Raw genomic sequence first — 288358 nt, 5'->3', positions numbered from 1 at the left:
TTAAGGGCTGATACTGCTGAAAATCACATCATAGGGAAAATCTTCCCATATGTGAATGCTCTGCTGTAGGAGAATGAGCAAACGGTTCATGTTTCTGGCAAGATCCAAATTCAAACTTAGACAGTTATTAGTGTTTCTCATTTTAAAGATATTTTCTTTTCAAATCTGCAAGATAAGATTAATTGAAGATTTTGTGCAACTCTAGGGTATTTTTTTTAATGTCAACTGTTAGTGTGTTGAATGATATATCTTTATCACCTACTTAAGCCTGAAATTCTGCATTTATTTTTCATGTTATTTATTTTGGAAAACACAGTAAAGTGCTCTTCTCGCTAATTTAAATAAAAGAGAACAACTTGGCATTTGTAATAATCAAACTAACTGACCTGGGGTGGAATAGCAATTCATTCAGCACAGGGCAAATCCAGGAGATTTTGAAAACTCAGCATCGCCTTGTAATGAGAGAAACTATGCCAATTCATGAATGCGAGTCTTCTAAAAGAAAATTCTGCAAAACTTGGCCTGTATCGTATATTGGCCCCTGGCTGGTTTAATTTATCTGGCACATACTCAACTCTGATCATATTACTCAAAAAAAAAAAAAAGGGGGGGGGGGGAGGAGGGGGGGGGAGTGTATCATCTTCTGCACTTGTTTTTTTTATATACATACCCCTTCTGTGTCATAGAACAATATGCTGACAGATGGTACTTAGTCACCTGTTATGTCTGTTGATTATATGCTTTGATCTAAAATTTATTTTGCTCTTCTTGGCAGCTGAGCTGTTTCTTAATCCATTGATAAAACCTGCTTAATAAGCACTTACAACAACATTGACATCACCAGAAACAGACCGTGTTGGTGAAATCATGACGTGATGCCCGTAAACCCAAAAGAAGCCTTGTATTCAAGGCTTCAAGCAAAATGGGGTTTTTTTGAGAAACAAGTAACAAGCAGTTTCATTCTTGCTTTGCCTAGTTAAGTCTGCTGCTTCCTTGTATTTATTTCAAATGTATCAATAAGGAGAGGACAGTTCAAATAGCTGCTTTCTTATGAGGAATTTGTATCTTGTCATGCTAGAAGCTTCCTTTTCTGTGTGTTAAGACTATTTGAAACACTATTTGATCTTCCTTAATTATGCATATAAAAATCATTTTGTTGTCATGAAACAGCTTTAAGAGGAGAGCCACTACCTTGTCTCAGGGTGGCTTGCTGTGACTAAACAGAGCTGACAGTTCACCATAAGAAGTGTAGGTAGGTAAAACTTGGCACGTTTTGTTTGGGCTTTTTCTTGACATTTTGTTGGGCTTTTCTGCAAAAGGTAAAGCTTTCTGGGTTTTTAGATTGAGGGTCTTGTTACTCAGTAATTTCCTTTGGTAATGACAGTGTGAGTAATAAGAACCAGTTACAGTAATATTTGTATACAAAGGGAAGTCAGGGGGGAGTTGTAAATTTTTGATACCTTGAGGACTTCATTCCATTAGCATTTTAGTAAAATCATGTCTTTGCCACTAAGCTGCATGACCATCTCTGGCCAACACATACTGTCACCAAGCTTCCTTAAGAGGGTCAAGCGGTGCAGTTTCACTTGCCATCAGTTGGCTGGCAAGTCCGTCCGATTATCAAGGCATATTTTGTCAGCATGTAAGCAGTGTCTTCTGCCAACTTTGGGAGCTTTCCAGTCTTGGAGACCTCCAAGGCTGCAGTGCAGGAAAACTGACTTCTGTTTAGCCTTCTCTTTGCCTGGTCAGCTTGCTTGATGACCTGTGAATGAGCACTGGAGAGAGCCTAGGTAACTGATTTAAACTAAGTGACATGATACCATAAGAGATTGTCTCCTCTTAAATGATCCATCCTCAAAAAACATTGAAGCTTCCCCATAAAAGCTGTTAAATTCTCTACAGAGAAATTATGTTTATTTTAATGCAAGAAATAGAAATTAATGGAGAAGATGACTGTGGACAGAATTCTGGAATATTTAATTCTGAATCTGGCCATAATAACACATGGAGTGTTGCTGCTTAGATTCTCATTGAGTTGTGTGCAGAATGGTTCTTCTGTCTTTTAAACTAAAGTGACAAGAAAGTTAGTACTTAATTTTCTTTATTGCCCCTGTGACTGTTTACTTAATAAGAACAAAGTATTTTTATAAATTTTGCCCTATGTGATTATGTAAGTGGAGTACTTATAAGTACCTAGTTTCCAGTAAATTTTTTCTTTGATAAAGCAGAATCTATTAAAATTACTGAACAGATGTTAAAAGTATGAGTTCAAATTTTAAATTTAAAAAATCCAATTAAAATGTACCATTTTTTTCTTTCTTTCTTTTTGGTTTGGCACAGGAAAGGCTAATTTTTAAAATGTAAGCTAGAGGACTACTAGTTAAACTGTGAAATACCGAGAAGCATGTTAAGGCATGACACTGTTGCACAGTTAACGATCGTTCTTTTTTGGCTTGTTGCCTCTAGAGACACACTAAAAAGGGGAGGGGGGGGGGGGTGAAGCAACCAATTTAGAGCTTATACTTAAATAGAGATACGTTAAAAGAAAAAACCATCTCCACCACCAACAAAAAAAACCTCCCAAAACACCAGAAACCCCCCCCCCCAAAACACAACCATCCAGGAACAACCCAACCCCTGGAAACTCGTAACAAAAATACTCCCAAAACACAAAATACTGTACTTCATCAGATATTTTTATCAGCTAGACTTGGGGACATATAAACTGCCAGACATACAGTCTGTCACACAGCCATTTTGGTGTTTGGCACTGCCAGGAATGTTTGCACAGCTCAGGGTACAGCAAGGGGTGGATGAATGTTCGTGTGGAATAAATTTTTCTTGAAACTTGTTTTTTTTTTTCTGGGAGGAGAAAATAAAATTTGTATGTATTAGGGGAAAAGGTAATATGTATTTTATCTTGGGAAGTTCTCAGTTGAAGAAAGAGAATGGACTTTATGGATTTTTTGCATTCTTCTTGGGAAGGCTTTGGGCTTCCACATGAGATGATGTGATGTACATGGGAGGAGAAAACCCCCCACAATTTAAACATACATTTCAGGTATTGTTAAAAATTAGTTGTTCATCCTTTCTGTAGTGGATACTGTAAATGTCCATGAGTTTGAATATTGAAGAATCTGATATTTAACTCTGGATGACAAATACTCATGCTTAAGTGGTGTAAGAAAGTTAATATATTGGGGAAGCATTTAATAGTTTCATTCAGTTATGCTTTTTTTTCTCTCCTTACTTTAATTATGAGAGTATCCCAAGAAACAGTAAGCTAGAGGAAGAGATTTTTTTTTCCCCTCTCCCTGTCTGACACTGCTTCCACTGACCTCCTAGCTCTTCTTTCAGACTCCTTTTTGTTACAAGCCTTCTCCCACTTTCACCCAGACACCATCCCCACCCACATACATACCAGGATCTTCAGTCATATCTGTCCTCACTCTCATGCACAAGAAATGTTCAGTTACTACTTCTACCACTTTTCTTTCTCACAGATCTCCAAAATCCTGGAGAGTCCTTTCACTTCCAGTTTCACAATGTGTCTCTGTTCATAGTGTGACACTGCCCGTGCCTGCTGGTAGTGCAACACTGAATCTTGCCATCCCTAGTTTAGGTTGCAGAATTAAATTTTGTCTGTGTTAACACAAGCAGACTGCACCTCAGCTCAGCTTTGATATTGCTGTAGCTCGATGTCCATGAAGTTAACATCCTCGTTTAAAAGTTGTTGTAGAAACACTCCCCAGTGAGCCAATCCTCAATTCACAGGCAAGGAATTACAGATTTTCAGGGCTTCAGATGAAGCCAACTATGCTTATATGAAGGATCTTAATGAGAAGATTCAGTGGTAAATAAAGCAATCAATGCAGTAATTCTACATTATCTAAAAATTTTTCTTGATGATGTTCGCACATTTTTGGAGTTTTAAATGTTTTCATTTTAATGTTTTGTAAATAATAAGTTGTCATGGTTGATGTTCTGGTGTCCAAAATAGTTGGAAAAATTGAGATTGTGGTAGAAACTAGGTTATTAGCTAAATGTTACTGTGAGCATTTTTACACTTTGACACTGAAGTTATCATCTTGGATTGCACCACTGGCAGTTCTCTCAGATGATTGAGCCAATTCACTTTCCCTGAGTGTCTGCAGACTTAAAAATAGAATATCTTATCTACTGCCATCTTCTGATTAGAAAATACTGGTTTACAGCTGTAAAGAAAAGGAAAATGTTTAAAATTCAGGTTGGAAACACATGTTCAGCTGGAGAGAATACTAGGATAAATTCAACAGCTGTGGATTTGCCATATATTTAGGACTATGGCCATGAAAACTTGAAGTAGTATTCCTGGTCTGGCTTTTTATTATTTGTTGTTTGTTTCGTTGATTATTTTTTAAAAAAATTCCTTGTAAATAAGTAGATTTTTAAAAAAAGCTTTTGTTGGAGGGTTTTTTTTCTCTTTACAACAATAATGCTAAACATGACATGCTAACAGGAAAACTGGTTGCAATGCACATGCTGAAGAGGGAGGCCTAGGCCAGGAGTCAAACATTCCACATCAGTCTGCAAGATTAAAATGTTTGTAGCTTAGCAGTTTACACAGTTTTTATTGGACTCTATCCAGATATTTGCATGCAAAGAATTATTGCTCAATGACAAATGGTGTTGATACAATCTAGTATGTCGGGAAATTTCCACTCTAGTATGGCCATGTGCCAAGTATGATACCTTTTGGGAATAATAAAATAAATGATGTATTTTAGCCTCAAAATGTAAGTGGACAGCAAGAGCAATTTTCTATAATTTTGGAAACATCAGTTTCTGTATCCCTAATCGGAGGTGATTAACATTTTTGCTAGTTTGTGGTAAGACTATAATACAAAAAGCTGAAACATAAACCATCCTTCAGAGTCTGTAAAATACTCCTCCTCTTAGGAAGAGTAGTCTCTGCATATATGTGTACTTGGGCTACCTATATTCCAAAGTGTGATTCTGCAAATGTGGTGCTAAATAGCATTTTCTCCCTAAGCAGTTCATGTACCATTGTGAAATTTGCTTTGTGGATGTTGTCTCCAAAATCGGGGCCTGGCTGCGTGGCCAGTACAGTGTAAAAGCTAAGGACTGGATTGTTTCACCAGATTCATCATCTGTGTGTGCTGGAACCAGTTTCTTTCCGGGGCAGGGACTGGTTTTTTCCTTAATGTTCAGGGACCACTCCATGTACACGGTTGCTACTTGCTGCAAATTAAGTAACTCCTGGTTTACACAGTATTTCCAAAAGTATTCTGGCACATTGTTGTAATAGTATTCAGAGCTGCACTAAATCAGAATAGCTTATTTGATGGTTAGCTAGAGCCAGTATTAGTTGACAAGAGAAAATAATTTGAAGAAAATATTTGAAGGCATGCGTATCTGATTCAAAGACTGGTGCATCCATGCAAACACATTTTAAGCACAGTGGATGTTGGATCCAGCCTCTTCGCTGAAGTCCATACACGCTCCACCATACACGCTGTGAACAGTGAGAACTGAAAGCAATGACTGTGTTCTAGATTTTAGAACCAGGTACTGAAAATCAGATGTGTAAGATCAGTCAGAAGTTTTTGCATTAAGTACTTAAGAGCTTTTCAATGAGCTAGCCTTAGAGGTAGTAGTAATAGATTTCCTACAGTTTTTCTCTCTAACTGCCTTTGCAGCAGAATGTGTGTAGAAGAAACTAAAACTGAAAGCAATGTGTGAAAATGAAGTATATTTGTTGCATATTTGCCAAAATGAAGTGTACTTTCTGTATGTAACAGTAGCATTCTTTTGCCTTTTTAATAATATAAACATTTGAATGACATAAAATGCTAGTTTTTAAGCTGACTAAGAGAGGAAGGGTGTCACACTTTTCAAATAAAGTTTTGAGCGTGAAAATTCAGTGGATATGTGATATCTGGAATTTTCACTATTAACTTCAATGGGGACCTTTCAGATCATTTGATTCACTTGTACTCTTCGTAAATGTTTTTTTATTTGGCAGTAAAACAATTGTAGGAACAAGGATTAGGTTGTGTTTTGTGTAGAGATTACATTTACCACTTATCGCATTTCATGTTTATGTTGGAATACCACTGACATTATGAAGTAAGTCAGAAAGGCTTAACTTTTAAAATGACAGCTGAAGTCTTAACACTGAAAGCTCTTTGATTAGAAGAAATGAGAAATATTTTCTCTTGAGGAAGAGTGATATGCGAAAAGAAGAAAGTGCTAGTAGGATTCAGGTCTGTCAACATTTTAATTACACAGCTCACTGTTTTCAGTCACTGTACTGAAGTCTTGCTTTATGTGCAGCTTTTATTTACTTCTGTTGCATTATTTTGTACTGACTGCTGGGCAATGTCACACTAATGTAGTAAATAATAATGTTAGTACTACTTAGAGCAGGGTTTGTGGGGTTTATTTTTTGGTCAGGTGGGGTTTTTTAGTGTATTTTTGTTTGGGTGGGGTTTTTTTAGACACAGTGAATGGAGAAGTTTTAAAGGTAAATTCTTAGCAGTTAGCGGGCATATGATTAAATATGTTGTCAAGTCCTGTGTAAAAATCCTACTTTGCCTGTTCTGTTCCTGTGTGATGAGTTCTATTTTGTGTACCAGTTTGAATGGTGATAGCTCTGTATGTGATTGGTCCCATGGTTGCATTTATTGACATAAAATATTGGCTCACATGCCTTGTGAGGAAAAGATAAGTGTCTTTGGTTTCAAGGGTTAGCTCTGTATGGAGCTGGTGATAACACTTACTTTTAACGTGTTCAACACCTTCCTTAAAGCAACCCACCAGCATACAAGTAGGTTCTTTACTAGGCATGAAGCACTTTGATGTTGTAAGAATCCCAGAAACAACTAATGAATCTATCTATCTCTTAGGACACTGTTTTTAAGCAGGGGTAATATATTTAAATATATCTATATATGTATTTGTCAGTCCTGCTTGCTTCATGAAACACTGGAAATAACCACATTTAAATCCAGTAAATATGTTTCTATTATAAGTAGTAAATACAGTTTTAATAACTTACTAACAGTTCAATGTAGTTTATTTACTTACTGAACTCCACAAACAATTTTATCCATTTGTAAACAAGATGTAAAGATGCTGTTGCAGAAATCTATCTGAGAGTGAAGGAAACTGGTCAAAATTTGGAGGAAAAAGGAATGACTTTTTACTTTAGGAGCTTAGAGAAGTCAGTTGATCTTGTCATTGCGATGACATGGGCACATACAACACTCATTTTGACAGACTAGCTGTGGCACAATGCATTTTCTAATTAATAATGTCCTTTGAGCTGCGTATTTCTTTTTTTGTTTTCATTGTCTTTTCCCCCGGTTTCTTCATTTTTATTGTCTTTCCTCCAACTCTTTTTTGCTCAATTCTTTCTCCCCCAACTCTTCTTTTCACTTGACACTCCTCTATTTCTAATTTCATGTACTAGGAATGTTTTTAGAGAAATGCAGAATTCCCAGAAAATAAGGGCATCTATTTTCTGCAAAGTAATTATATTAAATTTAAGGATAGAGAGTATACCATTCAAGTCACAAGGACCAGAAGATCAGTTCAGGAGATCAGGACATCTCTAACCTTGTTTTCTTTTGTGATACCTTGATGTGTTTATGATGTGAAAGGGCTTCCTCTGCTTAAGTAAAACAGTTGTGTGGAGAAGGAAACTGCTGTGCCATAGCAAAAGCATTGTGGTCCTGCTGCTTTTCCTGTGCTGGGGCTTTGGAAAGCAGGCTGCTGCTGTGAGGGGGTCAGGATGTAGGCAGAGCCACCCCAGAAGCCAGGCTTGGTGCCCAACTTTTCCCATTCATGTACCTCTTCAGCTGGCTCATCATTGCTCTTAATTCCCATTCCTATTCCCATTCCTGCTGGAAGATCAGGCTGGCCCTGGTCCCGCATTCCCATACAGGCTTGCTTCTGCTGCAGAGAAGCCCTGAGATGATTCTGTTTGTGTTGGTTGCTTAGTGGTTTATGTGAAATGAGTTACTGACCTTTCTGCTTCCTTAGAGGCAGTGATTACTTCACAGCTGACATACATTGTGTAAATAACATAGCTGAGAGCTGTAGGAACTGAATGAGTGAGCAGGAAAAGTGAGTGAGCTTTAGTTCAGCCTGGGGTGATGCAGCCAGTGTGTGGGAACAGTTCTTTGGTCTTTCCTTCTCTTCAGTGCTAAGCAGAGGAGTTCTGTTGGGGTAAGCAGCCTTGTACCTTGTTCTCCAGAGCATACAGGCAATACCAGTATGATAAAACACAACATACAACCTCCTTGGTCTATAGATGGCATTACAGAGTACTGCCACCAGTAAGGATATTTCCAGGTCGTATCATTTCACAGACTTTGTTGCAGGATATTTCAACAAGAAGATAATAATTGATTTGGGCTGACTGTTTTAATATCCATTTTTATTACAGACTGAATGACCAGCTACAATTTCCTGTCATTGTCTGTAGTTTCCCTTGAACTTATGCAAGCTCTTTTCAATTAGCCTGCTTTCTGGAGACTTTTCAGGAAACAAATCTATTTATATGCATCTATCTATACACAAGGAAAAGAAAAAGTCAGATCTATAAGGAACTGAAAACCAAGAAATCCTCCACACTCTTATAATGAAACAGCAGCAATAACCCAACATTTTGTGTGGTGCAAAACACTGCTGCTACCATTTGTTACTAAATATTATGGAAGGATGCTGAAGGGAATACATAAACTCAATTTGGTTATTTTTCAATAGTAGATCTCATAGTATTTTTCTTGGAAATCATACTCATTCTCCTCCTTTCAGATCATCTTCCTTTTTTTCGTTGCTGATTCAGCTTACAGTTACTTAGTGGGCTCTCCTAATAGGAGTTAGTGTGTCTTGCTGCAGGAGTTAACACAGTTGAAACTTCCCTCAGTTACTTGCTCTTACAAAAAAATGTTGCTCTATTTTTCTTCCTACTATGAGGTTTTACAATGATTCATTTCTCTTTGGAAGTATTACTGAGTTTGATCTCATACTTAATTTGCTCTGCATTTCTCATAAGCTCACAGCATGCTGAGAGTTTGCTGGTTTCAGAAATGTGCCAGTGTTAGTTTTGCATTTGAACTGGTTGCTGTTTACAAGCCAAACATGAACAGAGGTGGTTACTAGAGCCTTGCTGTCATCTTTTTGCAAAGAACATTGATTTTTATGGTGGTGTTTATGGATATAATGATACTAGGCCTCTTTGTGTGCACAGCAGAGATTACACAAGTGATACAGGACAAGACCTTCAGGGAGTTATAAGGCCTTTTGAAAAAGGCTTCCAGCTCTTTTCAGGCCTTGACAAAGTTGCTCACCTGTGAAAGTTTTACTAGTAGAAACTTGTTGGAAGGAAAGCAGATCCAGGTGGCTATTGTGTGAATGTGGAGAGACCTTGTCTGAAAGGTTGTTAAAGGGAGAGAAAATTAGAAGAGGGAAAGTAGATGTTTTAGCTTGTTCTCAGTTCTGGGGCTGTTTATACATATATAAGAGAGTTGTCTGTGAGAAATTGAATACTGAGATAATTTCACACTTGTGACTAAATGAATTTAATTAAAGTTATTTATTGCTCTTTCTCCCTGCTCCCACAAGCACTTACTCAGTATCTTTATGTGTCTGTTAAAGGGTCATTAGAGTAGAAAAGAAAGCATATGTTTTATTCCCCTGATAATTAATTCTAGTCATTTTTTTTTTTCCAATAAAAATGCCAGGTTTCAGATGTTCTCCAAACCACTGGGGACATGTAAGTGAACACTGATGGGGAAATGGCTTCAACTTGTAACTGTCTGTTGGCTAGAGTTGTTCTTCCGTTCATTTTGATCATGGATGTTTTGAAGAAACTTTTCTTGTTACTGCATCTTTTTAGGGTTTGTTGGAGAGATGATATGTACTTTCTTGTAGGTTTTTTTTTTTTTTTTAAAACTACTAATTTCATCCCCCAGTAAATTCTTTTCCACCTGGATGATCTTAATTTCATTTTGAGCAAAACATGGGTTGCTACTTTGACCTGTTCAAGGAAGTGTCTGCATGCACATATCACATCACACACAAATAGTCACATCAGTCTTAAGGCAAAATATCAGAATTAGAAGATGATACTCCTTCAGACCCAGTCACAAAGCTGAAATTATATCAGAATTTCCATTATATCTGTATTGTTGACAATTATTTTTCTCCCTGCAATATGGAGAATTTAGATATGAAAAGTCTTAATTCTTAAAAAAAAAACTGATTAATTTTGTATTTGTTTGACTTTGAGGGAACAAAAACATAAGTAAATGAAAGTCATAAAAAATAATTTTTATAATAGATTTCTAAATATATTCAATGGTATTAACAAGCTGATTTACCTGGGTTTGGCTTTATATAGTGAACTAATAGTGAAAGAATACCTGAAAGTTTATCTTGTTCTTTTTTCAGAAGTATACATCCTGAAAGAGTCAGTCAGTGTTGTTTAGTAGCAAAGTAGCTTTGCCTTTTCTACAAGTACGAGTCCTTCCTCTTCATGGGTTGTGGAGTAGGCTTTTTGTGGAGTTATCTTCAGACAGATGTGGACTGTAAATGCCAGGTTACCATTCTCCGATCTGAGTTAAAACAGTAGTTTCCTTTCACAGATCTAGTCTCACTTTTTGTTCCTGCTTATCTTGCATGTTTTGTATAGGGCAGGTGGTTAGGAAAAGGAGGAACAGCTTAAAGCGTGCTCAGTATCTATTGAATTTTAAAAAATTACTCTTATCATTTAGATGAGTACAATTAAAGCATGTTACCCTGCTTAGATTTCAACTGGTTTGGGCTGAGCTGTGCAATGTGTAGCTGCAATTGTGCTGAACTGTAGATATAACATTCCCTGAGAATTCTAGTTTCAGGTCAATAACCTTGTCTCTGTACAGTATATAAGAATTTCAATGCATGCTATTTCATTAGTCCTTGGTAAGCTGAAATCAATATGGGTTCTTGCACTTTTAAGCAATATGCTGTATAAGAAACTATTCAAGGCAATCTCCTGGGGGGTTTCTTTTTTGTTGTCACTTGAACTATATGTAACAAGAACCACAGGGAAAAAAAAACCCAGCTCTTCAAAGAACATATTCACTAAAGTGCTCGGTGTGATTCAGCATTACCTTGAAGGTCAGGGCAGAAAATATCTTGAAAGTACAGGGGGAAAGAGGGAGGTGTACAGAAGCATGATTGTACCCAGTCATTTGAGACAAATGTCAACAGCTTCACACTACACAAGTCAGGTATTTATGTCATAATGCTTACCTTAGAGTAAAATAAGTGTTTTCTTTCAGGATGAGGATATATATGAGATATAGAAGGATTGACTCACTGGTTACATTTACTATTAAAAAATAAGTATAACAAGTACAAGATGAAGTACTACTTGCACTACCTTATTGTTTGTATCCCATAGACAAAAATACTTCTATCTGTTGCTGTTAAAATTAATCATGTAATTTGATTTATAGAAGCAAAGTGAATTTAAATAGAAACACCTCTTTTTATTGAACACTTCCAAGACGTTGCATTTTGAGGAGGTGGAGAGTAGTTAATAGTAAGTGGAAGAGTACTCTTTTATCTTACAATTCTATTTCAGCCCTGTACTAGCAAACTTGGACCGTGTCACTTGAGCAGACAGAGGGAAGACAGTTTCTCTAGCTCTGAAAGGGTGTTTTACTATGGTAGTAACTACTGAAACATTAACTTTTTTTTTTCCATGAGAGTGATTTTGAATCCTTTTCCTTTGTTGTATTCCCAGCTGTATTCATGCTATGCTTTTTGGATGGTTATTCTCCAACAGACAAACGTATGGCTTGCATGTCTGAAGCAACTGTGAATTTTTGGCAACAAAACTGTTTTCTTGCATTGAGTGAGTTATATTCAAACAAATGGCATGCTTTTAAAGATAGGCGGTGTTAAGTAGTGCTCTATAAATTTGCTTGCTTCTGGGTAACTGGTGACTTCCCAATGTATATAAGTTATGGAGTCATGGGAGAGCTGTCCCTGCAGATCCATTGTTTTGCACTGGGCTGTGTAGGTTTTGGGTGTCTTCACAGCAGTAATTTCAATAAATGTGCATGCCTTTTGAATGTTGTTGATCCAGTGTTCTAAAAGGGATATGAAAAAAGCCCACTCCAGCTTTCTTTGCACTGGAGTAAATATCAAAAGGGATTTAAAGGAAAGAGAAGGGAATGCTAATGTGAGTCTGCAGGTGCAACACTTCAGATTGCATCTGTGATTCCCTATCTAAAGTCATAGAACACCACTTTGGAAGGGACCTCAGGGATCATCTGATCCAACCCTTCTTGGCAAAAGCACGGTCTAGACAAGATGGCCCAGCACCCCTTTGCAGCTGAATGTCCAATGTTGGGGAATCCACCACTTCCCTGGGAAGATTATTCCAATGGCTGATTGGTCTCATTGTGAAAATTTTTCCTCTTGTGTGCAATTGGAATGTCCCCAGGACTAACTTGTACCCATTACCCCTCATCTTTTCCATGTGACCCCTTGTAAAAAGGGAGTCTCCATCGTCTTTGTAGCCACCCTTTAAATACTGGAACATGGTGATGTCTCCTCTAAGCCTTTTTTTCTCAAGGCTGAACAAACCCAACTCTCTCAGCCTTTCCTCACGTGGCAGGCTTCCCAGCCCCGTGATCATCTTTGTGGCCCTCCTCTGGAGCGTCTCCAGCCTGTCCACATCTATTTTGTATAGCAGGGACCAAAACTGAACACAGTATTCCAGGTGTGGCCTGACAAGCTCTGAGTAGAGTGGGATAATGACTCCTTTATCTCTGCTGGTGATGTACTTGTTGATGCAACCCAGCACCCTGTTGGCTTGCTTTGCTGCCGCCGCACACTGTTCACTCTTACTGAGGTTGTTGTCCACCAGGACCCCCGAGTGCCTCTCCACAGAGCTGCTCCCCAGCCAGGTGGATCCCAGCCTGTGCTGCACTCCTGGATGACATTTTCCCAGGGACAAGACCTTACACTTGTCCTTGTTGAACTTTGTAAGGTTCTTGTTAGCCCACTCTTCCAGCCTATCCAGGTCTTCCTGCAGGGTGGCTCTCCCTTCTGAAGTGTCCACTTCCCCACTCAGGTATCATTAGCAAACTTCATCACTTGATCCCATTGTCTGTCACTGTCCTATTGCTGCAACCTTTTTCCTATTTATTAATCTCCTGAGAAAATTCTTTTCCAGAGTCAATGCATCAGATCACATCTGGAATAGGCATTAAATTTTCTTTCAGTCAGTAAAATGTCACTTGATATTTCAAAACTTGTTCTAGGAGTTTAAGGAATAAAAAAATTCATTTGAATTTGCAGACTATCTTTTGTGAAATATTGGAAGGCAATCTGTGGAAGCTGGTACTGTCCTGGTTGGAAAAGCCCTATGAATTTTTCTTGTGCTAGGCCTTTGGCTTGTTCCCAGAAATGTTTTTCTATTTCTCATATATGGAAATATTTTATTATCCTCTATATATTTTTAAGATGAGGTTGACTCACCATTGTCTCTTTCCCTGGAGGTCACAAATAGTCTAGGTAGTTTCTTAGAAAAAAATTTTAGTTCTTTTCAAATAGTAAATTATATCTGTATAGACATTCAGATTATGCTTTCTGGTGTTTGTCAGTGTATGGGAAAATATGGGATCCATAAATTGTTAATTGAGAAAATTGTACCCCATCTTTGATTTTGGAAAGTGGAGAATGAATTACTTCATTTCCCGTGTGAAACTTGTCAGTTCTGTAATATAAGTGCTTTCCCTAAGTTACTCATACTACTTTGAGAAGAAGGATCAAGTAGGGACTTGAAAGAAGATTCAAATGGGACTTCAGTGACAAAAGCTCTTCCCATCAGCATAAACACAAACTTTTGGTAATAAAATAATCACTATGACAGTAAAATGCAATGAATTGCAAATGCAATTGATCATAAAGTATAAACTTGTCAATCATTTCTATTCAGACTTATGAATAACTTATCAGAAAGTTTTTTTTTTTATATTTAGGTTATTTCATTTGTGAAAGTGAGATGTATGGATTACTAATGTGTTAAAGATATTTTTTTCCACGATGATTCCAATCTCAATGGCGTGAAAGCAATCAAGATTATTATGTTGCTCACATACTCTTCCTCTATGTACTTTTATTGGTTTAGAATTTCTCACTATTTTCAGTTTAGCATTCCCAAATAGTAACTGTTTTTCCCAAACTCATTGCTGTAATGCAATTTGAAATATTAATTTATATATTGTAATTATATAAAATAGCATATATATGTTTTCAAAGTGCCTTGCAATGAAACTGGTCCTTTCATTGTGCTCAGTAAATATCAGAATGATTTCCCCTGCAGAGTCTTGAACACAGAACCTATAAGATCATGAATTCTCATAGCAATCCATTAACTGTGTCGTCTTCTGTACAGCTGTATTTTGAAAAAAACTTTCCTATTAGCGATAATGAAAAAAAAAAAACCTGAGTTCAAAATCAGTTAAAGTATATTTAGAGACAGTCTATTTTTAGAAAGAAAATGATAAATTTTAGACAGGTTGGAAAATGAAAGGCAATGTGTATGCATGGTGCATATTTTAGTTTTTTGTTTGGCTTTTTTTCCCCTCATTCATCACAGACTCTAGATCTGAGCATTAGTTTTGTTTATCCTTTAATCCTACTGTTCTGGGTTTGTTTATGTAAGATTTATTATATAGCCAGGGTGGGTAGTTAAATGAAAAAACAAAACTGACCCTCAGTCAGTGCAAGAATACCTAAGAAGAGATTACTTTACGTAGACAAGTTAAATCTATTCTCAATTCATTATGTAAGAGTTGGGCTCCACATTTCCGGAGTCAACATGAGACACAAATTACTGCCAGTTGTATCTACCTTTTTGCACTTAACTCTTACGCATGAGCAGCAAAACAAGGAGGAAGAGCAGCTATGTACTTTTTCTATAAGTAGTACTTTAAGATTGACACTCTTAATGACCCTGTTTCATTTGTCAATTAACTAAAACACTATGATAATTGAATGTACTTACTGCTGGCTGTGTATGAATCTCACCCAGTAGGATTTTTATTGGTCCCTGGTAACCTTTACTTCACAGAAAAGAATTAACAGATACCAGAAGCATAGTGCTTGGGTGAACAAACATGAAAACCATAATATTGTGAGTGCTCCCACCTTTTTTTTGGACACAAAACCAATTTTATAGGTAAATTATACTGGAGATTGAATGTATTTACCTTAAAATAATTGTTGATGTTACAGCTTGTTCTGTTAGGGCACTGTTGTTTGAGGTTGGGTTCCTAGTGTTTTTTGGCTTGTTTTTTTCCTTTATCTGATTAATGTGCTGAAGCAGACTGGAAATAACAAGACTGCCTAGTTATCTGGACAGTGACTGAAGTAATAGTTGTGGAAATCACAGATGTTTTCACTTAGTGTGCATTTTGTATTCTGTACTCATAGGGCAAGTATAGAAAAATTGTGGTGGACTTGCTCTGATGTGCTACTAGGAGCTACAGATTAAATTCTTTCTTGTTTAAAAGACCTACATGACGTATATTCATCTTTAAAGTGATTTAAATGATGTCTAGGCGCTTTGTAGAGAGGGGAAAAAAATGACCATATATGTTACTGGAAACATAGTATTTTGCAATTTCATCCAGTCATATGTAACAGGATTTCAGGGACACTGATGGACTAACTTTTTCTGAAATCCTAACTGTATATTCTTTGAGTAGGTGTTGTTTTCACTTCATCATAAAAAACTACAAAGGAGCTCAAATAGTTAAGTGACCTAGCTTAGAGTCTTAAACAATGGATATTCCCAGCTCCGTATATCCTCTGACTACTCCCTATGGCTCCCTACACATAAATTTCATTTTAAAATCACATTTTGGGAGGTTTTTTTATTCTCTGGGGTTTTTTTTCATTGCTGCTTGTGAAACACTGTACTAGAAAAAGGTAAAGTAAGTTAAAAAAGACTGTAGGAGAAATGCTGAAATCAAAGTTGTATGAAGAAATTGTGTAAAAAATAAACTGGGAAATCCCCCCACCCGAGCTTACTTGCTTTGATGCCTGTATCATTGATTGCATATTCATATAGTTGTTCACAAAAAATGCAGGTGGAAATGTCAGTTTTCAATTATTGCATCTTTAACAGTGATGCAAAGAAGTTGAAAATCCTAGTGATGACTGTAAATCTGAGAGCAAACATTTAGTGGAGTTCTACAGTTGTTCTGGGCTGTGGTATTAGTTATACAGAGGAGACATAAGCTTATCCTGAAAATGTTTTTATTGAAGTCCTGTTTCTTTGCTCCCAATGCAGCAGGTTTATGGGGAGATGTGGGTGTGTGGTCCTGTGGTTAGAACAGGAGAATACAAGTAGGACAGGAACTCTGACTCTGTACCAGCTCTGCCATTAACTCTGTGTGATCCTGGTCAAAACATGAAAATTCTGCTGTTCATTTTGCCCATTCATACTGGGTAAAATGCTGATTTTAGAATGGACCAAGAGCCTTAATTAGCAGACATTTGATTTACTTGAGATTCTCAGAAAAGAGATGCTATGCAAGCTTAAATACACATAATTATTCACCCAGACTACAAAGTTTTGCTAATACCCCAGCACAGCTATGTCATGAAAGATACTGCATTCTCTTGCTGTGTCAAGAGTAGGTGGTTTTGGCTTTCAAAGGCTAGAGAAGTGTTTAATTGACACTTTTAAAAATTAAATACTAAGTCTCACATCTGTACAGTGTATTATTATTATTATAAACTATATTTAGGATAATATTGAGCATTTTTTGTCAGCTCACGGTTTATTACAAAGTCAGATCTAATTCACTGCTGTCACAAGTTTTTTAAGGTGTGGTATGAGGGCAGGTTTTACTTAATTTCCCCCATTAGGTGAAATATTTATGTTACTTAATTATGTGTAATAATTTTCTATCTTTTGCTCATCATCTTGGGAGCCCTAACAAATTGGGACATATGTTTGTCAGAAGCAGCATGGACTGACAGAAGAACAAGAAATTAGTGGGTGGGGACATGCAGGAAATGTTCTTTTGAGGCTTTGTATTCAGTGTGATTTGAATTGCAAGACTAACTTTCTGCACCTGAAACCATTGCTGAATCAAGCTTGAGGCATAATTTAAGGGAGGGCAGTTTTAATGCAATGCAACAGGCCTACTAGAAAATTAAGATTTGGGGGTCTCCAAAATGAAAAAAATCTGTCAGAGTAGGTGGATTATTTTTTTTTCTCCATGAAGTATTCTGCTGAAGTGGAAAAAAATTACTTAATAAACATAAAAAGATTAGACATTATTTTGGTCAAAGTATAAAATAAGAGGAAGGCAAAGTCATTACATCAGCAGAGAGTGGATTAAATTTATTTGGTCTTTGATAAACACAAATGTGTGCATGGGGAAAGGATCACTGGTACAGATTATTAAAATGTGATTGTAAAACATGTATTCTCCGTGATTGCCTCTGTTTGCTAGGTAATGAGAAGTGTGTTGCTGGTTGTCTTATAAAATTGGGCTATAAATCATTAAAGTTTTAATTTCACAGGGAGTTTAGGTTCTGTATGGGCTACCATTTGTAATATCTATATTTGCACTATGTGTAGCTGTTGAAAGCAGTTTGGATGTAGGATTGCACTCCATTACCTCTGTGACAACAGGAACTTAGCGATTCAATTGGTGGTCAAACCACTATAGAAGGCATAGTACATTATTGTGAGTAAACACTGGATAAATTGTACTGTCTTTTGCCTTGAGGAACTTAAAACTGAGCAGTGGACTGACAAACCATGGGCAAGATAACAAGGTGCTGGAGGCAGTAGGTTAATATAAAATGCAGATGTGTTTGCAAGAATAAAATTGTTTTATTTTCTGTTCTGCTTTATCTTTTCAAGGACAGTCATTCTACTGACAGTCAGGAGTTACAGACCAGGATGAGAAGAGGAAGATGAGAGGAGGGATGTCAGGAAAAGCAAATGCTGCAAGAGGTGAGCATTTCATAAGCTGTTGTTGCCTGACATAAATGGCAGGGTCTTTTGCACTGTCCAGTTGAAATTAGTTACTTCCTCAGAAGATCTGACCTAAACAACAGTTCCTCAAAAGATCTGACAGCAGCCGTAGGGTGTGAAGGAGGGAGACCTGTGATCATCCAGACAGACTTGTCCAAAGCTAATAATTTGAAATCAACTTGATTTTCTGGGGGGAAAAGAAGCAGGTGGCATGAATAATGAAGATCTGGTCAATACCATGTAAGGTTTTTCATACTATCTTGTGTGCTTATCAAGCAGCATCTCATTTGTTATATGGACTTGCTGAGACGATCCTGAAATGCGTAGACTAGTTTGCTGGGAAAGCATATTCGAGAAATTGCCGTCAGTGATCGTCTATCAAATAAGGAAGTTGTTTTAATAGCGTTTATGCAGGATTTGCAGTTTTGGGTCAAGTACAGTTCCATGCTTTCCTTGCTGATAGGGATGGTAAAACAGAAAGGATCCAAATTGCATTGGCAGATGACACTATGCTACAATCAGCTTGAAAAAATGGAATAGCTTTGAAAACTATGTAGTAAAATAATATTGTGAAGATATAAGAAAATTGATTAAGAAAAAGTGTCAAATTATGCACTTTGAAAGGAATAGTTAGATGGTCATTCTGTGGGAAAAAATGCATTAAAAATTGCTAGGGCTTCTGGGGCGATGGGCAGCCCGATTGGTATCTTAAACCTCTTTTGAGCCCTGTTTCCTGTGATTGTGTCTGTCATTCATATACACATATCTAAACTCTGCTTCTGAGTTCTTTTATTATCCATTGTGCATGCTTAGCCCAGAGATTTGTGACTTTAGTGGGACATAAAGGGAGAATTCTGCATGCATTGCCAAAGGCACTGATATTTTGACACTCCCATTCAGTAATATTGCCTGAGAATCTTTTCAAGAATGGAATAACTACACGCCTCGGACAACATGTAAATTTACTGACTCTGCCTTTTACAAGCTGGATGTATTTAATACATGGTTTGATTCATTATGGTGCACCAAGTTCATTTATAGGTTCTGTTACATTTGAGAACTTGCTAAGGGGAAGGGGCTCCTTCATGGCACTAGTCCATTAACAATCACAGCTTTTCTATGGTCTGATGTTTGGGTGATGTTGGAAGTGAACCAAAATCAAGTCTAAAGTTGGGATTTTCTTAGCACAGTGAAATATATTCCATATAACTAAGATTTACTACATCTTGAGGAGGGGATAGTTTTGTGTCTAATTTCTGTGGAAAGGGAAAGGAAGTTCTCATACCTTTTTGTAATCTCAAGTGTAAATTTCCAGGTATTTGAACAAATATAGTCAGGTAAGTAGTAACTTTAAACTGTAGTTTCATGCCTCATAGATCATCCTGGAAAAGGTATGCATTTTCAAAGAGCTAAACAGTGGGAACCTTTTGAGATATTGTCACATGGTATCTCTAAGGTCAACCAAGAAACTCAAGCAAAGATGAGAGAGAATACAAGGAAGGCCAAAATGTGAAAAACTGGTTGAATGATAGCTGAACTGTGTCTGTGGAGCTCTGTCTTGCGCCAGTGAAAGGCAACTGCTAAGAAATTGTGTTTAGCAAGGAGCCAAAAACTCTTCTCTAGTTGTGTGTCAGTTTTTTAGGTGTTCATGAACCAGTTTGTCATCGAGTCCCTAATGTATTCTCCCAACCTTCTCTATAATCTAGGCTATGAATTACAGATTATTTTACAGCCATTGTTTCAGAGAACTGCTTATCCCCTAATAAGTACCTGCAAACGTGCTGATACATATTGAGTTCTAAAAAAAGATATGTGCATATATATGACCTGAAGAAAGCAAACCCTTGGACTGATTTAATTCGGGTTACATAAGGTAATATTTTGTTGCATTATGTCAATTGTTAAGAAATTTGGGATGACACCATTTCTTATGGTTTAAATTATTAATTAAGAAGCTTGGGTTGAGATATAAAATTAAATACTTGTACCAGCATGGTCAGCTTTAATTTTATTAACTGAAACTGTAAGGGACTGCTATGTAAGGCCAGACATTTCTACGTCTAGCAAAAGTGGAAATGCAACTGTTATGCAGCTCTTCAGCAAGAGCCAAAACAAAACCTAATTGCTTAAATCATGCTCAAATTATATTTGCAAAATATTTCTAAACCACTGGATTATTTCCCTTTTCATTTTCATTACAAGATTTGAAGATCGAGTGGGGCTTTTTGTTCCTCTTATCCCTTTACTTTTATAGTACCTAATACAGATTTAAAATGTCAGATTTCATCATCTTTGCTATCACCATTGAAACTTTGCTAGAACTGAGTAAACAAACATAGAGTGAACAAAGCTGCCTTTTGACCTAGTTGTCATTAGCTGTGTTCCCTGGATGTTAACAAAAATAAATTAGATTCACAGGCTAAATACTCCTTCCTGGTTCAGGATTCAAAGACTGTCCTATTGTTGCCCAAAAATTAGTAGATAAAAGCACCTCCAAACTGATTTCCCTCTCCTTTAGTCCTGGGTCTAGCATGAGTTTGATAGTATGTTGGATCAGAGTTCTGGCAGTGTTCACTTGTTGTATAGACTGTAGTGGTTCCTGGGATCTCTGGCACATATAAATGGCGCTGGTAGGAAGAGCATTCACAGCTGTCATTTCCCTCTGCTGCCTGTCTGTAGTTTGTGGTCTCATAATGGAAAGGAGTGCTTGTGTGGGGCTAGAAATCTAGGCCTGAGAGTATTCTTGCTTGTGATTGATTTTTATTATGTTCTCCCTCTAGATTACAGGATGCTGTAGAGTTGTGTGGAGCCATGGGATCCTGTGGTTGTACTCAGTATAGTGCAGTGGTAGCCTCAGTTTCCAGTACGGAAAGCCAAAGAAAAGCCAAGCAGGGGAAAATCGTTGAAGAAACCTTTCATAGTTTATTGAGGCCTATCAAAGGGTGCAAGACACAGGAGCCTTATGTCATTTCCTGTGTGGTTAATTTCTAATGGGAAAAACATAATGGAAGTTTACAGATGTGATATTTGAATTACTTTTGTCTGTTTTCCATTTGGCCAGCAAAAACTTCTAGGTCAAAGAATGTAACCATCAAAGCAAGTATTTTACTAATTTTTAATTTTTTTTTTAATATACAAAATGTGATGGTTCTGGTCATAGGTTTTAGAGGTGACCTATCCAAGCAAAACTTTGCACAAGTGAATAAGCATATTTTTAGGAATATGCACATGGAGAGCAGCAGTGAGGAGCTGGATAAAAGAAAGTTTTGAGAATAAGCACATCTGAAGCCACAAAAGTCATAGCTACACTGGTGAAGTAATAGTTTACCCCCCTGAGGACATTACCTTATACTGAGAGAAGATTGTGTGCTGCTAATGACTGCTGTAAGAGGAACATCCTTTATGAGAGGTGGGGCTTGGCAGAGCTCTGAAGCAAAATCTCTGGTGTTGGGACCTTTGTTATACCATTTGCTCTGCATCTCTGGTGGGCTTTTACCCTGCTTAGGGCCCTGACATTGATGGTGTAATTTGGACGTTGTATGTCCCATCTCTATGATTTTGATGCTTGAGACATTAGAACAACCCGTTTCTCCCCTACAAAAGTGAGCACTGGTGATGGTGGGGAACCTTCCAAAATAGTTTTCTGACACAAACAAAGCTGTCTAGTATTTTAAGTGAAACACAACACTAGATGGGAGTGGGCAAGTATCCCTGTTATACTGAGGAAGGACAGCATGACAGCTTGAAAAGCAGCACCATTCAGTCTTATATTTTGTTTTTTTTTCCCCCTCCAGCAATATAGGCACCTAGCCAAAGCTTTTTTTTACAATTATTAGTATTTTTCAGTGCTAAAAGCTAACTTGAGATTTCAGGTGGCTGTAATTCAAATACAATATTAAACCACGCTAGAATATCTGTTCCAAGGTGTACCACTACACAGTTTAAATAACTGCTGAGGTAACACACCAGAAAGTCTACACTGCAGAAATACTGATAATTTTTCAACAAGTAGTTGTTAATTTGGTTGAATAGTCTTTACCAAAGTGCCCCAGAGAAATTATCACTAACAATTAAAGTAACAATACTTCATGCTAGCAAAGACATTTTCAAATATCAACTTACTTAACTACCAATTATGCCTCATTAAATGATTCTTGATGAATTAATCGGCAAAATTTACCTTCATTAAGTGATTCTTGCAGTATCATTCTGAAATGTTATAATTATTTCTCTTTTAAATACCGGGAAACTGAGGTAGACAATTCAGGTGGTTTGCTAATGACCATGTACAGCATTTACTCTATAACCAAAATTGAAGGCTAGGTTCCCAGAGCTTCTCTTCTGGTATTAAAACCACTAGCCCTGATTTTGATACCTGTTCAAAAAAAAAAAAACCCAAACCAAAACCAAACCACACCACAAGCAGACAAAACCTGAACACATCCAACCACCACCTCCCCAAAAAACCCCACAAAACCCAAAAAACCTTCCTGACTGTACTGGCTACCCAAATAATGTCTGAAAACAATTCCATTTAAATAAATATATTTTCAGAAAGGGCTTTGATAGCTGATAGAAATTAAAACAAGAAACTTTTGTTTTTCAGACCAAGTTTTATTAGTCGTGGTTTTGCCATTTTGTAGGCTCTACAGTGTAAGTATGTTTTACAACTGTTTCTTAGTCTGGAGATGTAATATCTTTTCTGTCAGGAACATTTCTGTAAAGTATTTTTTTTGACCTTTCACAATTTATCACAGTAATGCATCCAATTTATTTGAAGATTTTCAAAATCCCAGTGACTAGATAAAAGCACCCACCACAGAACTCACCTCCACTTTAGTTGAATGACCTGCAGAACTGGTAGTATAAAATAGCTGAGAAATAGCATCCTAAACTTGATTTCCCCTACCATCCTTTTCAAATTTTTCAACTTGCTGTAAAAAGTGGCAGGACTGAACTTGTGCAAACAGGTTGATGTCTTTCTGAGTGTGCTGAGAAACACAGGGAAAAGGATGAATAAAGTGCTTCTCTAGGTCTTGCGTAACTGCATCAGACCCATTGCTGTGTGCTTCCCCCAGTCCCTGAGCAAACTGGGGCAGAGGAGCAAAGCTCTGACACTCTCAGGCTTGGCCAACAGTGTTAGTATTGCCTTCTGCATATGACTTTCTCTATCTTCAAGTACGAAGAAACATACTCCTTACTGAGGCTGTATTTAAAAGCATAATTTAACCCATAAATGAAGGCTGATTCTGTTGTTATTTAGTGACTAATATTGCTCTCTGGAGCAGGGGGAGGAAACAACCTTCTAAAGCCAAGTCATTTCATCTCAAACTTTATTCAAAGTGTATAGGCATCAGATTCTTGCTGTCATCTAGTTATCAAGGTCTAGAGGACACCACAATTGCAAGCAAGCAATGCTAGCTCATGATATGCTGCTGGATTTCATTGCTGTTCTTTAGTTGGACTATGTGGCAGGCTGCAGTGAGTGCAGAGAACAGGTACCTCGGTACATGTAACAAATTATTATGCATACAATTATTATTTTATGTATAAGACAAATATTGAATGCTGTTTAAAAAATAATAATCTGTAAGATTAGTTTGTGGTGGAGGGCAAGTGGATGAATATGAGGGTTGAAGTTTACTTTACTTTTTGACTAAGCAAAGACTGTCATGCTGTTCTCGTTCAGATAGCACATAACCATGACCATCATAACTTTGTTTTGAAGAGCCAAAAAACAGTAGTTGATTGTTTACTTAGAGCAAACTTTCTTACGCTCTAATCTATTGCATATCTGATAATGTAGCACACTGCACTAATTCTGCACCTATAGGCTGCATCCCTTCCTTTCCTAACTTGAGTTCTCTTTTGATAGAGTAATGGCTTTTTCTCTAGCATGTCACAACTTAGTTTTCTTCACAAGGATTCCATCTCTGAGTATTCTTGCACATGTGTATTTTGCTGCTTGCTGTAATAGGTTGTGTGCTGAATGCTTCTAACCAGGTGATTTATGGAGTGGCCCTTGCAGGGGCAGCATGTCCAGCTCTGCCTCCATGTGAAGGGGCAGTGGTGCTCCACCCTTCCCTTTCTTCTCATGACCAGTGCTGCTGGTGTTGCCTAAAGCTGAAGTTGTTCTTGCTCCAATTGTTTACATGTAAATAACTTAGACACTTTGTTGATTAATGGAGGTAGGGGTGGGGGGAACAAAACTTGTTTTATTCTAAGTGGGAAGGAATTTTATTTTTCTTGGAGCCCTAGGGTGTTTTATTTGATACTCTCCAGTGTTGACGTCTCCAGATTTCGAACATTGCCCTTCTTGCCAGGATGTTTTGCTTCAACACTGGTGGAGGTAAAGTGTATCTGGAAAAGCATATCACTTTGGGGGAAAAAAAAAAACAACCTATCTAAAAGAAAATTAAATATTTGCAGGCTTTCTAGGCAGATTGCTGGTTTGGTAGATGGTCTTGATTGCTAATGCCTCTACTGCAAAACATATGCTCTGTATCTGAAAGATAGGATTTTTATAAGGAGAATCTCATGTGTGCTTACTCTGAGAAGAGGTGTGAATCTCCTTTTTAACAGGGTGCTTAGGCTGTTAGCTACTGTAGCTCCTAAGCAAGCTTTGAGTATGAAAGTTGGTAGTTCATAGACTTGGGGAGGGGGTAAGGGGGAAATCCAAGAGATCAACCTACAAGCTCTCAAATGCTAAATCAACAACTAAGCTTCACAAAGCCCCCTCAACTGTCAGTAGCAGTAAGTCCTTCAGGTACAGCTCATGGCAGGTGATTGGTGTCACAGCAGGACAGGACTGTGGCCACCCCAATGTCTGTCCATCCCCAGGCCATGGTCCCTCTGGCCATGCCTACAGCCATGACTCCTCCTGTGTTTGAATCCCAGCAGACACACTGTTAAGTCATGAGTCTTGAGATTTTCTCATATTTTATTTCATTCTGTGCTCAAACAGAATCAGTATGGCTGTAAATGGAAGGACTCGGATCCTAGGTCTAAGCATCTATGTGGAGCTTGATGATCTTGGGTCCTAATATGTACCTGCTACGGTCCTAATAGAGATGCTTCTCATTCTACCACATCTTTATCAGCACTTCTTTTCAATGAAGAGAAGGACAAGCTGAAGTACTACAGAAAAATACATAAATTACTAGTACCCTTCTGTGTGAAAGTATTCCAGAAGTAATGCTCGTATATTAATATGGCCCATTTAAACCTTTAAAAAGGCATTTAGCAGACCTCAGGTCCTCTGACTTGTATAGCTAAGAATGAAAACAGAGAATACTAAAGATCTGAGGTGTTTCCTCACATCTAATATCAAACATTATTATTATTACTGCAGCAAGTAAAAAGCCAAGATGGGTGCAACTTTCCTATTTGAAAGAAGCAAAATGTTTCCAGACACAATTAGAAAGGCTTTATGCTTCCTTAAGGATTATGGGATAATGCTCTAGGAAGCATAATGTGCTCCTCAAAAGGCAATGCAAACTTCAGCAACAGAGCCATTGGGACCAAGCCAGGAATATTGAAATCTGAGGGATGTCAGAGTTTGGGGTGGGTGGGGGGAGGCAAACTGCACTTGTTCAGCCACACTGCTGCTTTAGTTGTCTAATATTTTGAAGTAGTCTGAAGAACTGCAGACTACTGTCTGTATTTCTTTGTTCACTGTGCTTCCGCAGCATCTGACACTTGATCTTCAAAGGCTGTTGGATGTCAAGTGCTCTGATGTTAGGTGAAATCATACTGCTTTCATCTTTTATATTTCCCCGTATACAGAGATCCCTTTTACAAGATGGTATGGTTTAAATGCAAGTCAACTACTTCATTTCAAGTACTTCAACTAGACACTGTGGAAGACGTTTCATAAGCTTCAAGAGGAGGGTGCTTTGCCCCCAGGAGAGAAAATGGGTTTGGTTCACTGACCTTTCCTTGTTATTAGAAACTGGACATCTGAATGTTAAAATTAGGTTTCAGTTGGTTTCCCTAGCATCCTTTCCTTGAGTCAATGATGTATCAAATCAATGATGTTGAGCTATATTGCTGCGAACAAATAAGCTGCTAGAGGACTGTGGAGAAAACTTGGCAGAGGTCCTAGTTTATTTCCATTCTCTTTCTATTTTAGAAGGAATTAAGCAGCTAGTGTTTTCCATCCAACTAAAACCAGGCTTTTACACATACCTTTACAGTGTAATTTTGACTTCACGGAAAGGGAATGAATTATTGTTGGCATGATTCTAGTTTCTGCTGTTAAAGTCAGGCTTGCAGGACCAAACTGAATCAAAACAACTTTTCTTTTAAATAGCTGCTTGAAAGTCCAGATTATGAAGTGGTATGTGGTATTGTTTTAAGTGTCTCGGAAATACTTGGAGATGTTACAAGAGCTGATTCAGATACCCTTAAGTCTGCCAGGTTGAATTTGCTCTGTTGGAGGCCTTGAAGAGCTGTCAGTCCTTTAAGTCTGACTGGATTGACTTGGAAGGCTGGGAAGATCATCCTTAAAGGGAAAATAAACAAAAATCTATTGTGGTTGAACTCTAAGGATGAATTGCTTCAACAGATGTAGTTATAAATGCAGGTTCCTTCTTCCTCCATTACTTTTGAAGATGGTAGGTCTGAGTAGTTGGAGACTAAGAGTAAAGCCTTTATTTTTTTTCTCCTGAATGGCTGTGGGCATTTTAATGGCTCATGTATTACAGCTGAACTGTATGTATTAATGATTAGAGTGTAAGGTTGGAGGATGCCACTTGCACGGAACTGTAACTTACCTAGTCAACATTACATGTTTTATGAATAGGAATTCTTTCAATGCCTTAATTCCTAAGGACCTGCAAGCAGTAAAGGCAGGATAATAAATTATGTCTGCTCAAAGTTTACTTTTAGTTGAATATACTGAAAGAAGTAAACTGAAGAGGGATTATCAAGTACTGACTGTTGTGGTCTTAAAACATGCTAAAAGCAGAAGTGTGTGACACTTAAAAACCCTGATTCAGAAGAACAGGAAGGCTTTGCAGCTGGTTATACAGTGGGATGTTGCTCTGTGCCCTCCATTTAAGCATTAGGTACCCACTTACAAAATAATGTCACTAGGCTTCTGCCCCTGTCAGTGTGAGGACTTTGTTATCTTATTACATGACTTTTAAAGAAACAAAAGGCAAAAGAATGTGTGAAGGCCTCCTCAGTGCATCCCTAATGATGTCTTGCAACTTCACAACTTTTCAAGGACAGGCAAACAAAGGCGTCCCCTCCTGCCATTGTATCTGTGCTCAGTTAGGAAGCACTGGCAGGGCTGCCACCCTCGGAGAGAGAGACCTGAAAGTCCGAGCAGTCGAGGGGATGGAGAGGTAAAATGCCAGAAATGTCAGTCTGGAAAAACTGATTGCCATCCTCTCCATAGATGGATGTACACACATATGGGTGTGTTGGACACTAGGCTTTGGCATCATTGAAACTATTTTAATTAAGGTTAAAACGAAACCAAACTATAAATATTATCTACATGTCTTTAAAAGCATATTCTAGGCTTTAGAATTAGAAGTATTTTGCATATTTGTGTGTGTGTAGGAGGATGTTGTTATTTCCCCCCACCCCCGACCTTAGTGTTGATAGTATTTTTCATAAATTTCTAACGAAGGCAGAAAAGTTTTGGTGTCAGTAAAGTATCTCACAAAAGCTAGCACTCTGTAGCTTTGCTCTAGTAGATGGGAGCAGGAAAATGAAAATGCTTGTCTCATTGTCTAAACTGAATGAAGTACAAAAGTAAGCAATGAGAGTATGGAAAACAGAGGAGGCTTTTTCAGTATTTTCATTTTAATAAACTCACATAAATGATAGAAAATATCAAAAATTTTATTATACAGCTAAGGTTCTGATTTGATTCTATTCACAGAGTGAGAAGACTCAGAATGTAACTTTCATCACCTTGTTTGCTTCTGTGTCTTGGAAAATAAATGCTATTAATTTCAGGAAAGAGTTACCAACTTCACTTTGTTCTCTTTCTCATGTAAAAATAAATGTAAGGATTGTTCTGTGGAAAGTAAGTCTCTGGCCAGATCCTGCCTTTCCTTTTCAAGATTTCAGAGGCAGTTTTGTCTTCATAAGGACTGTAGAATTTTGATCAGTATTTAAAGAACTACTATAAAAAAAACCCCTAATTCTCCTACCTGCATACAAAGATAATGTGCATTGATCTGTTGTCTTTTTTTCAAGTAGTTCATCTGTTTAATATCTTTGCGGAATGAAGTCTTTGATATTTAATGTTATTAATCAGCCTTCTCCAAGTGCAAATAATTTCTTTATCTAATTCTTCCATGCAAAAAGATAGAAATTAGTATTAGATAGGTAGTGATTGTTTTAAGTGCTTTGAGTTAATTCTAGTGAAGATGATAATTTTGGGGGTGTTTTTAAACTAAGAATGGAAGACCAGACCCTGGCCTTAGCTCCAAAGAGTAAGAAAACTTGTATCCATAACTGCATTTAATGTGTATAGTTTACATGAACAGTAATTATGGAGTATGTCTGTGAAAACTCCATCTCTTTATACCCAAGAAGTCCCCTCTGTCCAAAGCATTCCCATTCTCCACCTCTTTGAATTAAGAACAGGAATCCTTATGCTGTGAGTTATATTTGATTAGAGATCTGATGTGTGACCTCTATCACCACTTTTTTCTCTACAGTAATTTTTTTTTTAAAAAAAACAGACAGTATGACCTGAAAAACTTTGTAGATAGACAGTCCTTCTCTGTTTCAGTCAGATTAAATTAATATATCTTTCACATTCTAAGAGGTACAATTCAATTTGAAAATAATTCACTTTTTAAAAAAACAAAAAAACCACAAACAAAAAAACAAACCAAAAACTTCGGTTATTACTGTGATTTCAGATCTGGCCTTTTTAAAACTAGGGTCGATACCCTACCTTTACAGTGTAAAGCTTGGCTTGGGACTGTTGTTTATTGCCTGGCAGTACAAGTGCAATCTAGCATCAAGACATCTTTTGTTATCAGCAGAAATTAGCATAGTTACAGCAACTGAGGCAGGACTTAGCAAACAAATATGCCTGTACTTCTTGTTTCTCCTTTACAGAAAGGTGCTGTGCTTGTTAGCTGTGTGGTGTTCTTTGTAGTAGGAGTGTCAGAGACTATGTATATCTTAAAAGCAATCTTTTCAAGTAGGTTGTTAGTTCATCACTACCATGGTATTCATGCAGTGTTAGAATGATAAAAGCTTACCCATCCTGACTCCTACATACTGCCTTCAGAGTATTTTGTTTTGCAGCTTCTTAGAAGTTACTGTAAGTACATGCATCTGAGGGGGAGGGGTCACCAAAGGAAATCAATTTTTGGCCTCTTCCAATTCTTCAGCTGGGTTTCAGGCAGCCACTCTGTCCTCAGGAGGTAAATCGCATCTATTCCTTCTGAAGTTTCTTCAGTCAGTACAGCCTGAGATGTTGGGCAAAGGACTCTTGAGAATAATGCTAGGTACCTCCCTCTCCCACTCCTTCCAGTAATAAAATGGGGAGGAAGTATCTGACACTGGCAGAATCTGCTGTGATGTGCTGAGAGGAACTGAGAAGAATCATTAGTCATTATTTTAATGACCTTTGGGCAGGAATGCATTTGATGTTCATCTGCGTACAGCTCCCAAGATGCACTGAGGAGTGTCTTGGAGCACTGTATCCACATGACATTATGGATGCTAACATACCATAATATATTCTGAAATGTGAATGGTACTGCTGTGAGTTAACTATTATCCTCTAGGTACATCATCACACAGAGGAATAAATCAGAAATTAACCCCCTTTCTTCAAGCTGGCTGTGTGGTTGATGTCAGCTTTCTCTTCCATGAAGTAGGGGAGCAGATGATGCTGTATCTGCTGCTGTTCTCCCTCCACAAGCGAGCATAGGCAGGGTGAGGCAGGGAATTGCCTTCATAGGTTAGCGTTGGACAGAAAGCAGGTTGCAAGAAGATATACTGAGGGGAAAAAAATACAGTTCACTTCCACTATAAAATTCTGTTTCTCTGAAGCTCAGTTTATTTCCTTAGGTCTTCCTTCAGTGATAGGGCTGCAGGGCCTTAGCCACTGTAGAGCAGTAAGTAGGAACATACTTACTTGCATAGCTGCTCTTTGCGGTGCTACCATGAAAACTCTCTAAAATAGGAAAGGCTTAAAAGACCTGCATGAGGTTTTATCAATTTGTCTTAATTCTGATGTGACATTGATAAGGACTGGTTTTAACACTGGTATATTGAGCTTCAAACATGCCCTTTCATAGACTACATGAGGAAAAGATAAATACAACACAAGTAAAAAGATAAGTAACCTATTGGTTTATCTTGCTATTAGTTCAAATTTTTTCTGTGTATGACTTTGAAAAAAATCTCTGCCACAAGTACTTTAGTCTCTTCCAATCCCTACTGATAAGTTATGAAAGCTACAGCCAGTAACCCTTGGTTGTAATTGAAAGAATCTCTGTGCCGATTCATTATTGATCTGTATGCAAAGATGTGAAGCAACTTCCCTTCAGTGCTTGATTCCCCAAATTATCACTGTGAAATGAACTCCTAGTTACCTGCAGAGGTGAAGTGAATTATTATTCTGCTGCGGAGACATTGATTAGTCTGAAGCATGTTTTCTAAACTAGTGTTTGCTTGTGGATTGTCAATTGTGACATGTTGTGACCTTCCTTAGGTAAAGTCAACAAGTACTTCATACTACTGTTTATTAAATCCCCACTGGTCCACAACAAACGTGCCATTCATTTTCTCCAGTTAGTCATAGCTAGCCTGACAGCAGAGGGCTTTCACTCCTGTTTGTATGGCCATCCCGTGTGTCCGACTGTTAAACAATGGTGCGCCAGCTGCAGTGAGCGATGGGATCAGTTCCTAGTCTGAGCCGCCCGCAAATACATTGATTTTGGCAAATATGCTAGTGAACTCTTAACCTATTAGTGAAGCTGCTGAAAACACCAGGCTTACCTTCCAGCTTCTCTTAGATTAAAGAAGGTTCTTTAATGTGTAAAAACAATTGTAGTTATTACTAAGGTGCATAAATTATACAGTTAATGTTGTTAGTGTCTAAAATTCAGTTTCCTGTTTCACACTGACCTTTTGATATACTTCTGTATTCATGTGTGCTATTTAATGCTCTATTAAGCTATCTTAAAATACGAGGATCATTCACTAATGCAAATCATTCAGCAGCAGCATTCAGAGCCCATTCATAATTCACTGAAACCAGGCATTTCCTGGCTTGTCTTTGTTACCAGTTGTATGTGATGCTTTCAACTGCTAGTTTGCACCAATTGCCATTTGTATTCAAGTGATATCTAAGAGTACACCAGATTTAGCAAATGTGGAAGAAAAATTTCAGAAGAATAGTAATGAAAATGGTCTTACTTCATTTTCAGTTCTTGAGGTGTTTGCACAGGTTTCTTGGTGTTATTGCTTATTGCCTTTTTCTGTGCTCCTCCAGATTTATAGGGTTTATTTCATACAGAACCAGTAAGATTAAAATATCAAAATCAGCCACTATTTCTGGTTTTACTACTATTTCTCAGGAGTTGATCAATAAACAAATGAAAGAAATCTTCTTCCCAGTTGTTGAAATTCAAATATTAGTATCCTCAGAAAACATTTGTTCTTTGAGTATTTAAGCAAAACACTTGGGACCAGTCTGTGAAAACATCTCACAACAATTAAAATGAGTCATGACCTAATTAAATTATTTCCTACTTCATGTCACACAGTCATGACCCTCATGACATCTCCGTCTCTGACGACATCATCACTATTTCCATTTAACCTCAGCCAAGAATTTGGGATGTTTGTCATAACGTAATAGCTAAAGTAACTTTATCTACGTGATTCTTACCACCATCATGTCCACTAGTGTCATGTTCCTGGTATGCCTAGAGGCACTCGATGTAAAGTGGATCTTCTATAATTATTAGGACAGCAGAAGAACAATATACATACTGTGATCTTACAAACACCCCTTTCATTGGACTATAATATTGTACATTTCACTGTGCCCAAAGGGTTAAAGACAGCTGGTTTTTACTCCAGTAATGAATAATAATTTTTAAACAAGAAATTTTGTATAGATCCATTTAAGTGTGAAAGTACTTTAAAAAAAAAAAATCAAAACCAACCCAAACACAAAAAAATCCACACAAAAAAGCCCCAAACACTTTGTCAAGCTGTTTTGTTTTACAAATAGAATATTTTTATCGGACTTGGCAAAATTAACAGAATGAATGTTTCAGAATTTGTATTCATGCTTTGCATATAATAGGCTTTTTGTTTCTTGCATGTGATTTGGCATTCTCTCTTATTCATTTCTTTTTTTCCCAGTTTCTTTCATTAGATACAGCCACTTGTCACCTGTTTATTTCCAGAATCTGCAGAAATTCTAGGCCAAAATGTTATCTGTCACTTTTTTCCTAATGTCAATGTATTGTACAAGCATCTGTTCCTATAGATCCATTTTTTACCTTGAGTGTAAGAAAAGAAGGTTTTTTTGCTTTCTGCTGGATGCTGTAGCATTAAAATGCTTCAGTTGAAGAGTATAGGGCTGAACGTTCTGGTGTTCTGGGCAGGCCGTGGGGAGAGACTGTGCAGTGCTAAATGAATTTATCTTGGGAGATTTCTGGAGCCTTGAGCTGAAGTTTAGGGATGCTCTTAGAGAATGTTTCCCTGGGTTCTGGTCAGCTGCCTTTTTCATTATTTCTTTTGGGGGGCTGACAACACACCTTAAGAGTATGATTTTTTTTTTTTGGTCTGGGAGTGAGTGTACCATGTGTCCAATGTTTTTCCTTAAGTTACAAAACTTTCTTTCCCCTCTTCCCACTTTTAAATTGGTGAGGACTTGTTTGACTCCTTCCAGTCACACAGTTTGAACACTGTGCTATTGTACCAGGCCATCGGCTTCCTTGCAGTGTTTTTCTAGAAGAAAGTATAAATTATACTAGTGAAGCTACTTTTCTGTTTGCAAGAATGTTTTTTCTTAATAAAGAGTGCTTTAATTAGGAGAACACTGATTTCACATACCTGCTACTGCTGCAGATGTAAACACCTAGCATAAAGGTGGGATTTTTTAACTGGCCTGGAAATGGTTTTGTGGGAAAATATCCAATTCCTGGGTGTGAAGGGGTTAATTCAGTACGAAGAAGTAGTTTGTGATGTTGTTTTTCTACAACCATAGAAAGACTGAATAATTAGGGGAAACCTATGGATCCAGTAAGGAATCTGGGACACTGCTGGTCCTAAATTATATTGGCAGGCACTCATCATTCTTCGTTCTGTTCTCCCTATTGACAGCTCCCTGCTCCTTCAAGAAACTACATTATGATTGGATTCCATTAACTTCTTGCATCCTCTACTTCTTTTTACAAGGTTTGTCTTTTCCCTGCAAGCATCCTAAATAGGTGAAAAATATTATAAGCAGGAGACACTTTGTAAATGATCTGATATGAACGGTTTTGAAATACTGTACATCAGTGTGTTTGTGTTGATGACTTCTGAGGTTTTACAAATAAGCATTTTTGTGACAACAATGTAAATGTAAATAAATACATTCTTTGGGTTCAGAGGAGAGCTTATATGTAGAATGCTTTGGTCTTGTCCCTTCAGGATATTCTCCATCTTTTCCCCTGACATTTTGGTTACATGGTGTTTATATGGCAAGTCTTGCAAAAACAAGGAGTGGTACAACAGGGAGCATGGATGACTGCATTCAGGCTGCTGGTCATCTGTACGTGGATGCAAACTCTTCTCCCCTTCTGAAAAGGAGCTTGGTGCTTAGCAGTGTTTTGAAAGATTTGGTTTATATTTTGGAAACCCTCACATACAATTTGCTATATTTTGGAAAAGTAGGCATGTTAAATCTGGATGTGTAATATCTAAAATGCTTCGTAATTAATGCTTAATGATATAATTAATCAAAGCAGTTTGAAAGCAAGATAACATCAGGCACACTATGACAAAACATTGATTTCTAGATGAGAGAGTTATTTCATGCTCCTAGTTTCGTAAGATTTTAAAATGGAGCTGGAGGGAGTAGGGAGGAGTTTTCTGTTAATGCTTCAGATCTCTTCTGGAACTAATTTTTTCAAGCAGGCTTGAACTACTCTGCTTTTGAATGCTAACTACTGGAAACTGATCTTCATTATACTGCTCCTTTATTATACAGATTGTTCTAGGAATTGAATGTCAGCTTAGTGTCCTGTGCAAGACACTTATGTGTCTCTGTACCTGTTTTATTGTAGTAGTTGAAAGGATGGTTGTCTGTTTAAAATCCTTTCCACTGCACCTCTATTCAGAATCATCTTGTCCTTCTGCTATGTCAGATGGTAAGATTACAGTTCCTGGACATTACCAAATGAAAGGTATTCAGACAAGTTTCGGGCAGCCACCAAACAGAGAAACAATGAAATATCTGTTCCCTGGGTGGGAGCAAAGGGATTCATCCTCTTTCTTTTGTCAACTGGTAGAACGAACTAAGCTCTTGCAATTCAGATTTTCTGTTTTCTCCTTTGTTACTAATCTTCTAAGTATACCAAGAAAGAAGCTTGCTAGAGAGTTCATCTACTGACTGTGTCATTCTAAGACTGACTAATAAATCTTCTGAGCCTGTTAACGTATTTGTTTATGGGCATTAAAAAAAAGAGTACTAAAAGTATAAAAAATGCCTTCTAATTTCCAGAATAGAAATCCATGAAAGGAAAAGCACTGAAGCTACTGCAAGAAATGGGATTATGTTGAGAATGAGATTTATCTTATTCAAAATGTGGTTTTTGTTGTTTTGTTGTATCTTTTTGTCTTACAGGCCTGAACCTGTACTCAGTAAAAGCAATTATATTTTTGCCATTGACTTCAGTGGGAACAGATTAGTTACTGGTAAATATTAGAGCAGTTATGAAGATTTCGTGGTGTTACTAAACTAAAATAAGTCCAGTGAGTGAAATATATTTCTGAAGTTTTCAGAAGCTTAAAAACTAAAAATTAATCTCAAAATACATATAAACTATTATGGCTGTTAAGCAGAGCTAAAGGATAAGCACTGAATCCATTAGTGGTACTTAATTCTTCACCAGAATTTTTCAAAACGAATTGGAGAAAAGAAATGCAATATATCCAAATGAAAGCTTTTTTGTTTTAAGTGGAACACTTTCTTGTTCTGAGCAGTTTGTGGGCTTCCTCATTGCAGTCATATCGCTTAAGTAGATTATGGCTAATGTAACACTGAACTTATACTAATTAGCTGTCTTAATTTTAAATTCAGCAAAGCTTATTGGCACAGACAATAATCAGCCTCTGCAATTCAGTGCCCTCGGAGGTGCTCCCAGCAACCTCTAAGTAACCCGAGAGATGCTTTTCTTTTCCCCCTACAGGACCTATATAAGACTTAATGCAATTAACTTTATGGGCTCAGGGCCTTCTAAGGATGGGAACTCCAAGGCTTCTTTAGCATGTGGGCAAATCTCTTCTGGCACCTCTGCTCAAAGCCAGAATGTGTTTCAGAGGTGGCATGAGAGCCACTCAGGGCACTTGTGTCTTTCAGTCTGTCAATCTTACAAATATTAACTGTTTTCATGTTCTGACAGCTTAGTTTTTAAGATACTTTATCTTTAGAAAGCCTCACTGAGTCAGTGAAGTGCTACTTCCTTTCTGCCATCGGCACAAAGGGCAGGCCGATGAGGTGAGCTGCAGAATCCCAAGGGCCGCTCGAGGAGCGGAGTGTGTGAGGGGAGCTGGAGCTTGGCGAAAGAAGCCAGCCCCTGGTCTGTCGGTGTGTGCAGCCCTCGAGAAAGCCATTAGGACGCACTGCGCCAGGGGTGTGTGTAAAACCACACCTCAGGGTGTGTGAGTGGGAGAGGAGGAGTAGTCCCAGCTTTGAAGTCTCATCCAGAAAGCAGGTTATCCAGGTTTAGGTCCCTCCTCTGCCTAAGGGGATCCAAACCCACTGCTCCCACCTCCTTTTGGAGCTCCTTAATTTTTATGCTATGGGCCGCTCTTGGGTGGTAGTTATCTCCACACTTCCTGCTGAAGCTGTGCCCACACAAGGTCGTCCCAAAAGCATCCTGACCTTTCCCTTCTCCCATACCTTCAACAAGTACCAAAAGCTGCCTTGTGCACCCATTCCCTGTTGTAGGCTGACCGTATCCTACTGTAATAGATGTGGTGCTTAAAGTTGGCCTGGGCAACCAAGGTGCCAGCCTGTAAGGAGATGTAGCATGATGGCTGGGCACATATACATGGGAAAAAAACCCCTGTTTACTAGCAGCACAATATTGGTTTACAATATTGCATAATATTCAAGCATTTTTTTTGCACTGAAAAGGATGTGAAACAAAAGGTTTCAAAAGATTAAACGTTAGTTGGGAAGCATCTATGCAAAGCCTTTTGACTTTTGGCATATTTATACATATATGGATGTGGCTTTGATTACTGTGTGTTCCTTATTTTTCGAGTGGAACCCTACAATCTAAGGCTAATTAATGCCAGTATGAGAAATAAAAGACATCTAGGACTTTGTTGTTCTGATCACAAAGTTAATGTAGGTCTTAATACTGAATGCTTTGGATGGGACACTGGATGAAAATTTATGCCAGTACAATTTGCTCAGCCATGACTCTTAACTCGGCATTTATACATAATGTTACAGCTGTTCTGGCTGATATTATGCACTTTCAAGCTTTTCATCTGGAGATCTAAGAGTGCTATACAAACAGTAATTTATTTGAACTTTCCAATGTCCTGAGAAATTTCAAATTGCAGTTTTTTAAGAAATAAAGGCAATAAAGTATATTTTCTCTAGCAAGTATTTTGGACATCTAACCTTAATGATACCCTAGCAAAGTTCTAGTTTTGTTTGTATTGAAAGAATTAAATATACAAAAGAAATACATAGCTAGGGAAAGGGCTTTTCTTCCTTCACAGCCATCCTCCTAAAATCAGACATTAGCAGTTAATTGTGGAATACTCTGTCTGATTTGTATTGTCAAGAGCCACATATTTTTCATACAAGTTGCATCTAATTCACTACTGGGCCTATGGACGTGTATCCCAGCCTTTTCCCCAAGGTTGTGGGGTAATACAATATATTGTTTAATAAAAGAAGTTGTTATACCTTCTTGAGCTCTTCTTGCTACTCCTTCTCTCAACTCCTAGAAACTACTGTATAAAACTCAGTGGTGCTTTACATAGTCCTATAAGTATAGCCTGTTCTCATGACCAGAGCTCATATGTGTATAGCATGGATGCAAATGTTCAAAATGAAAACACGTTTTGATCATAAGATCAAAGTATGTCTGGTGTAGAGCAACTAAAGTAGCTGGTATGCAAACTTACTGTCACATACATTTTGCCTAATGGCCAAAGACTGATTCCCTGCATATGGTCAAGGAGGGGAAAGGCAGATCATCTTTTTATAAATAACTCTGTAGGAAAGGGAGAAGCTTCTTCTTACTTTTTCCTTAGCGCTGAGTTTATTGATAGTCTCAAGTGTGAAAAAGGGATGTAAAGATTTCTTGAAAAGAATTGCTAGAAGTATATTAGGCTAGACAACTGGGAAAAGGTTGTAATACAACTGCCTTGCACTTTCACCTGTTTTTTTCAACACTCTGCTTTTCATGGGTCGCAAAACAGCACACCCCAAAAATAGCAATTCAAGCTGTTAGATAAAGGAAGCCAGTTCCAGAGTCCAGAATATATCCAGCCACTCCCACTCTTGTTCAAGCTACATAAATATTTCATTTTAGGCTATTATGTTGAAATCAGACTAAGTTAGAATTATAGATTGGTTTTATGGACCATAAATTCTACCTTGGATATATCCTAGATTGATTGGGAGTAGTGCCAGTTAACAGCACTTTGCTACTGAATTCTTTTTTTTAGGTGAATCTTCATGATTATTTTAAGAGCTGCCACCTTTTTATCATGTGTTATAGTAAGCCCCCATTGTTCATCATGTGAAAGAGATTCATAATTTTACAATTAGGAAGGAGAAAAAATATTATTTTTTTTTTTTGCAAATACTATAATCTGAAATAATCTGGAATCATTAGAAGATTCAATCATACTTCTAAGCCTTGCTTTTCCCAAGGTGGTGTATTTGAGAAATGCTCACTGAGACATATCATCCTTGTAGTTTCCTGTGGTGGTTTTCTCAACCCTTGTAGGAATGAGACTAAGTTGCAGACAGCACTACTCCAGGTCTGTAGCTCAATTAAGTGCCTGGTAACTTGCTCAGTTATATGGTTTTGTTCCTGGCTTAACAGCAACAAAGTGGAGCTAAAAAGCATCTGAATGAATAATTAACATAATCCCATAAATGTGGAATCTCCTAGGGGGAGAGTCTCTATTCAGAAGAAGAAATATTGCTATGGGGCTTGCACTGCGCTGTCCCAAGGCCTTGAATTCCTGAAGAAAAATGGTGTTTTGGTAGAAGGAGTTCCCCCTCCTACTGCTCACCTTCCCCCAGGAGCTGGCTGCCTGCCTCCTTATCCCCTGCTCCCAGTCCCTCCAGGTCACTGGCACCCAGTGGAGTTTGAGAAGGAGGTTGCACTGAGGGGGTTGGTGCCTTGTACTAAGGCCTGAAAGAGCAGAGGACAAAAGGAGAAAGAGAATATATATAGCAGGGAGAGCAAAGGCAGACCAACACAGTTGTGTGGAGGAGATGCAGCCACGTGAAAACAGCAGATGTTATCGCTACTGGCATGGATAATGAATGAGCGGATTGAGTTGTTAAGTATAGATTATATCTTGTAGCAATTCTCACGACTCCTAAAACACGTCAAAATTGTCTGCAACACAGAGGATGATTTATATAAAAGATTAATATATTTTGTTTGCCTCATAAGGGCCCCTTGCCAAGATGCTGCAGCTCCTCTATGTCTTGCTTTGGCTTCCCTACTGAAACAGGATGAAGAGGAGGGTAACTGTCACTGTAACATACTCAGGATGAAATGGTTGGCCTATTCAGCTGCTCCAGAAATTTTTTTTCAAGCACTGGAACAATTAGCTGATGAGGTGTCTAATAAGGAAGGAATATTCTGAAACATGTTAAAACTGCTGCTGCAAATCCCACTCTCTAGTGCTGCTTTTCCAATTTCTTTCTTTGAATGCTGTCATCCAGTTGCATAGGAAGAGAGCAGTCATCTGTTGGCTACTTCTTGTTTTGCTGCTATTCAAACCCATTTTTTCCCTCATGGCTTCAGAGCAATAGCACTTCTGCTTGCTTTCCAGAGAAAAAGTTATTTCTACACTCAACCTCAGTTCTCTCAGTCAGAGGGAATGAAGCACAGTCTGGATTCAGGCATGTCTGCAGTATAGTTTCACCTTGTGTTAATTGTTTGCTGTTTAGGCTAGTCTGGACACTCCCTGAATGTTTGTTTTCAGGCTATAAATGTTTGCTGCTTATGCTGAAGATGAGAATGTATGAATTTTCTGTATATACAAAAATGACTAGATTTTTGTATACAAATATGTGGTGATATGGTCTTACCTCTTGTAATTTGCTGACCAAACTTCTGGCAGTTTTTTCTTCTGTGAAATATTTAGTGGGCTAAGAGGTTGGGCTTTTTTAACATTTCTAACAATTGGTTTTGGCTAGAAGTCCACAGTAATGACTAAGATTCTTCTCTTCCTTTTGCCAAATGATAGAAAAAAAAGGGAGATTTATATCAGTGCCTTACATTTGTGTATAAGTGGATTTCTTCCCCCTAGATTGCTTTCACAGCATAAGATTAATGTTGAGGCTTCCTATAAACATCTGTTCTCATGCAATTTTGCTCCATAAACATCTCAAAACTATCAATGTAGCACATCTTAGGGATCTGTGCGTGCATCTTTCTGTCCCACTTTTATGCAGTGCAGTAAAGTCAGGGCAAGAATTATGACAGGAAAAAATGACACACTGCATGGCATGATTCTCCACAGTCAAGTTACTGTTCAAGTTCACTCTGTGTGTGGATGCATCTTTTATTACAGTCATGAATATTAAACCCCTTGAAGTCAATGGAGTTATGGGTTCTAGCTCTTTTGCTGAGTAGTCTTACAGCACAAAATAATAAATACATAATAATTATTCACTCCCTTGGCCAGTATTTGAAGTATGAACCTCAGATATGAGTTTGGTCTAGCTTGTATTACAGTTACTAATGGATTATTTTTATTCAGTGAAACCATACTTGATTAGTTTATGCCAGTAGGAAAAGACTGGGCAGACCAAAGACCTGCATTAGCCTGTTGAATTGATATTCTTGGGTCCACTAGCAGTGGATCCGTGAGTTAGTGTCAAGGGCATGTGAACTGGGGTGGCAGCCCTGCTTGCATGTTCTGCCCCTCTGTCAGCAAAGCAGGGCTCTCATGGGCATCTGATAGTGATCTCATTTGTTCAAGGTAGATAGATCTGCCCACACTGCTGAAGCAATTCTGTCATCAGTGCTGACGTTCTGTACTGTTATAGTAGGTTAAAACCCTCGCAATCCTGAATGCAAGATTGCAGCGTTGAGGTTTTTTCCTTGATCAAAAGCATTGATAGGTTTCCAAAGCTAGGGAACCAGGGATCGAGCATTCACATGCAGTGTTGTTTCTTCCAGCTACTTTTGGATGTGTCTCATCTTCTTAGCATCCTGGTAGAGTGGTAGAGGAAAGCTTATGCCTTCAGTAGTGGCAGCTCTTGACTTGGGTTTCATTCTGGAAAGTAAATTGGATGTGGGAGCACTTCTTAGAAATAAGTCAGAATCTGTGACAATTGTTTGTTTTATTTTTTTTCCTCTCTGCAAATTTGACATCAGCTGAGCATCAGATAGGTCAGACAGTTGGATTTGTGGAAGTCTAGGCTTTCACAATAAATCTTTGTGATTATCTTGCTCAGTTACTCTGTGGACCTGCTCAGATCTGGCACTGAGATATGTATGCTCAGCAAGGAGGATACTACAGTGTTATGAATGTGAGCTTTTAAAAAAACATTTCAGTGGCACAGCGCTGACTTAATTCACTTCCTGCCTATATATTACTGTGACCTAGAAAAGTTGGGCTTAGGAGAGATAATCAATATTTCCATGTTTATCCTCAGTCTGTATTTTAATAAGAACTGGACACAGCTCTTCAGAATTGCAAGAAAGTCACCAGTGGTAACTCTAGACAAGTTTCAATGTATGAAATTACAAAAATTCTCAATGCAAAAGGTTTCTCCTGGTCTAAACCAATATGTTTCCCTTCTTACTAGTTTACAACTTTAATTATCAAAGGCATAACATTTGAATTATGTAGCAGGGCTACAATTTTCAAAAAGAGTGTAAGTGATATTTGGACTGTCTTCACATGTGATTTTCAAAAGCCAACAACCTTTTGGAGGACAGGTCTTGCTGGAAGTCAAAGACACTTAAACCCGTACCTCTTGTGAAAGCGGGACTTGGGTTCCTAAATTGAGAGGTGGCTTTTGGTGTCTTACCCACACCCTCTCTCCCCTCAGCAAATCTCACAAAGGAAGCCCCTGCGGGTATACTCTGGGGTGGAGATGATGTTTGACTTGAAGTCAATGACTGTCAGTCCTGCCAGACTGGTTGGCTTGTGCTAATCCTTTTTCAGAAACAGGGCCAAGCTTAGGCATGATACTCCAAATGGCGTGATGTTTGCTTAGCATCAAGAAAGATGGTTCAGTGCAGTCTCTTGGGGACTACTGTTCTATTATTTTTTGAAATGAGTAATTGCTTCAGAGTAGGGGGATATAGAGGGTAATGTTATTTGCTGAAAAGAAAATTAGGCATGGGCGTGCCCAAGTGACAAGTGAGCAACAGACTTCTCAAACAGCATTGGAGAATGTCTCATTGTAGGCTTATATTTGTTTATGGATAGACAGCGCTCAGATCTGAGTATATGACACTCATGAATGTCATGGAAATTTTAACATTTGTACCTTGGGCTGGAATTTGACCCTTATTACTCCTAGTGAAACATGCAATGGATTGTTCAGCTGCATTTCATACCCTTAAGGATTAAAAAACAAAACAAACACAAAGAAACCCTCAAAAAACCCCCACACAGACAAAAATACATTTTTGGCCAGTGTTAATGTACCGAAAGTTCTTTATATTTGAATGCTGAATGTAGTTGGATCTTTTATTTTTTGCATTTGTTCATGTTTAGGCTTGATTTGCCAGTGAACATAATAATAGATTATTTAATTAAGAGTCGTTTAAACTGAAGACTGATTACACATTGCTTACAAACATTCCACACTGAAATTAACTTCGTTTTTCTGCTTAGTAATTTGAATTTGTACTCATCCTTCATTGACATACTTTTTATCTACTGATGTCTATATGATATTCATATTTTAAATATGGCATTGGAAAAAAAATTAAATCAAACTTAGTCATCTTGTGTTTAGCCGAGTAGCTTATGAACAAGAGTTCTGAATTTTTGTGAACATTATGCTCTAGGCAGAATTTGTTGGGAATTCTGAGGTACTTTTGAAGTCTCTTCAATTTTAAGTGTATTTAATATGCAAAGAATTTCTTCTAAAAAAGCATTGACACCTGTCAACTTTAAAGTAAAGGATAGAAATAAGACCTTTTTTCATTAAGTCATCTCATCTTCTCATGAGTGAGCAGGCTTTTAGTTATTTTGTTCAATAACTGACCCCATCATGAATAATATGTATAGTTACATATCATGTTCAGTTAATCAACAGTCAAATACATTTATTATATTTGCAGTTAATTTTTAAGAAAGATTTTGCAAGGCTCTAATCTGTTTTAGCTAGTGTTTCTGACTGCCATAAAAGGAGACACAAGCTGAAACACAAAGCAGTAGGAAAAGGGCATATGTGTGTTGTATACTAAATATATATAAAGCCATACGAAATGTTGAAAGCAAGTTCCAATTGCACCATTTCCCCATGGCTTCCATTATCTGCATTTTTCTATCTAGTAACTAACCACTCATGGCCTGATCACATTAAAGCTCATAATTCAATATCTGAAATACTTGCAGACTTAGACACTAGTTTTGGTACTTTCAATTCTTGTGTTTGATATTATTTTGCTCATTAGCAATTTGAATAAAAATGGAAACTTCTCAGGGTAATTATATACTATGTATCATGGCTACCTTCCCACATACAAGCATTTGGTGAGGGATCAAACTGTTTGGAACTTGTAGAGCCCTAATCACAGTGGCTTCCTAGACAACAGAACCAGCCATAATGTTTACTTGTATTATCTAATAACTAGGGATTTCATCTAGACAGATCAAAAGATACATGATAAAATGTTTGGAGTTGTTCTGTTTGAGCCCTAGTGAAAGAATAAATCTTTCTTAGTATTGAATATTTGTGTAATAAAGACTTTTGTGGCAATACAGGTTTCCATAGCAGTGCCCTTCAGTAACTTAAAATTATTCTGTTTGTACGGGGTTTTTTTAAGTAAAGATGAGAACCTCAAGTGGCTGTACTGGCAATAGCCTCTGTAAAAGAAATAATCTTGTCCTGGGTGCCATAGCCACTGGTACTGATTCTGCTACTCTTCTTCACCTGAAATTGCCAGGTATGGGTCATGGAAAAGGAAGAACTTTCATGTTGGCAGCCATGTCCCAGGCAGAACAGCAATAGCTAGAGAATCCTTCCGAGAGGAAACTGGGCAGTCTTCTGAGTGATATCTGCCCACTGGGTGAACAACCTCTGCCAGAGCTGGTCTTCACAGAGTGTTTTGGTTTTGCTAGATTGGCAAATTAAAATACAACAGCCTTGTCTGAACTCACCCAACCAACTCTGTTCTCCACTGTACATCATGTGAAAATTAATTTGCTTTTAATCAAGGCATGTTTTAGTGCACCGACTTGGCTGTTTTGAGTATCCCAATTTCTGATATCCTGTGATAGGTATCTCAAAAGTTAGACCAAACTTCTGTTTGTGTTTCCATGGAGCTACTGAAAATTTGTTGGTGTCATTTGAACTAATGACAAAGCTTGGACTTTCATGATCAACAAATCTGAGGACTCTCTAGATTCATGATTTTGAGTAATGTATATCATAAATATGTAACAGTAGTACATAGTGAAAAAGACAAATGATAGAGCTGAAGCCCTAAGTGTGAAACACAACCATCTTTTTTTTTTTAAGGGTTCCAAAACTATAGATTTGCTAAGTATATATTGCTAACAATATTGAAAATATTTAGTTGGAAAATTTTATTCATTGACGGGTCTTCACAGTATGTGTGGTTCTCCTTGCTGCAGAAAGACATACAGATATCCAGGAGATGGAAAATGAAACCCGTTTATAGAAATAGCAGCTATTTGTGCCACTAACATAAATGAATCAAAAATCTTCCTCAAACCATAAACTCTCAGAGTATAAAATTATAGGCTTGAGACTATTAAGAAACGTGGTTATAAAACGTAGTACTCTAGTACAATGTTTTCCTAATACTCTTTGACCTCTTCTGTTTCTTCCATAGCTTGAATAAGTCTCTACACGTTACCTGATATATGGCTCCCCTGGCAGTAAGGGGTGGAGATGAATTTATACCTCATCTGTTGCTTGTACCACATCACAGTTTGGAAGTGTGGGTCTAGTAGAGAGGAAAACGCATTGGAAATTGAGAGTGTTGGCTTATTTACTACTTCTTGTTGTCACTAACCTGCTGTGCACCCAATTCAAGTCACTGCAGCTCCTATGTCTGTCATCTCAACTGATGTCTGGCTTGTCTGTCTGTGCTGTGATCTCATCGGAGCAAGGACTACCTTCTCCTGTGTCTCTTAAAAATAGGTAGTATAACAACTTTCTATCTTGTGTGGTCCTATTGCTATATAAATGCTAATGAAAATTATATTTAGCTCTAGCTGAAAATGTACAAATTAATCACTGGGTTAACTGGCTCCATCTTCAGGGTTTCTAACTTGTCTCCTTTTAGATTCTGATATACTGGGCAAAACAGCAGAGCTTGTGACCTTTTGCATAAGTTGATTGTCTGGTTACCTGTCTTTGAACTAGGAAAATGTCCATTCTTCAGTTTTATAAGTAAAAGAAATCACAGAATACTGATGGAAAGCAACTCTGCTGGAATGACTGTGGCTTAGCAGTTATAAGCCTTGAGTTGAAAGTGTGTGGCAGACAACTTCTGAACAGGCAGGTATCTCTCACCCTTGTTACTTGCAAAGATGAAGCCCAATTGCTAATGACCGGAGGAAAAGAAAAAGGCTTGGAAATTCTGTGGGGAAAAATATTGGAGGGAGGGGCAATGACAGAGAAGTTAATAATGAAATATATGTTCTATAAAGGTAAACTATTCCTTTAGGCATACAAAAGCTATAGGAGTTGATAATTATGGAGGTGGTTATGAAGGTGAAATGCAGAAAGGAGTCTAAGTACAGGTCCAATTAATATTGTCAAAACATGGTAATTGTGTTCATTAACTAGATTAAGTGATCTACATGTGAATCACTTCAGTGACACATGATGAGAGACTTTAAACAACTGAAATTTAAGCCTGGCTCAGTTGGCTTGTTTTACACAAACTAGCTTGCAAAACATACTTAGAAATACCATTGCACATGCTTTGAAAACTGGCTTGCGTAAACTGGAGTAATAGGTCTGCATTTGATTTTACCTTAAACTTGCCTATTAAATTAAGCTAAATACCCTGTTTACTTTGTGGCACTGTTCTTGGCAAATCACATAGGTAAACATTTAGAGCAAGATGAGAACATCCTGGATCATAAACAGCAGCTAAGGCTTAATGTTCTAGGAAAGGAGTGTATTGTGGAGAAACTCTGATTATACAAACTATGTATCATCTAGGGAAACACTCCTTCCTCCATACTTACCAACTATAAGTTAAAAGCAAAGGAAAAAATGACTTTAGAGTGACATTTCATCCTCAGATTCTCAGCACACTGGCCTGTTGCAAATTCTGCAGTCACTGCCCTTTACAGCTAAGTTAACAAAACCTCAAGAAAATCACAGGATTTTCATTGATCAATCTCTCCTCCTGTTCACCTGGCTACAGTGTTGATAGCTGTGGAGATACTGTGGCATGGACTCCTGTCCCTCCCAGGCTGCTCTTTGTTAGACTGTTGTAGTGAAACAGCTTGAAGCACAAGATGCTTCGTGGTTCTCACTGAGTTTTCTCCCTTGTGACAATGCAGGGCTTGATTCATGCTGCCTGCTACTTTCCTATTGTCCAGGGTCCTTGCTGGGTTTTGTCCTTTTTTCTTCATTCCCTTCAGCTACCTGCTCTCCAGTTTGTGTTTCATGGGCTCGGTTATGTTTTCTGACATGGTTTCATTCTCCACACTCTTGTCCCTGTTCATCCCCAATTCGCTTAGGCAGGGCAGAGGCAGGAAAGTTTTCCTTCCCCACCAGAACAGAAAAGAGCAAGGTCCATGCTCATCACAATCCTGACTGGTTTATAAATCACTCTAAACCAGAATGCCATTTTCTTACTGAACTGTACAACTGACAGGTAGGGAGCAGGGGATATTATTTTTAAAAATCCACACCTGAAGTCAGTAAATATGTAAAAATTATTTCAAAATAATTAGATGATCAGGTTATTCTGTTTCACATTGGAATCACCTGCTGAAGATCATTAGTTACCCCTGTCAGAGCTAAGAATAAGTAATTTACAGTATATACTGGCTTCAAACCTGCCTCTTCCTGTATTAGCCTAGGAAAGACATTTCTGATCAGCTCACTCCTGTGGATGGTGCACAGCTGTATGTACTGCTTCGTGTGTTACAGGTACAGGACACCTGGAGCTGTGTGTGCTACATCTGTCTTTGAAGGATGGCAAAATTTGAGTGCCAGACCCTCTATTATCTGGTCAGAGTAATATTTTTTGAGACCAAGCAAGGAAAGTAGAAGGCATAGAAAATGTGCAGGAACAGGATTATAAAAAAGATTACAATCCTGGCTTTAGTGGTGATTCATGAGTCATCCAGTCACTCCGAAAAGGAAACCTGTAGTAGAATTATGGAGAGACCTTACTGTGAGAGAGTGAAGAGCACCTGTGAAAGAAAGGGAAACATGAAAAAGCTAGAAGTTTGCAGTCTAAAGCAAATTTTTTGGTTCTATGCTGGTGGTAGGAAGAACAAGGACCAACATTTTCAAAAGGTGATCCATGTCCCTTAATTTCCCAAGTCACTTTTCATCTGTTCTTGAGATATGTCTATCAAGTGGAGATTCAGTGAAAGGCAGGAAAAAAAAAAATATTAGGCTACACTGATAATTAAATGCATAAACTAATAGCCTGATTACATGTTAAAAAAAATACACTGTAAGAGATTAAAACAAGGGGATTACATTAAATTGAAACAGGGATTAAATATTTTTTCCTAGAGGCTTTTAACACATTTTCCAAAGACCTGCTTATGAGCACAATTTGACTGATGAAAAGTATTTCTTTTAGAGATAATAGACTAAATAATCACATAATTAAGCCATTTGAAGTACAGTGCTAGTAAGCTGATGATAGTATGTTTCAGATATGTAAGAGCTCTTTCTGAGTCACAGATTATTTTCTGGGGCTTTTTTTGGTTTGGGTTTTCCTCACCACCACCACCCCCAGGAAGCTCTAATCCCAAAAGTGACTTAGTAGAATTGTCTTCTGAGAACTCTGCAGTGGTTTCACTGAACTATTAAATGGGAAAGGTGACTTGAAAACATTCAGAAAAGGGAAGAACATGCAATTTAATGTTAGGGGAACTGAGGCACAGAAGAGTGAAATTGTTTAACATTTTCATTACAACAGTACCTAGAAGGCCTTGAGTAGATTAGGTCTCCTTCTGCCAGATGGTGTACAATCACACAGTAAATATCTTCAGCAAAAGCTTACACTCCAAGGGAAATAAGATACCACTCATTACTCAAGTTATTCTCCAAACTAGGAATAGAAACTGTATCTCCCTACCCCAATGCTTCACAGTAACGTGCCTCCTAGAATATCATCTGAGGAGATGTGCTCCCTCCTTATGTGAGAAGAATTTACCTCAAATTAGGAGAAGGGGAAAATTCAGAAGGTAACTTGGAAACATGTTCAAATTAAAAAAAAAAAAAAAGAAAAAGGGGGGGTCAGGCAAGGGAGTTGAGCAACAGTGGCATAAAACAGCTGGTGAGAGTATGCCCTTATCTGTATGACATGTTATTACATAAAGAACTACAAAAATACTGCTGAGATTGCCACGTACTACACAAATAATGAGTTTTTGCCAGGACACAGAAAGAAACTTTCTTTCTTCAGGTTTCTTACCAAGTAGGATCCTAATACTGAATCCGTGGAGTCCCACCGATTTGAACAAGATTATTCATGAAATTCAGAGCAGATGCTGACGAGTAGGGGAGGAGCAGCTTGGCAGGAAAGAGGAAAAAAGTTATTGGAAGGGAAACTATTTTTTTTCATGGAACATCAATGCTTTTCTGGAATGCTTTCAAAACTGAGGGAAGGGGATTTTAATAAAACTTCCCAAATAAAGCTTAAAGTCTAAACAAACTGATATGTAGGTATTGTGTAAAGCCTGCAGAAGTTACCTTTTAAGGATATATTCTAAGGCCCTGGTAGAGTTAGTACTGTGCACCCTAAGAAATCAATGGCCAACTCTAGTGTTACTCAGTATGTGAAAGGGTGTGAGAATCCACCCTACATGGAGAGCTCTGCTCTGATGCATTTACACAAGTAATGTGTTAAATTATGCAAGTGATAGTTCTTAAAATATGATTTGACAATTCTGCTTGAAGATATGTGGCTAATTTGCACATAAAGCCCAATTTTGCTTTGAGTTTATTAAATTTTCCCTTTCTGTTAAGCTTCTAAGTTCATTTAGCAATGTGAGCTTGTATAAAAGTAGTAACATCCATGTAGACTCCCTGCACTTTGTGATGCTCACTTCTTTAAACTTTGTATGCCAGCTCAGGAGCAATAATATCAAGTGACTTCAAAGGACAACTGCTTCCAACAATCCGCAATGGCTTGTATTTCAACTCTGTAACCACTGTAGCTCACCAGACCTGTTATTTTATTTCAAGGCCTGTGCTGCTCTTTTCAGGTATTGAGCTACAGTTCCAGCTCAGTGCAAATGAAAGGGGGGAAAAAAGAAAAAGCCCAAAGTAGTGTAGAATTTGAGAGGGGGGAGGTCTGTGTGCATGTCTCCCCAGATATAGGCACACAGACTATTTTTAAAGTAAACTTGGAAAATGTTTCATGCAAGCAGTCAACAATAAAGCTTCCTGATGTTTTCCTTCTCTCACACCCACTTACTTGCTTCCCTCCTTTGACTCTATCTTGTATGAAACCAAGACTGTAGGGTCTTTGGAAAAGGATCTATCACCATAAATCAACCAGACTCTGATTTGACTGGCTACATGCTGCTTTAGAATAAATGGCAATAATTAATAGGTCATTAATTTTGCATGTCAGTGGTGTTCATTACAGTAAATGTATTTGCCTCCCCTCTTCCCTCCCCGTTTAAGGCATCAAATGATATCCCTACAAAGTGCTTATTCAAACTGGCAGATCTCTTACATGAGTTAAGGACTAGAAATATATTGAATTTGACACAGAGTCTTTATTCTGATAATATTGCTTGATAGTGGGTTTCTGAAACAAGGTCAGGGCTAAAAGCTGGGCTACTTGACTCATTTTGGTTTAATACAGGTGAGTGATTGATGTCAGTGAAGCTTTAGCTCCAGCCTTAGTCTTCCACCAGAAACCTTCTCTTTAGACTGTGAGTGCGAGGATATTGACAGTTTGAACTAAGCTTTTGCCAACATGCAAGTCAATATAAGACAGTGCCTATTGCTGAAAGAATCAGTTCCACCTTTCCAAGGGCCTTCAATTTCCCATTTTTACCATGATACTTTGGCAGAAGCATTTGTGTGACTATATATTGAGCCATGTCAGTGACTCGCTGAAATTAAAGATCATAAATTTTTTTCTGATCTGGTTCATTATCTGGTCCCACAAACTCTTGTCTAGTCTCAAAAGAAAGTGCCACGTAGGGTCAGAAAAAAGTGTCGCCAAGGGCAGCAAACAGACAGGACTCGTGTAGTAGAGCTTAAGAATGCTTGCTTAAAGGGTGCCTGAAACGAAGGCCTGTTTCTACTCTGATTATGTCTCCCGGACAAAACTCCCTTTGATTTCTGTAGGTATTGTGTCTGAGAAAGACCTGGCGGCCTTGGTCCTTGATGGTTCCTTTGAGAAGCAGATAGGGTGTTGAATAAAGAGGGCAATGTGGTACTATACACAGAATTATCTTGAATAGTTCATAATGCTGTTAGTTTTCTATTTAATTTACAGCTATCTATATCTGCTTGCCTGGCCTTAGGATGAGGGAAAGATTAGACTGGACTTGAGTCTGTAAGATAGAAGAGAATGGTGTATATAAAAAAAAAAAAAAAAAAAAAAGAAGCAGGTGTTGGTTGGACCTTTCACCTCTCTTGTGGTGGTTCTAGAAGGTAGACTTCTGTCATGATGTTGATGGGGATTTTTCTGCTGCTGCTCTCTCTTTCTTCTCTTCTCTCAGAACTGGGAAGGAGATGAAAATCCTTCCCTTCTACCTGCTATTCTGAATCGGCTCTCCTAACCCTTGGCTACGTGCCTGGCAAAACCCCAGAGCCAAATCCCCTGTCAAAGCCAAGCATCTTGTGACTTGTCTCTATTATCTAAGTGAGGATATACAAGTCCAGAAGAAGGTGGGAAGGGAGAAGTGCCTGGTCCAATGCAAACAGTGATTTCCTCTTGTATACTAATGTTTTAATAATGGTTTGAGAGAGAGGGATTTATGAAGATGTTTGAATTCAGTCTATGCAGGAACGAAAACTGAGTCCATTGCAATTGCACTTGCAACTGTTTAAATATCAAATAAATATACCCAATGTCACCTGCACAATATAAGAATGCATTCAAATACGTGTTTGTAGGAAGTCACTGCAGCTCCCACCAAACCCTTGAGACTGCAGTGCCACCTGCAGCGTTCTTGCCCCTGCCCTCACGGGACAGGGGCCAGCAGCTCAGCAGGGTCAGGATCTGTGGTACCGAGAGGCCAAGAGCAAGCACTGCATGGTGTGTGTCCCTCAGCGACCTAGAGCAACAGTGGTTTTGTCCTGGTTTTAAGGCGCTTCCTAGCTGAGGATGAGTAGGCAGACTTTGCTTTGCAACTTTGAATTTCCTGGCTTCCTTCACAAAATACCTGACGCCTATATCAATAGTATAATGATGCACGGCCTGTTGCAGCTTATTTCTATAATGTGCCTGCTTTTTATTTGCTTGGTGTGGCTAATGGGAGAACTTACGTAAAGCAATTTCAGGTTTATTGCTTACATCAGTCACTGGAGAAGCTATCAACAGATACTTGCATCACCCACCCACTACAGCCACCCTGGTTAATCTAATGCAGGGCAACAACATGACTCCCCCACCCCCCAACTTATTCTTCAGCTCTACTTCCATGTAAGTATTTTTAATTGCAGAGTGGGGTGAAATTCCTCACTCTGGACCTGGGCCAGCACTTCTAAATGCCACTACACTCCCCCTGCAGTGACTAGATCTGAGGAACACACAGTTACTTGTACCTGAGGGAGCCCCTTGTGCCATCAGAAAGTGAGGGGACAATGCTGTCATGAGACAGACTGGAGAGGTCTGACTTGGTGTATCTTTCTACTCCCTTTGCAAGAGGGTAAATGACACCACAAGATAACAAAATCCCAGACCTGATATATATATATTTTTAAATCACATTCAATTGGGAACACTTATTTAGTCTTATTAAGTTTTATTAGCTCTAAAAATAGGTTCTTAAATATTTTCCAAGGTTGACTAAAATATGAAAAACAATTATAATCAATGTTTATAATAAACCACCATTTGTTATAACTGAGACCCATTCAGTGGAGTAACATTTATCAAGAATGATAGCATATAGGGAATTGTACAGCCTCAACAAATCCACAGACAGCATTTCTCCGATTGCTTTCAAACTGACCAGTTGCAGAGTCCAATCTTCTGTTGTCCAACAGCATTCCTACCAGCAAGAACACTGTGAAAGAGTGGAACCCAGTCTTTATGGGAGGAAGCTGTGAGGTTTTTATCAAAAATAATGAACTGCTCTACTGGTATACCCCTTTTTTATACTTTATTGTTAAATGAAAACTTTCATAAATAGCCTTACATAAATAATATTCTCAGAAGTTTTAAAAAGTTCACACTGGCAGTCGGACCTGACTCTCTGGTCTCCCACTGCTGTTTCTACAATTATTCTGGAGTATAAGAATCCTTAATGTCTCTTATTGTAAGAGCAGATCATATATTTTCCGTAAGAGTTAAGCTGCAGAGGAAGATTTGGCAGTTAGGTGAAATGCATGTTACAGCTGATGCTGTTGGTTTTTTTTTTTTAATTGGAATAACTGATGAAAAGATTAAGCTGTAGTGCAGGCAGGGCTTGAGTCATGCTTCTATCATTGTATCTCTTGGCCTAATATGAACTATATTATTAAAAACGGTAGCTCAAGCTGATTCTGTACTTTGTTTATCTACAACCAAGCTCAGCCAAATATCAGCTAGCCTAGTGAAAAAAAAATGTAGTTGAAGGCTGTGTACATACAGGTATTGCTAATTACTTTCAATGACTCTCAGATGAACATTGATACTAACAGATTTCTTAGTCTGCCTTAAAGCACTCTTATCTATGCATAAGAAAAAACACTACGCAGAGCAGAGTTAATACAACATGTTAATCTGTATTCTGATTTAGTTTGTTCTTTTTCTAAAAAAAAAAAGTGATTTATCATCCGGTTTTGTTGCCAAAAGGAACTGCAGCACTTTCCAAAAGCTTGTGCCCAGGGAGCTCCCGGTGTCGCTTTCAGTAGCATCGACACCTCTTGTCCTCCGCAGTGTTTAAACGATCAGCAGCTTTTAGTCGCGGTGACTTTTTGACTGTAAAGGAGCCGGGTTTATTTGTAAATGACAGTCAGCGTAACCCACTGTCTGACTTTGCAAGGCTGAGAAACTGTTCAGGAGAGAACTGATTTACTCTACAGAGAGCGCGTCCGGGCGTTTTACTGGCACAGAGATTATCCGGAGTCGCCTGTGCTGCAGTGGGGGGGTACCGTCGGGAACCGTAGGATTAAAAGACCCAGCAAAAAAAGGCCCTGCTCCGGTGGAGCAGGCGCCGGGAGTTAGGGAGCGAGCAATCCCAGGCGTGAGTGAAACACAAACACGCTGTGGGTTTCTCTTCCTCAGATAAAAGTACCGGCGAGCCAGCCCCAACGCTGCCCGCGGATGACTAGTTAGAACAAGTTTAAACTCAAGAGCGAAAAGTACGAGGTTTGCCCTGCGCGACCGTCTCCTGCCCCGGGAGGCTTCTCGCCCGCCCGCAGTCCGACGGCAGCCTCGGGCCCGGCCGTCTCGCTCCGCCCGCGCCGGGCAGGGACCGCGCCGGGCCCGGGGGCACCGGGCAGGGACCGCGGCGGAGCCCGTCCTCTCTGCTCGGCGGGGCGGCCGGCGGGCGCTAGACGAGGGACTCGCAGACGGGCACCGAGTCCGAGTCCTGGCTGTGCATGGAGCTCAGCCCCGTGTCCGAGTCCTCGTCGTTGTCGGCGCGGTCCTTGCGCAGCGCCCGCGCCTGCTCCAGCCAGGCGGCCGCGCCGTCTCCCCCCCCCGCCGCCGCCGCCGGCCGCCCCCCGCCCGCCGCCCCGCGCGGCTCCGCCGGCGCCTCCGCCACGTCCAGGGTGCCCAGCGTCTCCAGCAGCCGCTGCAGCTCCCGCTCCTTGTCCTCCCACGCCCGCTGCGTGTAGTCCAGGTCGGTTTTGACGGCCTCCAGGTCCGTGCTCAGCTTGAGGCCGATGTAGAGGCTGGTGCTAAGCTGGGTCTTCACCCGGTCGTGCTCCAGGTGCAGCTCCCCCCCGCCGCCGCCGCCGCTCAGCTCCGTGGTGTCGCAGTCCGTGTCGGCCAGGCCGGGCCCCGCCGCCAGCTCCAGCTCCTCCCGCCGCCGCTTCATCCAGCGCTCGTTGAGCTCCTCCTGGATCTCGGCGGCCAGGTGCTCCAGCAGCTCCTCCTGCTGCGCCCGCTGCTCCTGCAGCCGCAGCACCTCCTCGCACTTCCTGGCGTAGTCCTCCTCGGGGCGGCCGGCGGCGGGCTGGGCCGCCCCGCCCGGCTCCCGGCCCGGCTCCGGCTCCCCGCCGCCGGCCCCCACCAGGTAGGTGTCCTGCACGTAGTTGACGCCGTGCCGCTTCATACGGTCCAGGTGGATCTTGGCCTCGTACCGGTCGATCTCCCGGTCCAGCTCGCGGAGGCGCTGGATCTGCTGCCGGATGGTGTGGTCCTGCGAGAGCACCAGGTGCACCAGCGTCTCCATCCTCTCCGCCGACGAGGCCTCCCGGGCCAGCGGCTGCTGCCGCTTCTTGTTGATCTTGGCCAGCTTGCGGAAGGCTTTCCGCACCACCCGCCGCTGCCGCTCCTGCGTGAGCGCCAGGCTGGCGCGGGCCGCCCCCAGGCCGTGGCCGGGGCGCTCCTTGCTGAGCACCACCCGCGCCTCGGCGCTGCGCGGCCCCGCGTTGGGCAGCGAGGCCTCGCTGCGCACCAGCACGAAGCGCACGTTCTCCTGCTCGTCCCCCCACGCCACCCAGAGCCGCAGGATCTTCGTCTTGTTGGGCAGGATCCGCTCGAAGCCCCGCCACTTCTCCACGATGCAGTAGGAGTGCGGCGGCCCCGACAGCATCCCGCCGCCGGGCTCGGGCAGCGCCGGCCGCTGCCGCCGGTGGTGGCTGTCCTCCAGCAGCACCCGCACCACGTCCGAGCAGGTGGTCCGCCGGGAGAGCCCGGAGATCAGCTTCTCCTCCTGGCAGATCCACACCGAGATCTTCCGCTCCTCGGGCTCCATCGGGGGCGGCGGCGGGCGGGCGGCCGGCGGGGCGCGCCGGCTCAGGGCTGGCCGGGCAGCCGCTCCATGGGGAGCGCTCGGGGGAGGCGCGGCGCCGCCCGCCCGCCCGGCCTCAGCATGGCCGGGATGCCTCCCCGCCCGCGGCTCCCCGCCCGGCCGCTCCGCCGGCCGCTCCACCCCTTCCTGCCCGCTGCGCGGCCGGGAGGGGCCCGGAGCGGAGCCCGGCCCGGTGCGGAGCGGAGCGGTGCGGAGCCCGCCCGCCGCCGCCGCCCGCGCTCTGCCGGGTCCCGCCGCCGCCGCCGCCGGGTTTTCCCTCGCCCACCACGTGGGCGCCCCCCGCGGCTCACGCCCCGGCGGGCAGCGCCGCCCCGACACTCCGCGCAGAACTCCGCCGGCGCGGAAACTTCAAGGCGGGTCGCCGTCGTCTGCCTGTATGTCCCTCTGCGCCTGCCTCTGCCGCGAAGGAGCGGCGTCGAGGGACCGGCCGGCTGCCGAGGGACGAGAGCGAATCCGGGAGCTTCAAAGTGAAAGCCGGGGCTAGCGAGGAATTTCCAGTTTTAGTAAATCACCCGCCTGTAATTAGGAAATTCATGTGTGCAAAGCGCTTCGCAGATGAAATATGCAAAGGATGGGAATGTCTAAGTGTTATTAAAATACTAGCTGAGCCAGATTTTAATGGGAGCTTGCTGTGTACTTTGATGGGAACGGGATCCATCTCCGAGTGTGGATTAAAATGGGGAGATGTAAAAAATGTTAATAAAATGCGGGGTTGTGGTGCTGATTTTCATCTTGCGATTGCATCGCGGGCGTTCGCGCACCCATGCGTTTCTACATGGCTGGAAAGTATTGTAATGTTTAAAGGGGGTAAACTGTCTAAAACCTGAAGGCTGATCTGTACCTTTTGGGGGATATTTAGAGCTGATAGAATTGGTGTGCCATGTGGAGAGGATTTTTGCTTGAATACAGTTAGTGTCCCAGTCGATGGAACAGAGCGGAGTTACGGGATTGTAGCCTAACTGCTGTAATTCTGCTGTTTGAAACAGCAAAGTTGGGGCACACAAAATAGAGAGTTAACAACTCTGCAGCCTAATGTCCTCCTTTCCCCTAAAGTACAGCAGTTGGGATGGGCAGCTGCTGTGCTAGCTTTTCCTGTATTTACCTGGGAAAGATAGTCCTGGGGAAGGCAGCCTGTCCTCTGCCCCAGCTGCATAAGGCAGCTCATTGCAGTGGTGGTTCCTGCGGTGCAGCCTCCTGTGCAGCGAGGAAGTGGGCTGAGGGCCCACCAAGCACCAGCATTCCTGGAGCTGAAGGTCACACAGGTCATGTGCCTGCTGCCAACCTCCCTTTCCTGTATTATTATGGGTTAAACGATTCCAAACCGATGTGGCCACTGCATGTTGCAATAAGGGCACGCAAGACAGGGGTGTTGGTAACAGGCTGGGTTTTGCTTCCTGACCCCAGCCGCATTACGTTAAAGTTGCGTATTCCCGTCCAGTGGTAAAGTCTGTTACTGCTAAAGTCATTTTGCCCTCATGATGTGTTAGAAGCACTAGATTGCTGCACTTTTTCTGTATAGAGGGAAGCGTTTGCTGATGGAAGGTTACTCCTGAGGTGCGCAGTCTTTTTGTTCAGTGTGTCAATTGTGGCTAAAAGCATCATTCACTCCAGGGCAGAGGAAGGTGGACCCAGCAATGGCAGTCCTGTAAGAGAACAAAATGGCCTTGACAAATGGAGTTGTAAGGATGCTGGGACAAACCCAACAGCTCACACTGCCCCAGGATGATAGGGTGTTGAACAGGAATAGGATGCACGATTCAGCTTTGCCTCTGAAAGGCCCAAGATACAACAACTCCAGGAGAGTAGGGAAAGAAAAGCCTTGTTGCTCTCATCAGGCTGACAGAAACTTGGAAATTCCTTGTTGTCTTCTGCAGAATCAGGTGCAGCAAAAGGATTAATGAGGCAGTAAGAAAGTGTCTGAGTCCTTTACTGGTGGTTCCTCGCCTTTCCCATTTAGTTTTGATCTCATTTTACATGTATTTCCTATGGGAATGTCTGTACCTACTTTGTTCTGGCAACAAACAATACAGGAAGAGCAGGGTGTGATGTGAAGAGACATCTTATGCTCCCCACAGGTCAAGCTGCTCCAACTTGTCTGACTGCCTGTATCTATCCAGCATCCCAGCCTGGCTTTGTGCAATGAAATTGGAAGGTGATCATTCCATCTTTCCTTGACCACATCTCTGTGTATGGAAAACTGGCTCTGCCTCCCCAGTGGAGCCCCCAAGGCAGCATCGCCAGAGACAGAATGAAGATGTTGGCAGTTTGGTTGGAGGCAGTAAGGTTAAGATTAATGAGACAAACACTTGACTTTGGTAGGATAAGCCTATCGGATGAGTATGTATATAATCTGTGGTTAAAAAGCTGGCATTAGAAATTTACATTGTTAGAACTCAGGTTTAGCCCTCAGGAAGTTTGTTTCAGGCTGTCTGCAGACTCAGGGAACTGCCCCCAAAGCTTCAAAGGTTTGAGAGCTTAAGCGCATAAACACCTATCTGAAGCAAAGTTTGGGCCCTGCCATGCTGAATCCCAAAAGGCAACTGAATGCATGCAACCCTTTGCCTTTCCTCCAAGGATCTTAAAGCATCCTGCAGGGGAAGGTAGCGTTATTATCTCATTTTTACAGATAAGAATGCTAAGGCATAAAGGAGTCGAGTGCCTTGCCTAAGGTTATATAGCAATGCAGTAGCAGTGTCACAAAGCCAATCAGGTTCCTTCACTCTGGTGCCATTAGTCACTGAACTTGACTGCCTAGTGTTCTGGCTCCTTCCTCTCCTTTTAATTATTCCATGAGAATGGGAGATGAGGAAATACGCATTAGTTCAACAACTACAGATGGTGATAAAATGAAAGCGCAATCTCAGCAGACGATAGATTCTCTATGTCCAGCGAGGCAATAGGAGGCAGTGGCATTACAGCCTCCTTCAGACATCTCCTGCCTGGTGAAGGCAAATCTCCTCCTTCAGTTGACTGTGGCTGCAAACCTGCAAGCCTCAGCAGTGACATGCGGAGAGGCTGTGTCATTCAAATATCAAATTGGAGGCAAGGACAAATGTTCCTCTCTTCACTCCTTTCCCCACAGAACAGTGATATATGAGGTCTTCTATAATTTCTGAAACAAGCATATCGCACGATTTAAAGCTAAATGTAATAAACATGATCTTCTGTAATCCAGAGGCTGTTTCTATACTGCTGTATCAATGCACAGCTGTCAGTAGGCTCTGCTTCTGAAGTGCAAACTTCCTTGACAGAATGCTATCCAGAACATCACTGTGTGGCATGTATTTCTTTGTTTTATTAATTGCAAAAATTCAGAGTAGATAATACTCTTTAACAGCCACCTAATCTCCAAAAGGAGATTTATGAGCTTAACATTTGAGGCTGTATTGAAAAGTCCAAGCCTGAATATAGACTACTTTATTTTTACCTGCTGCAGAAGAATTACAAGGCCGAGTGATGGGAAATCAGCTGTATTCTGGCATGCCACATGAAGTTCTTTCTCTTCCTTCCTTTTTGTTGAGGTGTGCAAGTAAATTACCAAGTCTTTTGTGATAAGAACAGCATTTCTCATTATAGGGTTGGATCTGAGGTGTCTGGGTTTTTTTCTTTTTGAGCTGAGCTACCAGAATGAAATTTCAGCCTTTATATTTTTAATAGATAGAATGATGGAAGACTTCATCTTGAATACTTTGAATCAAAAACAAATAAATAAAAATGTATTTCCTGTTTCCATAATTCATATAGCAGGGAAGTGGAGGAAGTCTTAGGAAACTGTATTTGAGACACAAAATAAATTTCTTTCAAAAGCATTTATTTCTTTCAAAAGCATTTAAATGGAAAAATTGTAGGGATTTGGATTCAGGGTATTTTTCTTTTTTTTTTCCACAGTGAAGTTGCCTTAACTTTTTAGATCACTCTCAGGACAATTTACTTATTTTTCCTGAGGTTACAGTTCAAAAGAATACAGTCCAAGTGAGATGAGTAAAGGCAGGCTGCAACTGGTAATCTATTGAGCCATCACTGTCTGGAGAAGTTATTCTTTGTTGTGATGCTGAACAGCAATGCTGTTTTCCTGGCTCCTCTTCCTGTGTTCCTGTTAATCTTTTTCGTGAGGTTTAGCTGTTGGTCCCTTATACTTGTTGCTTTCTAACTTTTTGCCTCAACAAACACTAATGAAGTCCTGGGACGTAGTTTGACTGTTAATATTACAGACTTCTGCAATGCTTGCTTACCTTCCCAGATACATGAACAGTGGAAGGGGCTATTGAGCTTACAGGTCACTTTCTCACAGATGCTTTTTCTTTTGTACCTACTTTCTCCTGAAAGTATAAAGCTGAATAACCAAATCATGTTGTGAATAACCAAATCATCCCTAGTTAGCTTGCATAGAATGAAGTGCTTGAAAAACTACCTGTTACCAGAAGTATTTAGACCTTAGTCAAAACAGTTTGTAGACTTAGACTTTCATTTGAAAGAAAGTTGTTCAGTTTGTAACTGAACAGCATTAGACATGAGAGAAAGCTTCTTACTTTCAGGTTTTCTGTTAAAGCCACTGAAGGAAATGGCACTTTTGATAAAGATGACTTGTAGGAAGAACCATAAACTCTCGATCTGCTTCTGTAAGCTATAAGCTCTGTGAACTCTTGATCTAGTTCCTTCAGTTTCTTGCATCTGACGTGTACTGTTTTGCTTCTGAATGCTCCCTATGCAACCGGTACAGTTGATGTATGCAATCTGGAGTAATTCTTTGCTTCACATCACTGATGATACTTACATGCTTGTGTGATCCATTTGGGAAGACTGTGGTGTGGTCTGTTTGAATAATAGCTGCCGATGCTGGGTTATACTGCTTTGACTACTTCATTCAACTTCTTTTTTAATGTGCACACACCCAAACTACAAACAGGTATGTCAGGAGGAGACTGTCTTCCAGTGAAATCAGAGGGGGCTGCATGGGTAAATCCCTCTGCAGTGCTTTGAAAATGCAGGTATGTCTATAGACTACCATTAAAGAAAATTATGATGACGTATATTTATATTACAGTACAGCCTGGAAGTCTTGATGTGCTAGATGTAATGTAAATGCATGGGAAGAGACTATCCCTGCCTTGAAGGCTTAACCAATGTCATGCAGCAGGTTAGGGGCACAGCAAAGATTAGTGCTAAGAATACCGATTTCCAACTTCTCATCTTCGAACCGACTCTTTAACAGCTTGTTTTTGTTTGTTATGTGCCTACGACTCCTAGGATGGAAAAGAATCCCTCTCCCTTTACACCTTATGTTTCAGATTTTCTTTTCTTACTGAATGCTATTTAGCATAAAGGAAGAAGAACAAAAATAATTGAAAGCAACCTTTTTCCTTACACTGTGCATAATAGATATACAAAGCTTTGATTCTAAGTCAGTGGAGATGCATTAGTGTGCTTTGGGGGAAAATATGAGAAAGATCAGACTCAAATGATGACTATAACCTTCCCTCTCCAAAAATGTTAAATGTATTTGAAAATGGTTTAGTACTACTCTAATAGCTTAGTCTTAGCTCGAATACCAAGTCTTCATTGATCAAAAAAGGAATCAAGAATTAGGTAGTGACATTGCTTTCCTCAGCAGACATCCTCAGTGCAAATATGATAATTTTAATTATTTAGCACTTGTAGCTTCTTTGCTTTTACAGTAAACAGTTCTCTTATCCCTTGAGAAAATGCCTGAGGCTCTCATGGTGATTTTCTTCAGTTTTGACCATTAAGCTCAAAACAGATATACTAGGTCATTCATTATCTTATTGACATTTCTCAGGAAGGCTTTTAGCTACTTTAGGACCAAAATATTCTTGGTGAGGTGTTTTTTTTTTCCCCTACTAACTTGTGAATATCCATTAAAATACACCTTCTCCTCTTTCTGAGTGAGTAAGCACTGTGGCCTCAGTAACACAAATGATACAGAAGTTCCCATCTAGGCATTCAGATTACCTCTTTTGCAGGTCAGTTTTATATATATGGAAGGGGCTCGAGCTTTCTGGCCTTGATGGGGGTGATGATTAGCAAAAAGTTCTGTTGTTTTTTCTGTACAGGCCAAGCAGAGTTGCTGCTCTCTGTCTGCTGGGATCAATGACAAAACGCTTGACAGGTTTCGCTGGGAGCTGGCCCTAGAGCACTGATGGTTAGAAATGTTAGTTAGGCATGAAGCAAACATCTGTTTTTGTGCTGGCAATGTGAGTAATATTGTTCCTCTGCTGTGAAGAAAGAGGCCCCAGATCAACCTTGGCATTGCATTTTGGCAAGGACGTCCTGCTCGCATGTGCCCACAGGTATACTGTATGTACTACGTTTCTGTAAGGCAATTCTTGCAGGTACAAAGAGAGGGTTTGAATTTAATTATATATTATCTGAGCTGGAGAACAGTTAGTGACGTATGTTCCTGTCTGTGACTATGAAGTGTGTATTCTCATTCTACCACCCTACAAACACATTCACTCAGAAATTTGTAAGAATCAGAATTTTTGTGTGCAAACATAGGCATTGTCTATATACTGTGTATAGATCTTTTGTGTTTAGATTTAGTGACATCCTTTTCTCCAGTGAAATACATTGCAGGGAGCTTTCTAAGTGTGTCAGAAACGACCCTGGAGTGAGAGATGATAAAATCGGGATGTATTGTTGCAGTAAGATGTTTTGGCAGATTAGAATGGAGACAAAGGAATTCTCAGGGTTGGAATGGACAGAACTTTCAGTATTTCCAATATTACCATGAAATTGTTTGGTTTTGAAGTCTGTCCTATAAATGTACTTAACAGGCAATCCGTTTTACCTGTTCTGTTTGTAGGATCAGTAGTTGATTTCAGCTTTTATAGCACGGACTTATATTCAGATAAGGGTTTAAATATGTAGCTATGAATCCATATGTAGGAAGTGTAATTTACTTTTCAAGTATAATGAAATCCTCACTGAATTAAGACCATGAGATTATTACATTCTCCAGCCTCATTCTGTCCAGTTGTGATCTTTCTAACTCTTATGGAAAACATTCCCAAAGTCTTGCTTCTGAACTTTTGTATTATTACCTCAAGACATTTGTATCTTTGACCCATTTCTAAACATTTTTCTTTTGTATTGTTGGTAGATCATCATAATACTAGCCTAACTCAAACCAAGCCTTTGTGAGTAGTTCAAGTGAGTAAATAAAATTCATAGATTAATAAATAAGGATGCTTTACAAATTATTTCAACAAAAGATAATGCAAAAGGACTTAAAGGGAATATGAAGCTGGATGTAGACTGTGTATATTCATGTGGCCCCTGACCCCATTCTGACATTAACAGTGGCAGCTGGATTAGGTCCAGAGGCCAGAAGTCTCTTTAGAAAGCAAGATGATTTGAATGATGCTGTTCTTTCCCTTGAGCAGATATGTCCTGGGTGGGTTCCATGGACAGAAAATTAAATGAGATGCAACTTAAGCTGGTGGAAAAATTTGAATGGTAATATGCAATGTGAGAAAGGAACCTAGGTTAAAGTAATGTGGAAAAAGCCCTGGAGTTGGGTGCATGCAGCAGGGAAATAGGGTGTGTTATTCTTTGAAGCATGGCTTTTCTGAGAGTCCCAGGAAGATGGTGTGATCTAAGGAAATGCTCAGTTTCCCTCAGGATGGCCCAGCACAGGTCTGAAAAATAACATTGTAGGAGACACATGAATGGTGACAGCACTTGTTACATTGCTATACAAAAAAATGTTTTTCTTTATCCTTTTCCTCAGCTTAATGAGGTAGCATGATCCCTAGCTAAGCTGTAAGTATTGAATCGTAATGAAAGCAATGGAGAGATGACAGCAAGTGCAGTGCAAGGAAAATAAGAAAAGAAAAATTCAGGGGATGTCAAGAAAATCAGTCAGATCTGGCAGTTTCTAGAGTTTTGTTTTAAAGGAAGTGACAGCAACATTGATAAAAACAAGAATTGACACAGCACTGTAAAATATAGTGAATGATCCTGGCAGAAATGGGGACCATATCCAGAGCCTCTGTCCATGTAGTGGCAACCAAGTTTTTAGAAGGCCTAAATCATCGCAAAACCATGCAGGTATTACATGCAACAAGTGAAAAGACTGATTATTAATGTGCCTGCCCTTCTGTATAATGCTGTGCTTTTCCCAAAAGAGATTTTTCAGGTTAGCTTACAAATTGACAACTGTATTAAAAGTGAGATTGTATCTGCCTCATTTACTTGTCACTCAGGAAAGAATGATACTCCATCTATCATCAGCTCCTTGTGCTGCACTGGGCTGCTGCATTGTAATTCTCTTGTTATTGTAAAGATCCTCCAGACTTATCCTTTACTTTATAAACAATTCTCAGGGCGTCTCATGGGGCTTCTGAGATGGGTGTAGGTTCTGCTGGCAGCTGATTACTCTGGATGCCTTGCATGCATTTCTACTGAGTGCTTGTAAAGTCAGTTGTGAAAAGCTGACTATTCTGTGGGAGAAATAACACCAGCAGGCCACATTTACAGTGTTTCCTGTTGACTGGTCATTAATGGCTGAAGAGTCATCATTTTTTAATGATTTAATATTTACCAACTGAAAAGGCTGCTGTTGTAATGGAGCATATATATTTTACAGCTAGTGAGGGCTTGAGACATATGTATCACTAATTAGTACATATAATAATAAATAAAGTTAATTTGGGAGGTTTTTATATGCAGAAAACAAATGAGTCTGTTACTTCTACTAGGTATATTCATCATAAATCAGATTTTTATTAGCTTAAAGTAAATTAACTTCTTAAAGCTATGATGACTTATATCAGCCTAAGATTTGGTCCAGACACCTTTTTGAAGATGTATTACCTACAGTTTCTTGTTGTAATTCATGGCAACCTTTGAATCCTATGTACTTTTTTTTAGGAAGGAAACTTAACTTGATTTCATTTATTGTGATAAAATGCACTTTTAACTCTAAAACTTTGTCAGCTACTTGTTTTTAAGTAGAAGGCACTGTATAAACTGATACTATTTGAACTGAAAAAATTCTTAAGTACAGTTTTTAAATCCCACATTGTTATGACAAGTCCTCTATTCATTTCAGTCTTTTATTCTTCTATTTCATTTCTATCCTGCTGGTACCAGCATCAGTCATTGGTTTTGGCAATGTTTCTTAACACAGATACAAGGAAGGAAAGACAACCTTTGAGCATGAAAAGTTAAGTGACTTTTCTCCATCTTACAGTTTTAGCGCTCTTGACAGCTTGAGGTCTGTTTTTTCCTAAGGAACTTGTCAGTATGCAATGTACTACTCATAGACACAGCCTCAGACTTGTCAAGTTGCTTACTGCTTATAGCTCTACGCTTTGGGTATTCAGTCTCCTAACATCCTTCTTGACCGCTGCTATGCATGACCTAGCTCCACTCCTACTGAACCACTGTTCACTGGACTCTGGGCTATGAAAGATGCCGTATAAAAATAACAAAGCAAACCAATGAATTAAAAAAAAAAAAAAAAAAAGAAGAAGGAAAAATGGACCCATCACTGTGGGGTTTTGTTTTGCTTTTTTAAAGACATGAAGGAGAGAAAGAGGACATGAAGGGAAGCCTCACATACTTGGCAGAAACCCTAACATTAGTAGCATAGAAGCAGTGTCAGGAGTGAAAAATAGACCTTATTGAAAATCCCAGCAGAATTACCTTCTGAATGAGTGAAGGCTTGATCCAGAGAGATCTTGGGTTGCTGCCACAGTCTTCAATGGAAGCTGGAGATGCTCAGAGCTATATGGCACAATCCTCCAATCTTCATAGCCTAAGAGAAGTTCAGGTCTCATTTTTCCCTTATTAGAATACATGCTTACTCATACTGCAGCCCAAGTTAGTTATATGAAGCCTTTTGGCTAAAAGCTGAAAGGAATCTGAAATCCTATATCAGGGTGTTTGACAGTGAGGTTCTTAAAATATACCAGACTAAATCCAGAGAAGTGGAGTCTACCTGCAGCTCGGTGCCCTGATACAACACAGTGATCGGTGTGATAGAAATGTCTAGCTATCCACCAAGCTCTCGCCATCTTTAATGAGAGTGGATTTGTATGAGAACTTTTAATCCAAGGATTGAAATGAAACCTGAGTGCAGAATTTGTGGAGTAATTTCACCAAATTTTCTGTTATATAGAGTTTTCTTTATTTATAGGGCTAATTGTGGATTCCAGATGGCGAGTTGAAGGCCTTCAGGTAAATAGAGCTCTAGAAAGGTCACAGCCAGGGCCAGGGTCCTGTCAGGTTGGTTACTGTACAGGCACATAGTTAGAGATGTATTCCCTTTAGGACAGAGACTAGTTAAAGGCATGCTGGGGAAGAGAGCAACTGCACTTCTGTGTTGCAGAGAGAGAACAAGGGTGCAGGAATAGACCAGGCAAGTTTGAAAATGTACTGGCTCTGGACTTCTAATTCTCACTTGTGCCTTTGAAAGCCAGCTTTTCAGCGGTGGACTTGCCTGAGGTGGGGGGTGTTGAGCTGGCAGCCCCAGCCCAGGGCACAGAGGGTCAGCTTCACGCCCTGAAGCCAGAGATGCCATCACCTTCCCTACTGCTGCCCTCCCTGCACCACTACCAGCCCTGACGAGCTGGTGTGGGCCAACTAATGATGGGGCAGGGACTCCCACAACTGTTCCCTTGGAGACTATTGCCCTTTAGTGGCCTGTTTCCATGATGCTCTTACGTCTTCCAAAGCCCGTGCGCCGCAGTTGTCCAGCCCGCGGCCAGGTGTGGCTGGCTGTGTTTGAAACCTGAGTTTGTTTGATGAGCAGAGGGTGGCATGAGCAGGATGCAGGATGAATATGGATGTGTAATGGAATTGACTTGAATTCTCTCTAGCATTATTTGGCTCCTGCCTCTCTTTTCCTTTTCAATCAGTACAGTAGAAAATTCTTTTGAAGGGAGATAATTTTACAAAGTGCTGAGTTCAGTGTTCCAGAGCCTCTGGCATTCAGCAGGAGACTTGCATGCTTTTAATCTGTCTCCTGTGTTCCTATATTAAAGGAAATGTTTTCAAAGTGATTTGAGCAAGTTACTTGTGTGAAACCTGTTAACAAATAATAAGATATACGCATGTAACAGTTATTTTGCTTTCAAAGTTTGCCCTTAGGAGCAGAAAAGATTTCTCATTGCTAGAAATACTTTTTTTCTTCCAAAAAACAAGAAAGAAAGAAAAAGAAAAGACAGGTTCTTGTATGTGATTTTTCATTCCCATCTCTCTTCTGCTGGCTTTAATCATGCAAACCTCCCACCAAGGTCATGGGGAGTTCTGGCTAATTTACAGACTACAGGAACTGGAAAGTTGATGCAGATTTAGTGACTGTCTCCATAGGACTGAGGGACACAGTGGAGGCAAGAAGCAAATCTCAAACCCAGGGACATCCTCAATCATTTCCCGTCACCAATGTTTCACTCCTTGAGAGAGAAGATCCCCAACGTTTGAAGGAAGAATTCTTTAAGAGATCCTGCCCACAATTGCAGCATTTTCCTGTGAAAGACCTGATCTTGTAACCATGTTTTTGCACTGGTGAATGCTCCCATTTCCCAGCAGGCTGGAGAATGCTGAAGTGATTAAATCCCACAGACAGTTTTGATAGCCTGTAGTCAAGGTGAAAAGTATGCATGTATGATGTTGCTTCTTACAATTTTAGTTTTGCTAAGATACGAGATTTCTTCAACATTTTATATAAACTGAAAATAGACAAAATTGCAGCTATGACAAACTGTAAGACCAGCTGTGCAATAGTATCTACCCACGTGGTGTGTTGTGGCAAATCCAAGGTTATACCTCTTTCTGAGAAAGGATAGCCACCTCCTATTGTTGAAGAGCGGCTGATGTGCACTGATTTGTTCCCATGTGAAGCAGGAGTTCACCGTTTCCATGGTCTGCAGTGTCCAGGACAACACTAGGACCTGCATTTCCAGGTGGGAATGCAGGGCATGAGTGGGCCAGGGTATCTGCGAGAGGAAAGAGCAAAATGGAGTGGGAGTAATGTGGGCAGTATGAATTTTGGGAGAAAAGGATTTCTGGCTTGGAATATTAGGTGAAGTGAGAAGGATCTTGGTATGTAGCATGAGGTAAGAAGTAAGAAAATGTGGGAAGGTAGTGCATAGGGAGCAGCAGTCATAAGTGGTGGAGAGTAGAGGGCATGTGGTGGGACAGTCATGGAGCAGCAGCCTTATTTGTATCCATAAAAAGTATGGACAACCAGCAGACCACTGAAATAAAATATGTCATTATTTGTTTTCATTTATCATTACTTCCCATCAGAAGTAATTGAGCAAAAATACCATTTTTTGTGGTGACACTGCTGCTCTGCTCTGTAGTCTCAAGAGTCAGTGTCCTGAGCTGACATCTGTTGTAGACCAAATAACTGCAGCCTGGTATTTGAAACCCTGGTCTTCTGTGCTCCTTTGGTGCATTTTTGGGCATCAAGTGCCTGCGAACCTTTTAGGTAGCTTTTAGCTAAGACCACTGATATTCAGTACTTAGTAGGATCTCATTTGTTCTGTATTGTATAAATCTGGAGGACTGTGGCCAATCTTAAAGCACTGTAATTTTGATTCCTCTTCAATTTCCTTAAGCTGGTTGAAACCTCTCTAGAGATATAGTAGCAGGGAGCAACGGTGATCAAAGTGGGGCACAGACTGTGTTTGCCTTATTCTTCTGTTCTGAGAAACTCCCCCTGCTTTCCCTTACCTGTCCATACTTAGCAGTGTGCTCTGCTCTGGGCTTGTCTCATGATATGGCAGGAGAGGCTGAGGTCAGAGATTTGGCTGCATCAAGAGCAATGTGACAGAGCTTAGAGGAGCTGTGTGTGTGAAAGAGATGGCCGTTCAGAGCACAAAGAGTTTGCTGTCTGCTCAGCACAATGTGACACTGTTTCTGTGATTTCGGTATAATCATAAGAGAAAAGTTAGGGGTCCACAAGGAAAAAGACAAAAAAAAAAAGGGGGGGGGGAGAGAACAGAATACTGCCAATACCATTACTCCTTGTGAATTCAGACTATGATCTTTTGCTGAGTGGGGTGTATGCACTGTTGTTTAACTACTTTTGCGTGATTTATTTGACCTTTCCAGTTGGATTTGCCCAAGTATATCTCTAGTGATAAAATGTATCAATGTAATTTACCAGTCTGCTCTCCTGGAAAGAAAAGTCCAATGCTGATTTTGTTATTTCACATTCCATCAGTATCTCTGCTACCACCCTGTTTTGTGCAGAAGTAATTTTACTGTGAGTCTTTTCCATTATTAGAGCTCCTTCTAATTTGAACAGCTGCCCACTCTGGTTAGGCTAAGATTCAGGCCCACAGTGAAGTAATAGGATCTCTTTCCTAACAGGTATTGGGGGGAAGGATTTCCTTCCCCCTTCCTTCCTTTCACTCTCTTTGACCTGGCACCTTCATCCCACCTTACTCTGCTCTGCATTGTTCAGCTCCTTCTGCAACATACCAATGCACCTGCTGTTGTCTTACTGATTTTTTTTTTCTCATCGGCTTAGTATGGGTTTAAAAAAGGCAGTGATCTGTTCCATTTCAGGTGTCAGAACAAGTTCACAGCGTGTGGGAGAGAATGGTGTCACTCCATGACTTCTAGATGATAGTGACCTCTCTCCGAGCCTGCTCCAAAGTCCAGTGCAGTCTCTGGGGCTCTGGTGGTGGTTGGGTGGGATCCATAATCCTTTTGCCACTATGGAATTAACACATCCATTCTGAGGTCTGTGTTTCAAAGTCTATTAACTGTTTTGAATTGTGTATCCCAGACTGTACTGGAATGGCTCCCAACTGTACCTCACTCCCACTAATTTTCTAGTCGTCTCCCAGCCGGGCCCGGGGGAGCTCGGAGCACCGCCCCAGCGCGGGTGGCCGCAGCAGGGCGCTCCCCGGGGCAGCGGGCACCAGCTCTGGCTGCTGCTGTCCTCCAGCCACTCCCAACACCGCTGCCCGACAGGTACTTTCTGCTCGGAGGGAGCGCCGCGAACCTGGTGAACGATATGCCTTGCAGAGGTGCATGGGAACAGCCTTCCCAGGAGATGTGGGACGTGGTGCCCCGCAAAGCTTTCACCGGGTCGCCGTCCTTTTGATACCCCCGATTTCCGCAGCATCCCGGCAGCAGGCGGCTGGATGCCCGCCGCACCGCGCCTCGCACTTCAGCTCGCTACCCGGGCGGTGGGTCTCGGCCGGCGGCTCCTGCCCCGTTCCGAGCGGAGGCGGCCCGGTGCCGCCTGCCCTCGGGCTGCTGACGGCGCCGGGAGAGCTGCAACGCCCCGGCCGCGCTGCCCGGTTTTCCACGGGGCACGACAGGACTCTGTCACCCCCAGTGCTGAGCAGCTTCAAACGCGCTTTGCTGGTCGCTTGGGTGGGACGGCTCCCGGCGCCTTCCCGCTCCTGCCAGCCTGCAGCGGTGCCCGGGGCAGGGCAGGGCGGCGGGGCCCCGCAAACCACGGCGGTGGCTGCCACGGCCCGACCGGCCGGCCGCCGGCGCTCCCCGGTCTCTGGCGCCCCCTGCCGGCGCGCGGCGGCGACCGCTGGGGGCCGCGGTCGCCTCAGGGCCGCGGGGCCGCAGCGGTCGGAAGCACGGCCCGGGCTTTGCCCTGGACTTTCCTGACAGAACCGCGGCTTTGCTGAGGCAGCCGGAGGGAGCGGGTTTGCGTTGGTGGGCGTTTGGGCTCCAGCCGGGAAGGCCTTGGCGGCCCAGGTGCGAAGGCACCTTGGTCTTCACCAGCGCTTCTGCATGGTTCTCGTTTCCACTTGGGTAAAAAGCAGTCAGTCTCCTCCTTAGAATCGGGGCGCTCCGTTTCGGACTGCCCAGCAGAAGAGCCTCCTGCATATCTAACCCCTTGCCCAGGGTGCTGGGGTTTACCTTAGTCTGTGCATTGCCTACTTCTGCATGGCTGGAGGTGCATTCTTCTCTCCACCTGCCAAGACACCCAGATCAATCTCCAGATCCTTCACTAGAATTGGAGCTGGAATGACTAAGCAGTCAAAATATTTACATCACAGGTTTACCAATCTGCTCTGCCAAAAAAGCCACCCACCCTTTGCTTGTTATTCAAGACACAAAGGTTACAAGACTGAGTATAAGTCCCATTGGTGTGGTATCACTACAGAAGTCTAATGAGCACAGCCCTTGGGCTAGTTGTCCCTCTTTAATGATAAAGAAGCAAGAGATTTCAGCATGAGTTTTGGAAGTTACAGCTGCCATTAGCAATATGCGTATTTTAAAATGCTGAAAAATATGTCAGGAACATCCATGGAGGCATCCTGTAAAAGACTGGTCATCTTCTGTTAGACTGAATAATTTGACTGATTGGGGCATTTGTTTTGGGAAGACTTTGATACTTTGAATATATTCTATCCCCGTATCAAATACACCTGTATGAAATACACACATGCGTCATCTCTTCAGTTCCTTGCGTTAGGTAGTACAAAGGCAGAGCTTCTCCTTTCAAATCAGTCACACCTTTGGTTTCAATTCAGATAGTAGCGAGTGGCATTATGACCAGCAGAGGAGAACTGACTGAGGGTGCAGCCTCCAACCACCAGCTGGGCATCTTTTGTCTCAGTGTAGTGCTTGGTCACAGGCTGCCGTTATACATAGACACCACACCAGGTAAGAATATCAGCATATACAACATGGTGGGATACTAAGAACTAAATAGTGCTATGTAGTGTATGTCTATGTATTTTTATTATACAACATGTATTTGATCACACTGAGTAAATTATAGTATAGAAAGTAGAAGTAGATTAAGCTTTATTTTATATGAAAATCTTAATGCAGTGAAATGTTAACTTGAGAACCAAATTCTGCCTTCATGCAGGCAATCGTAATTCCATGCAAGTGAATGGCTCAGGTTGTGTCTTAAGGCAGATGCGGTTTCATCGTGACTGAATTGATACCATTACCCAATTGATACCATGAATACAGAATTCCCTTTTCTGTTTTTTTTAAGTAGAAATTTGGCATTGCTAAATTAAACTTGCATAACAATAACTTCCCCTTTCTTCAAAAAAATGTTAGTTCTGTCACAAAAGAGCTAACTATCCCAAAGGAAAAATATTTCTTATGTGTTTGTTCTGACATTGTATTTTATCAGCACTGGAGTTGGGGATTCCTGTTTCCTGCTCTCTCTGCTCTAAGATGACATCAACAGCAGTATGTCATAGCTAGGGATGCCTGCTTCTGTGCATTGCATTGTGAGCAGGCACCTGGGTAGTGAGGGTTAGGGAAGAAAGTAAGATCACCATTGCTATGAGATGCAACGGAAATGCTTCCTAACTGGAGTATTTCAGAATTCCTTCTTTTTTTTTCTCTCACCAAGGTCAAACAAGCTAAGTCTTTCATGGTGCCAATGTTTGCCTTAAAATAAAACATTCTTAAGCAGCTCTGCCTAAAAATCCCTTTGAAAATCCCAATTTCAAGCCCAGTAATACAGTGATATTTTTGCATGACACTTCCTTTATGGGAGGAAACATTTGGATGTCTAAAATGTGAGCAACTGGCTGCTGTATTATGGTTATCACCTGTACTGTGCGAGGCTAGCGGTAACTCAGTGTCAAGACTGACATAAGACAGCCTTCCCCCTCACCAGCCATGCAGTGCCAATATGTTAAGTAAATGTTTGACAGTAGGGTGATATGATGTCATTTAAACCTTCAGGACAGCTCTGCTCTCCCATCAGCTGCCTCACAACCATTCAGCTTCTTACCAGATCTCTCTCTTTCCTGCCAGCATTTGTTGCTTAGCTGATAGGACATTCCAGTTTATCTGGGCAAATCACCTTTTTTCCCCTTCTCTTGAGATACAGACAACCTGATAGAGACCTGCTCTCCTTGTGGTACAGTCTTCTATCCTGTTGCATTTCAAGTGAGAAATCAAACCAGGGGATCGATCGAGTTGGGCAGTCCTGAGTAAATTAGGGAAGCGATTAGCTAGCTGAATTATTGAAAGAGGCTGATGGGGAGGGGTAAAGGATACCCTCTCCAGAAGTGAGTACTGTTGTTTGTTTGTCAGAGATACTGCTAGTAATCTCTGCACTATTTTGAAATGTAATTTTCTTCCTTAGGAGGTGAATATTGGCAGAAATGGTTTGTGGGCTTTTTGGGGTTTTTTTTGCGTTGGGAGGGGGGTGTGTGCATGGTGTTTTTTTAAGCAAAATCTCAATGGTTTCAGCTGCAGATTTGGAGATTCGCTTTGTTCACATCTGAAAAGCATAGCACAGTTAGGAAAGGAGGGTTCAAAACCAACCCAAATTACGAAAAAGGCTGTGTTCATAGATCAGACCCAAAGAGACAATTCTAACCGTAGATTTCAGCTTCCCATTTAAGCAGATCATCAGAGTTTAATATCTTACTTTATCTGAACTAGAGCATCTCTTTTAGAAAATGCAACCAATTTTGAATTTAAAATCTGTAATGAGGTAAAATCCATTATAAATCTTGGTATGCTTTTCCAAAGGTTTATACTTTCTTTTGAAAAATGTAACATATTTCTAGTGTGAGTATTGTAGGGTTTTGGTTCTCATGATTAGATGTCTTTCTATTTCTTGTTGTCTTCATATGAGAAACTAGAGCATTTTTTCTCAGCCCTTTTAATCGTTCTCACAGCTCTCCACTGCCTTTTCTTCAATATATCAGCTGATCTTTCTTCACTTCTTAGCACTGGAACTAGGTACCATATAGTCGCTGTAGTAATACCAAATGTAGTAGCAATGTACTTTTAGGCAAAGTTACTCTATTTCAATGTCCAGGCATTGCATTCACTCTTTTGCCCCACTGTAACAGCTGGTATGTAACTAATTCCCATCACACATCAAGTCATTTTCAATTTCACTGCTTTTTAGAAGGAAATCTTCTGTCTGTAACACTTGGACTCAACCAGTAAAAGTCTTGGGAGGTACAACCATGTTCCAACACCTAATATTAAGTTAGACTTAACCCTGAGCCAAATTTTTCTTTGTAATACCTCAGGCATGCTGACTGTAAAGTTTTTGGAAGCTCTGGGTGCAGCACCTCTACAGTTCCAGGCAGGCAAATCGCTCATGAACAGGTCACCTGTGCAAAGCTGTTCAGATGAGCTAAAAGCCCAAGACAAACATCATCTGACAGGCTGTCTGTGCACTTTATCCCTGCATATGTGTGTTTGCAGTGGCCTCTTTGCCAGGTGCCTGGCAAGCCAGGAAACAGTATCCAGAAAAGCAGACGGTTGCTATGAAAACGAAAGAAGAATGTGTCCTGTTAGACATTTCAGGTCAGATTTAGGATTTCACATTAGAGTAAGAAAATGCAGTATCATATGAAATGTCTGGCAAATCAGACAGTGGACCATACAGTCATTTTAAACTGAGGGTCCAGTGTGTAGGAGTATGCATCTTGTGCTCGCTGCTTCGTGCTATTGACTGTCATCATTACTACCTCAGGAAAAAATAGCACTGCATCACAGTCATTAAGCAAGAACTCCTTCCAACAAGTTTTTTGCTATTAACTCCAGGAACAGAGCAATGACTAGCTGAGACATTCTTTCAATGCCCCCACTCGACAAGCAGGAATCATTTCCATTTTAGGAACAAAGACCCTGAGGTCGATAGGCAGGCTGCAGCATGTCAAAGGATGTCGCCCACTGAAAACTAGAGCATCTCAGGGTTAGAAACCTGGAATGTCCTTTTAACCCTTCTCTTCATGTGCTCCCCCAGAAAATTTGCAGAGGGGACAGGGTATTTTACCATGAGGCCCAAATCTGAGGATTTAATTGCACCTAAGCAGACATAAGAAATGAGTATGCTTAAGTGTGTTGCTGGAGAGGTCTGGGTGGGCAATAGCAGGAGCAGCCCCAGAGTCACATGGGACAGAACGTAGTGTTGGGCAGACCTTTGATGGTATTTTAGTAGGCTTTCTATTCCCAACTTGATTGATTCCTGTGTATATAAACAATGCAAGGACAGACAGACCTCAGGCATTTGGAGAGTTCAGTAAATTCTTAACCTTTTTTTTGAACGTTAGGCGTATCTGTATGTGGGTGTTGGGAGCTGTTCATGACTTCTTAATTCCATTGAAGCTTTCTGTGTCAGTACATTTTGGTCAGCTCAGAGAACTTCTCATCTTTCAGCACAGAGAAGGGTGGAAAACTTTTCACTGAAAAAACATTAAAATACCATCTTGGGATGGTGCCTTCATCAAGTCCTGAAGTAACCACAGGGCTGAGTTGAGTTCCCCTCACTGTCCTCCCCTGTATGGTTCAAGGCTTTTCACAGCCTCTACTGTATCAGAAACGTTGATGGAGATGGGAGGGGAGAACTCTCAGTTCCAGCACTTCAACTGAAGAGCCTCCAAAGAGTTTTCAGAGTATGACAGCTAATAAGCCAAACTTTGAACCTAAATGCAGACGTTTACCACATGGCTCCTGCTGAGTACAGACTCTGGAATTTGGCATTGCTGCCTTGGGCTCTCCAGGATTTCAACAGATGTAGTGCATTGATTTAATGTTTAAAAGGGAACCCTGCTGTGGTTTCCACAGCTTGTTTCATCGCTTTAGAAATCAAGCAGTAACATACAAACAATACAAGCAATTTTGTGTTATAAACAACATCCAATGTTTAGGGAATTGGTATTAAAATAAAACGTCTTCAAGACTTTTGGCATTCCCCTGTCCTCCATCTGGAGATCATTTTCTTTTTCCAGACTCTTCCCATTTTTGTCTATTTCTGAATTTTCAGTATTTTCCTTGTAACTTGGAAATATCTTCAATTTGCACTTTTTTTTTTTTTTTTTATTTAACCACACACTTACCTTGACAGGGCTTATTTGGCCCAAATAATTCAGAGCTAATAAAAAGGCTAACTTCACACATATGACAGCACAGTGTTTGGGCAATGAGCACTCCACAGTGCTCACTGCAATGTACAATATTCACGCAATAAGACACAGAGCCCACAATAAGATCATTTCTATGTTAACATCCATGCTTTTGTTTATACATTCTTGGCACCTGATGCTTATACTAGGCACTTTCAGTTTGTATGTGGGATGGGGAGGTGGTCATCATGCTTCTGGAAACACTTCTAGAAACAAAAAGCTCAGAGAATTGCTAAATATTTTACCATTTGCTTTCAAGGAGTTGCTTTCAGAAGCATTCAAAGGAATTTACAGAAATAAATCCAGGTTCCTTTACCTCTACCACTGTGTTATTGACATGATTATGCCTCCAAAGAAAAATAGAGCTGGAAAAGATAAAGGCAGATAGGGTAGTAAAAGATATGGACCACTTTCAGTGTTGAGCATGACATGAGGTTTTGTCAAGCATTACATGAGGTTTTTAGCTTAGAAAAAGACAACTAAGTGGGGATGAGATGGAAATTATAAAAATCATGCATGGAGTAGAGAATGTGACTAGGAAAGCATAATTTACTGTTTCCCATGGTTCAAGGAAGAGGTGGCAAATCTGAAAGAAATAAAGAGACACTTCTTCAAACACAATGTAGGTACACTGTGAACCTTACTTGGTGATTGGTGTCAATGCCAAAAGTTTACCTGGATTCAGACTAGACCCGTTCATGGAAATAATCTCCACCAAAAGCTATTAAACACAAATGTTACCATCTCTGGTTCCATAAATTATTACCCTGTGTATCTCTGAAAACTGAAAGAGTTTGTCAGGGAAAAAGCACTATACGCTTCTTCCATTCTCTTACTCTTCCATCTGCCATCCGCACTGTTGAGATTGGGCTGTATCCTGCTGTGAAGTCCAGCAATTCTTATGTTTCTAGTCTAAAACTTCATTTCCTTTAACTTAGCTTCTTTTCTCTTTGTTTCCTGCTGTTTCTATCACTCTTCAGTTTTTCCATCTATCAAGACATGGTTTTTTGCCTTCTTTACTACCTCTGCTATTTTCTACTTTCTTTAAGTCATTTTCAGAGATTGACTTGTTTGAGCTCCAGCAGATCTTTTACCTTGAGACCTAGAAAAGAGTTTAACATCTTGACACCCATCTACATTTTCTAGTTAGCAGTAATCTGGAGGTCTAAGAATGAAGTACTTCAGAGAGCAGCTGGAGTATTCACTCCCTGAAAATGTAGGTTTGTTTAAGGAGTCTCCATCCGATTAACAAAGAATTGTAATATGCAAGAATTTGCTTGTCACTACTATTTTACTTGTTCAAGTGCTTGTTAAATTTTTATGCCTTTAGCTGAGGGGTGATTTTTAAAAAGTGAGGTGTTGTGACAGCAATATTGGGCACAGTGGGGATCATGAAAAATGCCAGATGGAACAAAATTATTCTGATTTTTGATCCACAAAGAGCCTAACTGTCAGTCATGCTGAGCATCCAGCAGCTCCCATTGAAATCAGTGGCCCCAGGCCAATCCTGCTAGAACTGCTTAGTTTAGTTCACTGGATTGACATTACTGTTGAACCTGCCTCGCACCACAGCTGAGCTTTGAGAATACAGAAAGAGATGATAGTGTCAATAAAATAAGGAGATGCAAAGAAGCCGTGGGGAAAGGCAAGAGATTGATGCCCTACTGTTCGTTCCTTTTTCTTCTGAAGCTCTTTGACATTTTTCATTCAAGTGCTGAGTGACTTTTCCATTTACCACTGATCTACTCTGTCATCTCTATTTTGATTTAGTAGGACCTGGCAGGAAACATAACTGATTTGGAAATAAAAATTTGCATCTCAGGTAGCAGTCTGAAGACATACTTGCTGAATTCTTAGCCTGTTTTTTAGCACATTCTTATGTCAGATTATGGCAGAAAAAATCCTTGTGATCATGCTTGGTTGTGGTACACTGGAGGGCATGGCTACAAGCAGCAGAGCAGTTCCTAAAAATACACTTAGGATTCAGTCATGAAGTTTATTCAGGGGATTGTTTAGTCTTCTGTTTTGTTTTAGAGTATTTTTCAGCCAGCAGTTCAGTTTTATTCTGAAGCACATCAAAGCCCCAAATCAAAACACTCCTGAAATTGAAATAGCAAACTTCAGACCCAAATGTAAGAGTATTTGGATGTTTGTATCCATGCCTGGATTTAGCCCACTCTTGAGACCAGAGGAGCTGTGATGCAGATTCAAAGTCCAATCCTAATGATTTTATTTGAATCTATCTATGTATTAAAGTAGTAAAATAATTACTGATATGTTTAGAAGAATAAGCATACGTACTCTGTTGAAGGTCACCTGTCACTCTGTCTGCATGAAGATAAACTGTTTGCAGAACCAAAGGATCCCTTCAAAATGTTCACAAGCAATAGAGGATACATAAACTTCAAAGAGTGAGGCTGGGATAATAAAGAAGAAGGAACCAAGGACAATAACATGGACCCTGAAAACTTTGGTCCCTGAGTCTTCTGGATATAATTCTTTCTCTGTTTCACTGATGCACTGCAAAGTATTAACAGGTTCAGCTCCCTGTTAACAGAAATGTAATCATATGTCCCTCCCTGTTCAGAGATGAGCATAAGTCTACAGTTCACTTGAAGCACATCATGAACAGAATGCTTTCTTTGAAAATCGACCTTTTATCATAAGGTGGTTTGAATTCTGCCATCTACGTGGTAAGACCCTTACCTGAAATAATACCATAATTCCACAGAAATGTTGCAAAAGCATTGAAGTGGTAGATTACTTTTTCATACTGTTAGATTGTGCCTTTCCATATTTAAATAGCTTACAAACATCTTGTTTAAGCTTCTAGCAAGACTGAATTCTAGCGACAGTCTGAATCACAATGCACTTAGGCTTGTGATGTATTAGCCTCCTATTTTTTATTGCATAGAATGATGAAAGCTGGGAGAAAAGAAAAATTCCAGCAGAAATAGGAATGGGAAGCTGAAGTGAGCACTCCCACATGGAGTTTATCTGTCTGTGGGAGAGGCCAAGACTGTTAATAATGACTGTGGATAGTTATTATTGTCAAAGACATGCAGTTAAGCTGCTTGGACTGCCCAACATCTCAGCCCCATGTATACACAGTATTGGAGGTCCAAGAAGTTTAATTGCTGCTTCGCACCACATCCACAAATATCAGTCACGCGCCTCCTGCCATATGACAGAGCTGCATGGTAGCACGCTGGCTGAAGATTCACAAATGTGCTGCCAGTCCAGGTGTGTGTTTTCTGTGTGCTAGAGATGAGGCAGTTGTGGCAGGAGAAGGCTGGCCACCAAAGCCAGCAGATGGGCTTGTCCTTGGAGCAAATCAAGCAATGAAGCCAGGTGGCTGAGAATTCCCAGCTGGCCACCTGTAGCTAGGGATGGCCTGTCTGGAGGAGCCAAACTCGAAGCTTTATCCCTAAGTTTTCAGAGGCTCATATGCAGCTCCACAAGAGACAAAAGGGAAAACAAATGGGAATTAGTGTGATAGCAGGCTAATATTTTGCCAGGCTGTTTGCTTTGCTTTTTGATGTCACATAACATCATGAACAATTTCTCCAGATGGTCAGGCCTTCTTCCAGCTGTCCTTTGAGGGTGGACTATAGGAGAATGGGATCTTCTGGCAAGTAGTTGCAACATAGGAAGCCTATATTGGAATCTCCTAACTGTCTATTTTCGGTTTTTAACTGCCAAACTTGGACAGACTACTTTGAGTTCGGTTGTACCACTTTGCAGCTTGGTGGCCAAGTTCAGCTTGGTCTCTAGCCAGTGATTACCCCAGGAAAACTGTTTGCCTTACACTTTTGTAAGCCTTCCTCTGTGCCCAGGAAAGGTAGTCTGTGCAAACTGTTATTGTCACAATGTTGTTAATGAGCTTTTACTCCAGTGGGAGGCACTAAAAAGGAGTGTTTTCACCTAGCTTTAATAAATACATCTCCAGATGAAACACAGATGAGAGACATCTATGTGAGAGAATGACTTGTTGTTGCTTAGACCAATTTACAATACTGATAGCAGACAGCAGATAAAGAGATGACTAGTCTTTGTATTATACCAGTTTGGATTTTATGTTTTCTACAGCAAATGAGCAATTTATGCTACCAGGTAGTTTTTCCTTTTATGGGAGACATGATGCAGGCTTTTCACTATGTAGACTGTGTTTTGAACGTTCAGCACAATTACTCAGGTTTTTTTCTGACTCTTAGCTAGCTAAAGGCTTCTATATATAATAACAATCCATCCCTCCAGCCTCTAGGAGTGGCTGTTGAAAGCCAGGCACAAATCCTGAAGAGAGTAAACAAAGAAAAATAAGCTCTCTGTATTGTATGCATATACGAGCCCTGAACTCTTCACACAGTCAGGTAAATGTGCTATCTCCTTTTAAATGCTCTAGCTGTGTTGGTTGCGTTGACAGACTATACTATTGCTCTGGGCTGATGCTTGCTCTGGCTCTCAGCACTGAGTCTAGAGCTTGGAAGAGGCACTTGCTCATAAACTGGCTGCTGTCCAGTGAAGAAAGGGGGTTCTTTGTGTCTGTCTGCATGGGGTTATTTGTCTCTGTAAATGTGTGCTCTATTCAGTGCTGACAATTCCCACAGTTTTATGATATGGCTCAATATTTAGCACTGGCCTACGAGGTGGACCTGGGGCATTGTGTGAGATGTGTAAAGGTCTTATGATTATAAACATAAAAAGGGAGGTTTTCCATTCTCTTGGGTACAGCAGATTGGAAACACCAAAAGGCAAAAGCAAAATTTTCCTTGAAATTGTTCTTTTTAAAAATTCTATCACATGATTTTTGGGTGCGTGACATGGTTTCTGGCTGGCTGAAGTTGACAGTACTGCACTCATCTGTTTTCAGTGAAACCATGGTAAAGTCAGACTCTGCCTTGGCAATGCCTGCAGCTCTGAGCTCCATTATGCCCTGATGCATCACAGATTTAGCAGCACAACGTTACTTCATGGTGCCTTCTGCTCACTGGCTCAGCAAATGGCTTGCGCTAACCCGATCACATATCAGCTGCAGCTTATGTCCAACACAAACAATGCTACTGGTTGTGGTGACTTTTGGGGCAGAAAAGCACTGACACAGGGAGATGCCTCCTGCCTGCTGACCTGGCTGATGAAGCACAACCACACTTCTAGGGAGTTTGTTAACTGCCTCTCGTAGCAGTGTAATTTGTACCAGGTGCCGGGCAGATGAGAACTGAGGAAGGTGGCCAGCGGGTATGGTGTCTTGTGTAATAAAGATAGCGAGCACTTAAAAACCGGTCTTTCAGCCACACAGGGAGGTTTTTACTCTCATGAGGGGAGATAGAGAAGCTATTAATCTGCCAGCAGATTCACAGGTTTAAGCCCTGAAGGATCCACAGTGATAATCTAATCTGATTTTCTGTATAATATAAATTGTGGAATTTCCCTGGCTTAATTCCTGCTTCGTGCTCACCCTGTATGTCAAAGAGAACACGTTTATTAGAGAAGTGCCCGACTGCAATTTAAACATTTCCAGTGGTGGCAGCTCCCTTGCAGACCTTGACAAACGGTTGTGGGACGAGGAACCGGCGCGGGGTGCCCGGCTCCTTCCCCCAGCAGCCCCGCCGCGGGCTGCCCGGGCTGAGCTCGCCGGCCTTTGGTGCGCGCTCGCCCTCAAGCCGTGCATGGCTTGAGGCATGCCACACGCTGGGTGTCGCTGCGGAGCCGCGGAGGTGCGGGAGCTGCGCGGCCGCGGTGGCCCCGCTCCGCCCCGCGGTGGGGCAGCCGCCCTGCACTCTCCTGTCCCCAGCCGGGAACGGTTGTTCCCGGCGAGAGGAGGGATCAAACGAGAGGCGCTGCGGAGGGTTATGCACGGCCCGTTTGTTGCTCTCCGTTATTCCAGGAAATTCAGAAATTACCTCTTTGCTTACTGCCTTATCAGAAGCTTTTGATGTGACATTTATTCCAGTGATGTAACTTTAAATTGAAAGTCCAACTGCTTTTCAGTCTGGACCACTGGGGTAGTTATCCACCATCCCTATGCTATTGGGAAGCATGAGACAAGCTAATAACCCGATGGGAATGGGGAGCACAGATTTCCCAGGCAGACTCCATTCATTCCCAGAAGGTTTTTCCAGCCGTGAGTAGCAGTTAAACCAATGTTTGTCTAAAAAGATGTGCCATGCTCCGGGTGCTGAAAATCAGGCTGCAGAGGGAGCTAGTCTCAAGGTAAAACTTCCTCGAAATGAGTCAGTGTTGTAAGGTCAGCTCCTACCTCATCTTCTGCTCCGCAGCTGGCAGGCAATCGCAAAGCAGTGCACTGGGATGAGGACCGTGTCTTTATTTCTGCGGCATGCTTAGCTGAAGTGATTTGCCAGTGGTCACACAGGTGGTCAGTAGCAGAGATGAGGATAGATCTCTCTATCTTAGCCCTAGTCTGGTGCTGTAGTTACCAGATTTTGTCTCATGGCTCTGCATGGGGGAGCACAGCTACAGCCTGTGCCAGGTTTTCAAAATCTTCCTTCATGTTTTTCCTGCATGAGCAAGCTGATAGAACATCTTTTCTGTTTTGTCTCAGTCCTGTGGCCAGGAAGACATAATTTTGCTTTGTCCTTTTTAACCTTCATTTAAACTTTTGCTTGACAGAGTTGAAAAAATATTCTGTCACTGTTTATCATAATCTAGTTATCTGTTTATATCATTAATAGAGAGAAACTATTGAAAACAAAGGTTCTAATGAAAAAGTAAACAGTTTTAGAAATAGTTTGTTTCAGGCTGTGGTGTTATATATATGGGAATAGAGACCCAAACGCAAAGGGCACAAGGAGTTGAAACGGGGAGTCCATTTCCATCATGTTTTTAAATGAAACCTCTTTCTCAGCATGCCCCAGGCTTTGGCTGATGGGTAGGGTTTCAGTAACAGAGAGTCTGCTCAGCACAGCTAGAAGCACTCACAGCACCAGGAATCCTGAACGCTGCTGGCACTCAGACTGCTCCCCACCAAAGGGGAAACGCTGTACTGGATCTGCACCATGCACTGTACCGAAACAAAGCCTTTCAGCATCTGTGGCAGGGAAGTCACCAATTGCCATATGTCACTCTGCTGTGCATATGCTAAGTGGGCCCAACCAATCCCATTTGCACATTCTCTGTGTGACTTGTTGTCCCACACAATGAGCGCCCTGTTGTCACCAGTGCTAATGCTATGCAATCTGCTTTGCTGTAGTGCAGCAGGCAGCTCGCCTCTTCATATCGTAGCACATTTTGCCACATAAGCGTGGCCCCGGTATCGCCGGATGCTTTGCAATCTGTTGCTCTGCCGAGTGCAAGCCCTGCTGTCACGTTTGCTGCAGCCTGTTGGGCCACAAAGGAGCAGGCGGGCTGCGGGCAAGGGACACACTCTGCTCAGCTGCCGTCTCAGAGCTGTGCAGCCCCTGCACCGTGTCTGGGCTGCTCGGTGAGCATCAGTCACATAGCAGGAGTGACGGTAACAAGACTCACAATTCTATTGTCCATAACTAATCATTCCCACTCCTTAACAAGTTTTATTTGTATTTGCTTCATGCATAACAAACACATCCCAGACTGCAAGTCTTGAGGCACTTACACAAACAGCTGATGCAGGCAAGGCAGAATAGTGGCCCAATACTATGCTAAGAAACAGAGCTCACTGCAAGGGTTTCTTCAGAAACTCTTCATGTACCGCCCTTTAATTCAGGTCCAGGAGACATATGCAGCTTTTGTGCTGTGAACTTCACTGAAACAGACCTTTGAGTGGCACAGCCTTGCTGCGGATTGCAGGCTGAACTTCTGCTCAGAGGAGCCCCAGGAAAATAAATATGTACTTCTGAAGTATTCACATACCATAAAGGCCTTCTCCAGGATACAGTTAATGATGCTGGGGCCACCTGTTGACCAGCAAAGATGTGATAAAGTATTGAAAAGCTTGTGCTTTCAGATGTACCACCAAAACCACTAGCATCCGTTTGGAGATTGTACTCTGTAGAATAATGTGTATATACATGGAACCTAAACAAGGGCTGGGAGGACAGTTTTCATTTAGGCATGCCCTAAGACTAGGTGCTTGGTTCCCAGAGTTTTTATAGCTTTTCTCAATTCAGAGTAGTTGTTGGCTCTCCTGCCTGTAGCAGCTTTTGACATACAACTTGTATGAAGTCAGAAAAAAGCCCTGATTTAGCAATGTAATTTTATAACATTCACACATCTGTTTCCACTGAGGGCTTTGAAGCCCAGTAAAATGGATAAGATAGAAAAGAAAAAAAGAGACAAAGAAAAAAACACCTGCCTGTAGAAATATGACTAATGCCCAGACCTGTCTGTACTTGTTAAAATGTGCTAGAATGACAATGTTAACAGCTTGGCCAAACATCAGAAAATCACTACTTCATCTGATGCTATTAGCTGAGTTACTCAGTAAAGCCAGAGCTGGAAAAATAGTGATGCCTCCCTGGGCCTCAGGGTGGAGCGGCAGAGAGATCTCACACCCGTGACTAAGAGATGCTAGTGAGAGTCTGGCCCCTTATGCCAGCTGCCCCACACTGCTGCCACTCTGTCGTCTTGAGTGGCCTGGTACCACTGGGCCTGGAAAGCTTTCTGTGCCTAACCAGTCAGTAATTTGGAAGGTGTGTAACGTGAGGGACCTTTCCTGGACAGCACTTCAGAAAGAGACAAAAATGCCACTTTCTATTTCGCTTGTAAGGCTATGTTCAGGCTGCACAAGAAATGCCCAGGGTGAGTCACCAGCCACTCGAGAATGAGCTGTGATAATCACTTTCAAATGTCCCACTTCCCTGAGGGTGGGATTTTTGAACAGGAATACAAATCCCCATCAGCTTTTGCGGTATGATTTGGACAGTTTTATTTCTACAGCATTGACACCAACAGCGGGATCTGTCTCTTTGGTGTTTATCTTTGCCTGTTCAAAGGCACACCTTTGGGAGGTGAAGGAGTTGATCTTTGGATTTGTGCCTCATAGTTCTCCTAAAACGCTGTGTGCTGCCTTCAGGTTACAGGCCCCGTCATGTCTGCCTTCCAGTGAGGCATGATTCTCACGTGCCTGGCTCAGACAGGGGGAGATCTGCCGGGTTGTGTTTGTGCTAAATCCTGTCCAGCCAAGTGTCATCCCCTGAGCAAAAAGTGACGCAGAAGAGGGAGTCTGTGATAAAGCCAGAGGTGCTTTATACCGCAGCTTCGTGTTTCCTGGAAACGTCTCTAGGAATAAAGGACAGTGCTTTAAACAGCAGTTGCCGTAGGCATGTACTTCATTATGTTCTTCATGCAAGGACACATTGAAATTCAGTTCAAAGAGAGAAGGAAAGCCATTTTGCAGTAACCAGAGATCAGATTATTTGGTAAGCACAAAAGCCTTTTGAGTAATAACTTTTCTGTGGAGAGTCAGATGGTTTCTATATGCTTAGTAGTCTTGGTTTCCCTTGAAATGTGTAATTCAATTGAGGTGCCTCACTCAGCTTTTAAACCATCCCATGCCAACGTATCACACCGCAGCTGTATTCCTGGACTGGCAAAGCCACTGAGCATCTCTTGTAAGGCCAATATCTGCAGCATTTAGCCTTGATCTTCTTTGGAGGGATACAAGGATAGTCTGACTAAAATCCAAGTCAGTCTCCTCCAGTGATCTATTTTCAACAGTAGTTGGAAGCAAGTTGGTGCTTTAAATTTCTGTTTGTACTATTCCAGAGGTACATAGACGTCTCCAGGAGAGATGGTGCCTTTGTCATTTTATGTGCCATAAGGGTATCACACAGGCAGGGTGATAGAGAATTTGGATCCAAGCCAAAAGAATGCATGACTTACTATATTGGCAGTGATGCAAAGAAATACAGAGAAATAAGCAACCATTCTGAAATAGAACTAAAAATTAGAGGGTTTTTTTACATGTTGGCTTTGCTGTCTCAGCAGAAGCCAAGAAACCAATATGTTATGGTAACTTACAGTTTTCCTTCTTTTCAGCAGAGCTGAATGTTTAATTGATTTAGCAACTGAATGTGACAGGTAGGATGCTGCTGCTACAGGGGAAAGCTTTGGAAGAGAATGGAAGAGACAATGTATTACATTTGCTTATACATTAGTAGTTCCCTAAAAATACATATAGGCTGAGGTAGTAGATACAAGCTATTCCCAAGTACCAAACGGTGTTGCTGAACCAGACCATAGTGAGAAAAGGGAGGAGGACAAACAGGTATTTTCTTGTAGTAGTTGTTCAGGTGGATCAAATCTTTCCAACCTTGGTGTCTAATTTACACTGATGGATAAATTTCTATGTTATGTATTCAGACTGCGTGCTAGAGAAGACAGAAAAAACCAAATGTCTTACCAAATCCTACTCGCCTTTTGCTGAGGGTCCCACTCAATATTCTGTTAATTAGACAGGAAGGGATCAGCCTATCTCCAAAGGAGACTCAGAAGGAGTTGCTGTTCATAGTTATTCATGATGAGTGCAGCTGTTATTTCTGAACACAGACCTAGAAATTAGAAGGGAGACGGCCTTCAAGATTTACATCAGATCAAAGGAAGATCAGTGGCTGGCAGGAATAAGGGAAGGGGGAAGAAAGGTGAGAAATTTCTGTTAAAAAACAACAGTGACCCCTTCTGCCTGCAGGTCACCAGCATCTTTAAATTGGTAGTTCTTTTCTCTTGTGCTAATTAGTAGGGGCTACAGTGGAAGTGCATATTCTGTCAGCTTAAATTCAGTTAGTTGAGAAGGGAGAGTGTGCCTTTTAGGTATTCTTTTAGGGTAAACTCTTCCTATTAGGCACAATATATTACCTAGGGATCCATCCTTCACTCACTTGAGATCATGGAAAATTTCCTGTGTCCCAGCTGGGATCACAAGTGTGTCCAGAAAGATGGAGAGCAGAGGCCTATTGCTTTCCAGAATATCCTAGCATTGAGTGCACACATAAACAGAGCACACTGGACAGATGGGTCATGATTTGTTTGTACTACCTATATGTCCTATATATCTCTATGTTTCTTATTTATCTTTATATATATTTATTAATTCAAAGACCATTTACAATGATTCCCTTTATTTAAACATCCTCTAGATTCTGTCTGCTTGTTTGTGCCTCCGGGAAAATCAATCTGTTTAGGGTACTGAGCACAACTGTAATAAAGGAGAAAGAAATAAAACAGACAGTGAAATATGACGTGCTCTCTCTAGAAGGGAAAGTAGAAGCCTCAAGCCAAAGTCCAAAGGTTACGTACTGTGGTAATGGTCTTATCTAACCTGGTTATACCTAGTACTTGCAGGTAGACAGATTGAGACATGCTGCAGTCATGAAATGACTACAGCAAAGCCCGATGAGACTCACTGCCACCCCATGCTCTACATTAGAGTGTGCTGCAGCAGCAGCACCAGAATCCTTCAAAGACCTAGCTGTTGTCTTAGGGCCATATCCTTCTCTTGGGCGTCCCCAAGGATTTAAGCCACTTTGGTGGAGGGACTAAGGAGAAAATTTGGAACATATGTGAACGTCCCGGGCTCCTGGCTGAGGGGACTTTGTCAGATGTTCAGATCACAAAGTGACACTTCGTATAAGCACAAAACCCAACTTTGTTATCACATGGGGACTTAAATCCAGTTATTGCAGGGATTGATACAATCTTGAAAGGAAAGGGAGTAAGAATGAATGTTTCTTTTAAAGATATTTTGGGTTGTATCTTGGGTTGTATCTTGGTCAGTCTTTCAAGCTTTTTTGTTCACTTGCTGACAGAGAAGTTTCTGCTTTTTTGCCTCTTACCATGGCCTCTCTGTATGCCTGGCATTTCCTATATGATGTGGGGCTGTACACACTTGCAGCACTGAAGCTGTTTCTTAGTTTCCAGCAGAGCTGAGCAGCACATGCTCTGAACCCAGAGTCCCAGCTTCTTGTCAAGTACTTTTTTAATAGCTGAACAGCATCTTTGTGTTTAACCTTCAAACAGAAAGCTTAAATATTATACAGAATTCCTCCTTTTCTGTTTGTTAAACTGGACACCCTCCCATTACATGATCACATGCCTGTCGTTGTGGACTGCGAGGGTAACAAACCATCCACACTGCACAAATTTCTAAACTATGTTGTGCAGGTATCAGTGTCCCTAGATCTCCTTTGTAATCGTGACCATCTCTTACGCATAAATACTTGTCTGTCTTGTCAACAGGCAGTCGAAAATGAGCTCCAGATGACATGCTGTTTTTTCAGCCGTGAGTGTGTGTTTGGCGAGCTGTTAGTCTCACCACTTCCCTGTTCCCCCTGTTTTGCAGACACAAGCACACCACGCTGCCTCCTACCACCACACAGTCTTCTAATAAGGAAGAGCTGGTTGCTGGAGCTGACAGACCACTTCATAGGTCCATACTGTGCAGCTCTATCTCCATGGCTTTTATCTCCTTGCTCCCCTCAACCTCCCATCTGCCTCCATTGCAGGGAACTTGTGGTCAGCCCTGATCTTGAACTCTCCACCCCCTCCCAGATCTTTCTTATCTCTAAATCTGTCTACTGCTGCATCCACAGCTTTCCCATGCATCTCACAGGCACACCCAAGAAAGCCTATTTGTGCCGTAACTTCTGATGTTGGCAGTGGTCACTCGCAACTATCCAGCCACTTGAATGCACAGAGCTCTGCACCTGTTCTTTCAGTATTTCCGGGACAGGGAGATCTTCAGGGAAGGGGAGATGTTCTCCCCTTCCACCACTCAGTGGTCCCTTACCAGGTTATTTGCCATATTCATATTAATTCATATTAGTGAGCACCCTGTGTGCTTTCCTCAGTCTGGTCCTCTGGGTTCCTTTCTCTTTCTTTGATACTTTTTCAGCTGCCTCCAATTGATTAACACTGACTTTTGTTTCTGCTCTTTTATGTGTCTGACCAGAGGTAGTGGAAAAGCCTTCTTCTCTGTAGTTCTCTGAAACAGCCTTTACCCTATCTCCTGATTCATCAGCTTCATCTTCAAATCCCTGTGGCTGATGCTTCCTTTCCATTAGTATTCAGGTACTTTCAAGCTAACTTTCTCCACTGTGCATGTACCTATTCCCTTGGTGCTATGGTTTGCAAGGGTAGACAGTTCTCTTTCCACCTCCTCCCGAGCTGAGAAACCACATAAGCCTAGAGCAAGGCACGTGGAGAGAGCCCGCCTGACCGCCCGTGCCTGCCCTGTTTGTCTCCTCTCAGTGGCTCTTGAGCCCTTAGACTTGCTCTCTCAGAGTGGCTATTACCATTGTACCACTTCCAGCACTGATGTTCTTAATGGAAAGATGTTTTGTTTTCATGGAAAAAAATGCTAAGCTGATGCCATAGTTGTGTCTGAGTGCTCTGCATACCCTGTGGTGCCTCACCCAGAGTGAAGAGGAATTGTGAGCCTGGTGATCCTAGTCTCAAGTAATAGCATTTCAGAGAAGGAAGCAGTTGGAGAAAAATTCTGCAAAAATAGGGGGGTCTCAGATCTCATGTGTTGGGTCACTGCCCACATGACATTGTGTCCTTTTGTTGGCTGGGAGATGGGTGAAAGTGGGCAGGAAAGCCAAAAGGTTTGGAGTTTGCTTGTTACTGCACCACATCTACCTGCCCCTTCGCGCTTATCCAGAGCCTATCGCTGGAGAGTCTTGGGGCACCTCCCAAACATTACTCACCACCACCTCCCTCAAAACAGGAGATCATTGGAGGAGATAGGGGAGTGCGAACCCTGCTGAGACTAGTGTTCTCTCTCCCACATTATTGCTGTAAACTCTGGAGATGAACTGCACTGTCGAGTTTCCACCCATCATGGTGTTCTGAAGATAAAGCTTAGATTAAACCCTATTGAAAATACAATATAGTCATAGTAAAAGCAATACATATATTTTACAATGAAGCCATAAAATTCTCTGTGCTGCGCAGTGGTGTAATATATGTGCAATTAGTTGAATCTAATACGTCATTGCCTGAGTTTGTCATATGTGGGTTCAGTTAAAAAGTAATGGAAGGGCAGAATATCATGAAGACACAGGCATTCCCCTCTCCATTCCCTTCAATTAATGTAGAGCTGCATCAAAAAGGAAGTGTTCTTATAGTGTACTGAGGAGAATGGTTATAACCTTAATCTGTTCTTGTACATTTTGCCAAGTATAATGCTCACTAGGAAGTTCAACATCACAGGTGAAAGGATAAGAAAAGACAAGTATCTTGGAAAAAAAAAAATTCTCTGATAACGCTGTAGAGAATTTATGATCTTAGCAGAAAGGAATTTTTAAAAGTCTGGAAAAAAACCCCTATTCTTTTGACTCCGCCAACAGAAAAAAAAATAATTGAGAGGGTGCTTTAATATGTCTAATAAACTTATATGCTTGAAGCAGGGAAAAAAAAAATCAGTTTGTAGTTTGTTAATCCACTGGCAAAGTCAGCTGCATATACAGCTCAGTGCCGTGTTCAAACAGAGAGTAAGTCTGAAAGCTGCTGCCATATTCTGCCTTTACTGGAGGTCCAGAAAGCAAAGCATTAAGGTGCATTGCAAGGTAAGCATGAGTAGCGAACTAATCCCCTCTTTGAACTGTGTAAGTAAGAGGAATGAAAAGAGACATAGACATATTAATCATGGCTCCTGCACCTCGCTCTGATGGCTCCAACCACCATCCTTAGCAGAACATTGACTTTATCAGAGTTAGGGAAAAACTATAATGCCTAAGGCTGGATCCAAAACTGCTCCCTGTGTGTGGACATCTCTAACAGCTGATAAAGATGTTTGGAAACAGACTTAGGAATTTTATTTTTTTTTTTGGCTTTCTGTGCCAATTTAGTAACATCAAGGTTACCTGTTTATGCTCTCACCTCTAGGATAGAATGGAAAGCAACATTTTTGAAATTCATTAGCCTAAACCTATAATGGACTCTGCACACACCCAAACCAACACATAGATGGAAGGAAGGGGGCCAGTGCTGGGTAACTTGAGACCAGTCACTTACACTCAAGTGCCTTTGCTCAGCTGATTGTTTCAGATACTCTTGTGACTATTGCTCATGTTCATGCTCACGCTCTCTGTCTGTCTCTCTGTTTTCCAACCGAAACCAAGCTGACAGCTCTTCATCTGTCAGGGCTACAGGGTGCCTTGCTGCTGAGATTTTTGGGCTTTATTGATTCCCCACAGCAAGGCACACAAGAATGGAGGCCTGCAGTAGCCCTTAACCTTAAGCTTAAAGAGGATATGTTCAAAAACCGGAAAGGGCTAATAAGAAGCAATACAGGAGGGGGGGGAAGAAAGAAGTGCAATTCTGTTCACTGACTTAGAAGGTGAATGTTTGTGTTTTGTTGTAGCCTTTTTCTTAGTCTTAGTTCTCCCTCCTTCTGGACTTCAGTGAAGGTCTTCAAATGATCCTTTTCCTCCTTTCTTCCTATTTTCTCCCATCCTCAGCTTTTCATTTTCTTTGAAAAGCAGTAACCTGCCACTCATTTTTTTCACAGTCACTTGAACTCTGAGTTTCTACAATTTTCCTTTTCGCCCCACTCCTAGTACAGTCTCTCTACCCACTCCCTCCTGCCCTTCCCACCTTTACCACGTTTCTAGTGTCTCCAGCACAGCTCTAGCTCTCAGAAAACAGTAGCAATCATATACCAATTTACAACCATTAACCAATTAAATGTCACAGTGCTCTACAAGTTAGGTAATTATTTATGAACATTGCTAAGATACTGGTGTTCGGTGTAACAGATTGTTCAGCTGTTTCTGCTCAGAGGGCCCCACACAACAATAGTAAAGCTGCAAAAGATCAGGGTTGGGATGGACAGCTAGAGCTGTGTGTGGGAACTCTAGACATCTGCTAACACACTGCTTAGCTCTGAACCCTCCTTTTACTCTTGGGTTTGTGAGCATTAAATGTGTTCTGTATTTGTCATGTCAAATTGGCTGCAGCTTTAAAAAAAAACGTCCAGAAAAGTCCATGGACCACATAGAGCTCATCATTCTACACTTCATAAAATGGCACGGAGTAACTGGTCTGTCTTCTTTGTTCCTTGCCCATGCTGCCACATTCGCGTAAACCAGACTGTGCTTAGTCAGGGAGAGGCCGTTGCTTGTGCTGAAGGCAGCTCGTTAATAAACTAATGGTCTGTGACGTTACATGGGGACTCCCAACCTGAAATGCTGCATGACATTTTCCCAAAGGTGGAAGATTTATGGTTTTAAACCTAAATTAATTAAGAAGCAGAACCTTAATTAAGAAGCAGGTTGCTTCTAAAACAGCTAACCCACTTCAAAGGGCTGAAGCCGTAGACTTAATGGGGAACAAAGAAGAGAAAACAGTGTCAAAACTGACCATATCCGTGTGTTGTTCTCAACCCATTCATCTTGCACATGGGGGGTGCTCTGCTGGCATTTTAAAAATGGCAGTGGAACATCTGCCACCTAAAAGAATTAGGGTGTGTGGGAGGGGCATGTGGTTTATTCAAAAGCCACTGCTCCCCTTTTGAAGCAGAAGATGAGCCAGATGTACATCTTTTTTTCTCTGCCAAGTCCTGGTTGTGTTCCCATTGATTTCAGTTGATGCAGGATATCCCTCTTATTCTGTTTTTCTTTCCTTTTTTTCCTAGCTAGGTGGTTTTACTTCATAATGTAGCAGGCAAGTTGATCCTGTATCATCACCTCTCACCATATCAAGTACAGCTGCTAGCTGAGGGGCAAGTGGTTTAAGAAAAAACAAGAAATCAGTCTCTTGAAAAATGTCACATTTTTAGGACCTCTGTTCCCACAGAGCTCAGTGTCCTTCTGGACACTCAGATGACTACTGTGTTCCTCAGTCAGTCCTAGTTGCCACGTTAGTGATGTATTTGATACCATTTATTAAGTAAGATTTTGAACAGGTCATTCCTGCTTCTGGAATAAAGGGAGATGGGTGGCTTTTCCCATTAAAACGGTATAGTTTTAAATGATGTTACAAAAAAATCCACCACTGTTTCTTTAGGAAGACACACAAGCTAGAGGTAGTCACCCTTCTTGATGATAAAATGCCAGAATGCATATGGACTCGTTGAACACGGCTTCCAGATGTGCCAGCCTCCAGTACCTTCCCTGCAGGTTTTTGTAAATCCTGCTGGATGTCCATTGCACTTTTAGGCAGGTACACAGATATTGCTGCAAATCTGGCCTTGTGCTACTTTGGAAAATGCTTTTGAAAGTTGCACCCACCATTAAAGAGATTGATTTAAGAGATGAAGATAAATGCACAAAACACGTTCATTTTCTTTATTTTCAATCGATACTGTATGAATACAAAGTTTCTAGAAAGCTACAAAAATTCTACCACTTTATCAAGAAGGCATCAAAATGTGTCACTTTGCAAAGACATGAAAACACCTGCAGTAACCGACACAAAAATAGCATTTTTAGAGTGATGAAATAATTGCACTTAACTGTCATGGATATTAAAGTTATCACACATATGTACCGCGAAAGCTAGAATACATTTTTTTTTTTTTTACAAAGCACTTTATAAAAAAATTCTCTGCACACAAAACCTATAATTTTCATATTACTATCATACTAAAGATAAATTCACTTTAAAGCCAACACTTAAAACATTTTAAACAAAAAAAGGTACCAGTACCTACACACAGACAATAACAAATACAAGAATACTGTACTGCCAAGAGGTTTGACTGAAACTCCTTTTGAAAGCTTCTGCAAATATGTTAAGAAAACATTGGAGAACATTCACTTTTTTCAAAGAGCCTTCCCTCACTGTCTAACCTAGAGGTACTTTATCATCAAAAGGCAAGTTCTACATCAAAAGTTACCAGCAGCAGTACAATATTAAAGTAACCACTGACCATATATGAATATGCTTAAGTCACAAACCCATTTTATACACATTACACAAATAAACATAAAGTGAGAATTCCATTAAGTCATTTACAAATGTGAACAAATGCACATGGCAAAAAAACCCCAAAACAAAACAAAACCCCAACCTGTTTTACATAAAATGTACTGAAGAATTAAAGGCTATTCAGGTTTTCAATGTTATAAAATTCTTTTGTCTTTTTTTTTTTCAGGCACATATTGTATTTTTTGTCTGCAGTCATGAGCCTGAATCAGAGGCCCATAAAACAAAACAAAACAAAAACAAAAACACATATTCTGTAAGGAGGTAACAGGGATCCATCTCCTTTTAGTCAACAGAGTGCATTTAAGATTTAATTTACATACTAAAACTAATTACATGATCTCAGCAAGAATGACCTGAAAAGTTAAGATATGAAGATGTCCAAAGTGTTTCTTGTACTTTGACTTATCCAGCCTCAGTCTTTTTTAGGGGGCTAAAGATCTCATTAGGAAAGATAAGAGGGGGAAAAGAGATCATCCTGAGAAAAGTACAAAACTGGACTCTATTATACACATCTGCTGTGTGACCGGGTACGTTATCAGTATGGGTCAAGTAAAGGGTAGACAAAAGGTTTCTCAGTATGACTGATTGTGTGATCCAGGAAAACTGTAAGGGGAACTGCTTCAGAAAGCAAGTACGCCCTAGGACTTGCAGCGGAAAAATAAATAGATATGGATTAGTACGTCAAATGTTGTATCTGCCTTGAACTGGCCAGTTACTTACATTCAACATTAATGTACACCCTTCATTATTTCAAATAGCCTATACCGTGGAGGTTTTAACGGAAGAAGCTACTGCCGAACTTAATGAGCTGTAGCTGTGGTAGAAAGGGAAAGTGAGAAACAGGCATTATATCTGCAATTCCTTCAAAACAGTGGTGCAGTACCTAAATAAAATCATTTTGGAATTCAAGTAAGTAAAACTACATTTGTTAGTAGTAATTTTTAACAGCCCCAAATGGTACCATTATGCTTGTTTTAATGAGACAGAAGTATAGTTAATTACAAGTATTGACTAGTACAGCTCAAACGTTTGCTAATAACTGAAAATATATGCTCTATTTGTGGGGCGAAAGTGTCTTTGCCCTACCTCAGTCTCATTGAGTTCAACAGGATTACTTGTTTTATAGAGGTAAGTGAGATTTAGACCTTGAAGGAATAACAAAAATAATATTTTAGAGACAGGGAACTTGAATTATCACAATATTTACCACACAGTGTCACAATATTTCTATATATAAAAAGTTAATCTTAGTTTTCATCAAATACTTTAAAAATCAAGTTAAAATTGTATTCACAACTATATAATCCCTCTGACAGCTTTTGGTTTTGCTGATATTTGTTCTTTCTAACATCGTTGTCTTAAAATCTTGCTCCTCTTCCCACCAATTTTAGTTGTAGTGTACAGTATGGCCCCCGTTCACAGAAGGTATCAAATACAGACACATTATTAAGAGGAGCTAATGTTTTTTTCCAAGACATCATCTGGGTGAAAAAATAAACAAAACAACCCTGTGTTTTGAATCGCGCTGGCCAGAGTTTCTCTAACAGCACCTTCATCCACAATGCTCACACTCAACATTTCAATGCTTAAAAACACACAATTGCATTTACCCTAGCTGTTCTCTGTTCTCCATTGTCATCATTTTATGCATCTGACTTTCAGCATGCACAACTTTGTAAACAAAATCTTCTGTCTAACAAAAAAATCTTCACAGATAGCGAAATATTATTAGAGGAGAACAATAAAGTCACATTTGTCCACTGTCTGAAATTCTGCAGTATATGGATCTCTCATTATGCAGATGCACGACTGGATGAAGAGAATATAAATGTGAATCATTTTTATATCACAGACAAATCAGTTGCTGGTTTGCAACGCTGTCAGAAATGGCAAACAATAGATTATTTTTCAGCAGGTTGATCATTAGCAAAATTACTTTGCTATAAATGGTGCTCTTTCTTTTGTGAATGGAGGCCTGTAGATTCAACTTATTCCAATAAACCAAAGGCATTACGGTGATAACTAAATATTTTTGGTCTCTCTACAAATTGTCATTATTATGGCAGCACTTTTCTAAGCTGGAATTTCAAACCAAAGGCACTTTCATGCTAGAGTGCAGAAGAGTCACAATTAATTATTTGGTCATGAAATTTAAAAAGGCAGCATTTATTAATACAATTCACTTTTCACGGAGAACTAAGAATCTGTAACCTTTCCTTTTGGTATAGGCATTTAACTGCGTAGTAATGGGACTGACTTGTACAGAAGGTTGGTTTAGACCAAGCAGTCAAAGAGCATTTCTGTGGGAAAAAATACAGATATTTTTAAAAATGGAACCAATTAATAAAACAATATATAAAATTTATGTTAAGAGGCTAAAGGTACTTCTAATATAATGCTAAGGCACTGCATATTGTAATGCTTTGGCAGCTCTCAATTAAAAGGTTCCTACAAAAAAGTAACAGTAACAAGATAAGTTCTTCCAGCTTACAAAAGAGCTCACAGTTTACAGGCAGCCTGTTGGACTACACACCCTACACTGAACAGTTGAAGGATTAAGGCTTTTAAGAATTAACATATACAGGGTATGGATCATTTACAGAAGTGTAAAGAAAAGACGATGGAAGTAGTTTCCCTAATATTACATATGTGAACACCAATAAACATTGTGACTTTTTATACCCTATAGTTATGGCATATGTATTGTGCCAGATTCTATTAAAAAAACTGTACCTGGTTTTGCAAATTGACTTACTTTATATGCCTCAAAAAGTTTGCTTGTTATTAAAAAAAAAATAAAAAAATCACCAAAACCACAATTCAAACCCTAAATAAAAGACAACTTTAGAATAAAACAAAAAAGTAGTTTTTGACTTGTAACACCAAGTGCTTACAATAAAGGGCTACCGTTAGGCTGTTACAATGCAGTGCTTTTCCTGATGTGATTGTTAGTGTTAAAAATGAGTGTTAAGAGACCTTACCATGGACATATTTCTCTGTTCAGTTCATGGAATATAAACCGAAAGATCATCAGCCCTAATATCCACAAGCAGGTAACAGCTAGACATCACAGCAATCATCCACCTACTAGAGTTAGATCAGAGGCAGGCTAAGGAATTTAAGCAGTCGCCCTTCCCCTTGGTGATGTTTGTATTGTCTTCTAACCTGAGTCCTCACCAGTGTTAATATGAACATGGTCTGACGCAGATGTACAGCAACCCGCTACCTCCTCTAGGCTATATTCTAGTCTAGATAATTCAACAATGGGCAATTCTAACAGAAAGTACTGCGCAGAAATACCGTATTAAAAAAAAAAAAACTGGCTTTTTTGAAGACTACAGCACTGTGCCTGGGAGTAAATTCACTTAAATTGTGCATGGGCGCATATCAGTAAAGGGCAGAGAGGAGGGACCTGCTAAATGTTAACTTCTTTGATTCAGGACTGCGAAAGACCTTCCCAAGAACGCTCTTTGCCGATATCTCATGACTGATTTTTAAGGTGGCTTGTGCTTGGCCGGGCAGCCCTCAGCCTTTCATGCAAATGTTTCGCATGAGAACCTGCTGCTGGTCCAGCACCTGCTGAAACTGCTGCTCAGGCAACTGAGGGGCAGTGCTGGGTGTGCAGCAGAAGGAAAGAAATGGAGCAACACTCACTGGTGTGGCCAGGAGGAATGAGACTACTTCTCTCACATGTGCGTACCTCAGACAATCACTCACACCCACATCCATGGTTCGAATCCTTACAGTATTAAAATATCTCCAGCTGTACTTCACTTCCTGGAGTCTTCCCTGAATATATCAGAAGGATGAATACTACCACATCTGGATGCAAAAGGACATCAGACCCCACGTGGTATGTACGTGTTTGTTTCATATAAGGTCTTCGCCAGTTGGAACTGGAGAGACAACTGGGAGAGGTGTAAGAGCACCATGGTAAAGAGGAAATGGAGAAAAAAAAAAATCTCCACTTTCCCATCTTCTTAGCCTGATGTTGGTTGTGATTTTCTAGTGTCTCATAGATATTAAAGCTGTTGATCCTTTCAGAGGTGTACGTATTCTTCTTTCAAACACGTTAGTGTTTTGCTTTCAGTTAACAAATTACTCCATGCTGTCGCAATGTCAGTTGTTTCCATTCATCTGTTAATTTCAGAGTTGCAAGTTTTTCACTCAACTTATTAGAAAACATAGTTGTCCATATAAAATATAACTGCACACACAAGACTACATATAATGCAAGTCTAAATCTTCAGTATTTACCTACTTATTGCAAAATGAGCCATCTTTTTCATTAAATAATCAAATTTTCATATTAGTACAATACAGCTTTATACTCTTTTAAAATACACTAGATATGTTAGGGATAAGGGATGATGTTTTCTTTCTCTGCAATACCTGTTTGAAAATTTAATGGATTAGAAGATTAGTTTTAGTGTTGAGAAAAAAATACAAAATTTGCCTAATTTTAGGACCTGTCTGTTTCTATCAGGCATTTCTTAAGGCTATATTTTTCATTTGGTTTCAAACAGAAAAATGTTTCATTTTAAAAAATAATTTAGTGAATTACATTCGTCCATATCTTCCACCCTAATTAGTTACAAAGATAATTCTATAAAGATTATTAACTTTGTGTACTCATTTACAGTTATAGCTAAAGATTCATTTCAATTTCACTTGCATTGTAAAACAAGTATTTCATGTCGGAAAAAAACCCAAAATAAATTCTTATAAATGCTGTCAGTTTTTCCCCATGGCAAATGCTCTGTCATACATTTTTCTACCAGAATTAAAAATAGGCCTCCACAGACAGAGGCGTTAGGTTCTTAAATACAGTCTTCCCAAAGAACTGTGGTTTACAAATTTGAAGAACACTTAGTTTTAGAAATAATTTTTACAACTGTACCAGAATTTCACAGCTACAATTATATATGAACACATTAAAAATGACTTCACTAAAACAGGATTTAGAAAAATGTGGGTGAAAGTTGGGCCAGAGGCACTGCCACTTAGTGTTGAGGTTTACAGTCTGTGTTTTGATAAAGAAGTGAAATGAAGTGTATATATAAATAACTGCTCAGTCCTTTACAAGCCTGTAGATATGATGCTGTGCTCCATGTTCGCTGTTCGACACTTCAAATACACAAGCCATGCAAAGCAGGGTTTCTTGTGTATCCCTGTTTGTTACAACCTGTGGGAGGGGAAGGCAGAGGTAGACAATATATTACAAACTTGGAAACACCAGGGCCAAACCAAAAAGTGACTGGCTTAATTCAGACAATCTTTAGATGTGACTGAAATGTGTGTCCTCTTGCTCTCTCTTTGGCAATTTAAACTGATCTCTGTGACTGTGCTCACATGCTGTGCTCTGGGGCTGTTCCTCCTAGCGGAGGGCACGGAGGTTCATCCCACCCCGGGCCTTCTTGGCCACGAGCTGCCATCGTGTGGTCTTGGCTCAGCCTCCCTCAGCGTGAGCACCACTTCAGCAAAGGGGAACCAGCACACCCTTGTCACCTTGTGTTCGCTTCCCGAAGGGCAGCCGAGTGGGGAGCACGTGGCCCTACCCCTTCCCCGTGCCACCAGCCCCTGGTCCTGCCCGAATCCTCCGGCAGCAGCAGCAGTGCATGACTCTAAGTGCTTGGCTGAGGTGCCACCACAAAGCCACAGCAAAACCAAGCTGGGTAACTGGATGAAACTGGCTTCAAGGCCACTGTACGGACTGTTCTTCATGCTTTAGATCACCTGTTGGGTGTACCCATTACTGCACGCTTTTCTGGCCCAAGAACTAATTAACACCACTGACATTTGCAGTATTATAACTGACATCTCGGTAAGAACACATTAGATGAATGGGGTGGTTCAAAGTTACTGCCTCAGGCTCTCTACAAACACCAAATAGAGACGTGTATGAAAAAAAGAGAGAAGTAAGCTGAATTTTTGGAAAGTAACAAAGCTGTTTGTTCATATCCTCAGCCAGCTTAGCCTTTTCATCCTTAGCGTCTATAGTGCACACTTCCAAGTCAATGGGATGATTTGTTTAGTAAGCAACATGACTAAGGGATTCAGAAACTGGTTCTAAATATTACAAGTTAAGCAAGCCATGCAAAGCCCGAGAGTATTTTAGAAACGGAAAAATAAAAAGTGAGTCCATACCAATAAAATTGTAAAATTTTCCAACACGCTGTTCATCATGTATTTCTCTGGTAAATGCTTCAGCTTGTGTATGAAGTTGATCATATATTCACACATTGGAGAGCGATTTATTCTGTACACGAATCGGCCATTCTCAAACCTTGCATATTCAGTCTAAAAAAAAAAAAAAAAGAGATCATTTAGAATATTCAGAAATAGCAAAAAATTTAATATTAAATCTATTTTTTTCTTTCTTTGTGTAAACAGAAAGAAGAGAAAGTGGCTCTCAGACACACACTCCCCTACTTGCTAACTCCCTGCCGGAGCTATGCAGTGCCTCGCTAAAAATTCAAGGGCCCTTAATTATTAAAAGGTATAATATCCCTACTTGTTCTCTAACTTGAGAATTTAAAAAACTGAACAGATGAGCATTACACAAAGGTAAGTTCAAGTCAAATAAAAATGAATTAAGCAGAAAACTTTGTGGTACAATGATGTTACAGTAGTTTTGAGACAACTGTCTGCTAAGGGAACAGTAGAAAAAAAAACCTTATGTATTTATGCATAAATATACACACATAAACATAGCTATATTATTACATGATTTAATAGGCAATTTATGAATGACAGAAAGATGCAAGACTACAGCCGGAAGAAAACCAGAACAGATTCGTTTGTAGGGGCTCACAAGGGACTGAAGGAAGGTAAGGCTGTGACTCGGACTCCTGCTGTCCAGCCAGCAATTGCTCAGATGAGCTACTCAATGGCTTGTGGATTTTTTTGGCTTTCTGTAAGCTTGGAATAATGGAAATGATGGAAAACCTTTTTATGGTCACCATGCACAGAAAACATATTTAGTATAAGGACATGAACAGTGACCAGGACAACTATAAAGACTCAACCTGCAGCTCTAGGCTAAAATTCCTGTACAAAAACTGTATTGCAGATAACAGATGTGAGTGTGGGGCTTAGTACACAGAAGAAAATTTAAATAGCTGCGGTACCATTGTACAATAAACCATGCTACCTGACCACGCCATACGGTTCTGTGCTTAGAAAAGGAAAGGTAGAAAATAAACAAAGGCCCTTGCATGTTAAGAAAATATGCAACTTTGTACTCAAAAGCTGCTGGTGATGAGGGAAAGCATGCCTTTCTGTGCATAAAATAAGATAAAATAAGCATGGGTATAGACAAAACATAGCACACCATCCAGGGCTTTAAAATGTTTTAAAAAATCTAAATGATGGAGGGTAGCTTGTCACTGCAGTATGGTTCCAAACAGGTTATGTGGCTGGCCAAGTATTTGGAAATAGTAGCAAGGGCATTTTTGCTTCAGCTCTTTTCTGCCAGGTGATGGAGGAGGTGGCACTGATGTCAGCTGCAGGCTCCCCAGTGAAGGGTGCCACAGGCAGGGTGGAGGAAGGTCTCCAAAGCAACAGGTAACTGTAGTGTCACCATTCACACAGTGATTTAAAATGAACCCAAACACTGATGGGAGGGAAAGTACTCTTTCAGGAGGGATTAGAGGAAGGAAGGAAAAGCCAGATAAGAGCAAGGTAAAGACAAGAGAGAGAAAAGCCTAAGTAAAATGAAAAGGAACCATCCCACACATCCCATCACAACACCCACCTCTACTTTTTCTACTACTTGCTTTCCAAATGAGCAGACTTTGGTGGAACAGGTGATTGTCATGTTTTCTGAGCTCTCGTACTGACTAGTGACTCCATAAAACGCTCCGGTATCATCTTGAATGTTGCAGTTTAAGTCAGCCTGTTGGGGAAAAGTAATAGAAGTTGAAGATTTCATTTTTCATTTGACAGTGTCAGTAGCATAAGTTGTAATTAGTTCACTGTTCTTTTCAGAAATAAGGGAGAGAGGGAGTTTTCTAGTGACAACAGTGACAGTAAAAAAAGTCTGTCAGGGAAGTACCTGCCTAATTGGTGCAGTAAAAACCTTAGAGAAACAGCAATTTCTTCAAACTTTAAACAACAAAAGACAACCCAGTATTTCTTTAAGCTACAGGTGATGTTCTTGTCTGGCAGATAGCTGATGAAGCCCCAAAGGGCATGATCACCTGTGAGGAGCCTGGCTCCAGAGCTGACTCCTCTGGAGGGAAGCTGCCCCATGGCCTTGAATTCAACCAAGCCATCCCTCTCCTGAGGGGGCCACAGGTCACTTTCTCCCTTTCCCTTTCTTAAAGCAATGAAATCCTCAGGGCAAAGGGAGACGGCTGCACAACATGGGAATCGATCTCTGATAAGACTCTGTCAAGCCATATGGCCCTGATTCAGCAAAGTACTTGACTTCACAGAGCCGTATGACGCAACTCACAGGCTTCACAGGAGCCGTGTGCGCACTGAGCCGTGCCTACCACACCAATAAAATATTACTGGAACGATTTGATTTCGTTCAGTATTTCTCTGCAGCCTGAATAACTACCCAGCTGCCTTTGATATCTAGCAACAGAGACTGAGACTTGCAGGATCAAGTGAGGATCAGCGCTACCTTTAATTATTTATATCCACATCCAAGTCCTGTGCACAGCATGATTAATTTGGCTACAAAGCAACAGCACAGGTCACATGCTGAATGCAGCCTCCCCAGGCCTGCAGCAGCACTGAAGCTGTTCTGCCACTGTGCTCTTTGTCATCATGAATCCATTTTCAAAAGCCTTCAGCTTAAAAGAGCACTAATATGGATACAGGCAGAGTCTAGGGATATCCACAGCTGGATTTGTTGATTCAGGCATTAGCGCTGCTGACATCTTTGGTGCCCAAGGAGAGAGTGGGCAGGGTTTTCTTTTTATGTGGAAATAGCTGATCAGCTACTGCAGCGTAACATCTAAGAATCACCTGAATTTTTAACTTACTCCGAGACAAGCATTTTAGCAGGGAAATGCACTTTTGCAGCTGTTTCACTTGCAAGTCTAGCTCTGCTTGTTTTTATTGCTGATATAGAAACATAACACAAAAATTTTGACAGATACCTTCATGTCTACCTTGAGACTTTCTAAAAACCCAGTTTGCAGGTATGTTTATTCACTAGTTTGTGTGGAACTTTTATAATCCTGCCTTCACTATAGTTCAGGTCATTTGTAACTGCTATTTAATTTTTAACTAGGCAACAACTCATTAATTCTACTTAGTGTCTACAGTCCTTATTTGTGGTACAACATTCTGAGGCAATATGCTGATAATAGCACATACTGAGCTAGTTTGTGGTACAGAGAAGGCATAGGTCTAAGATTACTTCAGGCTGGCTTCAGTAAATTAATCAGTGGCGAAGTCTCCTGAGGTTTACACACAGTAACACAAACAGCCCTATAGTCACGTATTTTGCATAAGAGAAAGAAATCCTATCGCTATTACACCTTGTTTCTTGCACATGTTTTGCATGAGGTCAGCAGTTAATGTTTAATGTACATCTAAAGCACTGTGTTCACAGTGAGCTGTAAGGAATTGTTCCGAGCTAATAGTAAATAAGCAATTTGCCATCACAGCTGGCTTGCAATCGAAACATGACAAACATCTAGACATGACAAACTGTAGCAGCCATCAGCCATGCTACAGCTACTCCGCTGGAATTTCTTAAGAATAGGGATTTCTGATAAAACAGTTGAATTGTTATCACTGTTATTAAATAATCATCATCATCATCGTCATGATCTCTTAAAAAGTGGTTATTCCTACTGCTACCACAATTACAATTTTACTATCAAAACATTTTCTTTTTTTTCCTTTCAGATATGGGCAAAATATTTAAGGAATTGTAACTAAAATGCTCCTCACGATTTAACGTTGTTGAAAGAGTCAACTGCATAAACCTTACATTTCAAGCTGCAACAAGTGTTTACAGAGTTAAAGAAATAGAATAACTTTTTACCTGCTGCCTTCTGATTTTGAAGCCCACTGAAAAAAAAAAATCTAATTGTTGTATTTACATGCTGACATTTAACCTGGAAAAGTAACACATGTGGCCATCTGGCACCCTGTTGATCACTCCCACAGCTCTTCCAACTCTTGCTGAAATCACTAGGAGTCCTGTGTACACAAAAAATACAGGCTGGGGCCCTGGTGTTTGAATGAGGAACGCTTGAAATTATTGCTCAAATGTCATGATTTACTCTTATACAATCATGACATTGTTGCAAAAGTGCCATGATGATAATATAGGCATGAATTATCTTTATTTGGTTTGTTTGTTATTCAATTTATTTTTTTGAGTCTAGCACGCAATAAAGGTGTTTTCAAGGAAGGACAAAATTTTCCTTTTAAACAGTTTTCATGTTCAACTAATTACAGACTGCTGAGAGCTGAAGCTTTAAAACTCCTCTGAAAAGTGTAACACCAACATAAAAATCATAAAAGTTGGCAATGGTAAATACTCTTAAATGAAGGCTTCACTAAAGCCTCTTTTAATACTGAAAGAATTTTGTCTGTTCTCACATACTACAACAAATCTTTCTCCTCAGTCTTGGTTCAAACTTTTTCACTAGAGGCCAAATACATGAACACTAGGGAGGCGTGCATATCATTGCAAAGAAGGGATTGTCACATCAAGGAAGTATTCTGAACCAGGTATTCAAAGCTTTGTTCCATGCTGAATACATTCAGAAAAGAAGGAAAGACTATCCCTGTTGGTAAAATACAAAATTTTGGTTAAAAAATGATGGTGAAGGACTTGCTGTTTATATTATTATGGCTTACATAGTAAGGGGTTCCTCTAAACACATATATCTTAAAGGAAAATTGTATTTATTGAACTGACAAAAGCAGGTAACAATTTCCCCCCCCCCACCACCAAAACGTTATGAGACTACAAAAAAAAAAAAAAAGAAAAAAAAAAAAGGCTCTGCTAAAAGTGGGCACTGCTGTGGCTATGAGAGTTGTAGATGTAGCTTTGAGCGGGAATAAGGTGATGTGTTACCCGAGTATTCAGTTTTAGCAGGCTCCTTACTACAGTATTGATTCCAGTTTTCTTGTCTACATTTTAGAAAGGATGTTGGAAAATTGGAAAGTGTTCAGAAAAGAGTTACAAGAATGATTTCAGGTCTGGAAAACATCCTTTGTAGTGAATGACTAATGAAACTCCATCTACTTACTTTTTCCGAGGGAAGTTTTTCCACGACTTTGTCATAGCCTACAAGTTGCTACATGGGGAAGAGGCTTCTGATAGATTAAATCTTGCAAAAAAGGACATTAAAAGACGAAAAGCTAAAGCTATGCAAAAGCTAAATGAGAAACAAGGTAGAGGCTGGTAACCCTGATGGCAATGAAATGCTGGCATAATTTTCAAATGTGGTGGAATCGCCATTACTTGGGGTCTTTTTTTAACCAAGTTAAATATCCAACTAACAGGGATGCTCTAGTTCAAGTAGGCTTATTGTCCGGAGGCAGACATCACTTAGTGAGGTTCACGGCCTATATTACAAAAGAGGCAAGACTAGATAAATATAATAATAGAAAAATTGAAATATAGTAATTTATCTTATTAACCTCAATTAACCCTCTCCTTACAATTTCCTTCCTCAATGATCCCTGTGAAAAACGTGGCAACAGTCAAGCTTCTGGAGCGCTGGGCTTGCAGCCTCTCATGCTGCAACCAGCTTTGTCTCATTATTTCCTTGGTACTCTGTCTCTAGCTGTTCTCTTGCATTTCAGACTCAGATTGCAAGTCTTCCTGGGCTGTAAACCACCTTTCCCTTCTGTACAGCTTCTCATCTAACTATGCTCTGACCCATGGCTCCAGGCATTAGAGTTGGTGAGCACTATTGTAGCATATACAGATAAATAACCTTTTGAATGTTGATTTCAAATATATTAGCATGATTTCAAATAGTATGGCATTTCAAATATTACGGTATGATCACATGTGACAAACAGGAGTCCATTTTCTCACTGAATTTTAAAATGCAAGATCAATACCATTTAGGAAAAAAACCCCAACAACTTAAAAACACAAATGGAATTTTTTGTTTTTACTTTCAAGAGTAAAACTCTAATTTTGATTTATTTCTAATAGCTGAGATTTATATTAGCTTTTGGAGGCGGGAGAAGCATTCAGTTTTCTGACACCCTATCTACAGTGGGTGTGTAAAAGCATGATTAATTCATTAATAAAGCATAGCTTGTCAATGGGTAGCACTGAAAATATTACATATTAAGAGCACCAAGTGTTCGATACGCTGCATGGAGGAGAAGCCTCTGCCAGTGTGCCAGAGCAAGCACCAAAACAGAGCTGGCTGCAACCAAAATAAAGAGTAAAAAATAAATTGGGAAAAAAAAATCTTCACATTCACTTCAGAAGAGCTCTCAGGCTCTGTGTTAAAGGCAGGGGGCAGAGGGTAGAGCACTTGTGTAATAACAGCTTTGGCTAACAAAAAAGCAACTCCAGCAAAAATTGCTGAGAAGAGTCTAAATCCTTCCTGCTGAGTAGAAGGAAAACAGCACCTACTGGAAACAGTGGGATCTGGGGAGGGCAGAACAATTTACACTGGCATTCAGTAGTTAACGTTAAGCACATAAGGTCACTTATTAACAACATATAGGTTTTAACAACTGCTGACTGCAGGGAGGTGTGTTACTCATATGACCGCATCATGCTTCCCCTCCTCCTCTCCAAAGAGTGATCAAAGAGCAGAGATTCCAAATTGTGAAGCAATTTTTTCCGACGGGAGCATCTGGGTCGTTGGCACGTTTCGCCGCGCGTTATGCTGCAGCTCAGGAATTGTGTCCAGGTCTGCCACATGGTTGGGCCTGTGACGGACAGGCCAAGCGGCTCCGGCTTCCCAGCTGCTCAGCCCCTCCACTCATTATCAGCCTCACGCACTAATGTCCTTGCATCAGTTTGCGAAGGGGTCCTCCACCAGCACCACGTGAGCTCCCTGCGCCAAGAGGGTTGTGATGGGGAAAAGAAGATGGATGACTGCTTTCTTCCATATCTAATTTGTTTTGCATACATTTGCATGCTGGCCATAGACCCATTCACATTACGGCTCCCATTTGTGAGCTGCAGATCATTTGCCAGTCAAAGCTGGCGAGTGTGCGTGTGTGTCTGTGTGTGTGGAGGGAAATCCGAGATTCTAGATTGTGCAATATAAATTACATGTAAAAATAGAAAGAACAAAAAAAAAAAAGGCAGTAGCCACAATTGTGTCTGTGTGAATGAAGGGCACAAAGAATCGCTGCACCTTTTAAAGACGGCTGGAGGCACATGGGGATAAATTCAGGAGGGGGTGGGAGGAGACCACAGGCGCAAGCCATTTCTGAACACTGATTACATGGGTAAATTGTTTGTTCCAGTGTATCACAAAGAGAAGGAGCATTATTTTTCATGCCACAGCTGTTTTGAATAAGAATAGGAATAAACTTAACCATCCTCCTCATGTTACTTACCACTAATTATGGCATAGATTTACATCTATAAAACAGTGAAATTTTGGGGGACATAATTTAATGCCCCTTTATTGTGTAGATTCCTTTATTTCCATCCCACATTTGAATTTCAAAAATGTTTAGGACTTCAAAGCATCTTTAAAAGCTTGCCCTAATTATAATATGCATTACTTTCTAAAACTCCTAGTTTGCATTGCAGATTCCTGCAAATAGAGGCATTCATTTTAAACATCAATTAATATCATCCATGCATCTTCAGATGAGTTTGGGTCTTTATTTCAGAGTTGCACTGAGCTCTGACTAAGCTTTCCTCGGTTTGAAGAACAGTTCAAGCTGCTTCAAACATTTAAAATTAAGTCAGTGGATCAGATCAGTAGAAAGTCTGACAGCCCAATATTAATTTATATCAGCCCAATATTAATTGATATCTTTCCTGTGTCACTAGTTAGAAAATTTCCCTCCTCCTTTCAGATAGATTTGCTTCCCATATCTGTTCTTGTAGCCGCAGAAGTCAGAGTTCAGGCTTGGCACAGAGCGTTTGGCAGTGTCAGAGACACAAAATCCACAGCCACATTACTGCAAGGTGTGCTTACACCAGCGCTAAAGAGCCCAGCAGAGGCATGGACCCACTGCATAATACTGTAGGTTACATAGAAAAGTCATGCAAAAAGAGAACCCCTGCCTCAGAATTTGCAAAACATGCAAGAGAAATAATTAGCTAAATCAGAAGGATGTAGTCCAGGCTGCAGTGGACAGATACACGCCGCTGAATTAACGCTAAAGGTGCTCCTAGCAGTGAGCAGTGTCTGCTGGATGAACTAGCGCTAGGGGCAGGTTACAGAGCTAGCAAAGCTAGCAGGGGTGTAAAGGGAGATACAGAGTTGTGCCTTCCCAGAGCAATTCCCTTGCTGGAGTCAATGGAGATGCAGGTGATCATAACAGCAGAGTCAAAATGAAGATATTTGTTGGAGATGGGGCTGAGAGATAATGGATTCAAAAGGGAGGTGGTGTGAGTGGGACAGAAGTACCATCAACCTCCTGTAAGAGAAAGTGGAGGGCCAGGGGAGGCAGAACGCCGGGCAATCAGCACTGCGGGCCAAGGCGGCAAGGCCAGCAGTAATGTTTTAGACAGACATTCTGGGGTAAAGCTGGAGGTGCAATCTATCATTTAGTTTGAATGCTTTGAGGAGGCCTAAGTGTATTATTTAGCATTAGGTAATTTAAGAATAGTAGTGAGTAATCAGTGGGGATAGCGTTAGATATCAATACGAGTAGAACCTCAACCGCTAAAAGAAACCAATAGAGGCAACATGTGTTGACTTTTAGCTTTTAGATAGGCTAATCAGAACTTCAAAGGCCAGAAAACTTCAGGGCTTTTCTCAAGTCACAAAAACAGTTGAAGTACAAACTAACGAACAGGTATGTTGACCTTAGATTAAGATTAGATGGCATGAATCATACCCGATTGTTTTATATAGATTGGGCTTACTTTGCTAGCAACTAACATAACAGAAGCAGGATTGTGCACTCAATCTGCACCCCAGGAAAGGTTTCATCTGCAGATATTCTGCAGCTTTGTCCAAATTCCTTTTCAGTGTTCTAGGAAATAACTTTTACATTTATTTAAGAACATTTATTTCTGTTTTCATTTTATATCCCTGTAATCTCCGGTTTCATATCGCTGTCACACAAATTTCCTGTGCCATATCATTAGTACGTTGTTCCTTATTTACTATTGTGCTGAATGCACAACATACCAAGTAAAGCTCCTTCTATCTATTACTGTAAAAGCCTGTCTCTGGGCTGACTTCCCTGCACTCTCTGGTTCCCAGTGACTACCTGGGATAAACAGAAGAAAAAAGTCACTGCATTCAAGGTGCAAGACAAGGACCAGGAAATTTCTTTGCAGGGGTGTAAGGTTGGTTGGTTGAGGTGGTGTAAAAGGAGAAGTCTCTTGCTTCTATACCTCCCTCACTGCTAGGTAGGAAGAGGCCCAAAAGTGTGACGTCCAGATGTGTCACCAGGACTGAGGCCAGAAGCTCACCCATTCCCAGCATCAGGCTGTATTTCACAGGAGATACAATCTGTATGAACCAATAAACCTCTGCAAAGCAAAGCAACACTTCGCTTTGTACTCCATACCTGTGATGCTTTGCAAAGTCAACTCCGCAATTGCCAAATGTCTCCTTGCAAGATTTCAGACCTTTCCCTCCCACTTTTTTGTAATCAAACCTTATTACCTTTATCACAGGGAAAACCATGCTGCTGAGGAGCCTCAAGCAGAACTACATAGGAAGGAGCAAGAGGAGGACTCTTTCAGGCTACCAGAGCTAAGCTGCTTTCTGCCTTAGCCATCCTCAATGCAAGTGCTTGTCTCTGGTCTTCCTGTTCCCCATCTCTCCTTTCCACACTAGATCTAATGTCGAAAAACAAAGTACCCTTTGTGCTGCCTCCAGCAACATGCTGACTTCTTTTCAAATCTGTTTACAGGCTCACCATCCCTTCTGGCATCAAATCATCACCTTCACTTTCAAGCTTCCACATGCCACGACACCTGCCTGCTTTCCTTCTCTGGTTTCTCTTGATTTGTTTCACTCATAGTCCCTGGTTTTCTTTTGTTGATTCTCCTCACAATGATTTCCCACCTGTACTTATTTGCCCAACACAAATTCATGTTCCTCTTTTACTCATGTTACAATCAGATTCCACCAAAACATGGACTGTCGCTGGACACTGATGCTAGGATGCACTAGCTTACAGTGCTGAGCAAACTATCGCTGGTTAAACGATAATGAAGGGAGAAGACAGCAGAAAGGATGGACAGGGGGAAATTGTTAAATAAAGGGTGAGAGAGAGTATTGTAAGTAATAAGCATGCAACATGAACAGAACCTGGGAGAAATTGAACTTTCAGAGTAGGAGGAAGTAGTGGATGATAAAAGAGAGAGTGGATACTGATTCAGAAGTGGATACTTAATTTAAAAGAAAAGGACAAGAATACAAATATGAATCTATTTTCATATTAATAAACCTGAAGTTACTAATGGGGTCAAAAAGATTGTCAGCAACCTTTGCCAGCTTTACACTGGTAATATATGACTGTTTGGAACAGATTCTCAACACTCCCCATAAAAACGGGAACAGTGTCCTTTTTCCTGAAGAAATGTCCTACTGGGCTGAAAGAAATTAAGGACAGTAAGCTGACAGTTTAGGATCTAATTCTCATGACTAATTACACAGCCATCTTCTGTTTTTCCTATAGATATTTCTAGATGGGGAGCCCTAGTTTATTCCTAGAAAGGCATTCACTGTGACTCTTGCTAGACCCAAACACTGTCCCTGGCACCTTCCCTCTACCTCACTCACTCAGTGAGGGAGAAAATCCACTGGACTACTTTAAGGTCATGGCTCAGGAAGGCATTCTCAACACATCTTTAATGTATAACTCAGAAGGATGCTAGCACTGTATGTTTTTCAGTCTCTAAGTTAATACAACACAAAATTGTATTAAAAGACCATTATGTTGGAAGGCACAGGGAGGTTAGGAAATGTTGGATTGAAGTTGCCTGCACATCCTGACTGCTGAACTGCATCATGATACAGTCTTTAGCTACACAACTGCACACTCGCCCTCTGAGCATCTATACAATATTTATTTGTCTTCATTATTCAGTGTGGCCCAGTCCCTATTTCCTGCACACTACTCAAACCCTGTGCTGAACACAGAATTATTAATTTTATAAAGGTTTTCTTCATGGCATTATCTTGATTCTTTATAAACAGTCACGAGTTTGATTTGTCAGTGACCACCTGAGGAGGAGGGATGGTATCATCCCCATATTACAAATGGGGAACTGAGGCAAGAGTGTTAAAGGTGTGCACTGCTTGTAGGAGATCAAGCAGAGAAGGCTGGCACTTGAATTTTTGAAGTCATGCGTACAACACAGACCTTAATGATCCAAAGATCATCTCCACTGGCTTTAGATAAATCTTTGAGCATTCAGCATGCCTGAAAATCAGTTTCCACATTGAGAAGAAGTAGAACATACAATACATCAATGACTGTATCACAAGTTGCTTCCATGTCTAATATAAAGTCTGAGGCTTGTCATTCTCTGTGGGAACTTAGAACAGGCAAGTGAGGTAACATTCATTTTGCCAGTTGGTTTTGCAAGTATTTATTATGCAAAGTGGATTGGTGAGACGATGGTCCTCAGTTCAAGCCCAAGTTTTGCAAGGAAACATATTTAGTGGTCACAGACTCTGAACCTGCAAGCTCTATTCCTCTGTAGCCAGATTTCTTCTGCCCTTATGCTTGTCCTGTTCCCATCTCTCACATACCTGTTTCTGCTATGTGCCTTCATCCCTGTTTCCCTGTAGGCTCCTTATCCCAAATGTTCCCTCTTCCCACTGCCTCCCTCTTTTTGACCCTACTTTCCCACCTGCCTTTACCAGGCTCCTGGTGCCTGCCATGTTTCAGCTCCCAGTTCTCTGCTGCCTCCTGTTCCTGGCCTCTTTGCTCAGCCAGCCCTCAGATGCTTGGTCTACAGCTCCCATGCCCAGTTTTAAGCCCCATGAATTTCTCAGTAGATTTCTTCTGCAGTCCAGCTTCTGCTCAGTGGTTTATCCCTTCTACACCCCACATTTGAGAAAAGAGAGTCTCCCTCATTCCCAGATTCCCGTTCCAAATCTGGTGCCCCAGAAACTCTTGGCAAGATATGAAGTTTGGGGTATGTACAAGATGGCGAGTATTTTGGGTCACATAGATAAACCTTAACTGAAAACAACAAACACCAGGAAATCTGATCATTAGCAGTGATTCCAGATCAACCTCTTCTGGTTTCAGCCTCAACCTGTCCACCCTGTAATTAAACCCTGAATATGCCCCTTTCACTGAGGTTTTAAAAGACAATTTTAAAATGTTTAGATAATAACTGTTGCTATGGAAGAGAGTATACCACCAAAAATGCCCCAACAAAGTAATGAGTAGAAAAAGCTTCCAGTCCAGCCTGGAGATTTGATGATCCTTTTGGATGAGCCTTTAGCATGGCTAACATGACATTTTGTAAATACAAAAAGAAAAATCTGATGTATCAATGAAATTTATCACAAATAGATCAATATACAACATCTCAGCCTTCCATTCAAATTCTTTTTTCACCCTTGCTCACCACTGATAGGAACAGATATAACTTTTGGAGCAGAGTCCCACCGGTGACTAACAAAAAGGCAAGGGGGAAAGCATACGTGCTCTAGCAACCAACGAATGTTTAAGAAAAACCCTGGAACCCTCCCAGGCTCACAGTTGTCCTGCTACACACTGCGTTCAGATCCTACTTATTCCTATCTGCATAAGCGTGGACTGATTGCAGGACTGACACTTGCATTATTTGCATTTGGCAAGAGTTCAACATTTGAAACGCTAAAAAGCAGTCTCCATTTCTGCGGCTTCCCCATTTTTCCCGGGACCACTAGATGGCAGTTCCCCATTGGCAACCGAGGGCTCTCGTTACCTGTTTGTTCCTGCCCGCAGCTGTGTCAAGCACAATCTGCCTTTGAATGTCATCTGCAACACAGACTTCTTGTGGAGCTGTCAACAAGAGTGGCTCTGGGCCAGCGTCCTACCTGAAGGATATACAGCTTTGCACTTCTAAATAACGACAGAAGAAATCTCCACAAGCACCCCAAAGGGTGCTAAATACTGACCACAAGCCTTATCAACAAGAGAGGTTCTCCACATCATGTCTTACTCACCCAGAATTTTACGAGGAAGAAAGCATTTTGGGGCCCCTTCCCAAACAGTTCCTTTAGACCGCCCTTCTTTTCAGGAAATTTGTCATAAATCTGACGAATGTCCACCGATTCAAGCAATGGGTCACTGTAAGAATGGTTAGCGTGTCCAATGTGTACGAAGAGGTGTTTATTGTACTGCAAGAAAGAAACAGGAAAATCAGCGTTGTACAAAAAGAACAGAGGTTTATTATGGCACGGGTCTGCATGTGCTCCTGTGGAGGGTAGCATGCTTTGATGGATTAAATGACTTGCACGTTACTCCTGGGACTATGATTTTCTGCAGTATGATTTCCATGAACAACTTCAGTGATTGTGTCGTAGCCCCTTGTGAGCAAGGGTCAACATCAAAAAACCTGTGTCCCTACTGCAAACCACAAAATGGTCATCTTCAAGGGAGTAATTTACACTGAAAGACCCAGCGGCAGCACGGTGATAAGGAGCCGTTCGCAGAGCAGGAGATGAATATACTCATGAGGAAAGCCTATTTCTGCCTCTTTAAACTGTGCCTTTTCATGTCCCATGTCCTCAGAGCCTGAATTTCTGCTAGTGCCACAGAGCCCACAGATATACACCTCCCATTTGTCTATTAAAAAACTCCACACGTCTATCTATAGCATATGGTAATGCCGTTTAACTAAAAGAGACAGAAGGGAGTTTCTTTTAACTCCAGAATGACAATAAGAAGGCGGCCAGTTATTCTGTGTTCCTGTTACTATAGAAGTGGTCTTCATTGTATGTCCTCCAGTATTTTGACCCATGTAATATTGAAGAGCCAAACTTTTACCACTTCCCTCAGGAGCTAGCTCTTACAGATGACCATCTCTGCCAAAACACATTCAGCTTCAATTTCCTATTTCTTAACTTCATCCAATCGCACCTCATTATGATCATGGAAATCACCTCAGCAACCCCCTTCCTGCCTGGGGGAAATCCATGGCCCAGTGAAGTCCACAGCAGCCCCTTACTGAGTCCAATAGGGTCTTTTAGGGGCTGCCATTTCTCCCAGATGAGAGCACCTTTCAGCACCTGAAATGAAAGCGGAAGGACAAACCCCAAAGACCCTTGCCCAGTCAATCAGCAGCTCAGAGTCAATCAGCAGCTCAGAGTGTCACACGAGCAGAGGGAAGGAGCTTGAGAGTGGCAGGATTAAACATAGGGGTTTTTAACCATGCAGATCACAAAACATTTTGCTAACTCAATTAAAGGAAAGCTGATATGCGGTCAATGAACAGTAGAAAACCCCTGTCATACTGAACAGATGCTGTGTATAAGGGGAATTCCCAAAAGCTAAGCACAAATAAAATATTTAAAACCCCAAAGCAGACCTCATTTAAGCTATTTTGTTTACAATATACCTGCCGAATGAACAAACTGAAATGACAAATCTAAATTAATTGGACAAGTACTCAGAGCCTTCCTTCGGTGTAAGCAGAGTCTTCCCTACCAGATGTCCAAAACTCTGGGGAAAAGGAAGTGGACTGGCTAGATTTCTTCACTTAGGAAATTAAATTGAAATCTATTTAAAAATCATGTAGTACAGTGAAATCTGAATTTAGAATCAGAGAACACTCATCTGTATATGGGGCCAAAAATGAGATATGGTCTGCGCTTTTTACAGGGTTGCATTTCTTTTTTAGTTTTGTGGAAGGAAAAAGGAAAGCGTGACACTTTATTGAGGTGTTTACATAAGCAAGTCCAAGTCTGAGAGCACCAGTTCCATGGATTTTCCTTGCAGCCCTCTTTCAAAATAATGCCATTCCAGCTGCTTCTGTGCATAAGTGGAAAACTTGCCCAGCCTTTAGTTAGCGCATGCAGAGCCCAAAAGGGGCAGAGCTGATCCAGAGAAGCTGTTTCTACCTTGAAGAGGAAAACAGGCATGGCAGAGAAATGAACGGGTGGTGGGGAGCTGAACAGCATGCGTGCAAGGGTGAGCGTGCCCATGAACGTGTGCCAGCTAGCCCTCCCCCAGCACTGGTTTAGCTTGCACACTCATCTTTTACACACGATACAGGAAATCCTTGTACTGGTTAGCAACCATGCGTGCCTACCATAACAGTGTCTGTGGTCAGACTTTGCATGTTACTTTACCTAGCAGTGGCAAAAGTGGACTAAGGAGACATTTTAACATGACAAAACAAACAAAACAAAAAAATGCAAAGTAATATGAGAGCGCACCGTGACTCCAACTTCTGATTTTTGGACACTGTTGTCACATTTTTAGCTTGCAGTACTGTGAGTAAATTAACTAAAAGTCATGCTGAACATTTCTTATGTATCTTGCTGCCTACTGAAAAACTTAGATCTCAGTAAAATGCAACAGTGCCCCATATACCTGGGAACTGCCAGGAACACAAGAAAGGGAGTCCGGAAACCTGCTCCTGTTGCTTTCCTAAGCTACCAGGGGTGAAGTGCAGGAGGACAGGGCACGGGCTGGGTCACTGAACTTGGCACTTGGCTATCAAGGGAAGACTATCTCCATTTTTCAAGTAGAATGATGAGAATGCCCCAGTAGAGGTAAGCACTTCAGCCTTCTCTGAAAAATTTAAACCAAAACATTTCCCTTCCCCCAGCACCCCTGTAGCCTGCCTAGGAGTGCCCAGCAGTTGTGCTCCCCCTGGGGATGTGAGATGCCCCAAAGCATCTCTCTGCTCTCCCTCATTCAGAGTAAGGGTTTGAAAAACAATCCCTACTATTAGTAACCAGGTTATTATTTATTCTGAGATTGTTTCCTCTCAGTCTTCTCTGCTGGAATTGTTCCAGGTTGTACAAATAACCACATTTTTATAGGAACAGAACTGAGGGCTCAGGCTCTCCTGCACCCAGGAAAGTGTCCTCCCCGAAAAGGAGTCTCTCTCCCGGGCCCAAAGGTGGCCGTGCAGTGAAGGAGGCAGAGAGAGTGGTGTTGTAGTTTGACAGCTGCAAATTCCCAAGACAATTCACGCACTGTACCTTATTCTGCAAACCAGGAAAATATACAAATTGCTCAGTATCCAAACTTTAGTAAAAGCAAACACATTTATAGGAACATGAAGCATGAGGTCTTAATACTGTTTAAATATAAAAGCAAAGTTAAAGGCAGCTGTAAAGCTACCACAGTTGTCTGCGGAGCTCGCCAAAGTACCAGATGCTGCTGCAGCAAAATTTCCGAGTGGGTACAGTAGGACAGATGGTATGACATCACCTGACAACATTCTTAGGACAGAAATGTTTATTTTGATATTGCAATGTGTGATTATTTTCTCCTTATGTTGCTGCAATTCCTATGCTAAGTACAATCATTACTAACCTAATTAGATATGGCATATTTCTATGAACTAACAAACGATAATATAATATTTGGAGCAGGGTAAATGGATACTGAAGTGATCCCTATCATTTTTATACAAACATACTCCATGACAGGAATTTATGCGTAGATAAAAGCAAAGAAACTAAGTGTTATGCCTATGTTTTTGAGACTGTTAGTGTCTAAAAAGCTTAAAAACTTCCTGACTATATTGAGAATTCACTGATATTTTAGACTGAGTATTCCAGAGTCATTGAAGTACCTTAGATGCTGCAGAATTTACTCATGCTACAGCATTTAAAGGATTTGCATCGGGCAGTGGGTAATAACATGTTTTAGATGATGCAAACCTTCGTAGGTCAAATCCTGTATTTTCTGAGGATAAAAACTACATAAAAATACAAAGAACATTTTCAGCTATATCTTCAGCATCTGCATTACACGACATGCCCTGGAGATGGCTGCCTCTTACTGAGCTCCTTTCCTTAAAAAATTCTAACTATCCAAAGAATGCAGTAAAGCCATGAAATATGACTGTTGTCAAATAATACCACAAGAAAAATTATAATCCACTTAGGAATTTAAAAGAACCAAGACAAATTGCCAATGGCAGGGGATACAAGCATTTAAGCTGGTGCAGAACAAAGACAAACCACCTACATTTGTTTTATCAGCCAGCATATATATTTGTAACCAATTTTGCACTTACATTCTGAAGCAACAGCCTTTCCAGTCTACGAAACACAGGTTTGAAAATTGCTACAGCTCTTTCTGCTGCATCCCTGCACTTCGCCACACCTGTGGAGCTAACACCAAGACTTGACAAGCCTGTATAGGACCAAGTTTTTTATTAAACAGTGGTGGCCACGATGCAGATGGCAGGGAAGCCAACCCTCTCACGCTCCTGGTGCAGGTGAGCTGGGCATGCCAAGCTGCCAGGGTACCTGCTCTGGCACTGCTCCTGTCCACTGGGGCTGCGTGGCCCTACATAACCATACGGAGCTGCACACAGCGGGTGAGTGGCAGGCAGGTGGGACAGCCTGAGCTTTCACTGAAATGAGAGAAAACAGCACTACCCCAGTGCCTGGCACCGTGCCGTGATTCCCTCTGTACCTCCACACACCGGTCCAACCCATCTTTTAAAAAGGTACCACTGCCTGTGCAGCGACTGCACCTTTGGAGGAAAAAGGAGCCAGGAGGGGTGGACTGATTAAAAACCAATCACTAGTATATCAGCAGTCTGTGTGCGGCTCTAACCTGTACCCTACCCAGCCTCAGCTCTGCTGTCTCACTCTATCTTGTAAATCTGACACTCTTTAATTTCCTGCTGATGTAAGAAAATAATTTGGTCTGCCAACAAGTTTTCTTATTTCTACCAAAATACTAGTAACTGAATATTTCATTCCTGTTGCTGTTGTTCTGCACTGAAGCAGATTGGGAGTTATTTTTGTAACATTTTAATGCTATAACTGGAGTCTGTACCAACTCCTGTTATTAAGGTTTTTAACACTTTCATGTGAAATGTCAGTCGAGCTTTCTGTGCTTCTATGCTACGATACAAGCACATGGTCAACCTAGTCTTTCAAGGACCTCCACCCATTCAGACTCCAAGATCTGCTCAGGGGTTGAATCAGGAAAGTGAAGGAGATTTTTGGCTACTTTATGGTTGCGGAAATGGGGAGGCAGGTGATGAGCAAGGACAGTTCCCAGCCCTGCCACATTAATGTTGCCCACCACTTCCCAGATACTGCCACAGGAGTCCCAGTGTGAAACTGGGACTTGCTGGTTGGGCAAGGTGCTCACACATTTTCATCAGCTTTCCTGCAGCAGTGAAGATGCATCCTTCAGTTCTGGCCTGTCTGATTTGAGACCCTGCGGTCCCAATTCCAGAAGTGCTGAGTGCTCAGATGGGGAAATTATGCCTGAATATAGGAAGCTCTCAATAACACTAAGTATTCTGCAAAATCAGGCTCATGACAAATCAAAGAGGACCCTCAAAATCAGTGGCCCATTCATTCTTTTGCACCTGAACTTCTTAGTTTGTCAAATGTGAGTAATAATGCTCCTTCATCTAAAAAATGACTGCACTAATACATCTGTGAAATGCAAATGGGAGGAATTATTAATTCCATTTGGAGGAGAGGTTAGACAGTGCACAGCGAGCAGGGCACCGGGCCACGCATTTCAACAACAGAAGAAAACAAACTACTGAGTAGTTGCTTATCAAAGAAGGGCCATCTACATCTACACTGAATGAAGCAGGAACAACTGAACATGTGAGCATGTAATTAACAGCTGCATTGTAGAGCAGACGCACAAGGACATTTCCCAACTTCTGAGAGCCTGACCTTGCAGCCCAGCTAAGCAATTTTAAGGTGGGTGTAGGGGCGGAGGAAGCTGCAGTGGAACAAGATGTGAAAATGTGGGGCAGAGGCACAGCCAGGCACACAGCAAGGGTGGATGCTCGGGGTTCAGCACACAGGCAGGGCAGGCGGCGCGGGGGAGACGCGCAGCCACAGCCCACCGCACCGCCAGTGCCGGCCCGACCCACGCGTCCCCCTGCTCCTCCTCCCTGCGGCAACAGCGCTGTGCAAGGCTGTGGGGGGCAGAGGGCCCCCCCACTGTGATGACCCCCCTGATTTTACGGCTCTCCTGAGCTCATCGCAGGGGCTGTGCACCTGGGCTCTGCTCCAGCTACTCCACAACCTCACCCACTCGCTCCTTCCCGCCTCCCCGGCCAGGCCCGGTGCCCTGCGTGAGGGCAGGCAGCCACCCCTACCCGGGCTATTCTCTGGGCTTTGTCAGAGCGCGGGCCGCGGCGTGGGCAGGGCTGGGCACCGGCCGCGGCGCAGGGCCCCTCAGAGGGAGCTACCGTTGCTGATGGCGCCAGTGCTCCTCTTCCAGCTGGGCAAAAGCAGCACTTTTAATTTTGCTGGGAAATTTCCAGCAGCAGTGGTGGGTTTTGAGCAAAGGGAGAGAGCATGCCGGAAGGCAGCAGCGAGAGCACAGTCATGCCCCAGGAGTCTTTCCACCCAACCTCAGCACTTAACATGGGTCGACTTCAAGGAATAAACTGCTCAGTCTCTCTACCCCCGCCACCACGTCTTCACCCCAGGACCCTCCCCTGAAGAGCCCATGTCCTGACCCTTCAGCTGGGCTGGGGGAGCTGGCCCGGGCCTCCTGCCGCATCTCCGCGGGGTCCCCTGGGAACGCCACCAGCCAGCAGGTCAGCTGCCACGCTTCAAGATTGGAGCCCATGTCAATACCAGACCCCCTTAAAGTGGTTTCTTGGCCCTTCTAACTACAGACACCTGAATATGAACATTTTACAGAGTATGACATTTGCTTCCCAGGGCCAACACATAGCTCTCTAGCACTGCAAAATAAATGACCCTTGCATTTAATTAAACTTTCTCTGATTTCAGATTAAAATGGCCTCGGATCCTGAGTCTGCCACTCCAAGATGTTCATCCTAATGTGGGTTTGCTTCCCTGTCCTTTCACAAAGACACTAAACTGAGGACTTCCTTATGACTGAAATGCTGTTTGTTCTTGTTTGTACTGTTTACAAGGAATACGGAAAGGATAAACAATGCTTGTAACAATGGATATTGTTCAAAGATGGAGGTCTTCTTTAGAAAAGATCTCATTTATTTTTCATCACTTAGGTGGTTTGATTAACTTTGGTGAATTTTACTGCATTTGGCTAATGATGGCAGGCTGGTTTTATGGCCCTTGAGCAATTGCTTTCACTTTCTCGTTCTCAGGCACAATTCTCCCTGGGCTCACAAAGCCCTTTTACAACAACAATAAAACCTGAATTAAAACATAAAGAATAATTTATTTCTTCACCACTTTTTAAAATAAATTTTGAAATTTGGACCTAACAAAAATCTGACAGTTTGGATAGGTGGATTAATACTGAAAATGCCCATCAGCTCTGTTCTTTATAGGCCTTTAGAGATATTTTAGATGTAAAGCTGTCTGAAGTGCTCAAAGCTGAAATGAATGTGACAGCAAGAGTGAGAAACCTCGAACAGGAAGACAAGAAAGGGCTTTTTTTTGTTGGGTGGTGCCAGGATTTTTTTCCTGATTGGAAAGCAAGCTTGAATATATATATAATAAAATAATAGTAATTATTTTCATCTCAGTGTTATAGTCTTTGAATTTTATAGTTACTTGCATAAAAGTCAATTGCTTAGATCCCTTCTAATCTGCTTGCATACTCAGTTTATATTTGTCAGGGAACATGGGATTACTTGGTTTAAGCATTTGTCCTGAACTTTCACAGAACCACTACAGTAAAAATGGAAAGCCCCCATTAAGGAAAGCAACAGATGGGTACATAAACTTGTTAGTTAGTTGAGAATATAGTTATATAGGGTAGGCAATAATTAAAGGTATCTAAAACGCTGGTGCTTGAACCTGCAAGGGCAGCTTCTATGCACCATTCGGGAATTGTACTTGAGCACAAAATGCCACAAAAGGAAAATACAGCTTGACATTTGTAAACCGAATTGATTTTCATGTAAAAGGGGGAGTAATTTCACCCCTCCTTAACTGCAGAGTCAGTATTCCAAGATTTTGCAACTGTGCCATCTTATGTCTCCCAGGCTATCTTCTGCCATGCAGAGTTACAGTGAGGGTTGCTTATTGTTTCCTTTCTACAATTTTTTCTTTTGTAAATGGAGCAATTTTGTGGCTAGGCAAGGGAAAAAAAGTCAACAGCCTTCCACAAGTGACAGGACTCTACGGAGCACATTTCTGACCCACTAGAATGCCCACTCTAAATTAAAATAACTGCCTGACATTGAGGGGCTTTTGTACTTTTAAACACCAATTGCCATTGGAAGAACCCCAGAAATGTTTAAGGCCCCACTCCTACAATGAATTCCCTGTGGGTGGACCTTTGTGTCCATGCACAGCCTCACTGAAGTCGCTGGGAGTCACCACGGGCAGACACACCTAAATTTCTAATTGCTGTACAGGAATATAAACAGCAAGGGACCTCCCAGGATCATTGAGTCCTGGCCCCAGGTGCCATGTCAAATAAGCCTTTTTCAATAAACTTCCAGGTTACATTTTAAGGTGGAATTGGTCTATTTGCCCCCACTACTATGAGGCTTTCTGGCTTGGCTTTGGGTTGGGGGAGAGAGCGAGGCAGGGTCATCTTTTTTTTTAATAAAACATTGGAAAGACATTTGAACAAAATAATACTTTATGTCATTTTCTGTTAAAAGTCAGATGTGTAATGAACACATAACTATCTTTTTCAGAAGGTACGTGAGAACTCTAACATGGCTCTCATGTAGCAGCGTACACATATATTTGTTTCTGAGGTCAGCAAAGGCACACAGGACATGCTGCAACCACAGCACATGCCTACATAACTTCATATGCACATTGTGCAAAACACACATATTGCCTGGCTTGCTAATTTTATTACTTAAAAAGCAGTAAAACCCCATCCTTTGCTGCACAAACTGTGTCTGCAATAAAATGTCTCACCAACACAAAGAAAGATGTGCAAAACCACAGGCAGAATTCACATTATCTTCAACAGTGCTAAAAGAGGCTGGGGGTTGGCTCTCACCTCCGAGGAGGACTGTCGGTGCTTGCTGGAAAAGCGTGCATTGGAGACGGGGAAGGCTGGCAGGAGGCAGGGCCCCTCAGAGCTGTCCCTGCAGACAAGTGTGCACCAGTGCCTCCCCAGCAAACGTCCCCTGCGTTTGCCCTGGGAACTGGTCACACCGCCTTGGGGTTTTTTTCTATGCCCTTGCTTAAGATAGAAATAATCAAATTTACTTCATTTGATATAAATAATGCTTCCCCTTCTTCTGACTCCCCTTTCCCAGGCAGTGGTGGTGACACACTGCCCATGGGGGCTTATCCCTCGGCTCCCCCCGGTCCAGGCTGTCCCCACAGCCCTCGCACAACACTGCCCCACTGCACTTTCAGCGTGGGTGTAAAGAATGATTTAAACTGAGATTAATGCATGACTGGGAATTGACTTTTCTTTGTGTCTCATTTTTGCAATGTTACAGCACACAAGTAACTTTTTATAAACAAGTCTGCGTAGTTTGATGCTCTTGCTTCTCTAGTAAACCTGCGTAAGTGTTCTGCATTTAAAAGGTGGGTTTCTTAGCAGCATGCTCACAAGCTGGGACAAGCTCCAGTGGGCCTTGCTGCACCCTCAGGAATTCCAAATAATATTAGTTTACTCCAAAAAAGGCTTTACAGTATTTATGGGGCCATCCTGGGTAACCGTGTTTCTATTCAAGCCTCTGCTCCTTCTCTGCAATGCAAGTGGATGTGTTGCATTCCTCAGAGCCTGCACCTGCCTGAAAAATGAAAGCCCCAACATGGCCCCAAGCCGCCGGCCCACACACCGTATGTGAGCACAACCATCTCCAAGCCGTGCCACCATGGGCGAGCGGGACCTGCGGCTCTGTCCCCTACTAAAGCAGCATTTTCTCATTTTTGGTCTGTCAGTCATGTTGCAAATACGTTCACGTCACTCAGATGGTTTGATGTTGCAGACATCAGTGGTGTGACGGGCAACCATGTGTTACCTGTTTAGAGCATACTTGGTTTGAGGGAGATTTTTCTTAGAGGTAAAGACATAAGTTACTTAGTTGCTCAACTCTCATTCATTCTTCTACATAAAGCTATGCAGCTACACAGAGGCTCTACACCGTGTAAGCCCATGGATTTTGCAAGTAGTTTTGCATTATAAAAATCTATGGGAAAAGGATAATTAGGTGGTATACCAGCAAAACAGTAAATCAAAATACACTGAAATGCCAATTCATTCACATACAGCACAGTAATGCTGAGCGTTACATGGCCACATCCTGTTTTCCCGATAACCTCGAGGCACACACATAACATCCTGGTGTGCAGCAATCTGGCTATGGCAGAGCCCATAAATCAGCATGACAAATTACACAGGGTCAGCAAGCCAAAGACTCCGAAAGCTGACTATTGATAAGGCTGCCTGATGAGAAAACCTAGATGTTGTGTTTCTACATCAGAAATACAAACCGCTGTCTGGATGAACTGGGGCTGGGGCTGGAGAAGGCGTTCCAGCTGTGGATTAGTCTGGAGGACACTAAGATGAAGCTTTAGCCCACCAGAGCCAGGACTGCTAGGAGAGCGTGGGAATCAGGGCCTCGGGAAGGCAGAGGGATTCCAGGGAAACCATGCAGTACCTAATAGTCAGGTAAGTGCTGAGATAACTGTACCTGCTGCCAAACATTTCCTCCCTCAAAGTTACTTCAACCTGGCAAAACATGACATTTAGCAAAGCAACAGACTGCCACATATTTAGTGTATGAATAGCTGAGATATGGTATATTTCCATTGGGATGTTTCTCCACCAGGAACATTCCTCTGTTGTAAGGTTTCTGGGCTATGTCTCCAGTCTCCATTATGCAGGGTAAACACTCCCTGGTTAACACCCCTGGCCAGAGCCCATAAATACTATGGTTTCCAGTGCTGAATTATAAAGAGCAAGTGATAGCTTCTCTCTGCTCCAAGCTACTGTATTTTACCAAACATCTGAACAAGAATGGCCATTCTATATCACCCATTCATGACAGTATTTGCTTTTCAGAAATTATCTCAGTAAGAATTCTCAGGTTCAAGCTGAAAGAAGCTCTTTTGATTTATTTGTGATGCAGTAGAAACAGTGCTAGGCTAGTGACAAATGTTCTTGGCAAATATATGATGATTAATATCAAGGTTCGAGGCTTACTGGAGCAAATGAAACATTACAGCCAACTTCATAAACTACCCTTGCAGGTATAGTATGCAGTCTAAAAATCCAAACCAAACCAAAAACTTCCTAAAAAAAAATATCCAAACCTTGAATTGGACCCTAAGACACAATTAAAGATCAAGGAAGACTGAATGATTGGACATTTAGATAGGTAACCTCAATTTAAAAAAAAAAAAAAAAAGTGATACAGTTAAATGGTACATGCTTGGGAGGCTGGAACCAGAAGGGACAATCCTGATACTCGGAGGCTATCCCAAATGTCAGATATTTAAAATAATGTGCATAGTTTCTATGCAAGTCCTTAATTTTGTTTCTGTTCGGAAATAGATTAGGCTCTAAGTACTGAACTACTGCCAAAACCACGATGAAATATGGTACAACTGCTAAACTAGGTCAACAATGAGGCACCATAGCCAACTGCATCTGTTTTCAAAGAGGTCTCTCACTTCTGCAATTGGGGGAAAAAAGAGGACAAGAAAGGAAAATACAGTACTAGAGTGAAAGGAATATTACACTGAGCAGTAGCAAATGCAGAAACACCAGGTATATTCCATTAGGCTTAACCCTGGAAGGCATCCTCAGAGGGTGGGGAGCTATGGAGAAAAAATGAAGATTAGCAGACACAAGGGCAACACTTACTGATTCGGGATCCCTCTGCTGTTCAAGGAAAGCCGAAAACTCCACCAGCCTGAGCTTGGTCGTACCAATCGATCGGCCCTGCCACGCAGGGACTGAGGGAGCTGGAGCTGACGTAGGCTCAAATCCTAAAATAAAGGAACCATTTTCATGAAGAAGTTGACAGTTCCTCAGTTCATAATTTCTGAATTAAATATAATTGGGAATTATTCATGTAGCCCTTGGATGTTTATATTCGTTTTAGCAAATAATGAATTCAGATGAGTTAAAATTGGAAAAACACAGAACAATATGTAGAAAAAGAGGTCCCAACTCAGCAAGCTAATAATGGTGCAAATAAAAGATCTACTTCTTTGTTTCCTTGGGGCTGTAACTCACTGTAGAATTTTTGTTTAAATTATATACTAAATTGTAGAGATTTATAGAGACTTCATGTAGACTTACAGCTGACCCTTCCTTGGAAACTGGCAGCAAGACTCACAGGAGATATTACTGCCTTGGGAGTCAAGAGAACTGGCCTCCATTTCTGGCTCCTAATGTGCCACATGTTACAAGTAAATCACCTCTCTTTTTGCCGTTTCTTCTGCCACTCTCAATTCCTCTCTCCTATTTAGAGTATAAGGTTTCCAAGGCAGGGACTGTCTCTTACTATGTATTTGCACATTGGGTCTTTGACTTCTTTTGGAGCTTTTAGGCAGCATTATATTACAGATAATAATAAATAATTACTGTAGAGAGCTGAATCATACCCTAAAAAGAAAAAGAAGGTTTTAAATTGATAATAAAGAGGGAATGACATGATCTAGAGAGAGAAGGGATGTTAACCACCATCTCTAATTCACCTCAAGAAAAAGAATAAATGCTACCTCTTGTTCCTCATGATGGAAAATTAGATGAGAAGGAAACAAAACAGTAAAGAAAGAAGGGAAAGGCAGCAGCTTGAAGGCAAAACTGATCTTGGGAGAGACGCTGGCACAAGGAAGGCAGGGGAGAGGCACCAAAGATTAGAGAACAAAGATACTCCTGAACTAGATTGAGAACCAGGGAGAAGTCACAGGTAGTGTGTGTACATATCCCATAATGGGGGTATGGTACCTGACTCCAACCCTCAAATTTAGGCAATGAAGGTGTGAAGCTTGTATGAAATAGGGAATTACAAACGTGACTGGTTAGACATGAACAGGAATTCTAATGAAGCAAGAACTCATGCATGAGTTTTGACTGATTTAGGAATACTAATAATCCTATTCTGAGAGAAAACATGGAAGAATAAAAGATGATTCAAAATGTCTGCCTTAGAAAACAATGTTATAAATTAGGAATATCAAAAAAAAAAAGAAATAATCAGGAATACAGATAGTCCTAGTTTTAAGCATTAAATAGCAGCAAGTTAGAAAATCATAAAAAACTGGGTAAGAATCAGAAAACTGCAGTTCAGAGTCAGAAACATGGTGTCATTTGGCAAGGGAGATGTAAAATTAGTTATCATCTGCAAAGAAATAATTATCTTTCCTGAAATTAGCCATGAAACCAATTTGGGAAAAGGAGTAGGGGAGTAGCCATGTGAAGGGCTTGATCAATTTGAGCAATGGAAGTCAGAATAAACATTAGGTACTTATCAAAATGGTATCAGGCAGAGTAGGGCTTTCAGGAGGATGGATAGTTATCAGCAACCAGATACAGAGAGATGTTTTATACTTAAGGCTAAACATATATAGTTTTGGAAGAGTTTTTAGCCTCAGCTTAAAATAAATTAAGGCTTATTTTCATTACAAATGGAAGCCAGTTTTAGCTATTGAAAAAGAAACATGCATCCTATTACTCATTTTTTACAAAGCATTTTCCGACAATATGGAATGCTGACTGGAGATCACATCACAGAATCATAGTTGGAAGGGACCTCGATGATCATCTGGTCCAACCCTTCTTGGCAAAAGCACGGTCTAGACAAGATGGCCCAGCACCTCTGTGCAGCTGAATCTTAGAAGCGTCCAATGTTGGGGAATCCACCACTTCCCTGGGGACATTATTCCAGTTCTCATTGTGAAAATTTTTCCTCTTGTGTGCAATTGGAATGTCCCCAGGACTAACTTGTACCCATTACCCCTCATCTTTTCCATGTGACCCCTTGTAAAAAGGGAGTCTCCATCGTCTTTGTAGCCACCCTTTAAATACTGGAACATGGTGATGTCTCCTCTAAGCCTTTTTTTCTCAAGGCTGAACAAACCCAACTCTCTCAGCCTTTCCTCACGTGGCAGGCTTCCCAGCCCCGTGATCATCTTTGTGGCCCTCCTCTGGAGCGTCTCCAGCCTGTCCACATCTATTTTGTATAGCAGGGACCAAAACTGAACACAGTATTCCAGGTGTGGCCTGACAAGCTCTGAGTAGAGTGGGATAATGACTCCTTTATCTCTGCTGGTGATGCCCTTGTTGATGCAACCCAGCACCCTGTTGGCTTGCTTTGCTGCCGCCGCACACTGTTCACTCTTACTGAGGTTGTTGTCCACCAGGACCCCCGAGTGCCTCTCCACAGAGCTGCTCCCCAGCCAGGTGGATCCCAGCCTGTGCTGCACTCCTGGATGACATTTTCCCAGGGACAAGACCTTACACTTGTCCTTGTTGAACTTTGTAAGGTTCTTGTTAGCCCACTCTTCCAGCCTATCCAGGTCTTCCTGCAGGGTGGCTCTCCCTTCTGAAGTGTCCACTTCCCCACTCAGTTTGGTATCATCATCAAATTTCATCAGGGTACACTTAATGCCATCATCCAGATCACTTATGAAGATATTAAACAGCGCTGGGCCCAATATCAATCCTTGTAGGACTGAACTTGTGACAGGCTGCCAATTTGAAAAGGTGCTATTTACCCCCACCCTCTGGGTGCAGCCTGCCAGCCAGTTCCCCACCCACCACGCAGACCACTTGTCCAGACCATAACCCATAAGTTTCTCTAGGAGGAGGCTGTGGGGAACTGTAGTAAAAGCCTTGGAGAAATCCAGGTAGACAATGTTCACCAATTGCCCCACATCAACTGAGCAGGTTACTTTGTCACAACTCCTTGTATTAGGGCTTCCTACCTAAAGTGTAAAAAAAACCCCAAAACCTCCAAACCCAATGATTTTCTCTCTTATATGATCAGGTAATAAGACATTGGGACTGCTGTTTGGTTTGGCTACAGGGAACATTAAATATGGAGTAACGTCTCTGTCCATCACAGGAATCAATACATCACATTCAGTATACGATTCAAGTCTTTTTAAAGGAGATTATAAACGGAAGAATTACCTGAAATGGGAGCTGTGACTGATGGCTGTATAGGATAGGCCTGCTGAACGAATGGCTTTACGCTGGAATAAAGAGTTACACAAAAATCACGCACCATGCCATTCACAGTAAATTCCATTAGAGTCACATAGTATAAGAAAATACATGGTTAATGACCTTTACCCACAAACATATCTCTTTCTTGCATAAAAGACAGAAAAGAGGTAATAGAGAGGGGGACGAGAATTACACCCAACATCTTAAAGCGAGGAGCTCATCTGCGCTCAGTCACGCAGCAGGAAACCTGACCCGCCCGTCGCAAGTGTTGCAGCAGACATGGGTAGGGATTGCTTCGACTCCCAATAAATCCAGAGGACACTGAACTACAGGGGCAGAATGACTCCCATGGACCTGAAGGGAATAAGGTGGGGAGAAGCTGTAAAATAAGGCTGGGAAACATTGCTCCAGAGACCACCGCAGGGCTGAAAATGTAACACCTGACAGAGGGGCAAATCCTCCTTCTCCATACGGTGCTGTTGCTACTATGATGCAGAAGGGCAGTAACCCCACTGATCACTAATAGGCCTCATGCAGGCATCTCCTGCCCTGCAGGAAAATACGTTCCCAGTGTTGCTCATATATTTTAAAGAGGATGGAAGTATTTGTGTTGGAAACTTATTCATGGGCAAAACCTTACCAGCTGCCTCCCTGGCAGCATCATTGCATCTCATCATGCAATGGGAGAAAAAGAAGTGTGCCCATTAGGTATTCAGCCTCAGCTTTGAGGTCTGGGATCTCTTCTAACTTTTAGAATGTGAGTTCACATCACTGTAAAGGCTCTTCCTTTCCCTACAACTATCTTCTCCTTTTTAGAAAAATTTGCAAGGCCTTGCCTCATTGATATCCTCTGGCAGAAAAGTGCCCAAGCCAGCCCCACACTGCATGTAGAAGCATATTTTAATTTTCAGACTTACTCTTGCGAGGATCCAGGCTGCCCCGTTTGAATCATTCCCGGCCAAAACTGAAAGAGGAAAAACAAACAAACAGACCAACAATTGTTTTCTTTGTTGAAAGATTTTGGATATTTTTGAACAAGCATGATTCCTTTTGCAAAAACAAGTGAAAGCATTAATCCATTCATTCAGCCTTAGTTTTCTACTGAACATTGTTAGAGAATACAGGGATTTTTTTGGGACTCAGCTAACAACTTACCCCAGGTGCCCCAGGAAATGTAGGACGGGGAATTCCTGGCAGGCCCAGCTTGTTGTGAATAGCAGTAGCTGAGACTATCTGAGCTGATGACATTGCTGCCATGTGCTGGAGTGCTTTGTCCTTTGCTGTCTGATCCTTTAATATGACAATTACATGGAGTCTTAAAACATTTGGCACAACAAATTATGTTAAATAACTGCAGCTACAAGCACATAACTAAAAACTTAAAAAGCCACACAGAAAATGCAAAAATAGCAAACCATGCAGGAAAAAAAAATACAGCACGGAGGCTAACACTCAAACTACCTCAAGGCAAAACCTCCTCTCAGACATGCCTGGTAGACCTGAATTCTCACAGTCTGCTCTGCCAACATGCAGGAAGCTCTGGGAGAGCAAACTACTGCCCACTTGTTTATCTGGGCAAATTCTGCTGATTTTAAATCAGGCTGGACAAAACACGGTCTGCTGCTAAGGCTCTGCCTGCAGGACAGGGAGCACTGAGATTTGAGCTCTATCATTTAGATCTAAGAGAAGTTTGCCTTTTGTATTACACTGTAAAATGAGAACACAGAACTGCCACTGACTAGCAAACAATGACAGATTTTTCTTCATGCTTACAGGTTTAGAAACATATTGGATTCTGTTTTACAACAAGTATTTTAAAAGTTAGACCACAAAAATGTAAGTAACATTTTAAACTTCCAATTGTGGTATTTTACTGATTTACAGTGTTCCCAAAGAAAACAATCAGCCATAAAATTTCTGCTGTTTTCAAGCATACAGGAACAAGTTTAGGAAAAGATGGGTTGTTATTGATTACTTGTATTAGAGCAGCACTTGGAGTCCTAGTCACTGCCAATCACATATGATCACAGAATAGAAAAGGAAAGCCTCTTAATGCAACAGAGTTAAAGTGAATATCTTAGGTCAGGTAAAATAAGTAAACAACAGACTGTTACTAGCTGGTAAAGTGGGGTTCCTCATCCAGAAGTACTGTATTAATAAGTGCTAATATTTAGGGTATGTGACTTAGAATGAAGGAATACAAGCAGTATTAGGCAAGGATTTTTTCTGGGTTTTTTTTCTGTTTTTATTTTACAAGCAAAGTAGCAAGCATGCTGGCAAGAGATGCATGCTCTTATATATGATATATGACTTTGCACATATGCTCCCTCTAAAGCTTGTATGTAGTAGTACTATAGGTGAGCAGTTTCTTCTTTTGAATAGCTCCTTTAGAAACAGCACAGGCTGAAAGTACAGGAAGAGCTAGCCAAAAATTCTGCCAAGCACAGCTAAGGTACATAATACTTGCTTTAGTTAAAATACTTACCATGCTTGTTACCTGGATACAACAACAAACAGTTTATTAAAATGCTTGTATAGAATAGCAGGTTCTTAGCAAAATATGAACAAAATAGTAAGAGACAAAGGAAGAGCAGTTTGCTCAACATTAAATATCAGCTTTAAACAAATGCATTATTTTAACCTAGGGACTGATTCATTAAAAGGAGAAGAAAAAAAAAAAAGGATAAAAAACTAACAACAAAATACTGGGGAGAAATAACCCCCACCTCCCTGTGTGGAAGTTGCAGATATGGAATGAAGGGGATTGTTGCAGAGCTCGTTGCCCTGACCTGTGCAAGGAGCCCCTGCGGGATGCAGCCCGGGAGAGCGGCAGGTGGAGCAGGGGAGTAGCTGCTCCAGCGCGTCCCCGCTCTGCACCTTGCAGGATGCAAACCTCGAGTGCAACCCGCTGCCCACAGCAGCACTAACACCCACGGACTCGCCCGCGCCACTTCCCGCACAGCGGCATCCGCACAGCGGCACTGGCCGCTGCTTTCTGACCTGTCTAAGCCCGGGACTACCTCCTCACAGCTGAGAGTGCAGCTACAGAGCAGCTTCTGTCCTGCTGCTGTGCGGTGGGCGGGAGGCGGGGGACACAGTATCCATCAGTGCCTGAGCAAAACATGGTCATTTCTCCAACTTGTATCTTTCCTATATAAACACAACCAATTCCCTGGGTAAGAGCTGGCTCTGGTGGCTACTGGCACTCACTTCTCCCTGCCCCAGGGCCGGAGGGTGTGCACAGGGGGTTTGCACATGGCATGTTTTACTGGCTGCCTTTGAATGTCTGCAGACCACTGGGCTAAAAAATACTTTGGTAGGTGTTCAGAGGCGGCAGTATCCTGAGATTCAGACAGCTCTCCAGAAAGCTGACCCCTCTACCATCCTGTACAGTAAGAAGGACCTTCCGTCATGAAAACATACAAATGAGGAGATGTCCTTAAGCAATAATGGAGATGCTAGCCCCACCAGACTTTTCTGTTCCTTTTCTCCCCTTTTTTTGTTAGGTGAGCTGGCTTGGAAATGCCAAACCATGCAAATCTCACCTACAGTCTGATGAACCATAACAAAATCAAACACACAGGGGATCGAAATCCTCTGTGTGAAATGTATGATTCAAGAGACATGTGTGTCCTAGCAGCCTCCAAAACTACATGAACGCTGCTTTTGTGACTCCCTTGTTACTCTCCAGAAGTGCTGTGGCACAACAGCCTCCTCTCCTGCGCTGCCTCCTGGCTGCAACCAGCCATGCTAGTGCCACCACAGGAAGGTGCAGCCAGTGCCTGTGCTCCTGACAAATTCCCAAATACATTCTGTTCTGCTGCTACAATGGCCTTACTATTAGGTGGATCTAAACTAAAGGAGAATTTAAAAGTAAAAGCTTTGTTAGGGGTATAAAAGTCCATACCTGGGAGTTGCATGAGCCCAGGATAAATTACGTATCTAGGACATAGTTCATCTTGCCTCACTTTGGCCATCTGAAGTCTCCAGTCTAAGGCAGCTGGCTAACTCCCTGCTATTGTTAGTGCAGTAAGCACCTACAGGAGACAAGGTATTTCTTCCTTACCAGACATTGAAACCAACTGGAGTGCATTACTTCCTGTAATGTTATAGCTGTCCGAGGACTAGAATAGAAGCCTGGACACCCAACTTCTACATGGCTACAGTTACGGCCGGTAAATCCCACCATAACTGACAAACTAAAGAAAAATTTTTGAAGATCTATACTTCCTTCAAGACCTTCTGTTCACAGAAGGAGAGACATTTAGACTGTCCTGTGGGGTTCTTAGCTGCCATTAGCAGTGAGTCGGATGATCCTGAATTTTAGGAACAGTGACAGGGATTTTTGTAGGGAGAAAACATCTTTTGTTTTGTGACATGAGAAGGGATGTGCCTTCCTTCTTGCCAATTGCTGCTTTTCACCTTTTACAATGTTCTGTATTCTGTGGTGGTGATTCATCTCATCCTCTTTGACCAATTACATTTTCAGGAGGGTGGAGAGAAAGCAAAAACATTTAGGATGACAGCTCAGAACTACAGCCCTTCAACAGGACTAGTCTTAAGGAGTTTCAACAAGTCCTACAAAGTATCCCCATGGTGACAAATCGGCCAGCTCCACTGAACATCAACAGACTCAGACCAACATATATCAACAGGAATTTCACCTTTTGTAGGTTTAGGAACCTCTGCATAGTTGGAAGATCAGTTTTCCTCAAAGTAACTGTAACTTCACATTCAAACATGAAAGAAATTAAATTCAAAATCAAATACAAATACTTAAGAGGTCCTGACTTCCATTGGCAAAAGAGCACCTTCAGCTCCAGGAATATTTTGGAGAGCTGCAAGGTGGTAGTCTATACTTGTATAATCAGGCAGACTTCATAGTCTTCAAAAACAAATGGGAAAACCACATTTTAAAGCTGTTTATTTAAATTGAAGTATTAGCTTGTCTGCCACTTAAAAAAACCAAGTATATCTTGGAGGTTTTTATGCCGTAATGGAGAGTGCTTGTAACCAGGAGGGAATAAGTCCTTCTACCTATCATTGCAACGTGGCTGCTTCTGGGATGAAACTTGGTAACTGATTAATAACACACAATGGTATTACATCACAGTTTAGGCAGCAAGAGAAGCAATATATCCAATTAAAATGGCAGGGGTAATTTAAACAGGCAGATTACAGTAATTACCCAGGTTGGAATTTGGCCAGGACAAATGGGTTAACACCCCTACTCTAAACAGGAACGTTGTGGGATTTTTAATGACCGCAAATAGTTAAGACTTTGGTTTCCTATCTTGTCCAAGACAGAAGGGGTTTGGTTTTGCTCTCACTTGTGCTGCTGCGTAAAGCTGGAATAAGTCCTTTCAGGTCAATGAGGTTTACGCTGATCTACATAAAATAAAAGTTTGGCCCAGTGTGCTGCAGAGTCCTATGCTGAGGTTCAGCAGAGGCTTGGGGGGACAGTATCTCCTTCTGAATCATTAAATCCTGCTAGAGCTTAAGGTCTTCCTTGGATAGGTCCCATCTGGCCCTGACCTAGTTTGACCCTACTTAATTTATGAGCTCTGAAGGGATTGCTGCTGCCCAGGAATGACACTGTACTAAGTAACAGACTGCACTCTTAGACTGCTGCCTTTCCCTGCCCTTATAAAAGTCTTTTGCGCTGTGGTACGTAATTGGTAATGAATGTTACTGAGGTGGATTTAGAGTACAATCAGTGGAAATCTGGTCTAGTTCCACTAAACTCCTAAACTATCATCAGTGTAACGGAGATCAAGATCTGCCTCCTGCTTTAGCTGACTACTTCTGGCTGCAGTTGCAAACACTTTGTTTTTGGAAGGCATTAGCGCTAAGAATCTAATGCAAGGAGACTATACAACTTTTAATGAATCAGGCCCTTGAGGTTTACTTTTCATCCATTGGTTTTGGAATGCAAAATACATAGCTAAATTAGATAATAATAATTCCACAGTATCATCCAATTATTAATCTTAATATCTATAAAAGCCCCACATGAAACAAGAATTCTACATGACAAGCACAAAAGGATTTGTGCTTGACTTTCTTTTAATCCAACATAAACAGAAGAATAATTCAATCAATTAGTTCAAACAAGTTCTACAGCAAAAAATAAAAACTGTTATACTAGAATGATAAAGGGGGCTTTGAATACCATGTTATCTATGACTTTGTGAGAAAAAAAAATCTAAGACAATATGAGGAAAAGTAAGCACAACAGAACACAGTATTAATTCAAGAAGCCCTAAAACCTGTACCAATATTTAAAATACAAAACTTTTCTTGTAAGGAAAAAAAAATAACATAAGAGAAGGAATGACAATTTGCTCACAAAATGAATATTACAGTAACACTAACATAAAATAGATTCCTAATAAGCAATTTTGCAGATGTTATTTCTGCTCAGATCTCGTATTGATTCAAATAACCTTTGCAATAATTAGCTGTAGCTCAAAAAAGATAAACAAATCATGAAAATATACAATTGTTCTGGACAAAAGATAGAGAGCACTTCAGTGTTTCTAGCCCTGATCTCCAATTTGCTTATTATTAGAGAAGACAGGAGTAAATACAAAAGCTGGCTATTTCAGCCAGGCAATAGCTAATGCCAAGAAGAGAATGCGCATTCAAAGCTGTCCCAACTTGCTGCCTAATGAGTAGCAATTAATCCATCTTATTGTATTTCAAAATGCTGAAGACTCCATTCACATCAAAGGGAATTTTTCAAGGCTTTTATCATTGTTCATTTAAAAAGTATAGAGCTATCTTTAGCATTTTATAATTGACAACAATATTTTCTTTTTATACCTCAATGCGGAATGTAGAATAATGGATTTTAAAACATGTAATACATGTGAACTGTAGGCATTTTAATGTTTCTTTTTGTCTCTGTCTAATTAATCTTGCACTATGAAAAAATATCTGAAATTAAAGTCTAAGATAGATGTATATCCTGCTGTGAAGACCTTTACTCTCTATTTATGCACAACTTATAATCCATCTTTTCTCCTGAATGGACAGAGGTGACTTTGGCTCCCTGTCAGTGCAAAGGAGGGAAATGCTGTAACCTAACACTATGGACTGGTGTACTTGACATGGAAATAGAACATTAGAGCATAAAAATTCTGCTTTGCCTCCTCCAGTCACTGCATGAGAGGAAATGTCATGAAGAGGAGCCACCTTTCAGATCTGTCTCCAAGGACAGCTTTATTTCAGCCTCTCTTTCCATTTTCTTGAGATGAAATTTCTCTAACTTCAGGAAGATTTTAATAACCTCAGAAAATTAAGATTAAAATCTCGAAAATAGGAGTATTTTCCTGCTGTAAAAAGAACAAAAATGTAGAACATCCCTGGAAGGGCTGATGGGACATTCTCTACTGGTGATCTTGAAATGCAGCAATAGCATTTACGGGCAAAACTCTTTCTTGCAGGCTAAGAATCCACCCATCCAGAGCGACTGTAGGCGTTTATCAAAGAAAAGGGACTTTGCTGGACTAAGCAGACTTTATGGCACACAGGTGAGATTCCAATCTATTAGGCAAGCTTCCATAATACTCTATCCAATGCCATGGGCACAGATAGTGTTGAAATCCTTCCACCCATTTGGATTTTTGCAGAAGGTAAACCCAAGAAGATTTGCCCAAGTCCTCTCCTCACAATGAGCAGGATTCAGATCAAGGCAAGACAGAAAGATCTCTTGGTATAAAATAAATTCAACAGGTACTTGGGGAACAAGAGTTATTTGTTATACCCTTCGTCAAAGTAAGAGACCAGGAACTGAGGTCAATGGGACAGATCAGCCACATCCCAAAAGATTGATAAGAAAAGGCATTATGAAGAAAACTGCTATCAACAGATGTCAGCTGGGGGCAAGAGCCTCCACGCCATGCCCCTGCAATCCTCAAGAGCCTGCCCACAATTATTTCAGCTAAAGCAGCGCTGCTGGCACACCGGGAACGACCAGCTTCTCAGCAATACCCTGCTTTGTGTACACATGGGAGGTGTGCAGAGAGGATGTCTGGTGGCAAAGAAAAAGAAACATGGGAGATGGAGATGTCCTTGGGTCAGAGCTGACTGAACTTGTAGCTATGGACTGGCATAAAGGATCTCTGCATTAATTCAGAGTGCTTTCCCCTCACGCTGTAGGTAGGAAACTTGACATCAGATGCATGTGGGTTTTTTTTAAGTAGCAGCTGTTCCCCTGGATGACACCAATCACAGGTTCTTCAAAGTAATTGCAAGCACCAGTTCATTGTTAAAAGGGTGAGATTGGCCCGGGTTGAAAGCAGTGCTTCCCTTGGTTATCTTCTTCTTGGTCACCCCTTCACCAGGAAACATGGGCAGCACCTGCTCCAGGAGAATGAGAGCCCATCATCTTCCTGAGGATGTTGATGTGTCGATGGGGCAGTCCAGGCTGCTGCCACAATGGCCCTCGTGTAAATGACAGACACTCATAGATGCCAGAACACATTCATCTTGTCTTCCTTTCACATCAGCAATATCCTTCTCAGGCAGTTTTCAAAGGACACTGGACCATACACATGGCTCAATACAGGAATAATATGAAAAATGGGCAGTAGCACTAACAAAATGTCTGGAGGAGCAAGGTTCTATCTCAGGTCCAAAACCAGCCGCTTCTTCCACTTTCAGGGAGTAATTGCAGCTCCCTGGCAGAAAAAAACGAGGGGTCTCTTTATGAGAAAGGCAGCTTCCTTACAGCACCTTCTTGCATTGAAGGTTCATCTCTTCCATGTGGGGAGAAAAAGGTCTGTAGGAGGCTACAACTTCTCTGGAAGGGGCCTGTGCAAGAGGGAAAACATCGTGCCATGGCACATCGCTTGCTGAGACCAAGAATGGCAAGAAAAAGAGGAGGGAGATGGGGAGAGCCTGGCTCCTTCAACCCTTTCTGGGCATGCCTCAGGCTGGGGGCCATGGAAGAGTCATCAGGGCTGTGTCAGAGCTCCTGGAGGAGCTAAATCCTGGGGGCAGCATGTGTACCCAGGAGCAGGGGCAGGAGGAGCAGCCCAGGACCCACTGGCCAGCAAGACCCACCAGGGAAGGGCTGCGGTAGCTTTTGCAGCCAGTGATGCCTGGAGGGTGGCAAACCCAGGGGCTGCAAACATCTGTCCCTGGTGTGCACTTTGTCCTCACCCTGCAGTTGTAGAGAGTCAAAGCAAAAGCCCCTGCAGAGTGTCTGGGGAGTGGAGGTGGGAGACTCTTCCTGAAGCAATCAATTCCTTGCACCAAAACGGCAGCTCCCCCCACTTCCTACTCAGCTCTGGGGGAGCTGCAACCCAATGACAAGTGGGAAGGGGCAGCAAAGTCTGAAGCCCTTACAAAATATTCTGTTGCCTTAACAGATCTTTCCTTCTTCAGGCAACTCCTTAAAATGAAAAGTCCCTCTGAACCTCTATTTACTGCAAATGGCATATAGGCTAGAGGTCTCAAATATTATTAGGGTTTAGCTAGCTTCTTTGGAAAGCTTCAATAAAAATCTGACAGCAGGTGCATTACTTAGAAATATTTTTTTGCTTTATAAGTGTCTTCATATTTTAAGCTATTTTGGGCATTCAGAAAGGGAAATATTTTAGAACAGTAAATCCAATATTTCTGTTAGGCTCCTAGGCCTGTATTTTGGTATCTAAGTGGGCTTCCTGATTTTTGTAGCCCTGAGCGCTCACCAGCCCTATAAAACTCCCTGAGAGCTGCTGGTGCAGAGCACCTCTGAAAGTAAGGCCACCTATTTACATACTTAATTTTAGGCATCAAGGATTGACAATTTAAGCTTAAAATGCTACATATCTCTGTATTATTGCACCCTCGGTTAAAAAGCAGTATGTTTAAGTTGTCTTAGTTGTTCTTTATGAACCCCAACTGCTCAGCCAGTGCAGCTAAAAAGCCAGCCACCAACAGCCATACAAGCTTGCCAGCATGCTGCCCACTGCGGACGAAAAACCCAGTGCTTCTGTCAAGGAGGCCTGTTACAAAGCCAGGCTGTTATTTATATGCTGCAGTTCCAGGATCATGGTAAGCATCCGCAGTGCTCACCACTTAGCATTGTGAAATTACTTTCTGAAACATTTTGCTTTCCAGCTAGAACAAAAATGTGATTTGTTCTCATCTGGAAAAAAAAAAAATCTACAAAAAGAAAAAAGGAGGGAAGTAAAAGATTTACAAGTTCCTTTGCTTTTTATTAAAAAGAAAAAAAATCAACAGCAAAAATTGCAAAACCCCCTCTTCCACTTTTAAGTAATGTGAAAACAAAACGGGTCCCAAGATCTCCGCTGGAAAACTTTAAAAAACAAGCAATCCAAGAAACCCCTATTAAGCATTTCCAAGAGTTTCTTTTTAGCATTAGAATATATTTTATGGAAAGCAGGGAAAACGGGGACATGTACAATTCATCACATCAGATTAAGCAAACATACTTCATATTCCCTGAACAGGACTCTGATTGAGGCTCTCCAAAGATTAAATGTCAATATTCTACTTTAAAAAATTAAATTTCAGGGAATCTTGTAAATAGTATGTAACTTGAGGTGATACTAGATGTACTCTAGAAACACCTTGTAGTTAGAGCAATCTTGATAAACTGTGCTCTCTGGCACTTGGAATAAGCGATCTATTTTAAGTATTCTTGATAGCATTTCAAAAGCACAGACAAAAAACATTTGGGAATGGAAAACAATTACCCCAATTACCCCTCTGGAAAAAGCAAAAAAAAAAAAAAGCGTCTACACAACTGCATAAAAACCCCGTGTATTTAAATACACTCCTAGCACTCAACTGTTAAAAAAAATAATTGACTAACAGGTTAAAAATCAGGTTTAGGTGCCGAGCTGTTACAAAGAGTAGTTCACTTTGCATTTGGACAGTGTTAAAACAACGTTTTTAATGTGGATGCTAGTGCAGAAACCGGAGATTAAACACAAAGAGACGCAGACAGCTACCACATGCAGGAAAACGAGGTTACAGGCACGGCAGCACCAGGCGCTCGCCCATCACCGCGGGGAGGAGGAAGGGACAGGCATAGCAACCACAAGCCCAAAAGCAGAAAAGCGCATACCTTCAGCTTGGAATGAAAATCACGAGATTTCCTTCTGGCAAGAACCTGAATGTGACTAGACACCTGCAGGGTAGGGGAAGGGAGGAAACAAAGGAAAAGCCTGTAACCATGGAGATGAAAAGCCCCCTACAACTGGGCAAGCCAAACGTACCTTAATGGCGGCTTGAATTTCTCGAACTTTCTTTCTTGCTAAGACCTGTATGTGACTAGACACCTACATTGTTCAGGTTTATAGGGAAAAAAAAAAACAACAAACAAAAGAAAAACAAAAAGCAAATCAAATTTAAAATGTCTATTTTTTTCTTTAAAAAAGAGATAACTTTTCTGAGGGGAGGAAGTTATTTGCATCTTCAGTAAGCTCTGCTGTTAAAGATACCACATTCCCAGCCAGATACCAAGCTCTTAGCACCGAGGCTTAACAATACAGGTCATCACTGCAGTGACTTGATTAAGGAAAAAAAAGGAAAAAAAAAAAAAAAAGGTAACCCACCAGTTTGTGCATTCAGCTACAAGATAGAAGACACAGTTCACCGTTGGACGCAGCCCATGTGCTTTGGTACCAATCCCATCCGTGGCCAGGCCCTGCACTCTCGCACAGGGAGCCAACAGGATTTCTACCCCATCTGCTGGGGATGCAGATGCCCACTTTGACCATTTGCCACTAGGCTCAAGACATAACTTGGCACCGAGAAGTTTTATCCATTATTTATTGTGTTCTGCAGCTCCAATGAGGAGCCTCAGGCTGCATTTCGACTGCACTGAAATGCTTTAAATTCTGGCACAAAGAATAAAATACTGGCACAGCATAGGTCCCTGAACCTGTGCTGGCTCCCTCGGTAATCTCAGCATCAAGTCTGCCCACAAAACACTCATGTAAGTGAGGACCAGTAACTTGACACCAGCTTGAGTGATGTCTAGGTTTGGCCCATGTCATTGCATTCTGGTAAGAAATTTGTGTAAACCCAGGCCTGCACTAGACCAGTTATTGGTCAGAAGTTGTTGCCGGTGCAGTGAAGAGTCTGGGCCCAGATTCACATTCCTGTTTACTCAGGCACATAGACTGAAATCCATGCTATTGATGATGGGGGTTTAATGATGCTGCCCAGCATTGCTCAGTAGTGCTCAGCATCCTACAGTCCTCTGAGTGAGGGTTTAAAACCTTCAGTGATGGTAAAAATTGCTAAAGAGAAATTTTTTATTCTTCCTTGACCCAGGGCATGCCATATCAGGTGTTGCACATTTTTCCTGAGTTACTTATAATTCCTGTCTGGGAAAGAACAAAGCAGAAGAAAAGGAGAAACAAAGCTTGATTTCCTCCCTCTATAAGATTATTCCATGACAATAGTACCAAAAAGCCTGTATTTTTAGTAGGGAAGCAAACAGTAATGCATAAATGAAATGAGCACAGCCCCTGAAGGCGACCTTCAGAGACTTCTTCAGGAAGCAGTTCAGGAACCAGTTTGCAGTAATTCAGTCATACTATTGCTTACTAAGCAATTTTGTAGTCAGACATGTAGACCAAGTTTTCACACATGTTCATTTGTTTTGCTTTCAGTGGGATATTAGTGGTGTTAAAGGTTATACAAAAAGCGCGATCATAATGTTTAATTGCTCAGTTGAAACTCAAAAGTAACAACAATCAAACTTCTCTAAACAGTCTGAAGTGATTTATGAATAGCTATAGAGGGATGTACAAGTACAGAGGCAGAACATGGCCATATACAAGCCATCACAGCCCTCTTGGTTTCACCACAGCTCCACCAGCACATGCTGGCCAAGGATCTAGCCCCAAGGTCTGCATTTTGACTCCTGATGTAATTTTAAGATCCCAGCATAACCTCCAACTCTTGGAGCTCGCATGGGCAAATCAGGGCAGAACTTGGGACTTTGTCTTTTGTTTCAGATTCCTTTGCCAGTCTTTTGTTTGTTCCTTCTCCGCATGCTGCAGTTTCTCTCCCTTCTCATGTCTTTTTTGATCCCTTGTACATATGTTTTCTTCCTAACTGACAAAGGACACCACCCAGGGCAAAAAAAGTGCTTTAAATCCAAGCACTGGCAGCAGGCCATCTTTGTGTGTGCTGACTCAGCATCACCTTTCCCTGCACTACAAAACACACGTAGCACATGCAAGTGTACGAGCCTCTGCCTTCCCCTTTGCCCTTCTCTGCATCCATGTGTGTGAAAATCTCACACTTGACATTAGAGGAAGCGAGGGGACTCTGCCATTTGCAAAGCATTTTGAAACAGCGCAAGGGTTTAGTAACCGCTGCATAAACTACACAGAGCATGTGCCTTCTGTGAGGCTGCTGATCACCATGGATATTCTAAATTAAAGGATTTAGTCATATGAGATAAGTTAATGGTTATGTGATAATCATCTGAAAAAGACTTAAGACTGGTTACAGGTTTATTCTGACTCTTTGATGAATGAAATCTTACCGTGGTCACAGACGAGGAGCCTGAAGGCTCTTAGGGGAATTTTTAAATTATTTTTTCAACCTGTAGCAAGTACTGCCCATGAGCTGAGAGCATGATTATGATCAGTCCTGCTAGATAGTTTTTATTTATTTAGCTCTCTCATCCAAGGATCATAACCTCTATGATATAGGCAAATTGGCTGGAATTTTAGAAGTTCCATTATTCACCATCTCAAAATAATCATTAAATTCTGTAATTGTTCTTATAGAGAAATAAAGCACAGTGCTTTATGCTTGTCCTTCCAACTTTTGAATTATTTTTTTCCTAAATAAGGGGGATAATAGCTTCATGTACACACAGGTTAATAAAAAAATGCATCCTCAAACCACCACTGAAATTATGCACAACATAAAAAACCAGAGTTTTAAATATTTTCTAAACAGCATGTATTTAATCTGAACAGTGAAGTCAATACATCATCTCATCAGAGCTGGAGCACAGACAGCCACTGCAGCCAAAAATGCCACGTTTTGTCATTCACTGTCATGCATACTTCCCCAATGGGTTATTTTACCTGCTTCCTGGTCCGTGTCTTCCCTGTTCTAAGTTTGATGTATCTGGCTATCAATTCATTCCTACCTGAAACAAAGAAAAATTCATGATAAGGGACAAGCAGCATCCCATCCATAAACACCACCAAAACACCGCATTTAAACATATGAACTCCATGCATATGAGGCTTATGCTTTCTTACACATTCTTCACTTTTCCTTTGCAAACTGTTTATCAGTATTTCTCATTGTTCATCAGTATTTCTCTTCTCTCTCCTTAACAGACATTGTATGTGCCACACAAACTATGCAGGGGGCTCCAGGTGCGGTGTTTTTCCACTGAAGTCCTGCAGCTGTTTGCAGGCAGAGAAGCACCTCTGTGGCCAGCCGTGGTGCCCAGGCTGATCTCTCTGACACGAGGTCCTGGGCTCCTCTGGTTTTGCTTCCAGCTGCGCCGGGTGGTGTTTGTCCCCCTGGCCCACTGCTGGGGGGAGCAGCTGCTCTTGAGAAGGTCGTGTGCCACCCCAGTCCAACTGCCAATCACCCAGATGTTACAGTTTTGCAACAGCTTTCCTCCAAGTTTTATTTTTACAAGGAAGACAGCAAAATCTCTCCTTCCTGCCAGGAAGCACTCTGCCTCCTCCACTGACACACATCACAGTTCGGCAGGTTATCAGTCACACCCTTAACTCTAACGCACAAGAGTGGTCACCCTGCGGTGCCCAAGTTTGTGCTGCAGTGAGGCCGATCAACACGGTGGTTTGTTATTCAGAGCTCTATTTATCTTGGAAATGTATTGTATTTCCAAGTTTCTAAAATGGCTATTTGACTCTTCTTCTGTCACACATTATGCTACCTAATACAAACTAACATTTTCTTTCCAAATAATTTCCTTCCTAAATATTGCTGACATGGAAGATAACACAGTTTTATGTGGTGCCCTGTTTATTTTCACTGCATATTATGTTACTTCTCCATGCGTTGTAATAACTTAAATATACTTGTTCAACAAGTCCTAAGTTATGGAGTTATTTGCATTCAGCACAGGGGATAAGCAGCCCGTCTGTGTGTACAAAATGAGAAAACTGATTTAGCAGCAAGCTGAAAACGGGGAGGTTAAGAAAATAACTTGTCACCCACCGAGTTATTTTAGAGTGGATGAGTATATAGCTGGGGAGTGCAGAAAATCATTGTATCAGCTAGGGACTCAAACTCTTTCAGTCTGATGTTGTGGGGGAGAGACGGGGAAGCTTTGAAGTAGCCTGCCTATGTCTGAAGGGCATTTTGTTGACTGGAAGACTGAACACAGCTAGTCAAACTAGACCTTCATTTACCTTTTTTCTTCTGTCTCCCACTCTGAGCCTTATTTTACATCCTTTGTATCAAATGTCTTATGGCTCCTGTCTGTTCCATGGTTTGTTTGCTAAATGGGTACTGGAATATGAAATATCAACGTGCTTCGGAGTAGAGCTGTGTTGTCTCTGATTCTCTTTTTGTTTTGGTCTGGACTGTGTGCCAGATCTCCTGCAACGTGCTGCTGTAATGGCGATGTCAGGTTTGTAACTCTTCAGCAGGTCTCTTCAGGACAAACTTCAAGAGGTAAATTTTGCATGAGCAAAGAGTTACACAAACAAGCAACATTTCTGCACACAAATGAGGGATTTCCGTATGCAAACAGAGGAGCAGCTAGTTACCTAATTTCACGCAAAGATCTTGTCTTTTGGCTGGACAGAAGTTCTGCAGCCTGTCATGCCCACAAGGTACTTCTTTGCAGTGAACAAGAGCCTTTGCGTTCATGTGGTGAAACTAGGGAATGTTCAATCTCTATATCTGTCTATTCTCATGTTCCTCCTCATAATCGAAACCATTTACCTCCAATATGGAGAAATAGTTTTCATAGTGGTGACTGTCTCCCTATGTCCGTATGCTGTAACAGCAGCTACATCACAGTGACAGGACCACAAATTCGCTTTGCAGGTGTTGGGCATGGACAGAAATGGAGCTGCTCTACTCTTCATTAATACTAGATGGAAAAGCTCTACAGTGGAAAAATATCATACAGTTTGGGAAAGGAACCAACAGAGAGGTTGAGAGCCTAAGGCTACAGCAATGAGAAGGGAGAGGAAAAGATACACAATGATGGCACATCATACTAAATGTGCTTTGGACAACAGTTTTACAAAACCTTCTTGCCTGGTACTTTTTCTGCCTCTGCAGTGTCCCTTTAATGAATACTAGGCTAGCAGGGAGTAAAGAGGTGCACAAAAATTAAAAGAAAAACAGGAAGATGCATTTCACCACCTGCTAACAGGGAGCCCAAAGGGGTGGTTGCCTGCAAGAGTAGCCCCCTGCAACCTGGTGAGATTCAGAGATGACTGTATTCCTGGAATCACTAGTATGACAGGTGGTATGAACATTGTCATATTTCTGAATGCACATTTTGATTTAATTGGGGAATGTGCCCCCTCCAGAAAGTACCTTCTTTGCATATATATGAGTATGTGCATGCATTAAGCACCCAGAATAGTTTTTTCGTGCAAAAAGCACTGTCAGGTTGTCCCTTTCAGCAGCCAGTGACACTGCAGGGTCAACGACTTTATAAAGTGATATGAAGGATGCATTGCCATCTCTTGTCCCTCTGTCTGTACTGAAGATGTTTCAGATACACGGTCACAGCACAGGTCACTCCAGCCATCCCTTGCCCATTAAAGCAGTCCTATGCAGCCCTCAGCTGCAGATGAGGAAGGAAGAGTTAAACCTTCTCACGGTTTCACAGTTTTCTTCCCAGTCAAGAAAGCTAAAAAATTATTTTTAAAGGAAAGCTCAGATTCCCAGGCAGCCACTTGACAGGAGAAGCAGCTTTATAAAAAACACCAAGCACTGAAAGTCTAGACTGTATAATTCAAAATACCAGTCAAGTGCTGTCTCCAGTTGAGCCCCAGTCTATCCATGAAGTGCTTTGGCTTGATTCAAGGGTGGGCTTCTCTAGCTGCTATCTAGCCTGGCAGGGGTATGACTAACAAGATTGTGATTTTGCAAGTGATCACCTCCCCTTAAGGTGAAGTCTAGCTGGAGCCTAGCTTGAGAAGAGTCAACAGGGTGGAATAATTTGACTTAACTTACAGGGAAGAGGAACTCTACAAGGAACTATGCAAAGCGGCCGAGGCAACAGTCTCACGTCTTCCTTACGGCCATGTTTTCAATACAGCAAAGAAACATGCATCAGGTTTAGTTAGCTAGAGCAGGAGATATTGTAGCCTCATGAGGCTCACTAAATACCTTCTGCCCAGCCACAATGATCTGAAAAGACATAACTTCTTTTTTGGACTATCAAAAAGCCATAAACACAAACATAAAGCACTGCCTGACCTATACAAGATAGACGTTCCCAACTAAAAGTTTACAGCCTTTATGTTATCTACCAAACACAAAGGTGGTCTTCTTTACCAACTCTGACAGATACAAACAGAAAAGATCTTATCTACCCATCAACTAAGGCCCAGAGAGGATTTTAAAGAAAGGAAGGCTTAATAATCCTGAAAAGACCCTTTCCTGTTCTTGGGAACAAGAAGAGTCTGAAACAAAAGGAGGCTCAGGAAACTTCTTTAATTGGCCATTAGAAACCTTAGGGTGAAAAATGCTCACTAATAAATAGATCTGCTTTTCTCTAAGAAGAGCTCAGCTGTGGAAATACTTTCCATACATGCCCTCCCTCTCTCTCCCTGTCATATATATCTGGAAAATTGCCTGGCAGAAGAGGTCAGGTTTATGAACTGTAAATGTTCAGCTCCTTCTTCTTGTCATCCGCTATGACAGTCTCCTACTTTGAATGTTTTGGTTCAGGTATCAAAGCGAGGTGTGGGGCAGTGCCCAGTCAGATGAAACATCTTCACCTCACAGGAATCTTTTCCAAGGATCTTGAAGAGATCGGGAGAGGACCACAACAAATATTTTATATAGGCTTCTTCTTGTGGGTTTGGTTTTTTTTTTTCCTCTTTTAAATTCAGGCTTTATCTGTCATGCCCTTTTGTACTGTCAGTGAAATTGCAAACTATAATTCTTCCTGGACTGATACTGAGGAAGAAGCATTTTACACAACAGAACATCTTTTTTAATCATGGCAGAAAGTAAAAAGGGGGTTCAGCTAGAAAATGGTGCAGATGCTAGAAAACCTGCAAGGTTTTGCCGGGTGCCAAAGCCTCACTGTGGCCCCCAAGGGGGAATGGCTGGGCCCCCAGGGCAGCCCTGCTCCTGTCAACCAGGGGGACACAGCTGCCTTCCCAAACTACTGCCCCATCCCTGAGGAGCATCACCCTAAACAAAGGAGTGCGTGATGATCCCAGACACCTCACAGGCAGCATGGAGGACTGACATTTCTGCTCTTCTTTTTCAAAATAAGTAGAAGCAGCTGCAAAGTGGGGAGGCTCCCACCCGCCTCTCCCCAGGGGAGGCAGTTGTTGCTCTAACAGAGGGGCCTTGTGTGGGGAAGCCTCCCCCGCTAGCGTTATTTCCAAAACCAGCCTAAAGCAGCCAAGCATCAGTCCTCACAGAGGTCTCCACAAGGCTCCTGGGTGTCACCCTTGGTGCTGAGAGTGGGTTTGGCCCCACTTGCCCGAAATGGGCAAGGCCCCCAAAGATGAAAATCAACCCCTGAGTGAGGAGGGCATAACTGGCAACCCTTTCATGGGCCAAAAACATCACCACCACCTCTGCACAAGAACCACCAGGCCACCACGGGCAGTGCTACCAGGACCTACATGAGCTGTGGATGTGCCCCCAGCCACGGCAGATTCCTTTCCCCACGTCCCAGCCACAAACGTCACTGCTCAAACCTGGTCCCTGCTGGCAATGGGGCAGTGAGCCGGTGCATCATGTCCCTGCGGAGCTGCCGGCCACGCGGCGGGTGGGCGTCTTTATTTAGAACATTAATGACACAAATTAAACCTCCGCCCTCCCAGCTCCCAGTAATAGGCACAATCCGAACGTGACAAAAATAGGCAAGTGCGGGAAATCAAGCCAGTTAGCGATTTGAAAATGATCAGCTAATTTTAAAAAGTTTTCATACTCAGCAAAATAATTCAAGTAATGACTAAGTAGAAAAGCTTATTCTTTTCAGATAACGGTGACTACGATTTTCTCCAAATTCTATGAGACGGTCGCTCGAAACAGGTATTTCACATCCTGAGCTCAAAGTCTGGGCACAGACCTGCACAAAGATTTCATCTCCCAGGTCATGCTCATGGCTGTATTTTCACCATGACAAAGCTTTTCAGCTGGTTTTGGTAAACACCATTTCTGGTCACCTCTACTCAAAGCTGCTATAACGGCCTGGTTATCGTAAAGCGCTGCACATGTGCCCAGGGGCCAAATTTGAGAGCTAGCAGTAATTATGCTTGATGAAGAGCCCGCTGACAAGCTTGCAGTACGTCAGGTGAGCGCTCTCCTGGGACAGCCCCTGTGAGAGCCCTTCATCTTGCTGCTGAGCATGGGCCAGATCCATGTCCCACCTGATGTCGCATGGGTCTGTGCGTGGACATTGTCATCAGGGATGGGCTGGTTTGAACGCTCTCCTCCATCAGAACGTGGCCACGGGGCCCTTGGGTGGCTGGGCTCACAGCCTGTGGAGGAAGAGCCATTCTGCCCTGGTGCTCGGCCCCAGCACTTTTCTGCTCCGTTTTGCTGGCAGAATATCCGGCTTTGGGAGAGCTTGCCTAAAATTTGCCAGTGCCGCTTTCTGAAGACGCTTTAAAGCTAAATTGGCTAACAAAAAGCCTCTTGTAGATAAAAGAGCTCTGCAAGTCAACAACTGGCTAAGCAGTTTAAACCCTTAAGTAAGGCATCCTCTATTTAAACGTTATAGGCAAATCTAATTTAAGCTTTTAAAAATATTATGGGCAGGTGTTTAAGTCGTCCACACACTGGGTTTTGCGAGGGCTTCGGAGGGGGCTGGGCGGCGCTTCCCAGGCGGGCAGCATTTTGTTCAGACAAGCTTTCTGCAGAAGGCCACGTGACATAGGCCAAATAAACAGCATCTGGGGATTTTCAATTACAGACCTTCACCCAGCATGCCTGCACTGTAATCTCTACCAGATGAGGCTCAGGCCTCACTATTTTCAATAATTCACACACTGTGTACACATAACATGACAATAAGGGCATTCATGCAACCGCCTGATTCGCACATCAAAGCTCCCAAATGGCCAGCTGTAAGCATGCTTACTGCTGAATAATTCATTCTTTTCACAGGCTTGAAAAAACGCTCAGCGGGAGTTGGCAAGCTTGTGTTCTTTCCTGTGTGGTATGCTAAACTCAAATTTTGAAAGAGGTACAGCCCCACTAAAAAGAGTCAGAGATCCAACTATTTAAATGTGCATTTGTGAGCTTTCGGATGGCTGCTCACAAAAAAAAAAAAAAAAAAAGAAGAAAAAAAAAAAAAGAAGCGCTACATTTCCAAGTGGGTTGTGGAGATAAGATGAAATAGCCTACATGTTTTCTGGGGCAAGTGTTTAATAAAAATAAAAAGATAAAACTGTTTTCCAGACGGTAAAATATTTTTTACACATACTATTTCTTGCTAAATATCTTAGATATACCAGAGACATAAGAGTTAACAAGTTCAGCAAACTTGAAATTTCCACATACTTAGCATAAATTTTCTACTATATGGCAAAGAGGGTTTTAGTTAAGACTAACACATATGAAAAAGGTAAACAGAGAAACACCAGAGCTAATTCTTTAACTCCTATTTACTGTTCTCACAGATATGGGTTGAATACTAATTTCTAGATGATATTTTAACAACTCCAAATTTGCAGCTGTGTCTCGTGAATGTTTAGCTTGCAACTGGTGAGTGTTCCAGATTTTTTAAAACACTTTGGCTTTACACAACAGAAGCATCACTTCTTTAAGAAAAAAAAAAAGGGGGGGGGGGGGGGGTGGAGGGGGAAGAAGGGTCTGCTTCATAATATCAAGTTTTCTTGACTGTCAATCAATGCCAGAACCAGCAGGATCAACTAGTCGTGACCTCTCCTTATAGCAAACACATGCTGCTTACCAGCTGTGGACTGTGTTTTTTACACCCTTTTCTCTATCATTCAGAATGGCTTCCTCCTAATCACAATAATCCCAAAAGTGCTAAAACATATCAATCGTCCTTTAAGCCCTGCCTACAAAAGGCCAGCCGTCCGGCCTTTATGGGCTTGTCCAACAGCAGCTGATACTTCATTCAACTACAAATCCAATTTAGCAGTTACAAGAGGTTTAGCATCACTGGAAAAATATTGGTGTTGATCCTGCACTCTTAAGTCAGCAAATATTCCTTTGCCATATTGTTTAGCTTTTTCTGCCATATTTACACTTCTGCTGGATTTCCCTGAATGACTTCAACAACAGAATTTAACCTCTGAACCGGTAATATTTACAGTTGATCAAACAGCGATTTTTAAAATATGTTTACCACAATTACAGAAACATGAGCCTATTTGTATTCCAACTGTTACGATTCCGAAAAAAACCCCAGCCAACAACCCTAAAAACACACACAGTCATTTCATTCAAAACCATAGAGCACACTTTATGTACTAGTTATGCAGGATGTTATTTATTATAGCCCTTTGGGCAAGTTCATGGCAATTCTTTCACTTATGTATTTTTAATTGCCAAGTGAGCCAACGCAAACACTCCCTTGATCCCCCCCCTCCACTTTTTTTTTAATTTTTCTTTTTCCTCTTTAAGCAGCAGTATATGTAATGCCTTAAAGTAAAAGGGGGAGACCCTATCTAGGGATTTTACTATTCCCTAGCCCAAATCCACAAAGCTGTGGGACCACTCAGTTTAGGCAAGCTTTAATGATGGGAGTATAAGGCAGGAGATAACTCCTTCAGCCCCATGGAAGAGAATGGGAGCTGCTTTTCACTTGCTTTGCAGTGAAAATAATCATCCTCAAACTTGCATCAAGCACAGGATTTCCATCTCGCTGTGTGGGCATTTGTCGGAGGGCCGTGGCTACCCAGCTCACCCACAGCCGAGGACGCAGGCAGGTCCCCATAGTCCCCCAGGGAATGGAGTGGGGGCAAAATAAATAACTGAGTGCCTTAGACCTGCTGGAGCTTGTTGCTGAACTCTGCACAGAGTCCTTCCAGAGTCAAGACTTTGGCTCTGAATTTAGGTAGGGACCACGCACAAAAGCGGCCATCCCAGGCCAGGACCAGGAGGAGACAAAGACCACAGCGTTCCTAAAATGGGTTATAAGGGCTGCCTGAGTGGGGTGTGTGTATGCAGACACACATGTACAAGATTACAATAAGCCACTTAAGTATTATTATACACAAATTAACTGCTTGCAAAGTGTACTGTAACTGGGTTGCCCAAGAGGACAGGGAAAAGAAAAGATCCAAGGAACAAAATAACCGAAATAATCCCTTTGGATGCTAATGAGCGAACAATTACAATGAGTCACTGAAGTTATATCTTAATGATGCTTCCAAAGAAAAGAACTTTTTGTGTATTGTATTAAAAACAACAATAAAATGATCCCAGATTGAAGCAATACCACAATTTAATTTATACAGCAAAAGGGAAATGACCTAATAGTAGCACGGAAAGATACTCTCCTCATGTCAAGTCTTAACCTTTTGGCTTTTATCCCAGCTTTGGTTTTAAAGAAAACAACGAAAAAGACCCATAGACACATCTGGTTCAAAAGTCTTCATTGACACTAATGCAATGCATTGGATTCTGTTTGGCAGGTCTTCATACTGGGAAATATTCCACATAAGCAATGTTTATTAATTTTCTTCTTCTGAGTTTTTAAAAATACAGACAGAACATATTTCAAAGAGAGAGGAGTGATCCAGAGATCTCTCTGAATATTCATTAATTAATATTTTGTCAGTGTCAGTTGTCTCAACAAAAGAGGGTTTTACAATTTACTCTAAGCCCCATTTAATTAAAATTTAAATGTTACAAAAATACATGGAAATTTTTTGCTCCCTTGTAATTATATTATTTTCTACTTAATATAAACTGTATTTTACTGCAACCAAAAATGCATTTCAAAACAAACAGTAATTTTTTAGGCTTCAGAAAATACAAAGAGATGCCCATAGGAAAAAAAAAAAATCCCCAAACTTGACCTTTGCCATCTCTCTGGATCAGCTACAGATGTTTAGTAGATTATACAAAAACCTAGATGTCCTTAATCTGACATTCTGTTTTTTTTGTTTTTCCCCCCTGCTATGACAGGACCTCTTCATAACCTATCTGTGAAGACCCTGTGCGACTTCCACATGCATACGTAATTGCTGTGTTGTTTTCCAAGGTAGTTGCAATTTTTCAGCCACATGAGCAGTTCAGAAAGGAGAAGACTCTTGCCCAATGCTACTGACAGAAAGTCTGATTCGGACAGGAATCCTTGAAATACACAGACAATGGGGCTGGCTGACCTGTCATGCATGATGGATGAGTTAAGGGGATTAAAACCACTATTTGCATTAGAATAGATAAAAATTAGCAAAATAGAATTTCTCAGTAGGTGGTTTCAGTTCTGTTTGTCTCTTAGGCAAAATGAAGTTCATTTTTAAAGGAATTACGATTGTTTAAGTAACGCTCATTTACAGAAGAGAAATTTTGGATGTCGGTTTGCTTTCTGTTGTTTATTCTTTAAGAAATCCACTTTAATTATCACTACAACAGTATCCTTTTCCCCCCATGTTTAATATTAAAACATTACACAGCTACAATGTTCTAACCACTTTAAACTGTATGTATATCTTAATGCTTACATGTTTCTAAGCTGCATTATACCCAAAAAAGTACTTTGAGTTCAGAGAGAGATGATCAAAAAGACCCCAAAATTACTTTAAATTGCATATTGATGCTTCACTGAGGTTCTGAGTATAAGCCTGTGACTCAAAAACAGTAAGAGCAAGATGCTTGAAATACTGCATGTTTCTTTTGACTAGATTCATACTGCACACAGTGATGGCACTTAAAAGACTCAGAAATGGCTGCACAAAGTAACATAATGAAAGACTTGCCTTACAGAATAGCATTATATTGTTTATACAATATAACTTTGAAAGAAATCTGTGTGAAGAAGTCAGTGCACACAAGTAGGCAAACAGATGTAGAAACTCCAGAAACATCCATGGACCATCTCCTCTTACTTCTGCGGAAAGCAACCAAGACCTGTCTGTCAAACAAGAGTTGTAAAAGTAGTGGAGGTCCCCCTCTTTGCAAGGCTCACACATCTGATTTGCAGACAGCAAGCAGCATCCAGAAAATCCAGCACATTTTAAAAAACATGTCTGCGTACTACCAAATATGTTTTTGAACTCCTGTCCCGTTTTAACGGTAGACTGCAGACTGGTGATATATCCCACTATGCCCTACAGCAGCATTAACAGGAAGCAAAGCTGAGGCATTAAGGAGGTAAATTTCTTTCACTGATGACATTACAAAAAGGAAAAGCTGTGACATGATTTCTCAACTCAGCATTTACTATAATGAGATTTTAAAAGAGCAGGTCACTTCTCTCGCTTCGTGATGGGGGTTCTGGCCAGATCCAGAGGCTGTCTAAAACAAGTGAATGCCAGAGCCGGCAGCCAGGGACGTGGTCCCACCATACGGCTCCCGGGGAGGGGGCATTCAGCTGCAGGCAAGGGAGGACCCCATGAGCTGCCTTCATTTTCAGCTCCACAGACCCTGCACTGGCATTTCGTGCAGTTCTTTGCAAAAACTGTTTATTTAGCTTATGAATTATTTGGTGTCTGTGTCCCATGCAGTTAAGATGCTTTATTTTCACAGCAGGTGCAAAGAGGTATTTAAATTTGCATTATGTCCCGGGTATTTGGACTCAGTTTGTGTTAGATGACAGCTTCTGACAGCAGATGGGCCAAGTGGAGAAACGTTTGACCGGCATATGAAAGAGCTTGGGATACATCCAACACTAACCTTGGTTTCCAAGTTATTTCACAAGCACAAAGTAACATTTTGTGGAGATTTTATAGCTAACAATGTCGTTCTAGCTACAGTACAATAAATATTTTGCTCCAGTTATGAACCCACAAGAGAGACCCACAACATACTTTAGCTACAGGGTAAGTAATTTCTTGCAAGCCCAGCCTCGAAGCATGTTTAAAATTGGGACTCCTTTAACTCTTTTTTTAGCCTAAAGAAAGACCTGTCCGTACTTCCAGATGTGATACGAACCTGTCCATATCAGTTGCCCATTTCTGCCTCCCTGCTGATCCCATCTGGGTCACTGATGTTTGAGCTAAAGTAGAGAACAATATCCCTGCAATTCTGAAGGATCTCCAGGACACCAGCCCAAGGGGAAAAAAAGAAATCTTAATGTCATCCTGAATGCAGGTATGAGAACACAACAGGCTGTTAAAGAATGAAAGATACCACTGCCTATTTTGAAACTCAGCTACAAGAGACAGCAATGAAGATCTGAGTAATAAAATAATACCACACCATAATGTATTTTGTTTAAATTTTGAAGTGTTCCTCATAACCTACTCATTCATCAGAGTGAAAAATGCCTGCCAGGCCCTTCTTGCCCCTCTGCACCAGCTCCACAGCCTCCAGCAACTTCAACAGTCCACCATACGTCCCAAGCAGTGCAAATACTGTGTTGCCGATTTCATTATCATTTAAATCACCCATTTGTGCCTTTCAAAATCTGCAGAATTATTTTGGAGAATCATAAGAAAATTTTGCTTCTTGTATTCACCAAATGCATTAGAGTCCTAATATTTGTAATATTCATTATATATTATTTTACTTAAAGTGGTTGCTTTGGGTGATGGGAGGGCTCTTTTAAAAATAATTTTTAAGGGCTAGAACACGCCAGAGAACCAAAAGAAAATTACAATTATTTATCATCTTTTTACCACTTATTTGTTTCTATGGTAAATCACTACTTTTGCTTCCTAGCTCATGCCTTCACTTTGCATAACATTCATCCAAAAAGCATACATTTGGAAACCTTTTCTTTGTTTGTTTTGGATAAATGAATAATGGAGTGCAGACACAGTTTTGTGCGTAATCCTTAATCCCACTTTCTTTAGGCCTGATGCAGCAGGAGAGGAACTTTACAGTCAGGTTGTTTTGTGGCTGAGTACCGTTGATGTGGGACTGGGAGAGAAGACTGGGCTTCCAACTGCAGCTCTGCCGTGTTTCCTTGCTGATTCCCTATACTCTTCACAGGTTTTGCCTGTTATAGAGGTTAGTTCTCTAAAAATCATGGTGAAAAAGTTGTGTGAAAGATCAAGCCCACTTTCTACCTGATGTGCCTCCCCTCCACCCGTGTCCATGCCAGCACGGTTATCATGCTGAACAGCCTCAGCTGCCAGTGGCTTTCAGTCCTGACAGCAACAATGGACATTTCATGAGGAGCAGAAGGACTTTGCTTCTCAGCTCCAACATGCCTTGCTGGGGGCTGCGGGCCCAGCGCTGGTATTAGGACAAGGTCAGGGGGCACATGTGCCAGCACAGGCCCCACAGCTAACATCACTAGACTCACGATGGGTGCACTGGTCAGAGCTGTGAGCACGGCAGCCTCACGCAGCAAAGAAGGGAAGTTTAAATACACACAGATCTGGAATTGTATTCAACAATTATTAATGTTATTTAGAGATTTCTATCCCTACCAAGCTCTAAGTTTGTTCATGTGACTATATCATCTGTTTAGTCTAACCTGCTGATATGGTAATCTGTAGTCTCCAGAGCATAAAATGATTTCATTTTTCTTTTGAATGATGGCACTTTATGCACTTTTCTCTCCCCTCTTTCGATGCATGCTCTCTCTCTCTCTCTCCCCGCCCCACTGCCCCCTTCTCTCCTCTCTCCCCCCCCGCCTCCTTATACAGCAAGGACAAGTAATACCAATCCTTCCCCTTCCTCAGTTGTTTCTAGGATAACCCTCCATCCCATATTGGTTCAGCTTTAAAGATCACTGCCCTTCTGCCCAGCCCATACCGTACAGACTCTACCCTAATGAACACACACCATGGGAAGGTTATCTTGCAGGTGCTACTTCCTAATGGGCAAAGCAGTGAACAACACTCCTGCATCTTACTTCTAACTTGGCCGGTGGCTGGACGGATGCACCTTGACACATGGAGAACTGCAGTGTCGAGTGAGTGAGTGGTCCTGAACTTCACTGGTGCGTGGCTGAGACCAACAAATGAATAAGGGTGTTAAAGTGTTAAATAATGTACAGTTGGTTTCGACCTTCTTACATTGGTCTGAATTCAGATGAGCCCCTTGGCAAAAGGGTATTTCAGATCAGTGGCAATATGATCAGCATCCCCTTTCCTAATTCACAAGTTTTTGCCTATGCAAGTACAGAAATAGTCACCCAGTGCTTTGCTAAAACACAGGCAGTGTACAGAGTACTATACTGTACTTAAACTTCTGCCAAGTCCACCTGGCACCAAAACTTCCAAGTGCTCTACTATATTATGATCTTTTTACAGTATATGTATTGGTCATGAAGGCATTTTCACCGAGGCAACTGGCAAATCCATCCTGAACCTGGCAATCGCACCAGTATCAACATTTTAGCCCACACTAGGCTTTTTTCTATTAAAAGACATAAAGAAATGGTCATTGAGTCAGCCAAAGAAATTCCACCTGACATCAGGCATAGCTATAACACATGCACAAAGAGATTAAATTAGTGCTGCAGAGACTTATCAAGAGTGCTTGCAAGAGTGACAACCCTTTCATCTTTTGTGAGATGCGTATGACTGTACCAGTACTCACCCCTCCAGACACTAAATTGAGCTACAGGCTGATTTTCCATAAGGACCACTGGACTTGGTAGTGGTAGGTTAACAGTTGGACTTGATGATCTTAAGGATCTTTTCCAACCTATTCTATGATTCTATGACATAAGAACAAGAAGTAAAACTATACTTACTTACCTCAGAGGCTCACAAATGTTTATATGAAGCTATTAAAAAGCTGAGATTTAAAACAACACATTCATTTAAAATAAAATGAAAGGTTGTTTCTGGTATGGCTGATGCAGTTATATGTTTTCTGTTGGGGGAAATTTATAGCCACATTATTGCTGTCAAGGAGGGTAGTGAGCCACAAGGATTTCCAGACGCCATGTGTGAAGTTTCTCATTTCCCCTACTATACTAAAGTACATTATCACCCAAATGCAAACAAGCTTTAAAAAGTATCTGTCATTAAAACACGTGTGGCCCCCTTGCCTGGAGTTAAGGGATTTGTTTTTTTCTTTTCTTTTCCTTTCTTTTTAAGCCAGATGGGAGACTGTACTGCAGCACTCCCCAGGGGCCTAATACTGATCATACTGATGTCGACAATAATAGTTTGGGCTGTATCCCTACTGCACACTGCACCCTGCCAGTGAGAAAACCTGGCTCTGCCAAACAGCAACATTTCACTTGTAGAACGTCAGTCAGAGGAGTGGAAGAATTGCTGCCATGACATTTCTCAGAACAGCTACGAATGTGAAAACAGAGATTTAAAAGGAACACAGGAGATAAAAGAAAAAAAAATGTTCAAGTTTCTCCTGTACCTGTAAATACAACTTGCCACACCAGCAGACAGCTGAGGGATGTGTCCCACTGTATGGACACCAGAGAGCAGCAGGGACAACTTACTGCACAGGAGACCACCCTCACATCTAGCAGTGTGTTCACAGAGATGGCAACCTCATGCCAAAAGGACATTCAAAAGCAAAGACCACCTCCAGGACAGCTTCTGCAAGCCTGAAGCAGAATGATCTCTCTCTTATGGCTGTCTAGGACTGTTGTACGCTCAGGCATGAGGCTTTAAAGTAGGAATGGGTGCAAAAGAATGCCTTGCAGTTAATGACCTTTCCAACTCTTACTAGGAGAATGGTAAGGGAATTAAAGCTAGAAAATCTTATGCGTGAACTATTGTTCCCAGCTGGATTTGTTTTAAAAAAAGGAAACACAGAATTTATGCAAAGGTCCAGCACAATGGTGCTGCAAAGAAGAGAGGTGGAACCATCAGAAGGCTGATGCTGTATAGTCCCCACTGATTTTTTATCTACAGTGAAAGCCACAGTCTCAAAGCAGGTGTTTGGTTAAATGATGTTAACTCGAATCTTTTGCTCAATGTGAAAACTAAATGGGAGATGCTGAGTCCAAAGCACAGCTATCCCTTCTGTCTCACATCTGGAAGCACACCAGCAACAAGATCTTGAGTGGGAGCAAGAAAACAGTTTTGCTCAAAATCCACAATGAAACAGAAAGTCTATTAAGGAAACAGGAACATGCCGGCATCCCTCACTCCAGCTGGAGAACTTCGCCACTTCTACAGGGTTTCTGAAGTATGCTCAGCACAATGAAGGCTGAGGACAGCACCGTGCCAATGTCAGCCAAAATGACTGTATGACAGTTTTATCACATAAGCTTTTGTCCATTATCTCAAGAAACAGTTTCCATGTCTTCAAATCTTTCTTATGGTCCTCCCAAAGAGGGTATATATAACATAAGCCTCAGATATCAAAAGAACACTCAATCTTAGAAGCATTAAAGCAAATCACTGAAACTCTGTTTTCCTAAACACATCAGACACTTGGCTTGCAGTTATGCTGTAGCATTTTCTGAAAGAAACAAAGAACCTGGGTAACAAAAACGGTCCCTCAGAAACTCTCATGCTCCACATTAATATGTCAGAAGAGAAGAACCGAATCTCTGCTACAGCAACTGCTGCAAATGGCTGAAGACTCAAGTGCAGTGTGTGCATGCTTGATGAAACAGAAAACAGCCAATGCAATTATTTCCATAAACTTAAGACAAGTCAATATGGACACACCCATTTTCAAATCTGTACAGGGCAAATCATTGCCTTGCTGTAGTATCGTGATTGAAGCTGAACTGCCCGAGTATTCACAGCACTCACTTCTAGCTAAAGAAACTCATCATGAGTGCCTACCACACCTGTCAGTGCTTGATACTCCAGTCTTGTTAAAAATCCAAGTTAATACATTGAAAATGAAAGTGTCATTACAGTGCTTTTAAAACGATCACTCTGGCTTCTCCTTCATCTTTTCATTTCCACTAGATTAATTAAAGACTTCAATTAAAATGTAAGCCAATTTATAAGTTTTTAAAATTCAGTAACTCAGATCTTTCCATCCTAGTATTTATGTTCTATTCTAACATCTGACGTTATGGCAGGCTTTTGTTTGCATCTTTTCCTATTCTTACCTGTACAAAGAGCTCTTTTTTATTCTCCAGATTAAAAAAAAAAAAAAAAGTGAAGAGAGAATGTAGTCAGACTGATCTATGTCTACCAGGCAGGCCCTTGGTGGTGTACGTATACACGCTGCGCAGGGGAGGCATGGGACCATGCTGTGGCAGGACCAAAGTGTCTCACATGAAAATGCCTTTTCTTAGTCTCTGCCTTTGCTGAAGAACTCCTGACTGTTATCCTCTGCCCACAGTTCATCCTGCCAGCCTTCCCTCTTCAATTAAGAGTTGTCCTTGTATGGCTGCCAACAGTAGGTTTGAACAAGTGCTTCTGCGAGCAGCAGACCAAGGAGGTCTGGTTTCCTATGGCTCTGGGTCCCGACAGTGAGCTTCTGCATGGATTCTGGTCCCTCACCTCCCGAGGGCTACATTCAGCCTTTCCCCAGCAAGATGCTCACGGGGTCTCTCTACCATCTACCCACTTTCCTGTTTTCAAGGAGCTTTAAAAGATGCTTCCTAAAGAGCATCACCTCTCCAGTTTGGTCAACAATAAGCAAAGGATTTGTAGAAGTGACCGGGGAGAACTGACAGGCAGACATTTGTGGACCACTTTGGAGCTGTGGGCAAAGGAAAAGTTCAAGAGAGAGAGTCCTGTTTCACTGTCGTATTCAAATTTGAATTTAAAGCTCAGCTGATTATGACATTTGAACATGATTGCAAACTGTGGGTGAAGAAAACTCATCACAGCCATCTAGATCCTCTATCCTTGTATTAAGCAGTAAAGATCACAGGAAGAGAACAGACATTAAAGTAGATCAAGAAGTTTTCCTCTTCAAAAGTATTTTCTCTTCTAAACTTGTAGTTCCATGGCTGTGCTTGAGCAAAGAAGGTAACAGAAACTTGGGATAAAGCTCTGGAGACATTAGTGGACAAAAATAACAAATTCAAATCCAGTTCCTACATCTGGTCTTTTGTATAGCTGATGGTTCACATACTCAATACATACCTCTTACTAAATTTGGGCTTAAAATAGTTTAGTATTAAGTAGAAATTATTAATATTTTACAATGTCAAAATATTTATGGATAAAGAGGTTGAGATAGTAAAACTGTTGACCTTGTAACATTAAATAAATTTTTATCTGGCTTTAGGAATGAGTAAATTGCACTATGTTATATTAACTATTATAATTTATTCTAATTTGAGAATCTTAAAACCAGTGCAAATTATATAAACTAGGCAAACAATCCCTGTGCTTAAGCCCCCTTTAAGGTCAATCGTGTTCCTTGGAATTTGAAAGGCTTCATTGAAGTTGCTGTCAGTGGTATCTTAAGGTGTGGATATAATGAAGAGCTTGATTTTAAATACAGGGGTTTTAAAATTGCTGTCATAAATAAAATACACTTTAAAAAAATAATTTTTTCTTTCATATAAATGTCTTTTCTTTATCCTAAAATGTGAGAAATAAAACCATCTAGCATTCAATACTGGGCTCAGTAGAAATCATTGGCCCTAAAGTTCAGCATTGTTTTCTACAAGATAAAATCCAATACATCCGATAACAGATTACATCAAATCTGACCTAACCAGTGGGCAGGGTTCCTTATCCAGAAATAACATCCCTTTACACAAAATTGGTATTTTGAATGATCATAATCTTAAAGTGACCTACGGAAATATAACGCCTCTTGTATTCCCAAAGGACAGTATATGCTTACATCCAATAAGGCAGAAATACCTACTGAGCCATGTAGAAACAGGCTTCAAGTATAAACACACACCACTTTTTTTCAGGAACAAAGAAACTATGTCACTTCATCTAGGAACAGTCTCATCCAAATGCAGGTCAGTCTATAAGAACAGAGAAAGGGACCCATTTCACGAGAAATGGACACATTTCCAGAAGGCTTTCTTTGGTCAAGATTTTTCCCATTTTTCCTTTATCAACCCACTCAACCTGCAACACAAATGCAGGTTTCAGTTCCAAAAAAAATACCAGCATGCTGAAGGCATCTGGGAGAGCAGTAAATTACTAGTAGATTGGAAAGATTGATTTGTGAAGAAGTTACAACGAAGTGGAGACACTGCAATCAGCATGTACATGGTGCAAAGGCTGAGTCTCCCAGCAATCTCTGAATGCCCTCAATTCCCACTAGCAGACTGAAATCAGTGGGAGCTCAGGACACTCAACAATTCATAAAAATTAAAGCAGGGCAGCGACTGTTTTTATTGTTTGTTCTTGGCAGTACCCTCTAAGAACTAGATGCTGAAGGAATGCATGATCTATTTTGTGACAACTTTGCAATTTATAAAGATTTAAGCAAAAGGGATAGGGTGTAACAAGTGAATAAAGTGATCAAAGCTGATGGTGGCTGGCATCCTCTATTAATACAGCAATCTCTGTATTATGTTTAGAGACTATTCCCGAAGCAGCTCAACCTACCTGTTATTGACATACTCATTTCCTACAAATCACAGTAAAAGTGCTTCTCGCGTGTTTCAGAAGGCTGTAATCTAGAGGGCTGTGGGTATTGTATGTGGAGAGGTTTGCAGGCCGGCTCTGGCACTACATTGCACTCACGGGGGGGAGCGTGCAGCAGGACGTACCCACTGCTGGTGGAGTGAAAGGGGCTGGTAAAGGGAGGCAGGGAGGGCAGCGCAGGGGGCCAGGGGCTGCTCTCTTGCCTGCAGCGTGAAGGAAGACGTCCGAGTAGCACAGAGACAGAAGAGAAGCAGAAAAGAGATTTTTTTTTTTTTTGATATGTGAGAATATACACAGAGGAATGATCTTAACAAAGCAAAGTTTAAATATTAAGCAAGAAAATACCTTCCAGATTTAAAACAAGCTCCAAAGAACGTCCCATGTTGAGGCACTAAAAGCTAAATTGGGAAATGCACTAGAAAAGATACCGAGAGGAGGAACCTTCCACCAATTCTTTTTTTTCCCCCAATATTTAATATTTTATTCCTGTATGACCTAAAAATCTACACATATAACAGAGCCCCAGGTGATAAGTACATCACAAACCATGCAATAAGCCTGCAATACAAATATCCCTGAACCAGCCCAAACTCAAAACTCTATGGTACCAGCACTGATATTTAGTTAGGCTCATATGGTTTAGTTTTAGGCCGTCCTGTGAGGAGCAGGGAGTTGGACTCGATGACCCTTATGGATCCCTTCCAACTCAAGATATTCCATGATACTATGATTCTTTTCAGTTACATTCCTCTAAACCTGGGAGTTTAATAGCCACACCTGGAAGACACTCCTTGCTTATCTTTCTGGTTTTCTTGCACAAAACAGAGTAAGAAAAGTAGGAGGTGATAAATCACTTGCTGATTCCTCTTCAAGAACAGCTGTGGCAAGTTAGTATTGTATTGATGTCACTTTCCTTGTTTGTCTCACTTTTTCTAACAAATTACACTTTTTATTTAAGCACACACTTTGCATTCTTACACACCTGGAATATGCCAAAATACTTCCACAAGTAATCTCCTTTTCTTTGAGGGAAAAATAAAATAAAATATAAAATAAGGACCCACTGTAAATGCAAGGGCCTGTCCCACCTTTAAATTCCTTCTAATGCTTAACACCAGGCTTAAAATTGTACCATATAAACACACAGAAGCTGAAACACCACGAGCAGCCCTTTCATCTACTTCGCTTTACACATTAAACCACGATTCAAACAGAGTCCATTAAGGCATCTAAATGTGACTTACCACATGTGTTAATTGGGTGGGGGAAAAAAAAAAAGAAAACACAACTCTAGAATGTGGACATTTATGTATTCCCATTATTCAGACCCTCTTGATGCCACAATCTCCCACTTCTATAGTTTATAAATGTTTGATTTAAAATATAGCCATTTTATCATTTGTACCACATTTACCTCATCTCACCACTGTTCCGACTGGATGAGAAGCTAATGTAGCCTACACTGTCTGGTCAATTATTGCATGGACACCAGGGACCAATTAATGCCATCCATAAAAGCCTGAATCATTCTGTCAATTAACTAGAACTAACTATGTCATCAGATATATTACTGGTGAGCAAGTCTATTTGGTTGCAATATGTCTTGAAGGAGAGCAGTATCAAATGAATCACAATTGACTTGGACAACTGCTAGCATAATTTCAGAAGATGAAAAGACAAATGTGGTAGTTATTAGTGGTCCCCTGAGGAATTACGGCCAAGCAATTGTAATGTGCTAAGACTGTACTAGCAGGTGCCCACAGCACAAATCAGGCAGAGGGTTAAATCAATATTTTCAATTTCTTAGGATCAATCCAGTGTTTGAACAAGATGGAAACTTGTTAGCAATTGGCAGAATGTGTAAATGAAAAGTCAAACTTCTTATTATTTGTTAAAAAGGAATCAGTGCTCTGCATCATGCCCTTGGCACAAGGTAATGCTTTCATGATCCAGTTGCTTGGGCATTCACTAAAAATCTAGCAGTTCTTAAATTTTAATAGAGTGCAAAAGGTTACTTTAATACATGCCGAACATTCAAGATCTTTAAAAATGATTGAAGTGTCAATAGGAAAGTTTCTGAGCTGTGACAACAGCATAGTTATTAATGATTAGTGCAAGAAGCAGAAGAAACCTTGATCGCTTTAGGAAAGTCTCACCAGGAATGCAGCTTGACATCTTTGGTACAACTTCACATTTATCCTGTTTCTTACGGAAGAGCCTTAGGATCATTAAGTGATCCTTTACCAGTGAAACAAGAAAGAAAAAAGTGACCTTACAAATTGATTTGATTTAGCACTGCTGGGTTTAAAGATGCCTATAGCAGGACCGAAAGCATTGGCATCATATTCTTTAGTTTTAACACAAAGGTATCAAATGCACCCTTACATTTTACTGTTTTACCAAAAAATGGTCTCCAGCTGCCCTGACAATCAGGGTTTGGATAATACACTTAAATGTGAGTTAAGGAAACATACCCTTAAAACGACACCTTAGACGGGGCACGGACAAATCTCTGGGATTTGGAAGCAGAAAACTGGCAAGTAATATTATTGTACTTAGGAAAAAACAGGTGATGACAGGGAAAGCTATTTTCATGATGCACACCCAACTCTTTAAGCCCATTATTTCAAACAGATCAAAAACGTGAACCCATTTTTCATGTTATAAAACTAAAGCAATTTTTATTAGGAAAACAAAACAAAAAGCCCTGATGGTTAATTAAAAAGAGCACATACAACAAAACACAGTTTTGAAACACAAGTGCCTAAAGAAAGCACCTATGCTTCAAACATGAATACATTTCTCTATATGTTTGGCTGGTATAGGAATTCTTTGTATTGTCTTCGGTGGTTGGACTTCAACTCATGGACACAGACAAGTGAAGAGGTAGGTGAAGCTCCTCTTTCACAATTGCCAGGGACAGAAATATTGTTTTTAATGTTCTTTGTTGGCTGTTCTTTAATTGTGAAGATAACAATAATTACAATACTGGAAAAATGGTTCATCTGACTGGAGTGCCTTTCATCCAAAGGATCTCTGAGCACTCTCAGCACCATAGCAGGGAAATGATCTCTCGCTCAGCATATGGTCAACCTGTGAAATCACTGCTACAGAAAGTTATTAGCAACACCTCTCTAGCTGCTGTTTTTAAATAATAATTGCAGGCTTCACTGATACAGGCCAAAATAATAAAGAGCACTTGAACTTCAAGAAACTGCAAAGCTTTTTAAAAGCTTTATATTAGATGTTGCAGATGAAGTGGGAGATATTTCTTCTTTCTCAGCCTTTTCACAGGAAAATAAGGGTGCTGAGTCAAATGACATAAAAAAACCTCAAAGCGGATTTCCCTATTTCAGGATTGGCCCAGCTAATCTATTATCAATGTCTAACTCACTGCAGCTTTGTCTGATTTGTTCAAGACGTTTGTCAGGAAGACCTTTTTCCCGATGTACATTTAACACAATATGGGGGATGCTCCACACCACAGAGCATCGGGTCCAAAGTACACAGATACGCTGTCAGTGTAAGACAAGTACGGTAAAACTATGGGAATGCAAAACATCGCAGTACTTCCTACTAAATTGGCCCCTATTAACTACAAAAAAATAAGAGAAAAAACTCATTATAGTAATGAGACGGTTATTCTTTGAAGAATAATGCAGGGAAGATAAGCTATTTAATCCAAGATACACAGCCAATAGATTTTTTTCTTGCCTAACCCCTCTATCTACGCACTGTGTGTCAGTAACAACGTGTGTTGTTGGCTCCCTGTACACACCCTCAGGTGAAAACCATTAGCTGGCTTTATGGAGGATACAGCGTACATGTACTTCCTTGTGTTGGACTGGGGGAGCTCGAAGAACCTACACCTTTAAGAAGCACAGTGAACAAGCACAATCATTTGAAACCAAGGTTCAGCAAATAGGAGACAATAAAATACGGAGTAACTTGAAACCAGCCCACGCACTGCCCAAGAGAAATCTCCAGCTTGCCTCACTCTCAGACACACCCTTGCAGCTCTTCTGGAAAGCTGTGCCCTGTTCCCAAGACAAGGAGCTAATTGATTCAATCGTCTTCTGTATGCACAACTATAAAATAAAGTGCATAAAGAACAGTGTGGACATACAGCTCTGCTGACTGCATTAAAAGACTCTGCTGTCTAACAACGTGCTGATCACAGAACAAGTGCCGCAATTGTTCCAGCCAGACGCCACGGGACCAAGAATGCATAATTTCAGTCCTTGTGTGTCCAACAGTAGGATATATTGGCAGCAGAATAGCAAACTGGCTGCAAGTCCAGCTATTGTTAACATTTTTCTCTACCATCTATGGAGTTACCGAGACAGTATAGAAGTGGGCCTGGTCCATCCTCCGCTACCAGCTCCCACACCTGCCAGAACGCCTCCTCTCCCTGCACGCAGCAGCAGATTTACATCTTCACAAAGTGTCGTTTTTGTTCCATCTAGAAATGATATTCTTTAACTTGCTCTGTAACAACCTTTGAGTTGGGGTTTCCATGGTCGGACAGAAACAAAGTCAATCTTTTCAGACTGAAACTGATATACCACTGAGTACCTTCATTTGATTTCTTTTACAGCACAATTTATTTCACAGACTTTCTTGTTCTGACCCAGTAAAACTCACCAGGCTGAAGGGAAACTCTGACACTGGATCTATATGAAAGTTCCTGGCTGTGCGAGGGGACAGTTGTCAACCACAGAAAGGAGGAGAATACTTCTGCTGTAATTCGACCCAAGCTGATGGGTGTAAGGGCTCTAGCATTTCAATTCTTCTGAACTACATGCTTAAAAGCAAAATGGCATGAGATGCATTTTAAGCAGATCAAGAAACATGATGTCTTTGTATTCATGTGGCTATCTTTCTGCTAAGCAAAGGCATCAATCAATTCCACTAATGGTGAAAGGAAGAAATTTTATGTCAGAGCCCATACTGCAAACTCTGAATTCAACCACTGCTCTTGGATTTCAAACACGACAGAACTCGCTATTAAGAATGAGTTATATAAAGCTGGATATTAAATAAGTCTAAAAACACAAGGGTTATGATATCTTTGAAATGTTTTTTTTTCCTCCAGAAATAATGATATGAAAAAATATTTGGTAGATATATTTATTTTCTCTATGAAAAATCATATTGAAAATTCTGAAAATCTAGGAAAAAACATACAGCAGGCAAATAATTCTAAGCAAGTTTCCACACAGTCATTGAGCTTCTCATATCAGTTCTTCTGGTTTAAATATGGAGTAATTTCACCAAACAGGGCAACAAAATCAAACTGATGTAAAACTGGGGTCTGTCTGAGGAGAATCAGCTCTAAAGTATTTATCAGATTCCACAGATTCTAGACACATAACTTACAATCCCCACAAATGCAAGTTAGTGGGGAGCCAGCAGTTCTCTACCAGGTAAACAGGAGCTATGATTTTGGCCAACCTAGAAACGAATTTCCAGGTCTTGGCTAGATAAATTGAGCAATCAGAAAGATGATAACAAACTAGTGATCCCATGAACATCATGCCCTCTGCTTTCTGACAAAGTCAGCAAGAAGCAGTGTCTGGCCAGGCATCCCCATGGACTTCAAGACAGGATTCCACCTCAGTGTCTCAGTTGTCCCTGCCCCACAAATGAGTGACTTCTTCTGAAGTTGCCAGCAGTGCCATGATTCAATTCAGTCAAATTCTTGCACATGAATAAATTCAGACAAATTCTTTCTGGAATAAAGACAAAGTTTGAGGACCACAACACAGGAGGGAATATTTACATGTTGCATCTGATCTCACATTGGTTTAAGCTCACTGAATTCAAAGGACTCGGTGACAGTTTGCTCACAAAAAAAGTGACCCTGTGTTTTTTCCTTTCCTTACCTTCTTGCTCAAGCCCCAAGCCCTACACTAATGAAAAATAACGACCCATACAGTCAGCCATACACTTGACACAAGAACTTGGATCTGATCTGCTGTTAATGCTCTTGTCCTTAACTTGTTTTTACTATTCACTGATCTTTAACATACCCGAGGTCTGACTCTCCTCCCATCCCCCATGTTATGACTCTGTAACTTTGTGATGACTCCCCATGAGACTTCTCCTTCCTTGTCAACCAGCCTCACAGCCTCTGATACCAACATGATCCATCTTGATCTTGCTACAACATCTTAGTAGGGCATTTGTAGAATAACGAGTCTAGGGAACAAAAAAGGTAGGAAGCAGGATTCTCTCCAAGGCCGGAGTGTGGCACACCAGCCCTCAACTGCACATTAAGAGGGGATAAGGTGATGACCCCTCACCCCTCAGGTGAGCTGGGAGAGCAGCTCCCCTCATCAGAATAACCAGCAAGTAGGTCTCCACATTAACACCCAAAAGAACATTTATGAAGAAAATAAAAGCTAGTCTGTTGCTACACATAATCTATTACTTCAATTGTTTCCATCGTGTTACCAGTATATTTTTGCCATGTAAAAAAGATCCTCAAATAAAAAGACTTGAATCTTTTCGTTCCAAAATCATGTGCTTTGAAAAGCAGAACCACAACTCTGCACATTCTTTCTTCTTCAACTAGAATTTCTCTCCCATAGTGTGAAGTAGAAAACAGTATTTTACCATGACCTATTAATGTTTTACTTGAATGTGGTGCTGCTGTTAGCCAAAATGCATGGCCACAATAATCCTGACTGCTCATCACTCCAGAAAAGTCACCAGAACAAGGAAAATCATTGCAACTAAATAACAATATGAAACTAAATGCAATCACTTTGTGATCAATTCTATGTCATACATTTAATTAGAATAGTCATTAAAATGTATCTGATTATTTAAAACTCAAATCTAGCATGCAAGGTCAAAATGGAACCTAGTGCACCCTAAACTCTGCTTAAAAAAAGGAGACCTCTGCAGTTTTAAAATCAGCTGATAAGTTACTCATGCTCCTGCATAACTGATTCTGAACCCTGCATAGTTTTGTTCAAGTAGATTCACCGAACAAAGGCACTCACTATACAAATGCTGATTAATACTTATTTTATTTACAAGACAGTGTCAGATTTTTAAAAATGTGTTGCAAATTATTCCATTATTTTGATGAAGATGTTGAACTGCTGCATCATGTTGATGATGTTCTTTAAGGCAGATGTGTATAGTCTGCATGATTTAGACTTCACATAATAAACACTATATTTTTATGTTTGATCAGAGTAAACCAGTGAAATCTATTCTAAGTCTATCTAAGGTAATGAAGTTGTCTCCCTAGACTTATTTACAGAAATATGTCCAATCACTTTTGGACTCGTGCAGATTTAATGTTTATACAGAAGAAGTGACTTCTTGCTTAAACTGAACTTTGCATAAGTTAAATCCCTGGGGGAAAAAAAATCCATAATTATAGGTGCAATATCATTCACTGAAGAACACAGCTTTTCAGATTTAATTATAAACCCTAAATGTACTTAGCTAATCGAATCAATTGCAAGTCACAGCAAAGCACATTCTAATTTTCAAGACAGATGAAATTTTGCCACCTCTCAGCTGCTGTGAGAGCCAACGTCAGGTGAAAAGTAAGATAAACCAGACAAGCATGTTTTCCAAGCACCACATTACAGCAAATTTTATGACTGTGTCTGCAGAGATGTTCCCTGCAGATCTTTGATTTGCTAAGGCTGGTTTTATCTTGCTGAACCTCTGCTGAGCAGCAACCACCCTTTTGAGGAGGTAACAATACCTTTTTTGACAGGTCCCATCCTGCTTTCTTACCCCAGGAATGCAGCAGGCCACTTCTCAAAAGCCTCTTTATGAATTTATGGGGGCAAAACCAAACTTCTCCATATAGAAACATAGGTGAAATCTCAAAATACTTCCTAAAAGGTCCTGCTCCAGACTATAAATGCTGTGCTTACTCTAACAGACCTACAGCACAGACTGAAGTCAAGTCTTTCTTCCTTCAGGCACTTGCTCCAGCAACACGACTTTGCCACTGTTCTCCTTCCACTGCTGAGCTGAGGAGGCTGTAGTGTCAGTCCACTCTGCGGGATCTCTACTGAATAACCAGTCCCTCACAACAGGAAGGCAGCTGACGTGTTGTGACTCTGCATCATCAAACCCTTCTGGCTTCCTTTATCTTTTCTGTAATATCAATCCGTTCTCTTTTCTGCAACAGTGAGTTCTTTCAGATGGAGACCACCTCCTCCTTGTGACTGCACAGTAGTTAGTATAATAAAAATAAAGTTTAGAGTACTGCAAGACAATCATATTTTCAGTGCTTCAGCTAGGTAACAAGCCATCAGACCATGCAATATATGGCATCTCTTCACAGGCCTCTGGTAATACTGCTTTGGTTGCATAATCTATCGTTCTTATGAATGGTCTTGAGGGTACTCTGGTCAAAAAAGGAAAAACTGAGCCCAAAACAAATGGTTTGCAAATGCTAAGATCAATACTGCAGTCAATCTACTGTAAATAAAGGCAAAAACTAGCATACACAATAATTGCCAGTTTGTTTCATGGTTGTGTTTCCTTTTACTTTACACATCATCTTAAAAACTCCTGATGACACAGCAGTTGCAAAATGAACTGCTCTAATCACAGCACAGTCTCAGGTTGACACAAAGGCCCTCTTAAAAGGAATTAGTATCACATTATAATTACATAACTATAATATTATTTATTATTTGCAATCTTTGCAGTTACTTTGAGGTCTCAATTCCATGGTACTGGCTGCTTAAAAACACAGTTTCTCTAAGAGCTTGCTTAGCACAGAAAATCAGAAACAGGTAGATGTAATGGGCAGGCGAAAGGCACAGCAGAGATGTAAGAATTGCCTGACAGCTGTGCCAGATAAAGTAACCAGTATTTTCCTCCTTTTAAATAAATTTTGGCACATGTAGGGGTAGGCAAATCAAAGCAATTCAAACACTGCCAGAGCTCTATTGACATCTATACAGTGTGCTGCTTCTCCATGAAAAAATGAATTTCCTCTAAAACACTCCACAACCTCCAAGGACAGGGAACGTGCCCCAGCATCAGCCTCTCTAATCTCTAACAAACAGAGGAAGTCTGGGCTGGGAGAAAAGCACTGAGAAGCACAAGGATCTTGAGGAAAGACAAACAGGTGGACGGTCAGGAGCAGAACAGCAAGGAGACCTCTGGCTGGACAAGAAAAAACACTGAAGAGCAATATGGTACTAGATGCATGAGATGGGGCATCAGGCCTGGTGAAAGCCCAGTGAGGCCAACATCTCACCCCTGAGTAAAGGAGGGAGAATGTGGGGACAGCTCAAGAGAGTTCTCCCAAATTCAAGTAATTTGCAGCTCAACAGTGTCCTGAGCCAGAAGCAGTGCCTCTGGATATAACATGGGATTTTTCTCCTGTCCATTTGCTTTCTGACCCTACATAAGCATTTAGCTTCCACTATATCTTCCAAAGAGTTTCATAGCTGAACTAGATCTTGTATTGAGAGTTATCACCTTTTGTTTGTTTTGACCCTCTCACCTAAACTTTAAATTGATGCAGAAGAAGCAGTGAGCAGCTGCTCCTCATTCACCTTCTCTGTGCAACTCGATTTTACAGACTTTGACCCTAGCTGCCTTGAGTCACCTCTTCTGGACTGAAGAGTTAGTCCACCGAGTCACTGCTTGTGCTGAAGCTGCTCATAGTGAAATTCTTTGATCCTCCTTGTTACCCTCTTTGAATCTTATCCACGTATGCTGCTCTCCTTTTTGAGAGGAGGAACTGAAGTACACAGAGCATGCAAGGCTGCCCAGTCTTCCAGACACAGCAAACTTCCTCAATTCTGCAGCACCAAGGAAAAGCCAGACTTCTTGAAAAAAATCCTGGAGCGCTTTGTGCAGTGCTGCCACAAAGATTCTCGCTTCCATCACCTAATAAAATTTAAGGCTAAAAATCAAATAATCACTTGCCACTTTTATTTCCTCACATTTTTTTGCTTACTTGCAAGTATGGGAACATTAGCATGGACTGGATTGTTTCAGTTTTTGAAATGTGTAGTCCTCTCACAATATCTTTTGATGTTTTATGGACCTCCAGACATCCACAGACCACATGCTGAGTAACACTGCCGTTCAGTGCTTTAACAAACAGCCAAATGGGAGTTAAGGGGACAAAACAAGTTTGACTCAAACTGCCCTCTACGGTACGACTAACTGCTCAGGAATTTTCTGTATATATTCAAAACCACTTACACACAATCTGATGCTCATTTCCCATGCTATAAATTCACACGTGTAGGCTCAAGTGTGGTACACTGTTTTGGATCTGAGGCATGAGAGAGATTAACGCTTGCTTGTGAGGATGCATCTTAATATGGAGGTAAACCCAAGAACCATAGGGTTCGTAGCTGAACTAGGTATGAATTCCCAGACACAGTGAAGAATATGGCCAAAACCCTGTGAGAGACATCGTGACTGTGTTTTTAGGGCAAATATTAACAAATATCAACTATTTTCTCACAGTAGCTGACCTATGTGCAATATTTTATGACTCACTGAAAACTTGGAACAGCTGTAAGAAATGGTCAGTAAATTTAAGCAAGACCAGAGTGGATCAGCAATTGTACTGAAACAAAACATTACAAACCTGAGTGATAAATTGCATGAGATGTCCATAGTGGAAGGCTTATGGCAGCTGTTGCAAAGCAGCCATGAAGATGAAATCACTGGACAAGAGACAAAGTCAATATATGCCTATGGATTTAACCATTTTATTGCTTCTAACTAGCCCTGCCTAACTTTTTAGATCATAAACTGGAAGAATTTTGATTGAAAGAATGAAAATTTCACATTTGCTTAAATTTATTACTAACTGACATCACAATTCCAGCAATTCATAAATTTCCACACTGGTCAGCAAGCTATGACCTACAGGGAAAATGTTATGCTGACCTCACTGCAACAGCAATGCTGAAACCTAGAAGACACAGAGTTATCAGCACTTTAGTAACGGCGTTTAGATGGATTCAAGTAGGTGAAAAACTAGTATAATGCTCAAAGGTAAATGTTGGGAGTTGTGGAAAAGAAAATGATTGAGTTCATATGTTGTGGAAAAATACATGGGATAACAGCTCCTTGGGAGAAAGGCTGCAAAGACTAGATATGTAGATTGCAAGTATCATATTTAAAGATTATAAATATTTATTTTTATCTTATTTAGACTTGTCCGTAGATCTAAGGAAGCCACAAAGAATAAGTTCATACTGAACGAAAGTCTAGTGAAAAAAAACAATCCAAACACAATCCCCAAAACCCTACAATGGAGGAATATGGCAACATTTTTAGCATTTGGTATCATGTAGTCCTTTGGAAACTAAGAACTCCTGTTCTGCCTCAATCAGTAGCTCACCTAGTTTAATACCCTGTTTCTGTCAGTTACAAGCTTTAGATGTTCAAATAAGGTTCAAAAACATGACAGAATAACTTGCCCACAGTTTATTCCCAGTTTGTGACATTTAGAATATAAGGTTATATTCCTTATAAAACGTTTATTTCCTCTAGCATAGTTGCATGTTCTTACTATCCACATAAATACCTGATCTTCCCTTGTATCTCACGTGCTACAGTTATAGTACTGAAGAAGGACCTGAATTTCTCAGGATTACCACTGTATCCTGTTAAAGAAAATCCGCTTCCTTCCAGCCCTACAGTTCAGCAGTTAAGTCTGTAAGAGTCCCCTCAAAATATTTATGTGTACGGGACTTGTTTTCTTTAATGACCCAGGTATTCCATTCTGCAGTTCCATTTTGCACCTACAAATACAGTTTTACTGACTTGGTGGTAATCAAAACCAATTCCTGCTCCACACCCCCCCCCCCCCAGTTTACTTAACTTCACACATTAAATTCAATGGGATTACTCCTATGGATCTATTCTGTTCTGTCTGTCCTAGAGGCACAAGAAGAGAAAATGGGTGAAGATGCTCAGTCACGCCTGAACAGCCTTCAGCCATCTCCAGAGCACTACAGGGAGTGGGAAGGAGACTCTCAAGACTTCCCAACCCCTGGGAGCCATGCAGCATCACCACTGCGGGTGCTTTATTCCAAGTGCACACTAACAGCCATCAAGCCATAAATAGGGATGATATTTCAAATCAGTGAAAACACAGACGCATCCAGTAACAAAGTAGCCATCCCAAACGACAATTAATTAAACACCACCATCAGAATTGTCTCTGGGGACTGGAGGACAGAACCATCCTCATGAACTCCTGGACATACACAGAGGAGGGTGAGAAGGGAACTGTGGCCCACTTGCTCCCAGTGAGCCAAACCCCTCAGGTGCAGAGAGCAGGGGCACCCAGCCTATGTGCCAGCAGTGCTGTGAGTCTCCCTCAGCATGCCTGACCCCAGCCTTCACTGCAGGGCTCAGCACCCCACTCCCCTTTCAGGAAGGTTTATGTGCCAGGAGAGAGCTCAGCACTGAGTTTTCCCCTTTCTTGCCTTGTTATATTTGCAATACTTAATGTTCCATAATTGATTACATGCAATCTGTACCAGCTGTAGCTACAACATACTGCAGATTCACTTTGGATATAGAGGCAGTAAAATTAGAAACACTCAGGCCACCACTACAATTCAGTGAATACGTTTGGCAAGTCAGAAACAAAGAATTAGTAGTTCACTGGAGACTAACCTTGCAGGACCAAGACAGGTTTACTCTGAGCATTAATTCTGAAAGGAATGAGGTTGTGGTTTCAGTAGAGTCTTTAATAGTCTTCATCATAAAAGCACTACAGATAATATCCCATAATCAGTGATTTCTGATCATGAGAGTTCAATAAGCAATTTTCCAGCACGTACTGGAACTAAGCTACTGCTGTAATCTGAAAAAACAAACAAAACAATGCTCCAGTCTACATATATCAACAGAAAACACAAGCAAAACAATTTAAGTATTTTGGCTGTCAAGCCATTTGAGGGTCTAGCCACATCTTCCATTAAAATTAGCTGTCAGAACCTCCAGTTCTGCTTTGGAGCACTCACATATAGAGTTTTCTTAGCGTGTACAAAGCATCATCTTTTATTGTTGCTTAGCAGTGGTGACTCCCTCACTACCAGTCTTGGTCCAGAAAAGTAAAACTATGCCAATTTAATGCAAATTAGTTTTTTATCTGTTTTGTTGGAAAACTTTTGGAAAAAATAGTTTGAATTAAAATCAGTTCAGCTGGAAAGTTCAATTTTACACCCCCTCTTTACAATTAGTGTATATGGTTATTATTAATTTCTGAATCACACCATGTGCTCTTTCCTACAATAACTGCTAACTGAAGTCAACAGCAGTACTGTCATCCATTTTAATGGGCTGGGATCACACCACAAGACACAAAATAAAGACACTTCTTGTTTCAAAATGCTTAGGATCAAAACAAGAAAAACACAAGAGACACTCTGGGAAACCCAGAGGGATGAATGACTAGGAATTTAATTTCTCATTTATTGCTAATATTATTGTTGACTTGCTTGTTAATGTAACATAGCACTTACATTAAGGGATCTGTGTCAGAATGACCCACTAATGATGATTTGTATCTGCTGCCAGGATAGGCAGACATAGAAGACTGTTTTGGTGGTGTTCAGGGCCTATTTCCCCATCATTTAGGGGATTTAAAGCTCTTAAGCAGTTACAGGGTTGTTTATTTTTTAATAATTAGAGCTGGCTGAATTGTAAGTCAAAGGCGGCAGAGGCAGCATAAGGGGTCTCTGCTATCTGTAGTGCAATCACAACACAAGGGAGAAAGCAAGAGCTACAGGGCTGTTTTCCCCCCTCTTCACCAGGGGGGAAGGTGGAAGAGCCTTCCCATTTCCTTGCGCAATGCCCCAGCCAGCAGAGCTATATCCCTCTGCAGGGAAAGGCAGCTCCTCATCACCAAAGCGAAATGAAGGACAGGATTTCCTAAGCCACAGCTCTCTCTGAGTGCATGACTGGTGTTTATTCCTCACGCAGGAATGACCAGACCTTCCTGCTGCACTTTTTCTGTACGGCTGCGTTAGGCACCGTCACTGGGTGTGTACTTGGCCCTGTGCTCACAAAGCAACCGAAACAGTCTGCTGGAACTGAGCTGCCACAGGAGCACAGCCTGGAGCAAGGAGCTCCCTGCTTATAAATATTACATTTTTTGTGCCATGCTGACACATCATCTTGGCTTCCAGGTTAGCATGGCCAGTGCTGCGATCAGTGGATCAAGGGTGGTTGGGGAAGAGTCCGCTGGAGGAGAGGAGGGAGAAACCTCAACTTTGCGTAGCTAAACTGGACGCAAAATTTGGTCTAGTGAAGCCATAACTATCTAGCAAAAAAAAAAAAACTCTACAGCAGATACATCTTGTCTAAAGAACAAGCATCAGACAGCAGCAAATGCCCTCTTTTGCCAGAACAACCTGCATTCCCCATGGAGGGCTCATCAGCACATCTGTACTAGCAAACCTCTCCTAGCGTATACAAGCCTAAATAAGTCACAGAGATACACCTCCAGCCCAAGCTTTGCAAAATGCCTTCCACCAAATTTATTCTTTATTAGGGGTCACTGATCATGATTGCATAATAAAAAGCACAAGGGGAATACATACTTAGAAACATCAATTTGTAAGACAAGGGAAAAACAGCTGCTTGTAATGGCAGGCATGGATGGATGCACAGGGAAGACTGCCCTAACACCAGTTTGGTTTGGTTTGGTCTGGTTGCTTTTCAAAACCGTATACTTACTATTCCACCTACGAAACTGGTATCCCTTACTGATGAAATTTGTAACTCTTTACTACAGTAAGCATTCATGGACACAAGCATCCAAGCAGAACAGGCCAATTAAAATAGGCAGAACACAATTACAAATATTTGAGTGGCAACTAAACCACTGCTGCTTTTGACCATATGTGACGTTTATATCTGTACAACTGGGTGTAAAATTCTTTTGTTATTAAGGCCAAGCAATGGGGACTCAAGCCTGTGGTTCACACTGCAACGGCAATCACGTTATCCCGCCTCCCATCCTTAGCCTCCACTAGGTCTGTAAGAGCCAATACCAGCAATAAATCAATAAATCTTTACTCTTCACATCTGGGTGTTTGTTTTTAAATCAGCATCATACAGAAGCCCTCACATAACGATAGCAAACACTGAAAGGAGAACTGGGCAACAGATACTATCCAGGCCCTTGCAAAGCAGATGCAAACCAACAGTGCTTCTTGCCATTCTTCCCTTAACTGGGCTGGTGCTTTATCCTCTCCATCTATGACTATTTAGACTGCAGGCTCTTCAGGCCAGGGACCACCTACTGTGTGCATGTTTCTTCAGTCTCCGGAACAAGGCTTCTATTTTTGCTGGTTCTCCCTAGGCTAGACCGTAATAAATATGATTATTTTAACAATAACACACATTAATAATCGTTAATGCATTGCTTGAATTTTCCTTTGAAATGCCGTCTGTGCTCTCCTCCCTCTCAGCAGTTTAATCGCTGGCTGAACTTTTCTCAGTTAACTGAAAGTGCCATAGGTAAAATTTTTTCCATTATCAGCACTTTTAATCTTTGAGTAATTCAAAGCAAATACATCTTTCTCTATGATTGCAAATAAGCCCAACTGTTGGGGGTTTTCTTTGTGTTTTTTTGTTTTGGTTCTGGTTTGGTTTTTTTTTTTTTTTTAACTTCTCTCAACTTCTAACATCAACCTGTCCTGGCAGCAGTAGTACAGACATGACATAACGCTGGCTGTTAATGGCTTCCTAAGGCTGACTGTCAGCTCTCCCCATTTCAAGGAGCGCTCTCAGACCCTCTTGTGCCTACCAAACTCACTGTGCTCCAGGGCTGGGCCAAAGTCACAGTGCCTGTGTAAGACAACCAGCTCCTTTCAATGCCCGTGTCTTCCTGGACTCAGAAATGGGGCTCTACCTCGTTTAAGTGCACCAGGCTGCCTGCTCTTTCATAGGCATCTTCAAGTTCCTGGGGCTGTGGGAGGCCACACCATTCTCAGCTTTCCAGCACGTCGCTGTGGGAGCAGGTCCGGGGCCGGCAGCACTGAAAAGCTTGCGGGGGTGTTGGGGGGGCGCCGGGGAACAGCTGCCTGGCACAGAGCGATCACCTTTCTGGGCGGGCATCCGCCGGCCAGAAAAATCTGCGTAAATGTTATGAACTTCGCTGGCATGCTGAGGAAAGGAGAGTCAACCAACACCACCCTGGCCCTGAAAATAACCCTGCTCCCAGGGCTGCTGGTTGGCGTCCGGCTCCTGCGTGCCCGCAAAAGAACACAGCGGTGTCACGGGGCTGGCGGGGGGCTGCCCATACTCCCGCGCTCGCACTGCGCCAGGCTCTGCCATGCCTGGCCGTGCCAGCAGCCAGCTGTACACCCTAAGGAGAAAAGCCCGGTCCCCTCAAGGAGAAAAAAATCCAGCATTTCAGCTGGCTATTTAGGTTTTAAAGAACTATCTTCCTTACACAAAGAATTCCTCAAATCTTACTCCACATCAAACACAATTATTTATAGGAGTGGTACGTATGACAGAGGGACCGAGGGGCCCCATCACAGACCAAAACCCCACTGTGTTAAGCACTGTACAAATACGGAGCAAAGAGATGATCCTTTCCCCAAAGAGCTTACATCTAAGCATAAAATGGAAAAATCTCATTATTGACAGATTAATGACAATCTGTCAGAGCAATCATTCCTGTTAGGAGTGTCTTGTGCAGAAAAATAGTACAGGGCCCTTATAATTAGCTAAGGATAGCTAATCTGATGAGAAAATTGAACAGTAAAAATTAAGGACTCACCTCCATGGTAATATTACATTAAAAATGGTCAGCGTCATATGAGCACACAGAAACATTTTAAACAGAACATGCAGATAGGTAACTCCCAGGGAAGAGGCTAACGGATGGATTTCTTTTGTGAACTTCATAAAAACATGCAACATATATGTCCTTAGAACTGGTGTTTTTAAATAACATCTGTGGATTTTCCTTTCAGCCCAGTTTGCTGAGCTAGTTTTAATACTAATGCTACAAAAATAAGTAAGTCACAGGCTATGGGTTGGGGTTTTTTTGCATATTAGTGCTACTTTACATGTATTTGTGAAAAGAAGATTTTCCTCAAATTAGTACTTCTTTTACCTGATCACCTGTAATTCCTTAGGTATTGACCAAATACAGTGCTAAACTTCCCAAGTCACACAGCTTTCATAATTACAAGAAGTTACTATAGAAAAAGTCATAACTATTTGTTCTGCGTGTACAAATTGCATTCACACACAGGGCTTGCAACAGCCTAAGGACAATTTCACACTACTCCCGTTCAGTCTCACAGTTGCCATCTGAGATGGAGAAGCCTTTTGATATTCAATACAATATTTGACAGTGTCGGCACTTAGATGATATCTAAGTATATGTCAAGAAACACAACTAGAAGGAGCTTGAGAAAAAAAGATCTTACATCCTCATGTGGTGTAAATGAGCACGCACTCATGCACGCCTATGAAAATCATGCTGATTTACACAGTGTGAGCATCTGGCTCTTTTCCAAGGGTAAGGACTTACCGCCCAAGGGCAAGAAACAGCCCATGACGTTATTTCACGTGGGCACATGATTTTCGCTGCATTATTATTGGGTAACTCCCACGTGGCTTCTCCCACCCTCAGGAAGGAAAGATTCTGACCTCGACTTCAAATTAAATCATTCAGACCAAAATTACCTTGCCCATAAAATGTTCAGGGCCTCAGCTAGGGCCCAAATCACTACTGCTGTACCATCAATGTCTAACTTGAGCATTAGGACTTCTGAATTTTCACACATTTATTGTGACCAGTCTTGCTATTTACTCCTGTTACATGATCACCAGGATACACACAGTGTTTAGGTCTAATCCTGAGTCCTGACATTAAAAACCACCGTAATTACGCAAAATTCAGTTTCAGTACTGCATTAAGCCCTTCATTACAGACTTGTAAAAGGTGTCTAAAACCAAACATCACAGCAGCAAGCAAATTCTTTTGTGCTGAAATGCAAAATATATGCGTTTTCAGTAGTTTAATAAAAAAAGGCAATCATTCTAGAGTGCTTGCTGATCAATAGGATGAAATGAGTGTGCTAACTATGAGAAGAGCAAGCTTGGAATTGACTGAAAGCATATGACAGAACACAAATGGGGTAATTCTACTTTTCTAAAGATTAAGATTTGTCAAATTTTGAAATGACAGCCACTGGTACTTAAAGAAATCTATTTATGGCTTATGCACTGCTTTAAGAAACTTCCAAAGATGAAGGAGAAACTGTTCCAGATTTCATACAGTTAATGTATTATACCAGAAAATGCCTATTTTTGATGTTTTTCATTGACACACACTGATATACATTATGCCATTTGAAAAAATGGCAGCTTTGTCTGCACTTAATAACTACAAGGCGTGGGTAAGAAAGAGCTAAAGCATAAAACCCTAAGGACAAGGCTTCATTGTGAGCATTAAATAATTATTACAATGCAAAATTAGTCAGAGTACTATCTCTGTTTTACTTCAAGCTATGTGAGGTCTGATCCAGAGCCGAATTTACTGTCAACTCTAGTTAGGATGGCATTTCATGTTGTATTTTTTGCTTATAATTAAAGGGGCAAAATCTTTTTTTTTTTTTTTTAAACCAATCAGTTTCATTTATTAAATCTGGTTTCTGATAATAATTAGTTTTAAGACTTTAAACTTGCCATAGTTTTATTTGTAAGTGTATCTGAATTTGTTTCTTCTTATATAAAAAGCTCTTTACCATAGCAAATTGACTATGCAGGGCAGAAACAGTGGAGTTTCTGTCTGTCTTCCCCCAAAAGTGACAAATAGATATTAGGAATTTTGAAATTAATAATTTTGAGAGGAAAATAATATTCTTTCAACTACCATTATAATTTTTACACAATAGTAGACACAATGTAGGGTCTTGCAGCTGGCACTATACTTTCAAATAATGCCCGTATTTAAATTCAGTCAGTTTCTATATTTGCCAAAAGAAACCTGGTACACAAACTCTCTTTGGTAGAGGAGCTGTGGAAATGATTCATAAAAAATGCTGCATTAAACTGAATGTTAGCATTAAGAAACCTGTTACATACCTATCTGATTATTATTTATATGGAGTAGCACCCTCTATTTCAAATCCAAGAGCAGAATCTCACTGTGCTACATAAAAAAATGAATAAATAGATGAATAAATACACTGCAGTGGCTCCAACTGGCAGGGCCAGCAGGGCTAATTGCCTCCTACTTCTGCCACATCTATAGAACAAAAACATCACACCCAAGAAACAAGGGAAAAAAATCCTGCCAGGGCCTGTCATGTGTGGCCCACCACCCAAAACCTATACTGAAGGGTCTTCTACTCCTGCAGCACAGGTCTTTTCTTTGAGGAGAGGAAACACTTTTTTTTTTCTGGAACGTACGCAGATCCAAACCGATGACAGCTGAAATATATGTCATTCTAATGGGTTCTGTCATAACTGGGCAAAACACAGCAATGTTAGAAAGCATTTATCAAAGATATGACAGGGCTTTCAAATTATGCTGCCTTTCAACTCACTGCTTAATAAAAATGTGTGAAGTGATAGAACACTTTACCTCGTCAGCATCACTAGCAGCAATAGACTTATTTTCTTTGGGAGCAGCTATTCAAAAGTAACTTGACTGAACTTCAGTCATAATTATAGAAACTACAGTTGAGGGATTTTAAGAAAAAACAACACCTGTGCAACAAAGTAATTATATAAACCTATTATCTTTAAAACAAACATTGAAGCTCTAATAAAGTTGCTTGCTTTCCTCTCCCAAGATGAGCAAAAATTCCCTTGTTCACGTCAGTCCTCTGCAGGTCCCATGAAATGGGAGTTTGGCCTGAACAAGGGCTGGAGCACAGGCTGTGACACCTCCACTGCACTGCTGCCATTTGAAAGACGATTCAGCTAAATAGATTTGGATGGTAAACTCTCGAGCTTTCTACTCTACTCGGTGTTTCTTACATGCTACCTTAATACAAATAAGAGTAAAGAATATATTACCATAAGTTTTCAAAAGCTTGCTATGAGCACCACCCCTTATGCCCTCGGAAGCCAAGAGAATTTTTTGAATTGATGTGAGTTGGGTCAGGAGGAGTTGGAGAAGCTCACATCCCACTGAAGACACTGACAAGTTTCCACTAATCTCAGCTACAAAACCAAGCCCCCATCTTGTGTCACCCTTCAAGCACACACCAAACATCACTCAGTTTTTACACATACACAAGAAAGCTCTTTCAAAGTCTGCCGATTTCACTGAAACCAGGAACTCACCAACAGTGTTTAATCTTGACAGACTGCAGTTCAGCAGAGTATTCAAGAACATGTCTAGCATTAGTTGCTTGGAAGTTTTCTGGCTGGCTTTTGGGATGTGAAGCATTCTCAGCTACAACCCTGTACGTAGCAGTTATTTGTAAAGCTCTGGTTACTGAGGTGGCACAGCAACTCACAGTGAGCACCTCTGACAGGCAGGTCATTTTTAGTTCTTGCCTGTTTATGGATTTAGAGGTCTAGATTTAAGCAATCAGTTTTGTATATTTTGCCTTTTGGGTCTGAATCTGGCTGTTATCACAAATATTCACTGTGACTTAACATGTTAAAAAATACAGGGCATAAAAAATCTTTTTATATCTTAGTTTTTATATATGAAGGACTCCACTGCTTACAAATACACTTAGGTTTCCTTACCTAGTAACTTTATGCATTATGGACATCTTTCCCTCTGTTTAGTACCAACCTAGAGTCAAGAAGCCTAACACCAAATTATTTCCATTGCTTAAGCTCCAAATGCTTTACATTTCTCTCATGGTCATTTCACTCCCTGTCTTCTACTTACAGCCCAGAAACAGAGCCAAAATCTGAATTCATCTTAGTTTCTGAAATCTCCTCCTCCGGTTCCCCATTTCTTTATTTCTACAATGGTTTTTTTCAGTTTGTTCCTATGTTCCACACCTGACAAAGCAGCCATTCCTGTTTAACCCACCCTGACTCCTTCTGTTAAAGCCCTGCCATCCAAACTCATCAAGCCTTTACCTTCACTGTTCCTCACTGGTTATAGGTGAGAGATGTGACCCATCAGCTGTGACAGGGCTTTCTGCAGGCACCTGTGTTACCTTGCTGCAGGAGGTGACCTCCCTCATGCCATGGGTATGCCAGGAAGCTGAAGAGGACAGCGTTGTTCTGAAGGGGCAAAATCTTCCCTTTAAACACCCTTTCAGAAAACCATCATGAAGCCTAAAATCCCATGGATGACCCAGAAATTCTGTGAAGCTGCCCATGCCATGAAGAACCTGGGTACTTAAACAGATATCAGTATTACACGTTTTAACTAGAGTGGTACTAAATGATATACAGTCTTGCTCTGTTTCTACACATAGGCTTGCATTTCCCTCTAAGTGAGGCACCAGTGCAGGAAACCCAGACACAAAAACTATGTCCCTCCCTGGGCTTTCATTTCTCCCCTCAGGTACCAGCACCTCCTGTCCTAGGCTCACCACACTCACAGACCTGGGGATTCACCTTCTGTCTCACTGCACTTCAGCCTCCACTACAGTCTTGGTATCTTAGATTATAAATCAAGAGGGCAATGCTGTAAAATAAACTCACCGGTCACATGCCTCTCCCTCGCTGATTTCTCCCAGAGCTCCTACTAAAACCCATTATGTTAAAACACACACAAAGTGGTCAGACGCATACAGACAAACATGCACGCACACCCCTATTTATTAGGCATAGTAGCTTTATCTTTTAAGTAGTATGTCAGAGCCTTGAACAGAATTTTTAACTCATATATTAAACAGTTATTCCTTTGCCAATAAATTAATTTGAGCCTCCATTTCCAAGAAGTTACTGATTTTGTATGGGTTCTCCAGGGGTATTCAGACTAAACCACACATGGCACAGGTGTTCAGCCCCAGCTGCGCGAAGGGACCTCCAGCAGAGCAGCAGCTACCCAGACAACAGGATCACCAGGCAAATTGTGCAGTGGGCTGGGTTTTCTCATGCATGCAGCATCCTCACTTCCACAACCCTAATTTGGAGGGAATGTCACTAAAAATAACCCATGACCTCAGTTCAACCTTCCAGGGCCACACAGTTTTGCCCATGAGTGGTCCTTTACTTATATTCAATATGTGAAATAAAATAACCACCCTGCCAGTTTTCAGTACAATGTGAAATCCTGGCTTGTGACATCCTAAAACAGAACAGTAAGAATATATGCAAAAAATCCTTGTCAGCGCTCTCCCAACTGCAGTGGCTATGGGCCAGATTTTTCATGATGCAATTTCCCAGAGGAGCTGGTTTTCAGGCCAGAATCTCACCTCATCTGTGCTGAAGAAACTCTAGTGGAGCTGCACAGGTGAATCTGGCTTTTTATGTGTAACCTGCTATCACATTTTTGTCCAGAGAATTTTGTTCTGTATTTTAGCATCATTCTTCTTAACAACCTGTAAGACAATTTTCTTCAAAGAAAGCTCTTATTAGGCTTTATATCTATGACCTTAGGTTATCTTTTATAGTTTAATCTACACAAGCTTAGAAATCAAGTTTTGCCTGTGGTAGCCAGCCCATCAATTCATTCGATTGTCCAGTACAACTTCCAATTCTCACAAGCAATTTGACAATTGCGAGTATTTTGCACTGCATGTTATGAAGTCTAGTGTTGCAAAAATAATGAGACCTGGAATTACACACAGCATTGCAAGTCTACTCATTCAGCCATGAATTTTCAGGTAACTCAGATGTTTCAATAACAGGCATACTATAGGCCAAGCTGTCATATTACTCTTATCACAAAAACGTCATGTGCCTGTCTCCTAGCTTGCACACATGCCGACTCTCAGACTCCCATTGAACCTTACCCAATTCACAGGATACATAAACAAAATACATTCTTTTTAATGGGTGGTTTCATAAATAGCATAGTCCTCCAGCCACTAAATAGTGCTCTCAAGTCATTTACCAAGGTTTGTCATCTATTAATAGGGGATAGATGAATCTTTCTTGATGGGAAAGTCAGAAGAAACCTGGGTCAGCTTGTCGCACTAGAGGCACAGAGCTGGACTCTGCTCCTGGTGACTTCTGTCAAGAGTTGATGAGGAGAGGGGTGTCCTGCCTTTCCCCTTCAGTCCCGCACAACAAAGGCCCCTTACTTGGCTACCCTGGAGTCAAATGCCAGTGCAGGCTGGAAAACTACCACCAGTGGCCACCCACTCCAACCCTTTGCTGGGGGTTAGGATGCTCCTCACCAGATCCTAAAGAGTGGACTGGCCACACCAGGTCTTGCACACATCTGCTGCTGAGAAAATAACTTCCCAAGGGCAAAGGTGGTCCACAAGGCGGGAGAGGGCAGCAATTGCAGGAATGGCTGGGGCATGAGTCATTGTGGCAGGGTAGCAAGTCCCCACTCCTGCCAGGAACTGGGGAGGAGGCAGCTCGCCCCAGCTGCCAGGACAGGGTGCCCAGGAGCTCCTGACAGCAATGATGCTGCAGCTGGAGGCATCATAAATAACATAAATCATAACAGATCATAACTCACATGATTTATGGAATGTGAAGAATTTTTGGAATGTCATGTGATTATATGAAATAATAAAATAAATCACAAATAAATATAAACAATTAAGAAGGTAGCCACCCAGCTCCAGCAGACCAGAGAGCGGTCTGGTCTGGCCTGGCCGCACCCACGCAGTGATGGCTGGCTGTCCCGCATCACCAGACACAATTTGTCTCCCACTTTCTCTTCCTTCACCTACTGGCTAAATCACTGCATGCCCCCGTGGGTGGGAGCAGAGACAGGCTGCCCATGCATAGCTCAGCGCCTGTCCTAGAAATGTGACTTCACAACTGTTTGCATGGCCCAAGTTTAGCAACCTGTAACAATATCTCAAATCCCCCTTACTGCTTTACTTCTTACTGCTTTTATTTCTGCAGTTAATCTGCAGCTTGGAGCCAGTGTACTCTGAAGCCTTCCAATATGCTATAGTACAGGGTTAACCTGCAGTATCTCCTTAAATTACATGGATGGTTTAATTCAAAGAAAAATGAGCAGGTACAGAAAAGCCAGCCTGAAAGCAGATTGTAAACACTGTGTTGCTTTTGGCAAGTTCAATTCACTTCTAATTTTGATCTGATATTTTTACAGATTTAATGAATCTGTTGGGTTGATACAATGCAGCTGGATAAGTGAGCAGTCAACTCTGTTGTTCGGGCTTTGTTTTCATGTTTCAAATTAAAAACAAAAAAACCCCAAGCAATTAATGGGAAACATTAAAATGTAAGAATGCAACAGCTTTTAAACATACGGGAGCTTTCATCTGAGCAAGAATTTTCCCTGGAAAAGATTGAGGTGAGCTCACAACTTTCAATCAAAGATCTATTTCCAAAAAACTTAGTTGAGTTTGGTTAACGTTATCACATAATAGGTGGATTTACACAACTTTAGAGACTGGCTTTACTAGAATGAATTATTGATGTCTTACTTTCATAAGTGAATGACTTGCAACAACCAGCATACAGTACATTTCACCACTTCAAGCTCTGCAGACTTAATGCAGCTCTGGGAAAGCGAGCTGAATTCTTTCTCTGAATTGCACATCAATGAAAACAAGACTGTAAAGAATACAGTTACTTTGGAAATGGATCAGTCTTAAAAATGTTAAAAACAGTTTCTGTACCTGAACCCCATCGATAATTTATGTGGCCTTATAACTGTTTTTCCTGTTTCCATAAGTTTTTCTCTTCCCTGCTAATTGACAGAAGCTGAACATCTATTTCAGTGGAGCTCTGCCAGTTTATACAAGCTGAGGATGTGGCCCATATTTTTAAAAAGGGAGGTCCTTTCCACTGTTTTGCCATCTGCCAAGCTCTACTTTAAGCTAATTAAATAACATCAAGTTCTAGCAGGCGTTTTCAGGCCATTAGAGTTTTCCATTTCTGGACCACTAAAGGTACCTAGCAAGTCTAAGCCATAGATTCAAAGGTGCTGACAATGCTAAATGCCTTTTTAAAAGTCAGAAAATATCCTGAGAGTTTGGACACTCTGTGGTTTCCATCCAAAGTGAGTCTGTGTAAGATCTGTGAATGTGAGCAAACAATCTTACACGCTCAGAGTTACTGGGGGATTGCCTTCAAGTGTCTTGTGGTTTCAACTGCGTCGGTTGCTAAGTCGGACAGGAATGGACAAACCTGTGCAATGCCCCCTGGTAGACCGAAGGGTGCAGACAGCTTGCTCCTGATAGACAGCGAGGCTATTTACCACGTTGATTTGATCCCCCCTTCAGCAGCCCTCGTACTACCAACCTTGCCTACCCCTGGGTCCAGCGCCTCCATGAGTTGTCTGACCCACCGCCTCCACCCGCCCCCAGCCCCCGGCTTCCTCACAGCACCCTGTGGCCAAAGCGCTGGCCGTGGAGGTGTGCAGCAGCAACTGCCCTCTGGGGAAAAGAAAAGAATCTTATTTACCTTCTACTCTACAGCTACGAATGTAACAAACACCGAATGTCTGAGAGATACCTAAATGAAGTTAACTCCATGTAACCATGGATTTCCTATCATTTGTAGCATTTTCTTTCCCTCTCTGCTATTCATATGATAAACCCACTTATGCTACTGGTCTTAAAACAGACTGTAAACAGCCAGAGCAGAGATTGTCTCATCTTGTGTGCACAAGATCTACTACAATGGAGCCTTTATCCTGCCTGCAGACTGTCAGCACTGCTATAATTCAAATACTACTAATAATGATAGCGAATGTGGAATAGTATGAACGAGACATTAACATGAACAGAGAATAACTCTCTATCAACCAGAAGCTCTGTAGGAATAATGGAGTACACCAGCAATACTGGCAGAGTTTGCACGCATCCTGCTTTTTATCCTGAAAGAGCCCAAAACACCTTCTTCAAATCTATGGAAAGACTGTTTCAAACCCATCATAGTGAATGAAGCCTTTTTATCAAGATGCAGCAGCCCCACATGCCATTTGGGGCTAAAAAGGAGAATGACCTTTGCCAGCTGAAGCTGTAACTGGAAAAGGGAAGGGAGGCCACTGCGTACTGGCATGACTGAACGACAAGCTCTGTCTTCTGGTCTGCCTAGGATAAAATGAGAGTTACCCCCGTCTAAATCAGCCTCTCATCCAACAAACCAAGCATTAAAAAGCAAAATACCCAGAAACCAGGAAAACGGTACTTCTCACATAGCCTCTCATGCCAGGAGCATCCTGGTTTCAGGACACAGACAGACATAAATGTCAGATTAAGACACCATTAAGATTTCACTGTCATTTCAATGACACACACCTTCAAGTAAGCCTCTATAGAGGTGTGTGCATATGTGGACACACCTCTGTATAAAGTTCAAACGCAATTTAAGTACGTCATCCTACACTGCCAAAGTCATATTAGTACAAATCCATGCCTATTGTAACTGAGTCATAAGTACATGGCAGATATTTTAACACCACTTTAATGGCTAATATAAATAAGCCTAAATCTCCAGCATACTTTGATTTATATGACCACAATAGCTCTTCTCCTTCCCTTCCTCATTAATTTATCATATGGAACCAACAGCCACAGATTTCCCTTGAAATGATGTTAACGTAAAGGAAAATGAATAGGACTACAACGTTCAATACAGCTGACCAGTGTACAGTGACATCCTCTTAATGAACAAGTTGAAGCTGCCTGAAATGGCCCGGGTTTGGAGGGAGGCAAGTTTCCTCACAGACCTGGATGAAGGTCTGTGCCTGCAAGGCTCATAGGCTTGAGACTGTGTAACAGGCAAGGGAACACTGTGTAGAGTAGGCTGCAAGACACTGTAAAATGGCCCAGAAGTAAAGCAGTATTTCAAAATGCACAGTATTCCTGGCAAGTCACATGCTTTAAAACTGGATGTAAATCATTGCAAACTTCAACTTTTGTTTCCACAGAACTTTTAAAATGTTTTTGCTTTCACACACAGGGCTCTGTTCAGCATCTTGCTGCCATGGTGTTTTTCTATCTTGACAATTCACTTCCGTGAGCAGGCATGCAGCCAACTCAAATGAGACTCAACGCAGTGAAAAGCCCTTCAGGTAAACAGTGTGATAAGCTAAACTGCAAAAACGAGACAATGTTTTTGGACTATGAGGCAGTTGCTATGGAGACGGTTGCTAATTAACTGCATTCAGCCAAGAGAACAAAGGGTTTAAGGGCAGACAGGACTCTGTATCTTAGAGTGAGCAATGCATAACGTCTTATGCAATCTGCACATCTATCATATCTGGAATACCTGAGCCTTTGCTTAGGTTGCAAAATACCTCAAGAAATGACAACGAAGTGGTTTATTCCTTTAAATTTGAACTAATTTTTAGGTAATTAATAATCTATCAGTATTTTAAAAACAAACAAAATCCATACTTAGAAGTCACAGGTATCATGAATCAATGCATCAAGTCAGGACTGTATTAAACACTGAAATGATTTATGTTCATTCAGAGTTTCTGCTTTCACAATGTTTTGGGTTTGCGTGGCAAGGTTTTGGTAGTGGTGGTGGGGGCCTACAGGGGTGGTTTCTGTGAGAAGCTGCTAGAAGCTTCCCCCATGTCCAACAGAGCCAACACCAGCCAGCTCCAAGATGGACCCACCACTGGCCAAGGCCGAGCCCATCAGCGATGGTGGTAGTGCCTCTGGGATAATGTATTGAAGAAAGGGGGAAAGACCTGCTGCACAACAGCAATTGCAGCTGGGAGAGAGGAGTGAGAATATGTGAGAGCAACAACTCTGCAGCCACCAAGGTGAGTGAGGCAGGAGGAGGAGGAGGTGCTCCAGGGCCGGAGCAGAGATTCCCCTGCAGCCCCTGGTGCAGCCCCTGGTGAGGCAGCTGTGCCCTGCACCCAGGGAGGCCCACGGGGGAGCAGAGACCCACCTGCAGCCCGGGGGGGACCCCACGCCAGAGCAGGGGGATGTGCCCGAAGGAGGCAGTGACCCTGTGGGAAGCCCACGCTGAGCAGGCTCCTGGCAGGAGCTGTGGCCCCATGGAGAGAGGAGCCCACGCTGGAGCAGGTTCTTGGCGGGACTTGTGACCCCACGGGGGACCCACGCTGGAGCAGCCTGTGCCTGAAAGGCTGCACCGGTGGGAGGGACCCACGCTGGAGCAGTTCAGGAAGATCTGCAGCCTGTGGGAAGGACCCACATTGGAGAAGTTTGTGGAGGACTGTCTCCTGTGGGAGGGACCCACGCTGGAGCAGGGGACGAGTGTCAGGAGTCCTGCCCTGAGGAGGAAGGAGCAACAGAAACAACGGGTGATGAACTGACCGCAACCTCCATTCCTGCCCCGCTGCACTGCTGGAGGAGAAGAGGTAGAGAAAATCAGGGGTAAAGTTAAGCCCAGAAAGAAGGGAGGGGTGGGGGAAAGGTGTTTTAAGATTTAGTTTTATTTCTCATGATCCTACTCTGACTTGATTGGTAATAAACTAAACTAATTTCCCCAAGTCAAGTCTGTTTTGCCTGTGCTGGTAATTGGTGACTGATCTCTCCCTGTCCTTATCTTGACCCATGAGCCTTTTGTTATATTTTCTCTTCCGTGTCCAGTTGAGGAGGGTATTGCTAGAACAGCTTTGGTGGGCACCTGGAATCCAGCCAGGGTCAACCCACCACACACAGCTAATAAAAATGCCATTGAAAAATCACCTTATACTCTCTTGCATCTTAAAAATTATTAGCTTACAATTCTTGGAAATCTTAGAACAATTAATTCTTCAATTCCTTCCTAACCAACGTTCTTACAAACATACCTTGGACCTAAATACTGTATTTACATTAAAATGGTTATTCTGAACAGACATCAAAATACATTCCTTTTAAAGGGCTTATATTTCCAGATAGCTCTGTATTATGATTCTTTACTATTTCTACAATGCACTGTAGGCCTACAATACTCTAGAAAAAACATAAACTTGTCAGAAGTGACATAAATCCCAGGGCAGCATAGTTCCAGCCAATGGAGTCCCCATGTGTTACTGGGGAAACTGCCCACGTGCACAGCAGCCCCCTGCAAACCCAAGGGCCAGGGCATTCACCGAGACCTGATGAGCCTCACCAGTGAGCGAGAGCTGCACGGGCTGTGCTCAGGCCAGACCATGCACCTCTGTACACTATATGGGCAGATTCTAACTCACTTTTCAGATGAAGACTTTAAAAGTGGACCTCTTTTCCTAAGTGAAAGCTGAGAAAAGCAGTAAAGAGCCAGTTGCTTATTAGAAAGCCCCTTGCATTAGGATGAAAAGCCAATGGATGAAATACATCTGTGCTAACACAAGATTTCTTTAGGTCTGGTTAAATAAGGCAACGTTTTTCCTTTTTAAGTCATTAAATACATGATTTAAATAAAAACAAAACAGGGAGTATTTTTTAAAATTATTTAGATATTGTTAGGATTTAAAGGGTCACAATCAACATTGAAGTTAAGTCCTTACTAAGGGGAATGGGATGAGTTCACGCCTCATCTGAGGGTATTACTTCAGCAAAGCTTGCTGCACACTGAACAAGCAGTACATTAATTTACTACATGAAGGCCTAAGGTCAGAGGTTTTTTTGACATTTTAAATTATGAGGCATCTGCAAACAGATCCTAAATCTGAATTGCACATGGATTTTCCACACCAGCCAATTCAGATTGCCCCTAGACATCCCCTCCAGCATTAATCACTCACCCACACTACTGTAGTTCATATTTCTTTTACAGAAACAGAGGTCTGCAAGATTCTTAAACTCTTGCCTAGAAAATAGAAATTATTACTTATGTGGCAAACTAAGTTTTAAACATAAGGGACCCAATTCTGCCTTCACTTACACTGCCATAAATCTCTAACAACTCCATTAGATTTATAACAGTGTAACTGAGGAGGAAATTGAACCCAAGATATTTTCTAAATCGGTAATTAAATAGCAGAATTTTAGCTTGGCACAGAGTAAAGACCTCTTAGATTACGTCTTTGGATAAGGCTACATACTTTTTTGTTCCTTGAATAATGATGTTATGAACAAATTAAATCATCTTATTTTCACCAGCCTCTATATTACTGTGTACATCATCTCATGGAGCATCAACATGGGGCTAAATATTGCCTCATTTTCCCATCCACTTTCTCTCTCTTGTCCATATAAATGGACAAAAGACTCTTTATAGCTGTCCATTATTTGTACATGGTATACAGCACCTCAAGGACCTTTTCTTGTTTGGTTTCAAAGAACTACTATATTAAACAAATGTCTAATAATAATAAAATGGCATTTAGCCAACTCCCTTATTAGAGGTGTGCAAGGCATCCTGCGGTCACATTATGCAGAGACTGTACTTTTTGGAAGATGCAGCCTGCTCTCCCAGCGCACAGGATGTGGTGCAGGAAACCTGGTTTTGACACAGTAGCCCTAAGCTCCCCAAGGGTCACTGGATAAACTGTGAAAGGGGCCTCTTCAGCATTAAAACATAGATACACTGGGGGTAAGAGGACTCAATTCCCAGCTCTGCTATAAAACTCTTGATGACATCAGACAAGTTATTTAATCTCTCTAGACTTCTTTTCTTCATCGGGGTAAAGGCAGCTAGTAAAACATCCTCTCTTGTAATTTTAATAGAAGTGGGTTTTCTCATGGCTATTTTACCTCATTTTTAGCTTTTCTCAGTATTTCCAGTTCTAATGCATCTTTCCTATTATTTCCCACTTTTCTAACCTCCTATGCCAGAGTCCACGCTGTCTCCACCAGCTCTGTACATGTCACACTTGCAGAGGTCAGTGGAAGTCAGAAACTTAGGACAACTGCTACCAAATGGGGGCTGAGAGAGATCAATAGCCTCTGGGGTGGCCAGGCCAGGCCAAAGGGTTTTCTGAACTGTCCCACCTCCTAAGGACACTCCTCTGGCAACCCAGCTATACAGCTCCAATAGCCTTCTTTCACAGCCTCACAGGATGGAAAATTCTGCAGGTGGCTCCTCCGTACGCTATCCCTTACAATAATTCTCCTCAGCACTTTCACAGCCTCTGGTGATTAGACTTCCTATAGCTAAAAATACACCAAGTAGTCTAAGTATGTAACAGACAATATGTGCCTGCATAACTCACCTATCTAAATATATGGCTCCATACCTATCTAATAACTACAAATATGAATCATAATATTTCTTTGCAGATAGCTCTCACAGTAGGTTGCATTCAGTCACCAAAGCAAAGAAGGAAGGTCCCAGTCAAGAGGTGGCCAATTCATTGTGAGTAGACCTCGTTGTTGAGATCTCTTACATACATTTTAATTGGCTGGAAGGGAACACATTATATGCACACACACACATATATTTGCACATATATGTGTGTGCATATAGGTACGTAGCTATTAATAAGCACTTATTTCACCACTAATTGTACTAAAAGGTTTATTGCTGGTAGTCTATCCAAGGAAGAACTAAACAAATTAAAATGCAATTCTTGTTCAAAGACTTAAATGCTGAAGTTACCAGATCACATGAAGGTACCTGTTAAAATGATTCAAAGACTACTTTCACTATGGAAAATTATTTTACTACTTATCTACAGTTGTCAACTATACCTATAAACAACAGTAAACCTGTTGTCTCCGACCACCTGGAATTGGAACTGTTTGGGTTAACATTTTATTTTTCTCAATGTCTAAGACAGTAGTGTTACCTGTTAGTTTAGGAGTAAAACTGATGCTGAATCCAAGTGGCTGAAGATGCTTTCTTCATCTGCGTTCCCTACTCACTTGCCTTGCTAGCATGACATAAAAGACAGTGATTTCTATTTAAGTAATCCTTTTCTTTTCCAAGCTAACCAAACACCAGTTGATGTTAAGGTCTAAGTAAGCAAAAGTGAAGCAGCTTCAGGCAAATAAGCTTGAAATGTTTTAGCTGAGCTGCAATGATTAGGCATGCTGAAAAACCATTTCTTTCCTTATCTGTAAATGTAGTATAATCTACCTCACCTACTTCCACACAGATTACCGGAATATGCTTTCTAACACCCCCAGGCACATATTCTGTGCTGCTGTCCCCAAAACTATTAGACATCAAGCCTGATACTGTTGCCTACAGACAAACCAAGATTCAGCCCAAGCCAGATCCATCGCTTCCTGTTAGGTCCTCTGTCTATCCCCTCCAAAGAGGGCAATCAAACAAGGAATTGGGTTGATAATCTGATCTTTTTTGATGGCTCATACACATGGTAACCTCTGGCAATCTTACTGCTCCCTTACAAAGGCAGGCCAGATTTTGTGCTAACTTCAGTTCTGTGCCAAGTTCCTAAATTCTATCAGATTGTATGGGTGCAAGACAGCCTGATCTCTGGATTTCTCTTTTGTTTTTTGCTTTTCTTTCTTTTTTAAACAAGACAGAAAGGATATCTCAGTAAAAGCTTGAAATCTGCCTACATCCAGGAAAATGCTCAGTAGGCTTGACCTAGTTGGAGATGGCTGTTGTAGGAAGGCTGTAATTAAGCAGTTGCAATAGTGACACTGACTTTGCTCACCAGAGAATGCGCGTGTTGACCACAGTTTCTATTAACAGTGCTTATTTGAGTCCTCTGTAGGTAAAATTGTAATAGTGTTTGACTGGCATCCCGGCAACTCCCATGGTGTGCAATGCTTTCTCAGGGTTTCAATTTCCTTGTGAATTTGGGATGCATTGTTGACCCTTTTACAATAGGTCTAACAAGCCATGCTACTTCCATATGTTTAAAAGAGCATTCATGAGATGGAGGTAGCACATTTATGTTCATCTCTCTCCTCCTTCCCCAATTTGTATTATTTTTGCTTACAAAAACATGTCCTTTAATCATCCAATGTAAAAATTTTAGTATGACTAGAACAAAACCAGAAAAGCTTCAGAGGAGCCTTTTTCTATTAGCTAAACCATTACTTTGAATGAAAGTCTGTAAACTGTTAATCCATTAGTGTTCAATTCCTTAAACTATATGGTCAGGCTAAAATCATCTGGAAGCCCAGACTCTGAAGTGTTTCTCTCTGATGCTCCAGACCAAATGTCCCACATTAAATTGTTTGTAGGATAGGAAAATATTCATACAATGGTATGACTACTACTTCTCAAGGGCATTACAAAAAAAAAATCCTGCATGCATCTGTGAGGAAATCCCTGTAAGACACAGTTAAGATACATATTAATTTTGAATAGCATGGCCCTCGGGGAATTGTGTAAGACTCATGTCACAACCACTGCAGCATTTACTCTCCAACAGTTAGCTCGGGCTCACTCCTGTGAGGTGTGGGGGGGAAATAAGCCTACTTCTCAGGAGACTGCATGTCCCCAGAAAACCAAAGATGCTGTAAAAAGTTCTTTGTGCTGCCACTGCTCTTTGTTCCCTGTAGTGTTATTTGTGATCACACCCACACTGAGCAAATCCACTAGGGGAGAGGGAGAACATTAGGATGAAGTTTCCCTCCCAATGTGGTTCAGATGCCTGGCTTTCACCACTCATCTCACTGGCCCCAGCACGGCCTGGCTTGAAGAGCCAGCTAGGAGTGTCCAATTCCAGCAGCTCTTGGATGCTGGTGAGAGCCATGGTGATGGTGCTGACTGTGGTGGTGCTGCTGGTGGTTAAGGGGTCAATTTTTGGTCAATTTTTTTCTGTCACTGGTCATGTAAGATGCTCTCTGAGCTGTCCGAGTCTCTCTCTTTATAAAAACAACAGTTTCTATGTTTACTTACCTCTTCTGCTTCCATAAGGATGCCCAGAACAGGGGTGTCTAACATGAATATAACTCACCTTCCACATCGCCGCATAAGCACTTTACTGGGGATGTGGGTCAGTGGGCTGCTGCTATGATTGTGTGAGATAATTCAACTGGTGTTTGAAGTGGGTAAGAAAGGAGACACTTCTACCATAATCTCATACTGGTCTCACAAAGAGGAATCCAAACCTGACAGGCCATCATAACCCCCAAGAGCATATGGGCCTTACTTGTCTAACTCAAGTTGTCCCCAGGTTGTCTGAACCAGAAGGTGTTCACCCTAACATGCTTCTAGGAGGGATACAAGTTCTGCAAGGAATTAGGTCAAATAAATAAGTACATTTTCTTTTATGCTATCTACATGCAGGATTTTCAATTATCTTGATCTCTCGGTCAACCTACTAACACACTACATCAGTCTGATCAAGGCTGTTTTAACTACCTCCTCATGCGACAACGCTATTTCTTAAGGCTGCAAAACTATGCTTTCTGCAATTACAGGATCACAAGTTCATCTTGTGAAATCAGTGCTGGAAGAAAAATGAGCTAATATAAATCATACTAGACAATCACCTAAACGTATCCTGGATGTTCCAGTGAGGTTGCATCACTTCAGTGCTCTCATGCTAACATGCGTCATTTCTAAACAAGGGGAACAATGTCATAAAGGAAAAACATCCTCTTACTCTGTTTAGTATAGCCATTTGAATAGGATTGGCCATTAAATGACTCTTAAAGTGGTCAAATGTCTGATCTGAACCCATCCTTGAAGCTTCCACTTAGTTCCAGGCAAGAACTAACGTTGCTAGTAACTCGTCTATACAAGGGTAAACACTGGAAGATGTGGGCAGCAGCCATACAGTTTACTTGACATTGTTTCCCACAAACAGGCTATAAACAACTTTCTGTGAGTTGTTCTTCATATGGATGACTGAAGAGAACATATTTAGTAGAGAGAGGATGAAAACCAAAGTGCTAAAAAGCACTTCCAAAGGATGCCCTCCTCTTTTTGATGCACAATTTTTCAGTAAAACTTTCTAGTATGACTTCCCATTTCCTTTAGAATACATCATTCTCCTGATCCAACACAGTCAAATGGAGCACTTGATCACTGTGCCATGTATGACCTTACACAAACATTACTCACAGTTTCAGATGTGGTGCTTCCCACTGCCTGCTCCCCAGGTAGCAGATGATACCCTTATCATGCACAACTCTTACAGTCCCATTTAGATTTTCTCTTGAGGATGACAGTTTATGGCAGAGGAAAAAAACCTGAAGATTCTCTGTCTCGTTAAGACTCCACCACTTTATCCCAAACCATTGACAATTTACTCTTGAAAGCCCAAAAAGAAAGATTAAACCCTGTTCCTCCATATTTCAGAAATCCTCAACGAGTAAGCCCCATACCATTGATTTCTAATGCGAGCAGGGCCTATTGCTCAGCTCACAAAACCAGATTTCCTTCTTGGAAGCGCAGCATGGTGATGTTGCAAGAACATCACCAGATTGCAAAAACATTTATAGGCAGATTTGTTCATAAACTGAGTAATTTAAGTAGTAACTTTTCAGACAGACGCTGTATCTTTGGGACCTTTGTTTTCTTCACTTTTAACTGATTGCTCAGCACACCCTTGCAGGCTGCCCTCATGCATGCACTGTGTGCCATGATGTAATACAGTGAGCAATCACAGGATTGCAAGAATGTTTCTAGACAGATTTGTTTACAATCTAAGAAACCCAAATAGTAACTTTCATAATAGCAGTCCTATCTCTAGTGCATTTTGTGTATGTTGCTGTGAGACCAAAAAGAAAAAATAAAAAAAATACAAGAGTGTATCTTTGTACAATGATTGCAATAACAGATGAATAAACATGCAACCTGATACTTCACATCTGGTATTTCATCACTCCAAATACCTTATTCGCATTCAAATATATTTAATACTTGTGGAAACTTTATAAGGTAGTCATGTCTTTATAGAAGCAGTAACTTGCATGGAACTTTTAAAATTAAAAGCAATAGTAAAAATAATTTGTAACATGTTCTTGTACTCTTCATAAAGCTAGTTACCTTGCAGTTTCCTAATACAAACCCAGAAAGACACCTAATAATAGCAGTTACCTACCGAATCACACAAGCTTACAGAATAGGATTTCTTTTGTCGATATATTAGTTCGAAGTTCAATCTTAATATTCAATTTATACAAGGTGCTTTGGAAATGAAGACTATTATTACTCATCGTGCAAAAATCCTATCATCCGAGCAGAAATTTTTATGAAAGTATCATTTTCCCTTTACTGTTGTGGTAATGCAGGCCAGGAGATTTTATGCATGACCTAATAAACATATACAACAGTTTTGAAAGGCTGCTATGCACCTTCTCACGTTAATTAGTACTCATTCTTCTCTGTAAAACAACTAAACATGCTACAAAACTTCCTTTTTAAACAATCATGAATACACTCTTAAGTAGTTCTGTTGCAGAGATGCAAATCATGATGACTAATTTAATTCATAATTGAAGACCTGTTTACAGGTCTCAAAAATTAAGATCAAACTATTTTCTTGTCTTAAAGGCAAAAGCCACCTTTGCTACCTTGAGGCTAAATTAGCAATGCTGATAGTAACATGACTGAAGGCATCATTACAATTGCTAGCAACTTATGTTACTTTGGCATTGTCCCTAGAGCTGCACTAAAGCTACATCTTGCTATAGCTAAATTAAAAAAAAAAAAAAAAAAAAAAAAAGATTACAACACGCACACAGGGCCAAATCCATTCCCGTGGTAACTCCAGTGACTTCAGTGTTACACCAGGGATAAAAGTAGGGCTGCATTTCACAGCAGCTTTCATTCTTGTAATCTTTTCCAAAACACTCTCCCAGGAGCAAAGACAAGCACAGGCAAATATCCTGCCAATAAGTGAGTTCACAGGAATTGCTACAAGTAACTAAACTGTCAGCGGTAAAAGACCAACAATTGGAACAAAGTACAAATACAGGACAGCCAATGCCCTCTAATGGGCTAGAGTTTTACTATGTGCTGGATAAACACGGACACAGAAATTCACAGGAATTGATCTCCGAGAGGGGATGCAAATTATAGGGTGTCCCGCTTCGTATTAGTGGATGATATTTATGTTTTATCAATACTTCTTTTGAAATTGTACAGATAAAAAAAATTCTTACCAATACCTTGCAAGACAAATGAAAATGGGTCTAAGAGTCAAGCCTTTCCTCCATGGGCTATGTTCAACTGCTTCTACAAAGAGTGTAAGCATCAATTTATAGATCTGTTCCTCTATCCTCCTTCAAGCTTCTGTATTTATTCCCTCACCTTTTCTTTTTTTTTTTTTTATTTACTACTAGTCAATACTTACTAGGAGCAAAACCAACACAACCACACAAGCAGATGCACAGAGGAAAGGGGAAAAGGAGTGACAGACAGTGCTCTCCCGCAGAAATCTTATCACCAGTCCCTTGGCCTTACAGCGCACTCCCTTTCTCTCAAGAATTTCCTGGAATCTGCTCCTCTGAACCAAAAAAAAAAAAGTCTCTTTGCTTCCTACCCAGTCATTTCCTATAGATTTAAAAACAAGAGTTTCGTTAAGTTTTTGTTTTGTTTTCTGAGGATTTCTTCAAGGAGCCATAACTCTGTACTGGTGGCAGGGTCAGCAGCAGCCTGAAATGCTCCTGATCTCCTACAGGTCTTTGGAAGGACTTTGTCCTTACAGCCTGAAGATGCCCCAGGGCCAAAAAAAAAAGTCAAGACACCCCCTTCCCCCTCCCCAGCCACGGGGCCCTGCGACCCTTTTCTGTGGGGGTAGGATTGAAATTCTTTTGTTCTCGTCCTCCTCTAGTGCTGTAAGTTACTTTTTTGGGAAGGCAAAGAGAGAGGAAAACGCCCTCCCCCCTTCCCTTCCCTCCTTCGTCCAAGATCACAGCTGTAGAGGAACAGCTGAAGCGGTTCAGGCTGCCCAGAGAGGTCACAGATGTCCCTCGGTACCACTGAGGCGGCTCTGCCAGCGTGAGCCCGCCGCTGCTGCCCAGGCAGCCCCACAGGCAGGCGCCCCTCGGCCACCCACCCCGCATGCACCCCAGATTTCCAGCCCCCCAGTCCTGTTCGAGCAATCCTCCAGGTCCTCCCAAGTCAACCAACCGGAAGCCTCTACACAGCCCTCCTGGAAACGCCGCTCTTGACGATTTTAGACCACCACAAAGAGCAGTGAAGAAGCTCTGGCGTCTGCTTACACGAATGTTGCAAAGCTCTCATTAAATCAAAGGCAGAGACTTAAAATATTTCTTCAAGCAAAATCTCTGCTCTTCTCGAAGTCTCTCTCCAAAGATAAAAAACTACAATTGCTTAACTTAATCCACACAGAGTGATTATTATATTGGCCTCTGTAAAGATTATATTTGTTCTAGTGCCTATATCTAAAGGTAATTTCAGTTAGAAAATGAAATGGTGCTCTCTTGACCTTTTGTCTTACATGGTTCATGAATTACTGACACATTACAATATTCCCCAACACTATGGAAGCTTAGAGATATTGCAATCTCTCTCTTGTAAGTGAAATAAACTTGGTATGCCACTAAAAGGCATTAAATTATTTTCATTATGCCACACAGAATCTAAAACACTTACACTGTTTTGATTTCAAAATCCTTGGAGAACAATTATGCTCTCAGGGCCATAAGACTCTATTAGAAAGTCCTCAGAAACCTAGCATGGTTTCAATAAATCCTCAAACACTACAAAGCAGTTACTCAGCTTGAAGAATGAAAACATGAGTTCATCCACTGCAAAGTCACAATGTAAATTCTGCTCATACGGTACCCTGCACTTCCTAACACAGTTTTTTCTTCCCAATCAGAGCAACGCTTCAAGTCAAGTTTTCAGCATCAAACATGCATACCTCCCCTTTTGATTGAAAATAAACAATTTTTGATTTAGGGTGAGTGCAAATATGATATGTGCGTATATGCTTATGGTATGACTAGCTAGCAGTATTAATCAGTAATTAGATATATAGATGCATAAATAGTTTTATACATATATAATTAAACAACTGTTAACATTCAGGATTGGGGAACCATTAAATTAAAACAGTGATTGTCAAAATGAATGGATAAATATGTTAACTTCCTTAATTTATATAATGGCACAAAGAATGCTTCAAAACACCAAAAATCAGATTTCAGGGGTGATTAGTTGTAGGGATCCCGATTTTAAAAAAATGCAGCCCCCCCGCCATTTTGCCTGATGAGGCTGTTCAAGCCTAAGTAGAGCTTTTGAGCATAAATACACAATAAGCTTGTTTGTATGTACATGCTTACGTCCTCCTAGAAAGAGCACAACCTTCTAATTAAGCAAATCATCTCCCCTTTCCAAAAGAAAATAACACCACTGAAACGCAATCAAAACAGGCAGAAACGGGCAAAGAGGACAAGAGAAATTATATTTCCCCGCGCAGGGAGAGAAGTGGAGGGGGGAAAGAGAGAGGGGGGGAAAAAAAAAAAGCAAACACCCAGGCAGGAAACCGGGGCCCGGCAACTTTCTGCCAAGGGCAGCTGAGATGCTTCTTCCCGACTCTCTTTTCCCAGACGCGGCGTTTCGCGTGGCCGCCGGGGTCACATGGCAGCTGCGGGGGGAGGCGGGGCCCGGGGGGGCCGCCGGCAGCAACAGTGTCCCCGTTTCCATGACCTCGGGGGGGCGCGGGGGCACAGCTGGTGGCAGCTGCAGCACCATCTGCTCGGGCCCTGGGCCGGGCCGGGCCGCCCCCCCGCACAGCCCGGCCAGGTAGCGGCGAGGGCCGCGCCGCCCCCCCGGCCTCGCCCCCCGGTCTCCCGCGGGCCCCGCAGCCAGAGCCAGGGCTCCGGAGTTTGCAAAACGGGAAAGAAGTAAAGGGCCGGAGCGAGAGAGCTCGGGCGAGCCGGCCGAGAGCTAGAGAGCCCCGGATGGTGCGGGGGGGGATCAGTACCCCTCCGCGGAGCGTGTATTTATGGAATGCTGTCAGCGTGTCACCTGATTTATAGCATTTGCAAGGAGGGAAGGGGGAAGGGAAAAGAAAGAAAAAAAAAAGAAGAAGAAAAGAATGGCACAAAAGCACACCCAACTTGCCTCTTTCAACAAGAGACTTCTGAATGCAACAAGAACTTTATCACTTTGCAATTTAATATTGTATATTGGGCCACGTGATCATGTAGACTGTATTTCCCATTTTCCTCTCTTCACAATTTATTGAAAAATAAAGAAAAATCCTCACTTTTTTTTATGCTCAAGAAGTGACACATTTAAAAGCTTCTTTTAAACATACCCATTCAGCCACAGCATAGCATTCATTAAAGACACAATTCTGCATCAATATTGCTTCCCAGTGCCAGTGGTGAAGGGACTGTCCTGGACAGTCCTGAGCAACACATCAGCCCAGCTGAGCACCGTCAACATCATGGATTTTTTCAAGATTTACTCCAAAAGTACCAAAATCAGAGCCGGGGACTTTGTGTAAAAGCAAGCTGGGCTTTACAGTTCTCACTGGGATAATTATTTCCAAAGGCTAAATGTGTACCACTTACCATACATTTTGCCTTCATCTGATAAGATGATTTTCCTCCTCCCACATGGTGGATAGATAGCTAGAGCCTCCTGAAAGCTCTGTTCAATGTCAGGGCTCCAGACACCTTCTGCATCATTGTCAATAGGTTTATCTGCAGAATCACTCATTCTTTCAATATCTTCGGCAGGACTCTCGCTGCCGCTCCAGCTGCTGGGCTCAATGGTGATGGCTGGGGTCTCCAAGCCTAAGCCTGGAGTCTTAAAGGAAATAAACCTACAAAACAAACAAACAAACAACCCCAAAGGCATTAAAGACATGGAACTTCAGGCAAATATTTCTGTCTACTTCTGATACTAAATTAGCAGCAGCTGAGCAATAATGGCAATAACACGAGCATGGGAAGCACCCAGGAAAAGTAAAAAAATTAATAACCATTCTACCTCAAATCAGCAGAGGTGGAACAATAAGGTTGTCAGAAAAGGAACTCTTTATCACATTTGCTGTGTGTGATTACATGAAGGCATAGAGCATCAGGTTATTTTTCACAGATGGCCAAAGTGGGTCTTAATACTGGGGAAAACTGCAGCACATGACACATTTCATTTGGCTGAAGACTGGCACCCTTAAAATAACAAGCCAGATCCTCAGGCAGGGGTAAATCAGCATACTTCCACTGGCTGGGAGGGAAGCACACCAATTTATGCCACAGCAATCACCAGAGCCTAAAACCACTTAAACCTAAAAACAAAAGCAAAAACTATTGTTCACATTCATCCGGATGTCAGTGGAGTAAATGGAATTACACTAGTGATGACACAGCTCAATGTGATTAACTGGAAAAGGCTGTAATTTTCAGATCTTACCCAAATAAATAATACAATCAGAATCTGAGCTACATACAAACGGAAATCTTTAAAATGATAACACCAGAGAAAGGAATTCCAAGGAAAGATGAATGCTTTCCCTGTTTTAAAAGGCCTCTGTCACAGAACCACAGCAGAACAAAAATTACAAGCTTCAAGTTGCTGAATCAATTTAATAAGAAATAATTTAATATAGCTGCACCTGCTCACACCACCAGAGCTGCAGATCTGTCAGTGTTCCTTTTATATTTTTTGAGAGAAATACAACTCTGCTATAAAGACTTGCTCCAGGCAAAAAAGCTGCTATACCAGACCAAATTCACCTCTGGTGTAATTCTTCGGAAAGTCAGTGAAATAACACCAGGAACAGATTTGGCTCAACATGTCTAGGCACAATGCAGTTTTATTTTGAAAAACGAAGAAGTTTGGTGACTCTAACTGATCTAAATGGATGGGAGTGTTCAAACATGCATGCATGAACTGCACACGCACTTAAAAATCCAGTTAGTTGGCTAAACACTCGAAAAACCCTAAACTATAACATTCTTATTCTGCTGGGGGAGATGAAAGCAGGCCCTTTCCACGCGTGGAAGAAAGGGGCTTCCCCTTCTGCACACCTCCATCCTCACCCTGATACGCATCTCAGTGGGGTCTCAGTACGTCATAAAATAACAGGTGAAAAGTGGCAGAACAGCATTCACCCCATGGAGAAAAAAGGGGAGGCTGTACTTTGGAAGCCGTGACAGCTCTGATGAAACACCTTTGGGCTGGAGAACTCCCTGAAAGAAGAAATATTTACAGCAGCTCTCACCCGAACTAACCAATCAACCAATCACTAGAGATAACCAAAACCTGATAGTCCGGTCCCTCGGAGGCTACAGAGCCTTGCAAAAAAAAAAAAAAAAAAAAAACAGAGCTGAAACTGAGGAAACTGGGAGTAGTTTCTCAGTCTCGCTAACCAACGTTACCGGTCTGACGTCCAAAGTATGGGGTATTTCCACTGCTCCAGGCTCTAACAAAAGAGCTCAGAGGGATCAGTGCATGTGAAATGGACTCCTCCAAGAACTTTAGTTTTCTTACTTGCATGTCTGTCTCTACAAAGAGGTATTTCTTACCTTTGTATTAGTTTGAACATTTCTGAACAGCTTATGAAAATGTTAGTGCCAACCCACCAGTAATCTCAAGGCTAATCAGTGTCTCGAACGCCTTTTAATAACTGATAATGAGGGACCAGATGGATTCACAGGGAACCACACACAAATGATAAGTGGGTGGGAAGTCTGGCTAAATACACTACTTATTGTCTGGGAAATCCAAAAGGTACAAAATTTTTAAAGTCTCATCACAAAAAGGGAGATGTAAACGTTTGCAGAATAGTGAAACATCACTCTTCATAATTCTCAGAAGGCTGAAAGTTTGATTCAACCCTTGCAAGATTTGAACCTTGTAGGCAAGATTTAGCCAAAACAAACACAGCAATACTGGAAAAGAACTGACAAAAACAATCATGTCCACTTAAGCCTTCAACTACAGGGGGATTTTTAGGTAAACGAGAGGTAATTGAATGTTGACTGGGATAATTAGGGGGGTTTCAGTTTTACTGCCACAGTGCAGGGAAAAAGGGCTACTGGAGATTTTATTGGCCTCACATGATCGAGGCCACGGTTTAGTATTTCACCAGAAGACAACACCGAGTGGGACTGTTTACTGGGTCAGTTCTTCACAGGTGACTCAGGGAGGAAATCCTTCCCTCCCTGATCCTAGTCATGACGGCATGCAACGCACAGCACAGCCACGGGCATCTTTCGCTCAGCCCAACCACTCTCTGCTTACAAAATGTGCCACAGTCATAGCCTCGAGTCTTATTATCGTCCTATAAACCAGCCCTTGTTATTACATTATGCTGAAATAATAATTAAAATGCACACAAGGAAAACAGAGAGGCTCTAAAGTAATTAATGTTACTTGATATTCATGTTAGATCTTGCACTGTGTTTACTGGTGAATTTTCACTACTGTGCGATCTCCCTTCCCATTCCTTTTTACCTACTTGGATATCATCTTGAGCCATAGTAGTTACTATTACAGCCTCTAAAATGTAAGACAACCAAGTGTTTCTTCCAGAACATCTGTACAATCGGGGTGAGGAACAACCTGCTGGAAAAAAAACCTCTCGTACTAAAGGTTGCTTTTAGTGATTTCCATTTTGGTGAATGTTGACAGTGCAGATCAAGCTAGAGGACGAAGGAGCAAAAAACCTTGTATCACAACCACTAACTGGCTCCCTCTTCTTTCAGGAAAACAATGAGCTGCTCTGTTCATCACTTGAAGCTCAGCTCTATGTATCAAAAGGCAATTCCACCTTCTTAGCTTGAATTCTAAGGACCTAACTGTGATGAAAAATTTCAGACCTGTTATGCTCGAGTTCCAGGCGATTATAAGAAATAATACAAGCTGTTAATAGATGAGCTTTGTTGCACATTTCTAATGAGCTGTAAATCTCATGTGAAAAATGTGGATTTACAGTCCAATTTACATATTAAAAAATAGAAATAAATAAAACAGAGCCTTCCTTATATTAGCAAACTCCAAATCTTACAATATGAACTTTCAGTGGAGGAAGAGTTAATCTCCTGGAGGCAATAAACCCCACCCCCCCCCCCCCCACCCTCCCCAAAAGCAGAGCTTACACACATGACAGATCAAGTTGAAGAGTTCTGTATTTGCTTTTTATCATGTTAACTTTTAGAGAACCAATTTTTTGCTTGTACTTTCTGTTAACACAATTCAAATACCTCAGTGCTGCCCAGAAAACCAACCAAAAAACCCCCCAAACCAAAGCCAGATTTTGTCTAACCTTTTGGTACTTTCTAAGATTGCTTCAAGCACACTGCTGCAGTTTAGGAGGTCTCTCTTCAGTTTCCCTTTTAACACCAGTCTCTCTCTCTCTCTTACATATTTCAAGACAGCTCCCCCTGTGCATAAAGCTCTTTCAGTTGCAAACCTGAATGCATCTTTTTTGCAGTTGATTTCTACTCTCTCCAGTTAACTCGATTTTAAGACACTTTTTCTATGCGTGTGCCTCCTCCAAACACAATGTTACATTTAGCAATGGCAAAACTATTAGGGACAAATACTGGATTTTATAAAACCTTTTTATAGCAAATCCACTCAATACAGCTTCATGAGGCACAAGATATGACTTATTTTCATTACATTCACTTGGTAGGGTAACTTGAAAAGTTATTTTAAAAACTCAGAGACACAAGGATAGCTATTGTCAGAGCTGATCAACCAATGGATTTAACTAAAACCAAATGATAGTCTGCAACATCTTGTCAAGGGAATGATTTCTTTGCTTGCATAAAACATTCTCTTATGCCTTCACTTTATGAGCAATGCAAACCTGGACTTGCCCAGAAAGTTGCTGCTCACAGACCAACAACTGAGATCAATAGCTCTTCACAGGAGTGTGAGACAAGTGCAGATTTAAGGCCTTGATATGTTTCATATCCTTCAATACTTGCACAATGAACTAACATGGAAACATTGTCTTTCAAGAGTCATCAGAGCTGAACCTTATTTTTACAGTATCTTGCAAAATTTAAACCAATTTCTCTGCTTCTTCAATTAATTTACTTTCTTGAATTTCAGTGTACAGGTGCCTTCACTGAGGTATCACATAACCACTGGAAGAGAATTAATACTCTGCAGGTATTGGTGCAGGAACACAAGAAAGACTAAGAACATGTCTTGATTCTGAGAGATGTCAGAAAAAAATGATTATGTCTGCCCAGTCTTCTAAGCTGTCTGCTTGAACTGGATCAAGTGTAGGTATTTTTGAGATAATCTGCAGTGGCATTTGCAGGTGAGAAAGCAACAGTGTTGTTATCCACACTGATCTTCTGGCTATGAATGGCTGCAGAAGGCTACCAAATAATTCTTACAACCAGACCAATATTTCTAAAACAGGTCTTTCAGACAAATCTTAATTCTTGAGGTAAAGATTTCAAGTGTTGAAGTGATAAATTACACTTTTAAGAATACATCTTATTTTTAGTTTGCGAACAACTTCATCTTAGCCTGTTACATAAAAACAATGGGACCAAGAATCCAACAAGCTCTTTTTATAAACATCAAGACAATAATGAGCAGATGAGTAAAAACCAACTAATTCTAAATTTGCAGATGGCAAATTTTCTCTCAAAGCTTGAAAAGCTACAGGCCCATGGGATTTTCCTTCTGCTTTGTTCAGCAGTGCAAATCCACAGCTGGAGCACTAAGGCTCTGGAGAGAATCCAGAGGAAGAAAGTTATCAGATCTAGAAAACATGACCTACCAGGAAAGGAATTAGGTTTGTTTAAAATTTAGAGAAGACTGATGTGAGAAGATAACCACTTTCAAATAAGGAAAAGGTAACAGCAAAGCAGAGAAGCAGCTCTTGGCCATTTCTACCAAGGATAGGACAAGAAGCAAAGAACTTAAGTTGCAGCAAGAAAACCGTAGGTTGGGCATTTGTAAGACTGTTCTGACCCTACAAACAGTCACACACCAGAAGTGATCAGTCTGGGGTACTGGGGAACTGCTGGGGGGAGAGAGGTTGTTATGAACAGGTGACAAACACTTCTCAGGAATGATGCAGGTATGCTTAGCCCTCTCTGAGGTAATGAACTAGATGATGCCATGAGACTCAGCAGCCAAGATAGAATGTAAAACGCCTCAACAGAGGAGAACTTGCAGTGGGAGCACATCCTTAACTGGGCATGGGGGAATGCCCAAGAGGCTTCACAGATGTCCTAGTGACCAGACAGCTTTGTCAGCTGCAGGACAGAAATCCAGAGGAAACCAGGCTTCCTAACACCAATGCCTGTGGAGCTACCTGCTCCTTTGCTCTGCATGGTTTCCTTGCACAGCCGCTGGGCAGTCTGCTGCATGAGCATCACTGGCAAAAGCCACCTGTGAAGTAGCTCACCAAGACAGGCAGGATGGGGAGGGAGAGCAAACCACCAGGCTCCTTCTCCTGTTGGTGCTCTCTGTAGGAGTTTTGGGAGATGAGGCTCCTTCATCCCCAGCCACCCCGTTCTTCTTCCAAATGTCTGTCAAATGCCCGATCCCCCATATCACATCCATATTTCTTAAGCTCTTTCTGCACTGATTAAAGTAAATATGGAATTGGTGGAAAGCTTGAATTTTACTAGGATTTATGTTTTTACTTTGCCAGTAAAAGTATCTTTGAGGTGTTTATGCAAGTCAAGCAATATACTCCAGCCTTTAAAAAAAATTACTTTTTTATTTAAAAAACAATTCATACGCTGGATGTTGTAGCTGTGATGTGTAAGCCTGTATGGATTTTTCTGACTCTTTGAGGCGTTCAAATGGCATTACTTTCAGAAAAACACTATATATATATTCAAGCCATTTTATATGTAATTTAGTTTTATGAGGAAATGATATAACACAGTACAAAGAATAAAAATGCAAATAATTTACAGAGCGTCCAATGGTGAAATAATTAGCTTAAAATGACTCTATATTGTATTGTTGTTACAAGGTCTAATTATCATCAATTATTCCCTCTAAGAAGAAAGAACACCAGGAGAGAGAAGCAGCCCATTTCTAGGATAAAGTATTCCTTTAAAACTCAGTCAGACTAATTCAGCCATTCACTTTTGCCATTGAAATGAAAAACTCATGCAGTTTTTCTCTGACTGCATGAACACTTCAGGGAGAAATTCTGATGCTGTGCTTTTTTGGCAACCAAATAGTTGCATGTAAGGATGCTTCCATGTACTTTCTATCATTCATATAAACTAGTTCTGTTCTCCTAGGATTGAAGTTACTATTTCTCGCTTGAGATTCAACTATTTACTAACTACAAGCTATCTAGTCCAGATTTCTCTTTGGGATCTGTGGAAGAATAACATGATCGGTTCATCTACAGCTACAGAGCACCTGTGAAAAGCATCACACTGGTTCTTTCTGAAGCAAGTGCATTATGTAGTGAGTGAATTCAAGAGTTACTTTCTTCCCTTCAACTACCGCACTCAGAGTACGCATAAAAGTAGCAGGAAGACAGACAGTGCCATGCCAGTGTGTAAAATACCAAAAGCATGTAACTAAACGTTAGTAAAGTGATAGTTTCCTTCAAATATAACTCTGTACCCTGCTCATCTGAGATGATTTACACGTGTATTTTCACTAAGTGTGAGGAAACTTACTGAACAAAGAATGACTTAGATCTGCAAGAGTAGGCAGCATATAGGCCTAAATGTGAAATTAGGATTATACGAACTATTTCTATAAAGAAACAATGCATTCTCCTTGAATTGCTCTTTTTTTACTTACAGAAACAGATTACTCAGCAAAGAGTGGGCTGATGTTAATACATGGGAATTCTTCCCTTTGCAAACAGTTTTCTTCTCTCTGCACTCTTTATGCAACTGAAAAGAATATTTTGTACCACTCTGAGGGCCCCATTTAATTTTTTTCAAACAGCTGCTTTTGTTGATATAGAATTATGTTGTAAAGATGCTGAGTCATTGACTCCAACTCAATTTTATTTTCCATTAGTTTTAATTTCATACAATTAATAAAATGGTTCATCTCCTCAGTGGGGAAACAACTGGTTTCTGACTGTGAGTACACCACAGTCCCATGCTCTGTCAGCTTTGTGCTGGCTCACCAGGATGCCTTCTCCAAGCAGCCACAGCTTCAAACTATCCATAACATCTAGCTAGTGCCCAGCAATCCAGTGTGCAAAGTGCTTTGTAAGGGGCTACACATTACTCGTGGTCCATGGTCTGCACTGATTACCAAGTTACCACTGGGTAGATGAATCTTAACATACCCATTGTGAATCCCTATCTCACTACCGTCACAGCTGTTTCAGAAACAATTCCTTCCTCATGTGATACTGAAGCAGTCACATTCATCCTAGGTGCTAGCCCTCATTTACACCCAGCTGGTTTCAATTATAAGGGTGTTCCTGGGATTTAACCCAGCTCAAATACTGCATTGTGGTGGTAACCAACACAGATTATTCTAAATATGACTTGGCACTCAGTGGAATGAAGAATAGTGAGCATCGTGTCTGACTTGCTTTTGCTAATTACCAACATGAAGCAAAGGAAAGGATCAAATATTTACCAGCTCTCAGGAGAAGCCATTCTTCCTGCAACTGCAGGAGGTGACTGTGCAACAACCCAGCTGCTGTGCTCTGCAGCGGGAGCTGATCGTGCACCTACCGTCACCCAACAGGGACGGCTTGTGAATGGCAACAGCAACATCTATTACCAGTGTAACGCCGTGGGTGCTTACCCCAGCTGTATTCCAGCTGTGACTTTTCTATGGCAAGAGCTGCTATATTGTGAAGTAGGGATTATTAATATTTCAGCCATTCACCAATTATTCAGCTTTTAGAAGAATGCTCTGTGACTGAGGCGGGTCTGCCCATACCTGGCGGGGGGGCTCCACTCCCAGGGCAAGTGAAACAGCTTGGTCTGGCCAGCGGACAATCCTTTGGCACTGAAAATACCAGTCCCCAAACTACCGCACTGCAGCTCTGTAAGAAACACTCCCCAGCCCCAAGATTCATAAGCAGAGGCCATAGTATAGTCCCTCAGGGTAAGTTCTGCAGCGGCTGCTTTGCTTGGGGCATGTTTATGGAGCATGTGTTTGGCAGTTCACTATAATTCATTCTGCTGCCAACACAGGTAAACAGAAAATAAAAACTAGTATATGTAGCTGTCAGGACAATGGGCTTTTTTAGCGTACAAGACTGAAAGAAGGGACACAAAAATAGATGCAGTTCTTGCTTACATGCAACAACTGTCTATTCCTTGAATGCCTTAAGTCCAGTCACCCAGTGGAGGCTGAGGCAGGGGTTCAGTCTGCACAGAGGCTCTGTGCCTTCCCTGTGACTCTACAAATTATGAATTATAAAAGCCCGAAGAAAACAGACACTGGCCCTCCCTTCAGCTCCAGTGGTGTTCATCTCTCCCTCCATACACGTAACTTTGGCATCCGGACCCGGATACAGACACAAACCCCCAGGATACAGTCGGAACTAGTCACCTTGTGCATTTAATAGTGGTTTTGCCACAGGTTCAGTCCCATCTACCTGGGAGTATGTGAATGATGTAAACGCAGTCAATGGTTTTCCTATGTGCAAACAGATAATCTCTTCTTTGTAGTTTGTTGTAGCTGCACACTGAGCCATAGCATCCACGAGAATGACTAATTATTTTGTACCCCAGAAGCCAAACAGGAACTATTAATACCACATATACCAAGTATTATAAATATTAGAATTAGGTACATCCTTGATCTCTGGTCTGTTACTAGCATCCTGCTGGGACCACATATGATCCATTGCTCACACATATGACGGACCTGGCAGCAAGTTGTTCTGTCTAGACATAGCCCTGAAACTGTTTGTTCTCCCAGTGCCCTAAGCCTCCCCAAATTTATTGGAGTTCCCATGTCACACAGACATTTGCAAAACCAGATCAAATCCTTCATGTTCATAGCTCTCATTCTATTCCTGGCATATGACTAACTAGTTTTCTACTCCAATATTAGACTTTTCTTTTTTTAAAAAAAAATAACTTGTTTTCAGGATGAAAGTTTTTTTTCCACAATGGCTGCAAAAACATAAGTGTTCACTCTAACAGCTCTGAGTGAGGTGGGAAAAGGGACAGAAAAACACCTGCTTGAACAACTTTATGTAAGTTCAGTCAGGAAAGTGAAAACCAATGCTATTTGAAGGGTGGTCCAATGTCTGACTGGTTCATATGTAACATAAAACTTTCGTCTATATAAAAAATATTTTATATAATGATTTAAGTATTCTGTTAAAAAGGTACAAAAAAGGCACAGTAAAGTAAAAGGTTCATTCATTTACTCAGGTGCATTTGTTTAAACAAGAAATAGCCACAAGATTAACTCTTTCCCTACACCAAGCTGAAGAAGGACCCTTCTTCTATGAAGCAAGTTTTGGACTAACAACTGCAACATCCAATTGGCCAAAGCCACCCCTGGAATCCAGCACTGGTACCTTTTATCCCTCAAGCCCACTTATTCTCTTCTTTGCAGATGTTATACAAACACTCCTTTGCACAAATGCAAAACCACACACATGCACTTTCTCAAACATTCGTTGAAAGAGCTAAGTTTTAGCTAAAATTCATTTTACAAGTTAAGAAACACTGCCAAACACCACCTATATGCTCTATCCCTCTAAAACTGCTACAGAAGGTTGTGAATGCCTTGTGCTCACCTGAATGTGCTGATTACATATCAGGCAAAACCAGGAGAAACAGTGTTATTCTGCTTTGGTGTTACTACTTGAGTTACTGCCCCAGGCTCTGATTCTGCCAACCCAGAGCCATTTTATACATATGAATAATCACTCCAAGTTTAATGAAGCTCCTCACATCTCCATTAGCAATTGTTTTGGCTGGAAAAAGGCCCTGCCTATCAGCCCTGGAGGAGCCTAGAAACAGAATAGTGATAATACTGGGAGGCTCACTTTGGGAAAGGCTGTGGTTTTCTGGTGATAGGACACAGAATTGCAAGACAAAAAAAAAGGAAGGGGTGAAATCACAGCACCAAGGCCCTCAGCAGCAGGACTGGGATTTAATCCCAGGTTTCTGGCCTTGTTCTCACCAACTCTAATCAGAAAGAGATTTCAGAAACCAGCATGTGAGATCAGATAGGACTTGGGGTCCATGTGGACTAGTCACAACATGTCTAGTGGCTTGTCTTCATCGCAAGCCAACACTGGAAACCCCACCTTGTGTTTTTGTGTATAGAGAAAAATCAAAGCAATAATTTTGTTTGCAAGTGCAGCAGCTGTCAAATAAAAATATTTTAACTCATTTTGTTTTCCAAATTCTAGCAGTAGTGTTATGGACAAATAACCTGCCAAATTAAATTTTAAGTCTGAGTTGTTTATCTATGTAGTACAAAGGAAACCTCCTATGTAAGGAAATGAGCATTACTAATACAGCCCTTCTACACTCCAACTTCTTTCTTCCATCTCACACTTGCCTCCAACACCTATCCTTCCACAGGTGGTGAATGCATTGGCTTTACTTTGTCAGTATGCCTGTCTCATATACATGACGACAGATCTATAGCTTGCATTTTGTCCACAATGGAAAATTTATTTCTGACATCTCAAATAAGATTCTCCTGAGAAGTAAGGATGCTTTTATGCAGCAGCAGGACTTACATCTTCTACAAGGGAGTAGAAAACACTCTCCTGCTGAGATACTGAAACAATCTCAAACCATGGCAATCTTTAATTGCTAAACATAAGTAAAACATACAATGACTAACTATAGCATTTTCAAAACTCAATATAATAGTTATGTAGTTACTCTGCACTTCTCTTGTAGTTATCGCCTGTTGAGGAAGCAATTTCTGTCTTAAGCTCTGACTTATGTTTCCAGTCTATTTCAACTCCTTGTTCACTGTAGTTTAATCCTGCTTCAGGAGGTGTCAATTTTCCACAAAAATAACTTTGCTGGCAACCATTAGAATTGTGAATTCACTGGACGCCAGCAGAGCTAAAAAAGAGATGGAGCGGTCCAGGGCAGCAGAAAACAAAACATACACAAAAACATGAACAAGAAGTACAAGCCCAGGAATTAATACTCATAATTCTACTGGACTTTAAAAATCTTGAATTTAACAGAAATACCGATTTCACAGCACATTGTCATTTCTGCCACAGCACCGCTTCCTCCCCCTCTGCTCACTGTTCACAGTTTCACCTGCAATCATCACCTGCCTCTCACTCTGTCTGAAGAACGACTTGCCTGTCCAAGACCTGGCTTATTTCCAGCTCTGTCAGTAGGCCCAAGTGCCTCTCAGGAGTCACCCTGATAAAGGTGTGCATGCCCTCTGGTGAGATAGAGGCCAAAACCCCAGGTCCATGCCTAAGCTTAGCAGACCCCTGCCATTCTCCCCCACCAGAGTCACCCTTCTGCCACACTGCAGCTGAAGCTGTTTCTTGGAAAGGGAGTGTTGGACTCATCCAACCCCACACAGAGGTCTGTGCCAGGGATTTTCACTGCTGTCTGCTCGCTCATGCCTGGGACTAAGGTCTGCCCCTGCCACATGTGGAAGAGGTGGCTGGGAAATGAGCACAAACAGAAAGCCTTGCAGAAAGGAGCCTGTCCAAAGCAATGAGAGAAACCCACTGAGTATATTAGAGGAACAGAAAGGAAACACGTGGACACGTGTTGTTCCTTACTGCTCTTCACTCGGGACCTTCTACCTCCTCCATGTCTGCCAGTCCTCCTCTGTTTGGTGGGAGGGACACAAAAGGAGAGCATACCCTTGCAAGGCTTTAGTCCTCTCTGCGTGGGCAATCGCCCCAACAATTGAGTCACGTTTTCTCCTTTTTCCAGAGCCAGAGCTGCCACTGTGCCCTCAGACATCTGCGTGCCACAAGCCCAGGGCTGCTCTGTCACTCACTTGTGAAGGCCACGTGCCTGGTCAGGCTCTGGTGGCCAGAGCACACCCGGCTCTTCCACTGAGCACCTGCTCCTGCGTGGAGCAGCAGCAACCTACCGAGGTGCACACAGACCTGGAGGACCGTTGCCATCATGAGGGTGATGTAAACTGCCTGCTGTAACTAGTTTTACTGTATGTTTTCTCCATAAGACTCTGGTCGGGTTCAAGAAGACCTGAAGCGGTTGTGTTGGCTTGCACAGGCTGCTTCTGAAACAGCACAAGCACTGCAGCATCCAGCTTGGTTCTCTGACCAGTGTGGGCAGAAACACATTCCCAGAACAATGCTGTTATTTAGACTGCAAGGTTTCTGAAGGAGATAGAAGATGGGCTCTCAATGCTTTTGATATAGTTTTACCATCCTAATTGGGGTCTTCAGGAGATAGTTTTGTAGTAATATGAAAATATATTAAATTCTACAGATTCCCCAGGGTAAGGAGAGTATGCAATAAAATGCCAATAATGTCTTCAATGACAAAAGAAAAATGTCTCTGCCCACAGCGGCCAAGAATAGCTTGCTAAAACCACCCGATAGTTGCACTGTCTGGTATAAATATAATGCCTCTAACACAAGCATTATTTAGTATCTGAAGGTTAGACAGTATCAAAATCTGTTTATGAAGAACAGTTAATGCTCATGCGTGCACGCAGTTCTATGCCAAAATATTTTGTCAAGCTCAGAAAAAGAAAAATAGACTCAATTATTTATACTTTTAAATTATGTTAAATGACATTTGCTCTTCAAAATTACCTCTGTTTTTCATAATGTTGTCTATACATAAAAGTTCCTTTAACTCAATGGATGCTTTTGTTGTAGGGAAAACTGAACACTTGTAGCATGGCTTCTCCAATAGAATTGGAGGCTCAAATTAGAGGCTAAGGCTGGTTTCATGTTGGTAGCTGGACTTCAAATATCACAATTTAATTCATCACCACAAAACACCATTAAAACCCTGCACTTCTATCTTTTTAAATTCAAGGTTGCAGGGTTCCAGTCCTTGAAGGGTAGACCTCTCTTTAAGTTAGAACAATTTCTGGACTTGCACGTTACGCAAATGTCAAAATGACAAGTCTCTGGGAGATCTATCAATCCTGAACTATCTAGCCGTGTTTCTAGTAAATCTAACACTTCAAGAAAAGGATTAGACTGCCCGTGATTCTCTTCCTACTTAGCCACAGACTTGCCATATGATTCTTTAAACCTTCTTATGCTTTACCATTTGCCATATCCTCTTTGCTGAGAAGCGCAGTCAGGCTGTGATCCAGTGCCTTTAAAACCAAGCAGGTCTTTTTCTACTTACTGCCAGTTAAATCCTTGGAAATCCTAGGCAAATGTATTTCATTTGAGTATTTTTGTTATTATTATTAAATTAATATGAAGGAAAGAGTGACCCAGGCAAAAAAGAATGACCCAGAAAGGGAATGAGCCAGGAAATGACCCAGAGAAAAGAAAGTATTTTGGCTTTCTTCCTCGGACTAGCAGTTGGTTTCCTCAAATGACATTTTTGTAATTTTATTTGAAAGTATAAAAAAAAATGCTGATGAACATTACAATAGAAGTAAGCTTGGCTCTTGCTAGAGAAACATTATGACTTAGAGCCAATGACATTTATTTTTCACATTTGAATTATTTTTTGAACAGCATTTCTTGGCTCAACGTCACTGCACCACAGATAGATATGATAGCAGATAAGTGTATGAGATTTCAGATCAACAAGAATGTTACTCTTACAATGAATACATTTGTAGTCAGAGCTCAAAAGTGGTTTTATTTGCTATGCATGGAGGATGTTGTATTACACACTGTTTTACTAATACACTTTTCTTTTTAAAACGGAATGTAATTCAAATTTTCTGACACTGCAGCTGCAGTTCGATAGTTGGATTTACTAACCATGTGGATTTACAGTAACAAACTCTTTAATTTTCTTTCCCTCTCTAGCTCACTAGTCTGCCACCTTGATTTATTTCTGTTTCACAGCTGCGCCTACCAAATGAATCTTACTCTCACTCCACACTTTTGCACCTCTTCCTGCAGCTGATCCAAACTAAAACACAGTTTTTCTGGGAATGTGAAATTAAAACACTCACAGCAAGAATACAATGTCCAGAACTGAAGGGAACAATTTAGCCGGGGGGGGGGGGGGGGGGAAGAGGAACCAACCCCCCGACCCCAAAAAAAACCCTGCAGGCTAGAGGTTCAAATTTAGAAAAGTTAAAAAAATTCTCGGCTTAGATTCCACCATCAGTAGTCACTACAGTACACCAATAACTCTCCCACAGATTCTATGGAATTTATCCACCTCCAGTATTTACAGCACTAACCACCATAAGTTGTAATTGCTTGAGTTACATAAATATAGTCACAAGCTCCAGATATCCTGCTCTCAAAATCAGTATTGCTGCTGTTAAAACTGGCACCAGAAAACCTTAGTAGCACAAATATGATCCAAAATACAAACCAATCCAAACAAATAATGAAAACCAGATCAAAACAAAGCAGAGAACAAGTGAACACAGAGGGTTGACAAAATGAAATTAATAGGTAAAATAACGAAGTAAACTGAGGGAGCCTGCTCTCAGCTCCTTCCCCTCTAAGACCTCTCCACAGCAGTAGAGATGTGAAGGAGACCTGGGTGCAGGCACAGGGCATGCTTGAACTCTGTGGGCTTGTTCAGCCCTGTGCCCCATGCAGTGGAGAGCTTCCTCTCCATAGTGTTACACAGGGATTCAAAAAGGCAGAGCCCAGGAGGAAATCATAGCCCTGTGTTTATGTATTAATTACTGAAAAGTTGCTTAACCTTGAGCCATATCCTAATGTAATGAGCTTGGGCATTCTTAAGTCTCTCGGAAAGGGAGCTGAAGGCAAACCGTCTGGCATGTTTTTACTTCTGAGTAGCCCTGCCCCTGAGTCCTTCTTTATAGGTACTTTAGACACTACCCATCAAAGGCAGGCTCTGACAGACCAGTAAAATGTGCAAATTTCAATTACAGGGACTCTGCACTTCCAGTGCAGCCCAGCTGCCAACCACACAGAGATTTGCAGCGATAACAATTATACTTAAAAGTGTCACTACATGTTTGAATGCATTTACACATTCTCCTTTTACTCTCTATTTATTATTAATGGCAACTCAACTAGTATCAAGACCCCAGTGTGTTTGGCACTGTAGCTGTACAGAAGGACAGCAAGTTCTATCTCTGAGGAGTTTACAGTCTAATTATAAATGACAGCAGATGGAGGATAAACATTATGAGCTGATTCTGCTTTTCATCAGGAAATTTATCTCAGGTAACAATTTTTAATCAGATAGAAACAATTACACATTAAATCATGTACTGCTGTCTAGGCTGCAGGCATATCCTAGTCAATCTTATACCCTGTGATGACAGTGGCCACTTCCAAGACAGACAACCAGGTCCCAGAAGATTCAGGGCTTTACAGGTGACCACCTGGATGGAGATTTTGCAGGAAGAAAATGGGAAATTTAGCTTGTTCAAGTCACACTCATGTGTACACATAAGTATGTATTTAAATTCATGTCTATTCACCAAAGAACTTAATATGTAAGCCCAGCACAAGCATCTGATGGCATTTTGCACTTCCTCACATTCCTAAATCCACCATAAATTAGCTGCCTATGTAACTTCATGTTAATCCAGCTGGGAGGTTATAAAAGTCACAGGTGACCGTTATAGATCTCCACAAAAAATATTTCGAAGCTGTAACTGATAAAGTTTGTCTGCCTGAGCACTATACTGCTCATTTGCCAGGAAATTGTGGCCTTATCTGTTTTACACACATTGAAACTTTGCACCCATCCTTGCTGTGGTGGCACAGTCTGCGGACCCATGAGAGGCACCAGGCTCTGTGCCCCTAGGTATGAGCTGCACGCTGCTATTTGAGGACCCCCTCAACAGCCATCATGTAGGAAAGCTCTGAGGGCTAAGATGGAGAAAACAACAGTATGTGGGGGAACAGCTCCTAAGGAAAGCCTAAACCCTTGAGGCTGTAACTTCAGAAGTCAGCCCAAGTGAGCAAGGACCCTTGTATCTCCTAGACTGCAGTTGAACCTTGCTTCCTACGTGGTAAACACAGGTCTCATCTCGTTGAGATGTCTGGAGCAGGATGTCTGCATACAGCTCTCTTGGAGGCCATACCTCAGTACTGAAGAGCACCAGAGACTTAAGAGATGTGCTTTAGATATAAAAGATTAAAGTCATGCTGAGACTTCATCCGATGCATGTCCTGCTTCTTTACAAGAAGATCTGGACTTTGACTCTGCAACTGCCCTGTAGGACTAGAGGCTTGCTGAGCCCTTCCCAGGGCCCTAGGAGGGCCTCCTGTGCAGAACCTTGTGCTTGCCCTTGTTGGCAAACAACAACTGACCCACAAGTACAGGAGGTGTCAAGTGAAGCCAACTAGTACTATGGGGGACTCACCACCCCTCAAAGACAAGAACTGAATTTGCTAAGGTAAGGTACAGAATCACAGGCACCAGTTCCTCGATTTGACAGAAAATGGGTACGTAAAGTTCAGATTCCCACAAGTGCACACAGCTGTTTTAGGAAGGCAGAAGTCCCTAGCAAGCTTCTGATTACCAGCCATGTCCATGTAGAAGAACGGTTATTTATTGCACCACACTGTGGGAATGACTGCATCAGCTAAGAGTCCTGGGCTTAAGATTCAGTCTGTTTCCACTAATAAATTCACAAACAACTTAGAGAACAGGGGCAAACATCTTTATGGCTCCCTTATTTCCAAGGCCTCCCCAGGCTACCTTTGCCCACTTTCCACAGCTAAGACACCTAGGGCTACTCTGACTCTTCCCCATGCAATGAGAGCACTGTATGTCACATGCTACCAGGAGAGATCTCCTTCTCCAGAAGTACAGCTACAATATGCCAGCTATGAGTACGGCAAGGACCAAATTCCTTCTGGTTTTCACTCTCTAATGCTCTCAAATACATGAAGGTTCACATAGGAAGATCTTCAGATCAACCCAGAAGTCGACATGTGTCCTGCTTCCCACACTGCAGGTGCAGGTGGAGAAGAGCCCAGTGCTGATGCACACTGAAGCACTCCGCTTCCTGCGCTCAGCATGCAGGGAGGGCTGACTTGTACACTCGGGCGTGTAGTCGTGAAGTACAGATGAGGAGTCAAACTATTGTTCTGGAGTGATAGTACAAGCAGGGGATACACTTCACACCACAAAAAGGGCAGAAAACCATTTTGCTACTGAAAAAATAAAAAATTGGCTTACAGCAGAATTGGACAGTTAATCTTTTAGGATTTAGCCTAGTCAAAAATAGCCTCTGTGTCTGATAGAGATTTTGCAACCTTCTTTACTCCACAAAAAAAGATAACTCAGGGAAAAAAACATCATATTTCAAACTTCCCCTTCCTCAAAAGCAAAGTCCTTGATAGAAGGACTTTTGTCCCAACCAGACTCACAAGAATGATGTACAGGGACTGCAGAAACTCTGAATGTCTCTTGAGTATCCTGATGATACTCCCACAGAGGAACCACCATTGATCATCTAAAGAAGAAATCTGAAGAGGAGACAGCTGAATGTCCAGATTACACTCCGTCCTAGACACCATGCAGAGAAAGACAGAGTAATCACTTGAATTACAGGTCCCTCCTCCCAGGCAACATCAAGGTTAGACAACCGATGTAGAAAACAGAAGCAGAAGATCTGAGATTGGCTTGAGGCTTTACTACAGTAAATTTATGGTAAATTTTGAAAAAATCCTCAAGCCATCCTTGAATCTTCTATTCCTTTCTTCAAATTATTTCAGATACTCTAGCAGGCCAAGGCAGAGGCCCAGTACACGGGCACTGGGTGACACCAGAGTTGGCTGCACAGCAAATCAGCACCAGAAACAAAGGGTGGAATCTCAAAGACAAGAAGGGCGTTTTCTATCTCCCACATTGTGTTTGTGAACTAGATTTTCTGGGAGGCTCCTGGCTCTGCTGTAACACACAAACCAGCTCATGGCAGTCCAGCTCATCACCAGGACTGATCCAGAGGCAGAGTAACTTCACTTTAGCAGCTGTGAGGCAAGAGGGATTTCTCACCAAAACCATAAAGCAGAGCTGCACAGTGGGACCCAGTGATGCAGATTAAGGAAGCCACAAGTGGCTTCTTGTTGCCCTGCACCCTCCACTACATCAGTTAGCAGCTGGCAAAAATCCTTCCCCTTCGGCTTTCTCAGGCTTTCAGCATACTCCAAGTAGGGGAAGGGCACCTTGGCTCGCAGTATCACATGCCTGGCCTCCTCTCTCTTCTCAAGTAATGAAGCTTCTAAAGGACTATCGGCAGCGAGTCAGGGCTAACAGCACAAACTGTGCAACAGTGGAAGAATCTGGACATGAGATGTCTGTTGCTAGGCATGGTGGGTGAGAGAGCATTGATCCTGAATGATTCCCACCAGTTTCACAGTGAATTCGACAGATGATACATAACTTTTAAAAAGCAGCCTGAGACACACGTAATATCCATATGAAAGGCCTTAGTATCTATCAGACACATCTCCCCTTAACCCAGGAAATGGCTATCGAGGCACTCAGCACTGTTAGTGCCTAAAGGTTTTCACAGGAATATTAAGGAACAAAGGAAAAACAAATACATACACACATTCATGCACAGCTGGAAAACATGATGAGTTTAATCCTGCAAAGTGAAGAAAGTGTCAGATCTTGTCAGTGACTTCATACTCACTGTGGAGCACAGAATATTTAATTCTACATTGTATTCCAACAAAATTGCTCTGGTTTTCAGGGAGTTTGGCTTTTACAATTGGACAGACGTGATTACGAATGATTTGCATGAGGGACTTTCCCAGGCATGCTTTATAAGCTCACGAAGACTTCTGAAATTTTGTCAGTCTTTTCTGTCTCACAGTAAAACTTTAAGATTTCTTTCCCAGGGACTTGGAACTGTGTGCACAGTATTTTGTAGCATTTTCAGTATTTTCAGTGAAAACGTTTTCTATAAAAAAACATGCCAAAATCATGACTATCTGTATCTTCTCCTTTCTCATCTTTCTAGTGTCTTTCTCCCACAATTTTAATGTCATAAGTTCTGCAAACAACTACTCTTTGGGCAAAAATTAGGAAATGTTCTTTCCAGGCATTTAGCACTGAATCTTTATCTGTGTCTATGAGCCCACTGAGAGTTTCACATAAATTCCAATTGCTTTTCCACTCCACTCTTTTTTTCCATTCTTGAAGATGGTTGTTGCACAATGGACTGTAGGATTCTGTTTTATTTTATATTTATTTTTTCTGCTATATAAATCATCTATTTCTATCTGGTACTCTTTTCCTTTCAATGATTTACTTTCCTCTGAAGGAGGGGGATGGAAAAAGCAAGTTTCAAATACGCAAGTAAATACCTAGATAACTGCAGGAATAGTCCAGTAACTACACACCATGAGATGGAAATCAGAAATAAAAAGAACAGTATGCCGATAATAAAAACTGTCTCTTGTTAGACACATCAGGAGGCTGCTGTGACCTCAGACCTGTGGTCACAGAAACCAAAATCAGTTAAAACCTGCAGAGAACATCGCAGATTCTATTTAAGATTTGCACTGAGATCCCCACATTAGAAACTCTGCTATTATTTTAATTCTTGATTGATGTTTAAATGTTTAGTTCAATTTCAGCTTTTGCTTTTTTTTAAATGAACACTAACTAATGGTTTCGTTACAGTCTTAAGGATGGCTTTGTTTCACGTGCAAAGCAAACACTTCCTGAAGGGTGAGATTAAAGCCAAACAAGTAAATGTTTTACAGAGATAGCTTAGAAGCTATAGCACAACAAAACGAGTGGTTATTTAAATGCTGGAAACCTAACCTGTGCACGTAGATGCCCCTCTTGACTCCCCAATCTTCCTTTTTTTATTCTATTCTCTTACAATTTTATTCATAACCACAAAGAAATATATTGGGAGCAAATCAATGTTTTCAGTCCCAAAACAAGTTCTGGTGCCCAGTTTTTCAAGAGGATGTTGCTAGTAGTGAGCAGGCTAAACGTAGTTTACTCAAACTGCCTTCAGCAAGTATGGCAGAGTGTAAAAAAGGGGCAAAGGGAAAATCTGTATTTTAGACTCTTAGCAACTGCTGAATCAGTGGAGCATACTTCTACCTCAAGTGTTCACCCAATAATTCACCAGAAAGCAAATAGAAATTATGACCTCTCAGATGGACATTTATGCCCAGACATCAAGCTCTCAGAGGGAGGGAAGATCTCTAATCCACTTTGTAGAGAAGTAAGCAGTCATTGTTCAAGGTGCAAAGCCACAGAGCCAAAATACGGAGAGATGCAGCAGATCCCGACTCTTCTCAGGCTGTTTTGGTCTGCCCCAAAGGAGGGGATGCTTTGCCAGCGCAGCACATCCCACAGCACGGGGTACACCTCCAGAGCCTGGCACTGCAGGCCGGGAAGGGGGTGAGGGGCTGGCAGGGCTTTGTGGCAGGAACGGTCCTGACACCAGGTGGTGGGTGAGCGCAGGCCAGGTACCAACCCCGCACCCAGCCATCTGCGCAGTGAAGATATGCCCATTGTACAGGAGCAGCGACCCAGGCGTGATCTTTCTCTGTAGGAAAACTACCCTCAAGATAAAAGGGTGCTTTTCTACTAAACAGGGAAAGTAATCACTGGGAGCAAAACAGTATAAAGCTATTCACTGCACTTTTAAGTCTAGGGGTTTTTTCTCTCTCCTCAGAAAAAGTTTCCAAAAAATCCTCACTGTTCCTATCTGTAAGTGATAGTTTATGGAGAGGAGAGAAAACACAGGACAGGCAGTAAATCAGCCTACTAACTGATCCAGAGTCCATTACCAAATGTTTTTCATTACAACTATGGCTTCACTAATTTCTGCAATGCATTGTAGGCTATTTCTGGAAGCTTTAAAAATGCATGATGTTTCTGCATTTTAATACTTAACAGTATAGTTATTTCAGTTTATTAAACAAAAAAAAGGGGAATCTGCTTAACTGCAACTGGCTTTCATGTCACAAAAGGACTAAGCCAGTGCAAAAGCAGCCAAGCAGGAACCCTATTTAAGTCCAGCATGAAGAAAACCTTTCCAACCTCTTACACCAATTAGGATAATCTGGGTCTTTTGATGTTAAATCCCCAAGAATCATATGGAAATCATAAAAAGCACACTATTTAAAACAGATTCAGAATGCAGATAAAATCATTTTTCCTTCTTTACATTTCCACCAGAGCTGGGGGCACCATCAGCTAACAAATTCTTTCTGAAGCTTATGTCACTTGTACTGTAGTGTTTGCTTTCCACCAGGGGAGAGGAGGGAGGCCGTCTCTAAAAGTAGCCACACATAAAGCAACGGAGCACCTGGGAGGTGAAGCTGGGATGCATGCTGGAGCTGGGCTGGGCAGGCGCCGGGGCAAGCGGTGAGGCCAGCCCCAGGCCCTGTACGCAAGCTGCTCCCAAGCAGGGGAAAGGACACCGAAAAACTACGTGATCCACTGGCCAACTTCTGGAGTCTCAGCCCTTGGATGCTGTGGTGAGCTTTGTGCGGTCTTCCCTAAATGAATGGCATCCTTCTTATGTTCCCTGAACATAAACAGATTCTACAGGCATTGAAATAACATGTTTGAATCTATGCAATGAGTTATCTTCAGGTGAAAAGCACTTAAGCCTTGCATTTCTTCTTTATATTGGACTCTTTCTGAAGCATCCAAATTTCTCTAAGTGTCCTGCTTCCAAGGAAGCTCACGGCAAGAATTCTGTTTGCCTTGACAATTCAAAAAAAGACCATGGACAGGAAAGTGAGGGATGTTTTGCTGGATGCAGAATTGCAGAGCTGGAGGGATGTTTCATTTTCTTTAAATAAAATTCTGATCAACAGTATTTTGCTGTGAAATCTGACACAGCAATGAACCTTTGCCAAAACCATATACATACATATGGAGAGAGAGACAAGGAAGGTAATTTTACAATGTTCCTCCAGACCATAACACAGTATTTTCTGTAATGGGAGAGGTTAAACACACCTTGTGCAATACAAAGCATCAACATAGCCTCCCTATGGAACTAGTTACACACTCCTACTACGTGTGCGTAAGATGTTGTACAACACAGTTCCCTAGAGGCAAGGGGATGAAAAGGTGAAAAGACTGAGGCAGGGGGCACACACAAAACTGAAGAACCTTACACTGGCATTTGAATAAATTGAAAAGTAAGCAAACTGTTCATGTTTATACAAGCAACTTGACTGTACTCTAACAGAGGACAAGGGTATGAAACTATGTCCTTATAAAGTAACGCTCATCTTTTACTTATCTAACAAAAAGAAACACAGGAGAGGGTCAGAGGCTGCTGAAGGAAAAATATCCAAGTGTTAAGGCCAGAGAAGTGGAAAACAAAGTTTAACAAAGATAGGAGTATTGGCAGATAAACCACACAAAAAAAAACTTAAACACTGCTTATTTTTCTAAAAAAATAAACATTGAATATTGTTGTCAGGGGTATGTTCACCTCTGTGAGAACCTCATATTTAAATTGTCAGTTTGACAACCAATAAAAATGATATTAAATAAGGATTAGCATTACAGTTCTAGTACAGCTATAAAAAGAAAATTGGTAGTAACGCTACATATGAACCTGAAATCAGCCTTTCTAACTAATCATCCCAATTTTCAGTTGTGTTATGAAACTCTCATACAGATTTTGAATCTCCTTTTAGATCTTACAGTAATACCAGAACTATAATTAATATTAATTACAACTTCCACAATTTCACAGTGCCTGAATTGCCTGCTATTCCTAGTATTTGTAGGAAGCAAGCCGTGCAGTTCCTGACACAAATATTATTCCTTATTAGTTTTGCAGCTGAATAATATTCAGCCTGTAACAGAATCCTCCTAGGACTGAAAAGTACTCTTGTGCACACAGATACACGCACAAAAACAACAACTAAAAGCTAAAAGCAAACTTGCCGAGAACTTCTGGGTCAGCTTTTGACATCACCCATAGGAATGAAATCAGACACCAACCAATCAGGCACCATGAGGCTGGCAGTACAAAATAAACAAAAGCTGGGCCCAGGGCTCTACAATGAGGGAGGGAAGTGGAAGAGACTATTGTTCCAAAAGCTTTTAAATGATGTTGCTTTATTTATTTCTTTTGACAATGCCTGAACTGAATCTTTAAAAAGGGAAAGGACCCTCCCCCCCCCGGATCTGTTAAAACAGAGTTGGGGGGTTTCTTTTCTCTGTTGCTATTTGTTCTCTTTAACAATGTTTTGCGAGCCCTGTAAAGCGAACAGCACTATCCCGGCGCGGCGTGTGGGAAGGCAGCGTTCTTCCCAGCATCTCCACAGAGGCTCAGCACCGACACTTGGTGCCAGATTTTCTGAAAAGCTGAGCAGGCTGGGTCTAAGCTCTTTTCAAAAATCTGACCCTTATTTAGGTGCCTTCCAGGAAGCTGAGGTCTTTAGAAATCTGGCAATGAGCATAGATACTGGGCATTTCAGGAAGCTGGGGCAAGAACCATGCGATGAAACCACCTATCTGTGTGCTCTTCACAGAAGAAAAGTGGCAGCTGTTTGGTTTCTTCGCACTGTGCATTGCTGAATCTGCCCAAGCCAAAACTCCTGTGTGAGACCGTACTTACTTATTCACATGAGCAGGCAGAGGAGGACAATGCCCCGTGCAGCGTCATAGCTGCGGCTAGCGTACAGCCGATGATTCACTTCTTGGACACTCTAACCTGTCACTGAACTCAAAAGATTTAGGATTAGGCCCAGAGTTCACTAAAAGCACACATAGTGTGTTTTTTCAAAGTTCAGCTCAGCTGAACAAAGCTAGCTGAATGACTTCAATCCTCTGGGTGCTTCCCCAAGGAAAAAAAGCAACATATGTCTACAGTTTGGACAGGACTTGCTGCCCCTTTCCCCTTTCTAACCATGCCACATAGTCAAGTGTATAGGGACAAGTAAATGCATACCAGAAGTAAGAGGATAAACTCATGGATCCTGGAGTTGTACAGGTAAAGAATATCAGTCATTCTTACATCTTTAATAGAACAGACCTTTTTCTACTCTTGCCAAGAAAATTAGTCCTAAGGTGCACACAAATAATTACATATTGTGGAACAGTAAATTATTACAAATGCCATAGAATTCAAGCAGCCCCAAGTCTGGGCCAGATTTTCAAATGGTTTGCAGATGTTTATGGTTTGCTACAAAACTTTTGTCAAGTTACCCACACAACACAGCATTTACTGAACGATTTTGACACATGGTAATTCATTTTCTTTGCACAGGTGTTGCATTCCAGAAATATTTTGTCTTATAGAAGACTGCTGGAATTCTACTTAAAAAAAATCATCATGAAAGAAACCAGATCCTCTAATCTAGGAGAGAAAACCACTCCCTCCAAACTCAGTTCATTTGCCTTTTCTTTCTTTTCAGGTGAAAAAAAAAAAACAACCCACAAACCTTACAGGTAAAAATCTATCCAAAATATGTTACAGATGTCTGGTATTTCTGCAAAACTCACAAACTGGAAAGCACAATCCATTATAAGGTGAAGCCCCAGGTTACCTCTGATACAAATACTGGGGTATCAAGTCCCAGGTAGCATTTCAGTGGTTAATTTTACTTACTGGAAACTCACAGTTGGTGGGACTACCAAGGCCTAAACCTTGACTGCAGTAGAGAGTCAGGAGACTTTGTCCAGCAAGCCGCAGGCAGAGCCACAGCAAGGACCTTGCAGGAGCACGGGCAGAGCCGGTGTAGGCAGCGTCAGCATCCCCACGTGCATCCCTCGCCATCCCCCTCAGCCTCGCCACAAAGGCACCACATGCACCGGCAACGCTCCCTTTTGTTGTGAGCTTTTATTCCACACTGCGTGGGGCAGGAAGCAAAACACAAAACGGGGTTGTGCAGCACTTTGGACCTTTCCTTGACTGATAAGTTGCCTGGAGGCGAAGCGAAATGAAACCCTTGGGATTTAACAACTTTCCCTTTAAGCGTATGGAAATTAAACATTAAGCCTAAAAAATTTTCCAGAAGCAGATATGAATCCAGATATAATATCACTTTGTAGATATGGAAAAATACAACCAGCTATCTTTGACTCCCTAGACATGCAAGCCACTGAGTTTTCCTTCAGGGTAGGAAAGCAAAGATGAAAATGCCAAAGGACTGTTAACCTTTAGAGACACATTTTAAGAGATAACATGACTGAACCCAGATAAATCAGAATTAAATTTAATCAACCTCCCACTCCTTAGCTACACTACCAGAGGAGAAAAACCTACAATTAGGAAAGAAACAGAAGGGAATTCAGACATCTTAAACTGAGCAAGCTCCCATCTCTGCTGTGTAACTTCCCTGATGATACTAAATACTTCAATTCCCACGTGCAGTATTACAGACTTGCTGTCCTAACAGTCCTCTTCCGAGTAATCAAGTGGAAGGGAACATTTAAATAATGTTTTGGAGTGCATATTATCTAGATTTGGCTGTTGTTCTCTCATTTAGAGCAAATGAATCTACATTTACAATTTAAATACTTTGCATCAAATCCTTAAATCACCCTTCTTATTTTGTGAATGGAGGTGTTAACATCTATGTGGTAGCTATGACCCACTAATTCATGTACTTCAGTATAGTGACTAAGAATATATAATCCTTTAATCTTTTGTTCTGTGACTCCACCTACAACTCCCTGGCACTAATTTAAGAATACAGACCACGATGCTTCTAATGAGCAAAACATTAAGGCAAGATTGACTGTCACAGTCAGCAATCTGTCGCCAAAAGTGTCATGAAAGTTAGATAGGTGTGGAGGTACGTACACAGGAATCTTCATTTTTAAGTGACAGATGAGGAGTGTTCCTGCATGTGTATAAAAGCCTGTATTAAAAAGAAGTTTAAATATATATTATTAAAATACAGACCCTTCTATTGAGTGTATTTTTTTGCCTTTCTAAATAAAACCATTGTTATAATAACCTATATTACATTTTACCTTATTCTAAACTTTTTTAATAATGTTCACGCGATTTTATGTTATATTGAAGCTGTATGCGTGTCACTATTCATTCTGTTAATTTTTCTGGAGAAAGCTAAACCATTGAATGGATAACTTTGACTGCCTAGGCATCTAAAACAGTTTGTTGAAGCTTTACCCTGTTTTGGTTTTTTTTCCAACAGTATCCTTTTCTGCAAGTTACAGCAACAGTTTTCTTCATTTTCAGCTAGTTCAGTTTATAATTAGTTCATTATAAGTTAGGAAAACAATTAGTAGTTCAGAAAGCGGGAAAGTTTCTTTTCCTCTTTCCATTCATGAATAACATTGAGATGTGCAATGATAGACTACTTAAGTAGTTTGAAAAACTTGAAGTACTTAGTATCCAGAAACAATCGGCACAAGGCACTAGCTGTACATACTACTTTTGTGTAACAGATCAGTTTTAAAAGCGTAACATGTTCTGATATAAATTTTTGCCTTGTATGCCAGAACACCATAGTTAAACCACTGAAGTAGTCTTGAAATGTCACTTTTGTGTATTTTAATTGAATTCAAACTACATTTTGCTACACATGAATCACATGAGATTAAAATGATCTATTATTTCTATTAAGAAATGTGATTCACTATTTTCTAGCATAAGAAGAATGTAAGAATTTAGAACATGAGCAAAGGTATGTAAGCAGTACACTTATATTTCGAGAAAGCCAATTGTGTACAACAAACAGCTCTGGTAAGCAAATGATATTGACCAATAAAACTGAGCCTTTGTTTAGGAAAGTAACTGGAAAGCAAAAATGCAAAACAAGATTACACTTAATTATTTAAATCAAAGTGCTCTGCTTGTTGATTTAAATTGTGATTAAAATCAGGGATTTAAATTAATCCACTCTGGATTGCATAAACATCACCTTAATAAGAGGGAGCAGTAGCTTCATCACCCAAGAAGTCATTCAGGAAAAGCATTGTGACGCAGAGCAAAGAAGGACTGAGGAAGTTCATTAATGGATGTTCCTCTGCTGCCCAAAATCTGGTTTTTCCCACAGAGAGAGAAAGCAAATGCATGAGTGGGACGAAGGGTTTCTAGGAGTGTGTGTGCATAAAAACAGGCACAGGTACTATGAGGTAAAATAATGATGATAATTTTTCATTAAAAGCACGATTTCTGTCCTCAAACCTAAATAAAGTAGATTACTCATGCATTCCAATTATTCTTATTTGTTTTATTTCTAGGGCCCCTAGAATAGTCCATGCTCATACTTCTCCCCCATTAGCAGTAACATGGAGCATACTCCCTGTTTACCTGATACTGGCATTAACTAATGTGTCATTTAAATAGAAAGCAATACTAAATATTATACTGAAATAGATTTAGGTCTGCCCTCACGATACTCACATCCAACTCCTTTTCCAGCTTCTACCAAATCCTGGACTCTACATTTCTTCCTAGATAGCAGGGAGGTGAATAGGACAAAGAAAACAGCACAATTTACTGTTGAAGGAGATCTACTCCAACTTAGCTAAAAGTCCAATGCATTGCCAAGGTGATCAAAATACCACTATAATGACAATGGAGCATAAACTGAGGTACTTGACAATGCAACCTGCAGCATATATACTCCAAGAGTGCCTTAATACCTTTTATGAGAACACCCTCTCCAGCAATATGATTTATTTTTCAGCAGAGGTCCAATTACAATTAACATAAATGAAAGCAGGTAAGCCTTTCTTCTTTCTGCTTTGCAGCTTGACTGTGAAGGACAAACTACTCTGGTTGAGCCCACTTCTAATAGGAACTACTTTTCTTTTTTGATTTTACAAGAAAATGTTTTACAATCCAGAGAGGATGAGTCATCAGAAAATCCTTGTCTAGTTGCCAAAAACCTGCCCCTCTTCATTATGAACATAAAGATAAAAGCTCTTACAGTACATTAGCTGGCATACGCCTACACAGACAGTACAAATAAATTAATTGTGCCTAGCCTCAAACATCCAAAGAGGTGTAGTAGGAGCTCAGTCCATCTTGTTTCATTAACAAATTAAACTGTAATAGAGCATCAACAGTTCTCTTATGTACATAAGCTTGGCTGTTGTACAGAAGAGTTTTGCAGGTATCATGCTTTCTTACATACATACATTGTAATTCTTCTAATATTTACATTAGTTTGCATACACTATATAAATACCAACAAAAATGGTATATGCTGGAAAATAAACTACAAATGCTGGAGTAAACCCGTTGGCCATCCTACAAAACTATTTAGAAACTGCATGGATTTTTGGAACCCAAGACTGGGTAGTGATGTTTACTAAAAAGCGAATTTGGGGTACAACACTATTTCATACATGAAAAATTTACAAATTTTTTTGCATCTGACAAGAAAGGCAAGTATATTTGAAAGTGTGAGTGGACTGTGTCTGGTCTGGTATATTCAGGTTCATTTGAAAACTGCACTACTTGCAAATATCAAGGCTATTTCATAAAAATATATACACACATGTATTTTATAACTCAGCCAACGAGAATACAAATCAAAATGAAAGTCATTGTATGAAGTACTGTATCTGGATCAGGGGCCAGAATTACTGGAAATAATCAACATTTACCATCAAACCCCTGCCACAGATGAACTGTTTTCCTTCTGGAATGCTCACAATCTTTAGCATGAGAAAGTTATACACAACCAACTTGAAAAACAAGTTTAACTCTACTTAGCCACAAGCTAAGATTACACCCTCAAACACACCTTTCTAAGATTTCTTATGAGAGGTTTGTTTGTGCAATCCAGTTAAGGGCAATTTGTTAAAATTGCTCTGTGATTTTCTTTATCCTTTAACTGCATAATTTAAGCAACCTGCATTTTATAAGTTCAAAGATTTTTTTTTTGTAATTACATATTTCTGTCTGCTTTTACCTCCTAAAAAATGAAAAGTTGTAGAAAAAGACTACAGAAAAAAAGAATAAAAGAGAGAGATTGAGCTCAATCTATCATAGAGAGCTACTTCTTAATGAGAACAGGGAGTGAATGAACATAAAATACAAGGGTTCAAAACAATCTGCAGTTCGTGTTACTGGTGCTGTACCTTTTTGGCCTCTAACCCCAGGGCTGGGAAAAGCCAGAATGAAAATGCAAGGCACTGACTCCTCTGGTAGGTAAATTCTGCTGTTACCCAAAGGCCAGCAGCTCCCACCTGTCCGAAGCCTCAAGGATCGCTGTACAGAGAATTTTACCCTCTATGTTTTGGTCAGGCGGTTGTTAAGATCCCTCCCCAGGTGCAGCAGGGCATTACCACGGCTGTGATGTTCTGGCTAGCTCTCAGACAGGGCTTCCTTCCAGCTTTGGCCCTCCTTAAGTTTCACTTTATATCTTCAACCAGAGACAGTATTTTCCTTCTCTTCCTACCTCAGGAAAGCACACTGCTGCTATCTGATGTTAGTAGCTGTCACATGGTATTGGACATGTGGACACAGCCTCAGCGGCTCCCAAATAAGCTCCAAACTACCTTTGCAGAGGCCAGCGTTTCTCCTGAGGGGTAGAGCAGCGTGCCCAAAGATGCAGATGTGCACCTTACAGCAGACTGAGGCTCACTACTCCCACTGCACGTGGGTTTTTTTTTTTTCCAGAGATTGGTTTTGACAGGCACCGAGGCCAGTGCAGACATACTGGCCCGGACTCGTGACATCACCTGATTAATAAATCCAAGGAAGGTTTAGCAGCTCTGGCTATGGGCAGCCAGCCCACAGGAGAACAGCAGCCACCCATCAGATAATGCAATGCTAACTCACTGCTCTATACAGTGCTTCAATCAATAAACAACTTTCTCACAAGCCTGTGGTACTAACCACCAGTTCATGAGGCCCCTGCTGTAAGCCCCGAAGGCCCCACCAAAGCACAGACCAAACCCTGCCAGCCCACTCCCGATTCTGCCCCCCCAGCCAGAGGGACACACAGGGGACAGCGTTACCCTCACGGCAGCAATGGCAGTACCTCTGACAGGGAGGTGACAGAGCGCTCTGGGACTGCGACGTTGTACGTGCTGAACGGCAGCCATCTTGTGCCCCGGCCCCACAGCGAAACGCACAGGAGCCTCCCTGAGCCCCCTCCGCCCCACCAGAGCACAGCCAGGCTCACGGCCTTCAAAAACGAGGCCACTATAGGGCCTTCTTTTTTTTTTCCTCCCTTTATGAACGGTGCCTCATTATTGTAGAATGATGTGAGCGCTTAATTAGTGCTATGGGTTAATCACTCTGCCTGAAGAGTTTCCCTCTCTTTCATGAATAAAGGAAGCCAGCCCAGCTTCCCGTTATCCAGCTACCAGTGTTGGCTCTAATAAAGCACCATCTTTGGCCAAAGTCAACCACAGCCATCACACAGATACGTAATGTCTGATGCGTAACTGTAGATATCCTTTCTTTTATGGGGTTAATACTTGCCCTTGGGGATAATTGTGCAGGACTTTAGATGAGAGATTTCCATAAAAGGCAGTAAGAGTCACCCAGCTAAAACCACATATAACTCAAGCTAGTTTACCCCTTTGCATTATTTAAATGTCTCCCTTTAATGTGAATGCATCAATTTAAAGGCACAGTACTGCCAGTGCTCCAGGCAGGCAGCTCTCCTCTGGTGACCAAATGTCTCTCTTCAGAATTTAAATTTGCATGCATTTCAAAAATATGACTATTTCTAGGCCTCCTGGCTGTCAGAAAACAAAGGTGTAAGTCTGCCTTTCCCATCGCTGTCAGGGAACTTGAGGCATCAGATTTACTGCCCCCCTTTACCTGGGTGTCAGGCAGGTAAGGGGGTTGAGCCCTCTCTTCTGAACCAGACGTGGCTACTAAAATCCAACATACCCGCATTTCAAACCGTTGACTGCTTGCAATTCTCCTGACTCTGAATGAGCACCTGGCCACTTTGTGAGTGGACCCAAAGAAGGAGGAGGAACCACTGGCCACTCTGGCCTCTCCACTCTGCTTCCCTGTTCCCAGAGTACTGACTCTGGCTCATGCCCTCCTTGCAAGGGCTTCTGCTAAATCAGAATTTACACTAGTACATGCAGATAATCAGAGACTTTTCAAAATCCCTTACAGCTTGGCCTTCCATTTTAAGATTACAGGTTTTTTTTTTCCAGGTTTATTTCTGGTGTATATTTATACAAAGAACACTAGCAAGGTTCAAGTTACAGCAATTAATGAAATGTAACTACCTTAATAGGGAGAGAGCCTTTTTTAAAACAATTTTGGTTTTAATGTTAAAAAAATTCGAACAGCAATATGAGTGAGGTAGAAATATTTTCATTTGATTACGTGTTTCTTTCTCTGACTACATGTATGAACTTGTTTCCTGGTCAAGCAGAATTTTTGCAGGTAGGAAAAAATAATTCTGCCATCCACTCAGTCCCTAAGTATCTTGATTTTACAAGGCACAAAGGTTTTGTCAGTCAGGTTACCTAGGAGTGAAAGTTATGTCTCATAATCCGTAAGTCTATTGCCCATTACACACCATCTGGTGACACAGTCAAAGATAATCTGATTTTTGTCTTTTAAACACGTTGCATAGCTATATCATATGGTGCATGCAATATGATAAATTACTCATTTAAATATGGTGCTTCTGTATAGTTTACAAATCCATGGTCACTCTCAGTTAACCTGAAAGCAGTTTTGAGCAGGATTTGTTTGTTATTTCAAATGTCTGGGTCTCTAGCTGAGGTTTTTATCTATTTACAGTTACACCTAAATTGTACAATTAAACAGCTAACATCTAATCCAACCAACCTTTAAGAAGCTGTTATTGGAATTCAAAGCTTTGCATCTACAGTGGAACAAATATCATGACAAAGCTGTTTCACGTCCCAAAAGCAGCAATGTCTAATTGCAATGTCTTTACTAGGAAGAGCCTGATGTAATTTAATTATAGGCTACTTGTTCAGTGTGATGCAGGAATTCTCAAGTATTTCAAATAGATTCTGGGACTCTACCCATAAAGAGTTCCTTTCAAGATAATGGGCCATCAATATATCTGCAGGTTTGCAGCAGATTTGCTTTTGTCACTTTATTTTCAGTCTCCAAAAGTAATCAAAATAGTTAGTGGGTTGCCAAAAGTTGAATCCTCAGAAAATAAATCAAAAAAAAGAGAATCAATCATGCTGGACAAAAGAAAGCTCCTACACAATTAACCTGGTGAAGGGAAATAGGCCATTTGCTGCTGTTCCAACTCCTTTGCCGACTGTTTCAGTGGCCCTCACATTCTCCAAGGCCAAACCTTTAAGCAACAATCTCATCCCCTTCTGATGCATCAGACACACCCAAAACATTTTCAAGAGGGGTGGAAAGTAGTAAAAGAAGATTTCTGTGATTTACAGTCAGGTTCTTCTGGGAAGATTACATATTTCTAGGAGACTATAATGTACACATACATCTGTAACTCTGATACAATCACATAATCAACATTCAGATCTAGGAGGCTATTTTTCCATGCAGATTTTTATTACTTTCTCTTCCTGGAATAATTAACCACTTTCAGGATTTTTTTAACTTAAGAAGGGAAGACTTAATTTTCACCTGACTCTTCAATTACAATTCTGAATAATTCCCATTTTTCTTGCAGGCCAGCTTTAAATCAGTCTATCAGGCTGCTGTGTCCTTTTGCACTAGCAGGTTTCATTCCCACCACAGCCTCTGGGCAAGCCAAAGCCAAAGGACATTCCTACAATAATCTCATTTAGTAATACACCCAGATCACTCACCAGAAGTTTCCACGGTCTCAGGCTTCATTTGGGGAGAGGAAGGCAGTAGCGTTCCAATGAAAGACAATTCCTCACAGAGTTTTGTGTTGGGCAGTGGCTCACCAGCAGCCCAGCCACTGGGATGCCAAACTATGCACCATAGGGAGGCAGGCAACACTTCTGAAACCTGGCGAGCACAGAAATGGCAAACGAGCCCCAGGTGCAAGGTCACAGGTGTTCCATTATGCTGCTCCTCTATTACACACACCTGTGGAGCCCTAAAAGCACCAGACCTCATCCACAAAGCATGAAAAGTTTGTCCCATTTCCTTTGCCCTCTAAATCCGATTGTCTCATTCTTGCTCCTTCTGTCCAGGCTGTCCAGCTGCCTATGCCTATCAGGTATGTTCTGCTACTAGAAGGAATTTGAATAAAGCATTTATGTATCTGGCAAGCATTTTCTTCAATGAAGACATGCTATGAACTAGGCAATCATATTTTCAACTGTGCTGCCTGCCAGAAAAGTGCACAAACTTCCAATAGCAAAGAAATGAGGTCATTTTGGTCAACTGCCAAAATCAGCACATTTCCTCTTTTGGTTCTGGATGCTGCACCTCCACACTCCACGATGTGTGACAAGTTGTGAGAGGGAGGTGCAGTCTCTCAGAAAAGGAAATAAAAATTAAACCAGCGGATGTTATTAAAAAAAAAAAAAAAAAGGGCGGGGGGGAGGAAAATGGAAAAAAGGAAAAAATCATGAGGCATCCTGATCTCCCATGACCTCCTCCTGAAGATCTATTTAACTGGAGTCCAGTATAACCTTCCTAAAATGATGTTAATATCTTATCTTGATATTGCAGAAATGTAAAGCCTCATCCCATTAGAGGAATTCAAAAGGCTTACATGAGAGATGCAGCTTTTGGTTAGAAGGCTGGACTGGAATTTAGCAAATCAGGATTAAACCCTGGTCTTGCCACAAGTTCCTGTGGGGCTTGAGCAAGACTCCTAACTTCCTGTGCCTGAGACCCTATCTTATGCCTGGTCTTGTGCATTTAAAAACTAAGTTTCCTGAGCAGGGAATATGTCTTTACAGTAGAACAGAGTCTGGAACAGTGGATTTTGGATGCTCATTTGGGCCTCTTAATGCTAATGCTGCACAAACCAAAATGACAGAAGTAGTAGTAATAAGAATAATAATAGTAATTATCTCTCAGTCTTTATTTTCAAGTTAATGTCTGCCAAAAAGCGTTAGAGAAGTTTCTCATTGTGGCAACTACTATATTTATGTGCGTAATTTACAAGCAGCTCATCTGAATAATTTGAATTTTTTATTAAGATTATTTTCTCATTTTCCATTGAGAAGCCTTCTTAGATACTGACTCACATTCAGCTTCATAGGGAAAAGTGCCAAGCATTTGTTTTTCTTATGTCTCCAGTAGTTATTTGACTCCTGCATTAAACTCAGCAAAGCCAAAACTGAATAGGAACAATCTTAATTTAATTATTAAATATATTTCAAACTTCATTGTGATTTTAAAAAGATCTTTCATGTGGGGTAGTGGAAATGTTCCAGGGAAATCTAAAAAACTATATGTAACCCTCTCTCCCCACGCCTTCTTTCTTTCAGCGTCTCTCAAAAGGAGGTTAGGTGAACTCAAATCTAACAGAGCTAGGGTGAGCTAGTTTCACTTCAGGTTTGACAGAAAAAAGTTACCAGGGCATCGTGCCAAGCCTGCCACTTTTGAGATAAATATGACTTTCTTTCAGGGCAGTTTTATGAGGGGCACAGCAAGAGGCTCATATACTATGGCAATTCAATTGCAGATTTAGCTATGCAGCAGCTGCCACTTCTTCATTATAAACAACAGTTCACTCTGAAGTTCTCTTAAGAAGTTTACAAAAGGGACAGTGTATTTATCTGACGTCTGTTACAGTGGTGTGGAGATACACAGATGGCCTTTGACTCTCACCTTCTGCATCACACACAGAGCCAAACCCAGTTCTACAGAAAGGCTTAGACCTTAAATTTGCCTGCTCTTTTCCTGATGACACTCCCCTCGTCTATTTGACAATCAGAGCCAGCTTACTTTCCTTGGGAGGGTCAGATTGGCAGATGAACTATAGTGAGGAAAGGAAACATGTTAAGTATGAAAACATTCTCATAAGCTCTCACAGGAAAAGGATGTAGCTAACAATAAAAGAGAATACTGCATTTCTCTGCCAAACTTTATCATACAAGATTATGCATTTCCAAAACTTACATTTATACCAGTTAAATATCGGTAGTACTACATCTACAGGAGGCATATTCCAAAATACCCTTCCTATATTCCCCATGGCAAGTCAGTTCTGGAGGTTTCTTTTTGAGGTTATCAACAGGCAAATGTATTACCACCTCACTTAACTTGGGATACTACCAGAGTGCTGGGAGTTACAAAGTGGACCGCTTCGCCACTGTCTGACCAGTCCCGTGAGTGATCTGTCAGAGAAGACCTCCAAGAGCCACTCAGGCAAGACTGTCATAGACTGCTTGAAGCAAGCTTCATTCACCAGATCCTCACCCGTAGTATTGATGGCCTGGCCTCCTGCCAGGCACAAATACTGTTTGCTGCACAGCTGGAAGGCTAATTACTTAAGGTTCGTCCTTCCTCCTCTGGGGTTGTTCCCTGCACTACTGCTTCAGCGTTGCAAAGCTGGTACAGTAAAGCCAAAGAGCTGATAAAAGTATGGTCTGGGCATGGCTTTGAACTGCTTGCCTTTGCTTGGGTTAGCAGCCATATCATTTGCGGTTTCACTGAAAAGCTTCAGCTCTGACTGTTCTGGCCAAGTTTCATGGCTTTCTGTACCCTTCCAGGGAGCAATCAGAATGAGCTTTTTGATGGCCCTTCTCTAGTCCAAGCATTATTCCCAGAAATGCACCAGCCAGCAGAGACCTATTGACCTTTGACTGCTGTCCTCAGTGCCATCAGGACAGCTGGTTTTGACTCATTCCTCATTTTGTTCACCTGTGGACATGTCTGCCAAACAGGCAGCACAGGTGATTTTTTTTCTCCACATAGGCTGCTGGACAGACATTCACAGGCAGCCCTTGATTTACATTCAGTGTCAGGTCAATACCTGTACTCAATTTTACAAAATTGAGGCAAAAGAAGAAAGAAAAGCTGCTGGCAGGTCATTCTCAGAACGGGATCCAGGGAGCTGTGTAACTTGCCTTATCCTCACAGACCTGGAATTGCTGCATGCGATGAAAGCAGTCTATTAACAGTTCATCATAAAACATGCTCGGAGATTTTATGTCCTAAATTATGTATATGATTGTTTTGCCTGTTTAGTGACTGTTAGTGTAGTGAGAAGTCTAAATCACTGTTATTACACCTCCAACTAAGGATTTTTTAACTATTATTTAAATTAAAAATAAAAAGGCAAGTCCTCAGCAAGAATATTTCAAGAAGCTGTGATTATTCTGTGAGCAGCCTTAAATACTGACTTGATATTTCTTTTAGTCCTGGGATACACCAGTTTCAGCATGTTACTTCAGAGGAGAATCAGCTTTTCTGCAAGGACTGAGACCTATCATCAGTTTCACCGCTTAAAAATGGTTCTTTACATACATTTTCATAATAAAGCACTTTATAACTATTACCCAATTATTGCTTACAGCATTAAGTAACAAGGTATTATTACTCCAATTTTACAGAAGGGAACAAATCATGAAATCTGAAACACTTATTCTGCTTTTGCATAGGCTTTCTCATATTAATTAATTATGAGACTTAATTACACTCAATCTCACCACTCCAGGCCAATTACAGAAAACTGTGTAAAGCAAAGAAGTAGCGAAATCTCTATCTCAGAGACAATCACTTACACTAACAGCACTTTCCACATAGGTATATAAAAGCACGTTGCAAATATTAACTCACACACCCAATGCAATGGCATGGATTTTTCTCTGATTTTTCCCCAACTGCCTCTGGGGAAGCAATGAACACTTCTCCCAGCTTCCTCACTCAGCTCTGCCCCAGAAACCAAATGCAAATCTCTGCACCCTGACTTGTGCCTTAATCACATGATCACCTTTCTTCCCAGAAGCTGTAAAAAAATCCCGAGGCATGTTAAAATTACCAGATTAGAAGAGCTCTAATTCAATGACTAAACATGAGTTGGTAAGAATTGGTATATGCTATACATACATATGTCCTAAAATATTTTTAAGCTTTCTATTTATTCTCAATCTACAGCAATTTTGCTTACTGAAGTTTGGTCCGCAAGGGGAATGGTAAATCCTGTAAAGCATCACTTTAAAAGTTTTTGTTCTACTGAAGTATCTATGAACATTTCCACATCCTATGTTGAAACATTAATCATGATTTCCCACAGCACTTAGCCACAGTGATTCACAACACGTTTCAATGCCTTCAACAGCAGCAGCATTCCATGGGGAACCATTCTTCTATTTCCAAGTCATGGCTCTCACAAAGATGGACTAAGTCAAGGCAAACTGGCCTTTTTATATTAATACCAACTGATCATCCCATAAAATGTGCACATTTAAAATCAGGGGAGAAACAAGAACAATTATCATCTTTGGCAGTTTGTCAAAAAGAGGGCTATGAGTTCAAGGAAATCTACTTGATTAAAATTGGGGAGAGACATTGAACTGCCAAATAAACCTGACTTTTCCTTAATTTCTTTACTCTGTTTGCCAGTGAGTGAAGGCTACTCTAAAAGACTCCTTGTGAATAAAGGTGTAAGTGTAAGTGGAGGAGACTCCATTCATTTATGACTTTGACTTCTTTGGAGCCAAGATTTCCCCCTAGTCTTCACAGTTATGACATTTTGTGTTCAATCTGGCCTATTCCAGCAGAATATTCAGTCTGTGCTCCTCGCAATTATGCCTTGTTTGCATGACACCATAACAAGCGTGCCACGAGTTTCACGCACCGGAATCTACCACACAGTATATTTTAAACACTCTCTAGTTGTCTAAGTCAGCCTCATGGCACGGCAGCAGAATTAAATACAATGGGATCTGGCAGGCTGCATTCACAGGACTGCATTGTAAGAAGGGGTAAAAATAAACATTAACATTTTGACTGTTTTCTTCCAATTTTTCTAAATGCTCTTAAGTAAAACAGAGATACCTTGCTGAGCCTGAAAAAAACAGAGAGTTTGCAGGTGCAATTAAATCAGGCACCTTTCAAATACATTATTCCTTATTCTGCAAAGCTTTCCCTTCTTTGCCTAGTGACACTTTCACACTTTCATTAGGCCAGCAAAGGGCAGCTGCAGTATAAAACAGGCAGAGATAACCTAGGCATTCAAAAGACTGAGATGCTCAAATCCACACCTGAATTTCCATACCTAATGACAGCTTTACCCCCTCTCAAGTAAACTTCTACTTTTCCATATTCAGCCAAGGGAGATGCCATCCACCTATATTTAGGCACAGAGAGTGGACGGCCAGGATCTCCCTCTGGAAGCCAGAGGGAAGGCACACAGCTCTCTCCTCTATACAGAGAACTAGAAACTTTCTTTAGTAAGATTGGCTTACCAAGCACCAAAAATTTAGCAACAAATTAAGTACCCAGTCCTCTTAATTTGGACCCCATCCTCCAAGCTTCACAACAGACACTTTCCTTGAAGATGGAAACTATAAATGCCAAGTGTAACATTAAGGCATGAACCTACATCTACAGTAGTATTGTTAAAACAAATATCAGCACAAATTCTGTGTTAATGACAGAGTCATGTATTTTCCATCCTTTTAATACTAACCCCTGAGCTTAATTATTATATTCAGTGTCTAGGGCAGCAACACTTCCTTCCCAGCACCCGTCATCAGGACAGCAATTAATGGCATACCACTGGCCTTCATAGAACACCATGGAAATTTTATTACTGTACAACTCAATTGCATTTTGTACAACACTGCCCCATAACTATGTCTTATTATAAAAAAATCATGTGCTTACAAAAGGGATAGTTGAGCCAACTGAACTATTTATAATTTGCAAGAATAAAAAACATTTCACAAGGTTTGCAACATACATACAAGAAACTTTGCAGCCTTAATACAAGACAAATGTTACTAAGATTCATATTATAGACAAACACAGAATGGAAAATATTCCCTGAAGTCATAATGGCAGGGTTATGCAGTATGCTATTTAAAAGCTATTCACCAATGTCCTTCTCCTTTCAGCCAGAACTCTATGGTAGAAATTCAACTGAAGAAAGTCAATTAATTGAAATTGTGGTTCTACAACTGAGGATTTATATGTGTAAAATGAAGCGGCTGAAGGAAAGGACTACACTTCCATATACTATTCAGTACCAGAAGAGAGGGCTAAAGCCATGGCCTATGTCTTCTACCTTAGAGTTACCTCTCTGCAAGTTTGTCACAATGAGGGGGCTACATCCTGTTTATGTCCTGCCTTACTCTCTTCTCTCATTTTTAAGAAAATGCTACTGATAAGCACTTTTCTTCTAATTTCAAGAGTCTCCTTGCTCCTTTCCAAACCAAAGGGTTCGCAAAATAAATAATTATTGCATGACTACTCTAATTTCAAACTGGCGCACTAATATAAGAGCTAATGTAAGCCAGGGCAAGGCGGCTTTCTCCCTGGATTGAAGGGCTGTGTCCACGATGAAATAACTTGTCACGCCCAGGATTTCAATGCTAGCTTCCAAGTTCCCAGGCTCAAGTGACCCAGCAGGACACAGCCATGAACCTCCACACCAACACATCTGCACCAGCTGCAGACTCAGAAGGAAAGGGACTGGTGCAGCAGGCAGCATGGGCTTTTTGGAAGGTGTACATGTGCACTGAGGAGCCCCAGGAGCCGCTGTTTTGATAGTTTGCACTGTCCTTGTGCACTTCTGAGTCGTCCTCCAAATTCTTACTGGAGCCATTAGTAGGCAGTGGGCTGGCAACATGCCCGCATGCATGGTGAGGTGAATCACCCATCCTTCAAAGCCAAAACACAAAGAATATCAAGAGATAACTATGGAGTAAACTGGAGGTCACCACCAAGCTTTCTTGCAAATCAAATGAGTATGGCATTGCATTATAAAATATTGCATCTCCCAAAGACCTTGTTCAATTTTCCACAAGCAATGGAAAAGCTTTCTACCATGGCAAATTCCACGCATCTCAAGAAATTAATTTAATTTCACCAAATACAGTTACAACTGGGTTTACTGTGTCAATCCAGTTTCAAACCTTTTTGGTTAAAGATTTGTAACCTATACTGCAAATGACAGTAAGATTATCTAACAAACAAAACTCATCAACACTTTGCTTTGAAGAATTGCCTACACATTGAATGGATGATGCTCCGACGCAATTCAGAGCTATATGATGGTAGTGATTTTGTTTTGTGGGGTTTTTTTTAAGAAGTTCATTAAAATTTTTTGGTTGATATCAACAATTTATTACTGCCTGTTTTCACAGAGTCTTCCATTTCTACAATGCAGCAGAGGAAACGTAAAGTGAAACTAGCTTCATGTAATGAAAAAGGGATCTCATAATGTAATTCACTTTGCTCCCTAATCACAAATGCACAGAGAGCACGAACTAGGGAATAAATATGTAAAGTGATGCTACAGCGTAGCATGCACAATTTAAAATGTTGTTTCTTGTAGAAGCCTGGGTTACAAATCAGAATGGAGGGTACACACATTATTGAGATTACTAAAAAGTTGTGGGCAAGGCTATGTTTTGGAGGCAACAACCCTGCTCTGTTTGAAACTAAATTCAAAATTCACATTGATCTTTCGACACCATCGCTTAGATATTCTTGAAGCCTGATCACAGAGAATAATAATATATACACAGATGCCTGGATTGACTTGCTATACATCTTGATGTAAAAAGAAGTTACAAAACGAGTGCAAAGATGACAGTGGAGCCTCCCCTCTCCCAGACAGGAAAGCTTTATTGCCATCTCTTCAACACTTTCACTTCTGCCAGAACTCCCCTCTGCCTGCGCAGCCCCTCCAGCTGTCCAGAGTGTCTCCTCCATACAGTAGTGCTGAGCAGGCGGAGCCTGGATTAAACAGTATTAGATGTTCTTTCTGTCATTTTGTTTTCAGTAATTTAGAAAATTATTTTTCTTGTTGTGGATATTTTTAAACGCGGTGAGGGAGATGTTACAGAAAAGCAATAAGAATCTCCAAGATCAGAATAGATCAGAAGCTCAACAATACTTAACATGTCTCTGTGACCATGAGTCTGTACACAAACACACGCACATGCATGCACACACACATTAAGATTAAAGTCAACTCTTTTGGAGGAGGCTCACAAAAAAAATAAAAAAACATGTTCAACAGGACGAGTCTGTTTAATGTAGGATTTAAGCAAGGCTCATTTGCATAGATCACTTACAGCAATGGCAATTCATCAAATTCTCCCATAAAAATCGTGCTATATTTTGTCTAAAGCGACACATTCCTTGCAGATCACAGTGCCTTTCTCATGCTGTTAATAAGATAATCTGTTACATGAGGCTTACAAATCCATTTAAATTGATTTTAATTAATGAATCAGTCACTAGCCACTGATGACTTGGTCTACAGACAGTAAGCAATTCAAAGCCCCAGGCTTCTAATCCCAAACCAAAATCCACATTAGAGCAACGGGGCATCTTTCTGATCGATAGTAACACAAAGATGTTCAGTTCATACACATTTAAAGTGTATGAACTTGATCAAAATGTATCTCCAGATCTTATGCATTACAATTCTCATATTCAGGACTGTTCAGCAAGGAAAACAATACTGAATCATTTACATTTCTTTGCAAGTGAAATAAATGAAGTCAAGCACAACTATAACCTGCTTCTAAACTTTTAGATGCTTATTCCACTTGAAGGTTTTTTTCTTTGTTCCTAAACAATCAGTTGTTTAACATTAATTATTATAAAATTACACTTCATATGGTCACAGACATGAACAATACCTTTTACATATGCTTTGATCCTGTGAAAATTCACTGCTATTCTCCACTGCTCAAGTGCTTAAATTTTCCCTTAAACAGAAAACAAGATTTGTGTCCGAAAAGCAACATGCAGAAGCAGCATAAAGAACATCCTTGTTATTTCAGTAAGTTAATTATTATAATTATTGTTATTACAAGAATTTAATTACAATGCAGTAAGTTAAATCCACAATAGGTGGTGTGATGCTGAACACTGCAATCCCCAAAGCATCAGCATCTGGCTCCCCATAGCAGAAGGGACACACCTGAGGCTGCTTCTCCTACATACACAAACAGCTGGTCCTCTAGCACAGCACCACTTAAACTAGCCAAGAGAAAGGAAGAAATGATGCATGCCTCCCCAGGAGCCTGCTTCCTGGATGTAAGCATCTAGCCCTTCTTTCAAAGGCCGCTCCTTCTTCTTAAAACGTGATAGAGAAGGAAGGGTGAGACAGGCCAGCTTGCCTCCAAGAGTCTAGCTGTTTATATAGCTACACTGTGCTAAGCCCAAGCCACTCTGCTCACATGATGCTCTGCACTGCACAAGCTTGATGGCACAGATCTCTGCTTGTCAGGGACATGACTCTGTACTGAGCTCCCCTGCCTGATACAGGCTTGTCTCCAGAAGCAGAGCAGCAGGTACTTGGAGAAATATAGTATCAAAAACTGAGATCTCTACAAACTTCCTGTACCAAAGGAGTTGGTGTTACGAGAATTGCAGTTATGGACCAGTTACCCTGTTTACATTTTTTTAAATGTTATCTGCACCTTCATGGTTCAATAGCATCTCCCATTAAATATTCCAAGAGAAATCCCAATCCCCCTCCAATCAACAAAGCAGATTGCTTGGGTGCTCGCTGCCACGCCGAAAGTTCAGCAGCCCACCTCACACACAGCTCCATTATAACAAAACACATCCAATAGCCTATCCCTGGATGGATGCTACCAGCCCAACTGTGGGGACAAAGAGCAGGCCATCGGGAAAATGCCCATGAAAACTGTGCTGACGCAAACCTGTCAATCAGGAGAGAAAAGTCTCTTCCTCTCCCTCAAGGGCTATGTCACCCATAACTCAAAATAGTCCCTCAAAGGCTCCAATGTCATTGTCTGAGCAAGGGATTGACCCTCTCTGGGTCCTTCCCATTGGCATAGAGTTGCAAGGACAGAGGGACAAGGTGGGAAAAGTCTCTATTACAGATATGGGTCTCCACATGAAAAGGATCTCAGCTCTCAGCTGCCTTCAAGGTGGTCTGTGTTCCCTCCTTTTTCCCCAGCCCAATCTTCTTCCATACTGCCTGACAAACACAAGACTCAAGAAATACCACACTGGACACCAGTATGGGATCACCTGTGTCAGCCATTTGGCTCCAAAACTCTGTAAGTGGCCGTTACACTGAGGTCAATTTACCAGCACTGAACTGCACCAACTAAGAAAGAATGCAACTTGTAGCTTGCTCTATTAAAGCAATTTCACGTATTATCTAATACAAAAGATATTGTTGCCTAACGTGTAATAACCATCCTGCCTGTTTAAATGCAGAACTCTGTATTTGTTTTTAATCAATACTGCATATACAGTTTAACCAATGCTGTCAAAAGTAGCTTTTCAATGCAGTGTCTCACTAATTCATTGCTCTCACTACTTACGTTCTTCCCAGTTTGTTATGAATAAACAATTTTTTGGAGGGAAGAACAAAAAGAATAATTAAAGAAGGTAGGTTTGGCTTTTATGTGCTGCTAATTAATTAGAGAGTTAAATTAACCAAATAATAAGTACAAGATACCAAACTATCTTTCATAATATTTAAGAAAAACATAAAGGGTTGAATACTTTCCAGGTGTAAACACATTAAGATTAACATTGCACCAAATCTGAATCTGGCCCAGCTAGCTCAAAAAGGTAAATACTGCATCTTCTTGCACAGATGTCGCAGAGTACAGGCACTCCACATTTAAAGAGACAGATTCTGCAGCCAACAATGCTCCACTGACATAGAGACAATCAATGTGTCCTTGATTATGAGGCGGCAAACAGTTTTCACTACAAAAAAGGAGACTGAAAAACAAATCATGTGTTTTTATTTTACAAGTTCCAAGTTTGGGTTGGGTTTTTTTCAAGCCCTTTTGGAGCACTGAAACAGCATAAAAATAGTTTGTTGCACAAGCATAAAACAAAGTACTAAACTAAACTAGAACTGCTAAATAAACATTTTAAATTTACTCCTATGTGTTCAGTTCTTGTTCCCATTACTCTTCAGGAGTTGGATGATATCACTAAAATATCTTCCCGTCTTCTGGTAAACTGATTAGATGGGTTTTGTCCAAGAATTGTGCCATAATGTGTTCCCTCTATTTCATATTCTGAATATCACTGCTGGAAAATGTACTGCAGCACAGAATGTAGTATATGCCAATATATCCTGACATTCAAATCAAGACCACAAATTATAAACAGTTTCAGCAAATTGACTTGAGTGCCTTTGTTCCTCAGACATACATCTTCCTATTGCTTACAAAAGCAGCATATACTAACCACTAACACTGCTATAGCCAGTACTGGGAAAGGAAGTTATTGAAGCCTGGATTTCCTGCTTTCAGTCGTAGCCAAGAACTGTGAGGCTTGTAGTGGTTTCAGGAACTGACTCATCTAATGATTCATGGATAAGATACTGGTTTTAATATATTTCTGATCATAAGACTCAAACTTCAAAAACAGGGATGCTTAATTTTTATTTTAAAGTTTAAAAAAAGTACATAAATCAAGTAAACAAATATTGTCATGGGACACACTGGCTAATAATTATGTGTTTTACAGTGCACCCTGTTTTAAAAAAATACTACGTTAAACTTCCTGGAAATTCATTTCGAGAGAACGTTGACAATGAATTCAAAATCCACTGTCAAACACCCAAATACTTTTATTGCAGTCCTGATACAGCTGAAATTCAAGTGAAGGACAGGTGGGATATCAATTGCATTTTACATATACCCCTAGATACATATATCTACTGCTACATATTAACCAAGGAATCCTAGAGTTACTACTGTTAATGCATGTAGTTTCTTTAGCTGGGTATAAAAAAGTATCATCAAAAGATCGGCAGGTAACAAACAATACATTTGGGTGTTTGAAACAACAGTAAAGTTTTGTTTCAGGAGTGACTGAAGCTGCAGAGGTCAATCTCAGAGCAATGACTAACAGTGGATCTGAAGTGCTCACAAACACATGCGTTTTGTGCTAATTCAGAATTCAAAATCAGCCATTTTTACCCATTTAGTTCTTCCAGAGGGAAGCATGCCCTCCAGTGCATCAAAATGCTTTCTGCCCACAACACAAATCTCATCAGTATGCTGTAACTTGAACTGCCAGGCTCTTGCACCTAAAAAATAGCTTGTGATGGAAGCTTAATTCTGCTAGGCTCATGTATGGAAAAGTACTGGTTTACTTTCTAATTTTTGAACTGCAAGCTGCAGCTACTCACACGCTATGTACAGTGTTGCGGGGAGGGAGGGGGATGTTAGCATTTCTATATTTCACCATGTGCACAACTAGCACCAAAAAAAAAAAGAAAACAAAATGCATGTTGCTTGGAGGAAAAAAAAAAAAAACAACCAGCAGTTAAAACAGTTGACAAGAAAAGGCCAAAGTGCGCTCAGTGGCTGGCAGTCATTTTATGGCTATAGTCCTACAGCAGATTTACTTAGATGACGTCAGTGGCTCAAATCCAGCTTTTCTTTGGTAGCATTTACCACTTGCCTCTTGAAGCCTCCACTATGCTACAGAGCAGTAGACCATAATCAAAATTCCCTTTGTGAAATAGAGTTTACCTCAGGGCACAGAGGCATTGCTAGCTGAATTGCAGGCTCTTCACCCTGTACTGCATGCCCAGAAATAAATAACCTACAATACTGTACTTTCCTTAATACAGAAGAACCATTAAAAGCAGTTTGCTACCTAAAAAAGCATTCTTTAATTTATTTCCAAAATCTCAGAGGCCAGAATATTAGTTCATTTTCCAAGTAACCAAGAGCTATGATAATTCTACTACACTTTGGACTTCTTTGTATTGTTTTTAGAGATTTTGGAAGATAAAGTTATTTATGGGTCATTGTTTCACCAACAAAAAATGTTACTAATGCTAGAGGCTAAAGTGAATTGGTATAGAAAGCTGCATATTTTAAAATTGTCTTTCAAATGTGCCCCTTTAACTGCTTATCTACAACTGGTCAGTAAGTATAAAGTAAATATGCCAAGAAGCAGAGCAAGAAATTATTGTGCATAAATAACAGTCAATTTAAAGTGCAAAATGCACATTATTGGGAGCTATGGATTTCCTATCACAAAACAATGACTGGAATTAATGAAACACTAGTAAATCCAAGTCAAGCAGACACCAAATCAACTAAAACTTCACAGGCTCTGAAGTTTAACTAAAAAACCAAAAAAAAAACCCCAAAACCAAACCCCACAACCATACGAAAGATGCATCTTATTGTACTAAATAAACAGAGATTTGTTATGTTTTAATGGACCCACCAGTCCAAAGACACCATACTCATTACGGGTGATAACTAGACACATTAGTGGATTGAAAATTGCCTCTCACATTTAAGCACTTAGACATTAGTTATAGGGAAGATGCACACATGCCTGACAGAGAACTGGAAGCCTCAATATCTCTCCTTTCCCAGCCTCTTTGCTTACCTTCCCCCCAGTCACACCAGAATGAGAGATCAGAGGTCTAATCTGCAATGAGCCAGAAGACAAAGAATGCTATTATCATCCAACTGCATGAGTCACACCATGGACCTGAACTCTAAATCTGAATTTGAAACAGATTTAAAATTTGAGGTGACCCCCAAAGTAGTTCTAAGTGGACAGATGCTAGCATTTCATGTCCTTGCAGAGAAACTGAAAGCCTCTGTTAGCAGCTTTAGATGCCAAGCCAAGGGCAGGAAACCTTTCCCATTTTCTGCAGGTGTCCATGTTGACTCAGGCACAGCGGTGAGGTGGGAGCACTACCTCTCACTTCACTGCTGGCTTGGTTGGCCTCTAGGTGATCTGCCAGCTCCTGCATTTTTCCATGCAGTTCATCTGGGTGGACTTAAAGAATCGCCACTGTTCTGGACTGTCATACTACTCGCTTGTTCCAAAGGGACAGAAGAAAAATTTTCTTCTCTCTGACCTCCTTTCATTACTAGAAAAGTGGTGTCAGCAAACAGATTCAGATGATTGTTCTTTGAGAGAGAATCTGGTCCTTTTATTGGTCATTAGGATCCTGGACACGAAAGGCATTTTACAAGCACAAGCAGTCCTTTCTTTCCAATAGCCAGGGCAAGGAAGGAGTGGAAGCAGCACGGCGACTGGCATGGGCAAAAAGACCAAACAGCAAGACCACATCCATGAGCAGCAGCAGTAGAAATAAGGTAAGGAGAACCTGGCAAGATGGATAGTGAAAGGAGAGAAACAAAAAGCCACCATGATTAGGAAGGAGAGCCTAATCAAGCACTGCCCAAGAGCAAGTAAGTGAGGAGGGGTCCAGGCAACCAGAGAGGGATGCAGTGCCCTGTAAGGAACAGCCCGACGGAGCCTGTAGGGCAGAAGACACAGAGGAATGTGCTGCAAGGTCAGAGAGCAATAGGGACAAATCCAACCCTAAGGACATCATTGCTGCATTGAATTGAAGACTTTATTTATGGTTTGAGACTTTTCCTGCAACAAGATAATTACAGCCAAAGAAAGACGGGGGTAGGGGGAGGATGAAGGAACTTCCATTGAATCTTCAAGTCTCCTACAAGGCTTTCAGTTGATCATGGAAAATGTAGAAATAAAAAAACCAAAAATCTTCAAAGATCAGCTGACAGCAGATATAGGGACACAATTGTTTTTAAAGGTTGGGGTTTTTTAAAGAATAAAAGTAAAATCAGGGATGTGGAAAATGAAACTGTTTAGAGAGTTTTGCCTTTTATTTTGAACTGTAAACCAGCTTTAAGATGAAAAGTGTGTACACATGGTGGTGGTAGATTAAATATTAATAAAATTTCCTTTCAAACACTATATATTTTGTAATTGAGATACACATAGCAGAGGCTTTAATCCACTAAACCTCTATGAATTTACCTTTTCTTCTAAAGTCTGTTCTGACATTTTCTCCCCTCAAAACCGAAATGTCATTCCTGAATTATAATCTCCCAACAGAAAGACAACCATGTAGAAAAACATGCCAGCTAATTCCAAAAATAAGCACCATTGTTCACAGCACCATGAGGTGAATGAATGGCGAGATTCCACCAAGGGAATAACTGTGATGTCCATAATGTTAAGGAATAATTTGGCACCAAAAATACCCAAGGCCATACTGGTTGGTGATTCAAACATGAAGCATATCAAAACGCTACTGATAAGCTAAATTAACAGATAGCTTATCTGAAGCATATACTAGCCATATGGTGCCACAACTTCTGTTGCCTGTTGCTGGCATAACAATAGGCTACTGCAGTCTTAGACTGGAAGCACTATTTGACAAACTGTCAACAGCATTCTTATTTTTTTGCAGAGCTCTAGGGCAATGGCACACTTGCGGATTTGCATTTTTTTTTAAACAGGTGAACAAAGAGTAAACCAGATGTCAACTTTAGAAATCGAGCTGTCTGGATCAGGAGATTTAACAGAGTCAGGCATACTGCTACAGCTCAAATCTAGACAATGAGCTTTTCTAAAAACACTCTGGCCTAGGGGAGTGGCTATTTAAAACACTTGGCTTCTTTTATTTCAGCACTATGGAAGTGAATTCTGCTCTTAAGTGCCAGCTCAAATGAAGTCATTTTGTTTCACTGGGGCTTTCTTTGCATTTTAGAAATGTAGCGTGTACTGTAGTAAAGACAAGTATGAAAAAAAAAATTCTGATTCTTTTTCAGCTAGAAGCTGGGTAAAATGGGGGGTGTGTGGCAACTAATAATTTGATCACATACAAAAAAAAAATTAAAAAAAAAATATCCGTGAAAGGATAATTGGAGTACAAGTTAAACGAAATTTATTTTCTCCTCATTAAAAACAAAACAAAACAAACAAAAAAAACCTGAAAACACTTTTGAAAGCTTTAGAAAGACCTGGTATTTACAACCTCCTCAAGCTCCACGAAGACAAGGTGTGAATACTGACCAATAAGGAAGATTTACAGTGGGATTTTAATATGTTACAGAAACACAATTGGTTAATACCACAAGAAATCATTAAAGTTGTCTTCTTACGTTATTTAGGACAATGAAATCTTTGTTACTTACATACTATTTGAGGAAAAATCTTTTAATAACAACACAGTAATCCACTCAATCATTTCAAAAATTGACAAAATAAAAACTACTGACAAACAATATATAGTATATATAATCAATATATAGTAGAATCTATGGTGTTCAGTTACGAAAACCTGCTTTTAGTTGTGTTCTGTAGGAGTGTGAAAGACATAATGAGAAAAATAGATAACTTTCTGTTCTAATAATCTGTTCTGCTTTGATAGGCAGTTATTGGAACATATTTATTTTCTGACTTATACCCAGCTAAGTATGTAGCATTTTTAGATTATCTTTTCAAATTGTTCTTGAACATTCTCAGTTTAAAAAAAAAAAACACACTCCTTTCATGTTAAGTTGAGATTGCACTTGAACTCTTTCCAAAAGCCAGAGCTGTACTGAATTATGATAATTAGAAAGCTGTGCGCATAAAAGGCAGCACAGTTGATGCATTTAAAAAAGTTCATGCCAGAGAATATAAGTTCAATATGTTCTCACATAATTAACATTTCCCATCATTAGCAGCAGTTTTCAGTTCATGTATCTGTAAAAACAACAGCATTCGTCATTGTTTTAGATTCCCAGTCAATAGCATTTTAATAGTTTTACACATAATCTAAACTTTCCTTCCCTTCCCCCTCCCAGCACACTGAGATTTCACATCCTACCTTCTGACCTGCTAGCAAATAAACTCGTATTTTGTGCTCATACCCTTCTGCTGCCACACAGACTATCTCAGATTTGAAAGTTTAGTGAAGAGTTAATAAGAGCTAGAAATCTAAGAAGGCCATTTGGAAAGGTACAACAGGATGCAGAGGGAATAATCACGTTGTTCCAGTAAACAATGACTAGAAGACAAAGAACAAAAAGTTGTAGGTGATACCTTCGACTGGACAGGAGCCAAACTAAAACGGGCTGCCTCTGACAAACCCAGACACAAGCTGGAGGGTCTAGGAAATGGGGTTGCAGCCCTGCACCAACCAGGCAAGCATTTATAAACCCTTTACACACTCTGCGGATTTTCATCGCGTTCTTGACATATGTACAAAAATTCATCTAATAAATAAGGGCATGCAGCACATGACGGGTTATTCTGAGACATTCATAGACTTCCTGTGGGAAGTTAGTTATTAGGAGTCAGATTAGTTGTTAGGAGTCAGATTTTGATACAGGCTCATTGCCTTCTTTCTCTTGCCTTCGCTTCTTCAATCCCTGTGTTTTAAACTAAATATAATTCTGGGGGAACTTTAAAAACCTGATATAGTATAAAAGTTGCTGAATCTGCATCAACACAGAGAGAAATTTTGGCTCTACCAATAACAAGATAAAACTCACAGTGATTGCAGTGGGATCAGGATTTCATACAAAAACAAGAGAGGTTCGGGGTATTAAATTAGAAAACTCCTAGCTGAATTTTATGCGACAAATCTGAGGAGCAGATTTGAAGTCTGCAACTTTTCACTCTCTTATGTTTTGGAAATGAGCAATCATTAAAACCAAACACAAAATTATTCCAGGAAATATTATTCCATCCTTGTTCCACTTGCAAAAGTCAAAAGGAGTTTTGTGCAAGAACAGGGAGCAAGATATGGTCATAAAATGGGAATTTATTGCAGAGATTTTTCTTCTAAAAATGTGTCTTCAGTGTGGCTTAGAGTCAGTTGGCTTTACAATAAATAATACCATTAATCCGTTCATATATCACAGGATACAATTTAAATTATACAGTACTTGCATAAACTGCCACAAAACCTCTAACAGCTGTTTCTTTCAGGGAGATGATTTACCTCTTTTGAGTTCTAAAATTTTGTTGAGACTCACTTAAATTTATTTTTTTTAAATAATAAATGACTGTAGTTTAGGAATATAAAACATTCCTACTTGAGGCAAGCACTAATGGCAAAGTGCAGCATGGTGACAGAACAGTAATTAAATCTCAAATCCCAGAAATAAGTAACTACTATTTCTCTCATGCAGAATTAGGTTGCTCTGATGAACTGGGGATTTCAGAACCATTTTTAAAGGGCCAATTTGCACCCACATTACAGCCACCATAATAGAGCAACAGGCCATATGAAGACCATGGAATTAAACTGAACTGAGACCAGATTTTTAAAAAGTCAGCCCTCACCTCATATTTGCACATGCCATGAATAAGAGCAGAAATGGAATGAGTGACCAACTTTTAATAGAAATTTTCCTGCAAGTTTTAGAAAGATTACAAGCAAAGCAGAACATAAGCCCCGTCCAAAAATTCAAAAAAATGTGTGGCAAGTCTGATATTCTTTTTAATCAAAGATACTGAATAGCATGCACGTCCTTTAGACATCAAATATCATACTAACCATGTACATAAAGCATATGCTGTAAATATCTTCGTATTTGATCCAGCAAATGTTTATTCCTATGAGTCATCCCAGTCACTTTAACCTGAGTAGGGATTGGATCTAGCAAAGCTTTTCTTCTTAAATAAATGGAATCACTTCAGAAAGACAGTTTTTAAACCATCTCTGGAAAGATATAGTATTAATATGAATGCCACAAAGAAATATCAAATAAAAAGAAGTGATGTATGCGTGCGTATATACAGTCAGAAACCATGCGTCCAAAACGTAATGTTTGGAGGTAACCTTCTCCCAAACACACACATTCAGAACTGTACAAAAAAACTTCATGTTTTGGAAACAGTCTTAGGCACCTTCCAATAAAATCGGATTACTTCTACTGGAATTGTTCCAACAGTGTACCATCCTACCTTATAGATTGAAAACTGACAGCTATATCATAATACACAATTATATATTTTTATCTTTCACTTTTTTTTTTTTTTTTTTTTTTTTTTTAAGTGAAAGACACCAGAATTTCTCTGTAGCTCCAGAGGTCTTTATTACACTTTTGCCTGCACTATATCTTGAAAGTTTGCTTACAATATGATCTACAAAGGTAGCTTAAAAAGAAAGAAGGAAGAAATCTTTTTCTCCCTGCATGTGACCTAACTGAGCTTAACTTTTTCAGGCGTGGACAAACAAAGCCTAAAAACCACTTTAACGATATCCAAAACCACTACACAGTCCAGCAACAACAACAACAAAAAAACACTAGTTACAAATTATACCAAGCATGTTACACACATGCTCACACATCTCCACACATCACAATATGCTATCATTTCTCAGCTGGAAACTCACGGCGGGTCTACTTCATAATTAAGTTTCTGTTGTTCTTTTTTAGCTGTTTAATTAAAACTCCTTTAAGCAGAGGCTGTCTTTACTAAGACTCTTGTCAAATCAAAATTTTTCCCTCTGCTTCACCGCTCGCATACATCCCACTCAGCACTAAGAAACAGTACAGAATATAAAACCGTAATTTGAATCTCAAGAGCTGCTGTTACACTCTCCTGATTGCAAAGGCTAATAATATTTACTTCACCAAAGCAGTGTATGTAAAATTGATGCTCAAAATACACCTAACATGTTTAGTGATAAAGTACTTTCCAAAGGTATTTCTAAGAAGAAAAATTGAAATAAATCCTTTGCATCCAAAATTGGTGCTTGGTCAGCTGATAAAAACCTGCAGCAGACAAAATGCAGAATTATCCCTATTAGTACAGAAAATGCCTTTTGACCCAATTTAAAACCAGTGTAGTGTGAAAAGACACGTTTTACCATGAAGGTGAAAAATAAATGCACCTCAAAAAAGTTTACCCTTACTGAAAATAATTTCAAAAAGTTGATTTTAAAAACTTGCAAGTTCAAAATGTGACCCAAATATAAAATCAATTTTGTGTTTTAAGAACATTCACTGTATGAATTCCTGTATTTCTATTCCCAAATAAAGTATGCATATATGTATTTTTATATATGTATACACACACACACATATATACCAACAAACATGCAAGCTTCCCTCCCACAACAGAAGTAATTTAATATACAGGTCTGTGTCATTTTTGATAGCACCATCTTACCATCAGTACAATCTAATATCCCTGTAATGGTATTCCCCAACTATTTATAGAGACAGAATACATCATACATCACAGACACGCATTCCCAATCTAGGGTTATAAGAAGAATCCTACATAATTTTAAATTAAGTCCTAATGTAATTATAAACATTTTTGTTTCCATATTCAATTGCAGGTAGCACTTAGTTATTTACATGAATTTTCCTGTAAGAGGCATTCCCACAGAGATTTCCATATTAGATGCACTGCATAATAACCGAACATTCAGCTTGAGAAAACAGTATTTTATCCGTACAGCTCCAAATTTTGCCATTATCTAGGTTAGATATCTCTGTAAGACCGCTAACTGGCAATACTGAGTTTCTAAACTTTATCAGCACTAAAGGAAAGCAAATATGCTTCTGTTAGACAGGAATACAGCCGTACAGATACTTTTTTATCCCTGAGGCACTGCCATTTCAGCTTACATTTCTTATATATGCTATTTTACGTCAGAAAATGCCAGTACCATCTGATGTTTCCTGGCCTTTCTTTCCCAGATGGTGTTCAGCAACGAACAGTTAAAAAACTCTGGGAGCCATTTACATTCAGAAAGCTAGACCAGAACTGCTCCCTAACTTTCCAGCACTTCTGGAGGTCACTTTTCATTTCTTCATATCAAAGGCAGGCACTTGTTTCTAGTAAGTTAACAACTCTCCTGAGAAACGTGGGTGGCTGGTATTTCATTGTTTCATAAATATTTTTATACTGTAACACCATTCAACTTAAAACAGATTTCAAGAGGAGAAAAATCATGACTAGGATTATGTTCAACTGAGGTAGGAGCACGAACTTTTTAACTTGGTAAAAATAGACTTTTTTCCCCTCTCGCTTTATTTCCCCTCGTTGGTTTTGTTTAGCTGTTTGGAGGGGGCCGCTTTGTTTTAATTTGGTTACAAAAGCCGTACTGTATAACTTTTTCCCTCCCCCTCAGAAGTGTACTTCCTTTGAAAACGCTCCTTCTGTGAACAAAGGCTGCCACCGGCCCTCCGCATCAGCACTGTGGACATCTGTGGAATACATCTCTTAAAAACGTTACGGATAAATAAAAAACCCTATGGTTCCTACCGAAAGGAAGTTTTCCAGGGACAAGCTCCTCGGTGGTGTTGTAACTGCGACTTTGTCTTTTTTGGATACAATGTTTCTGCTGACTCCCGAAAATTTTCCACTTGAATGTGCAATTAACCAGCAGCAGCGGCAGCAGCAGCAGCTCTGGAGAAGGAGAAGAAGCAGCGAAAAAGGACATTCCTTCTTTCATCTTTTAGAGGAAAATAAAAGCGGGAAGGAAAGCAGAGCTCGGGGCAGCGCAGCGAGCAGCGCTCCGAGCCAGGCCGGGCCGCCCGCACCGCCGCGGGATGGCTCCGGAGGGCGGCGAGCCTCTGTGGGAGCCCGGGGCTGCTCCAACTTCTCCTTCCCCGTGGAAAAAAAATGTGAAAAATGCCAAGGATCGGTGCGCGCGTGTGCGTGAGAGAGAGAGGCGGGGGGGGGGGGGGGGGGGAGTGAGAGAGAGAGAGTGTGAGTGTGTGTGTGAGTGTGTGTGTGAGTGTGTGTGTGAGTGTGTGTGCGCGCCCCTGTGTGCGCGCCCGGCTGCAGAGCAGTGACTCAGGCAACTAAGTGCGAGCGGCGGCGGCGCGGAGCGGCGCGGGGGAGCGGAGCAGCGCGGAGCGGGGCGGGCAGCAGCCGCCTGTTGCAGCTCCGGCCGCGGCCCCGCAGCGGCAGAAACTCCGCGGGAAACAACTTCTCCCCCTGCCGCGGCCTCTCTCCCGCCTGCCCCGGCACCTGCGGGGGCGCCGGCCCCCCGGGCCGACCCCGGCCGGGATCGACCCCCCCCGCCCCGCCGCACAAAGCGCCGGCGGCGTGGCGTGCGCGCCCGCGGCCCCCTCTTACCTGCGCGCCGCGGCCCCCCTCCGCGCACCGCCAGCGCGCCGCACTCCGACGGCAAACTTCGCCCGCCGCCCCCGGGCCGCCCCGGCTATTTATGGCCCCGCGCCTATTTTTAATCCGCCGCTTGGCTATTTATACCGCGGCGGTAGGTTGCCGCGGGCCGGCGGACGGAGCCCTCGGAGGATGAGTTGCTGCCCGGCCGGCGGCGGGGCGGGCCGGGCTCCCGGCCGGGCTGCGCGGCGCCAGCGATGCGAGGAATGCGCGGAATGAGGGGAGGAATGAAATGAACGCGGGAGCGGGGCGGCCGCGGGGCGGAGCGCGGCCCGCCGCCCCCTGCGGCCGCGGGCGGGCGGGCGGGCGGGGCGGCGGGCGGGGCCTCCGCGCCGCGCTGACCTCATAGGGGAGCCCGCGGGAGGGGGCCCGGCGGGGGGAGCGGCGGCGGGGACGGGGAGCCTGGGGCATCGCGCCGCGGCCACCCGGCCGGCGAGCTGAGCGGGCGAGCGTCTGCCGCACCGGGGCTCCCGCAGCCGGGTGTGCGGCGCCTCGCCAGGGGCTGGCGGCGGGGCTCTGGGGCGCTCTGCGGTGGGGGTCCGCAACAGGCTGCGCAGCGCTCCGCAGCGGAGTTGAGAAGTAGGGGATTGCCGCTGGGGTCCGCAATGGGCCGCGGGAGCCGGCTGGGCCCTGCACCCCGCGGGGCGGGGAGCTGCCCCGGGGCGCCCAGCTCCCCCACACGCACAGCCCTGGGCAAACCCCCGTCAGGCCCTGGGGAACGCGGATCTGCCCGCCCGGCGGCCGCCCGCAGCACCCTGGGGCCCAACAGAGCCCCAAGCAGGGGGTGAGCGGGAAGGATTTGTATACATCACCCCCCAACTCAGCGTAGGCACAGCATGGCCCAGGGGTCCACAGTCTCCACCCTGAATCCGGGTCACAACCCTTCTCACAAAACTGGCCCAAGTTTCAGATTTCACAATGCAAGTTTTGCGCCACTCTAGTTGTGAGCCTAAGTGCCGTTAGACTACCCTTCTTCTACTGGCACAACCCATCCCCCAGTAATGCTCCCCAAGCACTGTCATAAGGCATGTCTCCTTCAGTTAATAATCCGCTACCTTATGGAAATAATCACAGGGCAGGCACAGCTGTCGTGCTTGTGAAAATTTGTATTTGCATAAGCAAAGTGGATAACTGGACACCTCGGTGCCTGTTTGTGAAATAAATTGCCTATTTTGATGTGCAAACATACATTTCTAGCCACCTTTGAAAGTTTGCCCAGCAGGGCTACCACTTTTGGAGATGTCAGGAAAATCACATTACAACCTCAGAAGAACCACATGTAGGTGTCATCAGACAGCATTAACATGCTCACATTGTGTGTAACTTCATGGCGTGCTGGTAGAATTCACAATAAATGCCCTGTATATTACTAAATGCCCTGTATATTACTTGAGTATGACATTAAGAAAAGATGCCGAGCATGTCTCTCTGAATACCAGAAACATGCCCGTCCTGGTTCTTTCATGGTACCAACCCGGTAAGACAGCCATGCTGATAACAGCTGCCATTTTAGCCTGAGACTGACCCAGGAGCCTCTCGAACACAAGGCACTTAAAGCTCACGCTGCGGTTCACACAGGGGCAGCGACTGGTTTTTACCTTTGAGGACCAGGCACAGAATGTGTATGATAGACAGTGCAAGCAGAAGATGCAGTGTTCCCACTGATCACATAAATGATACTGACTGAAACCTCCTAAAACCCAACCCTACAGGAATGACATGTAACAAGTAACAGTATCAAATGAAGCTAAAGTTTGAGCAGGGGTCGGACAAAGGATTGGGAGAATGCAAAAATGAACATATCTTAGAATACTTTCTCCCCGCACCATTCCATACTGGTTGAAAAATTTCTTCCCCAAAGTCGGCTACAAGGAACCCCCTCACACACACATACACAGAACTTCTCTTCCCCTCCTCCTTTCCAAACAGCTTTAGTAATATTGTCTAATAAGTGTCTAAGTGCCTGCACAATTTGTAAAATTCAATCACTTTGCAGATGTCTATACGAAATTCATAATGTCTTGAGTTTTCCCAAATCTTACCAACTCTTGTCCAAAGTTGGAACAGAAAAATGGGAAAAAATATTGCCCCTAACCATAGTTTTTTAGTCACTAGACTTAAAGTCACTCCACTATGTTCACTGCATGCACAGAAATGTGAAAAGTCTTTAAATGAATGTGATTTTTTTTCCATAAGGCTTGCAGAGAAAATGCCAAGAATGCTGACTCTAATTTCTACGTCTGTGCAGGGCCCAAAAGATATCATAGCTCTGTACACATGGAGGGAGAATAGCAAATTTTTGGACAATGGATAAATAAAAATAAGAGTTTGAAAACTTCTTACCTATAGCAGTTCTCATAAATGAAAGTGATGAAAAATTTGCAGTGGAAAAGAAAAAAAGGGGTTGTTTCTATACCCATGGTTGTGGATGAACACAAATCAAAGTCCAACCAGGTTGTAGCTGTTTGCCTGTATCTGCAGACAGACAGTTCAGTAGCTCTTTTGCCATGCAGAACTCTTTCAAGAAGGGTAATTAAATTTACCTGATGCCTGCACATTTTGCTGTTAACTGTGAGCATCAGGGAAAGCTCACAAAATTCTGATTATTTCTCAGGTTCTGAACTCAAAAACAAATGCTTGGGGAAGACTGGAAGTCTTACACTAGCACAATGTAAAAGTTCGTCCACAATCCACAGTTTACAGCTCAAGGCTGAGTCCTGACAATATCTTGCTCACAGGCAACTATACCAATTAAACTACCAAATCTGAGGCCAAAATGAACAGCAAACTAGTATGGTGACTAAATCATGGCACTTGCTGAGCATAAGTCTGTGGGCCAGATAGGTCCAGATAAAACCAATAGCCTCTGAACACTGAGATAGGGAAACTCTGTCAAGTATTGATCTTTCTTGCCTCTTGGCTCATATAACCTGAAGGTTGTCATGTCATGCCATACCATATTAGCAGTCACTTCAGAAAATACATACCTGGAATCCCAATGAATTTCTGACAGAAAAAATTGTGTACTGAGGAGACAGAAGGTCTGTGCATTTGTACGGAATGTGAGGATGAGGAAAGACATCAGTGTCATCCAGCCTGTGGTCATCCAGCTAGGGTAGGCTTCTTTGGAGGCCCTGTGGATGAAGAAGGAAGGTACATTGGAGGCACATTCATACGCAGAGAACTTTTCTCTGATGAGCTGCCTGCCCTGTGTTTATTGATGAATGGCTTATTCAGGTACAAAGGTGCTCTGAGAATGACAAAAGTTGAAGAAAACAAAGGGACATTGGGACAAGCCCAGACAGGGGCATTTTCTAGGGACAAACGCTTATCTCAGCTAGTAAGGAGACATGCAAGTGGAGAAGAATATGGGGAAATCTATTAAGAAAGAGAAAGAATGAGATTCAAGAAATGGATGCCAATTTAAAAACCTCAGTGAGAGAGACCGGGGAAAGAGAAGAGACACAGAAAAGAGGAGAGAAGGGAAAGTGAGAAAAAATATTTGTGACTATAGAAGGAAGGCAGGAAGAATAAAAGGAAAGTTAAAAAAGGGGAATAAAAATGGAGAAAGGGAAACCTGGAAAACGGAAGAATCAGTGGGGCAGAAAGAACAGCTGAAGGAAAACCAGCTGGGAGAGCAAGGGAGACTAAAGTTTATGAGAAGAAAAATAGGAAGTAGTAGAAACAGGAGATGGCAGTGAGGAAAGGGAATTAGCTTAGAAATGAAAGGAGTAAGGTAAAGAAGGATAGAAAGAACAAGCAAAGGAATATACAATTAGAGAATAAAAGTCTTGCATTTGTTAGTGAAATATTATTTTGAGTGCGAGTCCTATTGAAACTGGGGAGGAGACAAGTGTGAAGGTACGTAAAGGTAAGAGGAAGGCTGGATTGTGGTTTACGTATAGGAATCACTTTTGTCTTCATTAATGATACTACTGATAGCAGGGAACATTAGCGAGCCTAACGGAAGAGTTGTAGTTCCTTTCCCCTTTGCTGTTAGCTATGCCAGGTACAGGGCACATAACTTACATGTTTCATCCCAGCCACCCAAAACCAGATGATGCTTTTAAGTCTCTAAGAGGTTAAACAGTACCCAAAGATACAGGGTTAACAGAAGTCCTACTTTACTCTAGGAATAAGTAAACTCTCATCTGCCAGAAAAAAAACAGATGGACTTTGCAAATTCTAGATCCAGAGCCCATTTTGACTTGTAATGGACCTCAAAGCTCAACAATGCTTGGATACAGAATTTGGTTATAAACACTGAAAGAATTTTAAAACTGTATTTGGATTGCAGTTCAGATTAGAAAAAAATGCTAATCTCAGGAAATGCTTAAAAGCAGTATGTAGATTAGGGTTAATCTGTAATGTGCAAAGAGTTAAATACCCAAATCAATGTGTTGCTGAACACGCCAACAAAAATACTAGGGAGAATCTGTAATGTAATGGAACAGAGCTCTCCATATTATAAACCTAGCTGCTGAGCTTTGTAAAGCAGCAGACAGTGTAAAGAATGAAAACAAGTAACAGTTTAATAATGAATTACAATAATTGAGTCGAGAGGAAGCCAGGACATGAACCACGGCCTCAGAGCCCAACTGAGTTAAAATAGTACAGAGAGTGGAAATATATAATTTCAGACAATTCTGGTTGCTTATTTCTAAAGGTGAACTGAGAGATTTTTAAAATTACACGACCAGAGTCCAGGGCTGTGTATTTCTCCCATTGATGAAATCACTAACATCAAAATGGTGTAGCTCTTGTCCTGCTTTAGAGCAAACAATGTCAGCACAGCAGCCTATTCCCTCTACTGATAGCAATAATTCTTAGCATCACTGATTGAAACAAATTGCTATGAAAACCACTTGGGTGGTTGGGCTTTTAAAAAGTATTTTGCACTACAAATTTTGTTGTGTTACCATCATTTTCTGCTGGGGGAAAAAAGGAGAAAAACTTTGCTATTCAAATTCCCAAATAATCTCTTTTCTTTGATTCAAGAAAATTTCAGGTTTCTGAGCACTTCTCAGCCTGCTTAATACGCAAATGGCATATTTTCTTCCCTCCCTTCACTTTGGCCCAGATTTCTAATGGTATTTAGATGCTTGAAGTTATGTGTAGGTATTTTTAATCCTCTTCAGTACCTAAGTGCCTAATTTCTTTTGATTTCAATGGTTTTTAGGTTAGTACCTATTCTGGGAAATTGCAATACTTATCTAGACACCTGAAGAACAATAATAGTAATAGCGATAAAAATAACAATAACAATAATAATAAAAGACACCTTAATGTTTATCTTAACCACCTAAGTACCATTAGAGGCTTCCTTTGGATCATGCTCAAAATCTCCATCCAAGGAATATTTTGAAGCACTTAAAAGCACCATCTGCTATGAGAGCTGTTGTACAAGGTCATTCACAAATTCGTTTATCTTACCAAAATGACTCCACAGGTGACTTTTACAGGGAGAGGCAGGCTTTCTTCTTTCCAAAATGAATTAGTTCTAAGTAGGCCTTCTCCAGTCACCAAGAAAAACACACAAACACTATTCCTGGTGTCAGTTTGTCTCAGCACACCCCTGTGGCAGCACAGCCGGCCCTCCACTGCCTATCTTCGCCTCGGAGGCTGTGGAGCATCCTTTCACAGGCAGGCCTTGCCTTTGTCCCCTCTAATGCTGCTGCTTCCAAACTAGCCTGTGGCTGCCTTGCCACCACCACTAAGGCAGGAGGTCCCACAGACCTGGCTCTCTGCTAGGCCTGGCCTGGGCATCTGTCCACATCATTTGTATGGAAAGAAGCATGTTACGGGATGGTAAAGTCATTAACCAACCGAATTTCAAAGAGCAGCAGCAAACACGGGAGTCATTATACCATTTTAACACAAGAAATGGAAGAGATTTCACTAGAGAAAGTGCCAGGCAGCTTCACTAGAGATAGCAACTCCTGCAATAAGACAAATTCCACTTTCACAATTGACTTTGCTGAGACTGCAAAAGGTGCAAATCAGTGCAGCATTTGGACCTATCTGTTTATAAACAACTTTAGGTGTAAGCAGGCACTTGGGTGACATGGAACTGCTGTGTTTCCTGCTGAGGTTCCTCGGCCTCAGGTCAGGAGTGCAAAGGCCGCTTCCCCCATCACACCAAGACATACACAGGCTCCCCTGGCTGCTGCTTCACCTAATCCCTGGAAAGCCACGTGCTAAGGGAGAATTTGCCAGATATTGGGAAAGGCTACCAAAACCAGTGAACCACGAGTGACAGTGTCTAAAGTGAAAACAAACTGTCCTGGACAGGGAAGAATTGTTTAACACTCCTTATCCATAGAGAGTCCAAAGTGTCACTGGAAGTTCTGATAAATACAAAACCAAACTTCATCTGAATTGGAAGGGATACTCGATATATGACCAAGGCAGGTAGGACAGGTTGCACACTGAAGGCCCAACTAGAATATAGTTACCTTTATTTTACACTGATTTTTCCATTTCTCCATTTATAATGCAGGTAGAATCACACATGGTAAAAAAAATAGGGAGAAATCTGAAGTGAGAAAGTCTGAGCTCTGCAGAGGTGTTAAGGTTGATGTTGCTAAGACAGGAAAAAGTCAGAAGAGACATGTCCTCTTGTCACACTCTCCTCTATGTCATCTGCATAATGAGACCTGCAAAAAGTACCCGAGTTCCTCTTGCCTCATTATTTTCTCAGTGCATATGCTTCTGGTATAATATAGAAACTTGTTCCAGCCACCTGCAAAGCTCAAGGTTTGTTCAGGACAGAACTGGGGAGCTGAGAGAGCACAGCACTGTTTCTGAGGCAGTTCAAACCTAGCAGGATTCAGTCTTCCTACTTTTGAAGGGGGCAAGTGGAAGAGGAGAGCTGAAGGAAAGGAACTCTTAGAAGGATACATTGCTATTTCCTGTTAAACTTGACTATTTGGATGTTCAAATGAGTATAAAAGGAAATCTAAAGAGAGGTAATGCATTCCTGACTGCAACTAATCCTTGAAGGCCAAGCTTACATGGCTTTTTGGTAGGAAAATTATGAAGACTAATTTGCAGTTGGTTGGGTAATGAAAGAAGAAAAAATTACCTAAAGCTGCTGGGAAATCATAATGGTGTATGGGTATGTAGTTAGATGGACTCGGTTCATGGGGATGAGAACTACTGAATCAAGTTTCTGGAATGGCCATTACAGAATTTGTAGTAGTAAATATCACCACGTAAATCCCAACCTTTCCTCAGCCTTCCCAGGGGAAACCACAAATACTTTTCACTTAGCCTGTATTTAGGAAGACAGTTTTGGAAACAGGAAAAAGAAAAGTAATCTGAAGATGTAGGAGCCACTGAGGCTAGCTGGTGCTCTAGTCCATCAGAATAGGATCCATCCCTACCTTTAATTTTAATATTGGACTGCCTCTTCTCTCACTGCTTTTTCTCTGTCATGTTCCAGCTATGACATACAGTAACTGAATTGACAGTGTTACTTACTTAAAATTAAAACAACTGTTTAAAGCTCTTAAAATTCAGAGTTTTGAAGCTTTGCAAGCTCCTGTGGATGGACTAGCTGCTGTGAAGCTTAATCCTGATTGCAAACACTCTCTTTGTTCTGGCTCTTCTGCTGATATGCTCGTCACATAGAGAGCCAGTGTTTTAAGTGGTCCATGGAAATGGCAAACCACCTCAAACAGGTATCCTGCAGGAAGAGCACAATGCCTCTCAAAGGTGGGAGAATAACTGTACAGTCTTAATGAACAGGTTTTGGCAGGAGGAAGACAGGGACGACCGCAAGTCACATTAGTCAGCAAGTGTTCTCGGCTCAGGGCTGTGTGCCACACAGCACACAGGGCAAAGCGCTCTGCCCACAGTGAGTGTCACAGGTAAGTGGGACACACAAGGAACTGTGAATCACAGGTCCTGTAAATGGACATTAAATAGTTGGGTGGAAGCGTGTCAAACAATGAGATGATGTAATGGACAAATGTTATCATAAACATAGAGAATCCTGACCTCATTTCACATATGATTTCATCTTAGGTGACCTCACAAGTGCAGTTACTCTACCACCTGCACAGCCTTGTATGTTTTATGTGCTTCCTTTACCCTCTAGATCCTCAAGAAATTAGTTAATTTGTTATTTTTCACAATCAGTCCCAGATGGATGATGTCTGTCAGCATTTCCTGATTTACATAGCATTTATAATTTTCAAAGCACATTATAAACACTAAGCAGTTGATCCTCACACCACCCCTGTGCCCTAAGCATTAGTACTTCCTTTTTACCAACTGGAAAGTGTTATGGGAAGTCAAAGCAATCCTCACAGTAGCTAAGGTAACAGCAGAACTCAGTACCATCCAATTTTTAACTGCTCTTTACGCCTCTAGCAGATCACACTTCCCTAATGCAAACGCATCTACCACACTGCCCTCCAGTAGTTCTTTTTTCTTTCTTATTTACATATAAAAATCCTCTCCCTAGCTCTGTTATTTCTTGCAACTTTTTGGTCTCTGATACAGTTGAAGAGCCAAACTCCCAACATGTCCATAAGTCAACTTCCAAAATACTCTAGAAACAAATGAGTATAACTTTTGTGCCTTAAGAAATTGTATCCAAAATGTCTGTGAGGTACAATCAATAGTTTTTAAAAGTCTTTTTAATTTATTCACTTAATATGAGGTCACAGAGTCATCTAAATTTCTTGTGGGTACAGAACTGAGGTTCACTGAAAATCAGGCCCCAGCTGAGCTTTGGTGAATTTTTAAAGCAAGCAATTAAATGGCTTGTAAAAGAGAGGTATTGCAGAACTGACATCAGTAACTGTTGGAAAGAACTGAAACTCAGAATGGCTGCGTTCTTAGCTGCAGTAGAGCATTCAGCAATGTTAAACTCCTTCCAAGCACATACAAAGGGAAGTAGTTTGATTTATTAATAATAATGGCCTTACATACATATAGGCAGGTGAAGGCTTTTGAGTCACTTCTAACTGCCGAGGGCAAGTAAAGAAGAAACGCTGGGTAGTAGTTAGACAAAATTAGAAGCCTGTAACCCCTTCCTTGGGCAGTGTTTCTTCATCTAATCTTGTCCGTACTAGCCAAAAGTAGTGGTACATGGCTGAACTCTGCTAGTACATCACCACCTACCAGTCTCTCAGCACAAAAAGGCTCTAGAAGCCCTCCACTCATTTGAGTCACAGCATTCACACAAAAAATTACCCAAACAAAAACACAGTGCAAGAATTTTTTTTAGATATTGTCTTTTCCCTCTTTCTTCCTTTTAAAAGCGTTTTCCCCATAGTGGCATAGGTGAACCCAGACCTTATGCTCTTAAGGATAAACCTCCCCAACATTCAGTATTGCAATTCATGACTTAGAGGTTTGCTTTCACGTGAGATGCAATGGGCAATACATGGGAAAAGCCAGGTGCCTGAGAACAACGTTCACCACAGGTAAGTGAGAGGTACCTAGAACTAGCTAAAAGTAAAACCCTTAGGAAAGCAGTTAGAGCTCTGCCCTCTGTCAGCATAAAGACACCTTGTTTGACATAACAGGAGATGTTCTCTTGCAATTCAGACCCTAGCTGCCTCTGCTGAGGGTGAGTGTCTCTGCTTTTGCTTTTCAAACTGGCAGCTGGCCTCCATGCTTTACAGCAATGAGAGGAAGAAGGTGACATATTGCCTTTCACTGTCCTTCCCTGGTAGCAAAGTAGATAAGCTTTGGTCCACTCAGGACTGAAGGAAACTTAAGTTTAATGTCCTTCTCTGCCTGAGAAAAATACAGTCCTCCAAGCCCCGTGGTGAAAGCACTACCTAGCAGGAGGCAGCTCTGTTGCAGAACGGTAGGTTCTCCTTCAGAGTTATTCATTGCATTTTACTGTGCTCCTTGCAGAAGAAAGCAGTGGGTCTGTTCCAGCTTTTCTGGGCAAGCCATTAGTGGATGTAGCCTTCCAAACTGGGAACTGAAATGGCACATAATACCTCCTTTTCCACAAGACCAGGAGCATGGCCACCAGTATACCTTCTCAAACAGGTAAGTGGACTTCATCAATTTTGTGGCCTCGGTGTAGCCTGGGCAAAATTTACTTGTTGGCTGCATCTGCACTGGAATTAGGCATTAAGATATCTCCGCATTATAACTCCTGCTCACTCTGCTCCATTTTGCAATAAAAGAATTAAAGGTTGAAAATGACCAGAGGAAATGGGAAATCTGAGGTCAGTTGCAAGGACTAACTGCTCAGAAGCAGCATTCATTGACTTTATACTTGATATCTGTAGGCTAGGCACGCATGCTCCCCCTAACCATGCATTATAGCAAAACAATGGGGAAAATAAACTTGCATAGGATCATGTTGTTTTAGTAACATATCAATATTAACATCCTACATGTATAAAACATTGTCCATATCTTTTTGTTCTGATTTCTTTTCTCTGACTGTTGTCTAACTTGTAGGTGTCTCATGACTTCAGGCCAGTGGAAAGCAGTAAGTAAAAACTGTTTGTTTGAAACATGGGTTTGTTCTGCTGCCCAGGTTTGAAGGGGGTGAGATACTTACCTACATTTCATTCCAGCATTGGCTCAGATGCATAATAAGCCAGTTACAGTGGCTTAGCAAGGCAATGCATATCAGCGGAACTATGGCTGCTCGGTTATGTCAGAGATTTTCATGGCATATATGTGAATCCTACATACAGAATATGAAATAGGCATCCAGGCCACAGCATTGGGAAGGGACTTTTACTCCTGCCTACATAGTTTTTAATCTCCAAAACCATGAAAGGAGCCATTACGGTGTGGCAAAGGAATGACTGAGCAACACGTGTTGTGTGTCTTCTATGGCACCACTATTAACAACTGATGGCTTATGTTATTGGTGAGGAGGAGAGTTAAACTATTAAAAACCTAATTTACGTCTCTTTCCTCACTGTGTGACTCAAACCAGTTTTGCAATCTGTTACAGGTTAACTAGCCAGGGTTAGGCAGGGTGGGGCCTGTAGCAGATTGCAAAACTGGTTTATTCAATTCACAGAGAGAGAAAACATCCTTAAAAATAGGCATTCTAGAAGAAGACCAGATACCTTGCTGTCAATTACAGCACATCATGCAACAAAACAGATTTTCAGGCCTCTCAGCTTTTGCTGCTGTGTTGAGTGATACACTGCATGCAAGTCACGTGCAAGCGGAGGCCACCCAGTGCTGTGCTGCAGCTGAAGAGCGTGCCTTTCTTTCAGCTTGGGGCTATGCTCAGAGGCACACCCTCACCTGCAGCCACTCTCTGCTCCTCCATAACTCTGTGTGCCAAGTGCAGCTGGTTAATAGATCACAGATCAGATCAGACCGACCAGCTGCTTCCAGCATATGGGGTCATGGAGGAGGGGAAGCTGCAGGGCTGCTCTGCAAATGGGTGAGATGCAGGTCTGGAGCTGTCTGGAGACCAACAGGTGATTTCAAGTAGGGGAAGAAATGGAAAAGAGCTGTACTGATTTCAGCAAAAGAGAGGAGGAATGCAATCTGTTGTCTCCTGCAAAGTTTTGCTCTTTTTGAGAGGGTAGGCAGAAGTACAGATGATGGGAGTTGCAGGCTTACCTTGTGGGGTCTCTTGTACAGCTTCATCTGGACATGGGATGTACCACACAAGGCAGTGACATAGGTGTATCTGAAAGCTCTCCTTCGACGTTAAACTGAGGAAGATGGGATACACAAAGCATGGGAAAAAACTGTTAAATTACATCAAAAGTCTATTGTAGATGTGTTAAAATATGTGACAGGTGGTTTCAGAATCTTGTACCCTCTCTTGTTATCAATGCAGTTCTTCTTATTGCTTCCAAACAATTTGAATTTTGGCACTGTACAACACTAATCAGAGAAGAGGGAATGATCTCCTTTTCTTTATGCAGTCAATACCATCATTGTCCTAGAGAGTTTTCCTAGTCTACAGCCATAGAAAGATCATCAGAAACTGAGAGCCTCACTCTCATTTACATTAGTGGACCCTTCATATTGTTCCGGCAATATAAAAAGGTCCTAAAGTTTAAGTTAACCTAATGTGAAACTCACTTTAACAATTCTTTACATTGTCATGACAGTGCAAATTAGTCCTTACTATAAACATAACACAGCCATGTTAGGTTGTGCATGTGCCAGGGTGGTCTGGGAGTATTTGATCCTGCCTTAGTACAGGGCTAGACTGAGTGATTTTCTGAAATCCCTTGCAGTTCTGTAGTTCTAAAGGTTTATGTTTTCTAAAGAGACAATTTCTTTCTGTGTCAGTCAGTGTGGTCTGGTCTTATCCCCAGAACGTTACTCCGTATTTTTGCAAAGGCTATCAGTTTACCCACCATAGTAGTGAAAATTAAAAACTACATTCCTGAAATTGGCCCGTTTCCTAACAACATACCAAAGAAAAGCAAACAGAAAAGGTATCACACATAATTTAGTTAAGATTCTTCTTTTGTGTTTGCTATAGTGTAAACATATATTTCCTTCTTGCTCTCCCAAACTGTCCAGCCCAGCTGAATTGCAAACTGTGATTCTAAGGATATCTAACTTCTGTGCTTTTTAAAAATGTAGTTAAAATTTCCCCCTTTCATCTATAAATTCCCCAAAACTGCGTCAAGTCCTGTTCTGTCTAGATAAAAGACTTATTTTCTCAAAAGATGTCAATTTTTAAATGAGGCTGTTACCTTTTTTTCTAAGCACAGTAGCCCCTATTTGTTTCATGTTCCTATTTGTTTCACAGTAACAACTGTTGGGAAGGGACCTTCATGATACCTCTCAGTGAAACTCCAGATTTAACAGCTATAACATCCAGAACCAAAATCATTGTTCATGTCAAGTGTTAATCCACACTTCTCCTGTCCCTTCTCCATGGAAGTGGCCAGTTTCAAACCAAGGCTGTTCAGATTTCCTCATGTCCCCCCACAGAAGAGGCATGGGAATGCCTTCCCTACAACCTACAGTGCAGCAGAGAGCCAGGTAAGCAATCTGGCTTGGGTAACAAGAGTCGCTTCACTGTCATCCCACAAAGCTGCTTCACAGGGTAACTAGCCCATGTGGTGCTTTGGGTTGCAGTGGCTGCGTTACTTGTGGTACTCAGACAAGCTCTGCCACCCCCTGCAATATCAAGTACCTCTACAGTGCCAGTGTAGCCCTGCTCTCAAGTTTTGATCATAAAAAAGGGACTTCAGTTTGCGTATGTGTTAGTGTCAGCCTTTTGTAATGTCACATTTGTGCTAGAGACAACAGTCCCAAAGGAACTGGATGGAACTAGAGCTAGCATTTCCCTTCCCTGGAGTCAATGAAGCAGCCCTTGGTTCGAGCTGCGGTCTGGGTGACTGGAGTAACGAGGCTCTGCAGTCCATAATTTTGCACTGTGCATTTCCTCCCTAAGGAGTAGCATGGCTGGTTTATTGAAATCACACACAAACAGGTCTTAGTGCATTTCTTAGCGGTTGATGTTGGAAAAAAACTCAGATAGCCTAATTGTGAAATAAGCTGGTGGAACCTGCAGAAACGTGGGGTTTATTCCTGGCTTTCTGACCAGTTGGAGGGCTGACTTCAAACAAATCTTTTAACCCCTTTGTGTTTCAATGCCCCTCAGCCATAGTAAGAGGTTTGCTCACCCCCTTTATGCTACTGCCATGTGCCAGCATGGGCTGAGCACATTCTGGGAGCAAGGCTGGGCAGGCCTGTCCTACTGCTGACCTCCAACACCTGTTCCCTGGATAACTGGAGAGCTTCAGCTCCAATGGCAGCCAATACAAGACCTCTAACAGCACTCAATCCACTAAACAAACATGTCTTTTTATTGTTGTTATGATTGCAGTTGGTTGACAGAAATCCCATAAAATTTGATGTTGTAAAAACTAATAAAAACATTTAATGTTGCAAAAAAGTCACTTTGATATTAAGCGCCAAGTTGGCATGACTGACCGTAGCATCACACACAGCCAAACTACTAATGCTCCTTCCACTCATCGAGAGGCTTAGGCCACACTGACCAGGCCCCTTGGGTCCCTACACCCCCCCACCACACACCTTCCAGGAGAAATCCTCAGCAGACCCCTCTTCCACTCGCAACTGAAGCTACTTCAGTAGCTTTAAAAGTGGCTCTGGGCTGTGCTGTTCAATTCCAGTTCAGAAATTGCACTTGATGAGGCAAAAAGACACTTTACTCTTTGCCATGACTTCATGCTCTGGACCACAAGAAAACCTAGCAGTGACATGGCTGTCCCCACCATCTGTTCATGTAATGGCCATATCTGATCATTTGGTGTAAGCCATTTTGTAAACTGACATTCTAATTTTTAAACTGCTGCTCTGCAGGTCAGTTATTAGATTAGATCTGCAGTTATTTCTTACCTTGGGATGATCTTTTATAGCATGGGAAGTATTATGAAAGTTAGCATTTTTCCAGGGCAATAAAATTTGCATTTCAGAAACTTTTGAATAAATATTTTAAAGAAATAATATAAATATGTTAGGTAAAGATTAGTTTATTTTAATTTTTATGACTCCTCTGGATGGCAGGACAGCTGTATTGGCTGCATAACATATTTTTTAGAGTTAGAAATATATAGCCATCTGTTCAGCTCATAACATGTGTTAATAGGTATCTCAAATTTCAATTCAAGAAATAACCATCTTAATAAATAACGTAACAGCAGGAAACTTGGGTTAAGTAATGGAGACCTAGCTGTAGTAGTACTACATCTGTTTAAGTTAGTCATTACAGAAATATTCAGGTACGAAGTACTTGGCTTAAATGGGACCTTTAGCTAAAAAGCATTAGAAAACTGCATTTCCTTGAAGTTTGAGACAGAGACTAAGAAAAAGACATAGCCAAAAGATTTCCAGATTTATGTAGACACTTGGATATATTTTACAGAGATGAGAGATCGTTATTAACTATATACCCACACAAGCTTCATAAATTTCTCCTATGGACTTGGGGTGCCAGAGATGACCCTTTAGATAACTTCAGACCTACCTGGATTTGAAGTTCAGACCACTAACTCTAGAGAAAGAAAAAAGCCCATGCGAAATGCCTGAGTTAAGGCCACCATTGAATTAGTCTCAAATTGTGCAGCCCCTGTAGGACAATATCCTACTTAAGTGGTCTCAGTGCAGATAATGGTCAGCTCTGAATTTAATCTGAAAGGTGAGTTAGTACTGGATGATAGTAACCTATACTTGCCTGGGTATGCATGAAGCAAGACAAATTACAAACTAAAGTAAAAATATAATCTTTTTTTTTCACTTCTCCAAAAAGCTCTTTTTGTTGCACAGTAAGAGGCAGTGTAAAGGGCTGTAACTCTAGGTCTTTGGTTGCCAAGATGAAGAAAATGTCACTCTCGAGCAGATGGTGCTACTGATGCAGAAGGTCATAGACTTGGAACTTCATTTAAACAACCCAAAACAAAAGCAAGGGAATGGAAGGGACAGTGTGTTATGATCTTTGAATATTGAAAAGAGGGTTGAGGAAGCACAGCAAAACAGGAAGACCAGTTTATCCTTGGATTAGCTATAGAAAATGCATTTGATTTCTTTAACAAGAACTAGAGGGAAACATAAACCACCAAAAGAAATCATGGTCAGATCCTCAGACCTCTAAAGATGAGGATCTTATCTGAGTATGAGGAACCACAGAGGACACAATGTCACCATAATTAGTAGTCCTTATGCTATTTTCCACTGCAGGGATGCATTCTAGTCCCCCACCAACCACCTGGATGCTGGAGGGGCCTATGTGCCCTAGCTGATGCTGTTCCTGGTTCAGCCCTTAATTTTAGGACTGAGAAGCACAGAGAGCAGTTGACATCTTCCTCTTGCATTTCTAGTCATCTTCCAACTATAGCTCAGCAGACTGGTGAATTCCAGTCCTTTGTGGCTAGCATGGGGCAGATGTCACACTGGAGAAGTTACAAGAGTATGACTTTATGATTTCATAAAGTACCTTCACAGGAACTAATTAGGGGGTAACTTATTAGTGAAGAAACCACCAAGTTATGAATGAACTGTCAGTTGCTGTGCCAAGTAACTTGCATCAGCAATTACAGTTATAAATGTTCTGGGTAAAAGCACACTTAATAGGACCCTTTCACGGGCTGTGCAGTCTCTGTCACAGGAACAATTTAGTGATTCCTTTCTTTGTGCCAGCTACAGAAGGGTCTGGAAGATCTGTGATCTTTATTAGACTTCTGTGACATGAATTTGCACCCATCTTTGCTATTCATTAACTGCTTCCCTCCCCTCCCCCAACTTTTTAGCTCTTATGGCTATGAAGAAAATGTGATTCAAATGTACTTTGAAACAGCAAGATCTTCCTGAGTCTGTGGAGAGCCTAATAAGATGCTTGTGAATATGAACTGCCCTATTCATATTAATCAGTAGCTTCATTGGTCTCACAGCCTTGGAACTGATAATTTTTCAACAATATACTAAAATTAATTGAAATTTTCATGTGGGCTTTGCCACAGACACAGGACATTTCACTTTGTTTCTATACTCTGCTGGAATCTCTCAGCTGCTGTTTCTATCTCAGCATTCTTCCTACAGCAGAAAATGTGTGGAATTATGGTACATCATTCCCACTTTCTCCATTCAGTCAGGCAGCTGTATAACTCACCTCTGGCTCAGCCCCTGTCACTCTGAAGTGACATCAGTAACCTGGAACCCACACCAAAGTTACATCTCCTGGCACCCAAACCGTGCCTCTGTATCTTTAAGCTTGCTTATAAATTGGTATTACCACATACAAATTGCCAAACCATCTATCTATAATAGGCAAAACTAACCAGTATGTTGTATTTTTTCATGCTCTCCTCATCACTAAGACAACTTGTAAACATCTGAGCAGCTTTAAACAGTTGCACACTAGAGCATATGAATCTGACAAGCTTTCAGAAATGCACAACCTCAAACACAGAAATACTTCCCACACAAGTAGCCTTCCATAGCTCAGCAGCAGACACAGAGTTTGAAAACTCTTGCAAACAGGAAGACACATGGCAAAGACTGGAAAGAACAGCTTTCTATCTTAAATTTAAAATGTAGTAAAAAAACATTTTTATCTTCCATTTTTTACTTTCTCTCCCAGATTGCATTTTGTATCTGTCTCTTGTTAAGAATCACATCAAAAAAAAGAAACACTCACCTTAAAGTTTCCTAAGTAAGAAACTAGCTGTTGGTACAATATTTCCTATGTGTTAGTATTCAAGGACTTCCAGAATACGATTAAAATATTATGAGCTGCTTTTATGAGAGCTGAAGTCATGTAAGGAGATTTATATAGGCCATTGCAACCTTCCTATCAACTGTAACTTTGCTTAAGGCTACTGTTTATGCTTTCAGAAAATACTGGAGATCTCTAAGGTCTAAGGCACCAGAAAAAAGGAAAGGGAGACAAGCATCTGTCATGGTACATAGAAAATGAATCCTTCTGGCAACTCCTGCCCAGCCCTAGATTAATATGGATTTACAATTAACATCATCAGTGAATCAAGCAGCGTTGTAATTGTTTTTGCAGCTATTCCAAAACTTTCTTCTGCACAGACATAACCTAATTCTAACTTAGTGAGACAGAACAGCTTGACACATTTGTTATCTAAAGACCACTTCAGCCAAAGAACATAATGAAAAAGCATGGGAACTTGACTCAGGAGCAAAGGCTCTTCTTTAATATTTGTTCCAAAAATAAAAAAGTCTCTCCCCCCTACATCTCTCATTATTTCTTATTCTTGAAGCTCTAATTTTGCCCTAAGGACTGCTTCAAAAATACATTCTCTTTGATAGGATTGCTTAATACTGCTCAGTCAAGTGGGATTAGAGCCTTCTGAGGGAAAGAACATACTTATTCATTTTCTTGACTAATTAGTAAAAATGACTTGGGAAAACCTTAGTTGTAGAATATCACTCACCTCTTCTTCACAGTGGGGATTAATAACCAGCGTGCACTATTGCTCGACGCCTGAGCGCAGTTGGCAGCCAGGCAGTTCTGCGACACCAGCCCCGGAGCCTGCTGGAGTAAGGCGCTGCGGCTGTGGTCCTCACACAGCAACTCAGGTCTCATGCAAGCCAGGAGGAAACCTGTTATTCCCTCTCACAGGCACACTCCTACCGATTTCATCACTACAATATCTAAGGGCTGCTACAAAGGGGGACTAACCAAGCAGGACCCTGTTCTGGAGTCATTCCTCCAACCGGTCTTTAGGGAGAATTGAGTGAATGCTCTGCTGATGCACCAGTAGAGGGTAGGGGATATACCTGTGCCCCAACTTCTGGAAGTAAAGTGACAGGAAGATGAGCTGGAAAAGACTATGCCCCTCCTTGCCCATGCTATGGCCAGACATAGCCAGTCTTTGCTGGGGATTAACTGGCTAAATATTCCTCCAAAAGCCTGCAAGTTTCTTTCCTTAAACTCAATGAATTTGTTGAGACACACGTGACAGACAAACAGAACGTGCCTGAATCACGCAAACACTGAAAGATTACTTTCGCAGTTTGTTCAGCTATGAAGTTTAAGAAGAAAACAAGGACCACCACTATGTGTGGTACTATGTTTTCGCTGTGTATTACACCATCAATACACTAAGGTATTGACACTTGAAACCATTTCCAGTAAGGCTGGGACAAGACAAAATCAAACCCAGGGATCTGAATCTACAGTCCTCACCAAATCAAAAGCAGGATTGTTGTTGACATGTATACAAAATAATGACTCAGACCTTAAAAATCCATGATGTTAACTTACATTTGTGATTTTTTTTTTTAGACACAAGACTGTATTTAGCGTTCTTTACATGGGTCCAAGAATACAGCCTTGCCCTTGCTTTCCCTACAGTTGATTTGCTGGAGTATTTTTGTCGTCCAGTACGTAAAACTGTCAGGGTGTGATGTAGAAAAACAGGCTTTATGAAAGAGCATGAGACCAAATTGAAATGAACTTCCCAGCAAAGGGAGAAAGGGTTTTTTCTTGTTCCTCAGCACCACTGCCCACTGGCTGAGCTCCACTGGAACAGCCACACTACAAAGAGCCATCTCAGACGTTTGGTTGAACCATGAGGCCACAAAAGGTCTTGTAACTTCCTTGGAAAGCTGTAGATCTAACCATTTGTCTCTGGCTTTCTGGGCTAACTGTGGATGTCAGAGCAATGACAGATCCTGCAAGAGCTGTTAATCTTTTTGCCAAGAGAGAAAAGCATTCTAGAACAAAACCCCATGCTTTGGGGCATATCTTCCACTCTACAGATACTGAAGAAAGAAGGATTTCTTAGAATCACAGAATGGTTTGGGTTGGAAGGGACCTTAAAGATCACCTAGTTCCAAACCCCTGCCATGGGCAGGGACTCCTTCCACTAGCCCAGGTTGCCCAAAGCCCCGTCCAACCTGGCCTTGAACCCTTCCAGGGAGGGGGCAGCCACAGCTTCTCTGGGCAACCTGTGCCAGTGTCTCACCACCCTCACAGGGAAGAATTTCTTCCTTATATCTAATCTAAATCTACCCTTTTTCAGTTTAAAACCATTACCCCTCATCCTATCCCTACACTCCCTGATTCAGAGTCCCTCCCCAGCTTTCCTGTAGCCCCTTTAAGTAGTGGACAGCTGCTGTAAGGTCTCCCCAGAGCCTTCTCTTCTCCTGGCTGAACATCCCAAACTCTCTCAGCCTGTTCTCACAGGGGAGGTGGTCCAGCCCCTGATCATCTTTGTGGCCTCCTCTGGACCCACTCCAACAGGTCCATGTCTTTCTGATGTTGGGGGCCCCAGAGCTGAACACAGGACTGCAGGGGGGGGTGTCTCATGAGAGCAGAGTAGAGGGGGAAAATCACCTCCCTTGACCTCCTGGTCACACTTCTCTTGATGCAGCCCAGGAGAGAGTTGGCTTTCTGGGCTGCGAGCGCACATTGCTGGCTTACAGTTAGTTTTCTACCCACTACTACTCCCCAGTCTTTCTCTGAAATACTGCTTTCAATTCCCTCATCACCCAGCTTGTATTTGTGCTTGGGGTTGCTCCAACCCATGTGCAGGACCTTGCACTTGGCCTTGTTGAACTCCATGAGGTTCACACAGGCCCACCTCTCCAGCCTGTCCAGGTCCCTCTGGATTGCACATCCCTTCCCTCCAGCCTGTCGACCGCACCACACAGCTTGGAGTTGCGGGCAAACTTGCTGAGGGTGCCTCGATCCCACTTTCCATGTCACCAACAAAGACGTTAAACAGTGCCGGTCCCAACACTGACCCCTGAGAAATGCCACTTGTCACCACTTTCCACTCAGACACCAAGCCTTTGATCTCAAGTCTTTGAGTGTGACCATCCAGCCAATTCCTCATCCACTGAGTGGTCCATCCATCAAATCCATGTCTCTCTGATTTAGAGACGAGAATGTCATACAGGACAGTGTCAAAAGCTTTGCACAAGTCCAGGTAGATGACATCAGTTGCTCTTCCCTTACCTAGCAGCGTTGTAACCCCATCATAGCAGGCCACCAAATTTGTCAGGCACGATTTGCCCTTAGTGAAGCAACGTTGGCTTCCTTTGCCTAAGTGTCCAGTCACTAGTAACACACTGAAAAGTGGGGTTTTTTTTGTGTAGAACCATATGAATCAATTTAGGTAACACCAAGGTAACATGGTGGGAATTGTCATTTCCTCATGACCAACCAGAAATTTCACTTGCTGTCACAAGTCAATGGATGCAAAAAATAAAATAAAACAAGAACAAAAATAACCCCACAACATCATTCTTAAAGCACTGCCAGAGCTTCCACTTAGACAACTGCAGTTGGGCCTATTACAGCAGGTAATGAAATCCACTTCTCTGTGACAAAATGGGACCTAATCATACGATTGTATTGCTTGTTTCTCTTTCCTGAAGAAGTTCTGTCCTCAAAAATGGTCTGAGCTTGACAATATTAACAATACTGATTCTGCCTGACAGTATTTCCGGACTTTTGCAAAGACCCCTTGACTAGAGCTGAGCTGTAAAAAAAAATTGCATTTTTTCAAAAATGTAGCAGAATATGATGTGTTGCCATGTCCACCAACTGTGAACATGACTTTTCATCAGCTATAGGGATTGATTTAATACAGCTGTAACCATGAGGCTTCTGAAAAGCACAATGGGACCTCTGGGACTCTGCAAGCCTCCCTGACACTTCGAGAGAGGCATTCTATGTCCAGATTTCTCTCTTAGGACTAAAACCACCACACCAGACAAAAAGGAATCTGTGACAGCTTCGGAGCAATTCTGTTCCTGAACAGAAGTACTGGCTCTGGGAACCACAGAGAAGAAGGGGCCAGGAGTTACTCCCTTTCTTCAACAGTGCACATCAGTGACAACACCTGCAGAGCAAGCACAGGTTGAAGTGCTGGGCATAGATGCTATACATATTCCACACACAAAACAGAAGAGTCACTTTGTCTTCATCTTGCTTCACTAGTGCTTTGGAACAGCCATGGGGAGAAAAAGACTGAGTCTATGGGAGAGGTGGCTTTAGGGATATTTCTGGGCAGGCCTTCAAAGCTCATTTCTTAGCTATATTTCCATGAGCATCTGCAAAGACTACGGTGAATTGTCAGTCATCTTGATCCTTCCCCAAGTCAACGCAACAGATCCCAGGGAGAAGGGACTCAGTTCCAGAATCTTTTCAGAACTAACGGTATCTCACAGTTTCATTCCTCACACCCTGGCTGCATGTGTCAGGGAAACATATGATGCTGAGGGCCTCCCTCCCTCTCCATCTCATGACAAGCCTGAAGAGATCAAGACAGTCAGTCTGGGATGGGAGTCAGTAACAGTGATTCTAGGAGATGAACCTATCTGCTTCTCGGTGTAGGGCATAAGGAAAGGGAGTAAGGACAGCCCACAAAGCTAACAGTCAATCATGGAGTCATTCTTCTGATTCTGGTGGGTACAGTAGCTACCCACCTTTAACTTGCCTGGCCTAGCAAACTAATTCTGAGCATGCTGGGGATGGAGGAACCAGGATCTTACAGACTGCATAAGTCTGAGAGATACAGGCATGTGTGCAGTCCACCACCTGTGCTAGCTTCAAGCCTGAAAGAATCCTATACAACATTTTACCTTCCCCCGGAATATCAGAGCTAGTCTGAAGAGGCTGCTACATAAACCCTTTGCTAATACACCTGCACAGAGCAAAAGAACATCCATCAGGGCCAATATTTCAAACATCATACCACAGGGCTATCCCTGAGAGAGCCAGCACCCGTGAAAATGCTCTGGTTGCACACTCACCATTGATCATGTGAATGGCTCTGAGTTTACTGCTTTAGGAGCACAAATGGCATCTTTGAAGCTTGCTGATGAACTCCTCTATATCAGAGGGTAGCCCTTTTTCTTGACAGATATCCTGTTGTCATGAGGCTGATGTGGTGCAGGCTAGCTGTGCTGTCTTGAGGGCTGTTGGCAGCCCCTGGCTATCCATGTGTGTATTATCCAGACTAACATGGGTGCACTTGGGAGGGTAATGAAAGGGCAAGGTTTTTTCTGAACATCCTATGAAACTTGTGAGGAGTTAAATGTTAGAAAGTGTGGATATTCATAAGGTTTGACCTCCAAAGATGCTAAAGTGACAGTCTAGACGACTATGAAGGAACAAAAGCCTAGTCCTTCACAATATTTGGGCACCTAAATCCTATCTGTATTAGCAGGAACTAGGCCTTTGAGGATGTAGGACAGCAGCTCAGATTTATTTAGACCAGTGTCCACCACAGTCCTAGCGCTTCAAGCTCCTGGTTGACTAAGCCTTGGCGCCAGACAGTAAGGAATGCTTGACATTGGCAGTGAGGTGGGCACATCTGACAAGTCCAAGTAAATTAGCCATGGTCATGGTGGAAACAGGGTGGCCAGGTAAGCAAAGGAAATCATCTTATTGCCAGAGACATGGTTCAGTGCCTAAACTATGGTATTGTACTTCATTTCAGAAGTCATAAGCAATCCTAACTGAAGAACTAAACCAATCAAACTCTTAAAATATTTCCCTGATAATAATGTAACTGGTTGGTTTGCTGCTGCAACCAGAAGCAGATCCAAATAATAATAATATGATGATGAACTGATGGTACAAAATAAGGTTACAACAGTAATTAAACACAGAACTCTAGCAATGCAGGTTTGGTTATTAATCTTGCTAGGTTAATGTTTTGGCTAGGAGGCAGTTAAACTTTTGTATTTTGAATTTGATCTTGTTCTGTCATGGAATGAATTTGAAAGTTCTGTAGGTGGTAGCTATCAAAAAAACTTCCAGTCTGAAGCACATGATTAGCATAGGACAAATGTTCTACGTTGATATGCATTTGTGATCACATCAAAGATATTCCTTAAATCAAGACACTTTAATACCCACACATTCTCTACCTAGCCACTGTGAAGTGAGTCCTGTGGGGTCAGGTAGACCACTCTGGGTTATTTCATAGCAAAACAGTTAATCTGCATCACAACAAGCTGTCATGCTTTAGAAAAAAGCAGTTCTACCATGGTGCATTCTGAATTACAGACAGGCCTCAGATGGGCTCCACAGATGCCAACAAACCACTAGCCTGATTCAGATATCCCATCTGTCCGAATGTCTACTGCATTTCTCCAGACCTTTAGGTATATTAAAAAAAGCATTCTTTGCTTTCTCTCTTCTCCCTCTCACCCTTGTCCTCCAGCATCACCTCCTTTAGGATGTAATGCCCCCAAATGGCTTTGGGGCAGCTTTTATAAAGGAGACACTTTTTGGAACGCTGTTCTGACTTACCACAGAAAGAATAGTCCTCTCCCCTCCTCAAACAGTAGTGAGCACTCTTAATTTTGTAATGCAAAAGCCCTGAACCGAGTCCATCCCTAATGTGACTCTACTGGAGTCAGTGAAATGACTCCAAGAATTGGTTTGTCTCTTCATTTTAATACCAAAAAAGTATGCCTCATCCAGCATAAAAGTAGAAATTTAGACAGCCTTGTCATCACAGCTCTGTATTTGCTTTTGAACAGGCTTATTATCCATATCTGTGTTACTTCTAAATCTGGATATTGCATTTGTTACGCAAAGAAAGAAAATTAGTTTTACTACTTGAGATAGGAACTGCTGAGACAGCTGAGTTTCAGCATATGTTAATAGCACAACTGTCCTCATTTAAAGAGATATTCAAACCTCTAATAAAATTTTCGTTTTTAAAGATTTCCTTTACTAAAGCACACGTAACTACCGTGTACCATTGCCATCTAGTGGAAAGGTAAGTAAGAACACAGGTTTCCTTCACTTTAATAGCTATCCATGATGATCATTGATGATTATTTTAGCTAATTTGGAAAACCTTTAGAAAGCATACTGTAAAGTCCATACATCTCTCAGTGCCTGCCCTGCTCTCAGGGAAATCAATAGCTTCCTGTTTAATTTATCTTTTGGTATGGTAAAAAGAAGAAATGTTTGACTGCTGTTAGCAATCTCACTGATAAAGAGTTTTTCTTCTGAAACAGGAAACTTAGCTTGTTTCTTTATCTTTGATTAAATATACCATTCACTAACTTAATTGAAATACAGCATGTTAGTGGATATGCATGGTCAATAAGGATGTATTTCAGAGACAACTGCTGTGAAAGAGGAGGTGGTGGTACAGCAGAAATAGAAATAATACTGTAGTAACACAGCTTCTCCTTGGCTTGTCTAAAAGAATGAAATGAACGCAGCTTTTTGCAATTAAAAGTATATGCAAGTTTTGGGCATGCTGGCAGATTAAGCATTAAAATGAAGAGCTTCTACACAAAAATACTGGTCAGGCTAAAAGACTTATTTCTTGTAGCCATTTGTTTAATGAGTTTACATCTGCTGTAACATTCAAAGAAGTCAGTAGAGCTCAAGTGTTTGACAGCTGCTCTTAAAAAACCCAAGGAGGATGCACTTTGTCATCTTCCTCACAGACTTTAGATAAGGATGAGAAATGTTACAGAGATCCACTGAAAAGCCTCAAAGGCAAAATACATGATATCTAGTTTTACTAGATTCTTGATCATTTACAGTTCACCCTAAAACTCCCACACATTTGTTTCTTAATGTCCCTCATGCTCCGTTAAACCTCACTGCAGCAATGTTCCCATAGGAATGTGGCCACTTGCCAGACTCTCTCATGAACATTTCATTAATCTTCTTGGCTCTCATACAAACTACAAAACATTATTTGTTAGCAATTTAACTGTTTTGTTCCCAAATGTGCCAGAAATGTGATCTTTGCTATGCTTTCATTCAAGAATACATGAGGATAATTATAGAGTAAATGAAATGAGTTTTTTTACATTTAGCAAGATACAGTGCCAAGAAAGGTAAACTGATTACATCTTGTTTCTGGAATTAATTCTCCTACTATTCTAAAACCCAAATCATTCTCAAATGTTAAGATCTAACTTATACTTAGCAAAATACATTTTTAGATACAGTTTAATTCTGGTGTGTTACACAATGATTTCTGACTTCTTTAATAATTCAGACCATACCATGTAATCTACCTACTTCAGGGGATAACAGAAAATACTATTTCTGTTTTCTGGAAGTCTGGCCTGACCCATGTCTAATGATGTTGAGAAAAGACTATCACTGGCTTTGCAATAAATATGAAGAGTCTGTTAGCATGCAAGGCTACTAGAAAGGACACGTGACTTGCTAGAGAGAAGGGAAATTATTTAGAGAAAAGCAACTTCATCCTCTGCAGAGCAGGGAGGACTTAATTCTAGATATAAAGATACACAGCTTTTACTTCATAAAATAGGAAGCTTCAGAGTGGTATCAGTGGAGAAAACTGTCTTCATGTGCATAGAACACTAATAGTATAGAAGCAGGTTTTACCACTCCATTTCATCTGGGCTTAAAAACCCAACAGTATCACAGAGATCTGCAGGTGCAACTCAACTTCATGTGAGAAGTGTAACCTCTTAATTTGCTAATTTTGCAGTATTGCAAGTAATACCCTTCATATGTGTAACATTTTGTAACTAATCTGTAAGAAGTTTAGTTAATTTCTCAAGTCTCACTTTTCACTTTGCAACAATGGGACTGCTTTCAACAATTTGCTTCCATGGCACTGTATGCAAAGTGGCATGCATCTGCAACTGAGGGGTGAAATGAAAAGTACAGAGTGAATAAAGACTGCAGCCATCTAAAAGGACAAGATCAGAGAATTAAAGAGAGGGGAATGAACAATAGCAGTTTATACGTCTTTTTGTTTTCTCTTCTGACTTCTGTAAGTGCACACAAGAAACCAAAACACTTGGGATGTATCCAAACTTGGGCACTTTTGAGGTTTTCCCAACACTTTTCTGGTTTAATATTGTTCTGCAGTGTAATGGGCAGAGACATGCAGCCATACTCTCCATATTATGCAGTCACTAAATTGCAGTCTGTGTGAACACATATTCAACCAGCCATGATTGAAGCAATGCCCACAGGCTGTTTGCTGGGTCAGAATTTGGATTTTTTTCTTAAAATAATCCTTACAGGAGAAGAAAAAGTTATTGCAAATTACGTTGCAGGATGTGCTGGATTGTGGCAAAAACTGATTGATACAAGCTCTTTCAATCCTACCTTTTAAAATTATAGTAGGGAGATGAGTGGGGAAGTGTTATGAGTGTGTCCATAGAACATGAGAGTTTGTTGATAAGAAGCTCTATCAGTTGTTACATGAAGCAAGATAAAGAAACCATTCAAAGCTTTTAATGCTGCTTGAAAAAAGGAACAGAAAAGACATAGTGCTTAAGACCAGTTGGAAAAAAAATAGGGTTTTGGTGAAGCAATGGCATGATCAGCTGCATGATTGTGATTGTTTGGATGTTGGGTCGATCAGCTACCTTAACCAGAAGGGACACCTAGAAGAGGAGGTAGGTCATAAGGTATGATCAGATGGAGGGGGGTTTAGGAGCTGGGAATTTGTGAAGGATTAAAGTAGGTAGGATAGATTTGGTAGAAAGGCTTATACAAGATCTCAGGACAGTCAGTCAAGGAGGAAATAACCAATGGTGGGGGCAAGGCACCCAGGAAAGTATCAGTTATTCTCAGATGGTGACTGGAGAGCTGATGCAGCTCTTTTAGCACTGGACTGAGAGTACTCACCTGCAGTGCTGCAAGGGTTAAAATCTGTCCAGAGACAAGCACATATGTAATTTGCCATTTGGAATGAGCATTCCCAATTTAGCTTTCAACTGGTGGCAAAGCCTAGTCATAGTGGTGAGATGCCAAATATTAATTTAGGCAAAGCTACACTGCTATATACTCGTGGAAGCTGTATGATTAGAAGAAGTCAATAGAGCATAACTGACCTAATTTCTTATTTTTATTTCATAACTAAAAGCAACTCAAGGGAACCTGAGCACAGAGACTTGCTCAACCCACACCATAATTGGACTGGCTGATTGAACTAGCTGGTTGGCTAAAATTGTATTCTGAATAAATTGTAAGACCTTTTTTCCAAATGGCAAAGCTCTCCTCCTTGTAATTCCCGAGAGCCCCATCCAAGAATTAAAGTGTAAAGAGAAAGAGAGTGCATAGTGTCAGACAGCCTCTGTTGTTCCCCCCAACAAGTTATAAATAATTATAGGATACTTGCAGTGCTCCGTACTAGAGAAAGACAAGCTCAAGGCCAAGTGTCACAGTCCTCTATGAAAATAATTGCAGCATGCAATATAATCCTACATACTCTAGCAATATGTATTCTAAATAGAAACGAACAGGATAGCACTGGATTGTGGGTGGTGGAATTGTACCAGGCCCTGGGAATTTTATGTTAATTAAGAAATGCTGATTAATAGAGAACAGTAAGTTTTAATAAGCCAGTAATAAAAGAGAAATTGTGTTTAAATAACAGGCGTGTCTTGATTCCCTGGAACAAATTTCTGATTTTTAATCGGGGGAATTCACCTAGTGGAAAATTTTGCCTGACTTAAGACAGCAGAAGTTTTCTGTTGGTGTTACTCACTGCGGTTTAACTCCCTATCCCAGAGGTCTGCCTGGGTAACTGAGCCATTGGGAAAGAGGTCTTAGAAGCAGCAGAAGCTACAGTCTCGATACCAAAATAACTGGGTGAGGTTGTGTCATACTAGAGGAAAGAATAGAGGACCACAAGACTTCTGGGGTTAAAGTGTTAAGGTGCATGCAAAAGACCCAGCAACACAAGATAGTTCAGTTTATTTCTTAAAAGTGCATGTTACAGGTCTGCTAGGAAAGAGATTAATAAAGGTGCTGAGACTGTGCTGCCCCAGCAATATTCATCCTCTATCTCACATCAGGGTACAACAGCTTCTTCCCCCTTCTAGTAGTACAACTACACATAACTTCCTTAATCATAAAGTGAAGGAAAGCCCTAGATCTCTTCTGTTATGAGCACACATGGTAACAGGGACATCCTGAGGTTTGATGCAGGTTTCCTTGTACATACATCCCAAAAGGAGGCAGAGCTGACTCAGAGAAACTTGCCCATTAGTATCCTATCTTCACATCGTGTTCTGCACCCTGGTGGATCGTACAATGCTTTGTAGATTATATAAAGAAGCTCTGTTCAATGGAGAGACATTATTGTAAGCATAAAACAGGAATCCAGACAGTTTGGGTAATCCAAACTCAAATAATGTGTGTAGAAAATCTACTGTGGCTAATGAAAAGCAAAATCTAGTTATCAGCAATGGAATTTCAGAAATTAACACTCAAAACTTCCAACTGAGGAATAAGTATGTTCCTGAAAAGCAGTGTAACTGTTCAGTAGATAGATCTGTGCCCTAAATCTGCTTCCTACCAACTTGGTAACTTTCCACAGTGATTGGGAAGTGAATATTGTAGCAAATTCATTGCCAGACTATCTTACTTGCAGGCACATTGTCCTTCCAAGACAGAAAAATCTCTGGATCTGGACATGGAGCTCTGGCTAAATGAAGCTGAGTCTGCTACGTGCCTCTAATTTCTCTGCTTTGATGAAAGTCCTAATGTCACCACTTAGGCAATGAGAAGGCAAGTTAGGGCTTTATCAGGACTAACTGGCGGAAGGCAGAGTTGAAGGCAGATCTTGATTAAGTGCCCTATGCAACTGGAATTAAACTGTGGGACTGCAGAGTCTGGGAAGTAGTGGTCCACATGCAAGTTTTCATTTCAGAGCCCCTCAAACTAAGCCCCTTTTAAAACCTGACCTTTTTCTTCCAGCTCTCCTCTTCATGCTACAAGTAAACTCATGGAACCTGCCACAGTAGAAAACTAACTTATTAGTCACAGGACAGTTGGTGGCACACAGAGCATACTCCTGATTAATTTATCAGTCTAGGTTATTTTATGACCAGCTGGCCCACCCTCATTGTGTTACATGAGCATGTTGCAAACTATAAAGTGTTCACAGAAAGATACATCTCTCTCTCTTCCTCTCACACTCTGCTTGTATTCTGTGCTTGTTTCTTAGAGATTGTAGTGTTGTGGGAAGGCTCCTCAAAGTATCTGTATGCCTGCTTCTCATTTGCATTAAGAGTCCCTAAGGTGCCATGAAGAAAGTTTAGTGTTAAGTAAGATTCAGGCCTTGATTTCTGTGAGGGTCAGAGTGAGGTGGTTTCATTTTCTTGTTTTTAATTCTTTTTAAATTGTGTAAATACAATTAGTATCGCTTCCGTTTTGAGAGGCTACACTCAGTAGTGGCTCAGATTACTCTCTCTGTAATTTATATTTGAGGAGTTTATCTGATTTTGATGTTGCTTTAAGAGAAGGCACAGTGACCCAATTAGAAATATTGATAGGGATCCTGATCAATTAAAAAGAAAGAAAAGTTCCCAGATAGCAAAATTATGAAAATCACAAAGGGAAGTGACACCTAAGACTGTACTTCTATCAAAAATGTAACCACTATAAACTTGTTTTCTGCTCATCTGAATCAAGACTGGGACTAATTTCCCTATGTGTTAGAATTCTGCATTTCTTTTTTTCTTCTCTTGTAGTTTGCAATGCAAACAAATGAACAAGACTAATTACAACACTTTAACAGCCTGTCAAATAAGGCAGTTCTGTTGCTTAATTTTTAAGCTAGTGCATTCACGGGAATCTTTTTTTGTAGCGTAAAAATACACATGTAAGTTTAGCTCAAACCATAAAAATGTATTGTAGACTTCAGCTAATCTAATATCTTTCATTTGTAAGGAAGATTTGGGTGGAGGCCAAGTTAATTAAAACCAGAATAGAAATGTGTTCTATTCATATGACTCATATACCTCTGACTCACAATAGAGTCTGTGCAGCTAATGGGTTAATTTGTCCTGATAACACAGAAAAAATGAAGCTAGAGGTTATGACACTGTTTGAACTGAATGCTGGTTTCAGACAGTAGATGTACAAGGTTTTTATGCAATTAAGAATACAGGTCTGCTCTAATGATGTCCTTTCTGTCTATTCAAGTGCCGTTACAAACAGTTCAGAAAGATCTGGAGGTACAGAAGTCTTAGAAATCCAAGACTGACACCTTCAATATTCTATTACTGTAACAATACGCACATGAAAGTGTTTAAGCTACTGTCACACAGAGAAAAGTCTAAATCACATGCATGTAACTTGTACTGCTGGCAATTCCCTCCTAGCTGATCGCCCTGCTGCACTTCAATGGGAAATTGCTCCCCAAGCAACCTAACAACCCCACACACTTAACTTGCCTCAGTGGCCTGATGCTGAGCACTTACATCTTTACCACAGGAAGTGCAGTAATCTTTTAAGCTAACAGCCTTTATAACTTCTCTGGTCCCTTTTTCCCTGGGGACTAGCATTCCACACAAGGCTCACTGGTAACTTTCTAGCTCCTTGTTTTACACCACAATTTAAAGGCACACATAGGGTACAGAAAGGGGAACTTGGTTACTAATCCATACCAGTCATGATCTTCTGTGTAAAGTTAGAGAAGTCTGCTTACAGCTTTCCTCCTCCCACATTCCTGTAAGACTGTGAGCCTTTCAAGACAAGGACTGTATCATCGCATGCATTCATGGAGCTGCTAGTGCAACAAACCCCGTAGGCATGGATATAAACCAAACAGCAGTAATAAGCACACCTGAGTTATATCTGCCTAAAAGTTAGTGCCAAGGTTGAAAGCAGACAGCAGCATTCTGCTACTCTGCAGTTGATGTAGTTATCTGATCTCCAAGGGCCTCACAAAAGACATAAATTATCCTGGTTTTTCAACCCTCATACAGGTGAAACTCTTAATGAATACAAGAGTGGACAAGAAGCACATATCTTTTATGAGCTAATTTACAAAGCGCCTATAAGGGATCCTTTGAGGAAGGCAGGCCTCAAAAGTAATGGGTTTGTGGGTGTAATTATATAGGATTGTGCTAGGATGTGAAGACAATATAATGCAGGCCTCAGTGTAAATGTGACTGAGGCTTCCCACGGTGATACGAATATTTACCCATTTCTAGGTAAAACAGACTCAAAGAAACCACAAGGGCTTTTCTCATGTATTTAAAGATAATTCAGTACTTTGGTGAATTCAGACTGTGCACAGGAATATAAGTACTCCCCCCTTAACTAAGTATTGCCACCCCACAAAAAAAAAAAGAAAATTACATTGAAAAAGAAAGTTCTGGTCACAGCAATTTCCCCTCCACGTAATTTAATAGCCCTCATCTGTTCATCTAATATAACACTTATAAATTTGGCATGTGAACCAATGCACTAATCATTCAGAGACATGCCTACAGTCAGCACCGTTCATTCCTCTCAGCATCAAAAGCCCTAAGCAGTGGATGGTGCTGATTAGTCACAGCTGAAGACTTCAGAGCCTCAACATGCTAGTTTAGTATTAATTTTCACCTAACTGGAACAGTGCAAACATCCAAGAGAGGGAGGAATAGTTAAAGCATGTTTTCAGGCTTATTCCCAATAAAATTCAAATGAGCCAAGTAAGAAACAGCCTGTGCAGTCTGCCACAACATGGAAGTCTCAGAAGGGAATAAGAAGATGCTCTTCCCATTTTCCCTCCCCCACCCATGTGAGGGACATGGCCCCAGACAGATTTTCTGCTCTTCACACAGAATATAGGAACCAAGGTTGCAATCCTAGAAAATCTGTTCCAAGCACCACCTTCCCCTGAAGCCATCTTAATTTCACCCTTGATTTTCAGTTGAAAAATCCCCAGCAGTTTATGCCTGCCCATGTTTGAAGTTGACCCAGTCTCAATGGGACCGAGTAGTTCTAGTTCTTACCTGGCTGGGATCCAAAAATCAGATGTAGCACTCAATCCAGTACTTGTGCTCGGAGAAGGCCCAAGAAACCTCAGCTGGCTTTACAGACAAAATACAGTTGTGTCTGCCATTTTCTTAAAACACAGCTTGTAGCTCACCTAACGGCTAGAGAACAGGTAGGAAGCAGGGATGAAACTATTATTTGCTTTGCCTGAGGAAACACAAACCTAACTCAGACTGCAGGCTGTGTGGGGTAGGAATATCTTCTCTTGGGGCTCTTTTGGCAGCAGAGTCCTGGAAGAGAGGAGTGACAGTGACCAAAGTTCAGCAGGAACTTTGCACTGAAACAGAGGGGATGTTAGTCCTGGTTCCTCTTCAAAATGTGTTTTGCTATTTTAGCGCCCTTTGATTGACTGAAATACAGAAACAGGCCTTACAGGAGGCCCGAAAGTCTTTCTTTCTCTGACAGTTAATGTGGAATTACTTTATACACAGAGTTGCAGAGTTCAGCTTATGAGTCAACAGTGCCCCTCCAACACTAAAAAAAAGCCTATCACCTTAAATTCATATTGCAGGTTATGGCACTCTTCTAAGGAGGAGGAGAAATAACTCTCACAGGTGCATAAGGGCATTAAACTCAGATCTTTTACTTTCCGGGTGAATAGCAATGAAGAAATTGAGGTAGCCAGACACGTGACCTTTTTGTT

General features: G+C 41.2%; 2 protein-coding genes across 5 annotated transcripts; both read right to left on the bottom strand.

The window, feature by feature from the left end:
* Positions 1 to 51836: 51836 nt before the first annotated feature.
* RASSF10 (Ras association domain family member 10) lies at positions 51837 to 55054 on the bottom strand. Its single transcript, XM_074841863.1, has one exon. It carries the CDS (start codon positions 54959 to 54961, stop codon positions 53591 to 53593), a length of 1371 nt encoding a protein of 456 aa, XP_074697964.1. The 5' UTR covers positions 54962 to 55054; the 3' UTR covers positions 51837 to 53590.
* Positions 55055 to 92082: 37028 nt separating this feature from the next.
* On the bottom strand, positions 92083 to 255632 carry TEAD1 (TEA domain transcription factor 1). 4 transcript variants are annotated; one of them, XM_074842024.1, is made up of 14 exons: positions 255438 to 255632; positions 254619 to 254762; positions 200159 to 200412; positions 141147 to 141211; positions 138306 to 138368; positions 138155 to 138217; positions 128227 to 128361; positions 127989 to 128035; positions 127036 to 127097; positions 123757 to 123881; positions 112014 to 112187; positions 100496 to 100636; positions 98887 to 99039; positions 92083 to 97924 (listed from the first exon to the last, which is right to left on the bottom strand). In XM_074842024.1, the coding sequence occupies exons 3-14, from the start codon at positions 200304 to 200306 to the stop codon at positions 97811 to 97813; spliced, it is 1290 nt and encodes a 429-aa protein (XP_074698125.1). In that variant the 5' UTR covers positions 200307 to 200412; positions 254619 to 254762; positions 255438 to 255632; the 3' UTR covers positions 92083 to 97810. The 4 variants fall into 4 exon arrangements, with proteins under 4 accessions (XP_074698125.1, XP_074698128.1, XP_074698127.1 ...); XM_074842027.1 differs by lacking the exon at positions 128227 to 128361; XM_074842026.1 differs by lacking the exon at positions 138155 to 138217.
* Positions 255633 to 288358: the final 32726 nt, after the last annotated feature.

The sequence above is a fragment of the Strix aluco genome, chromosome 16, assembly GCF_031877795.1.
Source record: "Strix aluco isolate bStrAlu1 chromosome 16, bStrAlu1.hap1, whole genome shotgun sequence".
NCBI classification, from domain to species: domain Eukaryota; kingdom Metazoa; phylum Chordata; class Aves; order Strigiformes; family Strigidae; genus Strix; species Strix aluco.
This window is presented reverse-complemented; position numbering and strand designations above follow the sequence as displayed.

Coding starts and splice junctions, on each gene's coding strand:
- RASSF10 (XM_074841863.1), bottom strand. CDS start 54,961: ATGGAGCCCGAGGAGCGGAAGATCTCGGTGTGGATCTGCCAGGAGGAG.
- TEAD1 (XM_074842024.1), bottom strand. CDS start 200,306: ATGAGTGATTCTGCAGATAAACCTATTGACAATGATGCAGAAGGTGTC. Junction 138,218..138,305: donor AAATTCAAGCCGCCATTAAG/GTACGTTTGGCT, acceptor CCTACCCTGCAG/GTGTCTAGTCACATTCAGGT. Junction 128,036..128,226: donor CATTTCCTGGGGCACCTGGG/GTAAGTTGTTAG, acceptor TTCCTCTTTCAG/TTTTGGCCGGGAATGATTCA.